We start from the raw sequence: 265206 nt of genomic DNA, 5'->3' as shown, positions 1-265206 counted from the left end.
GGGCTCGTCAGCGGGGGTGGGGGTGGGGCAGGGGTCCGGCGGGCGCGGGGCGGGGGCTACCTGCGTCCCGCAGGCGGAAGGCGCGCAGGAAGCGCACGCAGTCGCGCAGCCCCGCGGCCAGGGCGAAGGCGCCGCCGAACGGGCAGCCGCGAAAGAAGAGCTCGAACTCGGCCTGCTCCCGCGCCCGCCCCGCGCGCCAGTAGCCCAGCGCCATGGTGGCCTGGTAGAGGTCGGTGAGCAGCGGCCGAGCCGCCGCGAGCGCCTCGGGATCCCGCTGCGCCGCCATCTCGCCCCGCCGCCTCGCCCCGCCGCGCGGACTCCGGCCCCTGCCGGGTCCCCACCCGGCCCCGCCCCCACCCCACCCCACGTGACGCCGCCGCCCGTGGAGCGAGGCCTGCTGGGGCCCCGCCCCCTGACCCCGCCTCGAGCCGGGCGGCGGGGCCCGGACGCGTCGGTGGTGCCACACTGTGGCTCAGGGACCAGTGCGGTGCTGACAGCGAGCAAGGAGGCCGCTGGGCCACCCCCGGCAGGCACCCAGATTTTTGCACCTACAGGACTGCGCCCTGTAACAGGGACAGCCTCTACCCAGGCCCCCCACCATCAAGGGGGAGGCCGAGGACACCAGTTCTGACCAGAAGGCCCCACAGCGCACACCCTTTGTCCCCAGCTCAGAGAATGGCTGTCTCACCGGCACGCTGGCCAACAGTCCAGGGAGAGGCCGCCAAGTACTGCCCAGACCGGACCGCAGGCCCGACTCCACAGGGCCATTTATCCTGGGCCTGTCCAGAGTCCAGGTCGCCAGGGAGGGAGGGACGGGCAGGCCACAGAACAGACTGGGTGGCACACGGAGGGCTGAAACAGCAGGGCCTCATCTAAGCAATCAGAAGCTTTGCGAGAGGCTGGCACGGTCTCCCCCAGGTCCCACGGGTGGGCCCATGAGCAGTCACAGCAGCAGGGCCCGGACTGCCGCTGGAACCTTTCTTCCCTGGACGCCTCTGCTCCCATGGGGTCAGCTCGGCAGGGACTGGAACCCAGAGGAGACAGAGTGGAGGGGGGGCCTCCCGTGCCTCAGACGGACCAGCAGCCCCTGCGGAGGGGGGCGACCCACGCTGTTTCTGGCTGCAACAGCTCGACTCGGCGCGCCCCTTGTAACCGAGAGCAGAGCGCCATCAGGAGGGCAGTCGGGAGACAGAAAAGGGGCAGATGGGGAGTGAGGTCACACAGCCAGAGGAACACCGTTCAGAGACCAAGAAAGGGGAGGGTGGGATTGGCCCCTGAGGTCACAGCGACAGGACAGGAGCCCAGCTGGGACACTAATGCGACGCAGGCCAAGCACGAGGCCCGGAGCCGGGCAGTGCTGCTCGGTGAACCCGCCCGCCCCCCGGGGCCCAGACGAGGACAGGAGCCAGACTGTGCACTCGGTCTTTAATGGCTGTGGGGCCTCACACCCCCAGGCCTGCGGCCCGCGCTCAGATCTTGTTGAAAGCAGCTATGTCGACGCTCTGCACCTGAGGAAAAGGAAGGCCACTCGTCGCGGGGCCCAGTCTCCCAGAGACCCACCCACTCTGGCCGCCCACCAGGCCGTGGGTGTGCGTGGGGGCCTGGCCACTCACATGCTCCTCAAACTTGGTGATCTCCTCCTCCAGCAGGTCGGTCCCCACCTTGTCGTCCTCTACCACACACTGGATCTGCAGCTTGCGGATGCCATAGCCCACGGGCACCAGCTTGGAGCCCCCCCAGGTCAGCCCGTCCAACCGGATGGAGCGCACGCAGGCCTCCAGCTGGGCCATGTCTGTCTCATCGTCCCACTGCAGGGGAGAGGGGTACAGAGGCTGGGTCAGGGGACCGCAGACCCCAGGGAATGTCCCGTTTCCCCCCGAGCAGTCTAGGCACCATGGGGGCGGAGGCAGGGGTGGGCCACTCACAGGCTTGACGTCCAGGAGGATGGAGGACTTGGCCACCAACGCGGGCTTCTTGGCCTTCTTCTCCGCGTACTGCCGCAGCCTTTCCTCTCGCAGCCGCGCGGCCTCCTTATCCTCTTCCTCATCGCTGCCGAACAGGTCGATGGCGTCGTCCTCATCGTCCTCCGCGGCACTAGCTGCCTTCCTGCCAGGGGGCTCCGCTTGGCGCATGGGGGACACGTGCTGCCATTGGGGGGTGGGGATGCTGAGGCCTGGGCCACAGGGACCCCAGCTATGGCACCCTAGCCAGGGGCCTCGAAGACACCAAGCCCCCATGGGAGGTGAGGGCCAGGAGCACCTTCTGCGCCCCCCGCCTCCCCCCCGTGCCCAGGCTGATGGCCCCTGGTCTGAGAAGGGTCCTCACCTGGGTCTGTGGGGCTGTGGCCCGGTGTGGGGGGGAGCTCTTCTCCAGCGCGCTCAACCGGGCCTCTAGCCGGCAGATGGCCTGTTGCAGGTCCTGCACCACTGTGGGGGCATAGAGGGTGTTGGTCCAAGGGCAGGGGACCAGTGGGGGACCAGGGGGCAGGGGAGGGTGGGCGTCCCACCCATTAGGCTCAGGGACTCACCTCCTCGCAGGCTCTGATTCTCCACTTCCAGGCTGGCCATGCGGACGGCGAGCTCACTGTGATCCCCGCTGGGTCCGCTGGAGGCCCCCGGGCCTGAGCTCTGGAAGGCAGGAGGGAGGTGAGGATGTGCCCCCCACCCCCGGCCTGCTCCCAGGGTGCCCCAGTTCACAGCCACCAAGAATCAGAACCCCAGCACGTGTAGGGGACCAGCTGGACACTAGGAAGCAGCTCCTGTCGGCCCTGCTCAGTCCACCTGCAGTACTCCAGCCCAAGTGGGGAGGAGGCCCTGTGAGCACAAACCCAAGCAGGAAGCACAGGGCCCAGGGGAGCCAGGCAGAGGGTAGTGCCGAACCCGCAGCTGGCTGTCCCTGCCCATGGCCCTGCCATAGCCAGAGCCCTAATGGGGCCAGGCAGCACAGCTTGGAACTGCAGATGGGACAGAAGAGAGTTGAGGGCCCAGTGAGGGGAGAAAAAGAAGCTGTTCTGTGCCAGGGACGGACACTACATAGCACCTTGACTCCCCCAGGCCATACACCTGTCACCTGGCCCACGGGCTCAGCCCTTGAAGGCTCTGGGTGACCTGGGGCCGCACAGCTGCCTTCAGCCTCCCTCGGGGTCCTCCCTGACCGGGAACCTGCGTCACCTGACTCAGGGCGCCGCATCTCAAGCCCACGTTACACTTCAGGGGCGGACACACCCCCCCAACAGAGTGGACAGGAAGCCCCTCTGTGAGGGCAAGCCCACGGCCTTCTCCTGCGTTAGATGCTCCCCAAAGCACAGGTGGGCTAACGGCCCCAGAAAGGACAGGCTAACAGGCGCCCGGCTCCCTGCTGGGGGTCGGTGAGCAATGCAGGCCAGTGGTCTCCGTCCCCCGTGACCCAGCAGCTCCCACCTCTGGCTCCTAGCAGAGCCGGCCAGAGGCAGACCACACGCCGCACAGCTGGAGCTGGGGCAGGAGCATCCCCGCCTTCAGCTCAACCCGTCACCCCAGCCGCGGAAAGCTGGGCGGGGCTTGCCAAAGCCCTGGCTGCTGCCACCTGGCACATGGCCTCCTCTCCCTCTTGTGTCCCCAGCACTCGGCTCCCACTGCCATTCTCAACAGCACTTCCCAAGAGTTTCCGTCACATGGGGATGAGATTCCGGCCACCACCCTTTCACCAATTCCCCCAGCCCACACAGCCAGGCCTGGCTCTCCTCTCCTGGGGGCTCAGCACCGGCCAAGCAAATGCATCGGGGTCTGGCCGCAGGCTGAGGACACCGCTGAGTGGGGGCTGCCTGCCGACAGGTCCCAAGGAGGCAAGCTCCAGGCAAGCTCCCCCACCCCCCGGCCACAAGGCTAAGGGAAGTGGCAGGCAGAGCCCCGGGGGCTGGTGGCCGCTACATTACCACCACCCGGCCCTGTGTGCCCCCCGGCCTCTCACTGACGTCTGTGCCCTGGGATGCCCTCACCCACTCTGACCCAGGCAAGGACTGAGGATGCCAGGCCATCGGGGACCCCAGCCCCAGCCTGTGAGGCAGACCAAGGCCACTCTGTCTAGTCCTAGCCTGTGACAGTGGCAGTGGGCCACAGGGGACAGTGCCGTCTTCTATCCCCACGGCCAACCCTACCCCTGGCACCACGCGCGATGCCCGGGAAGCTCTGGGTTCGAACATCCCAGCTCTCTCAACCCAAACCCACGCCTGGGGCTGGGCCAGCAAGGTCTGTCCTGGGTCCCTCTCAGCAGCGGAAGGGCGTGCCCTGAAGTCCCCGCCACGGCCTCAGAGCACCAGCTTACTTGGAAATCGGGCCTCCACTAACCCAGTTACCGTGAGCTCCTTAGGGTGGCCCGGATTCTGACTGCTGTCCTTATGGAGGGAAAGCCAGACACGGACACCGGGAGGGAAAACAACGGAAATACACCGAAGAACAAGGGCCACGCACATGCCCAGAAGCGGGCTCAGCACGTGCTTACACCTTGACCTTGGACTTCCGGCTTCCAGACTGAGGAAATAAGTTGGTGTAAGCCCTTGGTCACAGCAACTCAGCCCCAAGTCCTAGTAAACGCCCACACGCTTTGCCCAAGACCAGGACCCAGCAGTCAACCCCTAACCCGGCCAGACAGAGTTCCCGCAGCCCAGGAACTCCCAGGGTAGCCGGCCCAGAGCCGCTTAGATCCCCGGGCCTGGCCTTCCGAGGGCTGCAGTCTGACACACGGGCCTGGGGCAGGCAACAGCCAGTGGCGGTCAAGGAGAAAGAAGGGCCTGGCAGTGGCAACAGCTCCTGGGTTTGTCAAGAGCTTCCCGCCGACGGCCCAGGAGCCGGGACGTCCAAACCAGCCATGGCAGGCAGAGGCTCCCAAACCTGCCCATGTACTAATCCCCCGCGCTGCTAGAACGATGACCGGTGGCAAAAGGGACTCTGCCCAGAGGACGAAGTGGAGGCTCTGGAGACGGAGAAAGGCTGCTGAGGGATCTGGGCGGTCCCTGTGCCTGCGAGAGGCAGAAGAGGAGACGTGAGGAAGCAGGGGCTCGAGTCCCGACATGGCTGGCGAGAAGCCACGGGCCAAGGGATGTAGGCAGCTGCTTCAGGTTGGAAAAGGCAATGAAAGTCTTTCCTAGAAAGTCTCCAGAAGGGGGGCGCTGGGGGACTCGGTGGGTTAAGCCTCTGCCTTCGGCTCAGGTCATGATCTCAGGGTCCTGGGATCAAGCCCCGCATCGGGCTCTCTGCTCAGCAGGGAGCCTGCTTCCTCCTCTCTCTCTCTCTGCCTATTTGTGATCTCTCTGTCAAATAAAAAAATTAAAAAAAAAAAAAAAAAATCAAGTCCCCAGAAGGAACACGATTCTGATCATACTCGGCTTTTAAACACAGGATGGGGGGGCGCCTGGGTGGCTCAGTGGGTTAAGGCCTCTGCCTTTGGCTCAGGTCATGATCCCAGGGTCCTGGGATCGAGCCCCGCATCAGGCTCTCTGCTCCGCGGGGAGCCTGCTTCCTCCTCTCTCTCTGCCTGCCTCTCTGCCTACTTGTGATTTCTGTCAAATAAATAAAATATTTTTTAAATGAATAAAAAATAATTAAAAAATTAAAAAAAATAAACACAAGACGGCACGTGCCGCAGAAACCCGCCGCCATGCTGGCTCAGGCAGGCAGAGCAGCGGGTCTGTCTCCTCCTAGGGACACAGCTGCCCCACCAGGCTGGGAGCAGAGCTGGACAGGGCCCTGCGCTCTCTTGATCCCATATGGGGCCTGGAGGCCAAACCAGTGGCACAGCGCCTCTCTGGGCCTCAAATTCTGTCGTTTAGACGGTACACGGCCCAGGACCCCATCTCGCTAGGGAGGCGGGGCCTAGGGAGCAAGAGAAAAGGGCAGCAGATGCCGCTGCTCAGGCTCCTCCCCAGGCAGGGCGCCAAGCGAGGCAGCTGTGTCCAGGCCTCGGCCTGCGGAGCGAGCGCGCCAGAGGCCACTGGTGTGGGCCCAGGGGTAGCACTGAGCAGCAGCCGGAGTGAAGGCGGGAAGGAGCCCTGGGCAATCCCCAGCAAGCAGCCCAGAGGCTCCGCAGGGAGGGCTCCTATGGGGGCGGGCGCCTCCCAGCACTGCACACTTTGCCCTGACTTGTTTCTGAGGGCCTGATGCTCGGTGGCAGGGCCGGGGCCAAGGTCAGACATGCCACTGGGCATGAGGCCAACAGTGCCAGGCAAGGCCGCGGGTACTCACTCCGGCCAGGGATTTCTGGATGTTCTCTCTGGCTCTCGCAATGTCTCGGAGGATCACGCTGGCGCCGTTCTCCTGTAGACAGTGCAGAAAGAACCAGTCTTTTTTCTTTTCCATTAAAACAATTTTAATTAAAAAAAAAAAAAAAAGGGCGAGACAAAGCCTCCTACAGAGAGCCAGCAAGAGCGGCACGGAAGGAAAGCTTGGCAGAATGGCCCGAGGAGCGCAAGGAGCTGGCGTCTGCCAGTCCCGCAGCGGGGACAACAGGCCCGCGGGAGCCCCGGTCTGCAGGCCCAGCCCAGGCCTACACCATCCTGATCGGCACCCGTGTGTCCGGTGCTCTGAGCTGCGGAGGGGAATGGTCCGTCCCACGCAGGCACACACAAGCAGGCCCTATCCAGGGCCACGCCTCCAAAGACCCCACCCCAGCCTCTGGCCAACCCCCATCAGGCTCGGAGTCCACCCCTACCTGGCGCGAGGAGCCAGCCACGGGCCCGTTCATCTGCTCGTAGAATTTTCTTTCTGCATCATCATATTTGAACTTATCAAACCAGATCTTCTCGTGCACTAAGAAGTTTGTAGCCATTTTCCTGCTACGAAGGGGAGGAGAAACTAAGACAGTCCGCTGGAAGGAAAAGGGGCACCCCTGAAGGCCCCGGGCCTGGCCCGCACAAGCACCCCACTGACAGCCCAGATACCAAGGGTAGAGGGCGGCCAGGGGTCAGGGTCAGAGCACCGGGGGTCTTGGCATGGCCGAACCCCGTCTGTAACCAGCCCGAGACGCACACCATCCCCGCTCCCACCCCTTGGGTTCTCAACTGGCAGTTCCCAGGCTTGTCCCCAAAACCAGCAGCTCCCCAGTGGGGGTGCGGAACTTCCAGGGGTCCCCAGGGCCTTCCTTTCCAACCCATCTGTGCAAGGCTCAGTTCATATGTCCACCAAACAATTCACGTCAACGGACTGAACGCAGAAAGGTGAGAATCCAGCCACCACCTGTCCGCCAACACACTAGAGAGCTTCAGGGAACGTCAGACTAGGTCACTCTGCTCGCCCAACTGGGCTCACAGAAAAACCAGCAAGTCGTTAACCGTAACAAGTAACAAACTTCCTTTTCAACGAATAAAGTACTTCCAGATTTCTGCTTTCAACGCTAACACGGCAAAACTCAACAGACGTGAGGGACGCTCTCTGAGGTCCAGAGGCCAGGAAGCTTGAGAGCCCCCAGCTCTCTCCAGGACCCTCACTAGGCCTGCCTGCTGCCCTCCCTCCGCTGAGCACGGCCCCTCCCGCTCCTGACCCAGGGTGACAGAAACGGACCCGATCTCACTAACTCTCTGTGCCAAGGCCTCGGACTATCACCGGACCTCATCAAGGATGGCCGTGGTGGCCGCAAGGGGATCGGGTCCCGTGACCCTCCACCCCGTACCCCATCAGGAGGGGCCAGGCCGCCATGGAGACTGTTTCAGCTCCAGGATGCCCCACACTGCCGATGGGGACACTCCCGCACAGGAGGTCCCAGGCCCTGTCCAACAGCATATCCAACCCCACCGAGGAGATGTGGGGTTACCAATGGGAACGCGCGGCCGGGGTGGCGCGGTTCCCTGGAGGCCTGACCCACGCAGCCACCCACGCCCCACGCCGTCCCGCTGCCGCGTGTGCAGCGTTCCCTTGGAGCCGGTCACCTCTGCTGGGCCGCCCGACTCTCTCCTGCCCCACTCCAGGCCCAGGCACGCAGGAACCACCGCGGGTGCCCCACGGAACCCTCCTGGGGGAAGCCCTGGCTCCCCAAGCTAGAGGCGAGTAAGCCTCTTCCAGGGCTGTCCTTCAGACCCAGGGTGCCCAAGAGACAGCAGGCTTGTGTCCCAGACACACTCACCTCCCCCCAGAGATGGTTCCACAGGAGGGAGGCGGGGGCACGCGCCAGCTCCCACGTGTTCCCCAGTGGGGTTTGGGCCAGGAGCTTTCTCCACGCCCCTGCCCTGCCCTGGGACAGCCAGAAGGGCCTCTGGGAGTTGCCCTTAAGGAAAAGCCCACACGGGGCGAACTCAGCCCCGTGCTCACCCCCTCCCACCCCCTCCAGCCCCAAACCTTGGGAGGATTTTGCGGCCCCAGGAACCACCTCTGCCCAACCCACTCCTGCGCCCCACTTGGTCCAGGAGTGCTGGGGAGGCTGAGCCGGGACGGGGTGGGGAGAGGCGCAGGCAGGGCCCCAGCCCAGGAACCCACACGGCGTGTTTCTCCTACTTGGGTCTCAGGCTGGGCAAGGACGGGCCCGAGCGGGCAGCAGCGGGTCGGTGAGCCAGGGATGCGGCCTCGAGGCGCCAGGCCATGCGGAGGGCCTCGGCTGCGTGGTGGCGGCTCTCCGCGCTGTCATAGGCGGGCTTGCTGAGCCAGGGGGCCTCGGCGTCCCGGTGCAGGAAGTACCAGTAGGGCACAGCAGACGAGGCCTCCCCGTCGACCCGCCGAGGCCCACCCCGCTTGCTTCCCATGGCGTTGCGGCCCCGCCGGTCTCTGCGGCCCCGCCGGGCCCCTTCGGCCGGGCCCGCTCGCTCCTGCAGGCGCACCTTCCCCGGGGGGTGGCCGTCAAACATGGCCTCGTAGAAGCCCCTCTCGGCTGCATCGTACTGGGGCTTGTCTAGCCACACCTCCCGCACCAGCGCCTGCAGGCTGCCCAGTGGGGATGGGCTGGCGGCCAGCGGGCTGGGCTGGCCGGCGAGCGCCAGGTCGGGGACGGCGGCCTGTTGGCCCGTGTCGGAAGCCCCCGGCCGGCCGCTCCCCTCGGCGGCCAGCAGCAGGGCCTGAGACCACTCCGCGAACGCTCGCTCGGCCTGGTCGAAGGCAGACTTGTTGACCCAGACGCCCCAGGTCACATGGTGGCAGGCCACCTGGCTTCCGTGCGTGCAGGGGCCCCGGGGGCCGGGGGCGGCGGGCTGGGCGGCCGCCAGCCTCTGGCGGTAGGAGCTCTCCGCCCGGTCAAACACGGGCTTGTCCAGCCACACGCGGTCGGCGGAGAGGCCCAGGAGGGTCAGGTCGGCCTGACCCAGGCCACTCTTGGGGGAGCGCTTCCTCTTCTTCTGCGGCGGCTTCTTTCCCTCCGGGCTCTTCCTGGGGTCACTCGTGTCGCTGCTGTCGGGGGCACCTGCCTCCTCGGCGTCCTTGGCCGCCTCCTGCCCTGGCCCGTTCACGGCCGGCCCCTCCGCCGGGAGCTGCTGGGTGGCGGCGGCTCGTGCAGCCTCCTGCTCGGGGCAGCGCCGCTCGGCTTCCCCATACTTCTGCTTGTCCTCCCAGACCGTCTCCAGGGCACAGGAGGCCTTCGCGCTCCTCATCTTCCGCACAGCGTTAAAAAGCAAGCACAAGAAGGCAGTTGCAACACAGCGGGCCGCGGGAGGATGGCCCCACCCCCTCCTCGGCCTGACTTGAGGGGCTGGTGGGCCAGGGAGTGCTCCCCAACGGGCGTGCCATGCAGTAGCGAGCAAGGACCTAGAGTCAAGCCCGCGGGAAGCTCAGGGGAGCAAAGAGCAAACACGTGTCTGTGCTCCCTTCACTGTGAACTCGTCTTTTCTAAGACACCGGCTCTGCGCGGGGTCTAGACAACACCGGCCCCAGCTCCGGCCACAGACACCTCCTCTCCTAGAGCCTCCGCAGGGCTGCTGCGCGACACACAGGTGCGCGCCCTTCATGTGATTCTAGAAGCGACAGATCGTTCTTAGGACAAGTATGTTCCGCAAGACACACCCTCGTGCTGAAAAATCGCTCACTGCTCATTGGCACTTCTCCCCGGACGGCCTTTGATTTTGCTACGTTCGGCCACGTGCCCACAGCACTGCCGGTTCCGGTTTCCCGAGTCGCCCCGGGGGTCTCTGAGGCTTGCCGACCTGCCCCGGGGCAGCACACGCTCCTAGGGGAGCGGAGGCCGGAGGGCCTGTCCTGGCAGGGCCACATGGAGGAAGAACCAGGTTCCCTGTTGGCAGCAGCCGCCGGCCATCCGCCCACCGCTCTGGCTGTGCTTACGGCTCGGGGACGCCACCTGACCCTCTCTGGGCCCTAGGGTGTCGTGAGGACGCCCACCCTGCTTTCAGAGCCATCTGACTCCGGGGGCCCCTCCCCAGGCCGGCGGGGGAAGGCAGGCTGGGGGCTCTGGGTCCCGCCTGCTACGGCGGTCAAGGCTCAGCTTCCTCACTGCAGGTGCGGCTCGCTCTGGTGTGGCGACCGCGGTCACCTGAACCACGGGGCGGAGCCACGGCCACCACCACAGCCTCTGGCCAGCAGTGGTCAAGCCCAGAAAGGCCCAGAAGCCAGTCTGCTCTTAGGGCGCACTGAGTGGTCTGAGCTCACACTCGGCTTCCAGAGGCACGGCTGCAAGTAGCAGAGTCCTTCCAGCCCCAGACCTGACTCCGGGCCCCGCTCCCCCAAAGCAGGAGGACCCCCGCCAGCCGACCAACACCCCGGAGCTACTCTGCCAGGGGCTGAGCGGCATCCCCTCAGGATGTGGGGTCCCCTGCTTCTGTGGGCTCACACAGTGACCTCTGCGGGGGCACCCCCGTGCTGGGCCCTCATTTCCAGGAGACGAGGGCTCCGCAGGGAGGACAGCAAACTGTTCCCAACACCTACACAGGGTCGACATCCCTTTCCTAATAAAACCGAAACCTGGTTCTCGTTACCCAGTGGGACATGTCACCTGTCTAAGCCCCACAGTCACCGGGATTTGGGGAGGAGTCTCCCTTGTACTGTGAAGGGACATGCTGGGGGCCTCTGACGGCACACGGGCCCCAGGCGTGGACAGAGCTCTGAACCCCACCCCGTGCCTTCCTCCCCAGGCCGGCAGCGGTACTCACCAAGGCCAGGCTGGCAGCGGAGGCAGTGGTGGGAGGCGGGAGCGGGTGCCCAGGAGGCAAGGCATTGTGACATCACCCACTGTCCGTGAGGGGACGGCAGGCCAATCGGGGAGGGCTTGTCTGCCCTTCAGCCTTTCTGGCACCAAGCCCCTGGGAGACCCTCACCAGGACAGCCCCAGGCTGGGCTGGCCGGACCCTCGAGCTGCACCCACCAGACTGAGCCCCCCAGCGTGGAGGCCCTGCCAGCCCCTCTTGGCCTCAATGCTGTCCCTGTCTCCCGACGTCACCGCAGGCTCTGCCCAGCGGCAGAAGCCGGCCGGCTACTCCTGGCTTGCTCAGGGGATGCTCCCTCCCCAAGGCAGGAACGGGCTCAGTCCAGGGAAACCCGGAGATGCGCAGCCCCGCTGGGACCCACATGCTGTGACAAGCGGACCAGGGGCTCCCCGGCTGAGGCGGAGGGGAGGCCGCGGCAGGGGACAGGGGTACTTACTTTTACTCGGGCCTCCTGGGACGGCATGAAGAGAAAGCAGCAAGGTTAGACGCAGTCAGAAAAGGCAACACCAGCAAGCCACAAGGCCGTTGCAGAGGCGTGGAGGAAGGGGGCCGGAGGCATGCAGTGGGGTCGACTGAGGTCGAGCACCGGACGCGCCCACCACCCAAACCCCAGCAGGTGACGGAGTCCACCCACCCGGCTGCCCCTCGAAATGAGCACCTCTCGGGGCTGTCGCTATCCGGAGCCCAGGCAGGCCCTAGGGGATGCCTTCTGAGCACCCTCCCCCCTGTTCCAACCTGCGGAGAGGTCAGCCAGCACCCAGTGCCCCCCTGGAGCTGTACAGGGGACCCCTAGCCAGCCCCACTGTCGTGCCGCCACAAAACCTGGCCGCTGGACAAGGCCCAAGGCAGCCACGTGCAGTCCACGGGCCTCAGCAGCCGCCGACCTGGGGCCGTGAGGCATCATACCAGGCGGGAACAAGACAGTCCTCCCGTTGGGCCTTTCGCCCAATCCCAGGTGGGAAAACAGGCCAGAAACACCCTGTGCCCCACCCAAACCCAACAAAGGTGTTAGCTCAGGAGCTGAGGCAACCAGACCCGGTCCTGCCCCGGGATCCCCCAGCAACCCCCTCACCAGAGCCCTGGAGACCTGCCTCCTTTCCGCAGCAGGAACTCTGCCTCACACGCAGAGGCACGAAAGCATCAGGTCCCTGACAGACGCAGACTTCCGGGGACCCTCGGGACGTGCATGCGTGCACATCAGACCCCAGGACAGTCAGCGACCCTGCAGGAGCACAGGCCGCGGTGAGCCACTCCCGCTGTCACCCGGAGGCAGCGAAGCCAGTGTTGGGACCAACGACCCCCACGGGGACACTGGAGAACCAGCCGGCAGGGCACACCCCCCGCCCCCCTCTCAGATGCAAGAGCCCAGCCCCACGGCCTCTGTCCCCCGTCTCCAAGAGCTCCCCAGTTCCGTGAAGAGCTGCGGAACTGGAAACCCATCTCTTGCAGGAGAAAAGTAAGTCTGAGTCTGAACGACCACCTCAGAGAAGCCAAACACGCCTCCGGCCACACAGTGGGGACCCCAGGCTGCCGAGGATCAGGCCCCTCCTGCCGTCTCTCCCAATGGCGCAGCAGCAGCTCGCCAGTAACGGGGCAAGACACGGACGGCTTGAGGACGCCAGACCCCACATGCAGAAGGAAGGGCCCTGCGGTGTCCCCACCCTCTGCTCCTGAAAGTGTCTCCCTGCCCGCACACCCACCCGGCGAGAGAACCGCATGGCCACCACCCAGGCCCAGCCCCGGTGCCTCAGGCCGCCTGCACTGCTCCGAGTGGGCGTGGTCCCTCTCAGCTGCCCAGGGGGCCCCAAGGGCTGGAGGCGCAGGAGGCCCCGGGGGATCTCACCCCACCCAGCCGCTGGGGACGAGAGAAGCAGCCAGCAGCAGAGCTCATCCTGGCTACAGATGGGCCCCTTCTCGACCACCGTCCCAGCCAGGCGCCATCTGCACCCACGACCACGTGGACTCGAACCCATGCTCCAGGCGTAAGCACAGCTCTTCTCGGAGCTGGGAAGGGAACCTGGCAGAGGACACCCCTGGCTGGAGGGCCTTCAAAGAAGGAACGATGTGGCCCGCCATGGCTGGGCCCACCCGATGCCAGTGACTGTAGATCTCTGAGAGCCTGGGTGACTGGGGAAGGTTTCTGGGAAGGGCTGCCCCCGCCCCGGCTCTGCCCTCCACACCGCTCTCCCATTCCCCGGGACACCATCCCACCAGTCACACACGGAAGAGCTCCCTAACCATCCACCCAGGGCTCAAAGAGCCCATCTTCCAGGGGAAGGGGGACCCGACATGAGGACTACGGGAAACAGGGCGGGCGGGGGGCGCAGGCCAACTCATCTCCTCTGGGCCCCCAGGGTCAGACCAGCCTTCACCACAGAGCGTTCCATAGGACCTCCCGTGCCTGAGGCACAACGACAAGCACCTGGCATGACCGAGTCTGCACGAACAGCTGCACAGAGCGGTAGCTGCCCGGGACGGCCCCGTTCCACACAGAGGCTAGCTGTGCAAGGCAGGAATGCCGCCTTGTGCCGGGGGAACCCCAAGCCCCACTCAGAAACACCAACCCATCCTGCTGGCAGAAAAGGGGCTCCCCAATGCCGTCAGGCTCAGGGCTCCCGCCGCAGCTGCCCATATCACCGCAGGCAGGTACGACAATGTCCGTACCTCCAATGCCACGGCCTGTCCGTTCTACTGTCCCAGCTGCCAGAGCCTGGTCTAAGCTACTCGGCCTGGTCCCTGCACCCCCTTCCCTCAGGGTGACCCCAGTACCGGACCTGCTCCTCAACCTTCCGGTGCGTCCCCAGGCCTCCCACACAGCAGATGGAGGGAGTGGGGAAGGGAAGTCTGCGTCAGGGAGGGGAAGAACAGGGGACCCGGTCTGCGGCCACTCCAGCACCACGTGACCACCTGCTCTCGGCACCTACATGTTCTCTTACACTGTGAGCACAGGGCTAGGGCTCCACACACACCCTTGCCGGCATTTCTGCAGTCCCGAAAAATACCAGTGCACCAGATGCCAAAGATAATTTTTTGGTTAATCTTTAAAAAAAAAAAAAAATCAAGAAAGCTCCTGTCCCAAAAACGTGGGTCAAGCCCATTTCACCACCTGTGCTGATCCCTGGTACCCTCACCGTGCTCCCCAGGACCAAGGCTGCGGAGGTGGCCCAGCACCAGCCCCTCCAGAGGGCAGCTGTCTCCGGCCCGTCAAGGGCTCTCCCTGGGCGGTGAACCTCACGCACCACTCCAGAGAAGGAAAGGGTGGCCTGGAGGGCACTCCCCAGGACTGGCAGGAGGCCCAGAACACGGGCTGTCCTACAGCGGTGACAGGCTTATGTGTCAGTCACTCCGAAAGACGATGCCATCCACAGGGCTGGGCCCGGAAGCTTCAGGAAGCACCAGGTCCCCTCTGAGGCAGCACACTTACAGGCCCAGGGTGCCCAGAAAAGGTCGGAGTGTCAGAGCCGCTGCAGCAGACGCCTCCTGAGACGTGTCCCCCTCACCCGCACGCCAGGGTCAACTGAACAGGTGCTCCCCCCTGGAGCGGGGACCCCCACCAAGTTAAGCCAACGGTGCACTTCCTTCTGGGAACCCTGACACTCAGCCTCCACCGCACCCCACCCCCTTACACTGGCTTCCACGGCGCCTGCTGCCGGAGCCACCCTATCCAAGTCACGGCTCCCGGCCGCCCGGAGAGCCTGCGCCTTTCTTCCGAGTCACTCAGCAGACGCGTCCTTGCTCTCTCCCGCGTCCGCGAACCGCCAGGGTTCCACGAGGGTCGGGCCGGAGCCTGACCCCCAGGCCCAGGACCGGCGCGCGGCAGGTACCCGACGAGCACGCGCTGGACAAAGAAGGGGCTCCTGCCCCCCACCCCGCGGCCGCTGTCCCCAGCGCCGGCGCCGCGGCAGGGCCGGGGCCGGGGGCCTGCGGCAGGGAGGACCGGGGCCGGGGGCCTGCGGCAGGGTCGCCCGGCCACGTGGCCCGCGCGCCCCGCCCCCCTGCGCCCGCCGCCCGCACTGAATCGGAAGAGCCGCGGGCGCACCCCGGACGCCCGCCGGCCCCCCCCGACCCGGCCCCTGGGGTCTCCGCGGCGCGTGCGGCCCCTCCGGGCGCGGGCTGCGGTACTCACGCCTGCCAAGGACGCGGCGACCAGCGAGAAGCGCTCGGGGCCCGGGACGGCGGGGGAAAGGAAGCGGCGGCCCAGCCGCGCACGGGAAATGAAGCAGCGGACTGTACCACGCCGCGGGCCGCGCATGGGGGAGGCGGCTCCCGCACACCGCCCGCCGCGCCGCCACAGCCCTCGCGCGACGCGACGCTCCCCGCGGCCGCCGAGACAGTAGGCAGTGCGAGAGCACCACGGGGCTCGCCGTGTCCCCGCGGGGCCGCCGCGGGCGGCTGGGGGCAGGACTGCGGCTCGCCCGCCCCCCTCCGCTGCCGGCTCAGTGGGCGCGTCGGGCCGGGGCGGGGCGGAAGGACCCACACGCGCCGGACGACGCGCGGCGCGCGGGGCGGGGCCGGGCGGGGCCGGGCGGCGCGCGGGGCGGGGCCGGGCGGTGCGCGGGGCGGGGCCGGGCGGCGCGCGGGGCGGGGCCGGGCGGCGCGCGGGGCGGGGCCGGGCGGCGCGCGGGGCGGGGCCGGGCGGCGGGGCTTGCGCGCCTGCGCCCCCAGAGCAGGCCAGACAAAGGGGAGGGCCCGGCCGGCCCCGCCCCCAGCGCCCCGCCCCGCGCGGCCGGCAGGGCCGGCGTGTGGCCCCCGCGCCCCCGCCTCCGCCGCCGCCGCCGCCGCCGCCGCAGCTATGTACCCCGCGGGCCCCCCGGCCGGCCCGGCTCCGCGCCGCGGCCGCCACCCCCCGGCCGGGCGCCCCGCGCAGCCGCCGCGGCTCCCCGCGCCCACCCCGGCCCCCGCCGCGCGCCCGCCGCCGCCCCCGGCGCCCGGGCCGCGGCCCCGCGTGGCCGTGAAGATGGCCTTCCGCAAGGCCTACTCCATCAAGGACAAGCTGCAGGCCATCGAGCGCGTCAAGGGCGGCGAGCGGCAGGCCAGCGTGTGCCGCGACTTCGGGGTGCCGGGCGGCACGCTGCGCGGCTGGCTCAAGGACGAGCCGAAGCTGCGCTGGTTCCTGGAGCAGCTGGGCGGCGAGGTGGGCACGCAGCGCAAGAAGATGCGGCTGGCCAACGAGGAGGAGATCGACCGCGCCGTCTACTCGTGGTTCCTGGCGCTGCGCCAGCACGGCGTGCCGCTGTCGGGGCCGCTCATCCAGGCGCAGGCCGAGGCCTTCGCGCGCCAGATCTACGGGCCCGAGTGCACCTTCAAGGCGAGCCACGGCTGGTTCTGGCGCTGGCAGAAGCGCCACGGCATCTCCAGCCAGCGCATCTATGGCGAGGCCGAGCCCCTGGCCGCGGGCCCCGCGCCCGGCCCGCCCGTCAAGCAGGAGCCCGCGCAGCGCCCCGGCTCCGGCGCCGGCACCCCCCTGCCCGACCGGGCCCCGGCCCCGCCGCCCCCCGCGGAGGGCGGCTACGGCGACGAGCAGATCTACAACGCGAACGTCACTGGCCTCTACTGGAAGCTGCTTCCGGAGCAGGCCGCGCCCCTGGGCGCGGGGGACCCCGGCGCGGGGGGCTGCGGCCGGCGCTGGCGGGGTGACCGGGTGACCGTGCTGCTGGCCGCCAACCTGACCGGCAGCCACAAGCTGAAGCCGCTGGTCATCGGGCAGCTGCCGGACCCGCCTAGCCTGCGCCACCACAACCAGGACAAGTTCCCCGCCTCCTACCGCTACAGCCCGGACGCCTGGCTCAGCCGCCCGCTGCTGCGGGGCTGGTTCTTCGAGGAGTTCGTCCCCGGCGTGAGGCGGTACCTGCGCCGCAGCTGCCTGCAGCAGAAGGCGGTGCTGCTGGTGGCCCACCCGCCCTGCCCCAGCCCAACCGCCAGGATGCCCGCCCTGGAGGACAGCGAGGACACCCTCCGGCGGTGTCGGCCGGAGCCCGTCAGCCCCCCAGAAGAACTCCAGACCCCGGACGGGGCAGTGCGCGTGCTCTTCCTGTCCAAGGGCAGCAGCCGGGCGCACATCCCGGCGCCGCTGGAGCAGGGCGTCGTGGCCGCCTTCAAACAGCTGTACAAGCGGGAGCTGCTGAGGCTGGCCGTGTCCTGTGCGGGGGGCTCACCGCTGGACTTCATGCGCAGCTTCATGCTCAAGGACATGCTGTACTTGGCCGGCCTGTCCTGGGACCTGGTGCAGGCAGGCAGCATTGAGCGGTGCTGGCTGCTGGGCTTACGGGCGGCCTTCGAGCCCCGGCCCAACGAGGACTGTGCTGGGCAGCCCGCTGGCCAGGCCGAGGAGACCGCCGAGCACAGCCGGGTGCTCAGCGACCTCACGCACCTGGCAGCGCTGGCCTGCAAGCACCCGGCACCCGGGGAGGTGGCCCAGTGGCTGCACCTGGACGATGACGGGGGGCTGCCTGACAGCTACAGAGAGGACGCAGGCCCTGGCCGGCCCCCCGTGCTGGTCCCTGCTGCCCCTCCCATCCTGGCCAGCCTACCCTCTGTCATGGGGGCTGGGGAGGAGGAGGCCGCCGTGCCCACAGCTGGGGAGGCTGTCCGGGGTCTGGAGACGGCTCTTCGGTGGCTGGAGAGTCAGGACCCACAGGAGGTGGGGCCCCCCAAGCTGGTGCAGCTGCGCTCCCTGATCAGCATGGCCCGGAGGCTGGGGGGCATCGGCCCCTCTCCTGCAGTCCCCGAGGACGGGGTGTGACCAAGCCAGCCTGAGTGGCCCCCACGGTGGCTGTTCTGCTGCTGCACTTGGAGGGAGGGGACACACACAGTCTTCCATTTCCTCTCCCTCTCTCCTCTGGGATGGCCCACCCCATGGCTCAGGGGGCTCCAGGGATCCCGGCCCCAGGCTGGCTTGGAGAAGCTGTTAGCTCTGCTCCACCAGTCCCCATCTTCCTGAGGGGGAGCTAGAAGAGGGGCCCGGGATCCTACATCTCCTCCCTGGGCAAGCAAACTCGTGGGGTCTGTGGTTTTAGCCGGGATCCCTTGGCACGCACACGACGTAGCGCGCTAATCGGAGCCACTGTCAGTTTTCCGGCTCTGGCCCTTGTGGGGCTGAGACCTTGAGCCCGGTGCCTGTACCTCCTCCCTCCTCCCGGGCGGCCCATCTCATGCACTGGACAGGGACCGGCACTCCCGCAAGTCTGGAGCTCTGCTGCTTCACGGTTCCCATGCCTGGCCATGCAGTCATCGCGGAGCCATACCGCTCCATTTTGGTTTTCAGCACGTTACACCCATTTTTACAGATGCCCTGCCGGGCGGCCAGCATGGTATCTCATTCTCCAGCCTGGGGCTGGCCTTGGAGGTTGGCTCCGCAGAGGCTGGGGAGGGAGGATGAGGCCCACTGACTGGGGACCCCGAGGTGTTGGACGCAGCAGGGAGTGTAGATTTCTCTTCCACTGGGATCGTTAGTTTTCCTTCAAATTCCACTCCCAAACCACTGTCCTATTCTATGGGGTTAGCAGCCTTCTAGACTTGGGCCCCTGGTGACTTGACGAGGGACCGAGCAAGCTCCCCGGACCGGCCACGCCATCCACCCGGAGCGGACCTGTGGTACTGACAGCCACACGGGGACAGCCGGACAGTGCCTTAGTGCTCCTCCGAGGGCGCCCCACCGCTCCCGGTACTGCCAGGGCTGTGGCTAAGGAGCCGCTTCCCACAGCCCAGCACCCAGGCTCCTGAGGGGCTCCATTTGGGAGAAAGAACGCAGTGCTCGTGCGTCCCCACCCGGCTCTAGCTGCAGGCCGGCTGCCGGTCTGCGGCCCAGCCCGTGTCCCCCAGGGCGGCCCTTCTGCCCTCCCTTCGCCCCGACCCGCCTCACATCCTCCTGCTGTAGGTGGACGGCGTGTTCGTGGCGGGGCAGCCGTGAACTGCGGAGGCGGCTGGAGGGCACCCCCAGAGCATCTTCGTCACGAGTCTGAGAACAGAAATTACCCCGTGGAACTGTACCTTGGGTGTGTTACACACGCGCATCTCCAATCTGGAAGCTGAGGGAGGGTGTAAAAAATCGGGGGCGGCGGCCCCCAGCTGGAGACCCTCTGTGCGCCCACTTATTAGCTGGCTCAAACGTGTGGCCCTGGAGGCCCCTTTGGCCATCTGGCTGGCCCTGGGACTCGAACCCAAGCAGCTGGCACGGGGTTTCGGGGGGTCTTACCTTTTATAACATCTGACGGCAACTCAGGGACCTGGGGCTGGGAGGCCCGGGCCTCTGCTCTGCCGGGCCTGCCCCCGGGGTTGCCTGGAGAGGCAGACCTCAGGGCCCACAGGGGCACCAGGCCAGGGTGCACCTGGGCCCGAGTTTCTCTCTGCTGAATGGCTGCGCACTCGAAGCAGCTGCTCTTCCAAACAGCAGCTCTCGGTGAGTCTTCCTTAGGGCCCCCACTGGGCTGGGCAAGGGAGGGGCGGGAGATGGAGACAGGCCCGTGTGCGGGTTCCGCTAAAACGGCCCTTGACCTGCACCTGTTGGGGGGATGAGACCAAGCTGCAAGCAGGAAAGGGAGCCCGTCTGAGAGGCACGGCCTTGCTGAAAGGGGCTGCAAGCCTGGGAAGCTACCCCCAGCCAGCTGGTGGGCTGCGGGGGCCAAGTCAGCACGTGGTGAGGGTAAGAGCGCGCCCTCCAGCCCAGCGAGTCAGGGTGGCGGCGGAGAGCTGGGCGCTGTGTGTCCTCGGATAAGAGTGCCTACAGGTGAGGCTTGACTCCAGGAGCGCGTCCTGAGCAGACCAGGGGCTTTTGGGGTGCACGCTCTGTTGAGGGATCTTCTCACACCATCCTTGCTGATGGGGCAATTCACGCAGTCAGATGGGCCCAATGTGCATTATAATAAAGGTTCATGTCAACTTCACGTGTCCCTGTTCCAAAGTCTTTTTTTTTTTTTTTAAGATTTTATTTATTTGACAGACAGAAATCACAAGTAGGCAGAGAGGCAGGCACAGAGAGAGGAGGAGGCAGGCTCCCTGCCGAGCAGAGAGCCCGATGTGGGGCTCGATCCCAGGACCCTGGGATCATGACCTGAGCTGAAAGCAGAGGCTTTAACCTGAGCCACCCAGGCGCCCCCCTGTTCCAAAGTCTTATTTTAGTATATTTTTTTGAGTTTTGGTGTCTATTTTATTACTTACTTACTTTATTTTTTTATTTTTTTTTTTTAAAGATTCTATTTTATCCATTTGACAGAGAGAGATCACAAGTAGACAGAGAGGCAGGCAGAGAGAGAGAGAGAGAGAGAGGGAAGCAGGCTCCCCGCCGAGCAGAGAGCCCGATGCGGGACTCGACCCCAGGACCCCGAGACCACGACCTGAGCCAAAGGCAGCGGCACAACCCACCGAGCCACCCAGGCGCCCCTTACTTTATTTTTTAAAGATTTTATTTATTTATTTATTTGTGAGAGAGACAGGGCGCATGAGAGGAGAGGTCAGTGGGAGAAGCAGACTCCCCGCTGAGCAGGGAGGCCAATGCGGGACTCAATCCCGGGACCCCAAGATCACCTGAGCCGAAGGCAGACACGTCGCCAACTGAGCCCCCCAGGCGCCCCGTTTTACTTAATCTCTCGGTCAAGTGACCCTGAGCTCGTGACCCTGAGGATTGGGTTCTGTGCTCTGTACCCTCAGCCAAGCAGGTAGTTCTGAAGTCTTGATTTTGTAATTTTGGACGCAACGCTTAGATCGACAACACCTCATAATCTGAAAACGTGAGGGAGACACGGACACTGATGAGAGAAGTTCAAGTAACCTGAGCGTGGACTACAAGGGGAGCTGTGGGCAGCCGGTGATGAGGCTGCAGCCTGACCCCCAAAGCCACTCTCGTGACTCCTGTCCTGTCCAGGGCATGGCTGCCCTCCCGCCTGGGCTGGCCAGAGGTGCGTCCCCTGCCCCACGAGCTGACCCAGCCAGGTTCTTGGGCTGTATGAGAAGGCGCACAGCTGAACCCACCACACACTGCGGGGCGAGGAGCAATGGTTCCAGCCCACAGGGCCGACAGCCAGGACCGGTAACCGGTGTCCCCACACCACCTGCACCTGCCGGCTCCCAGCGCCCGAGCCTCAGCTCACAGGTACCTCCGGGCCCCTGGACTCTGCTTTCTCAGCCTAAAGATCGGTCACGCAGTGCGATCAGACAGCGTCTTTATTCCCACCTCCCAGGTCGCTCAGGTGCATAAGTCGTCTGGGGACGTGCGTGGGTGGCCAGACTGGAGGCTGGGGAGGAGGGCGGGAGCTGGGGGAACCCTGCCACAGGGTGTCACCAGCCGCGGCCCGACGGGACCGGCTGGCGGCAAACCGGAGGTGGCCCGCTCCCACCTCGCGGAGGCCAGGCGGCAGCAGGCCGGCAGGTGGGAGCGAGGGGAGTTCCAGCACTCCAGGGCCGTGGGGGGGTGGGGGAGCCCAGGAGCCACGGGGGTAGTGTGGGGGGTCAGCGGCAGGCAGCCCACCGTCCCCCAGAGGCCCCATGGCCTTGGTTTGGGACCCGAGTTCCCGGCATTCCCAGCTGGTTGCTCCATGTGGGGATGTGCCCAAGAGCCACGTCCTGTCGGGAGGCCAGGCCAGGAGACCCTTAAGGATGACCCAGGGATCGGATGTCGGAGGCCAGCTCTGCCTGCCACCTGCCAGGAGCTTAGCGGGGGGAGGGGGCCCACACGCAGCTGAAGCCAAGTCCTTGCTCTGCAGCAGGCTGGGCACGTCCCCTGGCCTGCGGGGGACGGGCACTGCGGCAGACCCACCCAGGGCTCTGCTCATGGGGCCCAAGGGAAGGACCGGGTGCAGCGCCTCCTCAGCCCCAGGTCTTCTCAGGAGCTGGCAAGGCGAGGCCAGCTCCCTGTAGCTGACCTGCCGCCGCCCCACGCATGGCAGGTCAACCTGGGGACGTGATGCGTTCGGTGGCCTTCCAGCGCTGGCTTCAGTGAGGAGGAGCCTGTTTCCCGTGCAGTGTCCAGGTCCTCCCCCAGCCCCCCAGCCGCGAGCGGGCTGCAGTGAGACAGCTGTGGGAAGGGCCGACCCATCAGCTGAGCACGCGGGGCCCTGGCCCACACTGCCCTCCGGACCCAAGTCACCTGAGATGGGGGGCCACTGCTGTGATGCCTCTGCCCTGCGCTGGCGGGGGGGGGGGTGATTCCCATGGTGAGGGACGCCCTGCCTATGAACCCCTCTAGTCCTGTCCCTTCTCATTTGCTCCCTTGGAGGTCGGGGCAGCCCGGGAGGCTCCTTCACAGTGGGGAGCTGCAGTCCAGGGGAAGGGGCAGGGAAGGCTGGAACTGGGGGAGGGGGTGGGCGGGCAGCCCAGCCCACAGCCAGTACCTGTTCCCTACTTTCCGCTGAGCTCCCTGGCCCGACAGGTGGCGGCCTCCACGGCGCTCATGGCGGCGGCCCGCAGCCCACCCCGCTCCAGGGCGTGGAGCCCGTAGATGGTGGTGCCGCCTGGCGTGCACACGTCTGTCCGCAGCTGAGCTGGGTGCTGCCCGTTCTGCTGCAACATCTTGGCTGTCCCCTGGGGAGAGAGGCCCTGGGGGTGACTCGGGGGAGGGGGGCAGCCTCTTCTCCTCTGCTGCAGCCTGCTTCAGCCTGCTCCACGCCCCACCCCCACCCCAAATCTCCATCCAGGCTTCCTGGGCCTGCTGTCCCTCCTCCGGCTGCTCCTGGGAGACAGACCAGCGCACGCCCCCTCCCACAAGCCCTCAGGGGCTGCCCTCACTCACCAGCAGGGTTTGAGCGGCGAGGCGGTGGGCCAGGCCGCCCGGCATGCCCATCTTGATGGCGCCCTCGGCCAGGGCCTCGGAGAAGGCACACACCTGGAAGGCGGGGGACCGTCAAAGCCAACGCTCTCCCGCACGTAGCCCCCAGTCAGGAGAAAGCTTGGAACCTTCAGGAACACAGCCCAGGACACTGGCCACCAGTGCAGGAATTTGGCCTGAGGCTTGAGCCCAGGGGTCTGACTGGAAAAAGGCCCAAGAAGGCAACGACATAGCGCAGAGTCGAGCTCACAGGCAGCCCAAGAACCAAGTCATGGAATCCCGAAGGCCGGGGTCATGGCAGGGACTCAAAGTCTCCACTTTGCCAAGGGCTGGCCCGGGGGCGGGGGACGCGGCAACACTTACGTAGGCGACGCCGCTGCCACTGAGGCCGGTGTGGATGTCCACGAGGGCCTCGGGCACCTCCTCACACTGCCCGCAGGCCTCCAGCAGGGCCTGCAGGAGCTTGGCCTCACTGCTTCCGGCGTGGCGGCCCCGTGCCATCACCACGGCCCCCTCCTGAACCATGCAGGGCAGGTTGGGTGAGACCCGCAACACCCGCGCCATCGGGGGCAGCAGCTGGTCAGAGAGGAGCCGGAGTCAGGGGTCATGTGGGATTGGGCCTGCAAGGCAGGCTCGGGCCGCAGCCAGCTGTGGGCTCCCTCCCCTGGTCCTGGGTGGGGTCCCAGCCCCCTTAGCCACCTGGCCACCCCTCAGGCTGGGGCTGGTCTGAGAGGCCGGCAGGCGCAGGTGTGGCGCAGGAAGGTGCCACCTTCCTAAAGGGCGGAACCCAGGCTGCAGCCAGTGTGCGATGGCACAGGGAGGGAAGTTCAGAGCAGCAGAACGGACTCTGGGGTCAGACCCTTAGCTCCCACATAACCTCCCCCCACCCACCCCGGGCCACTCACCTCTTCCAAGGTGTTGAGAGAGACCGCGGCAGCCACAGACACCAGGATGTGCTCGGCCGTTACCAGAGGGGCCACCTCTGCCAGGACAGCGGGCAGGACATGGGGCTTGGTAGCAAAGAAGACCAGCAAGCAGTTCTGCAGAACCTCCTGGTTGGAGTGGGTGGTCCGGCAGCCCAGAGCCTGCAATGGGGACAGTAGGATCGGGGCTGGGGTACATGGGACACTCCCAGACCGTGGCATCCCCAGGGGCCCCCATGGGTCTCTCCCATTGCAAGGGCCTGCACCACCCGACATCCAATGGCCAAGATTCACCCAGGACCAACCCTGCACCTCACAGGATCCCTGATGTCCGCATTTCTCCACGCCCCTGACCCCAGTGAGTACCACAACCATCTCTGCCCCCCCAACACACATGTACACGTGCGCTTGTACAGGAGCACACAAACCCTTCACTGTGTCCTAGCCCTCTGCAACTTGGACTTTTCTTCTGGTCTTTGGCCTCCCCTTTCCCAGTCCAGCCCAGCCACTCTCAAAAGTTTAGCACTTCCCTGACCCCAGGAACTGTCTCAGAGGGACAGGGGCCAAGAGCCACCATGAGCCCCCCAGGAAAGCCTCAACTAGAAGAGCTGGGGCCCAGCTCACCTGGAAGTGGCAGAGGTTCCTGTCGGTTGGCGCACTGGCCAGTATGTGCTGAGCTTCTACTTTCCCTGGAGAGAGGCAAAAGCACAAGGGTCAGTGCAGAGGTGGGGTGGAAGGAAGGGAGAGCGGGAACCAGCCTGGCCTGTCCCTTATTGAAGGGCGTGTCATGCTCAGCCATCCGGGCCACCCTGGCCCGTAGCTGGCCTGACACTCTGTGAGAACCCAAGTGCTTGGCAGGGGCGTTCCAAGCACCCAGAAGCAGACACAGCCCCATTCTAGTCTGCGTGTCAGTCGTCACCACCTGCCTGCCCTGCTGAATCCACGGCGGGCTAGACGCAGGGCCCAAGAGCTTGCCTCGTCTCATGAGGACACAGCACTGGGGGACGGGAAGGCTGGGGTGGAGGAGTGGGCACGGGAGGGAGGGGGACACAATAGGGCTTGGGCTTCCCTGGGTGTTGGGGGTGTGTCTGTGCTGGGATGTCCCAGCAGAGGCTACGAGCCCCCCTGGTAGAAATCACCTGCATTTGCGGTGTACAGGGCTGGGCAGGTTAAGCTTCTGTGCGGTCTAACAGGGAGGCAGAAGCGCATCCCACAACCGGAGCGCAGAGCCGGTTAGTCACGACAGTGACGCCAGCAAACACACACGAAAGCTGCACGGCCCTGGGAGGAAAGCCATACCGCCAGGTTTTGCAGGGGAAACACCTGCGACATGCACTCAACTCTCGTCTGATGATTCTGACCCTCCCGGACCCCGACTGTGGCTGAAGACGGAAAGCCCGCCCATAACGTGCACGTAAAGCTTTCCAAATCCGTGGAGTAAGGCCAGGACAGCGCTGTGGCCCTCCACCCGGGAAGCTTTGCCCCTCAACCCCAGGGGACATGTGGTAACCTCTAGGGACGGTTTCGGCTGTCCTAACCGTGGGGACGCTGGCAGCATCTAGTGGGGCGAGACCAGGAAAGCGGCCGCACGCCCAGCGCTGTGAAGGACGGGGAACTCTCTCCCCAAAGGGCCGCAGGGCCCACGGGGAGGACACCTGCAGCCCGCGGCGCCGTGGGGCTGGCCCGCAAGCCGGAAAGAGTCGCCGTCTCAAAGGTCAACCCCGGGACCCAGGCGGCGGGGCAGAAGTTGGTGGAGGCCCCAGCTGTGCGGTGGTGCTGCCCCAGGGCGATGCCGCCGCCAAACACTTCACCTCGCCGTGCCCAGCTGTCAGGTCGAGCGAGCAGGAGAGACCAAGTCGCCGCTAATACACGTTATTTGATCGACCGCCAGCAACCAGCGCCCCGACTCGCCACTTTCCCGCTCGCTGCGCGTCCCCCGTCTTCCCGACCACACGCGGTTCTCCGTCTCACCTCGGACCGCGCACACGTCCGGGGCTCCGCGGCCCCTCGCGGGCCCTCGCGCCCCCCGGCCGCCGCGCTGAGGAAGCGGAGACCGCGGTCCGCCCCGGCCCACCCTGCGGACCCGCGCGCAGGGCTGGCCTGTGGCCCTCGCTCCTCGCCCAGGGGCTCTGCGGGGCGCATCACCCCGGGCAGGTGAGCTCCGGGCAGGTGAGCCCTTCCCTCGGACGCCGGGCGCGCGTCGGACGCCCGCTGGCTCCACCCGGGGACCCACGCGCCCACGCCCGCGGCGCCCCACCTGCTCGGATGAAGCCCTGCGCGATGGCCCCCGCCATTCGTCCCGCGCCGACAAAGCCCACGCGAAGCGGGTCCGTCCCCGGCTCTGCCACCGCCGCCGCCATGTCGCCACGGCCCGAGCCGACCGTGCCCCGCCCCACGCCCTCGGCCCCGCCAATGGGCTACGCCACCTCGCCCCTGTCCTCGTCGATTGGCTCCCGGGGCTTTACGCTCCGCCCACCCCCTTCCGGCTCCGCGCTCTACGCTCGCTCGGAAGCGAGTCCCGGCCCCGCTGCTCATTGGTCCGAGAGGGAGACCGAGAGACAGAGGGAGCGCGAGAGAGCGCGAGAGCGCGCAAGGCGGGGCGCCGCGGGGGCGGGGCACCCGACGGTCGGCCGGACGCTGCGCGGCGGGCGGAGGCGTGGGCCGCTTGCTCCGGGCCGGAGCTCGCCGTGGCAGGCTCCGGGCGCGTGCTGTAGGCCGCCTGAGAGGCTCCATTCAAAGGCGAAGGGTCGGAAAGGGTGGGGGTTCCTCTGACTCTGTCCCGGCGGTCTGCGCCCTGGCGCGTGGCTGGTGGGTGTCCCTCGCGGGGACGCCGCAGAGCCGGGAAAGCTCCGGCGGGGGCTGCCGGGCCGCTTAGTAGCTTCCAGGAGGAAGCATTCGCCCCGACTCTGATGAAAGGCCGGGGCCGGCAAGGCCCGGACCCCGGACCGCACCATCGGGACGTGTCAGGAGCTGGGGAGCCCTGGGCCTCTGGAGCCGGGGCGTGGACTCAGGTGCGGAGGGCAGGGCTGCCCGGTCGGGGCTTGTGGTCAGCCCCTCTCCAAGCCGCAGTGGGTCCAGGTGCCAGCGTAACGAGGGCGCTGCTAGGGGAATGGGAGCAGCGGCCTGTCGCTGAACGGGGTTAAGAAGCTCCAACAACCAGCTTGGATCCCGGTTTTCCTGGGCCTCCCAGGCTGCTGCAAGAGGGCAGGAGAGGCCTTCCTGAGGCCTGGGTCTTCAGCGGAGACCCGGCCCATCTTGCTGGTCCAACAGAGTGGGTGGGGGGCGATGGAGTGCTTGGCGGCGGCAAAGGGCCCTGTTAGAAACTGACGGGAGGGTGGGGTGGAGTACTTTAACTTTTAATTGACACGGGGAAAATAAGGCTTGAAAATCTAAGATTGTAGATTTCTTTAAAGATTGCATTTAGGGGCGCTTGAGTGGCTCAGTGGTTTAAGCCTCTGCCTTCAGTTCAGGTCATGATCCCAGGGTCATGGGATCGAGCCCCGCATTGGGGCTCCATTGGGGCTCAGCTCCGCTGAGCGGAGAGCCTGCTTCCTCCTCTCTGCCTACTTATGATCTCTGTCTGTCCAAAAAATAAAATCTTAAAAAAAATAAAGATTGCATTTAAAAAATGTTTTGTTATTCTAAACTCTACTTTGACACATTCTAAGCGCTTCAACACTAAACCCCCTCATTCATTCAGCACTATCCCCACAGTGTGTGGGCCCTGCCCTGAGCGAGTGACGAAGGCCACCCAGCCGTGGCAGATGGGCTGCCATTCAAGGACCCGCCTTCCAGCTGGGGCCCGCCCCCCGCAGTAAACACACTGGCACACTCAAAGCGGTGGAGAGAGGCTCATGCTGCCTGAACACAGAATTATCACGACGCCAGGCACTTCTGGGGTCCGAAGGAGTCTGGGAGCCACCAGCATGAGGACAACAGAGGGTGACCCAGGAGCAAGGGCAGGTCTGGGGCCAGGGAAGGTATCTGAGGATTTTGGAGTTGGGCACTCCTGGGTCCACACCCCAGCACTGACCGCCCTGAGGACTTGGCCGGATTCCTGCTGAGATCCGGAAGGTCTGTGCGGCTCACCCCCAGCCACCAAGCCCAGCAGGCCTCCTTTGTGACCCCCGCTCCTGTCCAGGGGAGGGCAGGCTAGGCCCCATCACAAGCTGCCGTCCGAGGCCTACGCAGAGGAGGGCCCAGGCCCCGTACAGCTCTCTCCTGGGGTCTGCTCACCACCTTCCTCTTGGATCCATCCACATGCCTACTCAGCCTTTCCAAATCCGGTAACAGCTTTGTCCTGCCAAGTCCCAGCACTGACAGGTAGGCCCAGGGAGTTCAGGTCACCCGGGCCTGCACATGACATCCCACGGAAAGACTAAGCTGTGGCCACAGCACCCACTGGGACTGCCACGGCTACCCTGCCCTGTCCCCACCCGTTCAGCACCACCTTCCCCTGCAGCCGGCCTTCTTCTCGCCCGCACACCTGCTTTACCAGCTGCTGCTGCCCTACTGCTCCAGCGACAGTCAGCCGCCCTGGCCCAGCAGGCTGAGCGGTCAGCAGATGAATGGTTAGCCTGGGGTTGGCCTGGCTCAGGGAGACAGTGCCTGCAGGGGGAGGGGGTGGCATAGAGCTGCTGGGGCCAGGCCTGGGAAAACGGACTTTATTACCTCCCGTGGAGTGGGAGAGCAGGATTAGGAGGGGACACACTCAGGACCCCAGGACTGGTGTCGGGGAGCAAGGTGCCGGGCCTGGCCAGCCCTTGGTTTCCCTGAGGACAGACATGAATGGCAGCCGCACCGCACAGCTGCCCAGAGCCGCCCTGGCAGCGGAGTAGAACGTGGGCCCAGATGGCCAGGCAGTAGCCTCCACTCTCGCAGGGTCTGAGGCTGCTGTCTCCAAGGCCTCGGCAGCAACCGGCGCCTACCCGCACGCCACGCTTCACTTCCGGGCCTGCTCATAGTTCTGGGTGAACCAGGCACAGGTCTCCTTCACAGCTGCAGAGGGGCAGGCGACAGGTGGTGGCCGGTGAGGGCTGGGGCTGCACTGATCCCCGCTGGAGGACAGGGGGAGGCCAGAGGCCCCGCGACACAGGCAGTTACCCCTTCCGTGTCCTGCCTCCCCGACCAGGGTTTGGACACCAGACCCTGAGGGGGTCTGCAGCTTGAAGCAGGGAAGCCCAAGCAGGAAGGAGGGGGTAGGAGGTCCTGAGGGACGGGGTAGGAGGACCAGGGGGCTCACCCTGCTTGAAGGGTGTAAACCGGAAGTTGGGCAGGTAGGTCCGAAGCTTGCCGTTACTGGCCGTCTTCTTAAACTGCCCATCCGATTTGGTTGTGTCAAACTAGGTGCCTGGTCAAGGCCACAGCAGAAGGGGTGACCCCGCCCCAGCCTGCCCTTGAACCCTTCTGCCTTTCCCAGGGGGAGCCTTGGGGACAGAGCACCACCCCTCCTCTCCCACACCTGCCAGCGCAAGAGCCATCTTGGGTGCGTCAGAGCCAAAGGATACGGTGACCTCCCCATGGAAGTCCATGGCCTCCGCCACAGCTGCGGCTGCCTCCTGGATGGAGACCTCATCCTCCTCGCCCACTGTGGGGAGCCAACAGCCAGGTCAGGCCTCCTCCGCCTGGCCTCGCTGTCCCCCAGTCCCCCCCCGATACTCATCCCCAGCCCTAGCCGCTCTCAGGACGGACACGGGCTCTGCCCTGCCGCAGAGGCAGCGGCACCAGGGGACCCACCTGACAGGATGATGGGCTCCACCTCGTTGTACTCCCGCAGGACCCAAACAAAGAGCCGGGCCAGGTCCTGGAAGTCACACACGGTCAAAAGCCACAAGTTACGGCCACATGGGCCCAAAGGCCACCCCTCCTAGGTGCTCTGCTCGGTGAGGGCACAGCCCGGGCTCCACTGGGGCCAGAAGTCTCTCCCTTTGGGAGGCTCTCAGCCAGCTCCCCCCAACAGAGAGTCACGTCTCTCACTGAGCTCCGTGCTGCGCCTGGCGACGCCCAGAGGGCCGGGTGCCTACAGGGACCCAGGGAGGACCTGTGACTGCTCAGCCTGGACCCCCGCTCCTTTTCCAGGCTCCCTCACGCTACGGCCTTCCCACAGCCAGCACGGCCAGCCAGGAGACCCTGGGGAGGAGAGCTAGACGCCGCCCCACACCAACCCGTGAGTAGATGAACTGCCTCCGTGGCCTCCCGGTGCCCCAGACCGTCAGGGCGGAGCCGCTGCCTGCAGATCCAGGGAGGGGGCAGGTGTTGGGGGGGCTGTGCCAGCCACCACGCCTCCTCCCAGCTGAGGCCCTGGCGCCCCAGGAGCAGGCACTCACTCTTGGCCAGGTGCACCTTGTGGATGAGGCCGGGCAGCACGTGGCCGTCCTCGATGTTGAAGTTGTCGTGGGGCCCGAAGACGTTAGTGGGGATGACGGCGGTGAAAGTGCAGCCGTGCTGCTGGAAGTAGGCCCTGCGAAGGCCCCGCGTCTGCTCCGGCCCTTGCCCCGGGACCGCGGACCCACCGCACCCGCCCTGGCCTCATGGATGCAGAAACCCAAGACCCGCGAAGAGGGCTGTGAAGCGTGGGAGCCCTGCCCGGGGAACCCACGGGGCCCTCCTCCCTTCTCCTGCCGGGTCTCGGCTGGGCACGTGGGCGGAGGACCTGTTCTGCACGTCGATCATCCTCTTGGCATAGGAGTAGCCAAAATTGCTGCTGTGCGGAGGCCCGTTGTGGATCTAGGCGAGCAGGGGAGGCCTTTGCTTTCCTGGCCCCGCCCCCGCTGGCCCCGCCCCCGCTGGCCCCGCCCCTCACCATGGTCTCGTCGATAGGATAGGTGGTCTTGTCCGGGAAGATACAGGTAGACAGGCAGGAGACCACCTTGTGCACGCCCAGCTCGAAGGCGGAGTGCAGGACGTTGTCGTTGATGTGCACGTTTTTCCTCTGGCGTGGCGGGGGGGTGGGCAGGGGAGATTCAAGCCCCTCCAGGCAGGACTCCAGACCTTACCCGCCCCTCTGGGGACAGAGCTGGACACACTCCGGTCCCTCCCCCGAGGGCAGCACCTGAGCCAGCTCACCCTAACCGCATCCTGGGACAAGCCAACACCTCCCAGCATAGACCTCCCAGAAACCACGGCCCTTCCAAACCTGTTACATCCTCCCCATCCCTACCCCAGCCCTGGGGCTCTGGGAGGGGGCCGGAGGACAGGACCACACGGCCTAGCTCAGGGTTGGACCTCGTCCACACAGAGGCTGAGGGCAGGCCCAATCTGGCCCAGCGGCAGGGATGGGGAGGAGGGGTCCCTCCAATCCTTTACCCCAGAGGAACCTATCCAACCACACCACCCAGTAGCAGAGAAGCCTTGGCCAGCCCCACTCCTCCCCCGCCCCCCCTTTCCGTGGATCCTGGGAGGAAACTGGGCATTTGTACCACTTTTAGGAGAGGGAGAGAGGGCACCCAGGCAGGCTTCTTGGAAGAGTGCTGCTGAGACAGGGAGATCTCTGGCGTGACAGGGGCCTTGGGCAGAATCTGACCTCAGCCTCTGCCATCGCTGTGCCTGATGCAGGGCTGAATCACACCAAGACCAGATGCCCAGAGCTAGTGGGGTCAAGCCTCAGGGGAACAGCCGGGTAGGAGCAGGGCTGTAGGCAGAGAGCTCTGCTCTCCTCATGCCCCTTCCTCCGCACCTCACGCCAGATGCCTCAGACCCAGAGACCAGCTCACATCTCTGCACCCCAGAATGCTTGGCAGGCCTGGTTCAGTGCGGCTGGACCAGAGAAGTCCGGGAGCAGGAGGGTCTAGAGGCCCAGAGAGCTCAGGGGTAGAAACCAACCCGGGGTTGAGAAGCAAATACTGGTTTCTCTCGGTTCCCCCAGCCCCCCAGTCAGCTCCATGACTTCTCCTACTGGCCCACAGGCCCACCAGCTTGCCCGTCTACCTGCCAAGCAGATGATCACTGGGGACTCCGCAGGGACTGCCCCCACCTGGTTGGGCCAAGGCTGACCTTCAGGGACTTCCTGGGGCCGAAACACAAGCATGGGAAGCCAACCAAGAAGTTCCCAGTGCTGCACAGGGCCCTCACACTCACCCAGAAGTCCAGGTTGTATTTGATATTCCGGAACAGGCCCCCCACCATTGCCGCAAGGTGGATGACGTGTGTGGGCCGGACCTTTTCGAACAGCGCTCGGGTCTGTGCAGCGTCCCTGGGAGGAACCAGGCCATCAGAGGTCCCCTGGAGGCCTGAGGGAAGGAGCTAGCGCTCTGGGCTCGGGGTACTGGAGGCTGGGGGCAGGGCTGATGGCAGGAGGTGCTGCCAAAAAGGAAAGTGGCCAGTTCAGGCACTGGCTGTTACGAGGCCGTGAGCTTCCAGGAACGGATTTGAGGATGTTTGCCGAGAAGCAGAGCTGCACACACCCAAGCCAGGCCAGCCACCGGGCAGGAAGGACCCAGACATGAGGCTACCAGACTCAGGGACGGGGCTGGCCTGGAGCTCTGGCTCTGAAGGGTTTGCTCCAGGGATGGATCCACTCACGTAAGATCCGCGTCCTTGGAGGAGACGAACACCCAGTCCTCTCCAGGCAGTCCAGCTCCATCTGCTACCACCTCTTGGATGGCTCTGCCCACCAGCCCAGATCCCCCTGTCACTAGGACTCGGACTGACCCTCCAGTCTCACTCATGTTGGCTGCACCTGTGGAGGCAAATGGTGGGAGGCAGACAGAACCCCACTCCCTGGAGATGCCCCTGCTCGGGGTCACTCCCCTCAGCACTGGATCCCACAGCAACCATCCATGGGTTAGCCCAGGGTTCCCTGTGGCGAGTGGAACAGGATGAGAACCACCCCCCGCCCCTCCAACCACAGGGAGAAGAAGAGAGCCTGCTGACGACCCACAGAGACCCAGATGTCCTGAGTCTTCCCGTTCCAGCCCCAGGCCCTAGGGAGCCTGGGGCTGCCACCCAACCAAGAGAGCCTGGTCCCAGACTGCGCCCTGCAGGTCCAACCCAAGACCCACACGGCGCCAAGAACGAGGACGGTCGGCACAACTCCAGCGGACAAGTGGTTAGGCAGGCCATCTTGGGTTTGGGGGCTCCTGGCCCGTATCATGAAGGTTACTCCCAGCCAAAGTTCACATGCCATAGGCAAGGAAGGGGCAGCGCCCTGTTTGCGGTTCAAGGCCCCCCCTCGCCGCCAGCTGGTCAGGAGAGCCTTTGCCAGCCTAGTTCCTCCTGGGCAGGTGGCGCTTCCGGCTCAGAACCCGACAGGCCTCAGGGCACCACCACCCTTGAGGACTCTATCCTCGGGCCAAAAATCTGCTCGCGTCCCTGCAGGATGGCTCTGACCCGGCGGCAGGGCCGCATGGCCAGCATCGGCCGGAGGGGACACTGCCCCGCCACCGGCGGCTCCTGACCGCGCGGGCAGTCCAGCGGCAGGCTGGCGAGCTGGCGAGGACCCTCCCACGCCACTCCCATGCCCCCGGGTCCCCTTCCAGGCCCTCGGAGTCCCGCCACCCCTCAGGACTCTCCGGCTGTCACGGAACAGCCAGGGCCCGGGCCCCGGCTCGCCACGCCGGGTTTCCCGCGGGGACCCCGGGAGCCCCGCGCCGTCTCACCTGCGACCTGCCGCACTTGCCCGTCGCCTGGAGAGCGGCTTCCGGCAGGGGCTAGAGTCTCCAGCTTCGTGGGGTGGCCAGGTGGAGGGGGCGGGACCGGGAGGGCACGGACGGGCCTGCCCTCGGCACTCTGGGAAATGCATTCCTCGGGGGCGCCCCGGGCGCTGCTGGGAAGTGGAGTCCGGGAACGCGCAGCAGTCTGGGAAATGTAGTTCTCGCGGCTCCGCCTGGGCGGGGCGGGTCCCGCCGCGGCGGCCTCCGAGTGCTTCGCGGAGACTCTGTCCTCCCAGCCCGGGAAGGTGAGGGTCGCTGAGACTCCGCAGCCGCAGGACCGGGGAGCGGCAGGCGCTGGTCCGCGGCTCCAGGGACAGCGGCCGTCCGTGGGCCGGCCTCAGGGGCTGAGGGGCCAGCTGCCGGGTCCAAAGGGATGAGGGCGGCCAGGGCAGGGTCCGGACGGGTCCTTCGGGTCCCTCGCCCTTCCCCCGCCACCGTGGTGGGTCTGCCGGGTCCGTAGGGTCCCCCGGTGACTGCTCCGCCCTGGACCCGCGGGCCTTCCCCGTAGATGCAAGCAGTTCCCGGCAACCGGCCTTGCTCACGCGGGCGAGCCGTGCGCTGCGCTCCGGTGCCGACAACGCCCCGCGGGAGGGCGCCCCGCGGGAGGGCGCCCCGCGGGAGGGCGCCCCGCGGGGGCACACCGCGAGGGCGCGCACCGGGAGGGCGCACCGCGAGGGCACACCGCGAGGGCGCGCACCGGGAGGGCACACGGCGAGGGCACACCGCGGGAGGGCGCACCGCGAGGGCACACCGCGAGGGCGCGCACCGGGAGGGCACACCGCGAGGGCACACCGCGGGAGGGCGCACCGCGAGGGCGCAGCGGGAGGGCACACCCCTCGTGAGCTCGCCATGCAGCTGGGCGCTGGCACCGCTGGGGCCCCGCGTCTGGGCGCTCAGGGCGGGGGAGGGGTGACCCCGAGGCCGCCCCTTCCCCGGGCTGCCGGCAGCTCCGCCGCACGACCTCCTTCTCTAGCGAGCGTTTCACCGGCGACTAATTGTGTTGTTGCGATCAAACCGTGTCGCGTAATTTGTGTTCTGGTGACCCTGAGCGCCAAAGCAGACACTTCCCTAAGTCGTTACCGTGTGGGCCTTTGCTCTTTTATTTGCACTTTGCTTCAGTCTGGAGAAGCCGCTTCTGAGGCTGGAGCGCCTGGAGTCGCCCACGAACCCCGAAGCGGTGCTGGACCCAGAATCGCGCCGCGCGCCTCACCCGCCCGCCGCCCCGCCGCGGGGAGAGCCGGCGTGAACCCCTCGCCCCGCGCAGCGTCCCGTAGGTCTCTGCCTCCTGCGGTTCGGGGTCCGTTTCCGCCCCGCTTTCGAAGGCCGCCACGTGCGAAAGAAAACCTGTCTTCTTGGTCGCCCTTATGCTTTCATCAGGAAGTCAGACGGTCGTTGTTATTACAACTGCTTCTGGGCGTTATAAAAAGTTTTATTTTTTAATTCAAATTCAAAGAATTAACGTGGTGTATCATTCATTTCAGACGCAGAGTTCAGATTCAGGCGTCCGTGCAACCCCTGTGCTCACTCCACGACGTGCCCTCCTTAGGGCCCGCCACCCAGGCACCCCCATCTCCACTCCCTCGCTCCGGCGACCCTCAGTTTGTTTCCTGGAGTTCAGAGTCTCTCGTGGTTTGTCTCCCTCTCTGATTTCATCTTATTTTACTTTCCCTCCCTTCCCCTATGATCTTCTGTTTTCTTTCTTAAATTCTGCATATGAGTGAAATCATAGGATAGTTGTCTTTCTTTGATTGACTTATTTCGCTTAACATCATATTCTCTAGTTCCATCCATGTGTTGCAAATGGTAAGATTTCATTCTTTTTAAAAATATTTAATTAATTTAAAAATATTTAATTGATTTATTTGACACAGAGAGAGAGAGCACAAGCAGAGGGAACAGGAGAGGGAGAGTCTGTCTCCCGACTGAGCAGAGCGCCCAATATGGGGCTCTCAGCACCCTGAGATCATGACCTGAGCTAAAGGCAGAGGCTTAACCCACTGAGCCACCCTGATCCCCTGATTTCATTCTTTTTGGTGGCTGAGTAATATTCTGTTGTGTATATGAACCACATCTTGCCCATTCATCTGTCAGTGGACATCTGGGCTTTTTCCATAGTTCGGCTGTTGTGGACATTGGTGCAGAAAGCATTGGGATGCAGGTATACATTTGGGCTTATTTTTGTGAGAATTTTCTCCCTCATGGTCATACAAACATTTTTGTTTCTCATTTTCTCAACATCACATAATTATTGGAACATTACTCTTGCATGTTTCTATTTTATTTTATTCATTTGTCAGAGAGAGAGGAAGAGAGAGCACAGCAGTGGGGGCAGCAGGCAGAGACAGAGGGAGAAGAAGCCCACTGAGCAGGGAGCCCGATGAGAAACTTGATCCCAGGACCCTGGGATCATGGCCTGAACTGAAGGCAGATGCTTAACTGACTGAGCCACCAGGGCACCCCAAAGTTTTTGTTGTTGTTGCTTTGTTTCGTTTTTAATTTTAATTTTATTTTTAAAATTTAATTTCTGCCCAAGCCTATGTCTTTTTTTCTTTTTTAGATTTTTATTCATTTATTCGAGAGAGAGAGACAGAGATAGTGAGAGAGAGCATGAATGGGGAGGAAAGGGAGAAGTAGGCTCCTCTCTGAGCAGGGTTCTGATGTGGGGCTCGGTTCCGGGACCCTGAGATCACGACCTGAGCCGAAAGCAGACACCTAACGACTGAGCCACCCATGTATCCCCGCCCAGTGTTTTGTTTGTTGGTTTAAGCTTTTCCCTTAAGTCAAAGCCTGTACCACTTTACAATGAGTAAAATCAGTGAGATACTAATCATTTTTTTGTTTTCATTTTTGGAAACTCGTCATCATAGACAATAAATATTGATCGTTTGTGTCTTCACCCTGGTGCAGTCTCATGAAATGTGCTTGTAACAGTGACTGGTTTGGGTCCAGCCATTGGATGTGGGCACAGCTGGCCCCCGGCTCACAATACTCCAGCATTATTTCTTGGGAGAGTCTGTCTCAAGGAGCAAGGGGGCAGGGAGCAGAGGACTACTGAGTAACACAAAACAAGTACTAATGCCAGTTTTTACTTCTTTTTTTTTTTCTTTTTTTAACGAACTTTTTTTTTAAATTTTTATTTATTTACTTGACAGAGAGAGACCACAATTAGGCAGAGAGGCAGGCAGAGAGAGAGGGGGAAGCAGGCTCCCCGCTGAGCAGAGAGCCCGATGTGGGGCTCGATCCCAGGACCCTGGGATCATGACCTAAGCCGAAGGCAGAGGCTTTAACCCACTGAGCCACCCAGGCACCCCCAGTTTTTATTTCTTGCAAAAACCATGCATTTATACCTCACACCGTTTAGGATGGCAACTGTCAAAAACATGGAAAACAACCAGTGTTGCCAAGGATGTGGCCATATCTGTGCATTTGTGCCCTGCTGGTGGGGCTCTGACGTGGGGTGGCGGTTGCTGTCCCGTGTCTGGCTGTGTACCCCAAAGAATGGAAAGCAGGGACTCAAACAGATATCTGGGCACTGTGTTCCTAGCAGCGTTATTCACAATAGTCAAAAAGCAGGAGGTTTTCTCCTTCATAAAAAAAAAAATGCAGTTTGTGACTTCTTGACTTAAAACAAGATGAAAACCACCCCCTCAATCCTTGTGAACTATTGGGCTGGGAGGAAAGACGGGCAGAGGGTTTGAACCCTGAATAAGCAAACAACAAAGGGTAACCATCTAAAATGGGGCCGTCTGCGCACCACTCTAAGGAAGATCAGAACAAGCCTTCCCACATTCCCCACAGGGCCTGAGTTAACCTCCCTATGCTGACCAGCCCTGGGAAGTCATCGTGTGGGCATGAGGGAGATGGACAGCCAAAGATGGAGTCAGTGTGGTCAGCACTCCTCCGCCCATCCTCAAATTCACACGGAATCGCAAAGGGCCCAGAAGAGACAATACAGTCTTGAAAAAGAAGAGCACAGTTGGGGGACTCACACTTCCTGAATTTCAAAATAAATTACAAAGCTATAGTAACTAAAATACTGTGGCACTGGCAGGAAGACAGCCACAGAGACAAATGGGTTAGAACTGGGAGTCCAGAAATACATCTATGATCAGCTGATTTCCGGCAAGTTTGCCAAGACCATTCAACAGGGAAGGGATCGTCTCTTCAACAAACAGGGTGGGACAGCTGCACGTCCACATGCAAAAGAAGGAAGCTGGACCCCTACCTCACACCACATACAAGAGTTAAAATGGATCAAAGACCTGAATGTAAGAACTAAAGCTTTAAAAAAAATCTTAGAAGAAAATAGGGGTAAATCTTCATGATCTTGATTTGGTAATGGATTTTTAGATATGACATCAATGAACAACAAAAGGAAAACAGACAAATTGAATTTTATCAATGTTTAAAAATTTGTGCATCAAAGGACATCATCAAGACACTGCAAATACATCCCACAGGGGCACTTGGGTGGCTCAGTCAATTGAGCACCCAACTCTTGGTTTTGGGTCAGGTCATGATCTCATGGGTTGTGGGATTGAGCCCTGGATCAGGCTCTGCACTCAGCACAGAGTCTGCTTGAGATTCTCTTTCCCTCTGACCCTGCTCCCACCTATCCCTCTTGCTCTTAAATAAATAAATAAATATTAAAAACTAAAACAAAACAAAGAAAAGACATCCCACAGAATGGGAGAAAATATTTGCAAATCATATATCTGATAAGGGTTTGGAATCCAGAACATATAAAGAAACCTTAAGCCCCATAACAAAAAGATAACTCAATTAAAATTGGGCACACTTTAATAGACATTACAAAAGTATACACCAATGGCCGACAGGCATATGTTCGACCCCTCTAGTTATTAGAGGTGCAAATCACAACCGCAATGAGACATCACTACAGCCCCAACGGTAATACTCCCGCTAACGGGAACAAGTGTTGCCAAGGATGGAAAGAAATAGGGGCCCCGTGCGCTGCTGGTGGGAACATAAAATGCTGCAGCCACTGTGGGAACGGGTATGGTGGTTTCTCAGAAAGTGAAGTATGGAATTACCTTATGACTGAACAGTTCCACTCCTGGGTATATGCCCACGAAAAGTGAGACGTGTCCACACAGGAACTTGGAGAGGGACGTTTGCAGGAGCAGTATGTACACACCAGCCAAAGGGTGGAAGTAACCCAAATACTCGTCGATACCAAAATGTGGCATATCCACACTGTGGAATATTCTTTGGCCATAAAAAGGAATGAAGTACCGATTCTCGATACGGCAAGGATGAGCCTGGAATGCATTCTGTTAAATGAAGGAAGTCAGACGGAGAAGGTCATCGCTCTATGATTCCATGCACAGGAAACACCTAGAATAGGTAAATCCACAGAGACACAGAGACTTTCTAGTGGACAGTGGTCGCCAGGACTCGGGCTGGAGAAAGGGCAATGGGAGGGACTGCTTCGTGGGCACAGGTCTCTGGGGGGTTGAAAATGTTCTGGTGGTGGTGGTGATCGTTGCACAACTTTGTGAATATATCTGTGAATTCTATACGTCAACGTGGTTAATTTTATGTTATGTGAATTTCAACTCAGTAAAAAAAAAAAAAGCAAACAACAGCAAAAAAAGTCAATCTCGGGGTGCCTGGGTGGTACACTTATTCTCTGGAACGATCGGCTAGAAAAGAACAATTTATTTTATTTTTTAAAAAGACTTCATTTATTTGAGGGAGAAGGAGGCTCCCCACTGAGCAGAGAGCGCAATGCGGGACTCAATTCCAGGATGCTGAGATCACGATCTGAGCCAAAGGCAGATGCTTAATGGCTGAGACTCCCAGGTGTCCTAATAAAGAACAATTTTGGCAAAATGCACACCTTTAACATTTCATACTGCCTGACTTAATAAAAAAAAAAAAAATTGGCGCAAAGTGATGCAGGATGTCAGCTCCTACCAGTGTCTGAGGCTGACCTGCCCCAAATGGAACAATCCCATCCTGCGGCAACGAATCATCTGAAAAGAAAAAGCCAGAACCAAGTGAAGACTCGAACCTCGTCTCCCACGGATGCGCTTGGCCAGGTGCTCGCAGGGCGCTGAGGGATGAGAGGCCGTCCGAAAGCTCCAGAGCCCATCTGGGTGCAAACGGCCTTCAGAGCCCACCTAGGCTGCAAACACAATGATGTACGTTTTCAAAATACAATCCAGATTCCTTGGAAAATGGTAGTTTTCAGAGCCTCGGTCTGTCCAGGGCGGCCAGAGTGGGTGGCGGGGTGGTGCTGGTGGCCCAGCGGCTTCCTGTCCTGGGAACAGCACGGAGAGGCCGTGTGGCCCCCACACTGCCCTCAAGATTTTATTTATTCATTTGACAGAGAGAAAGAGAGAGCGTGTGCAAGCAGGGGGAATGGCAGGCAGAAGGAGAAGCTCCCCACGGAGCAGGGAGCCCGAAGCGGGATTCCGTCACAGGACCCTGGGATCATGACCTGAGCCGAAGGCAGACGCCCAACCGACTGAGCCCGCAGGCACCCCAGCAAGCATCTTTTTTTTTTTTTAATTTTATTTATTTGACAGAGATCACAAGTAGGCAGACAGGCAGGCAGAGGGGGAGGGGGAAGCAGGCTCCCTGCTGAACAGAAAGCACGATGCTCCACACCAGGACCCTGAGATCATGACCTGAGCTGAAGGCAGAGGCTTAACCCACCGAGCCACCCAGGCGCCCCCCCAACAAGCATGTTTTTGTGTGCTTATTTGCCATCTCTCTATATTTTTTTTCTTTTTTTAAGATTTTATTTATTTGACAGAGAGAGATCACAAGTAGGCAGAGAGGCAGAGAGAGAGGAAGGGAAGCAGGCTCCCCGCTGAGCAGAGAGCTCGATGCGGGACTCGATCCCAGGACCCGAGATCATGACCTGAGCCGAAGGCAGAGGCTTTTCCCCACTGAGCCCTCCAGGCGCCCCTATATTTTCGATGAAGTGTCTGTTCAGATCTCTTGTGTTCTAATTAAATTATTTTTCTGTCTTTGTTCAGAGAATTTGTCCCATATTCTGGATACAGATACTTTGTTGGATGTGTGATTTGCCGGTATTTTCTCCCACTTCAGGGGCTCTGTCTGGAGCCTGAAAGTCTGTGGGTTGTGCAGGGGAAGGTGAGTGGTAGAGGCACTTGGTAGGAAAAGATTAACTTACGGGTCAGGTTTTCTTGCTTTTCTTCCTGTTTGGATCTGCAATTCCAGAAGTACTCAGAAATTAATGTAGTATTTTCAGTGGTGGCTGAGGAATGTTTTGCAATATCACCTCGTATTCTCTTGAATTTGTTTATGTGCAGGTCTTGATGAAACATGCATTTGACTTAAGGGAAGGACTGGAATAAAGCAAGAAATGACGTTAGGCACTGATTTCCAGTATTACTGAGGGCAAGAATATGACGCTGGCGCTGAGAAGCTTGGAGAAAAGTGAACAGGCCAGAATTTGGGGCCAAAAATCCATAAGCTTTTTTTTTTTTTTTTTTTTTTTTGATGCCATGTGTCATGTCCTGGGAGACCGGGCTTCAGTTGTGCTGCTCATGACCACATCCTCTCCGTCAACTGGAAGGTCACGGCATTGTCTGGATCTGCCCAAAGAGGAAACATCTAGGGAAAACATCACATTCGACCTTGGACCCGAGATGGGAACGCTAAGTGCTGTGAAGCAAGTAGACTTTGGATGCCGGGGGCCCTGCTGAGCTACGCATACAGGGGATGATTCTCAGGGAGCAAACAGTGGCCTCACGTGGAAACGAGGTCACTCTTGAATCTGCACCACCCACAGATACTGGAGATGCACTGTTGCTTGTTAATAAAACTGACCAAAATTTTAACCAAAAAAATCCAAGTTTGGCTATTTCCCTTTTTTTTTTTTTTTTTTTTTACAATTGATGAGCCAGTATTGACACACCATTAACAACTCCGGTGCATTTCTTCTGTACCTTTGTCAAAATCAGCTGGACGCGGCTGTGTATGCAGCTCCGCAGACCTCAGTAGCCGTCCCTCCGCCGCACATGCTCGATGACAGCGGGAGCAGCAGGTCTTAGTGTCGGGGAAGGAGCCTCTTGCTTTACTCCCCTTCTTCAAGATTGATTTATTGTTTATTGATTTATTTTTTAGGTATTCTAGGGCCTATCCTGTGCATATTAGTTTAAGAATAAGTTTATCTGGGGGGCACCTGGGTGACTCAGGGGGTTAAAGCCTCTGCCTTCGGCTCAGGTCATGATCTCAGGGTCCTGGGATCGAGCCCCGCATCGGGCTCTCTGCTCAGCAGGGAGCCTGCTTCCTCCTCTCTCTCTGCCTGCCTCTCTGCCTACTTGTGATCTCTGTCAAATAAATAAAGTCTTTAAAAAAAAATAAGTTTATCTGTGTCTACCAAAATTCTTTGAGATTTTGATGGGAATTGCCTTAAACTTTTAGACTAACTTGGGGAGCTCTGACATCTCTTTCTTTTCTCAGGCTAAGCGCAGTCCTTAATCCCCATCTCCTACTTCCCCCGTCCCACTGAGCCGGGAGCCCGACCCGGTGCCCCACCCCAGAATCCGGGGTTCATGACTGCAGCTGAAGGCAAAGCTTCACAGACGGTGTCACCCAGGCGCCCCAGCTCTTGCCCATGTTCTCAGAGAGGCCGTCCTCTCTCCCTGAGGCATCTCTAAGAGGCCGCCTCCTCCAGGAAGCTGTCCCTGATGTGCTGAGGGTGAGGAGGGTCAGGAACATCTCCTCGGGGCCCAGGGCCATTTTGTGCTGCTGATTGTAATGGTTCCTTGTCAGTCCTCCACGCGCAGGGCGTCTCAGCCCTTGTGAATACTGTCCTTCCCCGATTCCAGCTAGATTTTGTTCTGCTTCAGAAACCTTGCTCTGACTGGGCTGGTGTAACAGTCATCACAACCCAGATGTGGGCTTGGGGTCCAGTGTGCATGGGGGGGGGGGCAGACAGCCGCAGCTAAGCAGAGGCCACACAGCTGGTCCCCCTGGGTGGCCTGGCACCTGGCACCAAGTTCTCATGGTAACAGCTCTCTGTGACCAGACTCAAGCACCACTGAGCTGTCTATTCCCAGGGTGTGAGTTCCCACAGGAGCCTGTGGCAGGTGGCCCTCCCACAGTGACAATCACCTGGGCAACAGCAGCAGAGTCCTTCCTGGGAGACACGCTCCGGAAGAGAAACCGGACAATCAGCAAGCGTTTCCGTAGGCTGGAGATGAAGCACACGCATTTCCTCCGCTGCCATCTCCGGAGGCCCCAGCCAGGGCAGCCCCCACGGCGTCTGCAGATCCCACCCCGGGCGGGCGCTACTCTGGCCAGCCTCCCACTGGCCGGCCGCCAGCACGGGTGCAGCCCAGGCCTGCGCTGAAGGTTGGGGGAGGCCAGCTTTGCTCTGACCCGTTGGTTTCAACACCGTCCTATTTCTCAGACTTCTTTTCTTTCACTCTCTACCCGCGACATGGAGCTAGAATTCACAATGGAGATCAAAGCACGAGCTCCACCGAGTGAGCCAGCCAGGAGCTGGGTCTTAAGTAGGGATGGGGGGTGCTTCTTCGCAGGCCTCCCCTGTGAACCACACATATCACGGCAAAGCACGTTGTAACTCCCTATCACGACCCATCACGTCCCAGTTTACCCACACCTGCCTCCACTCCTACTGCTGCAACACTCGTTTCCTTCAGCGCCAGGCTTCCAGACGCTTCTGTACGATAAGGCGGTGTGTAAGGGCGGCTTGTTTAAGTCCTTATGGGGATACTGGCTCATCGTATGGGAAAGAATCAGACCCCAACACCTCCTCATACTCAGAAATAAATTCCAGGTGGTTGAGTGAAAACGTTAGGGCTCTCCGAGGAAAGACAGCACCATGAGGGTCCTGGGGCGGAACAGGGCACACGTCCCAAGAGACAAGACAAACGGGCCTGAACACGCGAGTGTTAGTGCAGGGCACAGGTCTGTGAGCAGGTAAAGGCAAGACATTCGCAACGTATGTAACGGGCCAATAATCTGTACCCAGGCGGAAAGGTAAGTCCACCCAATCACAAGGAAAAAGACCACCAGTCCAGTGGACGAATGGGGCGAGGGCATTTCAGTCGGAGTTAATCCGTTCAGGTGACCGATGAATACGGAGGTTTGGCCTCGTGAGCAATGGGATTTGTTCACTGCAGCAGCTGGAGGGGTCGGGAGGAGCCCAGGTGCCGGCCTGGGGAGGGCCGCGGTGTTCTAGGGCTGGACTGCGGAGCCCGCCTGGGAGGATACATTTGGCAAAACTACTTGTCACATGTATTTATTAGCAACAACCGCACGCTTGCAAACGACCTGTCACCGATCTGGTAACAGAACCCAGGATGCTGCTCTTCGCCCCTCGGACAGGCCGAAACCGGACACTAAGCGCTGGTGAAGACGCGGGGAGACGTCCCTCCCGCAGACGCGGCGTAAGCAGCGGTCACCGACAAGCAAGCCTGGCAACCGGCGCCGCACCCGCGCGTTCGACGGCGTCTCCGGGGCCGCGCTCCCTACCCGCCACCGAGAAGCGCGGGAAGCCGAGCGGCGCTCCTGCGGGAGGGGGGCCGCGAGCCGTCCGAGCGGGGACCGGCGCGCCCGGAGCCGCGCCAAGCGCTGTCGCGGACGCGCGGCGGGCCCGTCCCTCTCCGGCCTCCGGCGCGGCCCCGTCGCTCGACCCCGCGGTCAGGCCGCGGAGCCGTCCTTAGGGCCCCGCGTCTCCCCCGCAGGTGGGGCCGGGCGCGCGGGACTTCCCGACCGAGCCGCCCCCGCCCCCGCGGGACCCAACGCGACACCCGCTCCGGCGCGCGGGGCGGGCTGCCTCCGGGGGCTTCCGCGACCCCGGGACGAGCCGCTCGGCCAGCGGAAGGCCGTGGCCCCAGCGCGGGGAGCTCGCGCCCGCGCCCCGACGTCTTCGGCTTCAGCCCCCGCCTGCCGAGGGGCGGCGTTCGAGGACCTGGAGGCCCCGGCCGGCCCCCCGACCCCGAGCTCCGGCCGCGGCGCCAACACGCCGCGCGCTCGGGACCCGCCGCGCTGAGGCCGCCGGAGCACGGGGGCCGGGACCGGAAGTCCGCACCACCGAGAGGCCGCCGGCCCCGGGGCGCCTAGAGCGGCTCCGGAAGCTCTCGGGCGGGGCCTCGGCCGACTTCCGGCCGCGACGAGCGGGCGGCGGTGCTGGCTTTGTCGGCGGGCCGTCGTGTCGCCGCCGGTGTCCCGGTGAGTGGCTGGCTTCCGGCCGCGGGGCGGGGGCGGGGACGGCGGAGTCGTCGGGCGGGCCGGGGTCGTGGGCGCGGCCTGCGACCCCGGCCCGCGCCCTCTCTCCCCAGGGAGCGCCCTGGGCGCACAGGCTGGGTGCCCGCGAACGTGCACCCTCCCCGCGGGGCGCCCGGCTCCCGCGCCCGCCGTCGCTCCGGTGCTGCTCGCAGCGCCTGAGGGCTGGGCCGCGGGGCGGGGCCACGAGTCCGGTGCGGGCGGCGCTGCCGTTCGCCCCGGGCCTGCCGGCGGTGTCTGCGCCCGACGGAGCGCCCCGGACGGTCCTGGCAGAGGGACGGGGTCTGGAGCCGCCCCCGAGGCTCGCTGGGGTGGGGGCGGGCGGGATCGGGAGGACCAGAGCTGCCTCCAGACCTCGGGGCCACAGAGTTCCCAGGCGCGAGCGCGGTTTGCCGCGCGGGGGCAATTTTCCTAAAGGCCCGCGTTCCCCTGGAAGTCATCGGTCCCCGTGGCTGAGTCCGCCCAGGTCGGGGACCTGTCACCCCTTCTCGCTCGGGTTGCGTCACGGCGTCGGGAGCCTCGGCCCGAGGTTCCCCAGGAACGTCACCTGGAGGCAGGCGGGGACCTCGGGCCGTGTAGACTCGTGCTCATCAGCACCGTGCGGCACGTCTTGTCCCCCGGGCCCAGTGCGACGAGGGGTAGAAATGGGTGTTTTTTGCTCATCTCGGATCTGAGGTGCCCGTGTGTCCCGGGCTTCAGCGTGCCTTGCCCCGATCCGCGCAGGTGGAGCCGTTCTCCCTACTGCGGACGCAGCGTCTCACGGGGTGTTAGTGCCTCTCTCGGGGCAGACAGAGCGGGAGCCGGGGGGAGGGACTGCCGCGTTCTCCCGCAAGCCCGCGCACAGGGCTCCAGCCTCTGGCGGTGATGGCGATGGATTCGGACTCCTGGAAAGGCCTTGGGGGTGATGTGGAGGGAGGGCAGAGCTGAGAAGGCCCAGACTGCGCTCGTGAGCCAGAGGGAGGGGTGGTCAGGGAAGCCTCCCACCCGGAAGCTGGCGGTGGCGTTGACGGGCTCAAGGAGCTGCCAGGCATGGCCGGGCTGCCTCGCGTCCTGGAAGCTGACTGGGGAGAGGACAGTGGACTCGCCAGGAGAGGAGAAGGCCGGCAGTGTCCTTGGGAGCGGGAACCAAAGTGCCCTGGGGTGGGATGGGGGGAGGAGGAGACAGCATCTAGCAGAGGGTTTGGCATTAAGCAAATCATGGATAGTTGTGAGAACACGAGAAATGAGACACCTTGCGTGGTGACGGGTGCACGTCCTGTCGCCTGTGTGGGGCTCGCCCCCCGCTTGTCATCCTGCAGCTCGCCGGGTCCCACTCCAGGTTAGCATCCCACCTCCGTTTCCGGCTCTGAGGATTGCCCCATCTCAACATCACCTGCTTATTTACAGTTTCACGTGACAGTTTATCCAGCAGATTCTGTGTGTTGTGACAGAAAGGTGGACCAGGGTAGCTCTGTACGTTGCAGAGTCACAGGCGTGGTGTATTTTTACTTCCTTTGTTCGTTCCATTCAGGTTTCTTTATTTTTTAAAATTAAGGTATGCACATTGATTTCTTTCTCTCTTTTTTTAAGATTTTATTTATTTATTTGACAGACGGAGATCACAAGCAGGCAGAGAGGCAGAGAGAGAGAGAGGAGGAAGCAGGCTCCCCGCTGAGCAGGGAGCCCGATGCGGGACTCGATCCCAGGACCCTGAGATCATGACCCGAACTGAAGGCAGAGGCTTCACCCACTGAGCCACCCAGGAGCCCCCAAACTTTTTTGATTAAGAAAAATGAGGCTTAAACTATCAGCTTACTTTTCTAATACCCCGTATGGTCTTGTAAACGTGACAGGTGACACTTGGGAAGGGGAAGCCTTCCACGCTGAGGAGGTGGGCGCTGGAGGAGAGTAGGCCTGGACTTGAACCTTACTGCTGCCCCTTACTAGTTTAGTGGTCTTGGGCAGTTGCTTGTCTCTCTTCGTCTCCGTTTTCTCATCTGTAGAGTAGACAACAGAGGGAACAGCTGCCTTGGAAGCTTTGGAGGAGTGCGTGAGGCAGTGTGAGTCAGTTGCTCACCGCTGTGCCTGGTGGGGTTCGAGGGGCCCTAATAAGTAGTACCCTGTCTTCCTCCTGAGTTCTGAACTGATGAGGCACGTGGCCAACTGCCGCCTCACTTCCGGGCACACTGGGTCAGAGCATCAGACACTCCGGCACTCACAGGAAGTGCCCGTTGCTGGGGCCCCTTAGGGGCCACTCCGCTGACCCTGTGACTTAGAGGGGCAGAGCGTGTGCCCCCATGGAGCTGGTCGTGTGCCGCCTGCCTGTTATTCTCCCAGACTTTTCATCCCGCAGCTCCTTCCATCTCTGGGGAGGAGAAAGGGTCAGGCAAGTGGCAGCAGAGGCACGGGACGAACATTCCTTCCGGTGTCCGATGCGAGTCGGGATTCTGTGGCCGCCTGTGCGGTGACAGCGTGCAGGGGACCAGCTCAGCATCTGTGTGGATAGACTGGCGGAATGCCAGGATATATGACAAAGGGGGAAAGGTTGCGGATGGGTGAGTGTAGTGTGATCCCATTTCTACGTTTGAAAACCGAACTTCTGTTACTCAGTGTGTAATTGTATTTGCTCAAGCAGGTGTCAGTGGACGCGTAATGAAGCAGCTGACGGTGACCTGCTGAATTGGCGGAGGTTCTCGTCGTCTAGGTTTTGTCTGTGTCTCTACACTTCAGCCCTTGAGGTGTGTTGACAGCGCGCATCTGATGTTTGTAATGGCTGAGGACTAAAAAGATACAGAAGTAAACGGGATGTAAAACTGAGTGATAGTCTGGTTTCCTAAAAATACTAGTGCAGGAAAAAGACCAGAGGAAGATGTTCACTGGTCATCTTAATGGTGGGGTTAGAGTTCCTTTTATTTTTCTCTTGTCATGTTTTCTGTTGTTTCTGTTTTCTCACTCAGCATAATTTACTTATAGCTTGAAAAAATAATTTTTATAAGAAGCAGAACTATATATTTGTTAAAAATCGAGTTATCGAGCCTTTAACTCTGAAGACCGTCCTCAGTGGATGCCAGGAGCAGGCCTCGTCTGTGCCACGTCCCAGCTCCGCTGAGCCCGTGCTGAGCCGCTCCAGGGGGCTGTGTTGGTGGGTGAATTAGCAGGCAGGTCTCCTGTGGACAGAAACGCCTGCCGCGGGCTTGTGCTCAGCTCCTTGTCCCTGTTGCCAGTCACTGGTGTGTGGGTTCAGTTTCTTTTTTATCACTGGGAGCCTTGGTCTGAGTAATCAGCCTGTTTTTTAGCATTACCTAAGCATTATTCAAGTCACCATAACAGATTCAAAATAGTGTTTGTAACAAAAAAGTTAACTTCTGGTTCTACTTTGCCTACCTGGGTGGCTCTGGCCGTCAGGGCCTCCTGGGAGCCTGGCTCCTTTGCCTCATCAGGGTGTCAGCGTGGGGGTGTGTGGAGCTGGGGGCCTCGCGCACACGCGTTCCGTTCCCAGCTCATTGGCTGGAGCTCAGTCACGGGGTCACAGCTCTCTTCAGGGGACTCCAGGAAGCGTAGTCATTGGCTGGGGGGCACGTGCCTTCTCATTTCTGTCGTGTTTGTCACTCAGAGGGAGCAGAGATTCTGGGCAGTCTTGAGTCAGCCACAGTGTACCCCACTGGCTACTCTTTGTCCCACACCAAGTACTTCCTCTGGCCCAGGCGGTGGGGCGTGGCTTTTTCATCAGGGGCCAGTGCAGGTGGGCACAGTCAGACTCAACTCATACACGCCCCGGCCGCCCGCAGTGCTGTCTCCAGCACCCACCGAAAGCAGCCTGACCATATGAACTCGCCCCCTCAGGGAGGGGAAGAATCGCCGCCCACAGCTGCGCTGGTTCCCAAAGGCAGAAGTGTCCTGACCACGTGACCACTAAAGGGAAGCGGTGCCGGGACCTGAGACCCAGCAGTCACTCCCAGGTCTACACCCAGCAGAAACGAGGACCTCATCTACCACGAGACGAGTACAGGAGTGTGTGCTGCCCCTCTGACCGTCACCCCAGACCACAGACGGCTCGGGTGTTCGTGAGAAGTAAGATGGGGACCTGGGCAGGCAGCGGTGGGCCGTGCGTCAGTGAGAAGAGAGCGTTGCCCCCGCCCGCGGTGTTGACTTGCGCAGGCAGAGTGCTGAGCAGGTACACGTTTGGGGGAGTGATGAACGTGTTCTGGAAGTGGGTAGTCGTGATGGTTTTGCAGTCTCAGGAGTACTCGAAAACACACTGAGTTGTGCACTTACAGATGGTGAGTTTTATGGTATGTGTTATCATTCAGCAAAAAATGGGTACATATTGGGGCTCCTGGGTGGCTCAGTTGCTTGAGTATGACTCTTGATTTAGGCTCAGGTCATAATCTCAGGGTCGTGAGATCGGGCCCCGTGCTGGACTCCGCACTCAGCACAGGGTCTGCTTGCCATTCTCCCTTCCCCTACCCCCACCCCTCCCTGTGTTTGTGCCTGCGCATACTCCTTCACTCAAATAAATAAATAAAAACTTTTTGTTTAAATGGGTATATGATGAATAGAATGCAGGCACAGAAACATGTTGTATAATTCCATTGAAATGAAATTTTTATTTTTTTTACAGTAAGCTCTGTGCCCAGCATGGGGCTTGAGTTCACAACCCCGAGACCAAGAGTCACCACTCTGCTGATGGAGCTGGGAGGTGTCCCTAACCGAAGTACCCTAAATGGGCAGAATTCGTCTGTACATAGAGAGGGGTCGCCCTCGGAGGGGGGCCTTTTGGGTGGCAGAAATGTGCTGTGTTGGCCTGGAGTGGTGAAACCAGTGTCACGAGGAGTTCAAGATGTGTGTGCTTTATGCAAGTTCTAGCTCACATAAAAGAGAAAAACATTTGAAACGGAGCCCTCTTGGGGGCACAGAGCATGCGTTGCCTGGTCACTCCCTGTGCTTCTGCTCCCACTGCCGCTGTACCCCCCCACCTGCAGCTTTGCCCTCAGAGGCAGGTTCTTGTCCTTGATGGCCACATTGGAAATGGGTCTGGAAGGCATCCCTTCATGGGGGTACACAGCAGGGTGTGCTTCCCACTGGTGCAGATTTGGGGAAAGAAGTAATTGTTTAGGATCATCTTTTAATCTTTTTTAAAAGATTTTATGTATTTATTTGACAGAGGAGGGGGAAGAGCACAAGCTGGGGAAGCAGCAGAGGGAAGGGGAGAAGCAGGCCCCCCACTGAGCAGGGGGCCTGACGTGGAGCTCGATCCCAGGACCTTGGGGTCACGACCTGAGCCAAAGGCAGAGGCTTAATCGACTGAGCCCCCAGGCACCCCTGTGTGGCCTCATCTTGGATGGAACTCCCTGGAGGTGCACTCAGCTGTGTAGAGGTCTCAGTGTTGTGTCTGTAAGGAAAGCCGTACTGGACAGTGGAGTCAGAACTGAGGCTGTGGCCAGTCCCAGTGGAGGTCTTGGGTTGGGATAACACCTGAGTTGCTGCCAGGGCACTCGCTGTTCCTGTGATGGACCAGACGTTGGCTGTGGCATGGCAGGCATCTGAGGTGGCCCTTCAGAATTCCTGGCCCCTAAGGTACACACACCTCCTCCCAGCTGCCGTGGGGGCAGTTTTGCAGATGTAAGTCAGTTAGGGGACGTAAGATGGCAAGGCTCTCCAGGTGGGCTGACCTAATCATACATCCCCTTGGAAAGCATTTTTTTGCAGCTGGTGATAGAAGAGAAGTCAGGTGTTCTGTGTGCTGTTCCTGGTGATACAGGTGTCTCTAGGAACCGAGAGCAGCAGACAGCTGGCAAGGACTCAGGGACAGTCCTGTAGTTGTAGGGAACTGATTTCCACTGGCATCTGAATGAGTTTGGGAACAGGTTTCCCAGCACTTCCAGATGTGACCTTAGCCTGGCCGACACCTTGTGTGAACAGGGATCCCGGTCACACTGGGCTTGACTTCAGACCTTGAGAGGGGTGAGATGACAGACGTACTGTTTTCTGCTGCTGTGTTTGTGGTGTGTTGTCCTACAGTGATGGGCAGCCAAGAGTGGGCCTTCAGAGAGGGGCAAGACCTTGGGAAAGACAGAGTCCTCCCTACAAGTGGTTCCCAGCGGGGTGGGGATGGTGGGGTATAGCTCTGAGCAGGGGAGCTGGGCACAACACCCCAGCAGCTGTAAGGTTAAATAACTCCTGACCGAACAAGCTTTTCCACAGTGACATGCCAGTGGGATTCAGAGTGCCATGTAGGTCACCAGCACCCCAGTGCCCCTGTACTCCCTGCCAGTCCTTATCTTCTCCCAAAAGGTCAGCAGTGTCTCACTTCTCCACCATGGATTGCTTTTGTCTTTTTTTAACTTGATGTGAACAGAATCATGCAACATGAACTCTTTCGTGCCTACCTTCTTCGGCTCACCTTTGCTTCTGTATAGCAGTTTTTCGTTGCTCTGTATTATTCCCTGGTAGGAGTACTCCTCAATCTGCCCATCCCCCTAAATTGGTTATTTTGGTGGATGTGAATGCTGTGAACATTCCAGCTCTAGACGTGTGCAGGGGAGCCTTGGTACCATTGAGTGGTTGAGGAGGTGTGGGTTTTAGTGCCCAGATGGAGGTGTTCACCCTAAATTGGATCAAGGACAGCATAACACATGTAAGGAGGGAGGCCATGGCTTGGGTATAGACAGACAGATTGGAAGACTGGGTAGGAGAATATTGGCGTTCTCATCTCATTTCTTCTGTCCTTTCATTGAGATAAGCAAGGGCATCAGCTGAGAGGGAGGAGGGAATGTTAGACAGGTGAGAAGAGAGGACAAAGGAGGGGTGATCTCTTAGGAGAAGGAGGAAAGTGTAGAGGTTGCTGGTGGCTCTCAGGGCCCCATTAACCAAGGGATTGTAAGTGTAGAGAGAGCTCAATTGGCATAGATGCAGACACAGAATGGGAAACAAATGGAATTTAACCCACGTTGGGGTTTCCCTGTGCAGGGATGATAGAGGAAGGGCAGAGGGAGTTAGGATGATTAGAGTAAGTAACCCAAAATAAACATAATACTGTAGAACATGGGATCTAAGCTGGGTACAGAGGGAAAGGAGGACAATGAAGAGGTGGCAAGATAGTACATCTGTGTTTCTTTGGAAATATGTCTTAATTTTTTAAGAGTCCAAGCCACATCCCTCCCTGTCTACTACTCAGGCACTCTGCCCCTGGAGTTGGGTGTTGGAGGTGGAGCCCCAGAGAACCTTTCTCGAGTGGGTGAAGTAGGTAGCTAAGATGCACGCTGGGGTAAAGAGTGTGGACAGAGGAAATAGTCCTCTTTCCCACTCTGAATGTGTTTTATCCCCCACCTGCTCCACTAGATTCCGGTCTATTGACAAAGGGAAAAGATGATCTTATTCTCCTTTATTTCAGATTCTGACCTAGGAAACTTGTGACAAGAAGGTGACTCTGGTGCCTGAGTTTCTGAGGATGGAAATCTGCCTGAGACCATGTCAGAAACACTCACAGTGATGGAGCCCCCTGCCTCTGAGTCTGGGGCATTCCCTGAACCCAGATTAGAGGGACTTTTGGGAAACCCAGAGGGGAGCTGCCCCCCTCAGGAGGGCGGTTTCAGGGGGGTGACGATTACCCATTGGAAGATCCAAGCAGGAGAGGCAGCTCGGGTGGGCAGTAAATCAGGAGAAAGCCCAGTTCTAAGCTCAAACCTCCTCCTTCTCCAGAGAGAGCTTGTGGAAGGGGGAGCCCATCAGTGTGAGATTTGTGGCAAAAGCTTCACATTTAACTCGGACCTAGTTAGACATCAGATTTCTCATGCTGGGGAGAAACCGTGCAGATGTGAGCAATGTGGGAAAGGCTTCAGCCAGAGCTCTCACCTTGTTGAGCACCAGCGAGTGCACACTGGAGAAAGACTCTGTGTGTGCAGCATGTGTGGAAAGGACTTCATTCACTACGCAGACCTCGCTGAGCACCAGAGAGCACATACAGGAGGAAAACCATTCCGATGCATGCAGTGTGGGAGAGCCTTCCATCACAGCTCAGACCTGGTTCGGCACCAGCGAGTTCACACCCGGGAGAGGCCTTTTGAATGCAAGGAGTGTGGGAAAGGCTTCAGCCAGAGCTCATTGCTTATTCGCCATCAGAGAATTCACACAGGAGAAAGACCTTATGAGTGTAATGAGTGTGGAAAGTCCTTCATTAGGAGCTCGAGCCTTATTCGACATTACCAGATCCACACAGAAGTGAAACAGTATGAATGTAAGGAGTGTGGGAAGGCCTTCCGTCATCGCTCAGACCTCATCGAACATCAGAGAATTCACACTGGAGAGAGGCCCTTTGAATGTAACGAATGTGGGAAAGCCTTTATTCGGAGTTCAAAGCTTATTCAACATCAGAGGATCCATACCGGGGAAAGGCCTTATGTGTGCAATGAGTGTGGGAAGCGCTTCAGCCAGACATCAAACTTTACCCAGCATCAGAGGATTCACACTGGAGAGAAACTCTATGAATGTAACGAATGTGGGAAAGCTTTCTTTCTGAGTTCGTACCTTATTCGACACCAGAAAATCCACACTGGAGAGAGAGTGTATGAATGTAAGGAATGTGGGAAAGCTTTTCTCCAGAAAGCCCATCTCACTGAACACCAGAAAATCCACACTGGGGATAGGCCCTTTGAATGTAAGGACTGTGGGAAAGCTTTCATTCAGAGCTCCAAGCTGCTTCTGCATCAGATTATTCATACCGGCGAAAAGCCCTATGTGTGTAGTTACTGTGGGAAAGGCTTTATTCAGAGGTCAAACTTCCTTCAACACCAGAAAATTCATACTGAAGAGAAACTCTATGAATGTAGTCAGTATGGGAAAGACTTCAGCTCAACCCCAAACTTTAAAAATAATCAAGGTGGTCACCAAGAGGGACTTCCCTTGAGTAAGACCGCCATGCATGTGGGTGAGAAGTCTGCGGGTCAGGGGGAACACACAGATAACTTATAAAATATTTACTCCCCAACTCAGTGATGTTTAGAAGGAGTAGCATGACTCCCTACTGGGATGACTTTGGATGTGTCAGCATTTCCCAAAGTCCTCAATAGGGCTGCTTTCAGATTGGGCTGCCACCTAACCACTGCGCAGCAGCACTGGGCTGCTGTCCTCCCCGCTACGAATGTGTGACGTCAGGAGAGCCACATGACTGGACAGCTGACGGAGCTGGAATAATGCTGGGGGAGGGGCTAGGTCCAAAGAAGCTTTCTGCATGTTACTGCACAGTTACAGTCCATCCGAGTTAAAATACTTTTTAAAGCAGAACTATGTATCTAATCTTAATACTTAAAAGAATATCACATGGTTAATTTTGATCTATCAAAAAGGCAAGTTGGAGAAAGACCTTCGTTATTTCAAACCACAGGTTGTTTCCCCATTGTCCTTAGGGTAATTTCCAAGCTCCCAGTCCTGCTTTCTAAGGCCTTTTGCTTCCTAGAGTTTCATCTCCCACTCCTTAACCTCCCACTGCAGCAGCTCTAACTGCTTGACATTCCTGCTTAACCCACGCTGTACTTGCCTCCTCTTTGCCCTTGTCTGAACGCTCTCCACTGCACACCTGGTTAGCTCCTTATCGGGAGTCGAGACCCATGTCAGGCTCAGCCAACTACCCCTCTGTGCTTGTGTTGCTGGCGTGCCCTTCTGCTACTGCACTTGCTTTAGTATATCAAAATGATGTTCTTATCTACCATCTCTTATTAGTACACTACTAATTCCTTAAGGGCTTCGTCATAGTCGATGGGTTCATGTATCCGTGGCAGCTGGTGCAGGCAGTAAGAAGCGCAGCCGGATCTGTGTGTCACTGGCTCTCCTCTCGCTTGTGCTGCTCTAGTTTATGTTTTTGGGTTTTGTTGTTTTGTAACAGTATAATTTGCTGGTCTACTGGAAGCATCTTCTCTCTCAGCCCTGTTGATGTCTTCTGCTTCTACGTAACTCAAGTTGTAAGCAATAGCTAGTGGAAGACCAGCACGCCTCGTGTTTATGCCTCCAGAGCTCACCCATGACTGTCTGCTTGCTTTCGGGGAGTGCTGTCTTCACCTGGCTGCCTATGTATCTCTGATCCACTCCGGGGGCACACAGTCGCAGCGCACTGCTCAAGGTTTCCTGTCTCAGCGGTTCCACGATTGACTTCATCTCTTCTGGTCACTTTCCCTGCTTTCTGGCTCATTTTGTCATTTACCTGAAAATGTATTGATCTAGAAGGACCAGGGCTGAACATTTGGGAAACAGATGAAATTGTTGATTCTGATGGGGAAGACAAAGGTGATTGCACAGAGTTAAGTGGTGAAGTAGAAGTTCCACATTGTGTAGGAGCATAGGTAAGGAGGGGACTGATCTGGCGTGGAGGATCTGGGCCAGAAGAGGTGACCCCAGAACTGAGAGAGCGAGCGCCATGGCAGCTAGAGAAGAGGACGACCTGGGAGAGGAATCTGTAGATACGGAGAGGTGCAGTAGACATCTCTTTGGGGAGCTGTAGTACACGGTAGATAATGGTCTATGCAACTTTCAGTCGCTGCCTCTGATTTTCTTTTCTCTGAACATTAACAAAAACAACCAGTTTTGAAATTACATGACCCCCCCCCCCCCGGGTATGGGCATATTCTGAGTTTTTAAATTCCAGCAACACTAGAAGCCTTCAGGGGTAAGTGATAAAGAGGGGCATACAGTACATCTTCTGGAAAACTCATTACTAGAGATGTTTCAAATGGTACGGAAGAGATTATCAAGACCATTTCAATCAACTTTGGTGACATCTAGTTTCCATACAATGAAACACATATTTAAAGTGTACAGAGTTTTAAAAAACCATATACCTGTGTACCCACCATTAGAATAAAGAAAAATAACATTCTTACCATTCAAACATACTCCCTTTTGCCCTTTCCCAGTTAGTCATGCCCTAGTCCCAAATACCTGCTTTGGGTCAATGTAGATTAGTTTCGCTTGTAGGGCTTCACATAAATGGACCCATACAGTATATAATTCTATGTGTCTTGACTTCTTCTTTTGCTTTGGCATGTTGTAAAGACTCAACCAAGTAGTTACGTGTTTGGGTATCTCTCTGCTGAGTAGTGTTCTATTGTACGGACAAACCTTTGTTCATCACCTGTTGATAGAAATTTGAGTTTCCAGATTTGGCTTTTATGAATAAAACTGCTATGAGCGTTTGTGTAAAAGTATTTATTTGGACATGCCTCTTTATTTTTCTTGGGCTAATGCATAGAACTTAATTTCTGGGTTATAAGTGTGTTTTCTTAAGAAATTGCCAAAAATTCTCCGTAGTGGTTGCACCATTTCACACTCTTCACACAGTATGTGCGTTCCTGCTGCTTCACATCCCTTGCCAAGCCTTGATAGTGCGACTCGGCTGAAATGTGACCCACCCCGAGCAGGTGTGACGTGTCTCTGTGCTTCTGATTTGGATCTGTCTGCTCAGTGGTGCTGTCCGGCACCTTTTCATGCGCATGTTGCCATTTTGCCTCACTTTTTTTTTTTTAAGATTTTATTTATTTATTTCACAGAGATCACAAGTAGGCAGAGAGGCAGGCAGAGAGAGGAGGAAGCAAGCTCCCTGCTGAGCAGAGAGCCCGATGCGGGGCTCGATCCCAGGACCCTGGAATCATGACCTGAGCTGAAGGCAGAGGGTTAACCCACTGAGCCACCCAGGTGCCCCTTTGCCTCACCTTTTGTGATGTGTTTTTACATCTTTTGCCCATTTTTAAATTGGGTGGGTTTTTTTTTCTTTTAAGATTTTATTTATTTGATGGAGAGCTCAAGCAGTGGGAGTGGCGGGCAGAGGGAAGAAGAAGAAGCAGGCTTCCCGCTGAGCAGGGAGGCTGATGCGGGCCTGGATCCCAGAACCCTGGGACCATGACCTGAGCTGAAAGCAGATGCGTAACTGAGCCACCCAGGAGCCCCATGGGGTGGTTTGTCGTCTTATTACTGACTTACAAGAGCCTTTTCTATTTCGTAGATGAAAGTCTCTTTCCAAATATGTATTCATTATGAATACTTTTAGTCTTTGGCTTACCTTTTCATTTTCTTTGTGGGGGGGAGGGGTAGTGGGAGAGGGAGAGAATCTCTTCATTTTCTTTTTTTTTTTTTTAAGATTTTATTTATTTGACAGAGAGAGATCACAGGTAGACAGAGAGGCAGGCAGAGAGAGAGAGAGGAGGAAGCAGGCTCCCTGCTGAGCAGAGGGCCCAAAGCGGGACTCGATCCCAGGACCCGGAGATCATGACCTGAGCCGAAGGCAGCGGCTTAACCCACTAAGCCACCCAGGTGCCCTCATTTTCTTAATGGTATCTTTTGAAGATCACATTTAAAAACAGTTTTCACTAGTTCACAAAAATTTGTATAGTTTATGTTTCTTGAGTTCTGTCTAGGTTTTAAAAAAGCTGTTTTCCAGTTATTATTGCTAGTGTGTAGAAACATTTGATTTTGACCTCTCTCTGGCTCTCTCTGCCCCTCTCCCTGCTTTCTCACTTTCCTAAAATAAATACATAAATCTTTAAAAAAAGAAAAAAAGGACCGTGGTAGATGTCCTAGAGAACCGCTCTCCTCGGCGCTAGGCTGGCAAGAGGGGCTGCAGCTCGGTCCTGGAGGCGTGTCTTACGTGTTTCTCCCCCACTCTGGGGCTAGAAGTCCCCCGTCAGGTCTCTGCCTGCTTGCGCCCTGCGGAGAACCACTTCCTGGCTCACGGATGGCGGACGAGGGAGAGGGAGCGAAGGAGCGAGCTCTGGGGTGTCTCCTCTTATAAGGACGCTAACCCTGTGGGATCGGGGATGCACCCTTAGGATCTTTTAACCATAATCACTCTCTTAGAGGACGCACCCTCGACTACAGCCATCCCGGGGTCAGGGATTCCACATGTGAGTTTGGGGGGACGCACACAGCCCGTAACAGGCGTCTTCCCTGGAGAAGCTTCAGGCCTCTTGAGGTTTTTCCTCCTTGGGGACCGTCCCCCTTCTCTTCTTCCAGCCCGAACATGCGAGTTTTAGCTTCTTCATTTCTCACTGTCCTGCAGCCTCCGGAGAGGCCGCGTCTGACGTCCTGCTCCTGGTGCGAGCTGTCTGTGTTACCGGAGCCCGGCAGGGACCTTTGAGGACGCGTGCACACAGTTCTCAGGAAGAGTGGCAGCATCTGGACCTTGGCCAGCAGGGCCTCTCCTGGGGCTGCTGCTGGGCCATTTCAGGAGCGTGGCCTCACGGGCTAAGGGCTGTGCCGTTGGCCTCCAGAACCTGTGTGGTGCCTGGCTGGCCCTGGAACCTCGAGGCCAGGCTGAGGGGGCTGGGAACCCAGGTTCTTGTCCTGTGTGCCGTAAAGGGGCCATCCTGGGCCGACACTGGCCAAGGCCATTTCTTCATGCCCCCCTGGAGGCAGCCCCATCTTCCTCCATCAGACCTTCCCACGGTTAGCTTTCAAGCTGCGGGAAACTTCCATGGGCCTTTCTCAACAGAAGGGTCCTGCGGGGAGAGCCCATCCGGCTTTCCGTGATGTCCCCGTTCCCTTCTCCATTTCCGTTGTCTCTGCTTCGGGGTGACTTCTCTGGAGGACCACCCACCGGCTGGCCTGAGCCCTGGCATGCTTGCTCTGTGTGTACAAATGAAACCTCTTCTGTCTTTTGAGAAGGATTCCATGGTCCCAGACCGGACCTCGTCTCTCCTGCAACAGTGAGCTGAGCCGTGACTTGAGGAGAGTGAGAGACCTGAGTTTCGGGAAGCCCAGAGGAGTTGCTGCTCGGGGCATCCGCGGATGGCATTTTCCTCTCCCAGTGGAACGGTGGGGTGTGCAGCTGCTTTCTGAGCTGGGCTGCAGGACGCCGCAGGGGCAGAGGCCACGCTCCCGCACGGAGAGCTTCCCTGGGGAGTGCCAAGCACGCGGGACGGTGTGGGGTGGGACAGGAGGGCAGTGTGGCCCGCAGCTTGGGTGGGGTCTGCGGGAGATGCTGGCTGCTGTGGATCCCCAGCTCAGAGACCCAGTTGGAAGGACGCTTACGGCCTGGAGGGCAAGTGGCCCAGAACCAGGCAGGGCTGCACAGCTTCCGAGCCCCTGGGCCCCCCGGCAGGGCCTTGCTGCTGGGACGCCCGAGCCCCCTGCACGGTCCCAGAGCCCGCCCGCCGGGGCCCTCGGAGCTCACCTGGCTATGAGGCAACGGTGGGGGACGCCGGACTCGATCCGTTTTCTGCCGTTTGCACTTTTAGCTACTCCGTCCCTCCCGTGTCACTTTGCTGGAGGGAGTCCTTGTGCGACTGACCTGAGCCGAAGGGACAGACTTTCCTCTGGTCGCTTGTCTCCCTGCCCCTGGGGCCCCAGCACGCTCCGCCGTAGGTCGGGGTCCTCCAGCCTGTGGCCCCCAGCAGCGCAGCCCCTGCGGCCAGCACCTGTGTCCCTTGCGAGCACTTCAGGGGGTCAGGAAAGCTGCCTTCGTTGGCTGGAGCTTACGGCCAGAGCTGAGCCCCACAAACCCTCTGCGAACGGCCCTGGCTGCTCTCCTGGCTCCGCCGTCCGGCTCAGCCTCTCCATCTGCGCTCGGCGCCTGGTGCTCGTTTGTTCGCGGTCACGAACACGGGCCGTTGGGAACGGTGGTCTCCCACTGTCCTGTGGCCAGACCCTGGTACTCGGTCACACGGGCCTGCGCGGGGTCCGCCGGTCCTTGGGCCTTGCCCCTGCCTCTGCTCTCAGGAGCACTGCTGAGCCCAGAGTCTGCCCAGGGTCTGTTTGCGATTGTCTCCCGCTGCCCCAGCCCTGCTCGCTGCTCGCTCTCCGAAGTACGTACGTGAGTAAATACATAAACACGTTCGTTCTTTTATTCATTCATTCAAAAGATGGGGCGCCTGGGTGGCTCAGTGGGTTAAGCCGTTGCCTTCCACTCAGGTCATGATCTCAGGGTCCTGGGATCGAGCCCCGCATTGGGCTCTCTGGCTCAGTGGGGAGCCTGCTTCCTCCTCTCTCTCTGCCTGCCTCTCTGCCTACTTGTGATCTCTCTCTGTCAAATAAATAAATAAGATCTTTTAAAAATAAAAAATAAATACAAAAAAAAAAAAAAAGATGTCCTGAAGATGGTTGAGAACAGCCGCTAACCCTTCAAGTGACGGAATCTGGCCTTGTGCTCGGCCCGTCACACCGCCCCGCGGGCTGGGCAGCCGACGCAGCAGACGGGTTTCTCGCAGCCCTGGAGCCTGGAAGTCTGAGACCGGGGCCGGGAGGGCTGGGTTCTGGCGAGGACCCACTTCCTGGCCTGCACACGCCCCCTCCTCGCTGTGTTCTTACCTGGTGGCGGGGGAGCTCTGCCGTCCGGTCTTACGGGCACAAACGCCATCGTGGGGGCCCCACCCTCATGACCTCATCGGACCCGATCACCCGCCGCGGGCCCCACCTTCAAGCACACCGCACCGGGGTTGGCGCGTCAACGGAGGAATCTGGGGCGACAACTGGGTTCATGGCCGGAGCCTCTCTGGTTGAGTCGGGCCGCAGCCCCGCTGGAGGAGGGCGCCGCTCCCACCGCACGGGCCTGGCGCGGCGAGTGAAGCCGGGCCCATGGCCCGAGGCCCCCGCATACATGGGGATCTGCGCAACGGAGTATGGGCGTGTCTGGCGCCCACAGACTCCAGCCGCTTCCACAGTGCTGGTGTCTCCCAGTTCGGAGCAGGCGGCCGGTGTGTTCCCGCCGAGGCGTGGAGCTGCGAAGGCCTTCGAAGGGCGCTTGCGCTTGGGCTGTAACCGCCCGACCCGGATCCGTGGGCCGGAGCCGCTGAGGATGACCCCGGCCCCAGCTCTGCCCTGCGGGAACCGGCCGTCTGGTCACCTGCTTCGGGGTTTTCATCTTCCACTTCTGGCCGCAATTGTGTGGAAGGAAATGGGAGCGACTCAGGGTTGTGCAGCCAACTGCGTTCCCTCCGATGACGCGTGCGGAAGGATGCAAGTGGACTATGCGGGAGCTTCGGGGCGGGGCCGGCAGGGCCAGGCTCCACGCGGCCCCTCACTCACCCAGCCCGGCTGGCTGGGCTGCACCGGCAGGCCGGGTCCCGTCTGAAGTCGTCTGTGCTCGGCTCTGTGGGCAGATGCTGGGGGACACCGAGTGACGGGGGTGGCTCCCGCGGGGGGATCACAGAGCGTGGCCACGGAAGGCCACGGGGAGGTCGCATCTCAGCCCTTGCTGCCATCAAAGGCAGCTTGCGAACCGAAGGATGGATGGGAGTTGAGGGGGACATGCTAGTGCTTGGGTGAGGCATGACCTCACAGTGAACGCGTTTCCTCCTCCCTGAGGCCTCCCCTGGCCCCTCACTCGTCTCTCCCGAGAACCCTCTGTTCCAGGAGCTTTGTAAGGAGACCCGGGGACCTTTCTCTACGCTGTTAGTTTATTTGACAGCTGAACAAGGTCATTGGCTCTTTTCTGGGAGGGGACAGAGCATGGCTATGGGTGATCCCCACTCTCTGCGCTGGCCTGGAAGTTCCTGGGCAAGGGATTCGGGTAGCGATGGGGAACACCCCACGAGACTTGGGGCCGGAGCCACAGAGCAGTGGGCAGGTGCTGAGGGGACAGAGGAGGGTAGTCATGACAATCTGAGGGAGGCCTGCCCTGGAGGTGCCCAGCTGGGCCGATCCCCCGGTGGGCATCCTGCAGGCTGGGTGTCCCGTGTGGCCCAGCCTCAGGGGCCTGAGGGGTCACACACAACCATCCTCCTAGTGGTTTCAGGGCAGCCGCGGGATGGGGCAGACCACGGCTGAGTTTTAGCAGCTTGTTTAGACAAGAGAGGCCAGAAAGCTGTCAAGGACAAGGGAGCGGCAGAACCAGCTCAGCAGGACTTCTAAAGTAAAGGTTATCGAATCAAAACCCACATACGGATGCGTCTCCATGTTGAGTAGGCAGCCAGATGGATTTTCACAAGGAAAGTAATGATGCCTGATTTGTGGGTCATCTTGTTCTCAGAAGCTTCTAGACCAGCAGACCGGGAAGGTTGGTTGGTTGGTTGGTTGGTTGGTTTTTTCAGACTGGGAAGGTATGATGGAAATTTAAAGCATTCTGAGGGTTAGGAGGAGGGAAAATGTATTATCTTAAATGTGCATGTTTCCCTTTCTCAAGAGACACTAAAGGAGGAGAAGAGTTGATTTCCACACAAGTAGAGGAAAACAAATGAAACATGAAAAGAGAAAGAAAACACAAAGTATAAAATAAACTGAAAAAAAAAAAACAAAACCACTGGGAGCCCCTGGGTGGCTCAGTGGGTTAAGCGAGGGCCTTCAACTCAGGTCATGATCCCAGGGTGCTGGGATCCAGCCCCACGTCGCCTAGTTTGGGGGGGGGTGTCTCTGCTCAGTGGGGAGTCTGCTTTTCCCTCTGCATGCCCCTCCCCCGCTTGCACGCACCTGTTCTCTCTCAAATAAAATCTTTTTAAAAATACTACCAATACTGCAAATCAACGAATATAAAATAACTACAGTGTGTGGTTAAAAGAAAAGATTGTTGGACTCTATTTTTAAAGATTTTTTAAAAAGATTTTATTTATTTATTTGACAGAGAGAGATCACAAGTAGGGAGAGAGGCAGGCACAGAGAGAGAGGAGGAAGCAGGCTCCCTGCCAAGCAGAGAGCCTGATGCGGGGCTCGATCCCAGGACCCTGAGATCATGACCTGAGCTGAAGGCAGAGGCTTCAACCCACTGAGCCACCCAGGCGCCCCATCCCTTCCCTCTTTTTAAAAAATTCTTTCCTGTTTATTTTTTTTGGAAAAAATTATTTGGCCTGTAGAGGACTGGAGTGACTGCACCCTGACACTTTCAGGACTCCGCTTCTCCCTGTGTGTTGTATACTCTGGTAATCCCCGCGGAAACTTGATCGGATACTTTGTTTCTCGCCAGCACGTTCTGCTGGTTGCTCAGTGCGTTCGATTGCTACATACCAGAAGGCACTTAACAAAACCTCTTGGTAAAGTTAGGGTCACTCGTGGGTCCCCAGGGGCAGCTGAATCCTCGGTTCTGGTCATCAGTCTTCCACCTATAGGCTTTCACTACCACTACGACACCGCCGATGACTTCTGCAGCTGTTAGATGGAATTTGATGCAGAACTTTCCTTCTCCAAACTGTTTATCCTGAAATATCATTCCCTAGTGCAAAGTCAGAGTGGTTGTGGTTCCTTTTTTACCAGTTTTTAGGATAAGAGATTAATTACTATAGCAGCAACCTTCAAGATGACTAATGGGGTGGGTTTTTATAATATTTTAAACTTACACATTTTATATATTTGGTATTTTTCTATTCAGGACGGCCGTTATTCTTTTGATGCTGAAATTGTTGACTTTTTGGCCATTCAGAGCCCTTCACCTGTGGCATCCTGTCTTTCTGGCAGGTCTCTTTCTGGGAGCAGCCTTGCCTTCTGGCACAAGCTCTCCTAAACTCATTTTGTATTGTTTCCTTCCCCAAATCTCAAAAGAGTCCTAGTTCCTTTGATTTTTTAAAAAAGATTTTTATTTATTTGACAAGCAGAGATCACAAGTAAGCAGAGAGGCAGGCAGAGAGAGAGGGGGAAGCAGGCTCCCTGCCGAGCAGAGAGCAGGATGCGGGGCTCGATCCCAGGACCCTGAGATCTTTTTTTTTTTAGAGAGAGAGATCACAAGTAGGCAGAGAGGCAGGCAGAGAGAGAGAGGGAAGCAGGCTCCCTGCCGAGCAGAGAGCCCGATGTGGGACTCGATCCCAGGACCCCTGAGATCATGACCTGAGCCGAAGGAAGAGGCTTTAACCCACTGAGCCCCCCAGGTGCCCCCTAGTTCCTTTTAAAGAGAAATGCTGAGCCCTTGCAAGAGTGCTTGTATTTACTGCAGGGAGGGGCGGAGGAACCCTGTCCACCCAGGACCAGAACATTCCAACTGAAGTCTCACGGGGGCGGGGGGCGGGGTGCGAAGCGTACAGAACCGTCTACACAGCTAGGTGCGGCTGGGCGGGGCTTCTGCCCACTGCCCCTGTGTGGCTCGCTGTCACTGTACACTGCCCTTGATGACTAAAGGCTCCACGTTAAACCTGGGGTCCGAATTCCTGTCTCCATCCGGCCCGGCCGTCCCCGGGTCCTCCGGCGCCGGCGGTGATCACCAACCAGCGGCGGCCTCCTCCCACCAGGGGCAGCGCTCACGCCCGACCTCGCCATCGTGGACCCCGGGGGACCTTGCAGTCACTGCAGCTCAGACCCCAGCAGGAGGAAGACCGGCTTCCTCTCCTCCCCACCAACAGCTCGGCCTCTGAGAAGCAGCTGCAGTCCCTCTGGTCGGTGGGTTTTTTCCTTACAGCCCCCTTTCCTCTATGAGACTGTGTCCCAACGGCTTGGGCTGCGATGCTGAACAAACCTGTTTCTGTAGAGTAACTGGCAGTTTTATTTTAAGGCTGACCGGGCCATCAGGACCTGCTGCTCGGACCCCTGCCACGGTGGGGTCCGGCTGCCCCAGCGAGTCCCCAAGGCTCCCCTAGCCCTGCCCTCTGCCGCCGGGTTGCCCCAGCCACGCCAGCCTCGACCACCTCCCGCTTGGGCCTTGCGGGCGCGGGCCCCAGGGCGCAACCAAAGACCCAGGATTTCCAAGAACCTTCCCTCTGTGGTCAGGATGACGTCTCCAGCCCTTGGGTCAGTACTGAGGGTATGCGGGACCTGGCCTCCCCCAGGAGCTGCTGGACCTCCCACAGCCGCACCCGAGGGGCATCCCACTGGCCAGCCTGGGCGCACGGACTGAGAGCTGAACGCTGTCCTGTGCACCCCCGAGAGCAGGACAGCCGGCATTTTCGTAGGAGCTGGGGCTTAGCGAATACTGCTTTCTCTGTCCTACATTTTCGGATTTGGGTCATCATACCGGGGTAAGGTAGAACATTTTTGTGCTCAGGAACACTAAGGATTTTTAAATCCTTTAACTGAAGGGGCATAATGTCTGGAACCGAATCTCAAGTGGTTCAGGAAAAAATGCAGACACAGACCTGCGGACCGAATCTCGGTAAACGGGAGTTCTCTGTACTCAGCAACTTTTCTCTGTTGGAAATTATATTAAAAATTACTCCTCCCCTTGGTGGCAGCCCCACCCTCCCCCGCCCCCGCCGCAGTGGCCGTCCTGACCGCAGGTCATCGCACGCTGGCCCTCCGGGCTACAACCCGTGGTTGCCCCGCTCCTCCCGGCTGGCCGCCTTTCCTGCTCTGGCAGCCTCTGTCCGTGCGGGCGACGTCCGTCTCTGCCAGCGCTGGCGGGAGGATACTGGTGTGGCCCGCTTGCGGGGCAGCTGGGGTCAGCCGAGGAGGAGAGGGACGCATCAGGCCCCCGCGCAGTTAGGGAACTGGAAGCCAGAGTGAGTGGTCCCTGCGGCTCCGGAAAAGCTGGCGCAGGAGAGCGGCGGCGCCAGAGCCAGGTCACACCTTTATTAACATCGCGTTCACGCAGTCCGCGGGCGCCGAGCGCTCACCTCCCCGCCCGCGCTCGCCGTCCGCGCCGGCTCTCCCGCACTCGCCTTCTGCCGCAGCGTCAGCGCCCGCCGTCTCCTTCGACCGCGGGACAGGAAGCGCCCGGGCCCAGGACAGGCTGAGCGGAGGGAGTCGTGCTGTGTGCCCGCCCAGGTAGGAAGAACCTCGAAGAGACCTGGGAGCCCCGGTGGGGCGGGATCAGGGACGCGACCCGGGAGCCCGGGCGGGACGGGGTCAGGGACGGGTCCCGGGAGCCCCGGTGGGGCGGGATCAGGGATGGGACCCGGGAGTCCGCGCACGATGAGTGCTGGGATGGAACCCGTGAACCGGCCTTCCAAGGGGCCTGCGATGGGATCCTGGAGCCCACGTGCGACGGGAACAGTGACTCGGAGCTCGATGGCGCTGTGGAGGGGGCGAAGGACCCGGGACGCGAGGCGGGCGGCGGCGGCGGCGGCTGCCACAGCGGCGGTCCGTCGCGGCCCCGGCGCAGCCAGCCATGCACCCGCGCCAGGTCCCGGGTGTCCTCGTGCTCGCGCCGCAGCTGTTCCCGCTGCTCCAGAAGCCGGCGCCGCGTGTCGTGCAGCAGCTGGGCCCAGCGCAGGAGCCGCAGGAGCTCCCGCCGCAGGCGCGCGTTGTCAGCGCGGATGGCCTGCGTGTGCAGGACGAGCGCGCGCGCCGCCTCCCGCTCCGCGCGCCGCGCCAGGGACTGCACCCGCTGCCGCGCCTCGCGCTCGAAGGCCGCCTTGTCCTCCAGGAAGCGGCCCTTGACGCGGTGCAGCAGCTTCGTGTGCTCCACGCGCATGTGTAGCAGCTCGCGCTCCAGCGCGCGGATCCGCGCCAACTGCTCCAGCTGCAGCTCCTGCGGCGGCGGGGGGCACGCGGGTCAGCGCGGGGACGCGCGGCGCGCGCCCGGCCCCCCCGCCGGGCGCGCGCTCACTGGCCTTGTAGGGCTGCAGCTCCTGCACCTGGCGCGCCATCCGCGCCGCGCGCGCCTCCATGTCCAGCAGCTGCGCGCGCACGCCGTCCTCGCGCCCGCGGTACAGCGAGGCCAGCTCGGCCCGCTGCCAGTGGACCTGCGTCAGGTCCACGCGGTTCTGCTCGTCCAGCCGCACCACGGCCCGGGCGCAGCGCTGGGCGCGCGCGCTCACGTAGCTGGCGTAGAGCCGGTTCTCCTCGCGCAGGCGCGCGGCCTCGCGGTCCAGGAAGGCGTTCTCCCGCAGCACCCGGTCGGCGCGCGCCTCGCAGGCGTCCAGCAGCTCCGACAGCAGCCGGTGCTCGCGCTGCAGGTACTGCCCGCGCTCCGACAGCCGCGGCTCGGCGCCGTCTCCCGCCGCGCCCGGCCGCCGCCCCGCGCCGGGCCCGCGCTTCTTCTTGGGCCCCATGGGCCGCGGCCTGGGGCGTCGCCCGCGCCTCCAGCCTAACCCCTGCCTTCCCCCGGCCCGAGCCTTCCGGCGGGGTGGGACGCGGCCCCGGGCCACGAGGATGGGGGGGTCGCGCTGGGGGTCAGGGTGTCGTCTCCAGCCTTTCTTTCTCTTGGGCTCCTTCCGGGCCTTGGCCGTCCGGCGGGGCTGCCGGCCTTTCGTGGCGTTGCCGGGGCCTGCGCGGTCTCCGTGGAGACAGAACTCGGCCGCCCTCCCCCGCCGCCACCCCGTCGCCCGGACAACGGCCGACCCCCCCTCGGGGCATTTCCGTCCAGTCCCTCGCCCCGAAGTCGGTGTGTGACGGCCTGCGCGGGCGCCCTGCAGAGTTCCGCCCCGCCGGCGGGGTTTGGGCTTCCGGAGGAGGACGCTGCCCCCGAGTCTGACCGAGCCCCCCGCAGCCGGGGCAGCCCCCACGCTCCACGTGCCGGACTGCGCCCTCCGCCGTCTGCCCCGCAGCGGACGCCCCGCAGCGGACTCCCCGCCCCGTGCCCCCGTGCGGGAGAGGGTTCCCCCAGTTCCGGCCTCCAGGCGTGAGCAAGCCGCCCCGCCCCGCGCTGTGAAGGTTCCCTCTAGCTTGTCGGGACAGAGCGCCCCACCGCTTTTCAGCTCTCTGGGGGTCCTGGTTTTCCTCGAAGCACTTCGTGACTCTTCACTCGTTCTGGAGGCCCCCGGGGGAGTTAGGGTTACTAGGAGGATCGTGTCCGTTTGGATGCGGTGGGTTGTCCGCTGTTTCTCTCTCTGGGATTTCCTCTGTGGGGTTCCTAAGCCCACACGTGCGCCCTGTTCAACTCATCCCACTGGCCAGCCCGGGGTCAGCTTCCCTTCCCAGCTGGGGGGATGGCTGGAGAGCAAGGGTCCACCAAGGATTTTGCGGTTGCTCTTTTTGCTGTGACATGTGGAAAACAGCACCATGAACCCTTCATTTAATTCCGGGCGGCCGGGTCTCCCAGCGGTGCTCACAGCAGCTGACGCCAGGCCGTCAGGCACCTGGCTAAGGGGTCTCTCTCTCCCCTTTGCCCTGCACCTTAAATCTACACCTGTTTTGGTCCTGTCGTCATATAGGTCACTGCCCACGTCTGTCCACGTTTGCTGTAGCGTGGACAGATTTGAGACTTGTCCACCGGCGAGTCTGGGAGGAGCAGGCCAGAAGGAGCCCCCATCTGTAGGAAGGCGTGTGCGGAAAAGCATGTCAGGATGCTGACTGCAGGGTTGCGACGACCCTCCTCTAGACTTGCGGTGTTGGCCACGGCCACATGGGGCGTGGGGCAGAGCCTTTTCCAATTAGGAACACAGAAGAGGCATTTTCTTCCGGTAAAAAGTGAGGTTTATGAGAAAGAAGAAAATGATGTACAGGACAATGCGCGCTCTCCCCTTGGCGTGAAAATTTTGAAGAAACGTTGATTCATAAACAGCATCTGAATGTCGGCCTTAAATGATAGGCTCCTCGTCCAGCATGGAGCCCAGTGTGGGGCGGCACTCCCGACCCTGAGAGATTAAGGCCTAGGGAGACAGAGAGAGTTGGAAGCTTAACCGACTGAGCCACCGGGCGCCCACATATGTATTTGTTTTCTTTTGTTTTTAATATGAAATTGGTGTCAACTTCTTACAGAAACCAGTGGAAAGACCAAGTCGAATCAGGGAAGATACTGGGCGACTGTGCAGCCGGGGGGCTCCCCCGCTCCTGAGAAAGTTTGCTTCTTTCTCAGGGCCTGGCGTCTCCAGCCAGGGGCGCTCTGCTCCCAGGACAGCGGGCGGCGCTCTCCCCTTGGCCACCCTCAGCACCCGGCAGGGGCCACCGTCCCCATTCGCTGGATGCCAGCAGGCCGCCCCTGCCCCTCCCGGGCTGCAGGCCCCACCCTGCCGTCGGGCGGGAGAGGGGGTCTGGTTGGCCCCTGCCCTTTAATCGCTGGTGCCAGGTGAGGGCTCCAGGGGCATCGGGTCTCAAGTCGTGCGAGGCTCCGGGATTTCTCGGTGCTTCGTCTTGGTTTCACGGCTCCCAGATGGCTCCTCTCAGGGCAGGGCTGGCGATCGCCTTGTTCTCCGCTGTCTCCAGTGTCCCCGGCGCTCCCTTCTTCCCATGGCTGCAGTCCCGACACTGGTTTGGAGAGCCTCCTGGGAAGCGCTGGCCCCGCGCCCAGCCCTGGAGCAGCCAGGGTGCACCCAGACAGCGCCCTAGTCCCGCCGTCCGCGGCCTGGGTCCCGCCCTCACCCCCTCCGGGCCACGCCCAGCTCTGACTCCTCCCTGCCGCTCAGCACCCGCCGTCCTGGACCCCTGCGCCTCTGTACTACCCTGGAGTCAGGCCGCCTCCGGGACTCGATGCAGAGCCGCGCAGTAGGGGAAGGCGGGGACCCTGTCTGCCCTGCTCCCTGGCCCTCACTCCGCGCCTGAGGCTCGGCCACCAGACTGGTTGCAGGAGCGGCCCCTCTCCTGGGAAGGGGGAGTGCCTGGCCCAGAGGCCGGCTGAGATGCACCCACACCCCAGGGGCCTTTCACGTGCTGTGTCCGCCAGGTTCCCCGCGGCCCACAGAGCCAGAACCAACCTCCCAGGGCTGGGATTCAAAGCCAGGCCTTACCTATGACATCTCTTCCCCACAATTGGGGTTCCTGCCCCCTCCCCCACTCCGTGGATAGGGTAGTGGTCTTTATCCCTCCAGACTCAGGCTGGGGAGGGTCTGGGGTGAGGGGTCACTCACCTCCTGGCAGGAACCCTGCGCTGGAAAGACACTAGGAGGAAGGGGGGTGAGCCGGGGCTCAGCTGCAGCCAAGGCTGCCCCCTTCCCACTCCCCTGCCCTCAGATCGCCTCCCAGCGCTCTGGTGGGGGCTTGCCGGGAAACCCCAGGGCGGGTTTTGGGGTAGCTGCTCACTCAGGCTACTTAGCGCACCCCAGCCCCAGCGGCCGCTCACGGCTGGGGGCGCACTCTAGCAGCTCGCGCACTCTGCGCTGGTCTTGCTGTGCCTCTGTCCGGCTCACCCTCCCTACTCAGCTCCTGACACTTGGGTGAGCCCCTCCCTCAGGAGTAGCCAGTGGTGTTGGGCGCTGCGTGACCCTGAGGGGGCAGTTCCAGCGGCCTCTGCTCCCATTTCACAGATGATGAAACTGAGGCACAGCGTAACTTGAAAGACCCCTGGAAGCCACAGGGCTGTGAGCAGGACATCGGTGGGCTCCTCCCACCGTGCAGAGTACCGCTTGGCAAGTGTTTCCCCATCTCTGCGCTGATGAGAGTGGGTAGGGCCGCCCCATAATGCCCCCTTTATGGAACCCCGCCCCACAGCAGAGTGAGGCCAGCACGTGGCCACCGACCCTTCTCCCTGCCCAGGCCAAGCGAGCCTGGAGAACTGGTTGGGTCAGGTGATAGAGAAGACCTGACCCTGAAACACAGCCCTGGGCGGGAGGCAGGGACCCTGGGGAGCCTGGCGGTAGGTGCGTCCCAGTCCCGTACCTCATCCCTTGATCAGAAGCACAGCACTGACGGTGGTCACCACGGCCAAGGGGACGGTGGGCAGGACCGTGAGCAAGATCCAGGAGAGTCTGTCTGTCCAGTGCATCCTCTGGCTGGCGTCAAGCCCTGGAGGGCCCGGGCCTGGCTGCTGTCTGGGCCCCGAGTGGGACCCAAATCTGTCCTCTTGCTTATATCCTCATTTGGGTCCTGCCTGCCCGCCTCCCCCCTCACTGCCCCACCCCTGGCCTACATCCCCAGACCAGGGAGCTGGCTCTAAGCTGGGCTTGGGGGCCAGGACCCTTCCTGAAGGGGCCTCCCTCTCACAGCCAGGTACCTTGGAACCTGTACCAGACCCACACCAGGTTCATGGTCAGCGCCACGTGGAATGCCCAGGTCCAGGCCACGATGTGTGGCAGCCCCCACAGCCACGGCTGCCCCTGCAGGAAGCGCGGTGCCCTCCCTGTCACACAGTGCCATGAGGGGGAACAAAGACAGGCCAGAGCCAGCGGGAGCCCCTGGGGGTGCACGCGGAGCCCACGAAAGCCAGGAGGGGCTCCATGGTGCAAGGCGGTGACCCAAGGCGCTGGCCTACTCAGGATCAGCACGCGCGCGGCGTCCGGGCAGGCCGATGAGCTCTGAAAGGCCTTGCTGGAGCCCAGGGCCCGTGGGCTTGGCTCCCTCCTCCTCCCTGGAGCAGGTCAAGCCAAGAAGGCTGGAGCTTGGGGTGTGGTCCGAGTCAGCCTGTGCCCCCCTCTCCAAGGGTGCTCACCTACCTCTGTTTGTGAGGAAGAGGGTGACAAACAGAAGGATGCCCAGTATCCAGAGCCCCCCGCAGGCCCCGAGGGCAATGCCCACGCCAGCCTCCACAGGCCGGCTCAGAGACGCCCCTGAGAGACAGCTGTGAGGGGGAGCCCAGCCAGGGGCACGCCTCCTCCGGCACCCCAATGATCTCAGAGATGAGCACATCTGCACCCCCAGCGTGCCTTCCCGGAGTGACCCGCAGCACCTGAGTCCGCAGCACCTGAGTCCACATCCCACGCAGGCAACAGGAGAGAGGGGAGGACGACTTTAGAGACCCAGGAGCTGGAGGAGCGGACCATGTCCATCCCCGCCGCGGGGAGATGCTGTGCTTGAGAATTGGGGTGGGCAGCAGGGGACACAGCTGTGCTAGGCACTCAGACCTTGACACTGAGGGGTGGGGCCGGACCCCCACCCCTGGACTGTGACCTGCAGGAAGGGGTGGGGCCCGTGCACAAGGACTGGGACAGTCTGCCATCTGGTAGGTGGGGACCGTGTGGATCCGGTCTCCTGAATCACGAGGAGGTTGGTGACTCGTGAAGCTGGAAGTGCTGACCATGTAGTTTCAACCCGGGGCCTGGCGCTTGCTCACCGCCCGCTGCCGGTCAGTCTTCGGACGCAGACTCCTGATACTGCCTTGTATCCCCTAAAAACTCAATACACAGTCCACTTTTTAGCTGATGCATAATAAATACCGCAGTTGATAACGTGCTCAGAGCAAGGCTGGGGGTCACAGCTGCGACAGAATTTGTTGTTGCTAACGACTGGTGAGAAAATAAAATCTTCTTGGCCAAGAAGATTTTTATATCCCCAAATTTATATCTGCAAGGGTATTTGGACAGGGTCCAGTTGGAATACGTAGACATCTGGCCCCAAGAGAGAACACAATAGCAGCTTTAAAAATAACTATTGGCAATGAATACTGTTACGCTGAAAAATAAATAAATAAATGGGAAAAAAATAACTATCAGATGAATCAAGTGCCCACTGAAAAAATGACTTGACAATTAAATGTAATAAAGTCCACTTTGCAGAATTTTTTTTTGTGGAAGTTCACTGATACTGATAAACTTTTGCTTATGGACTACATTCTCGGTGGCAGAATGGAGGGTCAAGACCTCCTTTAGTTTGGGATTTGTGGGGGAAGGCAGGAAAAAGAAGGGCTGGCGTGCCAGCTGTCCCATGTCTTTGGTGATCTCACTTCCCACTGCCCTCAGCAGCTGCCTGGGACTGCTCCACACTCCCCTGGGAAGAGGCTCTTTCTGAACAAGCTCGTGAAGGATCCTGCTGCCCCTCTCCTGGCCATGCGCTATCCATCAGTGCGTCCAAGGCTCAGCAGCCTGGCCAACTAGCTACCACGCCTCCCTCCATCTCCATCCACTTTCTACCTCCTGTGGCTTTAATTTTGTCTTCTTTCTCTAGTATTTTAAGGTGAAAACTGAAATCGTTTTGTCTTTTCTTTTTTTAAAGATTTTATTTATTTATTTGACAGAAATCACAAGTAGGCAGAGAGAGAGGAGGAAGCAGGCTCCCTGCAGAGCAGAGAGCCTGATGTGGGGCTCTATCCCAGGACCCTGGGATCATGACCTGAGCCGAAAGCAGAGGCTTTAACCCACTGAGCCACCCAGGCGCCCCAAGATTTATTTTTATTTTTATTTAAGGTTTTATTTATTTATTTGACAGAGAGAGATCACAAGTAGGCAGAGAGGCAAGCAGAGAGAGAGAGAGAGAGAGAGGAGGAAGCAGGCTCCCCGCCAAGCAGAGAGCCTGATGCGGGACTTGATCCCAGGACCCTGGGATCATGACCTGAGCCGAAGGCAGAGGCTTAAACCACTGAGCCACCCAGGCGCCCCATTTTGGGATAATTTTAGTATTTTTAACCACTTTTTCAGCAATTTAGTTATCTTATGCTCCTTTATGTTTTTCATTATGGCTCCCTATTTGCTTTTCCTACTTAGGTTTCATTTAAATTCCTGGATTTGTGAGTATGTTACTTCTCCTTCAAATTTGCAAAAATTTCAGCCATTACTCTCTCTTCTAGAAATTCCACTGGGTTATTTCTTGTAACTTCTCATCATAGTCATGTTTTCCTTTAAATCCATGAGCATACATGGAACAGTTGCTGCTTCGAGTCATTGCCAATTCCGTCATCTGTCATTTATGGGTCTAGTTCTATCAACTGATTTGTTTCCTGGATATGAGTCATGTGTTCCTGCTTCCTCACAAGTCTGTAACTTTTTTATTCAGGTGAAATGGACATAAAGTTACATTAAAGTATACCTCTCAGCGGCATTCGACACATTCACAATGCATTGTAACCACTACCTCTACCCGTCACAAAACATTGGCATTGCCCTCAAGGGAACCCTGTTTCCATTAAGCAGTCGCTACCCATCCCCCTTCCCTCACTCCAGGAAGCTGCCAATTTGCTCTCTCTGTGGACGTACCGATTATGAATGTTTCACGTGAGTGGAATCATGTATATGATCTTCTGTCTGTGACCTCTTTCACCCAGCGCGGCATCTCTGAGGCGCAGCACGTTGTACTACGTAGCATACGCTTTAGTCCTTCTTGGGGCTGAATTCATTCTGTTGTGTGGGTAGACCACTTCTTGCTTATCCATTCCCCACTTGGTGGGCACTCGGGTTGTTTCCACTTTTTGGCTTTTGTGAATGTTAAGAACGCTTGTGTGCAAGTACTTGTTTGAACACCTGCCTCCTGGCAGACAGTCTCTCTCCTTTGCTGTCCTGCCCGCTGCTTCTTGGTGCTGTATTCCGTAAACTCCTGTCTCCTTTGTTCTGTCCTTGGTAGATGCTTTCCCGGCCACACTCCTGGCCTCCACCTGATGCAGTCCCCTCACAGGATTTCATGAATCTTTGATTGCATTAGTGATGTTCATTAATCACTCTTCATGCACTGGGGACCATTTGTATATCTTCTTCAGAGCTGTGTCTATTCAAATTCTTTGCCCATATTTTTAGTTGGGTAAATCTAGTCACCTTTTAAAAAAATATATTATTTTAAGGAACCTCCACACCCAGCATGGAGCCCAATGCTAACTCACAACCCTGAGGTCAAGACCAGGCTGAGAACAAGAGTTGAAAGCTTAGCCTACCGAGCCACCCAGGCGCCCCAATCTAGTAACTTTTTATGACATTCTGGATGCTGGATATTTTGAATTTTCTGTTACTGAGTGTTGTTTTCTTGGTGTTTCCCTTTAAAGCACGTTGGCGCTTTTAGGCCGGCAGTTAGGTGATGTTTGTAGCGTCCCGTCCCTTGTCCCTTTTAAGGCTTGTTGACACTCACGATAGGTGTGCAATAGACTTTAGTCTAGAGCTCGATTAGTCGCTTTATTGAGATGTGACCTGTCTGGGGGCTCTCCTAGATGCTGTGGGGTCTGCTTGGCTATGACCTCCCTACCAACGTGAAAGCTGGAAATTGTTCAGCAACACCATCCCCCACCCCCTGCCACCAAGTTGTTCTTTCTGTGGACTGGATGCCAACAGGTTGGGTCCGAGGACCCAGGGGGTCTCGCGGGACCAGCCAGGACGTTCCTCGGCTTCAGGGAGGATAGAAATCAAACAGGAGCCAGCAGGACGTGAAAGAAGGACTGTTGATAGAGAGCAGATACAGAGCATCTGGGAGACTCAGGAAGGAAAGGAGCATGAGTCGAGTCTTTGGGGAAGGGATTTTTTTTTTATCAAGGATGGTGGCCTGGTCTACTTGTCCCCTCAGGCATCCAGGACGTGGTCAGAACAAAGATGAAAGCTCAGATGGTCTTCCCGGGAGCCAGGAGGCCTCGGCAGGGAGGTGTGAGGCCCTGGCGGTCCGGGATACGCACATGACGACTTGTCTGCTCATTCTTACCTGGTCCTTCCCTAGGCGCTATCTGTTCCAGAGAAATCACGGACTCCTTGTCCCTTACAAGGAGGACATATACAGAGGCCTGGGTGAAATAGGGGTGCAGGTCCTAGCAAGAATCCAAGCAGGAACAGAGCAAAAAGCAGATTTTTATGGAGTCCTTGAGCTTCCCCATCGCAGACGGGTGGAAATCTTCCCCCACTCCTCCCTGACATAGAGCTGGGACCGAAGTCAAGAGGTTGTTTGCTCCTGGTTTCCCAAGACCACAGCCCTGCACTGCCTGCTGTCCAGTTCACAGAAAGTCATTTTGCACGTTTGGTCCAGTTTTCCGGCTGTTTTCTGGGGGGGGGGGGGGCATCGTGTCCTGCCGGATACTCTCCCCCTGCCACCCTGCTTCTCTGCGCGTCCTCCAGCTCTACACCGAGACACAACCTTGGACTTACAGAGCAGGATTCGGGTAACTTGGGCCCAAGTGTACACCCTTGGGAGCTGCACCAGATTAGCCGCTTCTGCACCGAGGTTCCAGCGCCCCGCGCCCACCGCAGGCGCCGTCGCTGGGCCGTGGACGGCATCCCCGCCGGTCAGTGTGAAGGGCCGGTGCCCCAAGCGTGGGTCCGACGGGCCTGGGGATGCCGCGCGCACCCGGTGGCTCCTGCAGCGTCTTTCCTCTGCAGCGCAGCAGCGTGTCGCCGGCCGCCTCGGGCGCGTTTCCGTGTCGGTCCGTCCGTGTCGGTCCGTCCGTGTCCGTCCGTCCGTGTCGGTCCGTCCGTGTCCGTCGCGTGCGGGCCCTGGACGCAGAGCTGCGGGCGGCGTTCGCGTGCGGTTCCGCGGCCGACGCTGCGGTTCCCCGGGCTGACGCCCGCGTGTCGGCAAGTGCGCGCTCAGCACGCGGGGGTCGCGCTCGCCCTCCGCCCGCCTCCGGCCGCCCCGCCCGAGAGCCCCCCGTCCTGCGGCGCCCCTGGCCCTGGCGCCCGCCCGCTCGGGGCCCGCTCGCTCCTGGGGGGCGGGGACGCGGGAAGGCGGGAGGCGGCGGGAAGAGCGGCCCGGCCGAGGGCGCCCCGCGGACGCACGCCCCGAGCCGGCCTTCGGGCTTCGGAGGCGGACGGGGGCGGGGGCGGGGCTAGGAGCCGGGCGGGCGGGGCGGTGGGTGGGGTCTGGGCCGCACACCCCGCCCCGCCCCGGCGCGGCGCAGGCGCAAGGGGGGGCGGTCTCCAAGGCAACCGGATTCAACAGTTCCAGCCCCGCGGCGTCCGGAGGCCTCCCGGCGCCCACCCGACGGCATGTGCGCGGCGGAGGTGGACCGCCACGTAGCCCAGCGATACCTGCTCAAGCGGCGGCTGGGGAAGGGGGTGAGCCCGGCCACCTGCGGGGCGGGGGCAGGTCCCGTGGGAGGTCTGTTCTCTCCGACACTGCCGGGGCCCTGCGCTCACTACCAGTTTTCTCCACCGACTGGAGGGTGGCCTTGGGCAAGCCACCGAGCCCCTCGGGCCGCAGCTTCCTGTACCGGGGTTCTAACGGTGCCTACTCCCAGGGGGCCCACAGCGGCCTCAGGCCGGTGGGACCCTGGACAGATCCCCTCCCCAGACCCCATCGAGCGTCCCCTGCTCCCACCTGCCACTTCTAGTGCCCATAGGACACTCCAAGGGGACTGGGCCCACCATTCCGGTCGCTGAGGGCGATGGGTGCATCTCAAGCCTGGCCCAGGAAGGGGCCGAGTGGGTAGATGGGCATGGAGTGAGAGCCAGAACCTTGTGTGAGCAAACGTACATTTGTGCTCCTGTGTGAGAGCATGTGGGATTGCGTGTAAGAGTGTATGTGAGGGGCGCCTGGGGGGCTCCGTGCGTTGAGCCTCTGCCTTCGGCTCAGGTCATGATCTCAGGGTCCTGGGATCGAGCCCCGCATCAGGCTCTCTGCTCAGCAGGGAGCCTGCTTCCTCCTCTCTCTCTGCCTGTCTCTCTGCCTGCTTGTGATCTCTCTCTCTCTCTCTGTCAGATAAATAATAAAACTCTTAAAAAAACCCGAGTGTATGTGAAGGTGGGTGACTGGGTGTGTAATGAGGGAGGAAAGATACAATGTTCCAAACAGGGCAGACAGCAAGTGCAAAGGCCCTGCGGCAGGGACCTACTGGCTGTGGGGAAAGAGCAGAGTTGGTACAACCTGGATGGGAGTGACTGAGGGAGGGCTCTGATCACCCGAGCCTTCGGGAAACTGCAAGGGCTTCTGCTGGGCATGCCATAGAGGGTGGCAGCAGCTTTTGGCACCACAAGTGACCCCGTCTGGTCCGTAGAGCGTGGACGGTGGTGCAGGCTAAGGAGACCAGTGAAGAGGTTAGTGTACTGATCCAGACAGGAGATGTGGGAGAGTCAAGAGGCTCACACCAGATGCGGCAGCAGAGATGGTAGCAAGTAGTCGGATTCTGACGAGTTCTGAGTGTGGCGCCAGTAGGATTTGCTGAAAGGCTGGAGGGGGCTGTGAAAGAGGGTAAACGGGCCCAGAACAGGTTTCCTCTCCTATCCACAATCTCCCGTCTGGGACCTTATTTCTTTCCGGGATCTTGCTTCCTGTCACCCTCCTCTGGAAGACGCCGGCGTCCTGGGCAGCAGGCTGAGCAGCCCGCCCTGCAGAGACCTCCTCGCCCAGAGCCACAGCCCCTCCCCACACCCTCATTCCCTCCCAGGAGCCAGAGTAGGCAGGAGGAGCAGTCTGGTGGGCAGGGGAGGGGGCAGGAGGCTGGCTCTGCACCCAGCAAGCTGACCAGCCTTCTTGCAGGCCTATGGCATCGTGTGGAAGGCAGTGGATAGGAGGACTGGCGAGGTCGTGGCCATCAAGAAAATCTTCGATGCCTTTAGAGATAAGACGGATGCCCAGGTAAGTGAGTGGAGAAGAGGAGGGAGAGGCACAAGGGCGGGTGTGGGGGTGACACCCCGCTGCTTGGTGCTGGAAGCTCTGTCACTGCTCAGAGCGCCATCTGCTCGGTGACCCTGTGGTCCAGTGGTTTGCACGATGAGCATCAGTCCCTATGGAGCCTTCCAAGATCCAAACCCACACTCATACTTCTGTCTCATTCCAGAGAACGTTCCGGGAAATCACGCTGCTCCAGGTAAGCGGCCAGGGCCGTCTGACCTCCTCCCCAGGTGCAGCTGCTCCAAATGAGGGAGGAAGCATGGACCCTCGCCCCTCAAAGCACACAGCCCCAGGCTCTCTCCTTAGGAACTTGGGGACCATCCCAACATCATCCGCCTCCTGGATGTGATCCGGGCGGAGAATGACAGGGACATTTACCTCGTGTTTGAGTCTATGGGTGAGTGCGGCCTTGCTCAACCCTGGTGCTGGGCCCTCCCGGGGCCTGCCCTCCTTTTTATGTCTCTCTGCGGCCCAGGCCACCACAGTGGCCAGCTGGGACAGTTCCTTGGTGCCTGAGGACAAACCACGGGCGTGCGTCAGCGCCGGGTCCTGGCAGTGACCACCTTGAGCCCACCTCTACAAGGCTCCTGCTTTCTCCACCGCTTGCAGCTGTGTTTCCCTTTTTCCACCTATTTTTGTAAAACAAAACAACAGGAAATAAAGTATTAAACATAATCCCACAGACTTTTATTGCTACACCAACCAAGGCAGCCAACAGGCCTGAGAAGCTGGCCGGAACCACTACGTGTGTGTGCCCAGGACAGGGTCAGGGACAGGGCTGCAAGGGAGGCCAGTGGGACCTGGGGGCTGTGGCCACGGGAGGGGTCCATGGGGGGCAGACCTATGCCCTCTTCCCAGGCCCCCGGGCTGAGCCGCATGCTCCCCTAGACACGGACCTGAACGCCGTCATCTGTAAGGGCAGGCTGCGGAAGGACACCCACAAACGCTTCATCATCTACCAACTCCTGCGGGCCACCAAGTTCATCCACTCGGGACATGTCATCCACCGGGACCAGAAGGTGCCCCCCTGTGCTCCATTCGTGGGCTCCGCCCCCCCCCACCGTGTGCACCCACCCCTGACAGAGCTCAGCCCGCCTCCTCCCCTGCAGCCGTCCAACGTTCTCCTGGACTCCAGCTGCTTGGTGAAGCTCTGCGACTTTGGTCTCGCCCGCTCCCTCGGTGGCCTCCCTGAGGGGCCTGAGGGCCAGGCCCTGACCGATTACGTGGCCACGCGCTGGTACCGGGCTCCCGAGGTGCTGCTGTCCTCCAGCTGGTAAGAGCATCACCCCCACACGCCTGCCCTCACCGTCCGTGCAGCACCCCCATAGCCTCCCCTCAGCCAGGGCCCCCCAGGCCTTCTTGGGCCCCCTCGTGCACCCTCACCGGCTCCCTTCCAGTGCCCCAGACCCTGCCCCCTTGATCGTGTCTCCTCCTCCCTCCGCTTCTGCCTTCAGGGTCCCCCCCCCGACGCGTGCACCCCTTCCTGCCCCAGGTACACCCCCGGGGTGGACATGTGGAGTCTGGGCTGCATCCTGGGGGAGATGCTTCGAGGAAGGCCCCTGTTCCCAGGCACGTCCACGCTGCACCAGCTGGAGCTCATCCTGGAGACCATCCCACCGCCGTCCAAGGAGGGTGAGTGTGTGCAGGGCCCTGCGGGGCGTCAGGGAGTCTGAGGGTCAGCACAGAGAGCTGTAGGGGACAGCACGGGACAGGCCAGGACTGGTGGTGAGGCTGGGGATGAAGGGAGGGGAAGGGTCCAGAGCCTCGGGGAGACCGGAAAGGGCAGGGCCTACACATGGTAGGCCTGGGGAGGAGCTACAGGTCCCTGAGGGCCAAGCAGTGCCCATAAAGGGTCCAGCTGGGGCAGGACAAGAACTGGGGCTGGCGGGAGCAGGCCCCGCAGCTGTGCCGGGAGCGGGCAGCAGAGGGTGTGGGGAGACGTGGTGGAAGACAGCCGTGGGGGTCAGGTAGTCTAGGGAGTCCTTCCTCTTCCCTGGGGGGCGGTGGGGAGCAGGGCAAAAGAGAGGGGAAGAACCAAGTGGGGGGAGCCCTATTGTCTCCCCTGAGTCTCTGCTTTCCCCGGGTGGAGGGAAAGGGGCCTTTCCGTGGAGGAGGGAATGCCCAGATTGGAGTGCGTGTGCAGGAGTGTGAGTAGAAAGCCGCGCGAGGGCAGGCACACGGAGCACGGATCTAGGCACTGCAGCTCACAACCCTGCCCGACAGCCCAAGCCTGGAAAGACGGGCGCTCCCCTGGGCAGGAAGAGACCACGGGCCCCCCAACTCCAGGAGTGGTCCCACTGGACCAGGCCCTCCCGGTCACACACCGTCTTCTGTCCATCCATCTGCAGACCTCCTGGCTCTTGGCTCAAGCTACAGTGCCTCGATCCTGCCCTGCCTACGGGCCTGGTGAGTGGGGATGCTTAGGAGCCTGGCTCTGGCCCTCTTCCTGTCAACTTGTGGGCCAGTCCGCCAGCCCAGACCTGGGCCCTGGGCTTCTGATGGCGGTCCCACACCCAGCAATTTGGTCACACTAATAATGAGGAACCTTCAGCGTCCCCCAGCATGGTCGGAGGCGTGGGGAGGCCCACAGGAACACAGCAGGGCTTGGAGAGGAGGGGATCGAAGCAAGGCAGGGAGGGGGTCTCGCCCCTTGCCAGACTGCCTGAGGGTGTTGCATGGGGACGGAGGGGCACCGGGTGGGTTAAGGGGTGCTGGGCGGAGGGTCAGGGTCGGAACTGGAGCTGCCACAGATACGGGTGTGGGAGCAGCCCGCACCTGGAGAGGGGACAGTCGCGGGCGCCCGCAGGCCACGGCAGCCGCTGGACACCCTCCTGCCGCCAGACACACCCCCGGAGGCCTTGGATCTCCTCAGGGGCCTCCTGGTATTTGCCCCGGACAAGCGGCTTAGCGCAGCCCAGGCGCTGCAGCACCCCTACGTGCAGAGGTAGGGGCGGGGCGGGGCGGGGCGCAGAGGGCGGGGCGCAGAGGGCGGGGTGCCGCGGGCCTGCTCTTCCCTTGCTGGGGCTGGATGGTGGGTCCCGGATCTGCGCCGGGTTGGAGAGACGGGAGGGTCCCCCTTCTGCCACGCCGCGCCGCAGGTTCCACTGCCCGGCCCGAGAGTGGACCCTGGATTCGGCTGTGCGGCTCCCGGTGCTCGAAGGAGTTCAGCTCTCAGCCCCCGAGTATCGCAGCCGCGTCTATCAGGTGCTGTGGCGGCCACCACTGCCGTCCCTCATCCGCGCTCACCCTCGAGCCCCTCCCCTGCCTCAGCGACCCCCGGACCCTCTGCACACGCGCGGTGCACCCCTGAGCGCCCCTCCCTCCCCGCAGATGATCCTGGAGCGCAGGGCCAACAGCCGGGGCCCCAGAGAGAAGGGCGTGGGGGGCACACCCCTGGGCGCAGAGCCCGGCGCCCCCGCGCCGCAGGCGCCCCTGCTCAGACCCAGCGCCGCGCTTCCGCCGGCCCCCGGCTCGCCCACGCGGAACCCCGGACGCAGACCTCAGAGCGGCCCGGCTCAGCGGCCCGCGCCGGGTGTGTGATCTCCGAAGGCTTCCCCGCACCGGGCGCGGCCCCTGCCCCTGCCGGGTGGAGGCCCCGAGCGTCCGCTGCGCGGGACTAACCCCGCGGGTTGATCCTCCGACCCACAGACGTCGTCTGCGGAGCCAAGAACCTTCCGCGGCAGAACTCGGCCCCCCTGCTCCAGCCTCCGCCCCCGCGAGGTCTCGGGAGAGCGGGGAAGCCCCCTGGGGCGACGCCGGAGGCCCCCTCGGCACCCTCGTGGGTAGGTCGGCCCGGGAGGGTCCCTCTCGATCCCTTCTGAGGGCCGGGCAGTGACCCGGTGGCGCGCCCCTTCCCAGGTGAAGCGCAGCGGCAAGGGGGCGGCGCCCTCCCTGGCCAGGCAGGCCGCCGCCCAGGTGGCCATCCAGGCCCTAGTCCGGAGCGACTGGCACCCGGGCCGAGAGCTGCGCGCGAGCGGCGCGCGACGGGTGAGCTCCCGGGCCGTCCTTCCCGCCCCCTCGGCCGCGGGGTTCGCCGGGGTCTGGGCCCTCCCCTCCCTCTGGTCCCGCCCCTCACGCCGCCCCTGGACCGTGTGCAGGTCCCTCGCGGGCTTCCCGCGGACGGCCGGCCCGAGCCCCGGCCTGGCCGGAGGATGTTCAGCGCCTCGGCCTCGCAGGGGGCTCAGGGCGCCGCGAGGGCTGCGCTCGGGGGCTACTCTCAAGCGTACGGTACCGTCTGCCGCTCGGCACTGGGCCGCCTGCCGCTGCTCCCAGGGCCCCGCGCCTGAGCCGCCGCACCAGCCTCCAGCCCGGCTCTTCTGCTCAGCCCTTGCCCCTTGCCCAGTCCCCTGCCCCTCTCCCAGACCCAGATTTACCCCCAAGTCCCCCATGCTCCCCACCAGCCAGAATCTGCCTGGCCACATTCTCGAGATCCAGGGGGCTTGTCCGGGCCTCTCCCGCGGGGTAGAGGTTCTCACCTGCCCCCAGTCACGTCCTCCAATAAATCCTTGTCCCTCCCCAGCCTGCCTGCCTATCTTCTGTTCTGAGTGGGGACTCCCTCCGAGGTCACACCACCCCTTGCCTGGAGCCCACCCCCTTTGGAGGACCCCGTGTCTAGTATAGAACCCATGAGAAGCTGCATGGACACCTGCTGTCGCTGTGTGGCTCATGTCTGCCCAGTGCCCAGTGCTGTCCCTGGGGGCTCACACCGCCAATGACTGGCCCAGGGGGCTCCTCAGGGCCAGCTTCCCATCGTCTCTCCACAAACGGTCTGGGACCTGCTCGGTGCCAGAGCACCATCAGAGGGACAAGGCTGTCCTGAGGTTGCTGGGGGGGCGTGGGTAGGGGCTCATGCACCTGCTGCCTCAGTGCGAACCGTCACGTGACAGCATTTGCGACTCTGAGCCAGAGTAAAAGCGGAAGAGAGGATAGGGCAGTGCCCCAGGGGGCAGCCCCTGACTGTGACCATTGTGCGCTTGGCCACCAACAGTGACTGGCAGCTGGTCTGTCCTGGTAGGGGGTGGGTCCAGGAGGGTGGGAGCTGAAGAGATCCGAGGGGCCCCCGGGTCTCCTGGTCCCAGGCGAGCCTTGCACCACACCGGACCTCGGGCGGGCGCTGGAACACAGGCCATTTCCCAGCTGCCGGCTGGAGCTCACGGTCTACAGGACGTGGCCTGGGCTGCCAGGAGCAGGAGCTCCGCGCACCTGTGAAAGCTGCCAGCTGCTGCTGGAGGCGCCGGTGGGAAGGGCGGCGAGAGCTGGGCGGAGGGCGGGCCCAGACCAGGTGGCCACGAGAGAGATGGGGAAAGCGGGCGAGGACTTGGGAGGGAGCCCAAAGAGGAAGTGAAAGTAGATGGCCCAGTCCTGGCCTGGAGGTGAGCCAGTCGGAAGACCGGTGGCTGGTGGGGGGTGAAGAGGGAGAGAGCCGGAGGCATCGCCCCAGAGGATGGATGAGGGGGAGGGAAGGAACCCCACAGCCCGGAGAGGAGCTGGTGGGGCCCCAGGGAGCCCAGCCCTGCGACCGGGGCGGGGGGCAGAGTGGCTGAGGGATCTGGAGACCTGGGCACTGGGGGGGGCTTGGTGACCAGGAGCGCCCAGCGGGCTGTGCCTATACGGAGGGCCAGCAGAACTGGAAGTGGGAGTAGCGGACTAAAGCAGTTTGCCTGTGCAGGGGAGCAAGTCCTGCGAGGGCGCGGAGATGGAGTCTCCCGGGTCAGATGTGGCCACAGGTGTCGGCAGAACAGGTGTGCGGGGGCGGTGTGCCCCGCAGCGGTGGGGCCATCCGGAAGGAAATGCGAGCTCCCAAGACTAACGTTTGCCCTGTTAACTGGGGGGTACCTATATTTAGGCATGTGCTGTGTTTTATTGTTGACACCAAGATGTGCAGAATCACATTTGACACGTGGTATTCAGCACGGCGTGGAGGACGCAGACAGGGGCTGCGCCGAGACATGCGAAAGCAAGCGGGTCAGCGAGTGCCTCTAGGCCGAGGGACACTGGAGAGCATCTGGCTCCTTGGTGACCTCCTCCACCTGACCCAAAGTGTCCCCCAGCCCCCGCCGCCCTTCTCCCGGGGCCTGGAGTCAGAACTGCCACCTCGGATCAGCGGCCTCCTTCCTTATATCCTTTCCCAGGCCGAGTGACTGCCATTTCTTATTCTTAAAAAAAAAAAAAAAAATCGCAGAAATACTAATTTCGAATGCCAGCACTTACAGTGGGGCGCTTCCTAAGCGTTTGGTGTCAAAATGTGTTATTCCAAATCAAAGTCACTGTCCAGAGGTGAAAGAGATACAGGAACGGAAAGTGGGGAAACTTCCATTTTGCAGGTTGGCAACAAAGAAGGAAGGATCCAGAACAGGGCACGTGAAGCGGTCCTGCACCACCGCACGGACCCCTGCCCTCATCCGTTCAAGTACAAGCCTCCATCCGGACCCCGCTTTCGGGTGTTACAAACGGCGACCCTCTCAGCACTTGCCGGGGGCTGGGGTGCTGGCTGGAGCCCCGCAGGAAGAGCCACGAGGTCGGCCTCAGTTCTGGCAGGACAGTCTCTCAGGAGTCCCCTGGGCCCCATCCTCCCCCATCCTCCCCCCCCCCCCCCCCCCCCCGTCAGCAACCCCTGGGACCGTGTTTCCTGAGACGGACCCCCTTTGGGTCTGGGTCTATCCCACTCCCATCACAAGCTGCCCGAACCAGCTTTGCCCCCCCCCGCCCCCCCCCCCCCCCCCCGTGAATGACCACTGAGAAGGATACCAGGAGGCAGAGGGGGAGGCGGGAGAAGGAATGCAAGCGGAGCAGGAAGCAAGCCTGGAGCTGCTGGGGCGCAGGGGGAGACGCCCGCCAGGGAGAGAGGGAGGCTGGGCTGCCGGCGCGCAGGAAAGCGGCAGCAGCGGCAAAGCAGCCAGGCAGGGAGGCAGTGAGCACGGGGGAGTCCTGAGACACGGAAGCCCTGAGATGTGAGGCCCCCAAAGATGGGGAACTGAGGCACAAAAAGATGGGCCCCCCGAAAAGGTGGGACCTAAGGCACAAAAAGATCGGGCCCTGAGCTGAGTGCAGGTCGAGAGGGGCCCTGAAGCCCAGAGACGGTGGTCGGGGATGCTAGGAGGGGGGCGGCTGGGGCACAGCGGCAGAGGTGGAGCTGGGGGAGTAAGGCACGGCGTGGGGGAGGGGCCAGGCCAGGGCAGGGCAGCAGCTGGGCGAGCTCCAGGTGCGGCCGCGCTCCGCCGCCGCCGCTTCCACCCTGCATCCTTGGGAGAGCCAGGCGCCTTGCCTGGTGGGGGGCAGTGAGGCGGGCGCCTGGTCGGGGACTGGGGGACCAGGAGGCTCACTTCTTTTTGAAAGTACCCAGGATCCTGGGCATGAACTTGCCCACCTTGCTGTCCCTGGTGTCGTCCTCCGCTGTGCCCTCCCCCGCCCCTGGGGCTCCGGCCTCGTCCTTTTTGCAGAAGACCTCAAAGCGGCTGTAGACGCGCTTCTCCTTGCGCATGCTCTCCATGCGGCGCAGCAGCCGGTCGCGCTCCTCCGCGCTGGCCGGCAGGGTACGGCTCAGCCTACCTTGGGTCCCCAGGCTGTCCGAGCGGAAGATGGCAGAGCATTTGTCCTTGTCGGACATGTCCGGAGCCAGGCCGCCAGAAGCTGGGGAGCGGCCCAGTTCAGGACTGCTGTGAGCCAGGCCCGGGGCCGCCGCGGGGACCCCGCGGTGTTTCTGGCCGTGGGCGCTGATCTGCTCCAGAATGGCTTTTGTGTCATCCCGCAGGTTGCTGCTGTACAAGGCGTTGGCCGTGGCAGAGGCCGTGCGCGCCCGCGGGCCCCGCTCGTCTCCGGTAGCCGCCTCCGTGCTATCCGCCCTGCCCAGCGACGGCCGCCGGGGGCTCTCGGGCTGCCCGTTCTCCTGCGGCGCTGGGAAGCCGCCCTCTTCCTCCGTGCGCCGCTCACCCCTGGGGCTCAGCAGCTGGCGGAGACGCAGGGAGCCCTTGCGCAGAACTTCCATGGGGCCCCCAGCCGTCTCCTCCGCGGTCCCAGTCTTCGGAGACTCCTCGGAGAAGGTAAGGGTCAGGCTGCCCCTGCGCTCGGGCACAGGGGGAACGGGGCTGGCCCTGCGCTCCGGTACAGAGGGGATGGGGCTGCCCCTGCGCTCCGGTACAGGGGGGACCGGGCTACCCCTGCGCTCGGGATAGGCCGAGGTGGGGCTCCCTTTTGGCTCAGGGTAAGCAGAGGTGGGGCTCCCTCTTGGCTCAGGGTGAGGTGCCTGGCGTGGCCCATGCCCCTCCAGCGGGGGGCTGACCCGCCCTTGTGGGGAGGCGGAGCGGCCCTGGGAGGAGAGAAAGCGAGAGGGCAGCCGGTCGGCGCCGCTCCGGCCCAGCGTGTCGAGCAGCTGGGCGGCAGTAAGCGTGGCAGCTCCCGGCTGCCTCTCCGCCTCCTGGTGCAGTCGCTGTGCGAAGGAGTCGCGCAGGTCCAGCAGGCAGCTCTCGAGGCTGCGGCGCTCGCCTCCCGCCCCACCCGGCACCACCGCCTCCTCCCGCCATGCCTGGGACACAACAGCCTTGCTGTGGCTGGCGACGGTCACTGGGGCCCCCGCCCCTCCGGCATCACGCGCCGGGCCCTTGTATTTCTCCAGGAGCTCCGCCACCTTGGTGGACGTGGCGGAGCGCACGGCCTCGCCACCGGGGCCCAGCATCTCGCTGACCGCCTGCTCCTTGTGCAGCAGCTGCGCCTTCTCAGTGGTGGCCGCCGCGGCCCCACCGGTGCCCTCGGCCTGCGAAGCGCTGAAGATCAGGGAGGAGCGCAGGCGCGAGCTGCGCTGGATCAGCGGGTTCAAGCGGGAGCGGAAGGAGTCCTGCTTGGCCAGACCTGCCTCCTCCAGGCCCTCGCGCTCTGGGCTGTCGCCAGCGCCACCGCCAGAGCAGGGCACCAGGCCCTTGGCGGGGAAGGGTGCACGGGAGGCTGAAGGGAGCAGGTCCCCGGGGGCCACTCGGCCCCCGGACACCAGAACGTCGTCATCAAAGGCCTCAGCCTCCATGGGTGCCGGCAGGCCCTCTTCGCCCGCGTCCTCGCCATGGCAACCGCTCAGGTAGGACGCCAGGCGCCAGTGCCGCAGCCCCGCCCGCCCCTCGGGCCCGCCCCTGCGCTCGGGCTCTGCGTCGGGCGCGGCATCCGGGCCCAGCCTCGCCACCGCCTGGCACGGGAAACGCTGGCCCAGGTTGGGGCGTGGGGCCCCGCTGGGTTCCAGGCCGCGGGGCCCGGGCCCCGAGGCGGGGTCCGAGCCGTGGCGCACCTCGCGTGACGCGCTGGACGGCACGTAGTCCAGCCGCTGGTGTCCGTCGGGGCCGAGCTCGGGGAAGCGTGGCCCGGACCCTAGCGCGAAGTCTTCGTGCTCGGCGAAGCCCGGGCGGCCAGCGCGCAGCTTCTCGAACAGGCCCTGCGGGCGCGCCGGCGCCAGCTGCGGGTCCCACTGGGAGTGCTGCTGGTAGAGCTGGTCACGGTGGAAGTGACTGGTCTGGAAGCGGAAGTCGTCCCCGTGGCTGAGGAACGTCTGCCGGGACACCTGCCGCGCGGCCGCGAAGTTCTCCACCGCGCCCGCGCCGTCGGCGGCCGCGTAGCTGTGCCGCTTGAAGCTGTCCATCTCCAGGTGCCGGGCCTGGAAGAAGCCCCGCGGGCCCGCGAGCTCGCCCCCGAGTCCGGCCTCCGCGTCCAGCCGCCGCGACAGCGGCCGTAGCCCCGCGTGCGGCTCCAGGGCTGCCCCGGGCATCCGCGCCAGCTCCTCCCGGCGGAAGGCCGACAAGAAGTGGCGGTCGGGGTCGAGGAAGGACGGGAAACCCAGGCCCTCTTCCCGAGGCGGTGGGAACAGGAGATGTGCTCGCCTGGGGAAGGAGAAGGGGGTCGGCGCCCCGGGCACCTGGCCGCCCATAAGGGGCCCGGCTCCCGCGTACGGAGCCAGCGCGTAAGCGTCCATGCGGGCCAGCGCCCCGGCCGAGGGCACCAGAGGCTCGGACTGTGCGAACAGGATGCGGAACTCCTCATCGAAGCTGGAGACCAGCTCGCCCTGGAACACGTGCGCCAGGCTTCGGTGGATCTTCTCGAAGGACCACATGAAGCTGCGGGTGGGGCGGGGTCGAGATCAGAGTCAAGGAGAGGGGCGGGGCCAGCGTCAGCGGGGGCGGGGCCGAGCTGGGGTGGGGGAGGGGCGCGGAAGGCCGCCTGAGGTTGTGGTGTCCCGTCTGCAAGGACCCGGGGGGCGCCGTGTCGGGGCTACTGGACCGGGGCGCGGGCAGAGGCGGCCCTCAGGTGGGGAGGTGTCGGGGTTGCGGGCTGGGCGCACCTGTAGCTCCCACTCATCACCACGGCACAGTCCACCAGCAGGAACTTCTCCTTCACGTGGCCCTTGAAGGACTTCCCAGTGCGGCAGTAGTAGGTGGGCCCGGCCACAGTGCGCACGCGCAGGAACTGGGTGGGGAGACGCATTAGGCGTCTGCGGAGGCGCCTTCCACCTCCCTACACCCCCCGCCCCGGGTCACTCACGTCCACGTGGTGCAGGTTGACGCGGCACTTGTCGGCCATGTCTAGGAAGTGCTGCGCGTTCATCTCGTCCAGGAGGATGTAGACGGGGACGCGGCGCGCCGCCGCCTCCAGCACTTCGCCCAGCAGGTCCACGTCTGTGAACATGTCCATCACCACGGCCACAACCTGCGGGGGGCGGGTCAGGGACAGAGGACAGACCCCTCTGCTGTCCCCACCATTCTCTCGCCATTCCCGCCTGCCTGGTCGGGCGTCGGGATCACCCAGACACCGCAGATCGCCCTCGGCCCCTCCCGGGGACAGCGGGGCCCTGCCAGGTAAGGGGAGTCAGGAGAACGCCTACCAGAGGGGGTGTGGGGCTGCCGGCAGCCAGGTGGCCCATGATGGAGCCCTTGGCAACCAGAGCCTCCCTCCTCTCGGGGAAGGGACAAGGCAAATGAAGCCGCACAACCCGCCCCACAAGGCACCACCCAGGCCCTAGCTCTCTGGCCCTGCGAGACTGCGCTCCAGGGTGCACAGGGCGGTCTGGGGACTCTGGCTTCCAGACCAGCTGCCTTCAGCTTCCATGTCTGGTTCCTGTTTGGTGGGGCCAAGCCTGGGTCCAAGGTTCGACTAGAGAGAATTCTCTGAACCCTAAGTCCGGACCAGGAAGGAGGCCCAGCCATCCCAGAGCCCTTGAGTTTCTGGGCACTGGCCAGTGTGGAATAACCAAACACGTGCCCAGAAAGAAGGCTGCAGGGGCGTGGTCAGCCTGCGGGGTGGGGCTTGCCCCCCCCCACTCCTACTCAGGCTTGCAGTCCAGCTCAGGCAGCCCCCCCCCCATGACCACCCAGCCCCCGAAGGCACACCTGCTGGGCAGAACGAATCATCCTTCGTGCCTCATCCTTGATGCTGGGGCTGTCTGGTGGAGGTGGCTGCACCAGTGTGGTGACTTCGGTGCCCTGGAAGCCCAAGGTCAGGGGCCAGCCCAGGTCGAGCTCAGGCACTGCCTGGTCTGAGTTCATGGGCCAGTAGGTACCCGAGGAGCCATCCATGTCCACGTTGGGGGGGCCGCCTTCAGGGGGCTCGCGGGCAACATGCTGGGGGGGCCGCAGGTGGCGGCTCACGTGCTCCAGCTCCTCCGGGCACAGGAAGGCGGGTGCCCCCTCGGCCGCCAGGAAGCGACTGTAGGCCTCAGGCCCCCCCTCGGCCAGGGCATCCAGCGCCAGGCGGTAGTATTCCTTGTAGTGAGGCGGCAGGTACCCAGGAGCCAGCGGGTTGTCCCCCTGCGAGGAGCTCTGGGAGCGACGGGCCATGTCGGGGCCAGGGGCCTGGGGAAGGGGCAGGGAGTCACATTACTGGGGCAGTGGAACGGGGCCGCTCCCCCTGACCCTGCCGTGTGTGGACACACATTGTAGCAAGGGCTGTCCGTGACCTTGAGTGGGCTGTGGGATGCAGGCCACAGGTGGAGGCCTTCTGGGCACCCAGGGGCCCCAGGATGTCCCCTAGCTGGGGGGAGGCCAGCGGGGGGCCCAGGTACAGTGCCCTGGCCCTGTCTCATGTTACTCTGAGCGGGGACCCCTCCCCTCACCGGAACCGCGGGAGTGCCTGCACCCTGGTTTCCAGGCAGGGGTTCTGGCCGCACAAAGCCCCCACTCAGGGTTCCCGGATGGCCCGTGACCCTGGTACTTCTCTGTACCTCCATTACGAAAAAGAACATCCCGGTACGTTCCAGTTGTTGGTATAAAGAAAATACAATCCAGGCCGAATTCTTTATTGTATTTGCTTTTTCCTTCTCGTTGGGGCATGAACGCATTCTCATAGGCCCCGAACTATGGTGTGTGCTGATGAGCCAGGTGGCCCGCGCCTGGGAGTCTGTGTCCACGGTACAGGGGGGCGAGTGGGGCCACAGGGACGGTCGGCGCGCCCCGCTGGCACGTTACCCCACTGTAAAATGCAGCTATCAGGACTGACCTGCCACCGTGCCTGGCCCAACCTGAGCGCAGCTTACAAAACCTGTCACCACTTCTGTCCCGGGACCCAGCATTCGGTCTGCAGTCCTCTCACACCCGCACCTGTCCTGTGGGGTCACACACTCCGAGCCCCACAACCTATTCGGACACTTCACGGCCCTCCAAACTGACCCCTGCCCTTTGTCCCTGTCCACCAGGACCACTCCCTTCTCTGTGGCCCATCCCTCGCCGTTCCCAGCCACCCTGCCACCTTAGATAGAACACCCGGAGCCACGCCCCCGGCGGAGCCACGCCCCCGGCAGATCCCGGCCACAGCCTCCTCTCACCGCACAAGCCAGCATGGCTCAGGCCAGCGCTGTGTGCCGGGGGTGGTCTTCCATCTCTGGTCAGGCCCTGCTGCCCGCCGCCCCCCTCCCCGGGCTCCAGATGAAGCCTGAGCCCTTGGCTGTGGCCATCAGGCTCATCCCGGGCTCCCCTTTTGCCTCTCCCCTTGTCCCCACTTCATGAGGACACCTAAACCCTACCCGGTCCGCTCCAGTCCACCTGCCTCCAGAGGGCCTGCAAGGGGGCCTAGGCTGAGAGAAGTGGCCATGAGTTCTGGAAGGCCACCTGGCGGGGCCTCTTCTGAACTCCCAAGGGTCATCAACCTCCAATCCCTGAACCCCCGGTAAAGGTCCTCCTCCTACCCTGGAAGGAGAGCCCTGGGCCCAGCCCCCCAACCCCAGCCACTGCTTGGGGCCAGGACTGAGCAGGATTCAGATCCCGCCTGGCTCCCGGGTTCCCGGATGCCCGTCCTGCCAGAGTGCAGCGTGCCCCGGTCCGCAGGAGCAGCTGGGTGCTCAGAGGCAGCTGGGAACTGGATGGAGTCGGGGTCAAGACTGTTGTGCACGATGACCCGAGGCACCTTCCCCGTCCACTCTCCCCGGGGACTGACAGGCCAACTGGACGTGCAGCGGGGGTGGGACCTGCTACCTGGGCCCGGGTCTGCCGTCCCTCATCGCTCCGCGCAGCTACAGGACGGATGCCCGCACTGGTCTCGGGCGCGGACTGCACCAGGGTACCAGGTGCAGGTCTGCCTGTAGCGGGGCCTCCCACAGGACCCGACAGAGGGTGGGGGGGCAGAAGACTCTGGAATTCCGTGGGGTCTGTATTGGACCAGGCAGGACCTGGGGCACGACCGTGCTCCCTGCATTTGAGAGAGAGCCCTTCCCAAGCTGGGGGAACACAGAAGGAATCCTGTGCTCCACACCCCACTGGGAAGGGGAGTCAACAGAAACCGTCCAGGCTGGCAGCCATGGGGGGGAGGGCAGTGCCAAGGCTCCCAGGAACGACCGTAGCAGGCAGGACTCATCAGGAAAGGAGTGCCCTCCTGCGTGCTCACGCCAGGGGCCCCTGCATGGCCTCACACAGCAACAGCCCTGAGCCCACTGCCCTTCTTCCTTCCACCGTGCACACCCTTGAACTGTGCAGCGGCCCCTCTCCAGCCCGACAGCGCCCCAACAGCGCGCCTCCTCACACATCTGCCTAGGAAGGGCTGCCGCACGGGAGAGAGGGAGGGACACCCATCCCACCCCGCCGATGACTCAGCAGGAATCAGCTCCTTTGCTGCTGACCTCTGACCCCGGCACAAGGCGGACAATTTCTCCAGGGCCCCTAACTAGGGCCTTCCCACCTGGATAGGAGGTGGGTTTTCTCGGGGACTGGAAGGAGCACGGGGCGCCGGGAGCGAGCGCTAGGTACGGGCGGGAGCGCGGCTCCCCGCAGAGGGTTCCCCGCAGCAGTGCGCGCAAGCCTGTGTCTGGGGGTGCGATCCGGCCCGCTCGGACGCGCCGACTGAAGCCGAGCCGTGGTCTTCGGGCTGGGCCCCGCAGGGCCAAAAGGGCTCACTGAGCGCAAGGAGCCGGCGCCTGCCGGGGCCCAGTGTCCCATCCGCTCGCCCCAGTTCCGGGACGTGGGCGCGAGGGAACCGGGGCCTTCCGCTCTCCCGGCACTTCACGCGGGACACCAGACTGCGCGTCGGCCTCCCGGCCACCCCCGGTCCGAGGAGCCTCCTCCCCGGGCTCCAGCTAGGCCGCGAGGGCGGGAGCCAGGAAGGACGGGCCCGGGCGGGCTGGCCTCGAGGCTCGGGGCCCCTTCCCACTCGGCTCGTGCCGGGCCGGCGTCGTGCGAGGGCGCTCGCGTCCACGCCGGCACACGCGGCCCCGGCGACCTGCCCCCGGCCCGGCGCTCGGCCGCGCGGCCCCGACCCAAGCGCAGGGCGTCGGGGTGGGGGAGCGCCGCCCCGGTGAGGCCGCGCGGAGGGGCGCCAAGCGCGCCGTCCCCGCCCCACCCGCGGGGGCCCGTCCGCGGCCTCCCCTCACCCCCCCCCGGCGCGCCCCGCCCCGCTCGAGCCCGGGGAGGGGGGGCCCTACCTGGCCAGGTGCGCGGGGGTCTCGGGACAAGGGCAGCAGGAGCCGACCGCCGCCCAGCGGCCTCGCGGTCCGGTCGGTCCGGCAGCCACTCCCCGTCGCGGCCCGCCCGCCGCGCGGCCTGATTCACGCGCCCGCCCCCGCCCCGCCCGCCGCTCCCGCCGCCGGCCTGCCCGGGCAGCACCTGGGGGCGGGGCGGCCCCACCCGCGACGCGCCCGCATTCCGCCGCCGCCGCCCGCGCCCCGCCGCCCCGGCCCCGCCGCCCCGCGGCCCCCGCCGCGCCGCGGCCCCCGCCGCGCCCCGCCGCCCCCCGCCGCCCCCGGCGCCCATCCGCCCGCCGGAGCTCGAGGTCCCTATGCCTGACCCCTGACCCTCGCCCCGGAAGTCGAGGTGACTCGGAAGTTCCGGCTCCGTCGCTAGGAAACCGCCGGCCAGACGGAGGGGGCGGGGCTTCTCGCCGGAGCGCGGGGGCGGCAGGTGAGGCAGGTGAGGCAGGTGAGGCCGCGGGGGCGGCGCCGGGCCGGGGGCGGCCCCGGGCCTGGGGACCCCGCGAGCACCGGGCACCCCCAACCCGACGCCCTCACGGAGGACCCCCGCCCCCCGCACGCGGTACTCACCGGTCCCTGGGACCCCGCTGGCACACGGAGACACCGCGCGCCCAGAGGACCCTGCACCTACCGGGGCTGCCCGGCCCACGTACCTGGGACACGCCAGGGACCCTGCGCACTTGCGAGACCCTCCATGCACAGCACCGTGCGCGCACACAGGAGACCCCGCATGCACGCGGGAAGCGCTCACCCCGCAGCCCCACACCCCAGCAGGGAAGTCCACGTTCATGGGTCCCCCGGCAGCACCATGGCGATGCACAGCACCGCACGCGCAGACTGAGTCCTTCTCTCAGCAGCTTCCCTGCTAGCATTACTCCACGTGGACGGCGGGCCCATGAGCACACACTGCTCCCCAAAAGTCCTTAGTCCCCAAACACTTCCCATCCTTGCTCAGAACCCCAGTTCCCCATCAGACCCCACTTAGGGCCTGCCCTGTGGTCAGTCATGTGTCCAAGCCAAGTGCCCTGCCCAAGGCTTCTCCCTCCCCAATCCATGCCCGAATCCTGTTCCTGCCAGTCTCTGGTCACCTTCCTCCATATGATCCTGTCTTCTCGGTTGCTAGGGTTGCTCTCAGTTTCATTCATTCCTTCCCCAAACACTCCGAGACACCCCACCAAGGCGGTGGGCACGCAGGCACAGGGTCACACCGGTTCCATACCTGTGCGGTGGGGGAGGCTCAACCCAACTTGTGTCAAGGGAGTTGTCCCAAGGGAAACGAACTTTGGGGTCAGCCGCCTGGGCTAGGGAGGAAGGCACTGCTTCCAGGCCCTGACAACGCGTGTCAAGGCTGGAACAAGACAGGGTTGGGGGCCCAGAAGAGTCGGTGTCCCGAGTGGGCTGCGGGCAGCGGGGAGGCGTGAGCACTCGCGAGGGCGGGCTGGCGCGCGCATTAGGAGGAAGCCCCCAGCCTGGGGCTTCTGTCAGGGACCGGGACCGAAGGACGGATGGACCAGAGAGTGGAGGCGGGTGAGCAAGGGCAAGGGGCGTGAGCTGGGCCAGAGGCATCCCCGGGGAGCTGCTGGCACCCTCCGGCCACAAAGCAGGACCGAGCTGGTGGGCCCGGAAGCCGCAGGAAGCTGGGGTAAGGGGCTCTGGGGGGCGCGGCTTGAGGCTCTTTGTGCACACAGGCCTCTCTAAGCACACACTCCTTGACCTTTCCTCCCTCCCCCACAGGAAGATGAGCAGCAAGAAAGGGGGGCCCAAAGCTGCACCAGGGAAGCGGCAGACGTCCCCCCCTGCGGCGGAGCCGAGAGCCGTGGCTGGTAAGCGAGTCTGAGCTCTGGAGCACCGCCACTGCCCACTGACTCAGGACACCCTTGCTGCGGCCCCCGGGGATGCTCTGAGAAGACCCTTCCCTTGGACAGTGGCTTTCAGGGGATCTCTGAGTTGGGCTTGGGCACGGCCAACCGAGGACTCAGAGCTCAGAAGTCCTTTCCAGGCCCTGACCGTGAGACTTGTACCCCTGGGCAGGGATCAGGGGCAGTGCTCGGAGGAGCACAGCGTTAGAGCCTGTGGAGATGGGACACAGGCCCCGGTGCACTGGGCACAGGTTCTGAGACAGAGCTCACTTAGAAGGCATGTGAGGGATTCTCAGGCTAAGTGTGGTCCACTCTGACCCTCTGTCCCGCCGGGACCGTCCCCTTGCTTTTCCCTGCCTGTAGCTGCTCTCTTAGGTCAGCCTCTGCACAGCTGGCCCCGGAGTGAATGGCGACGGCTTGCCGTTGGTTCCGTCCCGCTGTGGGTCAGGAAGGGACCTCTCATTCCTCCCCCCTCCCCCATGGTCCTTCCATTCCCTGAGTCGCATCTCTTCTCTGTCCTGGCACTCATGAGTTCTCTGTGACGCCGTCAGCATCTTCCTGCTGCAGTTCTGGGCCCTTCCGGCACCCAGGCCTGCACCGGGGTCTGTTGGCTAAGGGACCACCCACCCTGTGCCCCAGATGCAGCCCCTCTGCTTGAGTTGGGGCTGACCCAAGTCCCTGGAGCATAGAGGGCTCGTAGAGCACGCGCTCTGCTGGGTGGCCGTGACCTTCCACGCCAAGCTGGGTTTAGACCCTAATTTCCCAAAATAGCCCCAGCGGCGTCTGCGGAAGCAGCCTTTCTGGAATGAGGATGATGGGCTCAGGGCCGCACGCTTCTGCTGTGATCTCAAGCCCTGGGGACACAGCCTGCAGCAAACAGTGGAGGCGGGCGGGCAGCCGGGCAGGAAGCCCTGCTGGGGTGAGGAGCGGGTGGGCATGGCCCCCGCCGCTGCCACCTGCCCACCGTTCACCTAGGTCCTGCTGCACCCTCTCCCCTTGCGCCCCGCACACTGCCACTGACTGCTCCGGCAGCTCCGTGCGCGGGTCCACCTGACCAGGAGGCCTGGGTCCTCTGTAGGAACACCTCTGCCTCAGTGTCCCCGAACGAGTGTCCTCTCTGGGCGCTCTCTCCCTGCGCAGCCCTGAGCCACCCCGTGCAGACTAGCTGCCACGTGGTCCTTGGAGCGTTCTGTGTGGTGGCCACCCGCCTCGCACGCCTGACTCTGGCCCCCAGCCGGCCCGGCCGCAGCAGGGATCCGTGCGATGCTCGCATGGCTCCCGCGCCCCCGTAGGTGTCCCAGGCCTCCCCGCCCCCTTACCTGGCCTTGGGTCTGCAGCACCTCAAGGCCCTCGCTGCGGAGCTGCTCCAGCGCCAGGGCCAGCTCCAGCCCCTCCACGCGCACCCAGGCCTGCTGCTCCTCCAGCTGCTCCCGCCACAGCTGCTCCTCCTGCCACAGCTGCTCCCGCCACAGCTGCTCCTCCTGCCACAGCTGCTCCCGCCACAGCGGCTCCTCCTGCCACAGCTGCTCCCGCCACAGGGGCTCCTCCTGCCACAGCTGCACATGCCGTCGCCGGTCCTCCAGCAGCAGCTGCTCCTGGGCCAGGCACAGCTGGACCTCGTGGAGCCTCAGCAGCTCGGGACCCAGGCCCGGCAGGGCCCCCGCCCCACAGTCTTCCATGTCCGCAGTGGGCGCCGCCACCAGCTCCGACCCCGGCACAGTGGCCTGCAGTGGCCCCTGAGCTGCTCGGGGCCGCTCTGGCTCGGCCACCCTGGGGCGTCCCCGAGCAGGCTGCGTGTTGCGGGTCACGTGCTCCGCGGGGGCCACCCCCACCTCGTCCCGAGGGCCCCCTGTGGCGGGGTGCGGGGGCTGGGCCTTAGGGCCCTGCTGACCCAAGGCCTGCTGTGCCTTGCCCGCCCTCCTGCCTCGGGGTTTCCGAGCCCGACTTCGTTTCCCCGACATGGCCCCGATCCGGCGCCTTTCACCAGCTTGACTGCCTCCTGGGGGCCCGGGCTCATCGCTGGCCAGCCGCGATCAGGCGGGTGCAGGGGGCATCCCCGGGAGGCCGCGGCAGGCCCTCTGCTCCTGCCCTGCCCCTGGGCCGGTGCCTGTGGCTGGCAGCTCCGGGCCCTGCGCTGCCTGTGGGCCTCCTGGGCCCCACTCGCTGGGCTGGGCCACGCCGGGGAGTTTATAGGGACTCGGCGGCGTGGCGGCTCAGCCGGGTGCGAGGGCTGACTAACGCGCTGACACAGGGCGCAGGACTTTACAGGCCACAGGCCTCGTTGGCCAGACTGGGAGGGAGACTGAGAAACTCTGGGCAACCAGGTCCCCGGCTGTGCCGAGTGACGAGTCTGGTCCTGCCCTGGGCCGCCCAGCGCCTCCTCCCGGCCCCCGCCCCGCCCCTGGTCCATGGCTGCATCCCAGTCACACTGACCATCCAGGGGAGACCCTCACCGGCCATGGGCGACCCCAGCCCAACTAGCCTGTGAGCCCCCCAGCCAGCGGGCTCCTTTGAGCTCCATGGGGGCCAAGATCGCCTGGAGGCCTCCTGCCGGCGGCTGGGTGGAGGAGGCTCAGGCCCGGTGGCTGCTGTGGACTGAGATGAGGTAGCAGGGCGCCGTCCAGCCTGCCCTAGCGTGGGACAGGTGCTCGCGATGCCTCCTGGCTCCCTGGCCCAAGGAACACAGGCCTTGGGGGGGAGGACCTTTGGTGGGGGGCGTCGCACAGGGCCAGCGGGAGCGCCGGAGTACGGGGCTTCCTGTGGGGAGGAGGCCCCAGACAGCCTCCTCCCCTGCGTTTCCCCAGCCCGGGGCTGCTGACTCACACCCACGCCCAGGGCCTGGCCGGCCCGCTCTGCCACACAGGCCTGACTGGTTTGCCTGGCACAGCCCTGCCGGGAGCACGTCCTCCCACTCAGCCCTCGCCCCCGCTGCTCCAGGGGGAGGTAGACGGCAGGCCACCGGCTGGGGTGCGCGGGGAGACGCACACGGACGAGGGCACCAGACGCGTTGGGGTGGGGGTGGGGCAGCGCGCGCCCGGGGAACTGGGCCGCACCTGAGTTCTCCGAGCCCCGTCCTGCCTGCTGGGCTCACCGGCGCCCCCCCGCGGCACCCCAGGGGCGACACCGGCTTGCGTGGAGGACACGCCCCGGGTGGGCGCGCTCTCAGCCAAGAAGCACCTGTTCTCCAGGAAGCGCATAAACACCTCCGGGGGGAGATGGGAAGGGGTGGGCCCGGCCTCCACCGCACTGAGCGCCCCTCCCCCAGGGACGCCGGGAGGGACACGGCAGCCGCCGACCCTGAGCGCCCGGAGGCCCTCGCAGGTGAGAGCCTGCGCACCCTGCGTCCGCTCTCGGGCCGGCCGGGATGGCGGGAAGGGGCTGCCGCAGGCCGGGACACGCGTGGTGTGCGTGCATGAGTGTGTGCGTGTGTGCACGGGTGCTCGCGGAGCCGCGTGGTGCTTCCTGGAGCGGGAGGAGCGAACCAGCCCTCTCTCCCTCTCTCCCACTGCGGTGCTGTGTTTGCCCGGTGCCCGCCTTCGGGCGTGGCCTGCCTGGGAGTCCCTGTCCCTCAGAGCCTTTCACCCGCTGTTGGGGCGGGGCGGGGGGGAGGGGGGGACACGCCCTCCTCCCGCTGGGTCCATGCGGCGTCCTGGGGACTGGACGGGGGACACCGCCTTAGTGTCCCACTCTGCCTCTCTCGCTCTTGGGCACCTGGGTGCCCTTTTAAAAGATGTTTTTATTTGGGCAGAGGAGGAGAGGGGAGGGAGAGAAAGGGGGAGAGTGGGGAGTCCCAGGTTGGCCTGGATCTCTCAGTCCTGAGATCATGACCTGAGCTGAAGTCCAGAGTCTACCGCTTGACCAACCGTGCCCTCAGGCGCCCCCAGTCCATGTTCTCAGGGAGGCCATCCTCCACCTGGTCTCTGGACACTGACCTCCAAGCCGCGTCTTTACCAGACCATCGTCCTGTGCCCGGAGCCCGTACTCCCACTGCAGCCCCAAGCCGGGCCTCACCACCTCCAAGTGCAAACCCCTCATCCCATTGCTCTCTGCTGTCCGGTCTCCCAAGACTGCACCCTGGTGACCCTGTGCCCAAGGCCTCGTGCCCACAGAGAGGTCCTTGTGTTCTCTGTTTCCCTCCCAGCCTCCTAACCCCCATTAGGCTCCTGGCCTGTCCCCCACAGACTGGCTGGTCTCGACCCTCATCCAAGCGTGGTCTTATGTGGGTGGTGCTGCCCTTGCCCCAGGGTGAACCCGCAGCACCGTACGCACACACCGGGGGCGGGACGAGGAGCCTGACCCGGTCCCGAGGACAGGGCTGGATCACAGAAGGTTTGTAAAGTCCTAGTCACTGGTTTTAAAGAAGTTCTGTGTGCGCGGTGCATTAATCGTGGTTCTGGATTAGGCACGGTGGGCTGCTCTTCTGCTCTTTAGGCAGAAATGGAATGTGCTGGAAGGAGGTTTGGGCTGGGAAAGAGGCAGAAGAGGGCGGGAGTGGAGGATACGGGCCAGACGCCAGAGGAGTCCGAGCAGCATGTCCTATCTGTCTCCTCTGTCCCTAGAAGCCAGGGCGGACTCGACCCTGTACTCTGCAGGTCTGCCAAGAACCCTCTCCTCCCGTGGCCCTGGCTGGCTCTCAGTCCCAGGAGAAGCCGTCCATGCTCACGACACGCTCGCTGTGTTGGGGAGAAGGAGACAGATGTTTGTCCCCAGGCGCCTGTTTCAGTTTCTCTAGTGGGCAGGGGGCTCCCACTAATCCCTCAGAACCTGCCCAGGTGAGGGTCCTGAGCCTCCGGCCGCGCCGCCCCTCTTCCCTAAGGCCAGCTGTTCTGGGCCTTGGAGTAAGCTAGGTAGGCCCACTGCCCTGCCTCTCTCTGCTGCAGGGTGGGGGCTCTGACTGGGCATTTGGGGTTGGCAGGTGCGGGAGTAAACCGCCGAACTAGTAGGAAAGTCCCGCAGGAACCCATGTCGGCGCAGATGGTGTCCGCTCAGCTGCCGCATCCAGGCCGCGGGTGAGGATGCGCCGCCCTCGCCCCCACCGCCGTGGCCACGTGGCTCGTGAGCTCTGGGAACAAGTCTGTGTCCATTTGCTAACCCGCCGGGTCTGCATCGCATGGGTAAAGCGTTCTCACAATCCAACTTTATTCCAAGAAGTCCCTTCTGAGGGCGTCTCCTCCCCGGTGTCCTTGCCACCGCGCACGTTTCCGATCGCCTGTCCGGATCCTCAGCCAGAGCACCGGAGGCGGCCGCAGGGAGGTCATCGGGCCGGATGGTGTCCGATGGGCCTTGACAGCAGGGCTCGTGCTGTGGGGCCCGGGTGCCCAGTGTCCCTGCCGCCTCGGCCACTCTGTGCGCTGGCCGTCACAGCAGCTCTGGGTGGCCGAGGAGAGAGGCCGGCATCCACGGGACACTTGTGATGTCTGCCTGGGTGTCCGGTGGCTCTTCTGCGGTGGCCCCTCCCGGGCCGGCACAGTGAGAGGCAGAGCCGGCCCCGCCTCGTCACCCACTCCCCACCCCCGCTCAGCCTGCTGGGCCCCCCCCCCCCGCATGCGCCTTGTCCCCATTGTTCACTTCCGGCTCCCGAAGACCAAGCCTTTCCCTGTTGTCCCGGGCCCCCTTCCCACCTGCAGGGAGCCGAGGACCGGGTGCCCCCAGAGGTCGCGGCCCCGCGGCCCACAGGGTCCCCGACGGAGGAGCTGTACTGTGGCGGCGGTCCGGGTCGGGCTGCCTGTGTGGCGCCACGGGGACCCTGCAGTCGGGGCTCGCCTCCAGCTGTCCTCCCGGGAAGGCGGCGGCTGTGGGCTGAGCAGCGGCTCGGATGCCAGGGGAGGGAGGAGAGTGAGGTGCGGCTGCCCGCGTCGCGGAGGGCCTCATGCCTTCTGGCTCATGCGCCGCGTTCCCGCCGTGTCCGCCCGGTGCCAGGGGTCCCCGCAGAGAGGACCGCAGGTCCTGCCCGCTTTCTTGGGAGCAGGGGCTCTCCTGCCCCCGGGGAACCCCCGGCCTCCACCAGGCTCTCCTCCACCCCGAGACCAGCGTCCCGCCGTGGGAGGCACAGCCGCACCTCTGCTGGGGAAGGGGGTCTCGCCGGCGGCTCTGCGGGGCCCCCTTCTCCCTCCAGACGCCTGCAGCTGCTGGGCCCCATGGATGCCTCAGCCACAGCCTCCCAGCCCTGCTGGGACCGTTAGCTGCTGGGCCTCCCAGGACCCGGGGCCGGCGGTGTCCCCAGCCTCGAGACGCTGCTCTGAAGTCCTGGCGGGCCACCGGGCCGCTGTCCTGATGCAAGGAGGGACCAGGCACAACCGCTTGTTTTTTACCGTCCGGGCAAGTCCCAGGTTTGCGCGCCACGAGAGCATCCCCAACGGGTGGTTTTGTGTCCGTCTGTCGGGAAGTCGGGGGTCGGCGCGCTGCCAGGATGGTCTTGGTTCCCGTGTTGGTCCCCACGGCCTCTGTAACCGCCACGTGCCGCTCAGTCAGTGGGACACACTGCAGGCTCGTGTCTTGCTGTCCCGGGAGCGAGAAGACCGACACGGGCCGCAGTGGCTTATGGGGGCCACCGTGGGAACTGTGACCCTTTCTTGGGCTCTCGAGGGAGATCCGTGTCCTTGTCCTTCACCTTCTGGAGGTGCTCGTGTCCTGGCTCATGGCCTCTCGCCGCCTTCCAGGTCAGCGGTGTTGTGTGTGTCTGACCTCTGTCCCGGTCACAGCCCGTGGGCTCTTCCCTCTCTCCCACGTTCAGGGACCCTTGTGATTCCGTGGGCTCCGTCGCGTAGCCTGCTCCCCCCTGCACACGACACAGCTCGTGCCCAGGCTCCAGGGAACACGACGTGGACATCTTTGGGGGAGACCCTTGTTCTGCCTCGTGTGGCCCCATGAGCCATAGTCTCTCGGGAACACGGAGCGTGGCGGCGGTCCTGAGGGAGACGGTGAACGTGGAGCTGTCCTGGCCGACCGGGGTGCGGGGGCCCGGATCCTCCCGGTGAGGGATGTTGAGAGGAAGGCATCTGCCAGACCCGTCGTCCCGCACCGGAGTGCCAGAGGCTGGGTTGTGCTGCTCCTGCGCCGTCCCTCTGACTGGTTCTGCCACTGTCCAAGCTCAGTGTTGTCCGCCGTCTGCCGTTACTCATTTGTCTTCTGCGAAGGCTAGACCGGCGGGTTCAACGAGGCCTGATGGGAACCTCTGCGCCTGCGGTCCTCAAACCTGTCCGCTTCTGTTTTTTTTTCAGTTAAGGCTTTATTTGTTGTTGTTTTTTTTTAAGATTTTATTTATTAACACAAAGAGAGGGAGACGTAGATTCCCCGCAGAGCAGGGGCTCAACCCCAGGACCCCGGGCCACGACCCGAGCCGAAGGCAGACGCTTCACTGACTGAGCCCCCCCCCCCGCCAGGCGCCCCAGGGCTTTATTTTTCAGCTCAGTTTTGGGTTCCTTTCAGCTGGGGGGAAGGTACAGTGATTTCCCGTGCAGCCTCCCCGGCTGCCGCCGTCCCCGCCAGAGCAGTGCGGAGCCACCGCCGATGAGCCACGCGGGCTCGTCCTGCTCTCCCGCCAGCCGGAGTGGCCGTCCCCGCTGCCCCGCGCCCTCGCCAGCATCTGGTGTCGTGGCTGCTCCGGATTTCGGCCCTTCCAGCAGGTGTGTTGTGGGATCTCGCTTCCCCGATGCATCTCCCTGACGACGTGACGTGGAGCATCTTTTCTTTGCTCGTTCGCCATCTGTACGTCTTCGCTGGCGCGTCGGTGAGCTCTCCGGCCCGCTTCCCAACGGTACCGCTCGTCTCCTCGCTGTGGGACTCCGTGGTGGGTCCGGGCAGCCCGTCTTCTCCGGACGCGCCCGTTGCAGACATTTCCTCCCGCCTGCGACTGGCTGGTCTTCTCGCTCTCCGACCGCGGCTGTCGCAGAGCGAAAGCCCAGACCGTCCGCTCTTTCTTTCGTGGATGAGGCTTTGCCGTTGTATCTAAGGATCGTCGCGTGCCCGAGGTCGCCCAGGGTCTCTCCGCGCTCTTCTAGGAGCTGCCTAGTCTTCCGTCGAACATTTGGGTCTGTGGTCTGTTGTCTAAGAGCATTTATTTACTTGAGAGAGAGCGAGTGTGAGTACAAGTGGGGAGAGGGACAGAGGGGAGACTGTTCACGCCGATGCCCTGCTGAACACAGAGCGCAGCACAGGGCTGGATCCCACGACCCCACGCCGGTGACCTGAGCTGAAACCAAGACTCAGACACGTAACTGACGGAGCCATCCAGATGCCCCTGTGATCCATTTTTTAAAAAATACTTCATTTTTAGGTTCTGTCTATAGTTCGAACCCACAACCCCAAGATCAAGAACTGCACAGTCCACGGACTGGCCCACTAGGCGCCCCTGGTCTGTGACCCATTTTGAGTTCATTTCCGGATGGGGTGTGACGTGTGTGTCTAGATTCATGCTTTTTGTTTGGCGGGGATGGCGGACGGCGGCTCCTTCAGAGACCCGCGGGCTGTGCTGTGCGGGTCCTTCGGGCGGGGCTGTCGCCGCTGGTCTTGGCAGTTCCTCTGGGAAAGTGCCGCTCCATCTTGCTCCCTGTCCTGGTGGGCGTGGGGGTTCCCTGGGCTCCCCCTTGGCTCTCCTGCCGTAATGACCCCATTGGTTAAGGACCCAACACGAGCATTCTGCGGGGCGGGGCGCACCTGTCTCAGCTGCCCGGATGGCCCCACGGACCCGTGCCCGGTGGTGGTGGACTCGAGCCAGGCGCCTGCTCTGATCGGCCTCCAGTCTGTACACGGGGCCTCTGGTGCTGTCACAGATCCACACGGTCCGTCCGCTTACGTTCTGTGCCCGGGGCCTCTCTGAGTCCGCGCACTCCCCTTGCCCACCCCGGGCACGGTTCATCCTGGTCAGTGGCCGCCGGCTCCTCCGAGTCAGACGGGGAGAGTACCCAGTGTCAGGGGAGGACTGCGGCGTCGCTGGGCCCTCCTTCGGGGGCAGCTGGCTTCCCCCCGATCTGAGAGCTGAGAGTCTTTGACCTTGGCACTTGCCTGGGAGCAGAGAGGGACTCTGACGGCTGCTGTCGGACGTCTGATGGGCCGGGCCTGGGGTCTCCCTGGGTTTACGAATCTAGCGGCCCCTACAGATGGCCCATCCGCCTGGCTCCAGGCCAGAATGTCCCGACCACCAGTCCAGCTTGCGGCTCCGCACGACCGCAGACACCGTCTTGAGCCGCTGAACATCGCCGAATCTGGCCGTCTCCCCCTCCAAGAGTGAGCTCTGCGTTCGCTCACAAGTGTCTTTCTTCTTGTTCTGGCGCAGGGATTCCCTTCTGGGCCTTTGCAAGGACCCTAGTCAGTGGAGGGTTTACAGACTAACATTAACCATTTCCTGGGGGAAAAAAAAAGCTTTTTGGAAGCAGCTACTTCTTCCTGGAGCCGACTTGCACTTCCCTCTCGGTTTGTCCTGACTCGGGACTCGGATTCCCGGCCTGGGTGCCAGGAGGGGTGACGGGGGCCCCTGCTTCGGGTGAGGCTATGACAAGGTTCAGAAAGACTACCCTCGTCCTGGCGCAGAGCCCGCTGCGTGGCCGTGGCCGGCGTGGCTGGAGAACCAGCGGCAGGAAAGAGGAAATCCATTCTCCCTCGTCCTGCCTTGGCATCCCCTCATGTGTCGGCGGAACTCGACAGGAGCCGGTGGGCCGAGGACCCGCCATCCAGAGCCCGGCAGAGGAGGACCTGCTCAGGCCCTTGGCACGTGCCCTTCACGCAAACGGGAACTTCCACTTGCAAACGCCTCTGCCTAACGAGACGTGTCTTCTGTAGGGAGGACGACGTCCTCCGTCCTCCCGTCGGTGCGCCACTGGCTGCTTGCCCCCAACCCCGAGGCGCCCATGTCCCACTCGGAACCTGGGTTTTCTGAAACTTAAATACCAAACGGTAGAGTTTACCAGTATCAACAAGTCTTATATAAAAAATGAGAGAATCAGGGGGCCTGAGTGGCGCAGTCAGCTCAGTGTCCAGCTCGGTTTCAGCTCAGGCCGTGGTCTCGGGGGGTTGGATCGCGCTCCGTGGTCTCTGTGCTCCGCAGGGCATCGGCTGGGGACTCTCTCCCCCTCCCCCGGCCCCTCCCTCCCGCGCCCTCTCTCTGTCTCCTTCTAAAATAAGTCAATTCTGTAAGAAAACGTCAGAGACCAGAATAGAGTAGGAGATACCAGTTCATCTCTGCAAATACACGGGACAGTTACGGAGGAAGCTTCGCGCCTGTCACGACGCTTGTTCCCCGGACCCGTCGTGGCCGGAGCTGCTGCTCAGACCTTCCCCTCCCGCCCCTTCCGTGTGCCCTTTGCCCGCAGCTGGGGCATCCGCGGGGCTGGGGTCTCTGCCGGCAGGGTGTGACCCCTTGTGGGCTCTCGCCCCCCAGGGTCCAGACACAGTCCTCCGGGTGCCCGTGAGGACCAGGCAGCCAGCCCGCACTGGGGCAGAGCGGGCCACCCCGGGAAGAAATGTGCTTGGCGTCCTTGTTGGTCAGGTCTGGGCTCGGGCAGCAGCCGCCATCCGCGGGTCCAGCCGTCCTTCCGTCGCCAGAGGAAGCCTTCGCTGGGAGCCGGCCCGCGCCCTGGCAGACCCCAGAGCCCTGCGGAGGAGGGCAGCTTCCGCGGGCGGGTCGCCGGGGTGATGGCGACAGGAGCCCTTCCCGCTTCTGCCTCCTGGTCACCGGCCGGTGCTCGCCGGCTGCGGCGGGAGCAGCCCGTGTTGGTGGTCAGTGGCTGCCGCGTGCATCCCGCGTCGGGGGCTCCGGTCCTCTCAGTCCTGTGAGCCGCACATCCAGGCACAGCCCACGGGGGTCTCTCTCGGGCTGCGGTCTTGTCCCGGGGTCCAACCCGGGAAGGGTTTGCTGCTTTGTGGGCCGTGGAGTGAGAACCTTGCTTCCTCCTGGTGGCTGGTCCCACCACGTGGGCCCCTCCCGAGGGTGTCTGACGGCGTGTGACACAGTCGGGGACTGGGGGAGCAACCAGACGGCGGTTCTGGGAGCTGCGGCCCGAGTCCCACCTCCTCTTGCCCAGGAGACGTCCCCGCGCTCACTGGGGGGCCGTCGCAGTCCGGGGTCCCCAGTGTTTAGTCCCTGAACCCTGGCTATGCCTTCCTCCAGGGACAGTCACCGGCGTCAGCGGACGGGGCTGCCCGGGAGGCAGGTGGGCTGTGACGGGTCGCTGGCTGCCTCCTGGAGGGATCTGCAGGTGCTGATGGGGTCACTGTGGTCCCGTTTCTTGCCACGGGTTCCTGGGGGCTTACTTCCTGTCGGCAAGGAGCTCAGCAGCAGGGTCAAGCAGGGGTTTTACTTCAAAATCTCATCATTATACCAGAAATTGGATCCTTTACCAACTATTTAAACTTGGTATGAGAAAACTTAAATGTCAACTTTAAAATGGGCAGGGAGGAATATAGTTTTGCATTTTTTTTAAAGGTTTTATTTATTTGAGAGAGAGCACAAGCAGGGGGAGGGGCAGAGGGAGAGGGAGAAGCAGGCTCCCCGCTGAGCAGGGAGCCCGATGCGGGGCTCGATCCCAGGACCCTGAGATCATGACCTGAGCCGAAGGCAGACGCTTATGACTGAGCCCCCCAGGCGCCCCCACAGTATCGCGTTCTTAAATGAGAAATACAAGTCTGACGACGGAGTTCGAGACAACTGGATTTTTTTTTTTAAGTTTATTGAAGTGGGGGCACCTGGGTGGCGCAGTCGGTCGAGTATCCGATTCTTGGTTTCTGCTTCACTCCTGATTTCAGGGTTGTGGGATGGAGCCCCCATGGGTCTCCCCACGGAACACGGAGCCTGCTTCTCCCTCTCCTTCTGCCCCTCCTCCTGCTCGTACTCTCTCTCAAATAAATTAATCTTTTAAAAAAGTAAAGTCTGGGGCGTCTGGGTGGCTCAGTGGGTTAAGCCTCTGCCTTCGGCTCAGGTCATGATCTCAGAGTCCTGGGATCCAGCCCCGCATCGGGCTCCCTGCTCAGCGGGGAGCCTGCTTCCTCCTCCTCCTCTCTCTCTGCCTGCCTCCCTGCCTGCTTGTGATCTCTGTCTGTCACAGAACTAAATAAAATCTTAAAGTCAAGTCTGTTTACTGCAGTAATCTCTAGACCCCACGTGGGGCTTGAACTCATGACCCAGAGACCGAGAGCGGCTCCTCCTTCCGACTGAGCCCTCGGGCGCCGCTGGACGACCCAATGATCCTGACGGCGGAAGGGGTTTCCGGGGGAGGGTAAGCAACGGACCAGCCAGAGAGCCGCGGCGCGTACCCGGTGCCAGATGCTGCGTGTCCCGCTGAGGAGCGCGCCCGGGGACAGCAGCTGCCATCGGAGTCACAACAGTTGTCACTCCAAAACCTTTATTCACTTTAGAGAGAGGGAAGGCGCACCGGGAGTCGGGGAGCGGCAGAGGGTGACAGTGTCCCTCGGGCTCCCTGCTGAGCACTGAGCCCAACGCAGGCTGGATCCCAGGCCCTGAGGTCATGACCTGAGCCGAAACCGAGACGCGGACGCTGGGCTGGGCGGCCGGAGCCCCCTGGCGCCCTCTTGACTCAGGAAGGACTTTCCTGCTGTGCTCCGTGTTTAGCCGTTTTGCTGATAGCGTTTGTCTCCGCTGGGACCTGACGCCTGTGAGTTTTGACAAGTTTTCTTTCACTGTTGCTGCCTCCTGCCTATCCCTTCCGTGCACAGCACGCGTCCCCTGTGCCTCAGACCCTGCCTGGCCTCCGCGCCCCGACGCCCCCGCAGGCGTCGCGCTGCAGCTCCGGGGCTCCCGTGCATCTGAGCGCAGCCACGTCTGTGACGCCGCCGGGTTTCCCCCGACGAGCTCTTGTCTGTTTACGTTCTCGAACTTGCGGTGGGTTCTTGGTTGTTTCCGTTCTCCGCCCAAACCCTGTAATCTTTAATTCCCTGAACGCGTGCCTTCAAGTCCGCTTCTGAGAGCCACGTGTCCGCTCCGTCCGGGTTTCCTCTCGTCCGTCGTCTTCCTCGTGTTTGGCTCGGACCGTGCCCGGCTGGCACGTGGGTTGTGCCCGCTGCGCACGGTGGTCTGCCTGGGCCTTGCCCAGCTGTTGCCCTCCCACCCCCCGCCATGGGTGCTGCCAGGTGAAGCCCACCGGGGCGGGGCCCTCCCTCCCGCACTCCCTGCGGTCTCCACACAGACTCAGGATGGAGTCATTCCTTGTGTCGTCTTTCTGTCGCTGTCAGTGGGGAGGCCGGGAGGAGAAGCCCCGAGTGGTCTCGAGCTGCTGGCTTCCCAGGAGAATCCCGCGGACACCGCCGCACCGGCTCGTCACATTCGCCGTTGCCGTGGCCAGCGAAGCGTCCCAGGAGACCCCGCCGTGGCTTCCTGCCGGGCTGGGCGCCGGCGCTGCTCCTGTCTTCCTGAGGCTCAGCGGCCTGGCTAGGGTGTGCCTGGTGCCAGGATTCCTGATTCCTTTGTCACCTTTAAGATTTACATCAGGGACATTTTGAAAAGATTTATTTATTCATGAAGAGAGAAGAGGGCCAGAGAGGCAGGCAGAGGGGGAAGCAGCTCCCCTACGAGCAGGGAGCCCGATGCGGGACTTGATCCCGGGACCCCGGGATCATGACCTGAGTGGAAGGCAGAGGCTTCACCGCCGGAGCCCCCCAGGCCCCCCAGGCAATTTTTCTGTAGTTCTGTCTCTAATTATCCTCACGGCCCGTCTCCCCTGCTGCCGCACCTGCTCACGTCCCCCACGGTCAGCACCCGGCTTGCACGGCTGGGGACAGGCCCAGCGCCCTTCCCTCTGTGGCCGCATCTGCGCCCAGTCCCCTCCTGCGGGCTCCGCCTCGTCCCCGAGCGCTCGTCTCCCTGAGTCGCTCTGAGGCTCCGCCGGCTTGGGGAGAGGGGGCCTGGTGGACTGTTTCTGTGGGGTCGCCGTGCCGTCCGCTCCAGTCCCTGCAGCCTGGCCCGGCCCTTTCTTCTGCCACCGACATTGGCCGCGGGCGCCGTGATGCGGGGAGAACTCCGGCAGCACGCGCGGAGCCGTTACGACCGTTCAGGAGCCCGCGAGGCTCGAGGATCAGACAGTTGAATGGCCCGACCTCAGGCGGACGGAGCGCCCAGAGCTCTGCCTCACGCCCAGACCTTCCTCCGGGGCTGGTGTGCGGGACGGTGACACCCTGGGTGTCTTCTGAGTCCCAGCGGGCTGCTGGGTGGAGACCCCCACTTTGGCCTGGCCGGCCCAGCCTTGCACACCGGTGCCTGAACACTGTGGGGGCCTCTGGCTCTGGGGGGGAAGGGTCCTGTGGGGGTGCACGGGGCTTCTCCACCCGGGGCCGCCCTCCTCACCATGCCTCAGGTCCCCCCCGCGGGCTCTCCAGTGCGACCTCCGCAGCTGGGGTCTCCAGGGGTCCTCCCCATGTCTGGGCTGGGGAGGGTCAGAGGCCCTGGGCGGCCTGTGCTCCTGGCTCAGTTCTCAGGTCGCCGCCTCTGCTCTTTGCAGCACGGCCTCAGTTGCAGATTTTAAAGATTTTATTTTTTAAGGAATCTTTGCGGCCAGCGTGGGGCTTGACCTTTGTTTGTTTGCTTTTTAAGATTTTATTTACTTGAGAGAAAGGAGCCGGGAGAGGGAGAAGCAGGGTCCCCACCCGGCAGGGAGCCGGATGCGGGACTTGATCCCAGGACCCCGGGGCCCCCTGAGACCCCCTCTCCCCGCCAGGGCCAGCCGCGGAGCACCGAGCGGCCGCCGTCATCCAGGGCGCCTTCCGGCGGCTGCTGGCCCGGAGGGAGCGGGCGCGCCGGCGGCGGATGGAGCAGCTGCAGCGGGACGTGAGGCGCGGCGGGGGCGGCGGGGGCGGCGGGCGCGGCGGGCGCGGCGGGGGGACTCCTGGGTCCGCGTGTGCCCGCAGGCCTTCGTGGCCCTGGTGCGGAGGGAGCGCGAGGCGGCGCGGCGGCGGGCGGCGGCGGCGGAGGCGGCCGAGCGGCGGCGGCGGGAGGAGCGGCGGCGCGGGGCGCGGCTGCGGGAAGCGGCCTTCGACGGCGACCTGGGCGAGATCCGGGCGGTGCTGCTGGAGGTGCGCGGCGGCGGGGCGGGGCGGCGCGGGGCGGGGCGGGGCGGGGCGGCCGGGGTCCCGCGCGCTCACGACGGGCCGCGCGCAGGCGGACGAGCTGCTGACCCGCGAGGGCCTGGGCCACGACCGGGCGGCGCGGCGGCGGGTGGCGCTGGTGGAGAGCGAGGACGCCGGCGGGAACACGCCGCTGTCGGAGGCGGCGGCCGGCGGGCAGGCCCGGGCCATCCAGCTGCTGGCCGAGCAGGGCGCCAGCCCCAACAGCAAGGTGGGCGCCGGGCCGGGGCTGGGGGCCACGCGCCACGGCCGCCCCCGCGGAGCCCGGCTCAGGAGCCCCTCGCGCAGGGCGCCTTCGGCCGGACGCCGCTGTACCGAGCAGCCTTCGGGGGGCACCTGGAGGCCGTGGAGCTGCTGCTGACGCTCGGAGCGGACCCGCGGGTGCGCGCGGATGACGGCAGCACCCCGCAGCAGGTGTGCGCCCCCAAGGCCGGGCGTGGGCCGCTCGGGCTGCGGCCCCGCAGGTGCGGCAGGAGCCGGTCGGACCCGCCGGCAGGCTCGGAGCCGCGCTCGCCTGCAGGGGGCTTGCTGGACTGGCCCGAGGGGGTGTGGACGGAGGAGGGGAGGGAAGAGGCCATCCGGAAAGGGACGTGGAGACGGTGTGGTCTTGGCAGGGAGAGGCCAGAGGACCCCTGGATGTCTCCTTTTGGGGGCAGCTGTGCCGTGATGGTGGCGGCTTTGCGGACATGATTCTGCCAGTTGGCGCCCTTTTTTGTAAAATGGGAGAGTCGGGGAGCACCGAACCCACACACTGAGCTCCTGGCCAGTGTCCTCCATCCCTAGGTGGCCTCCCTGGACACTGTGGCCCGGGTGCTGCAGTCATGGGACCTGGACCTCACGGACGCCATGCTCCAGAACATGGATGCTGAGAGGCAACGCCGGGCCCAGGAGGCTGAGCAGGAGGAGGAGGCAGAGGCCAGGCGGTGCGCCCCGCGGAGGGCGGGAGGGAGGCCAGCGGTGGCGGGGAGGCCCCTGACGACTGGGCCGCTCTCCCTACCAGCATGAACCTCAACGTGCAAGAGCTGGCGAAGGCGTGGCAGCAGCAGCACGCGCAGGTAAGCCCTGGGCCCTGGGAGGTGGGGACGCCCTGCGGGCCACTGGCCTCTGTAGGATGGAGCCGGTCTGGAGGATGCCGGGACGGCCCTGCCTGGCCCTCGTGTCCAGCTGCAGCAGGCCTACTGTGAGCTCAACCGGAGGACTGCGGAGCACGAGGAGTGCGGACGGAGGGACCCGCACCAGACCGAGCTCACCCTGCAGGTGAGCTGTCTCCCTCTCGGCCCGGCCTTCCGCCGCCTGCGTCCCGCTTCGGAGCGTGGCGCCACCTTCCAGCAGCAGCCTCTGGGGGCGTCTGGGCCCCCCGCGTGGAGGGGGTGTGGGCTCACTCTGGGCGGAGCATGGGGGCCCTTCTTCTCGCGCAGGCCGTCAAGGATGCAGAGGCCCAAGTGGACAGGCTGCGGCTGGAGGCCCAGGAGGCTGCGGAGGCGCTGGCCACGGCCAGGCTGGAGCTACGGGAGCAGGCGCGGGAGGGTGGGCAGTGCTGGGGGTCAGGGTGCCGGGCCCAGGGAGGGGGTGTGGGCGTCGGGACCTCCGTCGGCGGCCCGCCCCACTTGTGACTCCCCCGTAGGCGGGGAGGAGGAGATGCCTGGGCTGAAATGCCGGGTCCCCGAGCTGCACGACGTGCTCCTGAAGGACGTGGGGGGCCGCATCCGCGCCGATGGCCGGTCAGTGGTGGCGGCTGGGTGGGCCGGCGGCCGGAGGCGTTGGGTGGGCGGCAGTGACCTGGTGGCCACTCCCAGGTGGCCGCTTGTTATCGACCCTTCGGGCCAGGCGGCCACCTTCCTGCGCTACCAGGACACCAACTACGTGGCTGCGGTGAACCCGGCGCACCTGCGGCCGGAGAGGCTCCGGCTGGCGCTGCTGGGGGCGCTCAGGTAGGCCGGCGGCGGGGCGGCGGGGGAGGGGGGGTCCCCCCGGGGGCCGGGCAGCTCACCCGCGGCGCGCCCCGCAGGTACGGGAAGCCGCTGGTGTTCGACCTGGGCGAGGCGGACCTGTTCCCCGTGGTGCGGCAGCAGCTGGAGGCCGTGCAGCCGGGGCTGGCGCAGGAGCTGCTGGGCGGGGGCCTCCTGGAGCAGGAGCGCTACCTGTCGCTGCTGCGGCCGGCCGACCGGCCCGAGTACAGCCCCTCCCGGTTCCAGCCCGCGCGCCTGGGGCGCTTCCGCACCATCTTCGTCACTGAGGCCCAGTGGCCGCCGGCCGAGCAGCTGCAGGCGCTTCTCCCCGTGTGGGTGCTGCTCCCCGGCGGGGGCCTCTAGGGCCTCGGGAGGCAGCTGCGCGGGGCGGGGGCGCAGCCTTGTGGCGGCGGACAGAGGGACAGACGGGAGCTAAAACGTAGTCAATTTTATTCCTCTTGAGCCACAAAATAGAGTCTTTGGTTGTACAAACGTCACTAGTTACAGTCTTGCCGACGGGTCCCAGAGGGGCAGGGGCGGTTAGTCGGCGGCCGGAACTCCCGCCGGCTCTCTTGAAAACGCTGACACCCGGGTTAAAAGACTTGGGGCCAGGGTGGCGGTGAGGCCGGCGGGGCCCCCTCCCCAAGTCGAGAGGTGGCACCAGGAGCCTCTAGGAGGGCACAGGGCCCAGGCCACGGCGTCCAGGCCTCACGGGCCGCCGGCTGGTGCACAGCATCACCTCCTCGGGGCCTGCGGTGCCCGGCGAGGGTCTGCCCAGGAGCACCAGGGCCACTTCTCCGTCCTCCTCCTGCGGGCCTGGCGGGCAGGGCGGCAGGCAGTGAGTGACGGGGGGGGGGGCGGGGGGCGGTCACCCTGAGTGCAGCCCCGGGGCCCAGCCTGCTGACTCACCAGGGCTGGGAGACGGTTCCAAGGACCTCAGCTCCTCAGCAAAGTCTGGGGACTGCGAGGGGGAGAAGGTGGGGGTCAGGACCGCACCCAGGGCCCGCTTGCAGCCGCCCCCAAGAGCCTGGGTGGGGGTCCCCGCGCCCACAGGCCTCGAGACAGGCAGAGAGAGGGGCACGGGCCAGGCCAGCAGGTGCGCGCGGCTGTCCTGCGGACGGGCCTGGTACCTGCATGTCATGGACAGGTCTGGAAGAAGGGAGGGCTGCGAACACCCTGTAGTCAAACTTCCTCCCAGACAAGGCCTTGGAAGGACAGCGTGAGGGAGAAAGGCAGAGAGCGTGAAGACGGGGAGAGGGGAGGGGAGGGGAGTCTGGGGAGGGGCGGGACGGGCAACAGCTGTGGCTCCTCACCAGGCGTCCAGGGGAGCTGCCGCACTGGGGCCCGAGGTCTGAGGAGACAAGAAGTGGGCGTTGGGAGAGGTCTGAGCTGCGGGGCGGGCCCCCCACCTCTGCGCGGCCACAGACCTTCGACAGGGGTGGGTGACGGGGTGGGCGCGGGCGAGGGGGCCTCGGCCAGCCGCTCCAGGGGCCCGCGCCTGCTCCGGCCCTCTTGGGACTTGCTGAGAACCATCTGGGCGCGGAGGGCGTCCTGCTCCAGGGACTTCATTCTGCGGGCCAAGGGGAAGCGGTGCTGGGCGGGCGGGTGGTGTGGCCGTGGGGCTGGGCTCGGCCTCACAGGGCCACCAGGGCCTCACCTCGCCGCCCTCCAGAGTGCACGCTTCTCGGCCTCCAGGGCTCGCCGCTCGGCAGGGGACAGAGCCCGATCGGGCACCTGCATGGACAGCTCCGGGCTCTGAACGCGGAGCCGCTCCTGCTGGCGGCGCTCGGCTTTGGCCGTGCGCACTGGGGCGCTGCCCCCGAGAGGCTGGGGGGACGAGGGGCTGAGCCTGGGGTGGGAGACAAGGTGGGAGGGGCAGGTGGGGGGTGCAGCCAGCACGGGGTCACCCGGGAGATGGCGAGGGCCCCCCACTCAGCTCGGCTCAGCTCACCCCGCGGCAGGGCCGGCCCAGGGCGCTGGCTCCTCCGGCTCCTCCCCGTCCAGGTCCAGGGCGAGCCCGCTGGCCTCTGCCTCGGCCTCCCGCAGCAGCTGCGCCCGCTTCTGCTGCAGCTTCCGGGCTGGGGGTGGGGGCGGGGCGTCAGGTGGGACGTCGGCCCGGGCTGTCCTGCCCGCCCACCTGCCCCCTACCTCCTACCTGCCCACCCGGCCGTCCTGCCCGCCCACGTGCCCCCTACCTGTCCGCCTGGCCGTCCTGCCCGCCCACCTGCCACCTACCTTCTTCCTCCTGCATCTTGCGCAGGTCGTCGGCACCCACCAGGGACACGCGCTTGGGGGGGCCCTCAGCCTGGGGCACCCGCACCTCCAGCTCGAAGTACTTCTGCCGCTCACGGAAAGACAGCTGCTCCGGGGAGGCCGCGGCCCCGGGGGTGGGGGGCTGCGGGAAGGAGGTACTGAGGCCTGGCGCCTCCGGGCACATGGCCCAGAGGCCCTCGCGGCCGAAGGGCGGGCGGCCTGCTGCGTACCTGGGTGGGGGTGTCCTGCAGTGGGTGCGGGCCAGGCACAGCGGCGAAGGTCCTATAGGCCTGCTTCACATTGGTGGGCAGCGCGTCGGGGGACGGTGGGGATGGGGGCTGGGGAGGGACCACGCGTGAGCCGAACCAGGCCAGGACAGCTGTCCCTGCCAGCTGCTTTGACCGCCGTGCCCCGTGGGCCCAAGTACTCACAAAGCGGGGGGGGGGGTGTCCCCTCTATCCCTGGGGACCATGGAGCCTTTGGTGAAGCCCAAGCCAGGCTTCTCAGCAACAGGCAGGGGCGGGGACCAGGAGGCGGTACTGGTAAAGGGCTGGGGGCCAGAGGGGCGGCGGCCGGGGTGGGTGTCCAGGGGCACAGGGCCGACACTCACCTGTCTGCCGCCTGCTGAGAAGGGGCAGAGGCTGGCAACTGGCCTCCAAGCTGGGCCTGCCAGTGCTTACCCCCCACCACGGGCAGTAAGAGCGGGAGTGCCCTGGCCTGGCCCTCCCATGCAGCAGACCCGGGGGGCCTCCACAGGACCACGTCGGCCCCTGGGACTCAGACACAAGTGGGCAGGTAGAGGTGAGGCAGCCCTGAGCCCGCGTTCTGTCCAGGAGCCACAGGGAGCCCCCTCCCCCGCCAGCTACCTCTAGCTGGGGAGGGGCTCACGGGCTGTGCCCTCACAGGAGGGGCAGCTGGGGGGGAGGGGCCGTCCCCTGGCATCCCCTTCCTGGAGGGGGTGCCCCGGACACTCACCTGCTGGCAGCTGGGGGAGCAGGGGCTCTCAGCCGCCTTCCCTCCTGTGGCCCCAGCTAGTACCTGCAGGGGGCAGGCAGTGCAGGGGTGAGGGACAGCCAAGGCTGGGGCCACAACGAAGAGCTCTTGGGGAAGGGGGTGCTCGCCCAAAGCTGCTGCTCCATTCCCCGACCCAAGCCCAGCCCGGAGCAGGTGCATGATGGCCTAACCACGGCTCAGCTCGCATGAAACTGTTTTCCCTAAGGGACCTGGAGTCCGCCAGGCTCCCCTCTGCCCCCATTGTGCCAGGGGGACAAGAAAGAGGCTCTTCCCCCATGGGGGGGGCACGACAGCTGTTCCACGAGCAGCTTCCCCTGCTACCCCCCCCCCCCCGGGGGTCTGAGGCAGGTGAGCCAGGGAGGCCCCGACTGCCCTCTGCCAGCCCAGAGCTAGGACCCCAGCCCTCCCGGGCCTCCCCACTTGGCGGCTGGAGGATGCACTGAGGCCCACAGGCCCTTCCCACACAGCCACCCCGCCCCGCTGCGGCGCCTCCTAGAGCCCATCGGGCGGCCGCTCGCCTTCCTGAAGGCCTGTGGAGGACAGCCAGCTGGGCACAGCCTCTGGGAGGGCTATTCCCAGCTCTGGGAGGGGGACGAGACCCGACTATCCGTCCTGCCCGGTGCCTGCCACCCCCACCCCCTGCCCCGGTCTCTGCGGCTTCTCGAAGCTGTTCCAGGCTGTTCCTGCCCAAGCCCACCATGACCCCCCCAAAGGCCGCCGGGACCTCCAGCTGCCCGTGTTCCCCACTCTGCAGCCGGATCAGTGAGTCTGAGGTGAGGTGGAAGCTTCCCGGGACCTGGGCTGAGCCCTCTGCCGACTCAGGGCTTGGCTCTAGGATGCAGAGGGACCTGGGCCAGACCGGGAGGCAGAGCTCCGGCGTGGGCGCCCGCGTCCCACGTCCCCTGCAGGCTCTGCCTGCAAGTCCCATGCCCCAGGGTCTCAGTGGTGAGCGGGGGCTCCGGCAGGGCAGGACAGAGCTCAGACGAGGAGGTGGACGGCCAGGGACGTGACTCGGACACTGACCCTCTGCGTGCCGCCCGCGCCGGGGACGGCGGCTAGAGCGCGGTAGTCCAGCTTGAGGATCTCCGAGCTCAGGCCCTGCGGGGCAGAATCCACACAGTGCTGCAAGGGGCCAGTCTGCACCCAAGCGGGGGGCTGGCGGACGCCACCAAGAGCGGCCTGCAGCAGCCCGCCGCACCGTGCCTGCCCTCGGGCCCCGCGGATCTTCGGTGGGGAGGGGCTGCCGGAGCCCGGAGCCGGAACGCAGGGCCCAGACACTCACCACAGCCTCCAGCCCCCACGGCGGGGTCTGTCCTGGCGGCTCCTTCTCCTGTGGGCAGAGAGGGGGCCCGTCAGCGGCTGCCGGCCGCCGGCCTCAGACCCCCCCGGCCCGGGACGCCAGCTGCAGGCACTTCTGACCTTGGCGGAGCCCTCGGGGCTCAGCTCGCGGTCAATGGAGGAGATGCTCTCCAGACTGTTCCGGCGGCCGAGGCCTGCTGCGAAGGGGTTGGCGATGACGCCCGGGGACACCTGAGGAGAGGAGCAGGCTAAGGGCGGGGCCCCCATCTCAGGGTCCCCTCTAGATGTTGGCCGGAGCCCTAGTCGAGGCAGCCTCCAGGGCAGAGAGGCCTGTGAGCGGTGCCGCAGGCCATAACCCCGTCTGCAACACGGGGTGGCTACGGGTCACGGATGCATGTCACGGGCACCGGGAGCCGTTCCAACACATGGCAGGAGCAGGGGAGGCCGACTGTGGACACTGAGCCGCGGGCACATGGTGGCTGCTTCTGGAATCTGCAGCGCGAGCACCCAGAAAGGACCCTGAAATAAAGGCCGTGATGCAGGAGAAACCAGGCAGCTCTGAGCAGGGGAGAGCCCACGGTCCGGCGGCCAGGGCGGGGGAAGGAGGGCGCGTGGCCCACCCACGAACCGTGCTGTGACTGCGATCCCTGAAAGTGATCACAGGCGACGAAATCACAGAGACGAGGGAGACACTTGGCCTGGGCTGAGAGCAGGAGCCAGAGCAGGGAGAGGCACGGAAGACCCTCCCCCATGGGAACGGCCCCCACGGACGGGGTGGCTGAGACACAGACCCGGCGCGGCGGCCGCTGAGAAAGGCCGAGTGCGAGAGAGAACGAGGTGACAGCGGGGCCCCGGGAAGCAAGGCCAGGAGGGCCCCCAGCTGGGAAGAGGGAGCCCAAGGCTGAAGGCATCGAGCCGACACGGGGCCGCTGTCGTGACAGACGGGGCCGCTCGCGCGGCGGGTACGACGGCTGTGAGCTGTGGACAGTGACCCCAGAGAGGCGGGCTCGGCGGGAAGAGGCGGAAGGCCTGGCTGCGGCTGGGGTTCTGGCGGAAGCAAATTTACTGACGCTAAGGAACCCACCTTCCCACCTTCTGGAATATGCCGGGCAAAAGGCTGCAGGGAGGCCCTGGCGTGGCGCGGCCCTTGGTCCAGGGGGGACGGGGTGCACAGCCCGGCCGAGCAGAAAACACCCACATGAGGCCGCTGCCTGGTTTCTCTCGCCAGAGGCCACACCTGCACAGGGAAGGGCTGTCCTGGGGGGCAGGTCGTGCACTCTGGTTCTCCAGAGTGAGAGCCGCTCCCGCTTCCTGGCCTCAGGCTGTGCAGAGGCCCCAGGCCCAGACCTTGGCTTCTAAAGACCACTTTCCAAGAGGAGCCGGTGCTCCCTGGTGAAGCGGGACGTGGGGCTGTGCAGGAGAGCGGGGCACGAGCCCGGGGCACGGGCCCGGCAGCCACGGCGACATGCCAGCCCCGGGAGGTGCCATACCAGCCAAGGGGGAGCCCCTCAGCGTGGGGAAGGAGCCACGAGTCAGAACCCGGCTGCAGCCGCCGCCGCGCTGCTTGTGCTGGTGAGGGAAACAGGACGAGGAGCCTCACAAAACACACGCGGGTTTCACAGGGGAAAGAGCCACTCTGCGGGGGATATGGGGCGACAGCCCATGGAGGCCGCTGAGGACAGGACACACCGCCACCCGTGCGCCTGGTCAGTGGGCTCAGAGGGCTCAGCAGGCGGCGGTCATCCCAGCAGAGCTGCGCCCCTGAAGCCTGTCCTGTGCGGCCCTGGGACCCTGCACTCGGTCAGGGTCGGGGGGACGAGGGAGACGCGGCAGCCAGGTGCTCGTGCACCCCTGGCCCGAGGCTTCTCCTGCAGAGGATGCCGTGCACGAGGCCTCAGAGGGAGAGTCTGTGGCCTGTTCTTGCCACTTTTCTCCTAGTTTAAAATTATCTTATGTATTTGTATTTTGCAAAAAGAAAGAATGGGGGGCGCCTGGGGGGCTCAGATGGAGAAGCCTCTGCCTTTGGCTCAGGTCATGATCGCAGGGTCCTGGGATCGAGCCCCGCATCGGGCTCTCTGCTCCGCGGGGAGCCTGCTTCTCCCTCTGCTGCTCCCCCGTTCCTGCTCTCTTGCTCTAAAATCAAATCTTAAAAGAAAAACAACAAACGGCAAGCTAACCCCTAACGCACACCACGACGGACTGGAGCCGGCTGCGGTCTGGGCTCGGGACCAGGTAAAACCCATCTTTGCAACCTGGAAACAAGCAGGCCCGACTGTAGACCAAGCTAGCGCCACAACGCACAGAATTACTTCACGTGACTCGAAGACTCAGTATTTTGGTGACACGTCCCAGTGAATAAATCTCAGGGACACGGGACCTTACCTCGCGCTCAGCGGCCTCGCTAGTGGCCGTGTTGCACGGCACTTTGAATTGTTAGTTAGGACGACGGTACTTGGGAAAGAACTTCGGTGCGACAAAAAGAGACACAAACAAAATCAAAGGTTAGTGAGAACTCTGCGCTCCTGGCTGGCCCAGCTCGAGAAGCCCATGACCCCTGATCTCGGGGTCATGAGTTCAAGCCCCACGTTGGGCGTGGAGCCTACTTAAAAAATAACAGTACAAACTAACGGCTTCTCTCTTTCTAGAAATATCCACATTCCAGGCTCCAAGGGCTCCCGGACCCGGCTAGGCTCTCCGTGCCGGGGGACCCTGGAAATGGCCGGCTCCAGGGCTGGGGCAGGGAGCACCCGGACAGCTGCGCACTGCAGAGAGCAAGGAAGCTGTCAAATGATACGTGTCACGCTGGACAGACAGCTGCACGCCCGACGGGGGCACAGTGTGGGCACAAACACACAGGACACACGGAGCCGTGAATTCAGCAAAGAAAACTTCAGACCTCCCGGGTCCCAGCTCGCTCCCGAGAGTATGGACAAGATGAAGGGGAGGGGGCCACCAGTGTGTCCCACAGGTCCAGGTGGTGAAGCTGGGGGGAGGTGTCGCCCTGCAGGGAGCAGGGCACAGAGGAGGCGAGGGGTGCACCGTCCCCTCGTGCGGGAGTGAGGACGGGGTGCCGGCAATCCGCGGAAGCCGCTGGGAGACGCGCTTTGGCAAGCGAGAGCCGGAGGCCAAGGACGTGAGCAGAGCGCTCCCAAGTCCAGTGCGGACAGCCTGGCAGGCACGTGGGGGGCGTCTCCTCGGTCTGCGCCTCCCTGGGAGCTCCGAGAGGAGGGCACAGAGCACAGGCAAGCCCGCTGGCCGGGTCTGTGAGGCCGTGCAGGTGCCCGAGGAGGCCCCGGCTACGGAGCAGGGCCAGCCAAGTGCACACACGTCCTGCCTCCACCCACTGTGGAGGGCACCGGGGGACAGACGTGGCCAGGCACAAGCCGGCACCAAGCAAGCCTGGAGTTCAGAACCCAAGTGGAGCTCAGACACTTGGCAAACCCGGATTCCGACGGGGTCAGACGCGCTCACATTAAACAAGAGGAAAACACAGCAGATGAGATGAGCAGGTTCGGTTTAGGGAGAACCTGGGTGGGGGGCGGAGAGCAGAGCCGGACAAGCGTCCCGCCCCCTGCCCCGGGGCTTCAGACACGGAAGCAAACACCCAAGTACAAGCTGAAACGGCCCCTTCAAGTTGGCACAAGGCAGGGCCACTGGCCGCCACCACCGTCCCCGGACACCAGGCTCCCGGAGCGACCGGCGGGGCCTGACCAGGACGCGAGCAGCTTAGCAGGAGGACGGGAAGCAGAGTGTGGCGCGGATGTGCCAGGGGACACGCGGCCCCGTGGGAAATGCCTTCTGAAAGCAAAGGGAACTGTCCAGGCCCCGCTGACTTGTCAGAGAACCCGGCGGGCTCACCTGGCTGAGAGAACGCGCTTCTCTGGAATTTTTTAAAATATGAAAACCAGGGCGCCTGGGTGGCTCAGTCGTTAAGCCTCTGCGTTCGGCTCAGGTCATGGTCCCAGGATCCTGGGATCGAGCCCCGCATCGGGCTCCCTGCTCAGCGGGGAGCCTGCTTCTCCCTCTCCCACTCCCCCTGCTTGTGTCCCCTCTCTCGCTGTGTCTGTCAGAAAGACAGAATCCTTAAAAATAAATAAATAAGTAAAACAGGAAAACCCGCCAACGTGACCGATTAGGGATCAAGCACACAGGAAAGCGACTGTATTTAGGACACAGAGCACATGAGGGAGGCCCCATGTCCCTAAGCCTGCAGGGACGGCGGGAGCAGGGTCCCCACTGCGGACACTACGCAGCCGTCCCACCGAGTGCAAGTCCCGGAGGACAGAGGAAACGCGGGATGGCGTAGGGTTGGGGAGGACCTCGAAGACGGAGAGACATTCCGAAGGAAAAGCCCAAGTCCACAGGGCACCAAGGACAAGATTAGAAGACGTAATTCACAGAAAACTCCGATTTCTAAACCCTCGAAGAAACCGTTCTGAAAAAGCACAAGCAACAAAAACACTTGCACCCACGAAACAAAAGCCCGACACGCAGCCACGGCACGGACGCGCGGCCACGGGACGGACAGACACGTGCGGGCGCCCAAGCTGGGGGCCGGGGATGAGGGCGCACGGGACAGACCTGCGGATCTGCCCACCGCTGGTCCCCAGGACGCCCTCCCGCACAAAGTCCGCAGAAGCCAAGGCGGGCTGCCAGGCCTTATGGCCACTGTGCTGGGAAGCCCCCGACAGCCGCCCGCGGGGCACAGCCAAGTGCACGCACCCCACCTGCAACCCGGCGGGGGCTCACGCCCTCCACCGTGCAGCGTTTTCTTCTTTCTCTTCAGATAGCTTTAAGATCAGCAAACGTGCAGATCAAACACCTCTAAACACACATAAGCCATAAGCAAAAGTAAAGGCTTCCTTGGGACTGCTCGGTCCAGCCTCAAGGCCTAAGAGAAACTCCTGCCCAGAAACCACCAGGATTCCCGTGAGGACAGAAGTGTGGGCACCGGGCCCCCAGCACAGTGTCCGGGCCCAGAGTGTAGGCTCCCTTCCCGTCAGCGGACGACACGCAACGACGGACAGACTCTTGCCGGTGGTGGCCCCGGCCCCGGGGACCGCCCCCTCCCCCGGGCCAACCTGCAGTGAACACCTTGTCCCTCTGCAGGCGAAGAGCCCTCGGGGGCCTGTGTGGGCTGCGGGCAGGAGAGGCCGCGTCAGCTCCTACCCGGGGGCTCCGGGGACAGCAGTGGGCGAGGAAGGACCGCATGGGGAGTGGGGGACCCTCCTGCACAGAGGGGACGCCGAGGCTCAGAAGCCAGAGCCGCTCAGCATGCAGGCCAGGCCGAGGGTCAGGGCTCTGGGGGACTGGGCAGGAGGACAGCTGGTGCCCCCGTGCCCCACCCGGAATGCTGCTCTGACAGACGGTCCCAGGGAGTACAGCATCTGGGGAGGAGCCATCAGCAGGGGACAGGCCCTGGACAGGCTGGGGGTCCCTGGGGGGGTCCGAAGGTGCCACCCTGCATGGCCGCGGTCTCGCCATGCGCCTGATTCAGAGCCCCCCACCCCACCCCGCGCAAACGCTGCCCGGCTCGACCGCGCACCTGCTCTCAGGGACTCCACCAAAGCCTCGGTGTGCGGTCGTGCGCAGGCGTCCGGGAGCACAGCCCGACCCCGCGGCGCCCCCGCCTGCCACCTCCCAGCGCCCCCCGGCACGCACACGGTCCCGCATCACACAAGCCGAGCCGCGCACGCGCTGACGGGGCAGGCACTGACCTCGGCCGGGGCCGCGGGGCTGGCGTCGAAGCCGTCGCAAACGAGCACGGTGAGGGTGTCGCCGACACCACGCAGCAGCTGCACCGCCTCGCCGTGGGTCAGGCCCAGCAGGCTCTGCTGGTTCACCTCCAGCAGCCGCAGCCCGACCCGCAGCCGGCCGTCGCGCCCGGCCGCTCCCGTGGGGCTCACCTGCAGAGACCGGGCCTCACGCTCCAGGATCCACCCAGCACCCGGGCCCTCGTCCCCTCCCTGAGCGGCCGGCGCTGCGGGGATGGCCGAGGAGGGGCCTCACCTTGGAAATGAAGATGCCCTCATCTGTGGGGTCACAGGGGTTCCCTGCATGGCCCTTGGCGCCCCCGCGAATGCTGATGCCCAGCTTCTCCCCGGGGGCCTTCTGGATACAAAGTTCCCGCATGCCTGGGGGCGGGGGGTCCCTCCTCACGAGCAAGACCAGCTCCAGGCAGGGCCGAAGCAGGGCACTGACAGCCTCCTGGTGCGTGGCCTCCCGGATGTCCTGCCCGTTCACCGCCAGGATGCGGTCCCCAACCCGAAGGCCGCTGCGTGCAGCCAGGCCCCGTGGGAGCACCTGTCGGGAGGGGGATGCTGAGCGGGCTGGAGGCCTCGCTGCCCCACGGCCAGACTGGGCCCTACTGGCACGGGAACGCCTGTGGGGCCGGATCTACCTTGGAGATGAAGACGCCAGGCTCCTGGATACCAAACGGGTGGCTGGAGTGATCGGAGCCCCCGACGATGCTGAGTCCCAGAGGGCCCCCGGCTCTCGGCAGGCAGATCTCCTGCGGGTACCAAGGGGCCTGGCTGGGATGAACCCGCTAGAGCAGCAAGGGGGGCCTCTCCAGCTCAGGGGGCATACGGGCCCAGGTGGCCGCAGTCAGCTTATCAGGGACGGTGGGGGGCTGGGGAGGTGTCCTTGCCCCATCACGGCACATGAGCACGCGAAGGCCGCGTGGGGACGCAGCAACCTATGGAACAGGGCCCCAGAGCAGAGGGCGCGGGAGCACCTGCTTCGCTACCAGAGGGGATGGATGCGCCACACTGAACTTCACGGGGGTTAGGGCACACGCAGGGACATGCCTGGGGTCTTACCTCCACGGGGTACGGCCCCTCCGAGGCAGCAGCTGGCAGGCCAGGGGCCAGCCTCAGCAGCCCGGACTCCCCAGGGGTGGCAGTGACCACGGCGGTGGTGGCCGCAGTGGGGGGTGGGGGGGAATGTGGCTGAGGGCTGGGGGGGAGGGGCCCCCCGGCCTCCCGCTCCAGCAGGAGGGCGATGGTGGGGGAAGCGGTGGTCAGCAGGGAGACGGCGTGGTCGTGCCTGGCCTCGGTCATGTCCACCCCGTTGATCTGCAAGAGTGTGGCCAGTCAGGGTGCCCTGTGGTGAGTGGAGCAGAGGGGGCAGTGAGCAGGCCCCGCTACCCCCACTCACCGAGAGGACACGGTCGCCGACCTGCAGGGTGCCCGCCCGGTGCGCAGCGCCCCCCTCTGCGATGCGGGAGATGAAGATGCCCTGGCGGCGGGGGTGGGGAGAGTCGGGCGCGGTGAGTCCGAGTCCCGTCCTGCCCCCGGCCCCGGAGGACCCCCTTCCCCCGACCGCAGCCACCTCACCCCGTCGCCAGCCCGGTAAGGCGTGGAGCCCTTCCCGCCGGCAATGCTGAAGCCCAGCCCCTTCTCGCTGCGCACGAGGCAGGCCACGTGGCGCTGGCGGGAGGCCCCGGCAGACTCCGGCTGGAGCAGGGGCAGGCGCAGGCCGGCTCCCCGCCACTCCCGAGGGCTGTAGTCATCCTCGGGCCGCAGAGGCGTGACGGTGACGGCGTTCTCGGGCTCGACCATGCGTTCGCGCCATAGCCGCATCCGCACGGTGCTGCCCGCGCCCCGGAGGGCCTCCACGGCCTGGTGGTGCTCGGCGCTGTGCAGGGCCACGCCGTTCACCTGCGGAGCCCGATGCCCATCAGGAAGGGCCACAGCCCCGTGAGTGCTCTGTGTGCCCCTGTGCAGATGGGACTCCGGTGGGCTCACCACGCCCATGGCCTGAGCGGGCCCCCAGGGGCGGGGGCAGGGGAGGAGGTGAGCCAGCTGATGGGAACGCAAGGCTGCCCTTCCTGCTGGCCCACACCGAGGTCCCCAGCCCTGCAAGCCCCGGCCACCTGTCCCTCATCCAAGCAGTCCCGCGACTAAGGACACCCGAGATCCCTGGCCGTCTGACCCCGGCTCGGTGAAGCTCCTGCCCCACAGCCTGTCCGTGGGCCCCTCCAGATCCTCAGGCTCCGTCCTGGTGCGTCGGCATCAGCACAAGCACACGGTCTCCCGGGAATCCTCCCGACACACCTGCCGAGGCTCCCGGCAGGACTAACCCCCGGCCAGCTCGCTGGAGGCTGACCACCTCCCCCGCCAGCCTCCAGCGGCCACATCTGTTCCAAACACAGCCGGCGCCGTTTGTGTGAAACCAGAGACGTGTCCCCGACTCACCTCGAGGAGCTTGTCACCCACTCGGACCCCCGCCCGGGCTGCAGGGCCCTCTTCGGACACCCGAGAGATGAACACGCCCTGGGGAACGAGCGGAGGCTGAGCGGGGAGAGGACGGAGGCCGCCACGGGGCCCCATCCTGTCCTGCCGGGGGAGCAGCTGGCCAAGGCCTGGAGACCCCCCCCGTGGAGCCTGCAGCGATGCCCGGGGCGCGGGAAGAAGAGGACGGGCGGGGGCTGCCATGGGCTGGGCTCACTGCGGAGCCAGAGGGCCAGGTCCGTCTCCAGGTACAACGTGCAGCCCCAAACCCAACAGGGGCGAATACGGGAGGGATGGCAACGCGCCGAGGAGCGCGCCGGCACCCCACAGCACCTCTGAGCCACGGAGCCCGTCCTGGGGAGAAGGCAGGGACGCTGGGAGGAGGGTCCCCGAGGCAGCTGCAGCCCCTCACCTCGTCGCCCCCCTTGTACGGCGTAGAGCCCCTGCCGCCAGCGATGCTGATGCCCAGGCCCCCCGTCTGCCGCACGATGGTGAGCGTCAGCTGCAAACAGAACACATGTGGCCGTCCGGGCGCTGCCTGTGGGCCTGGCGTGGCACGCAGAGGGCCCGGTTCTGCCGCGCAGAGCTGGCACCCCCCACACGGAGGCCCGAAGCCTTGCCCCCGCCTGAAGACGCCGCCTCAGAGCCCCGCAGGTCCCGAGACGCCCCGGCACCCCGCCAAGACCGGCAGCCTTCCCAGGCCCCAACGCGCGTCCGTCCGTCCATCCGTCCGCATCAGAGGGCACCCAGGCCCCACCCGAGGAGGGGGGCAGCAGCGCGGACGGGCGTGCGGGGCAGGGGCAGGAGGCGCGGAGCCCACAGCCCGGGACCCGGAGCACAAGCAGAGAGCGAGTACAGACCTCCTCCTCCTCAATGCGCGCGGGCTCTATCAGCAGGTTATTGGCCGGGTCAAACGACACCCCCTGTCAGGACGGGACCGGCATGCAGTGAGCCGCGCCCGCCACCGCAGCAGCCGGCCCGCCACGAGCAGGAGGGACAGGAAGCAGCACACGAAACCGCCACCGCCTGAGCACCGGCCCCTCCCCTCCAGCCCACAAGTGTGGCCGCCACCAGCAGAGGGGGCAGACCCCACCGCGGGCAGAGGCCGTGTCTGGCTGTCCCGGGCCCCCCGGCCGCCACGGCCTCACGCCCGTGCTCGGGATGGAAGCTCGACGTCAGATGCACAGGAGAGCCAGGGGCACCACGTCCCCAGGGAGCGGCCAGGGACAGGACTGGCATGAGGGGACACAGCGGCCCAAAGGAAGCTGTGAGGAGGACCCGAAACGAAGCAGGAATCCAGGCAGCGACAGGCAGCTGCCAGACGCCGGGGCCCCAGTGCGAGCGCAGCCAGGAAGACCCTGGAGCCGGCAGGCCTTGGGGGTGTCCGCCGCCCCACCCAGGGGCAGTCTGGCCTGGGACGCGGACCCAGAGCTGCTGTGCCAACTGCTGGAGACCCCAGCGCGGACCGTGGCCCGACCAGGAGGGGCTGGTGCAGCCCAGCTCAAGGGGATTTGTGAGCAGAAACCCACCTTGATGGAGGGCACGGGCACCAGGGCCGCCGCCTCCTCCTCTGGCTTGGCCTCCGCGGCTCCCTCCTCCTCTTCCTCCTCCTCCTCCTCCTCCTCCTCAGGCTCCTCCTCTTCCTCTTCCTCCTCCTCTGCCCGCGGAGCCCAAGGCGCATGGGGGCCGTTGTGCCAGCCCGAGGGCGCTCCGAGGCCGTCACCATCAGGCTGCGCCCCCTGCAGCAAGGCCACGACGGCCTCGGGCTGGGGCAGCTTGGAGATCTTGAAATGCTTCTTGTAGTGAGGCGTGTCCTTGCGGATGAGACGCTGTCTCCCGCCAGGCGGGGGCCAGGGCGCCTCCGGCTGGCCCTCCTCGCTCTCGCCGTCCTCCCCGGGAGGCAGCAGCAGCGTGTCCTCCGCGAAGCGCACCGTGGGCTGAACAGAGCCAGCCGTGAGGAGGGACCCCGTGCTCGGACCGGGAGGAGCCCACCCAGGAGGCCCGGCTGCGCGCACGACTCCCACCCCCCGCCCCCGTGTCTGCCCGGTCCCCGCCTCACCTCTTCGTAACTCTCCTCGGCGGCCTCCTCCGGGGGGCCGGGGACGGCTTCCTGCAGGCTCGGGCCCTCGGGCTCTCCCTGGGAGGCTGTGCCGGCAGACGGCTGTGAGTCCTCGCTCAGACCGGACTCAGTACTCAGCCTCTTGTCCTGCAGCGGGGCGAGCACGGCTCAGTCCACAGTGGCCGAGGTGGGCTCCCCCCTGCACAGGTGGGGGCCGGCCGTCCCAGCTCGCGGGGGAGCCACACCGCCGCCCAACTCAATAGCTGTGGCCACGGCCCCTCGCAGACCTTCCCTCGGAAAACCGAAGAACGAGGGCCCACGGGCTGGCAGGAGACGCGCTCCCGTCTGAGGAAGGTCCGGGGCCTCCCAGGAGCAGGACGCTGCAAACAAGCTGAGGACAGCAGCCTCGCGGGCTGGGCGGGCCTGCCCTACGTCCCCAGCTGTGCCCCTCGGGATCCCAAAGCTTCCCTTCCCAGCCCCTGTGGCCCAAAGCCTCCGAGAGAGCAGAACGGGGCGGGCGCTCCTAGCTCCCGACGCCGACCCTGCCCCCGCCAGCTGCAGGAGGACCCCCGGGCCTCGCTCTCCATCCCCTGGGCCTCCGAGAACGCGGCCGCCTCGGACTCTCCCTGCAATCTACGCCACATGCTCCCCTGCACCCATCCCCGCAGCCCCTGCGGAACACGACCCTGCCCCGTGGGAGAGCGTGGGGCACTCGGCCCTGGACAGCAGCCCCAGCCACCCTGGGGCCTCAAAGCCCCACACCCAGGACGACGAGGTGCTCAGGGCTCCCGCGAGGTACGAGCCTGCAGGGCCGGTGTCCCCCCTGTGCCAAGCGGGTTCCCACAGGCACCTCCTCCAGGGGCGAGGGCGTTCTGGACTCCGGCCGGCGGGACTGGGCTTCTCCTCGACGCTCCTCGACGCCCCTCTTCATGACCTTCAGCTCACTGGGGTGAGGCGTGGCTCGACGCTGCAGGCCCTGCAGCACGCACAAGGGTGCGGGGTGGGGTGGGCAGGGGTCAGGGGAGGGCAGGGAGGAGGCAGCCCGCCCAGGAAGCCCCCCGCCATACCCGCTTCTCAGCAGCAGCTCCCTCGGCGTCATCGCCGCACGCGGGGACCTCCAGAAACTGGATGACGCTGACGCGGCTGGGCGGGACGTCGCTCCAGCTCTCCGAAGGGCTGCTCTGCGGCCCCGGGTCCTCTGAGGGAAACCGACGTCAGGGCAGCTGGGCTTGCCCGGGCCGGACGCCCCCCAGCCTCGCTCCCCCCGCCAGCTCACGGCAGCCCATCACCAGCAACCTACCGAGGCCAGGCGGGGGCTGCTGGGGCAACAAGTAACACGTGAGCACTTTCTCGCCGGTCTGAGCGTCGTCCTCGGTCTGGAACCGGAGCATCGGCTGGGCCTGGTTCTCGGCCAGCCAGAGGGCCTTGAGGTTGAGGTGCGTGAGCGCGAACGGCAGACTCCGCAGCCTGGCGGCCGGTGGGCACGGTCAGCTCGCCGGCGGCCGGTGGGCACGGTCGGCTCGGCGCGGGCTGGGAGGGCGGGTGGGCACTCACCGGTTCCCGGCCACATCCAGCACGTGCAACTCCGCCGTGTGGGCGAGCTCGGGCGGCAGGGCAGCCAGGCGGTTGTCCCTTAGGGAGAGAACGCTGAGCGCCGCGCAGCCTCCGATCTCCGGCGGCAGCGCCTCGAGGCGGTTGCGGTCCGCGTTGAGGTTGGTCAGCTTGGTCAGCTTCCCCAGCGAGCGAGGCAGGGCCTGGCCAGGGAAAGAGGGGGCCGGGGGTCGGCAGAAACCTGCTGGGCTTCAGAAGGAGACGGACACCCCCCCAGGGCGGTCCCCACCCCCCATGCTGCACCCAGCGCCTCCCACCGAGTGCCTCCTGCCGGCGGCCTCCCACCCCACGGTGGCACCCTAGCCTCGCACCCCGTTCCTGCCAGACCGGCCATACCGTCAGCAGGTTCTCCGTAAGAACGAGCTCGGACAGGTTCTCGCAGTCACCAATAGCCTCGGTCACCTCACACAGCCGGTTCTGGTCCACCTTCAGGATGGACAGCTGCTTCAGCTGACCTGGGGCCGGGGACACGTGGTGCCAAGGGCTGAGTGGCGGGGAGGGCCTGGCTGCCCAGGCAGCACCCAGCTCGGAAGAGGGCAGCGCTCCTCCCTGCCGCCCACCCCGCCCTCCCGCTCTCCCCGTCCATCGAGCTCCCCAGCCCCAGAGAGCACAGCCATGTGCGCCTGCGAGCTCTCTCCTGCTCACTGTCCCCACCCTGCCCCGCGAGACGCCTCGGCTCCTCAGGTGCAGTCCCCGGTCACCCCGACCCCCAGCCTCGGCGTCCCTTCCCCCTCCCAGGGGCCTCTCTTGGAGCCTGGGTGGGGTCACAGCTCTGCCCCCCCCCCCGCCCCGCCCCGGGGACCCTCCCCTCGGCCGAGGTTCCCGGCCAGCGCTGACCGATGCCGTCAGGAAGCCGCTGCAGCAGGTTCTGGGACAGCAGCAGGTCCGTGAGCAGCAGCAGTCCGCCCAGCTCTGCCGGCAGCTCCTCCAGCCGGTTCTCCGACACGTCCAGGCACACCAGGCGCCGCAGGTTCCCCAGCTCCTGAGGGCGGGTGCGGAGGGTCAGGGGATGGCCGGGCACGAGGCAGGGGCTCCCACACCCTCACTCACCGGGGGCAGGGCGGACAACTGGTTCCGGTCCAGCCACAGCTCACGGAGGTTGGGCAGAGCCCCGAGGGTGTCAGGCTGCGATAACAGATGGGGACAGGGGACGGGCTCGGAGGGCCGGCCAGAGGTTCGGGCCCTGCCCCGCCCACGACCGCCCCGCCCTGTCCGCACCAGCACTTCCAGCTCGTTGCCTCCTAGATCCAGCTGCTCCAGCTTGACCAGGAAGGACAGAGACCTGCAGAACAAACCACAGGTTCTTCCGGGGCCGCGTGGCCCAAGGCGCCCTAGGACCATGGTGCAGGCAGAGGCCAGGGTGGGGGAGACCCGTGCCCACTCACGCCGGCAAGGACTTCAGCAGGTTCTCCCGGAGCTCCAGGGTCACCAGGTTGGCCAGGCTGAAAGAGAGATCCAGGTGGGGCGTGACAGAAGCGAGGACAGTGGGGAGAGTGGCGGGGTGGGGCTGAACCTGTCCTTTCTGCCGCCCCCCAAGGGCACCCACTTGCCCACGTCCCCGGGCAGCGCTTGCAGGGACACGTCATTCAGTGCCAGGTGAGCCAAGCTGCGGAGCTGAGTGAAGCCTTCGGGGAGCCTGCGCCAGGGGAAAGGGCATCCCAAATGTCAAAGACACAGCTGTGGAGGCTCCCAGGCCCACCACTGCCCCCTGCCGTGGCCACCACCCACCTGGACAAGGGGTTCCCGCTGAAGTCCGCGATCTCCAGAGCCTTGCAAAACTTGATGCTCTCGGGAATCTCGGGGATGTCTGCGAGAGGAGGAGGTCGCCGAGAAGAGAGGGTCACCGTGGAGACCCACGCAGAGTGCCCTCAGAGCCCTTCCCGCCAGCCCGCAGCAGCGGCCCCGCCCTGCACCGGGTCCCTCACCGTTCCGGGACACGTCGAGCTCCACGAGCTGCATGAAGTTGGCCACCTCGGGGGGCAGCCGCTGGATCTCGTTGTCACTCAGGCCCAGCTTGCGCAGGTTCAGCAGTCGGAAGAAGGGCTGTGGGCGGGGAGCAGGGTTGGGGAGGGCGGCCTCTGCCGCAGAGCCCCCTCCAGAGCAGACACCAATCACCAGCCACGGACCCCCGTGGGCCTCTGCCTGCTCTAGGCCACACAGGAACCCCGGGTCCTGCCTCATCCCCCCCGTCTGCAGCAAGAAGAGAAGAGAAAAGCGTGTACCCTGGCCTTGCTACGCTTCCACCTTCCTAACGCCCGGCACCCGGTGTCCCGGCACCCGCTGACGTGCCTCCCCTGCCAACCTCGTGAGCCCAGATCTCAGCTGGGACGTTCACCTGCTCCTGCCTTTTCCTTCCCTGTGAGCTCCCTCAGGACCGCCCTCGCCCCCTGAAACTCCTCTCCTACCCACCCAGGAAGGGAGCCCGCCAGGACCCACAGTGCCTTCTGCCACAGCACCCGACCCCCCTGGCCCGCAGCTGTGGCCAGAACTTGACAACTACCGAGAAGAAAAAGGCAGTAAGTGACAGGCACACAGGGACTCAGTCCCGGGGACTCCCGCAGCCGGCAGCAGACAGAGCTCTCCCAACCAAACCCCAGCGGGCCACACCCTTTGTGGCACACAGCCCCCAGGCACGGGGCCACCGAGCACCCTGTCTCCAGAAAGGAAATCCTTTTATGACCTGCTTCCTTTAGTCTCCCCCGCGGAGCGGCCTTAGAAGGAAAGCGAGCGGACCAGGAGGCACGGCAGCCGGCCGCCGCGAGAGTCTGCGGACCCACCTCGGGGACAGCTCGCGCCCCAGCGCGGCCGGGGCAGAGCAGGCCGAGCAGCAGGCGGGGCTGCCCGCCCCCGGCGCCGCGCGGCAGGTGGATCCCCACCTGCCGGCTCAGGTTCCCGGCCCCGCGGCCCCCGACCCCGCCGCGCCCCGCCGCCCGCTGCCACCTGGTGCCAGCGCCCGAGGCGGGCGAGGCCGGCGCCAGGTGCGGGCGGCCGCTCACCTTGGGCAGCTCGCGCAGCTGGTTGGCGTCGAGCAGCAGCTCCTCCAGGCTGCGGCTGTAGCGGTAGATCTCCTCGGGCACGGCCTGCAGCGAGCAGTGCCGCTTGTCCACCGACTCCACGTGCCGGTTGCAGCGCCACAGCGGGATGCACTTGAGCATGGTGCGGGCGGGCGGGCGCGCGGCGCGGGCTCAGACGCGGGCTCGGGCGGCGGGCTCGGCCGGGGGGCGGGGCTCGGTCCGCATGAGCGCCGGGGTCGGCCGGGCGGGGGAGGGGCGGGGCGGCGGCGGCGGCGGCGCTGGGCCCGGGCCGCGCTCGGAACGCTCGGCCCGAGGCGGCCCCAGCTGGGGTGAAGGCGAGGGGCGGGGTGGGCCGGGGGCCCGGGTGGGCGCGCGGCCCGGCCGGCGCTCAGACTCTGAGGAGACGGCGACGGCGGCCGCGCATCCCGCCCAGCCCGCTCGTGCGCCGCAGCCGGAACAGCCGCCGCTGCCCGCCGGACTGCCCCGCCGACAACCGCCGGCCGCCGCGCAGCCCGCCGGGAAGCCGAGTCCCGCCCTCGCCGCCGGGAACTGCAAACCCCACAAGCCCCCGCGCTGCTGGCGCCTCCGAGAATCCGTAGCTGCCACACGCACAGCCTGCCGGGAAGCCCCGCTCCCGTCCGCAAAGCACGCCGGGACATGAAGTCGGTCTAAGGCCCGCGCTCCCACCCCTGGCGTCCTGGAGGCTTCCTGACCATCAACCCCCACCCCCCCGCCTCGGTCCCCTCCCCAGGATGGGCCCCACGAACCCCACCGCGGCCGGCCAGCCGCCCCCACCCCCCGCCCGGCTCCTCCCGCGGGCCTTCTCCCAGCACCCGTCGGGAACAGGGGACACGGGAGGGGCGCGGGGGTGCAGGCCCCGCTCCCGGAGGGCAGGGGAGCCCCCCCCAGCGTACTCCGCAGCCGGCCCGCCCCCCCCCTCCTCCGGGGAAGGGGGGTGCTCGCAGGCCCTCAAGAACCCCCGTCTGTTCCTTCCCCCAGGCTTGCCCCCGGGAGCCCAGAAGCACAGGACCACGGTCACACAGGGAGGTCGAGGGCCAAGGCATCTGCACCTTTATCCCCACGTGGGCGGCTGGGCCTGAGACACCAACACAGCGCTCTAGAGAACCCGGAGGAACAAGGAGCAAGTGCAAGTCCGGGCAACAGGGCCAAGGTCACGCAGAAAGGTCACTGTTATCAAAACGCTCCTGGTCATACACTTCAGCCACCACCTTGCGACCAGCAAACCAGCGCCCGTTGAGGGCCTGGATGGCCTTGTGAGTCTCAGAGGCTACGGAAAACTCCACAAAAATCTTGACGATGATCTCCGCATCCTCCTCCTCGCCTTGCTTCTCCTGGTAGATGATGACGCGGTTGACGGCACCAAACTTGCCACACTCCTCGGTCACCTCCCCCTCCAGGTCATCATCGATGTCCTTGGGGTCCACCATGTTGCGCAGAACCATCACCGTGGACTGCGGGGGAAGGGACAGCTGAGCGCTGCAGCAGGCTGGACCACCCCCCCCCAACCCCCCACCACCCTGCGCCGGCCCCCAGCGCCCACCTCTTGCTTGCGCAGCAGCTTCTGCATCACCATGTGGCGGGCGCTGCTGCCCGAGATGCTCATGTGCTCCTGCTCGCTCAGCATCTCCGGCCGCTCCGACTCGGGGAGCAGCTCCTCCTCCTCCTTCTCCTTCTTGGGCTCCAGGAGACCCAGCGTTGGAGGGCTGGCCAGGATGGGGTTGACCACTCCCACAGAGGGGATGGTGACCGGAATGGGAGGCCGGGCTGGGGTCACACCTGCAGCAAACCCACCAGGTCCCGGCAGTCACGCTCCCCCGTCTCGGTCAGCCACGGCTGAGCAAGGTCCTGCCCGCCCGGGGTTATGCCCAGAGGACTAACAGGGGAAGGAGGGAAGGCATGACCTGTCCAGGCTCACCTGTGATGACTCCTGGGGCCTGGGCAGCCATGACTGCCTGGGGCAAAGCCCCCAGAGGCTGGGCCAGAGTCAGTGCGGGGGAGACCAGTCCAGGCGTGGCCAGGGTACCCAGCACCGCTGCTCCAGCCACTGCTTCCTGCAGCCCGGAAGACCACCACACTCAGTCCCCAGTCTGGCCGCCTCCGCTCAGGGCCACACCAAGAGCCCCCGAAGGACGAGGGAGGGAGGGAGGGGCTGTCACCCACCCAGGAACGCTGTGGCTGGGCCATCCCTCACCTGAGCTGTGATCTTGGCTGTGGCGGCAGCGGCAGCCACAGCCGCAGCGGGCGGGAGGCCTCCAGGGCTGGCAGGTGTGAGCAGGGGCATAGGGGGGGTCACAGCCTTGCCCACTCGCAAGTACTGGCCACCCAGGTCAAAGAGGTTCATGGAAGACACGGCATCCTGGGACGACTGGGCCTTCTCATACTCTGCAGGGCAGGAGCGGCGGTGAGGGGAGCCGCGGCGCTGGGTGAGGGGAGCCGCGGCCCCACCCCTGCGCGCTCGCTCCAGACTCACCAATGAAACCGTAACCCTTGTGCTTGCCAGTCGTAGGGTCCCGGGCGAGCGTGCAAGACTTGATCTTGCCGAAGGCTTCAAAGACGCTCTTGATGTCGTCATCTGAAAGGTCCTGGTGCACAGACGCCACGTAGATGCGGTTGAAGGCTCGAGCCTCCTCAGCCAGCTGGTCTATGATGGGCTGAGCCTGGCCTATGTTGCTGGGTCTGCCCACCTGCGAGCGGCAGGAGCCCCCAGTCAGCACAGGCCTGGCCACTTCAGACTTCAGGCTTCTGGAGAGGCTGCTCGGCGCCACCTGGCTGACTGAGAACAGGGGGGAACACACGTGCCAGCCCCGACACCCACCTCCCTGGCCCTCACCTTGATGTTCCTGCCTCCCAGCATCACGGAGTTCATCTGCTCCAAGGCGAGCTGCGCAGCTTCTGGGACCTCGTACTCCACAAAGGCAAAGCCCTGGGTACAGGAACGTGCCTCGAGGTCAACAGAGCCCAAGGTGGGGAGGGTGGGGCCTGGGGACGGGCAGACTAAAGCCCACCTTGTGTTTCATGGTGACGGAGTCCCAGGACATGTCAATGCTCTTGATGGGTCCAAAGGGAGCAAAAGCCTGGCGGATGGTGTCCTCCCCAAGCTCATAGTAGATGGACCCCACGTAGACGCGGCACATGATGGCCAGTGCCCGCTGCCGCTGAGCTGCCATCTGGAGCAGGACACAAGGGGAGAGAGAGCCCCTGGCTTGTGAGGGGGTGGCAAGAGGCTGGGCAGCCCACTCCCCTCCTGGCCCACCTACCCAGCTCCACCGGGGGGGAGGGCTCCCCACACGGCAGCACGGCGCAGGCCCAGCTCCTGCGGTCAGGGTAGCAGGGGTCAACAGCACCCTACCCCCAGGAAGGAAGGTCAGGCCCAAAGGCAGGACCCGGACGCACCCCGGCCCACGCAGGTCCTGGCAGACTGGCAGCAAAGCTGACGGGGCCAGGAGGCAGGGCTGCGCGCCCTCCCGCCATGCCCACCTTCCAGTCTGGGGGCCAGGTGCCCCACGCTGGGCTGGAAGATCCTCCCAGGGTGCTGGGCGAGTGCTCTGTCAGAAGAGGGAAGGGGAAGCCATCCCAGCTGGAGGGACCCACTGGCGTGGAGGCGAGAGAGGGGGCAGAAGACAGGGCAGCTACTGCCCAGAAGAGAGCCCAGGGGAGGAGGTCAGGAGCCCAGATGGGGGCTCCCCGGAGAGAGAACAAAGAGCAGCTGCTCAGGTAGGGCCAGCTCAGGCGGGGGCTGGGCATTCTGCAGGCCCCTCAATGTGCTGAGCACCTGACCGAAAAGGGCTGGCTGGAGCTCACGCCGGCAGCCCCGAGGCCAGGCCCCCAGGGACATCAGAAGGTGGCAGAGCCCCCAAAAAGAGAAGCCCTAGGGCTCCTTGGAGCAGGGAGCTAACGGGCCCCGCAGGCCCAGAGCTCTGCTCAGGCAGACACTGCCCCTGTGCTAGGGCCAGCCGGGCCGAGGGGCCTTTCCACGCCCTCAGGGATGGGCTTCCCACCCGGGCCCCCTCTGCACGATGTGCGAGGCAGGGGGTCCCACAGCCACACGCAGTGGGCCACCAGGAGGGGCTGAGCCCTGGGGAAGACCACAGACCCAGGAGAGGCAAAGAAGATGGGGCCCTGGCTCTAACTTCTCCATAAACAGGGGCTCCCCTCACCCTCACAAGGCCCCCATAATCGGAGGCCAGTTTCCCTCTTTAGACACCACCTGGCCTAGGATATAGACCAGGCCTCCCCTTCCCTCCAAGAGGAGCCTAAAAGTCAAGTCCGCATATCCCCCAAACTAGGAATCTCCCCCCCAAATGGGACTGCCCTCTTCAAACTGGGCTCCCAACAAGTACGCCTCAGGCCCCTGCTGAGACCGAGGACCCCAAAAGTGGAACTATGTCCCCTCTTGCACCAGGCAGCCCGACAGGAAGCCACATGCCTCTCGGGTCACAACCCCCCAAGAGGGAGCATGTCTCCTCTTCAGTGTGGGCTTCCCAACAGCTGGGCCGAGGGCCCTCTCCCTGACACCCCCGCCCCCCGACAGACGCTTCCCAGAGAAGACACTGGGTCTGTCTGGCCACACCTCCTGTGAGAGCAGCACACGCAGGGATGGGCCCAAAAAGAGCCATGTTTCCCCTCAGCCTTCCTGGAGCAGGGCCTGGCCTCCTCAGCTTGCCTCTGGGAGATGGAGGAGCATCTCCTTCCCAGACTCCTCCGCCCATGGCAGCCAAGGCCTCAGGCACCGCCTCTGCCTCCTCCCGGGCCCACTCTGGGCTCAGCCCAGCCCCTGGCTGCATGGCCCCTACGCCCTGCGGACAGCCAGGTCCAGAGGACCAAGTCCTCGCCCTTCCCTCTCCTGCTTGCTTGGCACCCCCCCAGCCCCCCCCCCCCCAATCCAACCATCCTCCCTCCAGGGTCTGATGGGGCCGGGAGTTAGGACTCTTCTCCCCTTGGGGGCCTGACCCCTTCTCAACCCAGGAGCCCGAGCAGCCTGGAGACCAGCAACGCTGGCGGCCCAGGCATGGCACCTTGTGCGTGCGGGCGACGTGGATGCAGCTGGGCCTGGCGTGGGCAGCTACCCTCCTGGCCTGCTGCCCGCCGCAGTTACCTGGCCGGTTAGTTTTAAGGCAGGACCTCAGAGCAGATGGAGGCCTCCCCAGGGGCGGTCCCGGCTGGGTGCCCGCCCACACCACTGGCCCCGCCACGCCCGGCGCTCTGCTGCGCTCCTCCCGAGCTGGCGGGCAGGGCCGGCTAGGGAGCAAGGTCCCCAGCACGCGGGCTGCACTGCCCCCCTCTAGCCCTGACTAAGGACATGAGCCCCGGCAGAAGTGAGCATTTCTAGTGACCGATTGCAAAGGTGAGAGAGGATCTCCAAAGCCCATTGTCACTGCTGCCATCTGAAAGACAGTAAAGACAGAGTTCAGTCTGTTGGAGCCGAGCAGTCTCCCGCTCTTGTCACACCTCACGCAGACAGCGGCAAGGCCCGGAGTCCCCGCCCTGCCAGGGAGGTCCGCCTGCCTTCCCAAACCGCCAGCCAACTGGCCAGCCACCGGCACCTGCCCAGGGCGGGCCTCAGAGCCCCAGGTGCCCCGCCCCACAGCCTGGCCGGCAGGGCAGAAGGAAGGGAGGGGGAGGAGGGAGGGGAGGAGGAAGAGGAAGAGGAGGGTGCGGATGGAGCACAGTGAAGAGCCAGGGCGTCTCCTGAGGGCCGGGCAGGGGGCAGGGGGCTCAAGGCCCAGGCACCTGTCAGCCTCGCCCTGGCCTCTTCCCCACAGCCATGGCTGCTTGTGGCCACAGGGCTAGAGCAGGAGGCTGTCGGAGGCGCCCCCCAGCCTGTCCTCTCTGTCCTGGACCCCAACTCAGGTGGTCTGGACTCACTGCAGGGGTCGGGGCCTGACCGCTCTCATCCGAGGCCAAGGGGACGGGAAGGAGCGCCCCTACATGCTGCACCGCCACGCGGGTGCGCGGGTGCACAGGCAACCTGAGGCAACAATTTCAAGTCCAAGAGGAGGAGCCAACTCAGGGGGCGGGGCACAGCTACAGCGCCAGGGCAGGGAGGGGACCATGGGCACGCAGCAGAGGGCTAAGGCTGGGCCACTCGTGCCCCTCGGAGCCTGGGCGCCCCAAGAACGAGTCCTTGAGAAACAGAACCACGACAGCTTGTGGGGATGGCCACAGGCACAGGAGGAAGAGAAGGAAGAGGAGGCGGAGGTGGCGGGGAGGGGCGGCGGAGGCTCCCCGGCCCAGGCGGGTGGGGCGGCCTCCGGCAGAGCCAGCAGCCGCCGGAGCGCGGGGGCCCAGGGGCTCACCTGCAGGTTGGTGAGCTGCTGCTGCTGGTGCGCGATGGTCTGCTTCACCAGCACACTCTTGATGCTCTGCTCCATGGCGTACTTCTTGGCCTGCGGGAGGAGGTGGTGAGGGGCACTGGGGGGCCCGGCCTGCGGGGGGGTGCGCCTGCCTCCGCCCACTGCCCCCCCAGCCCTCCCCGCGACTCCCCAGGAGGTGCGCTCTCACCTTCTGGAGGGCCTCTTGCTGCTCCGGCGTCAGAGGAGGCAGTCCCAGCTTCGCGGCTGTGCTCTGCCCGTTCTCCATCTTGATGGAGTCCGTCCCCTGCAGGTGGGCAGCAGAAAGTCATTAAGAACAGACTCGAAAGCTCCCTCACATGGTCCCCAGGACCCCACCCGACCCGCGCCCCGCACGAGGCCTCCAGGCCTGGCCCATTCCCCAGGGACAGGCAGCTCTGCCCTTCTACGATCTCCCTGTGCCTGTCCCTATGTCTGTCTCTCCCAAGACCCATGCCACTGAGGCAGGGAGGTACCTTGGGGGCCTTGGGACAACCCAGAGCAGTGGCAGGGCCCGGGCCACAAGGCCTCCTCGGGAGTTACAAAGACAGGCAGCAAGCCGGAGGGGCCCAGTGCTCGTCGCAAAACCGAGCCCAGAGCTTCAGCCCCGAGCCGCGCAAGAGAGCTGGCCCGAGCCATCCTTTACAAGGCAAAGGGGCCATGGTCCCCTGGAAGTGCAGGAACTCCTCATTCCTGGACCACCTGGCATCCACCCCCGCCCCCCACACCTTCCCTCGGCCCCAGCCAGGCTCACAGACTCGGCGTCCCTGCTTGGGCAGAGCTCTAGGGGCCACTCAAGGAGCAAGTAAGGGAAAGGGTCTCCCTCCCCGCACACCTCCATGCAGCGCCCCCTCCCCCCCACTGTTGAGAACCTGGAGCCGCTCTCCCTGGCCACAACAGCCCATCTCCACCAAACTCCGCCCTGGGCTGTGCCTAGCCCCTGGGAAGAGAAGCCAGGAGCAGAGCGGCCATGGAGGAAAGTGGGGCTGGCAGCCCCTAGCCGCGCGAGCACCGGCACCAGGAGATGTTCTGGGGGAGGGGTGGGGCAGGCCCAGCCACCACAGACAGAACCAATGCAACCGGGATCAGGGTCACATGCCTTCCGCCAAAACCCATCTCTAAGCTGTCCGTAGGGGAGAGAACAGCGCCGTGCAAGGAAAAAGCAAAGCACAGCTACGGAGTCAGAGCGCGTGCGCCAGGGGTCCGGTCACACCAGTCTGCCCACCAGCTCAGGGCCTGGCGCTGCCAGCAACAGCGAGGACAGACCACCGCCAGCCCCCTCCAGAGGGGCTGCTCTGCGGCAGACAGCACACGGACTGAGGAGGGACAGCGGAGAAGATCCCCAGCACAGACGTGAGGAGCAAGGACAGAGTTTCGAAGGAGGCAGGAAGGGGCCAGCCGACCCAAACCCCAAGAACCACCATCCTGACCAGACCAAGTATTGGGTTTCCAGCACAGGGTCAAAGGGCAGGAGGGGCCTGGAGGCCCCCAGTCTGGCCCCTAAAGCCTGTCCTCTCCGCCCTCCCAGCTGGCCCCAAGCCCGGTTCTTCTTAGTGGGACAGAGGCCCTGAGAGCCAGGGGCTGTGACTCTAGAGCAGGCTGTCACCATGGTAATCAATGCCAACCCCCTTCCAGCCCCTCAGAAACTTTTCAATCTCTTCTTTGTCTTGATAAACAAAAGGCCCTTCTCCCATCAACCAGGGCAGGAGAGGGCTGGCTAGAGGGACGTCCTGGCCTTTTTGCCCATCTGCTTCAGCCCCCATAACGCCTCAGGATCCAGGCTGCATATCACGGCCAGCCCTCCCCCGAGTGTGCCGGGGGGCTCGCAAGAGGGCCCAGCTCCAACAGGCCCCCAGGCCACCTCGTTGAGCCCCCACTACAACCCGCTGGAGGCAGGCGCTGCCATGGAGAAGCACAAAGAACCTCATCACCCAGCAACAAGGCCTGGCTCCACCTCCTACAGGACATGCTCCCAAGGGCAGAACAAGCCCAGCAGGACCGATCTGCCCACACCCGCTCTGAAGCCCGGCCCCAGCCCCACACAGACCCCGTGCTCTAACGGGCACTCTATGCTGCTCTGTTGTTTTATTTACATTTCAGATTCGAAATGAAAATCTGTGTTTCTGGTTCTTACTACCCGTCACATTCTGCAACCGCGCAGCTGCCCTCCGGAGCGGCGTGACGGCCAACGACCGACACCGGCTCTGGTTCAGCCCCCACCTGGCCACAGTCACCACCTGCCCGAAGTCTGAAGGCACACGAGGCCGCGAGCCACCAGGGAAGCAGGGTGGCTGCTATGGGGAGAGGCTGGAGCCAGGCCTGAGGCTGGGCGGTGACGGAGGAGACAGGCACCTCTACCCCGAAGGCAGAGGAGAATCCCTAGGGCTCCTCCCACCCCACCCCCATCTCTCTGGGCCCAGGGACCCGCAGGCAGGCGGGCGGGCAGGCGGGCGGGCGGGCAGGCGGGCCTGAGGGCAAGGACGCCGAGGTCAGTACCTGTGGAGGTTTCCATTTGTCTCCCGCTGCCGCCACTGCCGCCGCCGGCTCGGACCCCCCTCCTTGCTGGCCATTGACCTGCTGCAGGCAGGAAGGAGAGGCTGTAATGGACAGTCATAAGACCACCCGCCCCGGCCCTCTCTCCCCTTCCCTAGCTAAGGGCTGAGTGCCCACGGGCGAGAGAGAGAGTCCAGCTGGGGTACAGCAAGAGCCCAGCTCTGGCTCCTGAACAGCCCACAGTAGCCCACTCGCCCCACTGCTCTGCCGGGACACCTGCAGCTGCCCAGGGCCTGGCACAAAGGTAGCCTGGCCTGGCAGAATCTAGGGTAGCCCAGAGTTGGCAGGGAGTCACAGGAACGGACAGGACAGAGACTAAGAGAGCTCCTGCCCCCATGTCGGGGAAAGGCAATCTCCCTGTGCCTAAAGCTGCCCCCTGGCCACAGAGCTGAGGTCCTAAAAGATCAGTTCCTTTCTGGCCTGCAGGCTGGGACAGGCCAGATGGGATGACAAGGGGCACAGCTGGCCATCGTCCCTCACCCCCTCCTGAGGCAGGCAGGGCACCTCTCTAGCAGCAGCACCCCCTCCCCCGTTCAGCATCAGTCCCAATGCCTTCCACAGACTGGTCAAGTCCACACCCAAGCCCCTCGTGAGGACCCTTCTGAGGAGGGCAGCCCTCTGCATGACAGGGCCAGGCAGGTGGTCTGTGTGCACAAGCCGCCCTCCGGCAGCGGACAAACTGTCCAGGGCTGGCGGCTGAGAGCCCGGCCATACCGCACACCCAGAGGGGCCGTGGAGGCACTGCCGTGCAGCACCGGCCGAACGGAAGGAAGAGCTCCCGGCTCAACTCGACAGACAGGCGGGAGCAAAGACAGGCCAAGGGCAGGAGGTGGGCCACCTCACAGGGAAGGGAGACCTGGTAAAAGGGCCTTGAGACCTACTCCCCCCTCTCAGAGGCGACACGGCTGGAACTGAGGGCAGAGCGCACTGACCCCACTCCCATCCTCGGAGCCCCATACACAAAGTCCGAGGCCAGGCGGACTTGGCCAGAGCGCGTCTGAGGCCTTCGAGCCCCAAAGGAGACAGCAACACAAGCCCGCGCGCCACAGCCACCGCCAGGCGGCCGACGCCCAAGCAGAGCCTCGGCTGAAGCCGCTCTGAGCTCAGCGAGGCCACTACATCGGGGAGAGCCAAGCACGGGGGCCCTTCTGACATGGGTCCCCCCAAGTGGGCATACGGCAGCTGGGGACCGCGTCAGTGTCCGGCTTGCCTCGAGTCCTCTGGCACCCCAGGAGCACATGTGGAGAGGAGGCTGCCCTGTCAAGGCCCACAGCAAGGACCACTTCAGTCTGGGGGAGCAAGGCCGTCTCTTGACCCACGAACACAGCCAACCTGAGGGCGCGTTCGTCCACAGCTCCCTGCTCTCCCAAATTAACCACCAGCAGCACAGGAAGCGGGGCGTGGCCGCGGCAGAACCCAGCTCAGGAGAGACTTCTAAGGACAAATCAGTCCCGGAGCAGGGGCTACGCAGGACGTCCCATGGCCTCCAAAAGAGACCAAGCCCCTCGTCCCACAAAGCCTCAGCTTCCGTTCTAAGTACACACGAGAAGAGCCTGGAGAAAACTGTCATTTACTATCCCAGCCGGCCACACGCTGTCACCCTCTGGCAACGAAAATAGGGGGCTCTGTGGTCACGAAGCTCCCCAGCACCAGGCAGCAGTCAGTGCCTGAAGGGGTGAGACGTCCCCTCTGCGGGCAACACAGCCCCTGGCGTCTGGGCCCCACACTCCAGCACTGCGACCGCTCACCAGGCCACAGAGGATTATTTCCGTGAGAAACCCAGAGAGTTAAGTAATTACGTCACATTCCCAGGTTTCTGGCTCCTCGAGCCTTGTGCCCTGGGGCGGGCACGAAGGCTCAGGGAGTCACTCCATGCGCAGCAGGCAGGCCATCCGTCTCAGTGACCCGCAGCGGGTGTGACTCCCAGAGTCCAATCAGCAGAGCGGAGCCGCTGCAGGGCGCTGCCCCTCCGCTCAGTCCTCTGCCCGTGGTGCCCTGCTCTCTGCCAGGCGGCCAGGCTCTGTGCTGGGCACTTTGCATGCAGCAAAGCCAAGACGAGACACAGGCCAAGTGGCACCTACAAGAGAGGACTTCTGTGGGTCCGGAGCACCAGGAGGAAAATCAAGTACAGGATGCAAAGAAAGGGACTGAGGAGGCACCTGGGGCCTAGGCAGCCGCAGAGGCCGAGGAGACAGCGGGCACGCCAGGGCCTTCAGGAGGAGGAGAGTGAGACAGTGCCCACAGGGACGGCAGAGGGTCCGAGGCCCCTGCCAGATGGAACCCAAAGGTAACGCCCCAAGCAGGAGTGAGCCCAGCTGTCACAGGTAGGGAAGAACGGACTGGTGGGTCAGAGACACACTATGTCCCCAGGAGAGTATGTCCCTGACAGGAAGGGGCTGTGGCCTGTTTCTGCGGCCACCGGGCGGAAGGCGCGAGTGACCAGAGCACTTCTGCATCGTCCCGCGTCCCTCCCCAGCAGATCTCGAACAGCCCGGTTCGGGCCACTCTTTCCTCCCAGAAGAGCCGAAACCCGTTTAAGGGGGTTCTAAGGGTTCTAAGGGCGCTGCTCAGCAGGCACGGACCACAAGACACAGCGAGCTCTCAGCACGCCCGACCCGCGTCTGGAAGTCTGTCCACTGGACAGGTAAGCAGAAGAACCTATCCGGCCACAGCCTGGAACCCACGCCCGAGTCTGACATGAACTGGATCTTCACAGCTTCCCACGCCCACGGACGGAAGCACGCGTTAACCTCTGGAGAGAACTCAGCCGCAACACAGCCCTACTGCAAACCCCAGCATACAAGGTTCAGACTCTGTGCCCACGTCCACCTCTAGCGGGATGCCCGTCGGGCACTGCGCCCCAGCGGAGCGGGGACGCTCTCCCCTCCGTCTGCCGCCGTACAGGTGCTGCAGCCGCCGGGCCTGAGCCGCTCAGGGGAGACCCATCACCCACCCTCGTTGGCTTCCCTTCCTCCTCCACATTCCACACCTCCCCAGGAGCGTGGGTCCCTGTCTTCAAGCCGCCGCCTCCTTCCCCGGCCGAGTCTGGGGCTACGTGGGCCGCCGCAGGCCCTCCACCCCCATCTCTTCTCTAACTTCCCTCTCGTGCACGTCACGTGCTCCCGGGCTTCAACGGGAAGACGTGGTAGAGAGAGGATGGCCGGTCTGCCTGCGAATCCCACACTGGGCTCCCCTAAGCCTCTCTTCCCTGGGGGTCCAATCTCACCCCGTGACACGGGTCCAGCCTCCCTCCCTGTGTGCAAGCCCCCAGCTCAGGGCCTGGCCAAGGCCGAGCTCTCGCCTAAGCAGACTCCCTGACCCCAAACGTCTTCCCTATGCTTCCAGCCTGCAGCCACCTGCCCGCGCTGCCTTCTCAGACAGGCCTCGTCACGTCACTCCGGCTACAGGTCGGTGGCAGGTGACGGGGTGAGGCGACGCCGTGAAGCGTCCAGGACACTCGTTTGAGAGGAGGAGGGAGGCAAAAGGATCAGGGGAGACGTCACCATGGAAGCGCGGCACCAGGGCTCTCCGTCTCAGCGACTCACTCGGTGTCACCAAGAAGTAGGTGAGCACTGGGCGGGCAGGGACGGGCTCCCCCGTGGGTGCGCACAGCGCCCCGCGCACAGGTCCCTCGGGCTCGCAGTCCGCGGTCTCCGTGTCCGCCAGACCCGCCAACAGGGCAGGGACTGCCTGCGGCTCCCCACGGTGGCCCGACACCCGTGACCGCCTGAGACAGAGTAACGGCTCGAGGGACGTGTGCCCAGCGCGTTCCCCCTCCTCGGCCGGGGCGGAGCCCCCGCTGGCCGGCCAGCCCTCCCCGCAGAGCATCCGCGGGCCCCGCTTCCTGCCGACGGGCCCCGCACGCCCGGCGGCCCCTGCGCTCGGCCGGGAGGAGACGCCATCGCTGCCACGAGCTCCGCCGTCAAGTCCGGGCCACGGGCGCCCCGGCTGGCAGAACGCTGCGACGGCCGCCTGGCGCCGCCCCGAGGCCGCTCGCCCCGGCCAGACCCGCCGCACCCCCGAGGGGGCCGCACCCCGCACGGCCCCCCGACGCCGGCCGCCGGAAGCCGCAGCCCGCGAGCCGGAAGCTGAGGCCGCGGGCCGGCCCCCGCCTCACGCCCGCCCCGCCCCCGCCCCGCGCGACCAAGAGCCGCGAGGGCCCGGGACCGACGGCCGCGTCTCCGAGGGGCCTTCGACGCCCTGGCCGGGCCGACGGCCGCCCCCCGCAAGCTGAGCGGCGGCCCGCGGTGACGGGCGGCTCACTTACGAGAGCTATGGTCGCCGTCGCCATCTTGCGTCCGTCGCGGCCGCCGCGCGCGCCACACGCTCCTGCTCCCTCTGCGGTCTCGCGCGATCTAGGCGCCGGCGAAAGAGCCCGAAGGAGATCGGAAGTCTCGCGATGAAACGCTCTTTCGCCCTCGAAGGGGGAGGGGCTGGGGAGGAATCAACTTCCGGTGTGAGGAAGGCCTGCTGAGGCCCCGTAGCAGAGCGGACGGAAGGGGCGGGGCCGGGCGGTGGCCGCGGCGCGCGCAGCTGTCCCCGGCGCGGTGCGTGTCCGGGCTGGTCCCCGGCTTCTCCGTCGCCGGCGGAGGACCGTCCCGCTTCGGTTTGTCTCAGCGCGGCCCTCGCGGCCCCTCCTGCCGCTGCTGCTCCGTTTCCTGGCGTCCTTCGCAGAAGGGCTGCGGCGCGGCGCGGGCGCACGCGGGCGGCAGGCGAAGCGAGTGCGGACCCCGCCGGCGCCGAGCTCGCGTCGGCCGCAGAGACCGCGCCGAGGGGGCGGCGGAGAGTCGCCGCGTTCCCGAGTCGTGCCCGCCGGAGTCGGGACGCGCCGCCTGCGCACGGTCCGGACCCGCTTCAGCCCCGACGCTCCCCGCCGTGTTTCCGGGCGCCAGGCCCCGTCGTGGCGTGGGGCTGCGCTGCAGTCGGCCGCGGGCCACGCCCGGCCCCGGGACCCTGCTCGAGGAGCCCCACCGCGGCCTCAGGCGACGAGACCTCCAGCCCGGAGGCGGCACCGGGTCCTTCCCCGGGGGCGGGGCCCTTCTCAGCCCTGGGAGGGTCTGCAGCCAGACGGACGCCGCTGGTAAACACGCGGACCGCCTGCTCGAACCAGGGAAGAGTTCTGTGAAGGCCGGTCCCGGGAGCGCCGAAGCGGGGCGTCGTGCGGCTGGAGGACGGTGGGCCGCGCGAGCCGCTCCGGGGCTGCGACGCCGGGGCCGTGCGGTGGAAATGGAGCCTCCACTCGGCTCTCCCCGCGGCGCTGGCTGGGCTGTCCACGCAGGGCCCCGGTCGGAAAGCGGGGGACTTAGCGAGAGCCCTGCCCGTTCCCCACCTGCCGCCCGTGAACCTCAGAGCTGCTCTGAGCGGCAGCTGCTGGCTCAGAAGACGGGCGGCTGCAGGGTGGTCCGCAGACTGGCCTGGCGAGATCCCTGGCCTCAGAGCTCACAGGCAGTAAGCCCCACCAATACGACATCACTCGTAAAAGCAGCTGAGCAGCCCGGCATCACCAGAGACCTGAGGAGGAGGAAGAAAACAAAAACGGAAAAGGAAGAGGGACTCAGAAGGAGCAGAGACAATAAAGCAAGGAAAAAACCAAAACCATATTCTCCGAGATAATCACAGAGGATGTTGCGTCCAAAGTCAAAACAATCAATCTGTCGCACACCCAAAACCAATAAAACACTGTATGTTAACTCACTGGAAGTAAAATAAAAACGTAAAAGAAAACCAAAATCAAGAACAAGAAAGTATAAAAAGGGGCGCCTGGGTGGCTCAGGGGGTTGAAGCCTCTGCCTTCGGCTCAGGTCATGATCTCAGGTTCCTGCGATGGAGCCCCGCCACCGGGGCTCCCTGCTCCGCGGGGAACCTGCTTCCCGCCCCCACCCCCCGCGTGCCGCCCTGTCTACTCGTGCTCTCTCTAGCTGCTATTAAATAAATAAATCTTTTAAAAAAGAACAAGAAGCTATAAAGAAAGTTCAATAACGGAGAAAGAGTACTTATAAATTAAAAATATGAGACGAAAATGAACAATTAAATGGAGGGTTTAAAGATACAGTTGAAATCTTCCAGAATGTATAAAACAAAACCTGATAAGTAGAGAAGAGGAAATATAATCTGTCACACTGAGTGGTGTTCTCCAGTGCTTAGAAATGACCTGGTACCTAACCAGCCTCCACAGGAGAGGGGGAATGGGTGAAGTGGTGAAGGGACTGGGACTTGCCATGGCCACTGCAGGGGATGGAGCGCAGAAGCACCACTTTGTGGCAGTAGCTTCTCTTAATGCGATTCGTCACTGATATATAAAAAGGCGTTCAGAGTGCTTGGGTGCTGGGCTCAGTCCTCATTACCTTACAAACATTACTTTGTGTGATTTTTACAACAATTCCATGAAGTGGGTACTGTTGTTTTATTTTTTTAAAACATTTTATTCCTTTACTTGACAGACGGAGATCACAAGCAGGCAGAGAGGCAGGCAGAGAGAGGAGAAAGCAGGCTCCACGCTGAGCAGAGAGCCCAGTGCGGGCCTTGATCCCACGACCCTGGGATCACGACCTGAGCCAAAGGCAGAGACTTTACCCCACTGAGCTGCCCAGGCGCCCCAAAGCGGGTACTGTTATTATCCCATTCTTCCAGATAAGGAAGCGGGCACCACATCCCACAGCCAGAAGCAACCCAGAAACATCATTGAGATTTCCAAAGGGAAGGAAGGAGAGAGGGAAAGGAAGAGAGAGGGAGGGGAATCACCAATGGTTCGAATTCAGAAAGACATGGGAAGTCTCGGGATTAGAAGAAAATCACGTGACACCCTCAAAATCCTGGGAAGAAATAGTTTTCAACTTAGGCAAACTTTTGTGCCTTGCTACACTAAGAAGCAGACGTAAGAGTAGACTAAGGACAAATGGGCAAAGACTCCCTAATTTCCCATGCGCCCTCTCTCAGGAAACTTGGAGGATGTTCTTCCAACAAAGGGTGAATGAAGGAAGAGGAAAGTGAGGCTCCAGTAAAAGGAGAGACATGCTCCGGGATGCTGGCAAAGGAGAAACTCGCGCTGGCGGCTGGGCCACAGGCCCAAGAACACACAGCCTGGGGCAGAGAGCTGGCATGGTGGGGGCTCCGGGGAAAGAGGAAACAGCAATCCATTGTGCAATGAATCTCAAGTATTGAGAGGTTCACACGTCTGCCGGAGAATCTAAGAACGAGTTAACGAGATGTGTACAGAAAACTAAGCAAACAAACAAAAAAGGCAATGATTAACTCCAGGCAAAACAAAAAGTTGTGCAAGAAACCAAATACAACCCTAGGACAGCTTGTTCTCTGCTGAGACCTGCAGTAATGAAGCTGTAATAATACACACCACACTGGGACGATGCTGGGTCAGGACCCTGAGGCCAGTGACCCCCCTCTTCTCCAAGGACACCAGCAGGGGACACCTTATGTAGAAAAACCAATAAAAAGCAGTAAAAGCATGTGCAGCTTGGGATAGATGGATTTTACATGCCTGAAGAAATAAATAGCTAAGAGTTGAATCTGGGAAGGATCAGACTTGGAGACTGCACCGATCATTTATTGTTGACTTAAAAAAAAAATTCCACTTTTAAAATGATATGTGTATAACTTGGGTAAAAGTTAAAATGAAAACCTCATTAAGCATGACTAAATGAAGCAATGATAGTATTGATACTTTTGAGTTCAGTTTAATGGGTACACAACCTGTCACGCACTTGACACTCATTGTTTAAGACAGCATCGGGATTTCCAACTAGCCTTGAATGTTACTGTAGATTTGTTAAAGTTGAAGGAGTAACTCTGTAGGATATTGGGGTGTTTAAGACAACTTGAGATTCACTATGTTTGTACATTTAATTTCTTTGATACACCTTGGTAACTTTGTTTTGGTTTTTGGTTAGGGTAATGTAGTAGGTGGAAAGATGATGCCCTCTCTCCAGGATGTCCATGCCCGAACCCCCAGACCCTGTGACTGTTACTTTATATGGCAAAAGGGATTTCCAGACATGATTAAGGACCTTGTGATGGGGAGATTATTCTGGATTATTCAGGGGGACCCAACCTAATTACGTGAAGCTGTCCTGGCTGCGGAAAACCACAGATGGATCATGAGAAAGACTCAACCGGCTGTTTTTGGCTTTGAAGACGGAGGATGAGTACATGAGCCAAGGAATGGCGGTGCCTGTAGAAGGCAAGAAATGACCTTCAGTTTATAGCAGGCAAGAAGATGGGGACCTTGGCCTTACTGTTGCAAGGAGATGAATTCCTGGCCAGTGCCCATGCCATCCCCGACACCCGCAGGCCAACAACCTGAAGCAGAAAATGGAAACCTAGGAAATAGTTTCAGGCTCACCTAGAACCTCCAGAAAGGAATGCAGCCTGGCTTACGCCTGAAGAGAACTGTACCAGACTTTTGACCTGCAGAGCCACAGTAAATCTGTGGTATTTTAAGCCACTAACTTTGTGGTGAATTCTTCTAGCAAGACCAGAGAAGTAACACAGTGGTGAGCTTTCCTGGTTTGACAATAGAAATTCTTCAAAAGAAACCTGAATGCAGTAAGTTCATGCAATGTAAAATGTTGAAGAATGCTTAACTCAACTTGGAGACAGAGGGGAGGCGGTCTGGGAGAAAGGGGGCTAGGGCGGTGAGGGGTGGGAGGGAGTTGAGTGGGAGAGACAGGGAGTCAGGGGCTGCTGTTCCCGGGACCTGGGAGGCAGCTGCCACAGGAGGGGGTGAGTGACTATACGTGACGGGTAGTGAGTTTGAGAGAAAGCACAGTGAGAGCAAGGAGGATGCCTGAGCCCAAGGCCTCCAGGTCTAGCAATGTGGGAGGGAAAACAGCTCTTTGGAGAGGGCTGTGGGGGGCCAGAACAGTCTGCAGAGGGCGTGGCAGGTCCCTGTCCCAGAGCAGTGGAAAGTCAGAGGGGGTCTCCAAGGTGGGTCTGCGCTGGGCAGGGGCTGGAGGGCTGTGCAGGAGTTGGGTGGTGCTGGGGACTTGTGAAACGTCTCTGCCATCTGCTTCTCCTCCCAGGTCGTGGCCCTGCCCAGGGCCCAGCACTGTGTGTCGCGCCTGCAGGTGTGGTACCATTGGCTTAATGGGGGGGGTCTCAGGGTGGGTCTGTGGTTCCAATAGGGTGTGGAGCGTTGCCCTGGGCAGGCATCTGTCCGGGACTGACCCCCCGGCCCCAGCACAGCGGCTCCCTGCAGCGCAGCCTCTCCCGTGCTGAAGGCTCGGTCACCCACCAGAGATCTTGGGGTGGGGGAGAACTCTTGGCCAGGAAATACAGGATATGAGAAGGGACCGTGAATTGTGCAAGCTGGCTAGGTGGGAAAATCCCGATCCGGACAACATGTGGGGCCTAACTACTCCCCTGAGCCCCAACCCAGGCTCCTTTACCCCCTGATGGGCCCCAAACCCACCACCCTCCCTACCCCACTCCAGGCTCTCCGTGAAAGCCATGGAAGGCTGAAGCTCCTCACTAGCTGGCATCTGGCCACCAGCCCCCAAGCACGTAAGCAGAGGTCAGCCCCTGGTCCCCTGAGCCCTGGGCCAAGGCTGAGCTTCCCCACGTGGGCGGCCAGGGCTGGTCCCCGGGGACTGGGCTGCGAGGTCACGGCTGAGCTCCGAGGTGCTTGAGGAAGGTGCTTTCCAGGAAGGCAGCCAGCTTGGTGCGGTCATCCTGCAGGGCGGGAAGGAGGCACGGGGTGGCGGGTGCACACTCCGCTGTCTCCCCCTCCCAGCCTGGCTGGGTCAGCCCACACACCTCGTGAACGAAGCCATAGTGTACCAGCTCGGCGGCGAGGTCCTGGGCACTGTCGGCTGCAGCAGGCGCACGGGCAGGGGCGGGACAGAGGGGTGAGGCCGCTGCCTGTGCCCACACCCACACCCGCCCCTGCCCGGGGCCCCGCCTGGCCTACTTGGGAGCAGGTCATAGGTGAGCTGCCTGTGCAGCCGGTCCTCCAGCACCAGGAGCAGAGTGAGCTGCGGAGGCAGGAGGGCGTGCTTGGCTCCCAGAGTCCACCCAGAACCCCCAGCTGCCTCCCCCTACCCTGCTCCTCCGTGGGCCCCAGCCCTGCCCTGCTCACATGCCAGCGGGCCTTGTCCTCGCTTCTCTCCAGGTTGCACTGCATCTGAATCACCTGGGGACAGGGTGGCCCGAGGTCACCACGAAGACCTCAGCAGCCGGTGGCAAGCGCAGAGGCCGACTCGGGCTCCCGAAGGGACGGTAAGGACTGGCAATGGGGGCAAAGCTCTAAAGCGAGCCTAAGAAGCACATTCACTACAGGTGGCCTGGCCGCTTCAGGAACCTTCCAGAAGGGTGGACACCAAGTCTGGGTGCCGAAGGACAAACCGGGTTTTCGCAGGTGGGGAGAAGACCGGAATGAGGAGAGAGCTGGGAGAAGCAGTGAAGGGACGGGTCGGCAGGGAAAGGAGCGGAGGCGGGCGACGCCAGCAACGCCGGGCCTCAGGACACCTGGGGATCAGGCTGAAGACCCCCCAGCTCTGGGGGCAGCTGTGGCAGTCAGGACATGAATCCTGGCTGCAGGGAGGAGGCTAGGTTGGCGGCTGGTTCAGCATCCAAGTAGGAAATGGGGGTGACCTAGATCAGGGTGGAAACCATGGAGACACACCCAAGGCCAAAGCCAGAGCTTCTGGAACCCAGTAGGTATGGACATGGAAAGGGGGAGCGGGGCTGAGGCTGACCGGGGCAGGCCCCTGGCCAGGAGGGAGCCTTCCAGGAGGAGAGGTTGGGGGAAACACAATGTCCGGGAGGCCTTGGAGAACGCAGTGGGACACAAATGTCAGGGAATCAGCAAGCCGGGCATGGGGGCATCAGAGAGGCCCAGGAGCAGGTAAGATTCCCGGCGGGCGGCTGCCGGGAGCCCAGAGGACCCGGGCAGGGCCGGGGGGCTGGCACCAAAGGATTCTGGAAGGGTCTGCAGGGGGCAAAGAGCCTCTGACAAAGGGGGCGTCCTAGCTCGTCTCCCATCTCCTACCCCCAACACCACGGTCTACCAGGACCTGGTTTCTGGCAGCCTGGAAGAGTGCTGGGCTGGGGGGCGCTCGAAGCCCCTGGCAAGAGACCCCTCTGGGCCGTGGCCGGGCCTGAGGATGGGCTCAGTGCAGCAGGAGCCCAGGCTCACCTTCCTAGTCTCGGAGTCAAAAGGTTCTGGCGTCGGGGTCTTGGCCTTCTGGGCCTCCTCGGGGGGCGGGGCCAGCACACGGGGCAGCCCCAGGGGCCGAGTAGCCGCGAAGTTCATCAGTGGGTAGATCCCGTTCCTGGGGATACACTGGGGTGGCTGGGGGCTCCGGCCGCGCAGCCCCTGCTTCCCCAGACTCACAGCAGCTCTCACCTGACGTCCTCCAGGAACTTGTCGAGCTCCAAGCAGGAGACCTCCGAGTACCTGGGCAGGTGGGAGGCGCACATGAGGGGCAGCGGCTGCCCTGGCTGGCGGGGGGGGGGGGGGGGGGGGGGGGCGGGCTGAGCGCTCAGAGACCGGGAGGCCTGCGGGGGGGGGGGGGGAGGCACGCTCACCGCCACTGCCGCGGGGGCCGGGGCGGCCGGGGGATCTCGGCCAGGACGGCGTGCAGGTCCACCGCCTTGCTTTTCTCCTCCACCACGTTCTCAGGCATGAGGTCTGCGGGCAGCAGGAGCACACGGGGTGCCGAAGGGGGCCCTCTGGCCCCCGGAGCCCAGCCCCCGGCCGCCCCGCCCGTCGGGCCTCACGCTGGTGCTGGATGACGCAGTGAGCCGCCAGCAGCTTCAGCGAATGCACCTCGAAGAGCACCCGGTGGAAGAGGAGGTTGTGGGCCGACGGCCGGCGGCTGGGGTCCCGCGCCAGGCAGGAGAGGATGAACTCCTAGGGGTGCGGAGAGGGGAGGCCAAGGAGGGCGCGCAGTGAGGAGCGCAGGCCCCTGAAGTCCCCAGACCCCAGGGCTCCCGTCCTTGTGGGAGTCTTCTTGCAGGAAGGGGTCAAGGAACAGGCGAACTGTTAGCAGCTTGGCCGGGACCCGCATCTACAAGCAGGACCGTCAGGCCCTGGGTCCAGAACTGGCCGTGCTCTACTCCCTGGGCCGCTCGCAGAAATCACGGGGTCAGTGTGGTCACCTGCGGTCCGCGGGTGAAGCCTGCACTGCGGGGGGGCAGCCCCTGCCCGGAGGTTCTGGGCGGGGTAGGGCGGGGGGCGGGGGGGAGTGATGGTGCCGGGCAGAGGGCCCGATCAGCCCAGGCTCCTGGAGGTCTGTGCGGCCCAGCGTAAACCCGTCTCCCCACAGACTGTTCCCCTTGGTTGCCTCAGCTCAGGCCCAACTCGAGATGCCCCGATGGGGCCATGCCCCAGCATCACCACACCTGTCCTCTGCTGCCCCCCAACATCAGTTCTGGCTTCACTTCTCACCAGCCCCATCCGGGCCCCATCACTTCCAACCCTGATCCCCAGAGGCCACGTGGTCAAGTCAGATAGCCTAGACAGACTGTGGACACACCCTCCATCCCACGTTCCCTTTGCCCCCTCCCCACCACCACCTCGACCTAAGCTGGGGCCACGTCACCTCTAGCTGGCTTCCTGGAGGCTTTAAGCCAGGGATGCAGAGTGGAACCCTGGCTCCACCCCTTATCCCAAAGCCTGAGCCTCTCTGAGCCTCTCTCTTGTCTCCGAGAGGAGCATGGCAGAGCACTCCCAGAGAAAGGCTCTCTCTAGTCTCTCCTGCCTTAGAAGGACCTTTAGGGCCTGCAGGCCTGAAACTCCACAGGCACCATGCGTCAGGCTGTCCTTGTGGGTGAGCCTTGGTGCAGAGGGGCTGGCTCATCCCGCCGTGGCACTGAACCCCCGAACCTCCCGCCTGTCCTCAGCACCACACCGGCCCTACCCGGGACCCCTTGGAGCCAGGTGGGAGGGGCAAGGCCAGCTGCTCACCCGCATGTTGGGGTCGCTCAGTGAGTGCCTGGCGCGAGTGATGGCCTCTTCTGTGACCTGGGTGTCCCCATTGGCTTGGATCTCCAGCACAGCCATCTGCGGGGCAGGGGCAGGTCAGGCACGGAGGAGAGGTGCAGGGAGCTGGCTGGGCGCCGGGAGCCCCTGGGCCGGTACCTCCAGCGCACACATCCCAAAGGAAAAGATGTCCACAGCAGTGCCGTCTGCGAGCTCTGAAAGGGCAGATCGGATCAGGCTAGGCAGGGGAGACGCGCGACAACAGGGTCTCCAGTCTCGGGACTCACCGCCATACTCCGGCGGGAAGAAGTGCAGGTTCCGGACTTCCTCCCGCTGGGCACGGACTGGGCTTCGCAGATCGTCTGGGAGCGCTGTGCACAGAGCGGACGGTGAGCAGACCAGGCAGCCCCGTGCCCTCCAGCCCCCTTGGGTCCCCACGCACCACTGGAGAAGACACGGTGCCACACTGCACAGGCCGCCACAGGGAGGAAGAATAGGCGTCAAGGTGACGGGCGTTGGGCGTCCTCTGCCCCTGGCTTCCGGCAGCCCCCCTCCCCCCCCACGCCCCCCCCAGCCCCGCGAGCACCGGAGCCAATCTTGATGAGGCCGTTGTGCTGGATGAAGATGGTGTCACTGGTCAGGTTGCCGTGGATGATAGGGGGACTGCACGCATGTAGAAAGCTGCAGGAGGGAAGGAGAGTGGTGCGGTCAGGTGGGGGGGGGGCATCGCGGGAATGGGGGCATGGCAGGGGCAAGCCCAGGCCCTCACCTGAGCGCGGACAGGATCTGTGTGCACCAGCGCTTCCAGGCCTGGTGGCGGATGGATTCCATCGGACCGGTGCGGAGAGGCGGCTGGGCCTGCGCTGCTCACCCTGCACCCCCACCTCGCATCCCTGCCCCCCGCCGGCCCGCTCCTGTCCCCAGAGCTGCCCCTCCCCCACACCCCTGACGCGGCCCTGGCCCACTCCCCATACCCGGGCGTTCATGGCCTTGTGGTTTTTCTTGGTCTTTTTGAGGAACTGCTTGAGACTGCCCGAGGACACGTACTCTGTGATGAAGACGACCTGCGGGGCGGGCGGGCTCTGCCAACTGCGGTGGGTCCCTACCACCCCCCATCCCCCACCCCAGCTGTGGTCGCCCCCCACCCCGCGGCGCCCTGGGCCCGTGGCTCACCCGCGCCCGGGCTTCTGAGGCATCCAGCCAGTATTTGTGCAGCTTGACAATGTTGGGGTGGTCCACCAGCACCAGCTGCTCAAACATGGTCTGGATCTTCTCCTGGGAAGGGGGGTGCGGTCACGGGGTGGGGGGATGGGACCCGGTCGCTCAAGGAGTGGGCAGGCCTCACCTCATGGGCTGCGAAGGCCTTCCTATCGCCGAAGTGCAACTCATTCCACACCACCTCTACCCCCTCCTCTGTGTCCATGGCCAGGAAGGTGCTCTGGACCCCTGGCATGTTGCCCTGGTTCACCTGGCAGTGGGGGTGGGGGACATGAGTGTGCTGATATGTGTCAGGACACAGAGTGGGGGCTTGAGCTCTGCCCACATCCTTTGAGCGGACAGCAAGCATGGGAGGCTGGCCCTCAGCCCCTCCAGGGGACTGGAGGAGGGGTGGCCTCTACGAGCCAAGTAGGGGTATCTAGGAGCTGGGCTGAGGGGGGTTGGAGGTTTCAGGGTATTCAGGATGGTCTTCATGGGTCTGGTCGCAGAGGCATGCGGAGGTGGTCCTGGGAAGAGACTGAACCTTAGGGAACTGGGCGTCCCTCAGCAGGGCGTGGGGACCAGGCCAAAGAGGTCCAAAGGCCGGCCAATTAGGGGGCTGTCTGTGCAAGGCCCCGGAGAGATTTCTGGCCTCCTGGATTGCCCAGCGCTCCCATCGCCCCGCGTGTCCTCCTCGGCCCCTCCGCCGGAGGTGGGCGGCGACCACCCTCTCTGCCCCCCCCCCGCCCTCCCGTGCCCACCTGCTCCCGCCGCTTCTGCCAGCGGCCGCACGGGCTCTCCTCCAGGATGTCGCTCTCGTCCTCGCTCTCCTCCTCCCGCTCCCGTTCCCGGCCCCGCCTCGGCGCCGGCTCTGGGGCCGCCATGGCTCAGCCGGCCCAGGCCGCCGCCCTCCGTGGGATCCGCGGCCCCACGCCGCCGCCGCCGCCGCTCCCCGCCTGCACTGGCCCTGCGCCCGGACGCCCAGACGCCCAGGCGGGAGCGGAGCCGCCGGCCGCCGCCTCGAGCCCCCACGCTGCTCCTGGAATGGGGAGGCGCGGCGCGCGGCCGGCGGGGGTGGAGCCCGCCGGTCCCTCGCGAGCCGCCGTTTCGGGCCGAAGCCCTAATGGAGATCCCGGGTGAGGGCCGAGCCCGCGCCGCGCCCAGCCCAGGCCCCGCCCATTCCCGGGCAAAGCCCCGCCCGCCACTGCCCCTCCCCCCCGACGGCGGAGGCCCGGCCCACCCGGCCTACGGCCGCGCCCCACCACAGGTCTCGCCGCGGCCGAGCCCCCACTCGCGAGCTCCATCCCTTAGGAGTCCTCCTCCCGGCCGGAGTTCTGCCCGCACCTGACTAAGGCCCCGCCCCACAGAGTCCGTCCCGGCCGGGGTCCCGCCCCTGGAGGTCCTGCTGGGGGCCTAGGCCCCGCAGCGCCTGCAGGAAACCTGCGCTCTCGGCTGCGGCTGCGGCTGCGGGGACAGCAGTCCCCGCCACCAGCCTGACTCCAGCGACCCGACCTCAGGGCTCCGGGTGCCCGCCTGGAGCCCGGTACGTCGGGCCCTCCCGGGGCGCAGGGCCACCTGCGTGGGACCGGGTCCGGGGCTCCGGGAAACGTCCCCGCCCAGCTCCGGGAGCTGCGCGTTCTTCCTTGCATCCCTTCTCTGCATCCCTTCCCTGCCTCCCCGTCACGCTCATGCTACACCAGCCCGGAACCCAGCCCCAGACCGCCTTCCAGTGCCCAGACATCCCCCTCCCCCAGGGAACAGGGGGGACGGTCCTGAAGTGACAAGGAGCGGGTTGACCAGGTGATTTTAGTTCATGATCACAAGCTCCCACCGCTCGCAGTTGTGTTTCTTCCGTTCCTTTGCACGTGTTCACTGTCCCACACTCCGAAAAGGCAATTTCTTCTCTTCTCTTCCCTTTCTGTTGACACAGTAGGCCAAAGTGGGGAGCCCCTACTGACTTGCAGCCCCTTTCTCTTCGGGAGAGCCCTGCTCACACACGGCCCATGTCAACAAGAGATGCGCTCTAGAATTCTGGCCGAAAACCTCCCTTTACCCCACAATCCCCGCTGCCTTCCCATGGTCTCACCCTCTCATACCTGCTGAGTTCCTCACCCACCCTTCATGGTCTCCTTCTACGGGGACCAGTGTGTCACACACGTGTGTCCTACTCCATCTCTGTTCGGGGCTGTGTCAGAGCCAACAGGGACACTCCCCCCATGTTGCCCCAGATGACATCTCACCCCTTCCACCCCCTCCTGCTTTCGTCCCCATGTGACCTGTGAGCTCATCAGGGCCACTGCAGCCGCTGCCCCGCGTTCCAGCTGCCACCCAGCACCAGGAGGCACGACCAGGGTGTCCCTCTGCTGCTCACAACTCTCTGTACTGAAGAGAGAGACCGGGAAGGATGTGCCCCGTGTCCCAACGAGACACCCTTCAATTAAGGACAGAAATTCTAGAACCTTCCAGGGCTCACGCTCTAAGACCTGCACCATTCACACAGGATATGCTAAGTGCAGCTCCCTGCTGCCCTACGTTTGTCACGTGGTTTAAAAAAAATTGTTTACTGTCTTATCTCTACATTTAAAACATCTGAACACTCAAAAATCTGAAGACACATTTGTGGGGGCGCCTGGGGGGCTCAGTCATTAAGCATCTCCCTTCGACTCGGGTCATGATCCTGGGGTCCTGTGATTGAGCCCCGCATGGGGCTCCCTGCTCAGCGGGGAGCCTGCTTCTCCCTCTCCCACTCCCCATGCTTGTGTTCCCTCTCTCCCTGTGTCTTTATCAAATAATAAGTAAAATCTTAAAAAAAAACAAAAAACAAAACAACCTGTAGGCCCAGCTGGGAGAAAAGGGCTGGTTTCCTTAAAAAAAAAAAGACCTTCGTGTATAAACATGAACCTTTCACTGTAAATTATGAAGAACAGAGGGCGAACCATGCTAGCCACAAACTCACGAGAGCACACACGCAACAAGAGACAGGGCCGAGAAACAGCTTCAGACGGACCCTCACGGGACACACAGCACAGAGCACGGCCACCACAGGAATCCCAGGAGCGGCGGACCACTGATGGAAAAGAAATGAGTCCACAAGCAGGAGAGCACCTCTGAAATCTCTGGGAATGCATTTCATGAGCACAGGAGAATAACAATTGCCAAAAAAAAAAAAAAAAAAAAAGAAAAACCCCGAAGGGAAAGACCTCTTATTTTAAAGATTTTATTTATTTATTTGACAGACAGAGATCACAAGTAGGCAGAGAGGCAGGCAGAGAGAGAGGAGGAAGCAGGCTCCCCGCTGAGCAGAGAGCCTCAGCTGCAACAAAGTTTATCAGAAAAGTTTACAATATCTACACCAAGATACACTAACTAAAATTTCACAGGTAAACAATGCAGGGGTACATGTGAAAAGCAAGAACGAGACCCTGCTCCTATTACGCCAGGAGGGCAACTGGAGGACACTGGAGAAACTGGAAGGGACTGCTTTGTCAACAGACATATAAAACAAGGGGGACAGATGAACCAAAAAGATTGGGAATTTTCGACATTACAGAAATACAGCATTATGGCCATAATTGACACAACACAAAAGAAAACCATCCTAACTCAACTAAGAGACAGAAATAGCAGCCCCGTCTCTGGGTCCAGAGTAGCTCTCTGGAGAAGCTCCATGTAAGTGAGGTTCTCGTGCGTGTTGGGGTCGAAGAAGCCCTTGGTGTCGTCGCTCGGGTCCGCCAGGACGCGGTTCATGTCCTCGTCGAAGTAGCCGCGCCGGTAGGCCACGTCCACGGGCAGCCGGTGGCTGTGCACCGGGTCGATGATGCCGCCCGTGGAGATCTGCGCCTCCAGCAGGCGGATGCCGTGGTCGCGGACGATCAGGTCCTTCTGCATGGCCTGGAAGAGGGAGATCTGCTCCCCTGTGTAGGGGTCGGTGTAGCCGGTGACGGCGCGCTCCGCCGACAGCAGCTTCTCCCGGATCTCGCCGCCCACCACGCCCGCGGCCACCGCCTCCTCCACCGTCAGCCTCCGGTTGCGCACGGGGTCGATGACGAAGCCCGTGGCCGCCTGCGCCTCCAGCAGCACCAGGGCCGTGCCGGGCCGCAGGACGCCCTTCCACATGGCCTGGTAAATGCTCATCTTCTCCTGCCGCCCGGGCTCGTCCTTGGCGGGCAGCAGCACGCCCGCGATGCAGCTCGTGCCCTGCAGGTAGCGCTTGACCGAGTCCATCTCCGTCACCTCCTGCGGCGTCCTGGTGCCCTGGGCCAGGTCCCGCAGGGTCTCGGGGCCCAGGATCCCGGACGTGTGCAGCTCGGAGGCGGACACCTGGCGCCTCAGGCCCCGGAAGGACACCTTGCTCAGCCGCTCCTCCGCCTCCTCGATGGCCTGGGTGAGGACGGCCACCAGGGCGGGCACGGCCAGGGCGCCGGCCGCGTGCTGGGCCAGGAGCTCGTCCCGGCGGGCCCGGCTCAGGTAGGAGGAGAAGAGGACGTCCCACACGGAGGGCCGCTGCCCCCGGAACTGGCCGACGTGCACCTCCATGGGGACGGCTCGCAGGGCCTGCTCCTGGGGGCCGCCGGCGGTGGGCTCGGCGGGGGCCTGGCCCGGGGACGGCCCCACGTCGCCGTCCCCGCCACCGCGCCCCGCGGGCCGGCCCTCCTCCTGCCCGCGATCGGGCCCGCCGGCCGCCTCCGCCTCCTCGATGATGGTGGTCAGCCGGCGGGTCAGCGCCGGCAAGCCCAGCGTCCCCGAGCCGAAGCCGGCCAGCAGCTGCTCCCGCGTGGCGCCGCTCACGTAGCTGGACGCCAGCACGTCCCACACGGGCACCGCCGGCCCCCGCAGGCGGCCCACCTTGACCTCCATGGTGGCGGCACGCAGGGCCCCGCGGGGGTCCGGGGGGACCGGGCTGGGGCTCGCGCTCCCGTCGGTGCTGGCACCGGCCAGCAGCGAGGCGAGGGCATCGCCCACCTCCTGCACGGTCAGCGCGCCCGCCCCGTACCGGCGCAGCAGGTCCTGCCGCAGGCCCTCGGGCACCTCCCGGTAGAACAGGAGCTCCCAGACGGAGACGCTCTGGCCCTGGAGCACGCCACGGCCCGGCGCCACTTGGGCGTCACGCAGGGCGCCGCGCAGCTCCTCGCTCAGCTGGTGCACGGCGGAGCCCCGGCCGGCCAGCTGCAGCATGTAGAGCCCCGTGTCGGGGTCCAGCACGCAGCGACGCAGCAGCTGCACGTACGTGAGGTTCTCGTGCGTGTTGGGGTCGAAGAAGCCCTTGGTGTCGTCGCTCGGGTCCGCCAGGACGCGGTTCATGTCCTCGTCGAAGTAGCCGCGCCGGTAGGCCACGTCCACGGGCAGCCGGTGGCTGTGCACCGGGTCGATGATGCCGCCCGTGGCGATCTGCGCCTCCAGCAGGCGGATGCCGTGGTCGCGGACGATCAGGTCCTTCTGCATGGCCTGGAAGAGGGAGATCTGCTCCCCCGTGTAGGGGTCGGTGTAGCCGGTGACGGCGCGCTCCGCCGACAGCAGCTTCTCCCGGATCTCGCCGCCCACCACGCCCGCGGCCACCGCCTCCTCCACCGTCAGCCTCCGGTTGCGCACGGGGTCGATGACGAAGCCCGTGGCCGCCTGCGCCTCCAGCAGCACCAGGGCCGTGCCGGGCCGCAGGACGCCCTTCCACATGGCCTGGTAAATGCTCATCTTCTCCTGCCGCCCGGGCTCGTCCTTGGCGGGCAGCAGCACGCCCGCGATGCAGCTCGTGCCCTGCAGGTAGCGCTTGACCGAGTCCATCTCCGTCACCTCCTGCGGCGTCCTGGTGCCCTGGGCCAGGTCCCGCAGGGTCTCGGGGCCCAGGATCCCGGACGTGTGCAGCTCGGAGGCGGACACCTGGCGCCTCAGGCCCCGGAAGGACACCTTGCTCAGCCGCTCCTCCGCCTCCTCGATGGCCTGGGTGAGGACGGCCACCAGGGCGGGCACGGCCAGGGCGCCGGCCGCGTGCTGGGCCAGGAGCTCGTCCCGGCGGGCCCGGCTCAGGTAGGAGGAGAAGAGGACGTCCCACACGGAGGGCCGCTGCCCCCGGAACTGGCCGACGTGCACCTCCATGGGGACGGCTCGCAGGGCCTGCTCCTGGGGGCCGCCGGCGGTGGGCTCGGCGGGGGCCTGGCCCGGGGACGGCCCCACGTCGCCGTCCCCGCCACCGCGCCCCGCGGGCCGGCCCTCCTCCTGCCCGCGATCGGGCCCGCCGGCCGCCTCCGCCTCCTCGATGATGGTGGTCAGCCGGCGGGTCAGCGCCGGCAAGCCCAGCGTCCCCGAGCCGAAGCCGGCCAGCAGCTGCTCCCGCGTGGCGCCGCTCACGTAGCTGGACGCCAGCACGTCCCACACGGGCACCGCCGGCCCCCGCAGGCGGCCCACCTTGACCTCCATGGTGGCGGCACGCAGGGCCCCGCGGGGGTCCGGGGGGACCGGGCTGGGGCTCGCGCTCCCGTCGGTGCTGGCACCGGCCAGCAGCGAGGCGAGGGCATCGCCCACCTCCTGCACGGTCAGCGCGCCCGCCCCGTACCGGCGCAGCAGGTCCTGCCGCAGGCCCTCGGGCACCTCCCGGTAGAACAGGAGCTCCCAGACGGAGACGCTCTGGCCCTGGAGCACGCCACGGCCCGGCGCCACTTGGGCGTCACGCAGGGCGCCGCGCAGCTCCTCGCTCAGCTGGTGCACGGCGGAGCCCCGGCCGGCCAGCTGCAGCATGTAGAGCCCCGTGTCGGGGTCCAGCACGCAGCGACGCAGCAGCTGCACGTACGTGAGGTTCTCGTGCGTGTTGGGGTCGAAGAAGCCCTTGGTGTCGTCGCTCGGGTCCGCCAGGACGCGGTTCATGTCCTCGTCGAAGTAGCCGCGCCGGTAGGCCACGTCCACGGGCAGCCGGTGGCTGTGCACCGGGTCGATGATGCCGCCCGTGGCGATCTGCGCCTCCAGCAGGCGGATGCCGTGGTCGCGGACGATCAGGTCCTTCTGCATGGCCTGGAAGAGGGAGATCTGCTCCCCCGTGTAGGGGTCGGTGTAGCCGGTGACGGCGCGCTCCGCCGACAGCAGCTTCTCCCGGATCTCGCCGCCCACCACGCCCGCGGCCACCGCCTCCTCCACCGTCAGCCTCCGGTTGCGCACGGGGTCGATGACGAAGCCCGTGGCCGCCTGCGCCTCCAGCAGCACCAGGGCCGTGCCGGGCCGCAGGACGCCCTTCCACATGGCCTGGTAAATGCTCATCTTCTCCTGCCGCCCGGGCTCGTCCTTGGCGGGCAGCAGCACGCCCGCGATGCAGCTCGTGCCCTGCAGGTAGCGCTTGACCGAGTCCATCTCCGTCACCTCCTGCGGCGTCCTGGTGCCCTGGGCCAGGTCCCGCAGGGTCTCGGGGCCCAGGATCCCGGACGTGTGCAGCTCGGAGGCGGACACCTGGCGCCTCAGGCCCCGGAAGGACACCTTGCTCAGCCGCTCCTCCGCCTCCTCGATGGCCTGGGTGAGGACGGCCACCAGGGCGGGCACGGCCAGGGCGCCGGCCGCGTGCTGGGCCAGGAGCTCGTCCCGGCGGGCCCGGCTCAGGTAGGAGGAGAAGAGGACGTCCCACACGGAGGGCCGCTGCCCCCGGAACTGGCCGACGTGCACCTCCATGGGGACGGCTCGCAGGGCCTGCTCCTGGGGGCCGCCGGCGGTGGGCTCGGCGGGGGCCTGGCCCGGGGACGGCCCCACGTCGCCGTCCCCGCCACCGCGCCCCGCGGGCCGGCCCTCCTCCTGCCCGCGATCGGGCCCGCCGGCCGCCTCCGCCTCCTCGATGATGGTGGTCAGCCGGCGGGTCAGCGCCGGCAAGCCCAGCGTCCCCGAGCCGAAGCCGGCCAGCAGCTGCTCCCGCGTGGCGCCGCTCACGTAGCTGGACGCCAGCACGTCCCACACGGGCACCGCCGGCCCCCGCAGGCGGCCCACCTTGACCTCCATGGTGGCGGCACGCAGGGCCCCGTGGGGGTCCGGGGGGACCGGGCTGGGGCTCGCGCTCCCGTCGGTGCTGGCACCGGCCAGCAGCGAGGCGAGGGCATCGCCCACCTCCTGCACGGTCAGCGCGCCCGCCCCGTACCGGCGCAGCAGGTCCTGCCGCAGGCCCTCGGGCACCTCCCGGTAGAACAGGAGCTCCCAGACGGAGACGCTCTGGCCCTGGAGCACGCCACGGCCCGGCGCCACTTGGGCGTCACGCAGGGCGCCGCGCAGCTCCTCGCTCAGCTGGTGCACGGCGGAGCCCCGGCCGGCCAGCTGCAGCATGTAGAGCCCCGTGTCGGGGTCCAGCACGCAGCGACGCAGCAGCTGCACGTACGTGAGGTTCTCGTGCGTGTTGGGGTCGAAGAAGCCCTTGGTGTCGTCGCTCGGGTCCGCCAGGACGCGGTTCATGTCCTCGTCGAAGTAGCCGCGCCGGTAGGCCACGTCCACGGGCAGCCGGTGGCTGTGCACCGGGTCGATGATGCCGCCCGTGGCGATCTGCGCCTCCAGCAGGCGGATGCCGTGGTCGCGGACGATCAGGTCCTTCTGCATGGCCTGGAAGAGGGAGATCTGCTCCCCCGTGTAGGGGTCGGTGTAGCCGGTGACGGCGCGCTCCGCCGACAGCAGCTTCTCCCGGATCTCGCCGCCCACCACGCCCGCGGCCACCGCCTCCTCCACCGTCAGCCTCCGGTTGCGCACGGGGTCGATGACGAAGCCCGTGGCCGCCTGCGCCTCCAGCAGCACCAGGGCCGTGCCGGGCCGCAGGACGCCCTTCCACATGGCCTGGTAAATGCTCATCTTCTCCTGCCGCCCGGGCTCGTCCTTGGCGGGCAGCAGCACGCCCGCGATGCAGCTCGTGCCCTGCAGGTAGCGCTTGACCGAGTCCATCTCCGTCACCTCCTGCGGCGTCCTGGTGCCCTGGGCCAGGTCCCGCAGGGTCTCGGGGCCCAGGATCCCGGACGTGTGCAGCTCGGAGGCGGACACCTGGCGCCTCAGGCCCCGGAAGGACACCTTGCTCAGCCGCTCCTCCGCCTCCTCGATGGCCTGGGTGAGGACGGCCACCAGGGCGGGCACGGCCAGGGCGCCGGCCGCGTGCTGGGCCAGGAGCTCATCCCGGCGGGCCCGGCTCAGGTAGGAGGAGAAGAGGACGTCCCACACGGAGGGCCGCTGCCCCCGGAACTGGCCGACGTGCACCTCCATGGGGACGGCTCGCAGGGCCTGCTCCTGGGGGCCGCCGGCGGTGGGCTCGGCGGGGGCCTGGCCCGGGGACGGCCCCACGTCGCCGTCCCCGCCACCGCGCCCCGCGGGCCGGCCCTCCTCCTGCCCGCGATCGGGCCCGCCGGCCGCCTCCGCCTCCTCGATGATGGTGGTCAGCCGGCGGGTCAGCGCCGGCAAGCCCAGCGTCCCCGAGCCGAAGCCGGCCAGCAGCTGCTCCCGCGTGGCGCCGCTCACGTAGCTGGACGCCAGCACGTCCCACACGGGCACCGCCGGCCCCCGCAGGCGGCCCACCTTGACCTCCATGGTGGCGGCACGCAGGGCCCCGCGGGGGTCCGGGGGGACCGGGCTGGGGCTCGCGCTCCCGTCGGTGCTGGCACCGGCCAGCAGCGAGGCGAGGGCATCGCCCACCTCCTGCACGGTCAGCGCGCCCGCCCCGTACCGGCGCAGCAGGTCCTGCCGCAGGCCCTCGGGCACCTCCCGGTAGAACAGGAGCTCCCAGACGGAGACGCTCTGGCCCTGGAGCACGCCACGGCCCGGCGCCACTTGGGCGTCACGCAGGGCGCCGCGCAGCTCCTCGCTCAGCTGGTGCACGGCGGAGCCCCGGCCGGCCAGCTGCAGCATGTAGAGCCCCGTGTCGGGGTCCAGCACGCAGCGACGCAGCAGCTGCACGTACGTGAGGTTCTCGTGCGTGTTGGGGTCGAAGAAGCCCTTGGTGTCGTCGCTCGGGTCCGCCAGGACGCGGTTCATGTCCTCGTCGAAGTAGCCGCGCCGGTAGGCCACGTCCACGGGCAGCCGGTGGCTGTGCACCGGGTCGATGATGCCGCCCGTGGCGATCTGCGCCTCCAGCAGGCGGATGCCGTGGTCGCGGACGATCAGGTCCTTCTGCATGGCCTGGAAGAGGGAGATCTGCTCCCCCGTGTAGGGGTCGGTGTAGCCGGTGACGGCGCGCTCCGCCGACAGCAGCTTCTCCCGGATCTCGCCGCCCACCACGCCCGCGGCCACCGCCTCCTCCACCGTCAGCCTCCGGTTGCGCACGGGGTCGATGACGAAGCCCGTGGCCGCCTGCGCCTCCAGCAGCACCAGGGCCGTGCCGGGCCGCAGGACGCCCTTCCACATGGCCTGGTAAATGCTCATCTTCTCCTGCCGCCCGGGCTCGTCCTTGGCGGGCAGCAGCACGCCCGCGATGCAGCTCGTGCCCTGCAGGTAGCGCTTGACCGAGTCCATCTCCGTCACCTCCTGCGGCGTCCTGGTGCCCTGGGCCAGGTCCCGCAGGGTCTCGGGGCCCAGGATCCCGGACGTGTGCAGCTCGGAGGCGGACACCTGGCGCCTCAGGCCCCGGAAGGACACCTTGCTCAGCCGCTCCTCCGCCTCCTCGATGGCCTGGGTGAGGACGGCCACCAGGGCGGGCACGGCCAGGGCGCCGGCCGCGTGCTGGGCCAGGAGCTCGTCCCGGCGGGCCCGGCTCAGGTAGGAGGAGAAGAGGACGTCCCACACGGAGGGCCGCTGCCCCCGGAACTGGCCGACGTGCACCTCCATGGGGACGGCTCGCAGGGCCTGCTCCTGGGGGCCGCCGGCGGTGGGCTCGGCGGGGGCCTGGCCCGGGGACGGCCCCACGTCGCCGTCCCCGCCACCGCGCCCCGCGGGCCGGCCCTCCTCCTGCCCGCGATCGGGCCCGCCGGCCGCCTCCGCCTCCTCGATGATGGTGGTCAGCCGGCGGGTCAGCGCCGGCAAGCCCAGCGTCCCCGAGCCGAAGCCGGCCAGCAGCTGCTCCCGCGTGGCGCCGCTCACGTAGCTGGACGCCAGCACGTCCCACACGGGCACCGCCGGCCCCCGCAGGCGGCCCACCTTGACCTCCATGGTGGCGGCACGCAGGGCCCCGCGGGGGTCCGGGGGGACCGGGCTGGGGCTCGCGCTCCCGTCGGTGCTGGCACCGGCCAGCAGCGAGGCGAGGGCATCGCCCACCTCCTGCACGGTCAGCGCGCCCGCCCCGTACCGGCGCAGCAGGTCCTGCCGCAGGCCCTCGGGCACCTCCCGGTAGAACAGGAGCTCCCAGACGGAGACGCTCTGGCCCTGGAGCACGCCACGGCCCGGCGCCACTTGGGCGTCACGCAGGGCGCCGCGCAGCTCCTCGCTCAGCTGGTGCACGGCGGAGCCCCGGCCGGCCAGCTGCAGCATGTAGAGCCCCGTGTCGGGGTCCAGCACGCAGCGACGCAGCAGCTGCACGTACGTGAGGTTCTCGTGCGTGTTGGGGTCGAAGAAGCCCTTGGTGTCGTCGCTCGGGTCCGCCAGGACGCGGTTCATGTCCTCGTCGAAGTAGCCGCGCCGGTAGGCCACGTCCACGGGCAGCCGGTGGCTGTGCACCGGGTCGATGATGCCGCCCGTGGCGATCTGCGCCTCCAGCAGGCGGATGCCGTGGTCGCGGACGATCAGGTCCTTCTGCATGGCCTGGAAGAGGGAGATCTGCTCCCCCGTGTAGGGGTCGGTGTAGCCGGTGACGGCGCGCTCCGCCGACAGCAGCTTCTCCCGGATCTCGCCGCCCACCACGCCCGCGGCCACCGCCTCCTCCACCGTCAGCCTCCGGTTGCGCACGGGGTCGATGACGAAGCCCGTGGCCGCCTGCGCCTCCAGCAGCACCAGGGCCGTGCCGGGCCGCAGGACGCCCTTCCACATGGCCTGGTAAATGCTCATCTTCTCCTGCCGCCCGGGCTCGTCCTTGGCGGGCAGCAGCACGCCCGCGATGCAGCTCGTGCCCTGCAGGTAGCGCTTGACCGAGTCCATCTCCGTCACCTCCTGCGGCGTCCTGGTGCCCTGGGCCAGGTCCCGCAGGGTCTCGGGGCCCAGGATCCCGGACGTGTGCAGCTCGGAGGCGGACACCTGGCGCCTCAGGCCCCGGAAGGACACCTTGCTCAGCCGCTCCTCCGCCTCCTCGATGGCCTGGGTGAGGACGGCCACCAGGGCGGGCACGGCCAGGGCGCCGGCCGCGTGCTGGGCCAGGAGCTCGTCCCGGCGGGCCCGGCTCAGGTAGGAGGAGAAGAGGACGTCCCACACGGAGGGCCGCTGCCCCCGGAACTGGCCGACGTGCACCTCCATGGGGACGGCTCGCAGGGCCTGCTCCTGGGGGCCGCCGGCGGTGGGCTCGGCGGGGGCCTGGCCCGGGGACGGCCCCACGTCGCCGTCCCCGCCACCGCGCCCCGCGGGCCGGCCCTCCTCCTGCCCGCGATCGGGCCCGCCGGCCGCCTCCGCCTCCTCGATGATGGTGGTCAGCCGGCGGGTCAGCGCCGGCAAGCCCAGCGTCCCCGAGCCGAAGCCGGCCAGCAGCTGCTCCCGCGTGGCGCCGCTCACGTAGCTGGACGCCAGCACGTCCCACACGGGCACCGCCGGCCCCCGCAGGCGGCCCACCTTGACCTCCATGGTGGCGGCACGCAGGGCCCCGCGGGGGTCCGGGGGGACCGGGCTGGGGCTCGCGCTCCCGTCGGTGCTGGCACCGGCCAGCAGCGAGGCGAGGGCATCGCCCACCTCCTGCACGGTCAGCGCGCCCGCCCCGTACCGGCGCAGCAGGTCCTGCCGCAGGCCCTCGGGCACCTCCCGGTAGAACAGGAGCTCCCAGACGGAGACGCTCTGGCCCTGGAGCACGCCACGGCCCGGCGCCACTTGGGCGTCACGCAGGGCGCCGCGCAGCTCCTCGCTCAGCTGGTGCACGGCGGAGCCCCGGCCGGCCAGCTGCAGCATGTAGAGCCCCGTGTCGGGGTCCAGCACGCAGCGACGCAGCAGCTGCACGTACGTGAGGTTCTCGTGCGTGTTGGGGTCGAAGAAGCCCTTGGTGTCGTCGCTCGGGTCCGCCAGGACGCGGTTCATGTCCTCGTCGAAGTAGCCGCGCCGGTAGGCCACGTCCACGGGCAGCCGGTGGCTGTGCACCGGGTCGATGATGCCGCCCGTGGCGATCTGCGCCTCCAGCAGGCGGATGCCGTGGTCGCGGACGATCAGGTCCTTCTGCATGGCCTGGAAGAGGGAGATCTGCTCCCCCGTGTAGGGGTCGGTGTAGCCGGTGACGGCGCGCTCCGCCGACAGCAGCTTCTCCCGGATCTCGCCGCCCACCACGCCCGCGGCCACCGCCTCCTCCACCGTCAGCCTCCGGTTGCGCACGGGGTCGATGACGAAGCCCGTGGCCGCCTGCGCCTCCAGCAGCACCAGGGCCGTGCCGGGCCGCAGGACGCCCTTCCACATGGCCTGGTAAATGCTCATCTTCTCCTGCCGCCCGGGCTCGTCCTTGGCGGGCAGCAGCACGCCCGCGATGCAGCTCGTGCCCTGCAGGTAGCGCTTGACCGAGTCCATCTCCGTCACCTCCTGCGGCGTCCTGGTGCCCTGGGCCAGGTCCCGCAGGGTCTCGGGGCCCAGGATCCCGGACGTGTGCAGCTCGGAGGCGGACACCTGGCGCCTCAGGCCCCGGAAGGACACCTTGCTCAGCCGCTCCTCCGCCTCCTCGATGGCCTGGGTGAGGACGGCCACCAGGGCGGGCACGGCCAGGGCGCCGGCCGCGTGCTGGGCCAGGAGCTCGTCCCGGCGGGCCCGGCTCAGGTAGGAGGAGAAGAGGACGTCCCACACGGAGGGCCGCTGCCCCCGGAACTGGCCGACGTGCACCTCCATGGGGACGGCTCGCAGGGCCTGCTCCTGGGGGCCGCCGGCGGTGGGCTCGGCGGGGGCCTGGCCCGGGGACGGCCCCACGTCGCCGTCCCCGCCACCGCGCCCCGCGGGCCGGCCCTCCTCCTGCCCGCGATCGGGCCCGCCGGCCGCCTCCGCCTCCTCGATGATGGTGGTCAGCCGGCGGGTCAGCGCCGGCAAGCCCAGCGTCCCCGAGCCGAAGCCGGCCAGCAGCTGCTCCCGCGTGGCGCCGCTCACGTAGCTGGACGCCAGCACGTCCCACACGGGCACCGCCGGCCCCCGCAGGCGGCCCACCTTGACCTCCATGGTGGCGGCACGCAGGGCCCCGCGGGGGTCCGGGGGGACCGGGCTGGGGCTCGCGCTCCCGTCGGTGCTGGCACCGGCCAGCAGCGAGGCGAGGGCATCGCCCACCTCCTGCACGGTCAGCGCGCCCGCCCCGTACCGGCGCAGCAGGTCCTGCCGCAGGCCCTCGGGCACCTCCCGGTAGAACAGGAGCTCCCAGACGGAGACGCTCTGGCCCTGGAGCACGCCACGGCCCGGCGCCACTTGGGCGTCACGCAGGGCGCCGCGCAGCTCCTCGCTCAGCTGGTGCACGGCGGAGCCCCGGCCGGCCAGCTGCAGCATGTAGAGCCCCGTGTCGGGGTCCAGCACGCAGCGACGCAGCAGCTGCACGTACGTGAGGTTCTCGTGCGTGTTGGGGTCGAAGAAGCCCTTGGTGTCGTCGCTCGGGTCCGCCAGGACGCGGTTCATGTCCTCGTCGAAGTAGCCGCGCCGGTAGGCCACGTCCACGGGCAGCCGGTGGCTGTGCACCGGGTCGATGATGCCGCCCGTGGCGATCTGCGCCTCCAGCAGGCGGATGCCGTGGTCGCGGACGATCAGGTCCTTCTGCATGGCCTGGAAGAGGGAGATCTGCTCCCCCGTGTAGGGGTCGGTGTAGCCGGTGACGGCGCGCTCCGCCGACAGCAGCTTCTCCCGGATCTCGCCGCCCACCACGCCCGCGGCCACCGCCTCCTCCACCGTCAGCCTCCGGTTGCGCACGGGGTCGATGACGAAGCCCGTGGCCGCCTGCGCCTCCAGCAGCACCAGGGCCGTGCCGGGCCGCAGGACGCCCTTCCACATGGCCTGGTAAATGCTCATCTTCTCCTGCCGCCCGGGCTCGTCCTTGGCGGGCAGCAGCACGCCCGCGATGCAGCTCGTGCCCTGCAGGTAGCGCTTGACCGAGTCCATCTCCGTCACCTCCTGCGGCGTCCTGGTGCCCTGGGCCAGGTCCCGCAGGGTCTCGGGGCCCAGGATCCCGGACGTGTGCAGCTCGGAGGCGGACACCTGGCGCCTCAGGCCCCGGAAGGACACCTTGCTCAGCCGCTCCTCCGCCTCCTCGATGGCCTGGGTGAGGACGGCCACCAGGGCGGGCACGGCCAGGGCGCCGGCCGCGTGCTGGGCCAGGAGCTCGTCCCGGCGGGCCCGGCTCAGGTAGGAGGAGAAGAGGACGTCCCACACGGAGGGCCGCTGCCCCCGGAACTGGCCGACGTGCACCTCCATGGGGACGGCTCGCAGGGCCTGCTCCTGGGGGCCGCCGGCGGTGGGCTCGGCGGGGGCCTGGCCCGGGGACGGCCCCACGTCGCCGTCCCCGCCACCGCGCCCCGCGGGCCGGCCCTCCTCCTGCCCGCGATCGGGCCCGCCGGCCGCCTCCGCCTCCTCGATGATGGTGGTCAGCCGGCGGGTCAGCGCCGGCAAGCCCAGCGTCCCCGAGCCGAAGCCGGCCAGCAGCTGCTCCCGCGTGGCGCCGCTCACGTAGCTGGACGCCAGCACGTCCCACACGGGCACCGCCGGCCCCCGCAGGCGGCCCACCTTGACCTCCATGGTGGCGGCACGCAGGGCCCCGCGGGGGTCCGGGGGGACCGGGCTGGGGCTCGCGCTCCCGTCGGTGCTGGCACCGGCCAGCAGCGAGGCGAGGGCATCGCCCACCTCCTGCACGGTCAGCGCGCCCGCCCCGTACCGGCGCAGCAGGTCCTGCCGCAGGCCCTCGGGCACCTCCCGGTAGAACAGGAGCTCCCAGACGGAGACGCTCTGGCCCTGGAGCACGCCACGGCCCGGCGCCACTTGGGCGTCACGCAGGGCGCCGCGCAGCTCCTCGCTCAGCTGGTGCACGGCGGAGCCCCGGCCGGCCAGCTGCAGCATGTAGAGCCCCGTGTCGGGGTCCAGCACGCAGCGACGCAGCAGCTGCACGTACGTGAGGTTCTCGTGCGTGTTGGGGTCGAAGAAGCCCTTGGTGTCGTCGCTCGGGTCCGCCAGGACGCGGTTCATGTCCTCGTCGAAGTAGCCGCGCCGGTAGGCCACGTCCACGGGCAGCCGGTGGCTGTGCACCGGGTCGATGATGCCGCCCGTGGCGATCTGCGCCTCCAGCAGGCGGATGCCGTGGTCGCGGACGATCAGGTCCTTCTGCATGGCCTGGAAGAGGGAGATCTGCTCCCCCGTGTAGGGGTCGGTGTAGCCGGTGACGGCGCGCTCCGCCGACAGCAGCTTCTCCCGGATCTCGCCGCCCACCACGCCCGCGGCCACCGCCTCCTCCACCGTCAGCCTCCGGTTGCGCACGGGGTCGATGACGAAGCCCGTGGCCGCCTGCGCCTCCAGCAGCACCAGGGCCGTGCCGGGCCGCAGGACGCCCTTCCACATGGCCTGGTAAATGCTCATCTTCTCCTGCCGCCCGGGCTCGTCCTTGGCGGGCAGCAGCACGCCCGCGATGCAGCTCGTGCCCTGCAGGTAGCGCTTGACCGAGTCCATCTCCGTCACCTCCTGCGGCGTCCTGGTGCCCTGGGCCAGGTCCCGCAGGGTCTCGGGGCCCAGGATCCCGGACGTGTGCAGCTCGGAGGCGGACACCTGGCGCCTCAGGCCCCGGAAGGACACCTTGCTCAGCCGCTCCTCCGCCTCCTCGATGGCCTGGGTGAGGACGGCCACCAGGGCGGGCACGGCCAGGGCGCCGGCCGCGTGCTGGGCCAGGAGCTCATCCCGGCGGGCCCGGCTCAGGTAGGAGGAGAAGAGGACGTCCCACACGGAGGGCCGCTGCCCCCGGAACTGGCCGACGTGCACCTCCATGGGGACGGCTCGCAGGGCCTGCTCCTGGGGGCCGCCGGCGGTGGGCTCGGCGGGGGCCTGGCCCGGGGACGGCCCCACGTCGCTGTCCCCGCCACCGCGCCCCGCGGGCCGGCCCTCCTCCTGCCCGCGATCGGGCCCGCCGGCCGCCTCCGCCTCCTCGATGATGGTGGTCAGCCGGCGGGTCAGCGCCGGCAAGCCCAGCGTCCCCGAGCCGAAGCCGGCCAGCAGCTGCTCCCGCGTGGCGCCGCTCACGTAGCTGGACGCCAGCACGTCCCACACGGGCACCGCCGGCCCCCGCAGGCGGCCCACCTTGACCTCCATGGTGGCGGCACGCAGGGCCCCGCGGGGGTCCGGGGGGACCGGGCTGGGGCTCGCGCTCCCGTCGGTGCTGGCACCGGCCAGCAGCGAGGCGAGGGCATCGCCCACCTCCTGCACGGTCAGCGCGCCCGCCCCGTACCGGCGCAGCAGGTCCTGCCGCAGGCCCTCGGGCACCTCCCGGTAGAACAGGAGCTCCCAGACGGAGACGCTCTGGCCCTGGAGCACGCCACGGCCCGGCGCCACTTGGGCGTCACGCAGGGCGCCGCGCAGCTCCTCGCTCAGCTGGTGCACGGCGGAGCCCCGGCCGGCCAGCTGCAGCATGTAGAGCCCCGTGTCGGGGTCCAGCACGCAGCGACGCAGCAGCTGCACGTACGTGAGGTTCTCGTGCGTGTTGGGGTCGAAGAAGCCCTTGGTGTCGTCGCTCGGGTCCGCCAGGACGCGGTTCATGTCCTCGTCGAAGTAGCCGCGCCGGTAGGCCACGTCCACGGGCAGCCGGTGGCTGTGCACCGGGTCGATGATGCCGCCCGTGGCGATCTGCGCCTCCAGCAGGCGGATGCCGTGGTCGCGGACGATCAGGTCCTTCTGCATGGCCTGGAAGAGGGAGATCTGCTCCCCCGTGTAGGGGTCGGTGTAGCCGGTGACGGCGCGCTCCGCCGACAGCAGCTTCTCCCGGATCTCGCCGCCCACCACGCCCGCGGCCACCGCCTCCTCCACCGTCAGCCTCCGGTTGCGCACGGGGTCGATGACGAAGCCCGTGGCCGCCTGCGCCTCCAGCAGCACCAGGGCCGTGCCGGGCCGCAGGACGCCCTTCCACATGGCCTGGTAAATGCTCATCTTCTCCTGCCGCCCGGGCTCGTCCTTGGCGGGCAGCAGCACGCCCGCGATGCAGCTCGTGCCCTGCAGGTAGCGCTTGACCGAGTCCATCTCCGTCACCTCCTGCGGCGTCCTGGTGCCCTGGGCCAGGTCCCGCAGGGTCTCGGGGCCCAGGATCCCGGACGTGTGCAGCTCGGAGGCGGACACCTGGCGCCTCAGGCCCCGGAAGGACACCTTGCTCAGCCGCTCCTCCGCCTCCTCGATGGCCTGGGTGAGGACGGCCACCAGGGCGGGCACGGCCAGGGCGCCGGCCGCGTGCTGGGCCAGGAGCTCATCCCGGCGGGCCCGGCTCAGGTAGGAGGAGAAGAGGACGTCCCACACGGAGGGCCGCTGCCCCCGGAACTGGCCGACGTGCACCTCCATGGGGACGGCTCGCAGGGCCTGCTCCTGGGGGCCGCCGGCGGTGGGCTCGGCGGGGGCCTGGCCCGGGGACGGCCCCACGTCGCCGTCCCCGCCACCGCGCCCCGCGGGCCGGCCCTCCTCCTGCCCGCGATCGGGCCCGCCGGCCGCCTCCGCCTCCTCGATGATGGTGGTCAGCCGGCGGGTCAGCGCCGGCAAGCCCAGCGTCCCCGAGCCGAAGCCGGCCAGCAGCTGCTCCCGCGTGGCGCCGCTCACGTAGCTGGACGCCAGCACGTCCCACACGGGCACCGCCGGCCCCCGCAGGCGGCCCACCTTGACCTCCATGGTGGCGGCACGCAGGGCCCCGCGGGGGTCCGGGGGGACCGGGCTGGGGCTCGCGCTCCCGTCGGTGCTGGCACCGGCCAGCAGCGAGGCGAGGGCATCGCCCACCTCCTGCACGGTCAGCGCGCCCGCCCCGTACCGGCGCAGCAGGTCCTGCCGCAGGCCCTCGGGCACCTCCCGGTAGAACAGGAGCTCCCAGACGGAGACGCTCTGGCCCTGGAGCACGCCACGGCCCGGCGCCACTTGGGCGTCACGCAGGGCGCCGCGCAGCTCCTCGCTCAGCTGGTGCACGGCGGAGCCCCGGCCGGCCAGCTGCAGCATGTAGAGCCCCGTGTCGGGGTCCAGCACGCAGCGACGCAGCAGCTGCACGTACGTGAGGTTCTCGTGCGTGTTGGGGTCGAAGAAGCCCTTGGTGTCGTCGCTCGGGTCCGCCAGGACGCGGTTCATGTCCTCGTCGAAGTAGCCGCGCCGGTAGGCCACGTCCACGGGCAGCCGGTGGCTGTGCACCGGGTCGATGATGCCGCCCGTGGCGATCTGCGCCTCCAGCAGGCGGATGCCGTGGTCGCGGACGATCAGGTCCTTCTGCATGGCCTGGAAGAGGGAGATCTGCTCCCCCGTGTAGGGGTCGGTGTAGCCGGTGACGGCGCGCTCCGCCGACAGCAGCTTCTCCCGGATCTCGCCGCCCACCACGCCCGCGGCCACCGCCTCCTCCACCGTCAGCCTCCGGTTGCGCACGGGGTCGATGACGAAGCCCGTGGCCGCCTGCGCCTCCAGCAGCACCAGGGCCGTGCCGGGCCGCAGGACGCCCTTCCACATGGCCTGGTAAATGCTCATCTTCTCCTGCCGCCCGGGCTCGTCCTTGGCGGGCAGCAGCACGCCCGCGATGCAGCTCGTGCCCTGCAGGTAGCGCTTGACCGAGTCCATCTCCGTCACCTCCTGCGGCGTCCTGGTGCCCTGGGCCAGGTCCCGCAGGGTCTCGGGGCCCAGGATCCCGGACGTGTGCAGCTCGGAGGCGGACACCTGGCGCCTCAGGCCCCGGAAGGACACCTTGCTCAGCCGCTCCTCCGCCTCCTCGATGGCCTGGGTGAGGACGGCCACCAGGGCGGGCACGGCCAGGGCGCCGGCCGCGTGCTGGGCCAGGAGCTCGTCCCGGCGGGCCCGGCTCAGGTAGGAGGAGAAGAGGACGTCCCACACGGAGGGCCGCTGCCCCCGGAACTGGCCGACGTGCACCTCCATGGGGACGGCTCGCAGGGCCTGCTCCTGGGGGCCGCCGGCGGTGGGCTCGGCGGGGGCCTGGCCCGGGGACGGCCCCACGTTGCCGTCCCCGCCACCGCGCCCCGCGGGCCGGCCCTCCTCCTGCCCGCGATCGGGCCCGCCGGCCGCCTCCGCCTCCTCGATGATGGTGGTCAGCCGGCGGGTCAGCGCCGGCAAGCCCAGCGTCCCCGAGCCGAAGCCGGCCAGCAGCTGCTCCCGCGTGGCGCCGCTCACGTAGCTGGACGCCAGCACGTCCCACACGGGCACCGCCGGCCCCCGCAGGCGGCCCACCTTGACCTCCATGGTGGCGGCACGCAGGGCCCCGCGGGGGTCCGGGGGGACCGGGCTGGGGCTCGCGCTCCCGTCGGTGCTGGCACCGGCCAGCAGCGAGGCGAGGGCATCGCCCACCTCCTGCACGGTCAGCGCGCCCGCCCCGTACCGGCGCAGCAGGTCCTGCCGCAGGCCCTCGGGCACCTCCCGGTAGAACAGGAGCTCCCAGACGGAGACGCTCTGGCCCTGGAGCACGCCACGGCCCGGCGCCACTTGGGCGTCACGCAGGGCGCCGCGCAGCTCCTCGCTCAGCTGGTGCACGGCGGAGCCCCGGCCGGCCAGCTGCAGCATGTAGAGCCCCGTGTCGGGGTCCAGCACGCAGCGACGCAGCAGCTGCACGTACGTGAGGTTCTCGTGCGTGTTGGGGTCGAAGAAGCCCTTGGTGTCGTCGCTCGGGTCCGCCAGGACGCGGTTCATGTCCTCGTCGAAGTAGCCGCGCCGGTAGGCCACGTCCACGGGCAGCCGGTGGCTGTGCACCGGGTCGATGATGCCGCCCGTGGCGATCTGCGCCTCCAGCAGGCGGATGCCGTGGTCGCGGACGATCAGGTCCTTCTGCATGGCCTGGAAGAGGGAGATCTGCTCCCCCGTGTAGGGGTCGGTGTAGCCGGTGACGGCGCGCTCCGCCGACAGCAGCTTCTCCCGGATCTCGCCGCCCACCACGCCCGCGGCCACCGCCTCCTCCACCGTCAGCCTCCGGTTGCGCACGGGGTCGATGACGAAGCCCGTGGCCGCCTGCGCCTCCAGCAGCACCAGGGCCGTGCCGGGCCGCAGGACGCCCTTCCACATGGCCTGGTAAATGCTCATCTTCTCCTGCCGCCCGGGCTCGTCCTTGGCGGGCAGCAGCACGCCCGCGATGCAGCTCGTGCCCTGCAGGTAGCGCTTGACCGAGTCCATCTCCGTCACCTCCTGCGGCGTCTTGGTGCCCTGGGCCAGGTCCGCCAACACCTCTTTGTTGAGGATGTCTGCTTGGAGGAGTTCCGATGCAGTGATGTGTTTTCTGATCCCTGGGAACCATAGTTCCTTTTTGCTCTTTTCCTTCTCCTCTATTAATTCTAAAATCACGTTTACTACCTTTTCCAATGCCCTGGCCGTGTCTCTTTTATAGTCCCTCACCAGCTGGAGCTTCGTCTCGTGTGTCACGTACTCCGAGTTGAGCAGCTCCCAGAGCGACGGCCTTTGGTCCTTGTACCTTCCAACCGGGACCTCCACTCTCTCGGCCTCCAGGGCCCTCCTCGTGGCCTCGTCGACATAGGCAGTGGTCTGGCTTTCCCCGACTAGCGGGAAGACAGCCCAACCTATCCCTGCTCCTTCCTGGCTCCTTTCCTGTAGCTGTTGGTATGTGACCCTCTCCTGAGTGTTTGGATCCACAAACCTTCTGTTCATACGCTTCTGATCTGCGACGAGCGGGTAGATGTCCGGGTGCAGACAGCCGCGTCTGTAGGCCACGTGCAGCGGGAGGCGGTGGTGGTGCAGGGGGTCGATGGCGCCCCCCGTGGCCACCTGTACCTCTAGCAGTCGCAGCGCTTCCTCTCTTTGGACAACCTTCCTCTGCATCGCCTGGAACAGGGAGATTGTGTCTCCCGTGGCTGGGTCTGCATAGCCTCGGGCGGCCTTCTCAGCCTCTAGAAGCCTCGTCTGCAAGTCCTCACCCACCAGGCCCTCAGCCAAGGCCTGCTGCACGGAGAACTTCTTGTGGCTGCAGGGATCCAGCAGAAAGCCTGTGGCTGCCTGAGCCTCCAGCAGCTGAGCCGCAAACCCCATGGGGATGAGTCCCTCCCTGCTGGCTTCGTAAAAGCTCATCACCTCTTGGGTGGAGGGTAGCACCACCCCCGCGATGCAGCCGGTCCCTTCCAGATAGGGCCTCACTTGCACCAGCCTGCTGAGGTCCTGCCCCCCAGATGTCCCCCCAGGCAGGGCATCCAGGGTCTTTTCATCAAGGATTTCAGAGTTGAACAGCTCTGTGGCGGTCACCTCCCCGCCAATGGCTGTCACCTTCATGCCTTGGTATCGCTTCTCTGTTTCTTGCACTGTCGCGGTGATGATCTCCAGCAGCTGCTCTAGGGATGTGTTCTGGACTCTGTACTCGTGGACGAGCTCCCGTTTCCTTTCCTCTGTGAAGTACACGGAGGACAGCAGGTCCCAGAAGGAGACCGTCTGATTGGCAAACCTCCCCACTTGCATTTTTGTGGTTTGGGACTTGAGCTGTTGTCTTGTGGCTTCGTCGATATAAACGTAGGTTTCTCCTTTCTTCACAATTTGCAGCATGTAGAGCCCCGTGTCGGGGTCGAGCACGCAGCGCTCGAGCAGCTGCAGGTACGTGAGGTTCTCGTGCGTGTTGGGGTCGAAGAAGCCCTTGGTGTCGTCGCTCGGGTCCGCCAGGACGCGGTTCATGTCCTCGTCGAAGTAGCCGCGCCGGTAGGCCACGTCCACGGGCAGCCGGTGGCTGTGCACCGGGTCGATGATGCCGCCCGTGGCGATCTGCGCCTCCAGCAGGCGGATGCCGTGGTCGCGGACGATCAGGTCCTTCTGCATGGCCTGGAAGAGGGAGATCTGCTCCCCCGTGTAGGGGTCGGTGTAGCCGGTGACGGCGCGCTCCGCCGACAGCAGCTTCTGGTAGGTCTCCCTGCCGAACATCCCCGCCGCGAATGCTTCCTCCACCGTCAGCCTCCGGTTGCGCACGGGGTCGATGAGGAAGCCCGTGGCCGCCTGCGCCTCCAGCAGCACCAGGGCCGTGCCGGGCCGCAGGACGCCCCTCCTCAGGGCCTCGGAGATGCTCATCTTCTCCCCCGTGCCCTGGACGAGGACGCCGGCAATGAAGTTGCCGCCCTCTAGGTATTGCTTCACGCTGCTCCTCTCCGTCACCTCCTGCACCGTCCTCGTCCCCTGGGTCAGCGCGTCCAGCGTCTCCTTGTCAATCAGCCGTGACCTGAACAAGTCACTGGCTGACACCAGCTTCCGGAGTCCTCTAAAGGTGACCTTTGCGGGCTGTGTCTCTGAGGACTCAACCAGGGCAGTGACGGCTGCAGCCACATGCCGAAGGGCCGTGGCCCTCCCAGACTGGCAGAGGGCCACCAGCTCCCGCCGTGTGTGGACGTCGATGTACTCTGAGTGCAGCAGGTCCCACAGTGACACACTGAGGCCTTTGAACCTGCCGGTGCCAACAGGGACCTTCATGGCTCTCAGAGCCACCACCAAGTGCTCGTCCACCTTCAGCACCTTGTCCTGGGCGAGCGGAAGCAGCCACAGGCCGGTGTCCGTGTCCAGGACACAGCGCTCCTTGAGCTGGCTATATGTCACCATGTCCTGGGCGCTGGGGTCGAAGAAGAACTTGCTGTCCTCAGCGGTGGAGGTTAGCCCCCGGCTGACCTGCTGGTCCAGGAGGCCAAGCCTGCAGGCCGCCGCCTCGGGCAGGTGCACCCCGTGGACAGGGTCCATGGCACCCCCTGTGGCCAACTGCACCTGTAGGAGGGGGAGGCCCTCGCTTCGGGGCACTAGCCCCTTCTCCATGGCCTGCCACAGTGAGAGGGAACCCCCCGAGTAGGGGTCCGTGTACCCAACCACGGCCCTCTCGGCTTGTCGCAGCTGCTCGTGCAACGCCACACCCACCAGGCCGGCTTTGACGGCAGCTTGCACGGAGAGTCTCTGCTTGGTCAGAGGGTCGATGAGGGAGCCAGATGCCACCTGGGCCTCCAGCAGCCTTCGTCCCAGGCCCTCAGGCAAGAGGCCGTCTGTCACGGCCTGGCCGATGCTGACCTTGGTCCCCGACGGCTGCAGTAGCACACCAGCCACGCAGCCCGTACCCCAGAGGCAGGCCTTCACGGCGGGCTGCCCAGCAACCTCGGCAGGCGATTGCGTGCCCTGAGCCAGCGCCGCCAGGGTCTCCCGGGGGATGATGCCGGCGGCCAGCAGCCAGACGGCAGGAACCTCCCCCCGGGGGCCGGGCACTGTGACCTGAGCCTGCGCCGGGAGCTCTGCCTCCCGCACCCACTTCCGCACAGTGTCCTGGAGCTGCTGGGTAGTGGTCTTTCCCGCCTTGAAGTCCTCCAAGAGGCTTTGCCGCTGCTCGTCCGAGAAGTGGCGGGAGCACAGGAGCTCCCAGAGGGACGTGCCGTCCTCAGCCCCCTGCGTGGCCTGCAGGGTCTCCCGGACCTGCTCGTCGGAGGGGGCCGCAGCAGCGTTTTCGGGCAGGGGCAGGAAATGAAGGCCAGAAGCCTCGTCCCTCACACATTGCTCCAGGAGCCGGGCGTAGCTGGTGCGGCCCCGGCCATCTGGCGTGGGGAAGGTCTCGGGGCAGCCGCACAAGGCCGTCTCTGTCTCCTGGTCAATGTAGCTGCGCTGGGCGGCCACGGGCATGGGGAGACGGTAGTGGCCTGTGGGGTCAATGACTCCGCCTGTGGCCACCTGGGCCTCCAGGAGGCGGGCCGCCTGCTCTGTGGGGACGAGGCCCTTCTTCATGGCCTGGAACAAGGACACCCGCTCCCCAGAAAAGGGGTCCCTGCAGCCAGTGACAGCGCCCTCCGCCCGCCTCAGCCTGTTGTAGAGTTCGGGCCCCACCAGCCCCCTGCGCACAGCCTCGTCCACTGACAGGGGCTCCGGACCGTGGGGGTCGAGAAGGGCCCCAGTGGCCGCCTGGGCCTCCAGCAGGGCTAGCGCCACGCCTGGGCACAGCAGCTGCTGCTTCGCGGCCGCGTAGAGGCTGAGCCGCCGGCCGGAGGGCCGCAGCAGCACGCCGCCCACGGCCCCGGAGCCGCGCAGGGCCCGCTGCACGCTGTCCATGCGGAGGAGCGCCTCGGGGCTGACCGTGCCCGCCAGCACCCGGTCCAGGAGCTCTTGGTCGATGATCTGGGCTTCCCAGAGCTGGTAGGCGCTGACGCGGCCCCGCGGCGCGCACGCCATGGGCAGCGGGACGTCCACCCACCTCGCCGTCGCTCTCCCCAGCAGCCGCGCCACCTGCGGCAGCGAGAGCCTGCGCTGCCCGTAGTCCCGCAGCACCTGCCTCCGCTGCCGCTCGCCGAAGCACTCGGAGTTGATGAGCTCCCATGCCGAGACGCTCTGTCCCTGGAACCGCCCGAACCTCACAGACAGCAGCAGGCTCCGGAAGGCCTGCCGGGTGGCGCTGTCCACCAGCAGCGGCTGCGGGCGGCTCAGCGGCAGCAGGCGCAGCCCCGTCTCGGGGTCCTCCACGCAGCGCTCCAGGAGCTGCAGGTACGTGAGGTTCTCGTGCGTGTTGGGGTCGAAGAAGCCCTTGGTGTCGTCGCTCGGGTCCGCCAGGACGCGGTTCATGTCCTCGTCGAAGTAGCCGCGCCGGTAGGCCACGTCCACGGGCAGCCGGTGGCTGTGCACCGGGTCGATGATGCCGCCCGTGGCGATCTGCGCTTCCAGCAGGCGGAGGCCGTGGTCGCGGACGATCAGGTCCTTCTGCATGGCCTGGAAGAGGGAGATCTGCTCCCCCGTGTAGGGGTCGGTGTAGCCGGTGACGGCGCGCTCCGCCGACAGCAGCTTTGCGAACACGTCGGGCCCGATGAGGCCGGCCCTCAGGGCCTCCCCCACGGAGTATCTCTTGTTCTCCTTCGGGTTAAGGATGAAGCCCGTGGCCGCCTGCGCCTCCAGGAGGATGAGGGCCGTGCCATGCCTGAGAAGCCCCCTCCCGCGAGCCTCGTAGATGCTGAGCCGTTCCTGGGAGCTGGGCAGCAGCAGGCCGGCGACGCACCCGGTCCCTTCCAGGTATTTCTGCACAGGGTCCAGCCTGCCCACTTCCCGGGCTGTGGTCTGACCTCGCTCCAGACGCTCGTACGTGTCCTGCTCGATGATCCCGGCTTCTAGCAGCTCCGCGGGCGTCACAGGCCCCCTCAGTCCAGCGAAGGTGGTCTTGGCCGTGGCCGCAGCGTGCTCAAGGATGGCCCTCAGCGCCGCTGCCAGTTCCTCCGCCGAGATGGCGCCCTCCCGGTGCCGCTGGGCCAGGGCTGCCCTCTGCTCTGCGGGGATGGGCTCGGAGAAGAGCAGCTCCCAGAGAGACACCGGCCGGCCCTGGAACTGGCCCACGGAGACGGTGGCCATGGCCTCACTCAAGGCCTGCCGGGTGCTGTGGTCGATGAATGGGAGTCCTTGCGGCTCCCCTCCAAGGGTGCCATCTGAGAGCGGAAGGAAGGCCAGCCCTGTCTCTGGGTCAGTGACACATCGGGCCATCAGCTGCCCATAGCCAAGTCTCTCCTGCGTGCTGGGGTCCGAGAAGCCAGTGGCCCGGGAGACACACTGCTGTGTCTCTTCGTCCAGGCATCCGGAGTGCAGGGCGGCCTCCAGGGGCAGACGGAGCCTGCGGGCTGGACACACGAGCCCCCCCGTGGCCAGCTGGGCATCCAGGAGTCGCAGCGCCAGGGGCCTGTCCACCAGCTCCTTTTTCATGGCCTGGAAGAGGGGGACCCGCGTGCCGCTGAAGGGGTCGTGGTAGCCCGTCACCGCCTGCTCTGCCAGCAGGAGCTGCCCGTGGAGCTCCGGGCCGAGCAGGCCAGACCTGACAGCCTCATCTACCCGCAGCCGCTGGCCGGTGCCTGGGTCCACCAGCGTGCAGGTGGCAGCCTGAGCCTCCAAGAGCGGGAGCGCCGTGGCCATTGGGAGCAGGTGCTCGGTGACAGCCTGGAAGAAGCTCTTCTTGCGGCCAGAGGGCAGCAGGACGACCCCGGCCACGCTGCCCGTGCCCTGCAGGTAGCGCCTCACGGCGGCCCGGGCGCTCACGTCCGACACCGACAGCTTGCCCTCCCGAAGGCCCCGGGCGGTGTCCCCATCCAGGATGCCTGCCTCCCGCAGCTCTGCCAAGCTCACCGCCCCGCACAGGCTGTGGAACGTGGTTTTGAGGGGCAGAAGGGCCAGCCCAGTGCCGGGGGCTCTCACACACCTGCCCAGCAGACTGCTGTAGGACAGCCACTCTCCGGTGTTGGGGTCCTGGAAGCCAGGGGTGCTGGTGCTCGGCTTGCCCTCTGCCAGGACACGCCATGTCTCCTGGTCCAGGAGGCCCTGCTGGCAGGCCAGCTCCGGGGCTACTCGCCCACCCCGAATGGGGTCCACCAGGCCCCCGGTGGCCAGCTGGGCTTCCAGCCAGCTGTACCCCTGTGCTCGCCCCACCACCTCCTTCCCAATGGCCTGGAAGAGGGCCAGCTTCCCGCCGCCGTAGGGGTCGGGGTACCCTGTGACCGCCCGCTCCGCGGCCAGCAGCCTTTCCTTCAGCCCCAGGCCTACCAGGCCCTGCTGCACGGCCTCGGACACAGAGAGTAAACGGCCCTGCGTGGGGTCCACGAGGCCCCCGGTGGCGGCCTGGGCCTCCAGCAGAACCAGCCCAAGCTCACTGGACAGGAGGCCCCGCTTCATGGCCGTGTAGAGACTCTGGGCCTGGCTGGAGGCCTCCACAAATACCCCAGTGATGCTCTTGGCCTGGGGCCCGGAGGAGGTGCTCATTCCCAACACAGCCTTCGTGGTCTCAGGGACAGCGGTCAGCTCGGTGCCATCAGCGGCCGGGACATCGAGAGGACAGGAGATGTGGCCGTCCATCGTGCTTGGCCCTGCTGTGCAGAATCCGCTCACCCAAGGTCCACTGCGTCTGCTCCCTGCAGGGGCGCAGAAAGGCTCCATTAGGGGCCCTGGGATGGCCCAGGCGGGCAGGAGGGGAACAGTCAGGGCTCCATCCCAAACCCTGAATCAGCCTCCAGACATGGCTGGCCCTCCTGACCACGTGAGATCCTTTGCCTCACCCTGTGGGATCCCAGGAGGGACCATGAGGGACCTCAGGCCGACCACGCAGCTGCCAGCATGTGTGGGCTTCTCCTGGGGGCCTCTGTTCCCACCCAAGACCTTCTAGCCCCCTCCCCAGGGTCCTGCTGTGGGCCGGGCCACAGGGACCTGCATGCTCCTGGCGGAGTCAGCCCTGAGCCCCCGGGGTGTGGCCCCTCCCACCTGCGCCCGCCACCTCAAATTCACACCTTCCAGCCTCCCAGGCCTCCCCTCTGCTCCCAAGAGCTCTTTCCCCTCTGGCCACCCCCGGGGTCCAGGGACATCAGCGCCCTTCTCCCTTCCAGTCACCGCCTCCACCCGCCCACTCCACCCTGGACGCTCAGCTCTGGCCTCCATTCCTTTCCCAGAGCCCCACTGGGCTCCAGGCAGAACCCCCAGAGTCTCCCGCCTCAGCCTGACTCAGTGTCCTCCCAGACCCGCGCTCTCTGGGATACGGCCTCCCTGGGCTCAGACCCGGCCTCGGAGGCCCGAGAGAGCAAAGACTTGGTGCCCGAGGGCCAGTCTAGCAGGAAAGGTGGGGATAGCCAGGCCCTGGGCCCTGGTCGGCGGCTCAGAGCCCCAGCAGCCCCGCGGCTGTGCTCCGACTGCCGGAGCTAGGGTGCCAAGAGCCTTACTTTCCCTCCACCACCGCACCCGCTCCCGAGCCGCACCATCTCCACTCATCCTGGTCCGTGGGGCTCGATCAGGTCCCCCCAAAAGAAACGTCCAAGTCCCAACCTCCAGGACCTATGACTCTAGCTTTGTTTGGAAATAGGGTCTTTGCAGCTGGAATGCAGCTGCGGCCCAGAGCAGGGAGGCCCCTGGTCCCTGGCCTGCTTTCTGCCCAGGACGACCGAGGCAAAGGAGATCTCCCGCAAGGGGCCCAGCGGCACAGAGGACCAGGTCCCAGGGCAGAAGCGGACTCCAGCCCCGGCCCCAGGAACCATGACGGGGGGGTCTGCTGCTCTAAGCCGCCCAGGCTCTGGCAACGGCTGCCGACAGCTCGGGGGAGCCGTGGCCTCCCGCCCGCCGCGCCCCACCCCGCGAACCGGCCCACACCCGGTTTCCTCAGAAGCACGCTTCATTCCTCCCCAGTGCTGGCCGACCACACCTGTCCTGGCAACCCAGCCATTTCCCACCCTGCCCCGCGCGGCGGGACGAGGCTCAGGACGCCAGTGCCTCCTCACTCTGCAGCTCCTCCCGAGGCGACCTTGGACCCTGGCTGCCAGACCAAAGACACGCATTTTGGATCTGACTGCCCTGCCTCCGCTCGCAGCTCTGCAGCCTTCTTCCCGGTGACAGGGTTCTGCTGCAAACCAGGGAGCCCCTCCAGGGGCTGCCCTCCAGCCCCCCAGCCCGCCCTGGAGTCCCAGAACCACGTGCCCCGCTGCCTCCTAGACACCGTGCCCAGAACCTGAGGCTCCGCAGCACCCCCACAACGGCCCGTGCTCTGGAGAGGGTCCTCCCTCACGCAGTCTGTCCAGCCTGAGCTCTGAATCCCCTCACTGGTCCCTGCTGGTCCCACCAGGGGTCCTCACCAGGCCAGCCCATCTCATGGCCCCGCCTATGGCCTCCAAGCGCCCCTTAGCCCCAGGCTTGAAAGGACCACCTTCCCTGTTTCCGCCCTCTCCACCGCCTCCAGCCCTGGAGCAAGGCAGGGTCAGCAAGGGACAGAGGGGCTAGGCAGCTGGGACCTCCTTGGGGAGGCCTCCATGCCGGGGCTGGACAGGGGGCAGCATGGCCGAGCTGGGTGCCGAGCTGCACGGGCGCCCAGAGTCAGCCAGGGCTTCGACGACACAGATCTGGTAGGGCGAACGCTTCCGGAGCTGCCCAACCCCACCTGGGACTGCAGGAGGGCCCCGGGCGGGCGGCCCCCACTTCTGCCCCCTCGGGAATTGCCTTGCCCTTCCTGGTCCCTCGACTTGGCTTGGGACCCTGCTGCCAGCCCCCGGGGCTGGGCGGAGTCCTGCCCGCTCCCCTTCCCACACACAGATGTGGGGCCTGAGCCTTCTGGACCCCAGCAGCTCTGTGCCGCACAGACGGGGGGTGGGGGGTGGGCAGGACCAGGCAGACACCGAGCGGGGCTTTGTGGGGAGAGCTGCGACCTGGCTGGCCATGGGAGCTAGGCTCCGGGAAGGGCCTCGAGCCACCAGCCTTCCCACCCAAGTAGAGCGTAGCACCAGGCATTTGAGCCGTGGAGGCCAGCCCAGAGCACAAGGTGGGGGTGTTTGCTAAGCAACCAAGCTTCTGGAGATCACAATGGCTGAGAGGCCAGCTGGGCGTCTAAAGTCATGTGGGTCCCCGTGGGGCTTCACAGTGACCGTGACAGTGACTGTGAAGACTGCCGTGGGGGGCAGGCTGGGCAGCACCATCCTGAGAGCTGGCCTCCGCCCCCAGGCACCCCAGCCCCCGGGAGGGGTGTGCTACCAAAATGCGACACGCCTGTCCCCGTAGATGGACCACATGGGTCCAGGAGCGAAGCGACGGAAGCAGGAGCGGCCCCCACCATCCCTCCAACAACCCCACTCTCTGTCCCTGTGGCTCTGGGGTCCGTCCCAGAGGATGACGGCTTCCGCCAGGGACAGTCCCACTGCGCTGATGGCTACGGATGCTCCCAGGATGTTCTGGGTCCTCATGTCCAGGAGCAAGAAGCCTGAAGAAGAGCGAGCTGACCGCCAGGAGAAGGGGGGGGTCTGGGACGGGCTGGAGGCAGGGAGGTGGGCCCCAGAGGCCCACGCCGGGTTCTGGCAGTGAACAGACCGTGTTCCCACCGGAGGGGAGCGCCAAGCCCAGCAGACAGGCAGTGGGGGCGGGTGGGGGCAGCCAGAGGAACGAGAAGTGGAGCGGAGACCCTTAGCTTGTCGGTTTCCTGGGAAGAGAAGCCCATCGGCACCCTGGGAGCTGGTGGTGGGTGAGGGCCACCCTGACCTCCTGGCAACAGGGTGACTCCATTACAGGCCGGCCGGCTCCCCCCTCCACATCCTCCCTCCACAGGGGCCGTCCTGAGACCACCGGGCACGCCCCTGCCGGCAGACTCTGCTCCTGGCAACCCTCCCGGCCACATGCTTTGCAGCCCAGCTGCCCCGAAGACGGGCATGTTTGTAAAATGTGCCTGTTCCCAGGTCCCAGGACTGCCTTCAGAGGGGGTGTGAGCCCAGGGAGCTGTGCGTGGCCCACACCCAGCCCTGCCCCAGTCCCAGAGGAGCGCCAGGGAACAAGGCTATGGAGTACGGAAGACAGTGTGCCTTTCGCCAGGCAAAAGAGGGAGGGAAGCGAGTTCCGGGCCACGTGGGGGCGGGAGCAGCCAAGCGATCAGGGCTGTGGGTGGCCCTTGGCCTGGACGTGGGCAGCCAGCCGGAGCCAGACAGGCTGTGCTGGGGGGCGGGCGGTGCCAGGCAGGCACTAGACAAGAAAACTAGAGCCAGTACACGCTCTGGGAACAGGAGGCTCCCGTTTCCTGCACCGAGGGCATTCATGGCTGGAGGGAGGGGGCTGGGTGTCGGAGGGGGCAGGAGGGCAGGAAGTGAGGGCCCAGGGCGGCCTGTGCCTACCACAGCTGGGCCACGCCCTCCCCCACCCCCCTTTGGCTGGCAGTGACCTTGAGCCTGGTCTGAGTCTCCCTGGACCCTGCCCAGGTGGGACTTTAAGAGGACCCCAGGAGTGGGTACCGGAGTCTGCAGTGGGGACTTAGGAAGGCAGCTGGACAGAAGGCTCTAGAGGTTGGGAGAGACAGACCAGGGCAAGTGGCTGGTATCCAGGGCCTGGGGAGTAGGAGAGCTTTCCAGAGCGGGAGGCCCGGGCAAGCCCAATGTCACAGAAGCCGAAAGATGGGTGTCCCAGAGAGGGGCCACCAGCCGATGGGGGCTGGCCTTGGGGCTACTGGCTTTGGGGCTGGGCGAGAGAGGCTGAGCAGATTTTCTGGGAAGGAAAAAGGAATCTGGGGGGGGTCTCTTCCTGTGGCTTCCCTGACTGGCCCCATCTCAGGTGGGCCCCAGGCAACGGGGGGAGGAAGACAATTCCTGAGCAGGGTGAGTCTGCATTCCTTGGGCGTGGGCCATCAAACATCACCGCTGCCGAAGGTCAGCCCCTGCCCCCCAGCCTGGGATGGGAGTGGGGCAGCGGGCCGATGGGCAGGCCACCTGAGCCGACCCGCAACAGAAACAAGAGGCCCTGCTGCCTCTGGCGGGCAGAGAGAGGCGCCAATCCCGGCCTTCTCCCCACCGTGGACACCTGCAGGAAGGTCCCACCCACCTCTACGGGACAAAGACCAACGACCACAGAAGTCAGCACGACAGGAGGGTACCGGGAAGACAGAGCCCCTGCGGACGCTGCCTCCCAAGGACCTAGAGATGACCCGAGGCTGGCGTCCCTGTGGCCACCCATCCCCCGACCCCCCAGCAGGCAGCTGCCGCCGCCCCGCCGGCCAGGAGCAGCACCGCCCCTCAATTTGTCAGTCTAATTACCTCGCACCGTCCACCGCCCAGGCGCCCGGCTCACTCCTGCCCCTACTGTCCGCACCCCCTCCCCTCGCCCTGCCCTACAAGGTGCCCCAACCCGGTCCCCAGGAACCTGACCTGCGGGACCCGCCCGGAGCCGCCCACCAGCCCTGCGAGGGGGAAAGCCCGGGGTCGGGGAGGATCCCCGCGGGCGGCGTCTCCCACGTCGGTGCTGGTCACCAGGACCCCCGCCCAGCAGGGCCGGAGGGAGGCCAGCGGCCCGGGTCGGGGAACAGCCGAGCCCAGAGCTCCAGCCGCTCGCCCCTCGCGTCGCGCCCCCGCGCCCGCCGCCCCAGCCTCCCGGGACCCAAGCCCCGCGCCCTGCCCTCGCAGGGGTTTCCGCGTCGCTCCCCGCGGCCCCGCGTGTCCTACCTGCCGTCCCGCCTCCCGCGCTCAGTCCGTCTCGCTCGCCGCTGGCCGGTGCGCCCCGCAGCCAGCCGGGGTTTAAACGCGCCGCCGGCCCCGCCCCGCCACGGGCCCGCCCCTGTGGGGGTGGGCAGGGACAGGGGGCGCGCCCCGAAGTGGGGTGCGGCGGGCAGGTGCCCGGAACCCCGCGAGGCCCGGCCGACGCCCCAGGCGCGCCCCTCTGGCAGGCTGGCCGCCTGCCAGCACCCCTGCTGAGGAAGGGCCCCCAACGGTGCAGGGCGGCTGCCCTCTCCTTCGCCCCCCCCCCCCCCGCCCCCGGCCCTTGCCGACCGCTCCCCCAGAGCCCCTGCTTGGGGTGACCGAGGGGGGCGCCTCCGGAGCCACAAGGCGCTGGAGTGGAGTTGGTGAGGGAAACGCAGACCCACCCACGCGCTTCGCGCTTTCTCTCTCCCAAACGCGACTTCATTGCCCTGGAGCCGGAGCCGGGCTGGGAGGCCTGCTCTGCCCGGTCAGGTCCAGTCTCCTCCCGGGTCCAGACCCTCTGCCGCAGGCTTTGCTGGCTCCCTGGGGCCAGCTCCCTCCACTGCTGCTTGGACTTGTACGGGCTGAGCCGGGGTGTCCTCAGCCGCTCCCCTAGTCCTTTCTGACAGCGATGGCCAGGCCCCATCCCACCAGTCCAGCACAAAACCTCGGGGGCAAAACCTTGGGGGCCAGCCTGCTGGGGACCACAGCCCAGAGCAGGAACCTCTCCTAGATCTCCCGGCTGGTCCCCCTTTCGGCTGCCCAGACTCTTTAGATGGACAAGGTAGTGCTGTGCCCTTCATCCCCCCAAGGCAGAGCCCCAGCCCCCCCCTCCATCCCCAGTCCCTGCCCTGGGGCTCAGTCTCCCTGCTCCCCTAGCCCCCACCTTTGCTGGGTCATTCCTGACCTGATCCTCCTTCAGGACCAGCCAGCCACCTCTGACAGGTCCCTGTGCCATGGGGGTCTGGACTGCTGGGGGAGGGGCTCTGGCCTCACCCCTGCTTACCACGCCCACACTCACACCTGCTCACCTAGGTGCCCTGGAGGTGAGGCTAGCCTCTGCTCACCGGGGCAATGGTTCCCATCTCTGTGGCCCGTACTTGCCATCCTGTGTGGCTGCTGCTGGCCCTATCCCCCACAGAGGAGTGAGCTCTGGCCGGGGCCCACGTCCCAGCTCCGAGGGAACACAGCTTCTGCCCACCAGGCCGCTGGGCACTCACCGACAGGCCTTACTCGCGATGATGCGCTGTGTCCCTCCCCCACGTTCACCTGCTGAAGTCTTAGGCCCCGAGTCCCTCTGAACCTGACCTGACTTGGAGGTTGTTGCAGATGTAATCTGCTCAGATGAGGCCTCTGGCCGGCTCGACTGGTACCCTTGGAAAAAGGGGGGATTCAGGCAGACACCCCAGAGGGAAGACACCATCTGCCAGCCAAGGAGAGAGGCCTGGAGCGGGGCCTTGCCCTGACCCCTCAAAGGGAGTCCACCCTACCACACCCGGACCTCGGCCTTCCAGCCTCCTGACCCGCAGCTGACTGGTTTGTGCTGTTGAAGCCTCTCGGCTTGCAAAGCAGAGACCATGCTCGCATGTGCAGACGAGAGCTGTGGCGAGTGAGAAGGGGTCAGCGACTCGGCATCCCTCGGCCACCCCGGCCCCTCCTGTGCTGCCGGAGATGGGGGAGGGGGAGGCCCTGGTGGGCTGTGCTTCCAGGAAGCCTTAAACCTGCGAGAATGCCTGACCTGGGCTTCAGAATTAACTTTCTTTACAACTTGCCCCAAATACATGTTTTCTTTCCAGTTACTGAGTAAGTGGGGGTCATAATTAGCAACACTGAACTCTTAACTAGGAGCTCTACTTGTCCGAGCCGCTAGAAGGGGCCCCCGTCTCTGGTCCCAGCCCAACTGGGACAGCGTCAAGCGGGCCCAGTGCTGTCTCCACCGGCCCGTGCCTGCCTCTGGAGGCCTGGCCAGGCCCCCGGTGTCTGCAGCCCTGACCCTGCGGGGGAGGGGACTTGAGGTTCCACAAGAGATGGGAGCCAAGTCTGGAAATTGCCACGAAAAGTCTTCTTTTATTTATGTCTGTATCTATTTGAGAGACTGAGCGAGAGAGATTGAGAGAACAAGTGGCTGGGGAGGGAGAAGCAGGCTCCCCGCTGAGCAAGAATCCCAAAGTGAGGCTCCATCCCAGGACTCTGGGATCATGACCTGAGCTGAAGGCAGATGCTTAATGACTGAGACCCCCCAGGCACCCCCCAAAAAACCTTCTGGTCGCCCTGCCTGCCCCAGCTTTCCTTCCTCCTCAGCACTCCAGAGGGCAGGTCTCTTCCGAATGGACCTTCCAGGGACAGCTGGGGCCCCAGGGCAGAGCCCCCAGGCTGTCCGTTCTCCTCCCCGAAGGCTCTGGAGGGGCTAACCCCACCCCCCAGGGTTCGGGGGCACCTGCGGGACTTCAGCCCAGCTGTCCTCAGCCTATAGACCCCCTCACTGGTGACCAGCTCCACTGGCTCCCACGCCGTCGGCTCACCAAGGCCCCCATGTGAGCTTCAGCTCGGGGTCCTGCTCCCCCCTCCGTCCCAGAGGCTTCACCTCTACCCGGAACATGGCTGGGAAGGGAGAGCCCAGCCTCCAGGTGCAGCCGCGCATTCGCCCCCCCCCCCACACCGCCACTGGCCGCCTCCTGCCAGCCCCCGGGTGGTGCCCCAACCTTCACCCCACCCCAGACTGCCTAGGCCCCCCAGGACTGGCTGCCCCACTGGTCAGTAGGACCCGCCTCCCGTGGTCTTGGTCACTGCTGTCCCCTCCCAGGCGCAGGGAGACCCCCGGTGGGAGCAGCCTGGGAACTTCAGGCAGGCCCAGGGCCTGGCCCTTCTCCTCCCCTAGGCAGCCGAGCCTCGCCGCTGGTTTCCCCAAGGCGGACAGGGCCTGGGGCAGCCTCCAGCATGAGGGACGGGCAGCAAGGTTGGGGGCCGCATGGCCTGCCCAGCACCCCCGTACCTTGGTGCGTGTGGCCCGTGCTGGCCTCACACTGTGGACTTGCCGTCTCAGGGTCACTGCCGGTGGCCCCCATCTGAGCAGGCTCAGGCATGCGGCTCCTGCCCTCCGCAGCCTACACGGGAGCCCCTGGAGCCACAGCGTCATTGGTCTGCCTGGACCTGGCCTGGCTGCACCCCCCAGCACAGCTCTGCAGCTCCCGGCCAGCCCCAGCTGTCCTCGCTGCGCCGTGTCCTCCTGTTTCCTGGAGAACAGTCCCAGGGCCTCGGCAAGGGCGTGGGGAACAGGCAGGGGTAAGGGGTGCAGGGCTGGGGCTTCTCACCCCCTCCTCGTTCCCTGTGCCATGGACGGGGCAGCGGGCTCTCGCCCCCGACCGGACCACATCCAGCCCACACGCACCGGAGAGGGCCACAGGCGATGGGTACCAAGCCTGCCTGGTGTGCGACCCGGGGTCCGTGGAAGTGGGGGCAGGGCTCACGCGCTGGGGAGCCCCTGGCTGGGTCGACAAAGCAGGGACGGCAGAGCCCCTTTGGGGGTTCCCACCTCCTCCTCCTCCTGAGCCAGATCTGAGCCCCTGGGCGGCCTTCCCCTCCCACCTGCACGTGGCCCTCGCCGGCCTCTCCCTCCTCCTCTGGCCACCCCACCCCTGGGGCCTGGCTACCACCCCCCACCCACGGCTTCCCGACAAGACACTCCCAACTGGTGGCTCTTCCAGGAACCCCACATGTGGGACGCACCCTCCCCCGTCCAGCCTGGAAGCCCCTTCTCCCAGGCCCCTTGCACAAGGCTTGATTCCCCCCGGAAGGGGCCAGCTCCCGGTTTTCTGACACGCTTTCGGGCTGCGGTCGGGTCTGCCCTTTCGTTCGCTCGTCTGCTGATCCTCATCTGCTGTTGGCTGCTTCCAAGGACTGGACACTCTGTCCAGCAGACAAGCCTAGGAACGCGTCCACCACCATGCTGAGCCCCGGACCCTCCCAGGAACACACCCCGCCTGCGGAGGGTGCCCAGAGGTCCAGACTGCAAAGGAAATCCCAGCCCCGGGGTCGGCCTGGAAGCATGGCGGCCCCCCCAGCTGTCGCTGCCCCCCCCCAGCCGCGACAGCGGGGTGCCTGCCCCGCCCCCCACCCCACAGCCTGAAACCACTGGGCCCGCCCTTGCCCGGGCTCGTCCTTGTCGTGGGGTTTGTGCTGCTGTCGCCTGGGAACTTCCCGTCGGAAAATGCTGGGTGGGGCGAGCAGGCAGACGCGCCGGGGCACTGCAGAGAGGGGGGACTCGGCCCACCCCGCGGTGCCGCCTGGCCCACCCTGCCCGTCCACCTGCGCTCAGCCTCCGCCCTTGGGTCCGCAGATGGCCTAGTGGGGGGCCCCACACACAGACGTCCCCGTGTGCCTGGGTGCACCCAGCCGCCGGGGTGGCCTCTCTGCGCCCAGGGAGTTTCTGGACCAGCTGTGCCCTCTGGCCCCTGGGTCCCTGCCACCTTGTCCCTGCTCTTGCTCGGGCCTCCCATGGGAAGAGGAGTCCCCCGCCTCCTGACACCTGGTCCTTGGGGTCGGCTCCCCACCCGAAGCAGGGCCGGGTCAGACTTCTGTTCGCGCCTTCGCAGAGCTGACCAAAGACCTGCGGCAGGGGACAGGGAGGCCAGGGGCAGAACTGGGGCAGCCTCTGACCTTGTCCAGGGGGACCTGGGGCCAAGGTCTTGGGCTGAGCCAGGATCCCCGCGGGGAGGACAGTAACCACCACCCAGCGGGACTCCGAGTGGGCCTCACCCCGCTGGCGGCAGCTTGGGCTGGCCACGTGGCCCTCCTTCCCCATGGAGCACGGCTCTCGGGTCCCAGCAGCAGCGTGGCCTGTCATCAGGAGGGACAGGAATGGAGCAGGGGCCCCGATCTCTGGGCAGCCCCACTCTCCCGGCTGCATGCCCAGCAGAGACTGGTTTGCTGAGGCCGCGGCCTTGGGGGCCACACTTCCCAGGACGTGACGTGGCCCCTGGTCTCAGGCGCAGGCCGCGTCCACCTCCAAGACTTCCCTTCGGAGTGTCCTCCCCTGGCACCTTCAACCTGATGCTCCCAGGACCTCTCCAGAGGCCCCGCCTCACCCAGTGGCCCCCTCCCGACCTGGGATATGGATGGTCCCGACCTGGCTGGGCTGACTTCCACCCTGCAGCCCCGCCACAGGCCTGCAACGCGAGCGGTGGCCGGACCGGGGTCTCCAGGAGGGAATGCCGTCAGCACAAGTTCTGCGGACACAGCCCAGACTGGCCGCATGAGCCCCACCGCCCTGACCCCCCGGCCTGTGTCGGGTGAGTTGGAGGCATGAACGTGCCGTGGCTTGCGGCAGGGAGGCCGGTGCAGGGAGCCGGCTCCGGAGGGATGGGGCCTGATGTGGCCTGGGGCCCGAGGGCTCCAGGTTGGGATGGGTGGAATCTGCCGGGGTGAGGGAGTTCAGGTGGCCCAGGAGGGGTCAGGAGGGAGCTGTCGTGGGGACCTCTGCTCCCCCGGCCTGGGCTGAGCCCAGGGAGACTTGGCAGCTCACACACCGGAGGCTTTGCCCCCTGGGGGCTGGGGGCGCTCCAAGTGCCTGGAGGAAAGGGCGGCTCGGGGCGGGGGTGTCTCCTGGGAGAACTGATTCCTGCGAGACTCGTCTACCACCCCCTCGACGGGCGGGAGGTGTGTGTTGAAATAAGAGGCTTTTCTTCGCAAGATGCAGATTTATGAGGTCTCGGCAGGAGCCACGGTTTGGCCCTTACAGGGGCATGTGGCTTCACGACAGAAAGCCCCGAGTCTGGGGGATCCTGGGATCCGAGGGACCTGCACCCCTGTCCCGGGCGGGCCTTCTTCCCCCAGAGTCGGAGAATCAGCCACATGGCGGGTCCAGGCAGAGGCCCCTCTGGGCCGTGGAGGGCCAGGAAGACCCTAAGCTTTTGTGGGTCACCAAACACTCGATTCAAGCCGGCCTGAGGGAAGAGAGTGAGAGGGGCCTGACCGAGGCCGAGCCGCAGGGCGTGGGGGTCCACGCAGCCCCAGCTCCAGGCCCCGTCGCAGCGCCGCAGGGTAAGAGAGAGAAACCCCCGGCTTTTGTCCCAGAGGATCTGGAGAAGGTCTCATTGGCTTTTGTTGGCACTGAGGGGACGGGTGTCCTCCCCGGGCTAGGCAGAGGGGCTGGCGAGAGGCAAACAGGCACCTTCTCCATCCCTCCCTGGCTGCCTGGTTCCCGCACGCCTTCCCCGCTCTGAGCACCTCACAGGCGCCCGAGTCCTGGCCCGCAAGAGCATGACCACGCCACGTCCCAGCGGCGGCCAGCCTTTCTCCCCAGGCCGGGTAGCCGGGTGCAGTGGGGAGCGGGGCTGGGCGGCTCCCCTGCACCTAGCATCTGGGACCCTAGTCTGCCCTGGAGACCAGTGCCCCCCCCGGACCGTGCCCTCCACCTGCTGCCATGTGGGGAAAAGGCCCCTTCTATGGACAATCACTCTGCACCCGACTCCCTCAGCAAGGGGCTCGGGGGCTGCCCAGCCGCTCAGCAGCTTCTAGAACCTGGAGCCAGCCCTGGGGCACGATCCCCCCGAGAACAGCCCGGGGTCGGGCTCCCGCCACCTGTCACCGCGGGGCAGCAGCCGGCCGGGGCTTTCTCTGGCCGTCCACCCAGCCCACCGCCTTGGCCCGGCCTCCAACCACTTGCAGGGAGGGCTGGGGCGGGAGGCACGGTCACCAGCCTCCCAGGTATCCACCAGGGTATCACCAACTTCCCTGGGCAGGGAGTGGCCTCTGGTCCCCCCACTTCCTCAGGGGCCACAGCTCGTAAAGCCCAGCGCTTGCACCAGTTTCTCGTCAGCGAAGGCTGCGTGGGTTGCCAGCGGCAGAAACTTTGCAGAAGGCAGGCCTTCAGCTCACAGGCACGAGAAGCCCGGCCAAGGCGCTTCAGGAACAGCTTGGCCCGGCCGACGAGGCCGAGCGCCGCTGCTGCTTTTCTCTGCTTTTCTGTTACTTCTTAAAGGCCGCCTGGGTGCAGCCCTGGGAGCCTCATGGCCGCAAGAGAAAAGAAAGCCGTTCGTCACTCCCACAAATGCCAAATAAATCACCTTGGCTGCCACGGGGCCGGCCGCTGGTATGTATTGAGCCGCGTCTCCAAAAGAGATGTCGAAACCCTCACCCAGGACCTGGGAATCTGACCTTACTTGGCGCTAAGGTTCCTGAGGGTGACGTGATCGCGTGAAGGTGAGGTCATCAGGGCGGCCTCACCCGGTGGGGCCGGTGCTCTCATCAGAGCCACGTGGACGTGACACGTGACGGCACCGGGGGCAGCGGGGGGTTGAAGCGCTACAGCCGCGGCCCCGCACCCACGGCGGGGGCTGGGGGAGCACTGGGCAGAGGGGCTCCGAGGCAGCGCCCGGGCTGGGAGGACGCGCTGCTCCTCTCTGGAAGCCTCCCAGTTGGTGCCATTTGTCACGGCCGCTGGAGGAGCGGACGCAGGCTCAGGCCTGTAAACGGCTCAGGGCGGGCTGGCTTCCTGCCCGTGGCAGAGGCTGCCGGTGGCGTCACGTGGCCCGAAGGTGGGGCGGGAGCAGGGGAGAGTGACCCGGCTGGCTCTGCAGGGAAAGGGGCTGAGGGCGGACGAAGCCTGGGGCAGGAGGACGTGGGCAGTGACCTCCAGGGCAGAGGCCGGGCCAAGGCGGTGGGCTGGGTGGACGGCCAGAGAAAGCCCCGGCCGGCTGCTGCCCCGCGGTGACAGGTGGCGGGAGCCCGACCCCGAGCTGCTCTCGGGGGGATCGTGCCCCAGGGCTGGCTCCAGGTTCTAGAAGCTGCTGAGCGGCTGGGCAGCCCCTGAGCCCCTTGCTGAGGGAGTCGGGCGTGGAGTGACTGTCCATAGAAAGGGCCTTTTCCCCACATGGCAGCAGGTGGAGGGGACGGTCCCCGTGACCCCCCTGGGCAGGAGGGGCCACAACTCAGCCAATGTGAAAAGAGGGCACCGTGGTGGCTCCGGCTCAAGATCCTTCCCGGCCCCCGGTGGGCCTTACACGACATCCCCAGAAAGGGGAGCCCGCGGCCAAGCCCGAGTGTGGGAGGGCTCACAGAAAGAGAAGAGCAGCGACTCCCTTGACACGCCGGCGCTGTGGCCAGCGTGAGCAGGTGCCCTGAGTTCCTGACCCACTTCTGAGAGAATCTGACAACGCACAAGCCTCCCCAAGGGCCCGGCGCCCTCCACAGCTGAGAGCCGCGGGCCTTCCTCCTGCCTAGGTTCGGAGGGGAGTCTCACCGGTCTTCCTGGGCCTGCAGAGCTCTGCCCCCCCCCCCCGGCTCCCCCACTGCTCTCCCCGCCCCCACACTCTCAGGGCCTTTGCACGCGCTGCTCCTTGTTGGTGCGTCTCCACCTACGGGACTGGCCGGTGTCTAAGCGGAGCGTGCACCGTATCACCGGGTCCCACAGCCAGGACGCCCTCGTGTCACGGATCAGCGTGACGTGCCGTCACCCGCCAACCAGGGTGTCCCGTGGGCCATTCTGGGACACAGGGCGGCAGTTCACCTGCCTGGGCACCAGCAGCATCCCAAGAAAATGCACACTGCTCGTGGTCCTTTCTCGATGGGCGCCGAAAGGGACGGATTCCCAGGCCTCTGACAGCCGAGGCCACCATGGTTGCGGGAGGCTCTGAGGAAAGTCCCCCTGACCACCGCCCCCCTTGCCCTCCAAAGCTGAGGGGCCGCCTCCCCAGCGCTCCCCCGAGAGCGTGTCCACTCGGGAGGGATGGGCATGATGGCCCAGGAGAGGGCGTGTGGGCGACACCCCCAGCGCCCCGAGGGGACAGCCGCGGTCTCACGGATGACGCCATGTTGCACGTGACCTGGTGCAGACACACCGGGATGGACGGACCCGTGTACCCGCGGACACTTGGGGAAACACGGGGGAGGCGACCGGGGCCTTGAGGCGAGCACCACGCAGCTGCGGCAAAGGCCAGAGGCCGCATTCTGCACGAGGAGCCGCGGGGCCGGGAGATGCAGGATGAGCACCGGGGACGCAGGGGCGACCGCGGTGACCAGGCCATGGCCTCGCTGCGGGCAGAGGTAGAGGCGTCCCCGCGTGCGCGATGAACAAAGCTCACGGGGCGTCCGGAGAAGCAATGGAACAGGCCGGGGGGCTGCGGGGGGGGACCCAGGACAGCGGCCCTGACGCGAGTCCCAAGACAAGAGAGCGCGTCTACCCCGGTCAGGAGAGGAGGGGGCGCGGCCGAGATAATGGGGAGGTGCGGCCGAGATGCGGATGGAAAAGGAAGAGAGAGGGAACCAGAAGAGCAGCGACGAGAACGAGAGGACGACTCTTCAAATCGGGGACGGGACGCACATGGGGTTGGGGGGGGGCGGGACGGGATTCCTGCGGTGGGACACGCATGGGGGCACTACCCCGAAGCAGGTACGGAGAGGACACGCGGCAGGAGGGCAGGAAGCAGCCCCCAGGGGCCGCGGGAGCCGGAGGCCGCGCGCTGAACTCGCCACTTAGAGGAGACCCTGGGGCTGGATTTGCAAAGGCAACAGGATCGGGCAGCGTTCCGTCTGCAAGGGTCGATCTCGTTTGTGTCTTTCTGGCTTCCTTATCGAGACAGCGAGTGTGGGAGCGCCCGGGCACCAGCGGGGAGAAGCAGAGGGAGACGGAGAATCTGAGGCAGATTCCCCGGGGAGCGCGGAGCCCGAGCGGGGCTCGACCCCACCCGAGATCATGACCTGAGCTGCAACCAAGAGGCGGAGGCTCAAGCGACTGAGTCACCAGGCGTCTGTGAGGATCCACTGAAAACCAAAATCCAGGGGCACCTGGGCGGCTCAAGTCAGTCGAGCACCTGCCTTCGGCTCAGGTCATGATCGCAGGGTCCTGGGATCGAGTCTCACGTCGGCCTCCCTGCTCAGGGGCGCCCTGCTTCTCCCTCTCCCTCTGCCCGCCGCTCCCCCTGCTTATGCTCGGTCTCTCTCGTGCAGTCTCTCTGTCAAGTGAATAAATGATATCTTTAAAAAAAATGAAAAACAAAGCAAAAACCCGAAAGCCTCATGAACCAAAGAAAGCAGTCCTGACTCCCGACCAGGCAGTGTTACAGACGGGCACCTGAAGGATGAGAGGCGCCCAGAGCTCGAAGCACCCAGCAGCCCCTCAGAATCGGTGACGAAATGCAGCGCCAGGTACAGCCGTCAAGGGCACACGCCCCGGAGAACCGGGTGGTTCCGAGAGACGCGGGGAAGAGCCGACGATACGGCCGGTGGACGGGGTTCGCCAGACGCCCTAGACTCACCCGGTGCCCGAGGCCCACAGACCAGGCACACCTGCGTTTTGAGCCCAGGGAGAACATTTCTGCCCGAACGTCAGCCCAGGAAGAAGTCTTGGAACATCTAGCATGGTCCATAACGAAAGACATAAGGAAGATTTCTGCAAAAAGTCAAGTCATCTGAATACCTAGATATGGTGTCCGCGTTCCTGGAGGTACAGAATCTGTCCGACTGGAAAATGAGGCCGGAGGCCGTCCGCAGGCCGGTCGATAACGTGGTGGTTCGAGCATCTCCTGCCGCGACATCTCCAGGCCCACATACCTCTGAGGTACGTGCCACCAAACTTGAAAAAAAATTTTTTGTGGACTCATGGCGGTGGTTCCCACGAAACCAAATAAGATAGGAAAAGGGAAGATCTAGCAAACTGGCTTCACGCGGCTAGAACAATGTCGATGCCAACACCAGGGAAGGATGAGGCAGGGCCGAGGGACACTGACCTGCACAGTGTCAGGACACACGTGCAAACGTAGTGAAACGTCACAGCATTTGAGAGAAGAGTCGGGGAGTATCGGCTACGCAAGGCGGTCCGACCGGCCGAGCAGCCCACATCACTCACCTGGTTGACAGAGGGTAGGGGACAAAGAGTGACACCGATCCACGCAGGAGAGCAGCTGATCGACTCCAGTCCCGATCCACGATCCACGATCATAAAAACAAGCAAGTCCCAGAAAAATTCTTAGCAAATTGGCTCTAAACGTGACCTTTCTTTAAAGTAGGTCTGCACCCCACACGGAGCCCAGCACAGGGCTTGGACTCACGACCCCGAGATCCAGCCCTGAGCTGAGATCCAGAGTCAGACGATCACCCGACTAAGCCCCTCGGGCGCCCTAAATCGTGACTTCTTTGCTCTCCCTTTTGCTTTTTTTTTTCCCAAAAGATTTTATTTATTTATTTGACACAGAGAGATCACAAGTAGGCAGAGAAGCAGGCAGAGAGGAGGAAGCAGGCTCCCTGCTGAGCAGAGAGCCCGATGCGGGGTTCGATCCCAGGACCCTGAGATCATGACCTGAGCCAAAGGCAGAGGCTTAACCCACTGAGCCGCCCAGGCACCCCCCGCCCTCGTGCTTGTCACTGAAAGCCGGCAGGAGCCGTTCTGCCTTGCACACAAGCTGCGCGGTTGGGGCCGCAAGCCTCCAGGGAATGGAAGGCAGGAAGGTAACGTCACTGCGAGAAAAGAGAAGGAGATTGTCTCTGTTGGCAGGAGACACTACCGTCCACGGGGAAAAAAAAAAAAGCAACAAACTCTTCCAAGCAAGTATTTCTCTAATACTTGGGAAGAGATGCATAGCCTCGCGGAGCTCAGGGGCGTGAACCCCGGCCCAGGCGGAGGAAAGGCAGCTTGCGGACGGAGGACCTGGTCGCTGGGAGGAAAGCAGGCCGCCCTGGTGTCCAGGCCCCAGATCTCAGGCCCCCAGAGAGTGGACGCCCTCCTGCCCTTCAGCCGGTGGCACATGCCGGCTCGGGGGTTGGGGGGCACCAGGAAGGCCTGGGAACTGCACGTCAGGAGCTCGGGCTGGGGACGGGTGTCGGCCTATCCCGGGTCCACGTCGTGTCCACGTCGTGTCCACGTCGTGTCCACATCCCCGTCCCAGCTCCTCGAGCCCACATTCAGTCTGCTGAGGGTGGGCCTGGCATGGGGGCAGCACCAGGGCAGCGGTTTCTAGAACTCCAAGTGCACTCTGGGCTCCGCTCATCTCACAGTGTGTCTACCCCACACAGGGTCCATGGCTTTCATTTGCGTCTTGCTCTGGGAGGGGGGACGTCCGGGTCCCAGGGTCCTGATTACTTGACGATACTGAAAAGGATTGCTGATTTAGGCCCCGTACAGGTATTGTGATTATTATCTTGCAAAAGAGCGCTTGTCTTCGTGGCCATGAGGGGTGTGGGGAACAGGATGGGTCTGAGACCAAAACATTGGCCACGAGCTCCTCGTTGAGCTCCTCGTTGAGCTCCTCGTTGTCCAGGAGGCTGGTATGGGTAAGTGGGAGTGGCTTCTTGTATTCCAACTACCTTTTATGTGTTTCAATTTTCCGCTGTAGAAATTTTTTTTAAAGATTTTATTTATTTATTTGACAGATAGAGACCACAGGTAGGCAGAGAGGCAGGCAGAGAGAGGAGGAAGCAGGCTCCCCGCGGAGCAGAGAGCCCGATGCGGGGCTCGATCTCAGGACCCTGAGATCATGACCTGAGCCGAAGGCAGAGGCTTAACCCACTGAGCCTCCCAGGCGCCCCAGAGAATTTTTTTTTAAATAAAACTAACTGGGGGCCCCTGGCTGTCTTAGCTGGTGGAATGTGACTCTCGATCTCAGGGTTGTGAGTTCGAGCCCCACGCTGGGTGTAGAGATTACTTAAAAATAAAATCTTAAAAAAAAAAGACCAAAAAACAACAAACTGGTTTCTTACCCATGTGATGCCAGTGAGCTCTCTGTGCCCACGGACATGCCCTCGGATCTCTTCTAGACAGACTGTGGAATCCCGAGATCCCTCCGGACGCGCAGATCCTGTTCTCCTTTTCTTGACTTGGCCGTGAACTCCTCAGCCTCACCCGGAACCTTCCATGTCTATTCTCTATTCCGTCTCTATGGTTCCGTCTCTACCTGGAACCATTTTGTAACTTGAGAGGATTTACCAGGCGCCGGCCTAACCTGCCGGAGAGTGGAGCGCGCTGCCCGGACCGACCCCTGACTTCAGGCCGAGGTGTAACCGCCCCTGTCCCTCAGATTTCTGTCCGCCCTTGAGAACCAGTTGTCTCTTTGTAAGTCCCCGAAATGACAGACTGGCTCCCTCCCCTTTCCCGGCTTGCAAACCAGTCCGCCTTGTCGCAGCATCTGACGCCCTCTCTCTCAAAATATAATTCACTATCATAAAATTCACTCCTTTAAAAGCGAACAACTCAGGGTTTTTTTTTTAAGATTTTATTTATTTACTTGACACAGACAGAGATCACAAGTAGGCAGAGAGGCAGGCAGAGAGAGAGGAAGGGATGCAGGCTTCCCGTGGAGCAGAGAGCCCGATGCGGGGCTCGATCCCAGAACCCCGGGATCATGACCTGAGCCGAAGGCAGAGGCTTTAACCCACTGAGCCACCCAGGCGCCCCACAATTCAGTTTTTTTAAAAGAAATTCCATTTAGGGTTTTTTTTATGTTATGTTATTTTTTTAAAAGACTTTATTTATTTATTTGAGAGAGAGACAGAGATAGCATGAGAGGCGAGAAGGTCAGAGGGAGAAGCAGACTCCCTGTGGAGCTGGGAGCCCGATGCGGGACTCGATCCTGCGACTCCAGGATCGTGACCTCAGCTGAAGGCAGAGGCTTAACCCACTGAGCCACGCAGGTGCCCCTCTCTTCTAGTTTCTTAAGGTGAAAGATTAGGTTATTAATTTGACATATTTGTTCTTTTCAGTACAGGTGTTTACTTGATTTTTCTTTGAAAGATTTTATTTATTTGACAGAGACAGAGACAGTGAGCAGAGGGAGTGGGAGAGGGAGAAGCAGGCTCCCCGCTGAGCAGGGAGCCTGATGTCTTGGTCTTGGGGTCACAAGTTCAAGCCCCAGGTTGGGCACAGAGATTACATAAACGAATAAAACTTTTTTGAAAAATTAAAAAATTAAAAATTTGAAAAATAAAATGTTTCCACTTGTGTTAAAATGTATAAAACACAAAATTTACATCTTACCGTCTTAGCATGTTCTGTTCAGTCAAACACACTCTGTGTAGTTTACAGCCACTGCCCCTACTCATTTCCCAAACTTCTGTGTCATTCCACAGGGAAATTCTGGACCCGTGACATGATTCTCGCCATGTGCTGCCCCACCCCCAGCTTCTGGCGGCGCGGGTCTCCGTTTTGTCTCTGGTCTGCGTTCTGTCTCTGCGCAGACCACTCTGCGGAGCTCCGATGAGTGCGATCATACGGGATCTGTCTTCTTGCTTTGCATTCCGGAATGACTTTAAGGTTCATTGCAATTGTTGCGCGTATCCGAATTCCATTCTTTTTAAAGGCTGAATGAGTCTCCCGTATGTACATGGGTACAAGTCAGTGGATACTTGGGTTGTTTCCCATTTCCTTTTTGAAAATTTATTCTTGCTCAAAATAAGTGAATTGGCTGAGACACTGCTCCACTGGCTTCCTTCCAGGATCCAGGCTGAAGAAATGACCACGATCTCGAACATTCCTGGTCTTCCTCGCTGAGGGAAAGATCTCTGGCAATTAAAGGCTCCGGGAGGAAGATGCCACTTCCTCTCACCCCTCCTTGACCAACCCTCGTCACGTGGTCTCACCTGCCCCCAGGGCCCAGCAGGGCAGCCACCCACAGAGCCGCGGAAGAGGGGGCACAGCTGGCCAGCACTCACTTCGCTGAAAACCATCGTATTTATCCCATTTTCCATCATTTTAATTATTCGGTTTTGTAGTTTTTATTTCCTCTAAATAACGAGTGACGTTGTTTGGTATCAGGGATTGCTTTCTGCATAAATGATCTGGCATCGTGTTATGGAATTTGGCTATGATTTCCGCAAAATGAAACATACCCACCTTATCCCAGGTGTACAGTTGTTTGTACCCTAGACCTTGCCCCGTCCAAACCCGAACTAGGACCGGCACAGGGTTCAGACACCTCCAACGGTGACATTTCTGACGTCGGAAACTTCTGGGTTTTTTTTTTTTTAAAGATTTTATTTATTTATTTGACAGAGATCACAAGTAGGCAGAGAGGCAGGCAGAGAGAGAGGAGGAAGCAGACTCCCCGCTGAGCAGAGAGCCCGATGCGGGGCTCGATCCCAGGACCCTGAGACCATGACCTGAGCCGAAGGCAGCGGCTTAACCCACTGAGCCACCCCGGCGCCCCATCTTCTGGGTTTTGACACCTCAACTTTGAGAACATACGGATCCCTCGGGCTCTTCCCAGCTCTGTGCGGCGGCCGCACCACAGCCACTGACGCTCGTCTGAGGGGCGGTTCTTGCTAATTGAAAACTTTTCTCAATTTTTTCCCAGCAATATTTATATAGGAATCTTTTATACTTACAACCCCCAAATCAATAAAAGAACTTTACCAAAATAATGTGTGCAGGGGGCGCCTGGGTGACTTAGTTAAGCATCTAACTTTGGCTCAGGTGATGATCTCTGGGTCCTGGGATCGAGCCCCACGTTGGGTCCCTCCTCAGTGGACAGTCCGCTGCGCCCTCTGCCTCTGCCCTCCCCCCCGCCACTTGTGCTCTCTCTCTCAAATAAATAAATACAGTCTTTAAAAAAAATAATGTGTCTGGGGCACCTGGGTGGCTCCTTGGGTTAAAGTCTCTGCCTTCGGCTCAGGTCATGACCTCAGGGTCCTGGGATCGAGCCCCGCATCGAGCTCTCTGCTCAGTAGGGAGACTGCTTCCCCCCCTCTCTCTGCCTGCCTCTCTGCCTACTTGTGATCTCTCTCTGTCAAATAGATAAATAATCTTGAAAAAAGAAATAATAACGTGTGGGGAAACCATGGGTCACAGCTCAGAAACTATGGGTAAACGATCGCAATCCCAGGAGGGCGTTTTGCACGGCCCAGGGGTACACAGAAGTGTGTGTTCGCGCTCGGGCCAGGGCTGGGGCGGAAAGAGGCCGCGTGCCTGCTGTGGGCTTGTGCACAGCCGAGCTCATCCGTGTTCGGGAAGGGAAGTGTTTCGCATTTCACCTTCAATGATATGTAAGTGTTATTTGCACAAAGACGTTTTACTGGTTTTTCGTTCTATTGTCATTCTGCCCACTTAAAATGGACTCGCAGCTGCGTGGCTGTGGACACTGGCTTCCAGACGTAGATTCTTGACATTAAACGGGAGAGACCTGCGTGGGAGCCACGGGCACGAGCGAAGTTCCTAAACCACATTTTCCATATTTAATACAGCATCGATTCCAGAGCACAGACGGTTAACTTTTGAAGCCGCCGTCCTGACGCGCACCGTGTGTCTTTGGGTGTTGGATCTGCGGGGTCAACGCCGTCTCGCATCGCCCGGTCGCTTCCACGCCCGAACACGCTGGAATAAAAACAAAACCCACAATCTTCTGAGAGTCCCGCGTCGTGCCGCACTGAGAAGCACGTCTGAGATGACGTCGGGCCAGAAAGGCGCTTGGAATCCGGACCATTTCTCTGCACTGAGCGGCCCCCATGGAGCCCTCCTGGGTCGCGTCCCCGATCCGCGGTGAGGCCGGTTTGTCTCCAAACGGGCCGCGCGGCTGCCATCTGCTGGGAAACTCTCAGAATACACGCGTCTTGGCCGCCTTGGCCGCCACTGCTGCAGGAGACCGCGAACCTACCTAAAACATACGAGGAAAATGAATCCAGAGTTGTCTGCCGGAGGAAGGACATCTGTGAGTCGACGGTGTCGCAGACGCGGTCGTCCCTGCCTGGCCGCGGCCAGGCGCAGAGACAGACGAAGGACTCGGACAGGAGAGGACCATATGGAGGGACGTCCCCCGACGCCGAGTCTTCTCAACCCAGACGTCAAGGTCACAACATTGGCAAGTGAGGTCCGCTGCCCCCGTTCTCAGAGGCGGGCAGGGGTGCCTCGTTTCTTGAGGGGAGGTGGGTGCAGGGTGGAGGGGGCAAGGCCAGCGGCCCAGGGTGCAGAGGGGAAGGCTTGGCTTCCACTTTCCCGCACTCCAGACCCCCTGGAGAAGCCCCCTCGCTTCTCCAGGGGGAGGAAAGAAGGCTCCCCCCAGCGTCGCGGCTTTTTGTCCCCTCGCCCCTTGGAGGGGGGTGATCGAGACCAGCCGTCCACCAGCACACTCTGCCCTCTCTGGGTAGGCTCCTTCTCCGACACCGCCACGCCCCTCTGTGCTCCTCTGGGGACCCTCCTGGATGTGTGGGTGTGGGTTGCTCCCCAGAAGGCTCTGGAACGCACCAGAACGGGAGGCCCATGAACCGGGCTGGGTTTCGTCAAGACGGTGCGCTTCTGACCTTTGCTCCCGGGTGGACAACCTGCGCGGTCCCTCCGGGTGTTACCTAGACGCCCAGTTTGCATAGGAAAGCAGGAGGGCCATGCCCCACTCTTCTTCCGAGGTAATAATTCTCCAGTTGCTGGATGTTTAGCTTGTTTCCAATTGTTTCCTTTCCTTTTTTTGTTATTGTGGTACACAACATCCTCCTGACCCTTCGTGAGTGTGGAGGTCTGTGGCGTCCTGTCGTGCAGAGAGCGCCGCTGTCGCTCTCCAGGGCTCTTCTCGTCCTGGATGGCTGCCTCAGTACGTGTTGGACGCCGGCTCCAAGTCGTCACCTCCCCGGCCTCTGCGATCCGCCTTCTGCTTCCTGTCCCTGTCATGCTGGCTGCGGATCTGGCGGAGTCATACGCTGTCCGTCTTTCCGGCTGCCTCATTTCCCCGAGCACAATGTCTTCAGGGTTTGCCCATGGTTACATGAGGCAGAATGTCCTTCCCGGCAAAGGCTGACAGCGTTCCCGGGTGTGGACTTCCCGTACCTCGCGCGGCCGTTCGCCCGTCCACTGACACCGGTGTCCCACCTGTCTCTCAGCTCCTGAGAGCATCGCCGTTATGACCGCGGGGTACAGATGCCGTTTCCAGTCTCTGGGGTCCCCGCCCACGAGGGGAATTGCTGGGTCGTATGGGATCACGTGACCGGCAGCTCAAGGAAGGGCCCTGCTCTTCCCCCGGTGGTTACCTTGTAAGACCACATTATCTGCAAACAGAGACAAGTTTACTTCTTCCTTTCCAAAGGGGATGCCCTTTATTTCTTTTTCTTGTCTAATTGCTCTGGCTGGAATTTCTCGTACTATAGTGAAGAGAAGTAGTATAAGCAGCTGTCCCTGTTTCGTTCCGATCTTAGAGGAAAAGCTTTCCGTATTCTGCCAGTGACTATGAGGCTTGTTATGGGTTTTTCAACTATGGTTTTTATTATGTCGAGATAGTTTTCTTCTACTCCCAGTTCATTGAGTGTTTTTATCATGAAAGGGCGCTGAATTTTTGGCTCATGCTTTCCTCTGAATCGGTTGAGATGGCCCTGTGGGGATTTCCCTTACTACGTGACCATCTTTCATCCCACCCTGCGGAACTCCTTTGAGCATCTCTTTCAGGGCAAGCCTAATGGTAATGAGCTCCCTCCGTGTTTGTGTACATGGGAATGTCTTAATTTCTCCCTCACTCTTGAAGGACAGTTTTGGAGGAAATAGGATTCTTAGTTGACACTTTTTTTTCTTTTCAGCACTTTGGCTATAGAAGCCAGGTGCCTTCTGGCCTCCAAATTTTCTGATGAGAAATCCACCCATTGTCTTACTGAGGACCCTTGGATGCTACGAGCAGCTTCTCTCCTGCTGCTTTTAAAATTCTTTCTATTTTGTTTTGAAGGTTTGATCACACTGTGTCTCAGTGTAGGTCTCTTTTGAGTTCACCTTAACTTGGAGGTCACTGAGCTTCTTGGATGTTTATATTTATGTCTTTCATCAAATCTGGGAAGTTTTAAGCCATAATTTCTCCAGCTACTCTCCGTCTCTTTCCCTCTCTCCTCCTGGGATCCCCTGATGCACTTGTCTGCTTGGTGATGTCACAAGTCCCTTGGGCTCTGTCCACCTCAGTCTTTTTTTTCTTCAGTTCTTTAGAGTTGATCGTTTCTATTGTCCTGTTGTGTGTGCCAGTCCTTTGTTCTGCTGCTCAGATCTGCCTTTAAGTCTCCTTCATTCCGTTTTTGTGCTGCATGTATGACGGTCTTCATCTCCGTTCTTGTGCTTTTCAGCTCCATGCTTTCTTTTCAGTTTCTCTTTAGGTTTTCTGTCTCTTTGTTGGTCTCGCCATTTTAGTCACACATCATTTCCTTGACGTTCTCCACATCTTGCTTAAGTTCTCTGAGCTCCTTTCAGACAATTGTTTTAAAGCCTTTGCTCAGCAGACCTGCCAGGTCTTTTTCGGGAACAGTCTCTGTTGAGCTTTTTTTCCATCGAATGGGTGTGCTTTCCTATTTCTTGGTGTGCCCTGTGATTTTTCTGTTGAAGACCGATATTTGAATCTAATAATGTGGTAACTCTGGAAATCAGACTCTCCTCCTTGCCCAGGGTTTTCTATGTTGTTGTGATTATTGTTACCTGTCTCTGTGCTAAGGATTAGTGTGAGGGGTAAACAGAAGGTCTGATTTGGTCTTTTCCTCGCCTGCGTGATAGCATGGTCACTTTCTTTCTTTCTTTCCTTTCTTTCTAGATTTTATTATTTATTTGAGAGCGAGAGAGAGACCGTGAGTGAGGGCAGAGGCAGAGGGAGAAGCAGACTCCCCACTGAGCATGGAGCCCAATGCAGGACTGGATCCCAGAACTCTGGGTTCATGACCTGAGCCAAAGGCAGACGCCCAATAGACTAAGTCACCCGGGTGACCTGCATGGTCACTTTCTAATTTTTCTTTTATATGCTGTTGCTTTTGAATATCTTAGTCTGTAATGTTTGGGTCCCAAAGGGGAGAAAAGAGGAAAATAAAGTTGGAGGAAAGGGTGCCAGCCCTTTATTTTATTTTTTTTTTAAAGATTTTATTTATTTATTTGACAGAGAGAGATCACAGGTAGATAGAGAGGCAGGCAGAGAGAGAGAAAGGGAAGCAGGCTCCCCGCTGAGCAGAGAGCCCAATGCGGGACTCGATCCCAGGACCTGAGATCATGACCTGAGCCGAAGGCAGCAGCTTAACCCACTGAGCCACCCAGGCGCCCCCTTTATTTTATTCTTAAGAGTAATTTAGTGATGTTAGAGGGGTGGAGAGAGGGACAGAGGGAAAGAGGGAATCCCAAGCAGGCTCCCTGCTGAGTGTGGACACGGATGCAGGGGGCGATCTCACAACCCTGAGTTCACCACCCAAGCCAAGTCCAAGAGTCAGACGGTGGACTGACTGAGCCACCGGGGGCCCTTAAAATACCCCGGAAGTCACTTCAGCCGGACGGCCTCGCATCAGTGTGGGAGGCGTAGAACTAGCCCGCCCCCCAGCCATGTGGCTCCTGTGTGCTCAGAAGAGGCGCTCGGGGGTCCGCACGCACGTCTCCATATCTGGAGCCGGGCCCTCTGCGCACCGGGATCCCGCAAGCTGTGTGCGTGATGCTCCAAGAGCGCCTGTGCGGCGGCCCGCCACGGGACCGGCGGGGGACGGGAAGCTGCTGCTGTGCCAAGAGCTTGCGCTGAGTGGAGTGAACCACATCGTACCACCTGAGCCTTTCCCGGCGAGTTACAGACCTTCCACAGACTCCAGGTTTCCGTGAGTGGTTGAGACCGACGGAGGCCACAGCACAAGCGTGTTTTAGCGGAGGGATTCCTGGTGTCTCGCACCCTGCCATCTTCCAACGCGGGATCCTCTTGCATTACGTACTGGTTTTAAAATACGTCACAAGTCGGTTCCCCCAGGATCCTCCGAAGACAAGCATCTCATTTCTTTTCTTTTTTTAAACATTTTATTTATTCATTTGACAGAGAGAGAGATCACAAGTAGGCAGAGAGGCAGGCAGAGAGAAAGGAGGAAGCAGGCTCCCCGCCGAGCAGAGAACCTGATGTGGGGCTCGATCCCAGGACCCCGGGATCATGACCCGAGCTGAAGGTAGCGGCTTTAACCACTGAGCCACCCAGGCGCCCCCTCATTTCTTTTTTAACTCGTAGATTCAAGCAGCTGTTTTCGTCACTGATACTCGGCTTGTCCCGTCTTCCAGTTTCCTACATTGTAAAGTCTCATGTCTGAGAGCACACCAGAGACCCTTTTTGGCAGATCACAGAAGTCCCGTTCTTTCTGGGGACTGGCTTTGGGGAAGCTGCTGCCGTTTTGGGCGTGGGGTGTCCGTGCGGCCTACAGTTCTGCCCGCATGGGGGATGCTCTCTCGTTTAGTGTTGGCTCTTTGGGAACAGATGCCCCCGACATCCTATTGAGACAGGAGCTGAGATGCCCCTGGGGCCTGGAGCCCAGAGGAGAGGCTTGGTGGAGGTCAGGGCTCCTTCGGGGCACTCCTGGGCTCTGCCCCGGGCAGCCACAGTTAGTTGCAGGAGCGGAAGGAAAGCTGGCGGCTTACCCCTCCCGCCCCCACGTCTGGGGCTCATAATGCCGCCAGCCGCAGGACAGGGACGGGGACGTGGGGAAGACATGGCAGGGGCTGAATCCAGGGCTCAGCTGGAATTAGCGAAGGCCCTGAAGACAGCGACAGCTCGTGTGCACCGAGCCTGGGGAGGAGGTGCCTGGGAACAGTGCTGTCTCTGGACCCTGGAGGGCGAACAGGAAGGGGTGAGCGTCAGGAGATAGGACACCAGAGTCCCGCCTGCCTACGAACCAGTGGGACATGCCCATGCGCCGCCAAGGCCCACACACACGTGCCGGCACCGTCCCTGAGAACCTCACCAGATGGGCGTGTGCTCGGTGGGCCTGCGAAGCCCCCTCTGCCTGCCGGCCTCCGTCTCCCGGGCCAGGCCCTCCGCCTTCCGCGGGCAAGGTCCCCACAGGCGCTTGACCCCAGGACTCAGGGCCTCCGCTTCTCGGTCCCTGAACCACGACACCCACGTGTCCCAGGCACTCTGGTCGCTGTCCCTAGCAGTGACGAATTACCAGCTTCCAGAGCCCTGACAACAGTGTGGTCGGACTTGTGGCCCCCGAGCTGGGAGGACGCCCATGCTGGAGGCTGCTGGGCTGCGGCGCCCGTCCCAGCGGCCGCGGCTGACCAGGGCCCACGGCACGGGAGAAGCGGTCCGGCGGGTCTGACCCACAGAGTTGGCGCAGGCAGCCCCCCAGCACGGTGTTGTGAGACCCGGGTGTCCGGCGAGGGGGTGGCTGGCAGCAGCGGCTCCGCACTGGGGTGCGGCCTCGGGCGTGGCTGGGACAGTCCTGGAATCTGTTTTCGGTGCGTCCAGGGTGGGGCCGAGGCCGTGTAGCTCACTGCACCCGCCCCAGGGGCCCCGGGACCACGACGGTGTGGCAGAGGTCACGCCGTGAGGAACACTAGCTTATTACAGGGAATCAGGACTTTTACGGTGAGCGATGTGGTCGAGGTCAGCTGCCCCAGGGGCAAACGTGATCGCTTGACCTGATTCCCTACCTGAGCCTCTGCTCGGACCCTAGCCCATGAATCGGAAGATCTCCTCGGTCTCCCCAAGACGCCTCCCGCCGGAGGCAGCGGGACCCTTCAGACACCGCTCTAGGCAAGCGAGCCGGGGGGAGCTGGGGCCGCCAGGTCGGAGTCGGGGCTGGTGGACCCCAGGGCCCGCCGCACACCAGCACAGACCCCGTCAGAGCGGGGAGCTCGGGGATCAGAAACGAAGGGAGCCCGAGTCCGGTCGCATGCACACAGGCTCCCTCTCACTCATCCCAGTGTGGCACAGGAAGCTTTGCCAAGCCAAGCGTCACAAAGCACTTCGCAGAGGCCATGTGCACCCGCTATGGGAAACATCTCACCCCTGCTCATCGCCGCCGCACGAGCCTGGACGCGGTGTGTGACTCATCACACCGGGGTGCGGGGAGGCGTCTCTGGGGGCCCCCACCTGTCTTACCTGCTGCAGGAAGTCTGTGCTCTGCAGCCGAGGAGCCGCAATGAGGGTCCCGCCCGTGCTTAAGTGTGTCCGTTCCACCTGTATGTTCCCCTACCGATGCGGGTCTGCCCGTGGCTCTGGGGGCGCACTGGACCCTCCGTGAGCAGGACGTCCGGCTCTAACTGGGAGAGCAGGACCTGACAAGGATCCGGTCACCGGGATTCAGACCCCCTGGGACAAGGGTCTCGGTCCGCTGTCCTTGCTCCGGGCAAAACAGGCGGATGAGCTCTGGTCATGGCCTCAGGGCCAGAGGCTGGGTAGGACCACGCACGGCCCTGCTCGCCCTGCCCCCGGAGGCTTTCCAGGAAACCACCGGGGAAGCGGGGCTCTGGTGGGCGTGGGGGCCTCGTCGGACTTGGAGGGAGAGGCCAGCGGCCGAGGCTCAGGACCATGTCGGCCTCCGGAGCGTCACCCTTCATGAAAGGGCACACTGCTCCCGCCCAACGACGGGCCGCAGGACACAGCTGACGGCAGGGGACAGGAGAGCACGAGGCCCCGGCCTCTGTGGTGCCAGGCGTGAGCGGAGCCCCGGGGGCCCGGCAGAACCGGCCCAGCAGCAGGGGCCAAGGCCGTCCCGGAGCAGACCTCAGTGGCGTGGGCCTCCGCCTGGCTGCTGCCCTGTCGGCTTTCTCCGCCCTGAGACGAGCCGCCACAGGCCAGTGTCTTCTCCGAGGCCCTGCTGCTCCGTGCCCCCCCACCAAGCTCCGAGCCTGAGGCAGCGGCCCCCACCCAGCCCCCACGCACACCCGACCCCGCAACAAAAAAGCAGGACAAGACCCACGGGAAGGTTGGAATTGCTTTTATTGGGGTGGGCGGTGCAGGCCCACCCGTGGTCAGGTTAGTGCTCTGCCCTCACGGAGGCGGCCGGAGACCCGAAGCCTCGCGCGCCGCCCGCCTGGGTTAGTGGGACATGCAAAGCTTCGTCAGAGGGAGGAGGCGGGGCGGGGAGGCGGATGGAAGCCACCAAGTGGCCCTGGGCGAGGCAGCGGTCTCCCCGGAGACGGGCAGGAAGCACCCAGGGCAGGGCCGCAGGGGGCAGAGCCCACAGGAGCCCCAGCCATGCCCAGCCTGGCCCCGGGGCTGGCTCGCCCGAGAGCTGGGCCGTGGGGAGTCTCCCCAGAGGGTCTCCCTCCCACCCCAGATCTGACGCCCCGGGGCCTGGGGTGGGAGGAAGGACACTGAAGGCACTTACTAGGGGGCTGGGGCTGGAAGGCAGAAGCCAGAGGCCTGGGGTCTCGGGACAGTGTCAGTGGGGGGGAGGGGCAGTCTGCAGCCTGCCAGGGGCCACCTGGCTCTGTTCGCCGGACCCTCCTCCTCCCGTGGGGATGGGGCCGCTCCGGGCAGGCTGGAGGAGACGGCCGACCCTGGATCCCCCGCCCGCCCCAGCAGGGCCTGCTGAGCACGGAGGTCAGTCCCGGAAACAGGAGAGAAAGCTGGTCGTGAGGGCTCTGCTGGTGACGGGGGCCGCCCCCCGCCTCCCCGAGCAGCTGGGACTGGTGGTTGGTGGTGTCAGGGAGCCCGGCGAGCAGGGCCGGTGGAACCGGGCCCAGACAACACCCTCCCTGGAGAGCCAGGAGGGCTGGGCTGGGGGCCTGGCTCGGGACCCTCCAAGGCACCTGGCTGTGGGAGTGGCAGGTAGACAGGAGCAGGGAGGCCTGCAGGATGAGGGGGCTCCCAGGGTCCCGGCTGGCCCCCTCCCCCCAGACACAGGCTGTCTGGACAGGAAACAGATACTAACGTATTAGTCTCGTTGGTTCTTTTTGGTTAAAGTTGAGGCACCGCTTGGGAGGAAGACACCTTTAGACACGCAAGCCCCAGCGCCGGGGCGGGGAGCCTGGCCACATGCAGAGCGGGGGGGCGGGGCGCGGGCAGCCGATCAGGCCGCTGCGGACTCGGGGCCCCCCAGGGAGGGTGCGGGCCCGGAGGCGTAGCGGCGGCCGTAGCCTGAGGAAGAGTAGGAGGACGAAGAGAAGGTCATGGAGAAGCCGGAGCCGGTGGCGTCGAAGCTGCCTCGGCGGGAGCCGGCCCGGGAGCCGGTGCGCGAGCCGGAGCGCGAGCCGGCCGTGGAGCCCGAGCCGCTGACGCTGTAGGGGCTGTAGTAGCCCTTGCTGGACTGGGCGGCGGCCTCCAGCAGCCGCAGCCCCGTGCCCTCCTCCACCATGCTGCGGTCCAGCGCGTCCTTGTACGAGATCTTCAGCTTGGTCTTGGGGCAGGTGAGGTACTTGGAGTAGGCGCCGACGTCACGCAGCTTCTGGGCGGTGCGGGCGTCCACCATGCCGCGCTGCAGGGCCTCGTCCAGGGGCACGCGGCCCGGGGTGTCGGGCTCGACCAGGCCGCCCGTCAGGTACTGCACCTCCAGGAACCGTTGGCCCGCCTCGTAGTAAAGCCAGCCCTTCTTCAGGGCCTGCGCGGCCGACATCTTGGTCTTGGTACGTGGGTCCTCGAAGCCGCAGAAGGCCTTCTGCGCCAGGTTGATGCGGTCCACCATGATCTTGTCCACCAGGCCCTTGTTGACGGCGTCTGTGACGGGGAAGCGCTCGCCGGTGCTGGGGTCGAGGATGCCGCCCGTGCAGGCCTGGGCCTCCAGCAGCCGCTGGCCCGTGATATTGTCCACTAGGCCGCGGTGCATGGCCTCCGTGATGGACACCTTCTCCAGCGTCTCCGTGTCCAGGATGCCGGCCACGGGGCCCGTCTCCTCCGTGGGGTCCGACCAGGAGGCCACCTGGGTCCTGGAGGGGGCGGGGCTGATGGGGTAGGAGGAGGAGGACCCCACGGAGGAAGAGCGGGAGCGGAAGCCGCCGGCGTTGCCCGAGAGCATGTCCGCAAACTCCGTGATGGAGAGCGTGCCGGCACGGTACTGGTCCAGCGCCGAGCGGTCGATCAGGTTCCTGGAGATGGCCTCGTCGATGTCATACTGGCGGCCGGAGCGGCGGTCGATGATCATGGACTTGACCACGCCGTCCGAGGAGGAGATGGTGATCTCCTCCCACTCGCACTCCTGCTCGGACAGCTCCAGGTACGTCTGGTGGTCGATGAGCCCCTTGCGGTAGGCCTCGTACACGGACATCTCCTTGCCTGTCTCCGGGTCCACGATGACCACGCGGCGCTTGCGCACGGAGGACTTGGAGGACGTCTTCCGCTCCCGCTTCTTCTCCTTCAGCGGCAGCAGGCGCAGCCCCGTGCTGGGGTCCTCCACGCAGCGCTCCATCAGCTGCAGGTACGTGAGGTTCTCCTCCGTGTTGGGGTCGAAGAAGCCCTTGGTGTCGTCGCTCGGGTCCGTCAGGATCTCGTTCATCTCCTCGTCGAAGAGGCCGCGCTGGTAGGCCACGTCCACGGGCAGCCGGTGGCTCTCCTCGGGGTCGATGATGCCGCCCGTGGCGATCTGCGCCTCCAGCAGCCGGATGCCATGGTCTTTCAGGATCAGACCCTTCTTCATGGCCTGGAATAGGGAGATGAGCTTCCCGGAGTAGGGGTCCTTGTAGCCGGTGACCGCGCGCTCGGCCGACAGCAGCTTGTCCTTGAACTCGGGGCCCACGATGCCCATGCGGACGGCCTCCTCCACCGTCAGCTTCAGCCCCTTGATGGGGTCGATGACGTAGCCGGTGGCCGCCTGTGCCTCCAGGAGCTCGAAGGCCGTGCCGGGCCGGATGACACCCTTCTTCATGGCCTGGTACACCGACAGCCGCTCCTTGGTGGCGTCCACGAGGACGCCGGCGATGCAGCTGGTGCCCTCGAGGAACTTCTGCAGGTTCCTGCTGACCTCCTCCACGGACGCCAGGCCTTCCTGTAGCCGCAGTGCGGTCGCCTCGTCCATGACCTGCGAGCGCACCAGCTCCTCCACCGTGATCTGCTTGCGCAGGCCGCGGAAGGTCAGCTTGCGGGCGTCCGACAGGGGCAGGAGCAGCTGGCCGCTGGTCTCGTGGCGGGAACAGCGGCGCAGCAGCTGCGTGTAACTGAGCCGCTCGTCCGTGGATGGGTCCAGGTAGCTGCGCACCTCGCTGGGCTCCGACAGCTGCTCGTACGTGTCCTTGTTGAGGTAGCCCCGCTGGTAGGCCACCTCCAGGGGCAGGTGGACGCCCAGGCGCGGGTCCACGATGCCGCCCGTGGCCAGCTGGGCGTCCAGCAGTCGCAGGGCCTCCTCCGTGGGGATCAGCTCCTTCTTCATGGCCTGGAAGAGCGAGATGGTCTGCTCCGTGTAGGGGTCGCGGTAGCCGGTCACGGCACGCTCCGCCGACAGCAGCCGGTCGTGTAGCTCGGGGCCCACCAGGCCCTTGCGCACGGCTTCATCCACAGTGAGCCGCTCGCCCTTCACGGGCTCCAGGATGAAGCCCGTGGCCGCCTGAGCCTCCAGCAGGAGACGGGCCACCTCAGCACTCAGCAGCCCCTTCTTGAGCGCCTGGTAGATGGACAGCGTCTGCCTGGAGCCCGGCAGGTAGACGCCGGCCACGCAGCCAGTGCCGTACAGGTAGCGGGAGGCCGACTCCTCCTCCAGCACCTGGCGCAGGCTCTTGGCGCCGGCCCGGAGGAGCCCGTAGGTCTCGTGGGAGATGATGCGGGCCTCGTGGAGGTCCTCGGCCGTGAGGCGGCGACGGACGTAGTCGTAGGAAGCCAGGCCCTGCAGGCGGGTGATCTCCGTCTTCTCGATGATCTCGATGATGATGACGATCATCCGCTCCTTGGTCACGCGGCCAGCCTGGAAGTCCGCCAGCAGCCGAGTGCGCTGCTCCTCCGGGATCAGGTCCGACTGCATCACCTCCCACAGCGACATCGTAGAGCCGCCGCGGCCGCCGCCACCGGGGATGTCGATCTGCGTCTCCTCGAACGCCCGGCGCGTCTCCTCCTCCGTGTACACCTGCGTGGTCTCCACCACCTCCGTCCTCTCGGCGCCTTTCAGTGGCAGCAGGCGCAGCCCCGTCTCGGGGTCCTCCACGCAGCGCTCGAGCAGCTGCAGGTACGTGAGGTTCTCGTGCGTGTTGGGGTCGAAGAAGCCCTTGGTGTCGTCGCTCGGGTCCGCCAGGACGCGGTTCATGTCCTCGTCGAAGTAGCCGCGCCGGTAGGCCACGTCCACGGGCAGCCGGTGGCTGTGCACGGGGTCGATGATGCCGCCCGTGGCGATCTGCGCCTCCAGCAGGCGGATGCCGTGGTCCCTGAGGACTAGGCCCTTCTTCATGGCCTGGAAGAGGGAGATGGTGCTGCCCGAGTAGGGGTCTTTGTAGCCGGTGACAGCCTTCTCGGCCGACAGCAGCTTCTCGTGCAGCTCGGGGCCCACGATGCCTGCCTTCACGGCCTCGTGGACGTACAGGCGCTGGTTCCGCACGGGGTCCACCAGGAAGCCGGTGGCCGCCTGCGCCTCGAGCAGGAGAGTGGCCGTGCTGGGCCGGAGCAGGCCTCGCCGCATGGCCTCGTAGATGGTCACCTTCTCCTTGGAGCTCTCCAGGTAGATGCCGGCCAGACAGCCGCTCCCCTGCAGCAGCGTCCGCACGGAGCTCAACTCCGACAGTTCCTTCACCGAGGTCCTGCCATCCTTGAGCTGCTCAAACTGGGTGCTGCTGAGGACCCCGGAGGCCACGAGCTCGCTGGCCGGCACCGGGGCGCGCAGGCCGCTGAAGGACAGCCTCTCTCGCCGCACGGTCTCCACCTCCTCCACGATGGTGATGAGGATCTTGATGACTTTCTCCACGGTGACCGTGCCCGTCCGGAACTGGCGCACCAGCTCCTGTCTCTGCTCTGCTGTGAAGTACTCAGAGCTGAGCAGCTCCCACACTGTGACTGTCCTGCCCTTGAAGCTGCCGACAGGCACCTCCACAGGAGTCTTCTGGAAGGTCTCCTGGGCCTGCAGCTCGGAGCAGAGCCCCTCGCGCCGGGCCTGCGCGGCCTTCTCCGAGACCGGCAGCAGGCTCAGCCCCGTGAGCTGATCGGGCCGGCATCCCTGCTGGAGCTGCCCGTAGGTGACGGGCTCCTGCGAGCTAGGGTCGCGGTAGGTCCTGGCTTCTTCCCCGGGTGCTGACAGGGTTCGGCGGGTCTCCTCATCCAGGTAGCCCCGGGCAAAGGCCACGTCCACGGGCACGCGGTGGCTCTTGCTCGGGTCCACGATGCCGCCAGTGGCCAACTGGGCATCGAGCAGGCGCAGGCCCTGCTCCCGGGGGATGAGGCCCTTCTTTAGGGCCTGGAACAGGGAGACGCTCTGCCCCGAGTAGGGGTCCTTGTAGCCTGTCACAGCCTTCTCAGCAGACAGCAGCTTCTCGTGCAGCTCGGGCCCCACCAGGCCGGCACGCACCGCCTCGTCCACAGTGAGCCGGGCGCTCGTGGCAGGGTCAATGACGTGGCCGGTGCCGGCCTGAGCCTCCAGGAGAGCCACAGCCGCCTCTGGAGGCAGGAGGTCTTTCTTCAGGGCCTCGTAGATGCTCATCTTCTGGCCTGCCTCCTCCAGCCACACCCCTGCAATGACGTTGGCACCTCGCAGGGCCCGCCGCACAGCGTCCATGTCCGCCACCTCCCGCACGGAGCGCTCGCCCCGCTGTAGCTGGCGGAGGAGGTCGCGGTCGATGACCCCGCTCTCCAGCAGCTCCGCGGCGGGCACCAGGGCGCGCAGGCCCTCGAAGCAGAGCTGCCCCTTCTGCTCGTGCTCCTCCACCACCGTGATGACCATCTTGATGATCTTCTCCACCGTGACCTTGCCCGTGCGGAACTGCCGCAGGAGGTCCCGCCGCTGCTCTACCGTGAAGTACTCAGAGTTGATGAGCTCCCAGATGGTCACCGTCCTGCCCTGGAACCTGCCAAACGGAGCAGACACGGTGGCCTTCTCAAACACGTCGCGGGCCTCCGAGTCTGTGTAGACCAGTTCGCCACCCCTGGCAGCCTGATCCGTGAGCGGCAGGAGGCGCAGCCCCGTCTCGGGGTCCTCCACGCAGCGCTCGAGCAGCTGCAGGTACGTGAGGTTCTCGTGCGTGTTGGGGTCGAAGAAGCCCTTGGTGTCGTCGCTCGGGTCCGCCAGGACGCGGTTCATGTCCTCGTCGAAGTAGCCGCGCCGGTAGGCCACGTCCACGGGCAGCCGGTGGCTGTGCACCGGGTCGATGATGCCGCCCGTGGCGATCTGCGCCTCCAGCAGGCGGATGCCGTGGTCGCGGACGATCAGGTCCTTCTGCATGGCCTGGAAGAGGGAGATCTGCTCCCCTGTGTAGGGGTCGGTGTAGCCGGTGACGGCGCGCTCTGCCGACAGCAGCTGGTGGTGCAGCTCGGGGCCCACCACGCCCTCCTTCACGGCCTCCTGGACGGTGAAGCGCCGGTTGCGCACGGGGTCCAGGAGGAAGCCTGAGGCGGCCTGGGCCTCGAGCAGGATGAGCGCCGTGCCCGGGCTCAGCAGCTGCCTCTGGAGGGCCGTGTAGACACTCAGCTTCTCGTCGGTGGGCTTCAGCAGCAGCCCGGCCACGCCGCTGCGGCCCTGCAGGTAGCGGTGCACGTCCTCCCGCTGGGCGAGCTCGGCCACCGTCGTGTGGCCCTGGGCCAGCCGCTGTAGCTCCTCCGAGCTCAGGACCCCGGCCTCCTGCAGCCGCTGGGCCGGCACCTTCCGCCGCAGGCCGTCAAACGCGAGCTCGGGCTCTGCCTCTGCGGCCGGGCCGTCAGGCACATCCCGGCCGTTGGGCAGGGCCTTGGTGGCCACGGCCCGCGCGGCAGCGACCTCCTCCGAATGCGCCAGCGCGGCCCGGTGCTCCTCCTCCAGGCGCTGCAGCCGCTCCCGCAGCCGCCGGTTCTCCTCGGCCAGTAGCTCCTCCTGCTGGCGCCGCTGCTCCTGCAGCCGCCGGAGCTCCTCCTGCTGCCGCCGCGCACCCTCCTCGGCCTCGCGCTGCCGCTGCCGGGCCTCCTCCATGCTGGCCACCAGCTGCCGCTTCTCCTGCTCCATCTGCTGCTGCTGCCGCTGCTGCTCCTCACGCAGCTTCTGTGCCTTGGCCACTTCGTCCTGGAAGAGCCGCTCCAGCTTGGCCTTCTCCTCCTCGATGACGCGCTCGCGCTGCAGCAGGCGGTCCTTCTCGGACAGGAAGCTCTCCTGCAGGGCCCGGGTCTCCTGCAGCAGCTGCTCCTGCTGCTCCACCTGCATCTGGGAAGGAGGAGAGGGCACGGTCAGGGACGCCGGGGGCCCGCCCGAGAGCAGCCCCCTCGCCCCAGGGCCCACCCACGGGCACGTGGAGGGCAGGTCGGTACCTCCTCGGACTTGTGCTGGAGCAGCGCGGCCTCCTCCTTCAGCTTCTCCTTCTCGTGCTCCAGCTCGACGATGGCGGCCCGGAGGCGCTCGGCGTCACGGTCGCTCTGCTGCCGCCGGATCTCCAGCGCGTGCACCAGCGTCACCTTCTCCTGCGTGGCGAGCTCCGTGCGGTGCAGCTTCTCGCCGATCTCCTCGGCCTGCTTGCGGAAGCGCTGGGCGTCCTCCTCGGCGCGGGCCTGGGCCCGGCTCATCTCGGCCACGCGCATCTTGAGGCGCTCGGCCTCGGCGCTCATCTCCAGCTGCCGCTGCCGCTCGGCCTCCAGGGTGCGCCGGAAGCCCTGCGCCTCCTGCGCCAGCTGCTGGGCCATCTGCTCCTTGTCCTCCTGCAGCTGCCGGGCCCGCTCCTGGGCCAGCTCCTTCTGCTGCTGCAGCAGCTCCGCCTCCGCCTTGAGGCGCGTGGCCTCCTGCACCGCCTGCATCTTCTCCTTCAGCATCTTCTCCGCCAGGGCGCGCTGCTGCGCCAGGTCCTCCTCCGCCAGCTGCCGCAGCCGGGCTGCCTCCTGCGCTGCCACACTCAGCCGCGCCGCCTCCTCCGCCACCTGCTGCATCTTCTCGGCCTCCTCCTGCAGGAAGCGCTGCGTGTTGTCCTTGTCGCGCAGAATGAGCGCGCGGTTCTCCGCCTCGATGCGCGCCTTGAGCTTGCCCAGCTCCTCCATCTGCGCGCGCACGGAGAAGAGCTCCTCCTCCACCTGGCTGCGCTGGCGGGCAGCCTCCGTCACCTCGGCCTTCAGCCGCTGCAGCTCCTCGTCCAGGATGCCCTTCTGGTGGTCGGTCTCCTCCAGCTGCAGCCGCAGCGCCGTGAGCTCCTGCTCCACCTGCGCCTTCTGCCGCAGGGTCTGCTCCGCGAACTTCTTGTGCTTCTCCATCTCGGCGTCCGCCGCCTGCTTCTGCCTCAGCGCCGCCTGCTCCGCCTGCGCCCGGCGCGCCGCCTCCTGCTCCGCGTCCTTGCGCAGCTTCTCGGCGGCGGCCTGCGCGTGCGCCCGGGCCTGCGCCTGCTCCTCCGCCGACTGCTTCAGCCGCTCCGCCTCCTCCACCCGCCGCCGCGACTGCGCCGCCTCCCGCTCCGCGCGCTCCCGGGCCTCCTCCGCCTCTTCGGCCGCCCGCCGGGCCGCCTCCGCCTCGGCGCGCAGCCGCTCCAGCTCGCTCTGCTCGTGCTGCAGCGTTTGCTGAAGCTCCTGCTCCTTCTGCTGCACCGCGAACGCGTGCGCCTTCTCCTCCGCCTGCAGCCGCTTCTGCGCCGCCTCCCGCGCCAGCTGCAGCTGCCGCGCCGACTCCTGCTCCGCGCGCTCGCGCAGCCGCCGCGCCTCCTCCACCTTGGCCTTGAGCCGCTCCACCTCCTCCAGCGCGGACTTGCGCTGCCGCGCGGCCTCCTCCTCAGCCGCCAGGCTCTTCTGCACGCGCTCCTCGGCCTCGCGGCGCCGCTGCTCCTCCTCGGCCGCCAGCTGCCGCTGCCGCGCGGCCTCCTGCTCAGCCTGCTCCTTGCTACGCAGCGTGTCCTCGGCGTGGCTGCGGATGCGGCCCAGCTCCAGCTCCAGCTCCGCCTTCCCGGCGGCCGCCTTCTCGAAGCTCGCCTTGAGGGCCAGGATCTCCTCCTCCACCTGCCGCCGCTGCCGCACCGTGTCCTCCACCAGCCCCTTCTGCCGCTCCAGCTCGCTCTCGGACGCCTTGCGCAGCTGCGCCAGCCGCTCCTCGATGTCCGCCTTGTGCTGGGCCGCCTGCTCCTCTAGTAGCCGCCGCTGGAAGGCCTCGTCCTCCGCCAGCCGCCGCAGACGCTCGTTCTCCGCCTCCTTCTCCTTGAGCGCGAGCTCCGCCTCGGTCTTGAGCCGCGTGGCCTCACTGATGGCGGCCAGCTTCTCGGCTAGCACGCGCTCCGCCTCGGCCCGCTGCCGAGCGGCGTCCTCCTCGGCCAGCTGCCGCTGCCGCTTGGTCTCCTCCGCCAGGGCGCGCAGGCGGGCGGCCTCCTCGGCCAGCTCGCGGAACCGGCCGGCCTCGGCCTCCAGCCTCTGCTTGGACTTCTCGCTGGTGGAGCGCGACTCCTCCTCGGCACGCGCCTTGCTGGCCAGCAGCACCTCCATCTCCGCCCGCACCTTGGCCAGTTCGGCCTCCAGCTGCTGGCGCTTCCGGGTTGCCTCGCCCGCCTCGCGCTGCAGCCGCGCCAGCTCCTCCTCCAGCAGCTGCCGCTGCTGCTCCCCCTGCTCCGTCTCGGCGCGCAGCCGGATCAGCTCCTGCTCCGCCACCAGGCGCTGCTGGGCGGTGCCCTCCGCCAGCTGCCGCTGCTTCTCCAGCTCCTGCTCCGCCAGTTCCCGCTGCCGCACGGCCTGCTCCTCCGCCTTGCCGCGACGCCGCGCCTCGCGCTCCGCCTCCTCCTTCTGCTTCTCTGCCTCTGCCTGCGCCAGGCTCTTCTGCTGCGCCACCTCCTCCGCCTGGAGCCGCAGCCGCAGCGCCTCGTTGGCCTTCAGCCGCCAGCGCTCCAGCTCCTGCTCCGCCTCTTCCCGGGCACGCTCCGCCTCCGCCTGCTGCTGCGCACGCCGCTCCGCCTCCTCCCGCAGCTGCGCCACGGCCACGTGCTCCTCCTGCAGCGTGCGCTCCAGCTGCGCCGTCTTCTCGGCGAAGGAGGCCCGCTTGCTCTGCAGCTCCGCCTCCGCGCTGCGCTGCGCCGTCTCCAGGGCCACCTGCACCTGGCGCGCCCGCTCCGCCTCTGCCTGCCGCAGCCGCCGCTCCGCTTCCTCCGCCTGGAGCCGCAGCTCCTCCAGCGCCTGCACGGCCCGCTGTTTCTCCCGGGCCGCCTCGGCCTCCGCCTTCACGCGCAGTGCCAGCTCGGCCTCCGCCTGCCGCTTGCGCTGGCTCTCGTCCTGCACCTGCCGCCGCAGGCGCTCCGCCTCCTCCTGCGCCTGCCGCTTCTGCGCCTCCGCCTCCTCCGCCCGCGCGCGCAGGGCCTGCAGCTCGCCCTCAGCCCCGCCGCGCTGGCGCTCGGTGGTCTCCAGCTGCAGGCGCACCACGCGGATCTCCTCCTCGATGCGCAGCCGGCTGCGCTCGGCCGCCTCCACCTGCCGGGCCTTGGCCTGGATCTCCGCCTCCGAGCTCGCCCGTAAGTGCTGCAGCTCCTCCTGAATGCTCCGCTTCTGCTGCTGCGCGTCCACCGCGGCCTCCTCCCGCCGCGCCACCTCCTCCTGCATGCGCCGCTGCAGCTCCTGAGCCTCGCGCTCCGCCTGCGCCTTGGCCTGGGCGTGCGCCTCGGCCAATTGCCGTTGCTTCTCTAGCGCGGCCTCCACCTCCGCCAGCCGCTCCCGCTCCTCCGCCCGCTGCTGCTCCGCCAGCCTCTGCGGCCACGGCAGAGAGGAGAGAACCAGAACAGCGGTGAAGCACACGGCGGGCCGCCGGACGCAGCACAGAACGCGGCACCACCACAGTTCACTCGGACAGCGCGGGGGCGGGGGCGGGGGTCGAGGAAGGACAGAGGTCACAGCCCGGCGGAAGGAGACAGCGTGCACCCGCCCAGGGCACTCAGGTCAGCGAGCGCAGCCTGGCCCCACCGTGCTCACCAGCCTGGGGAAGGAGGCCCAGGCGTCCTCCCCTCTTCCCGCAGACAGGCCGTGGAGACAGACGGACAGGGGCAGAGAGAGAGAGAGAGAGCAAAGCAGGAAGTTCGCAGGGCCTGCGAGCCACGCCCACCACATGGCCCTGCCCGAGCCCGCTGAACACCAGCCGGCCTGGCTCCTCGTTGAGGAGGAGGCCCTCGTGGAGGGCCAGGGCCCCTGTCCCTGACCCAGGCCCGCTCCTGTAGCCCGGTGGGGCGGGGAGGGGCAGGGCAGCTGGTGCGACAGAGCAGTCCCGAGGCACTGCAGGCCTGCAGAGAGGCGGCGGGGTAGGCTAGACGGCGTATCCACCAGGCAGCAGGAGGAACAGGACAGGGAGCCACTGGGACCCTCCCTCCCCAGCCCCCATGATGTGTCACTCCCCAGCTCTTAGAGCAAGTGGCCGAGCACAGAGGCCGCACAGAATCCCGAGGAGGAACACACGCGCGCGCACGTGCACATAGAGCCAGGAGAACACCTGGTGGGGGGCGCGTGCCAACAGAGGGGGACCAGCCGCTGTGGGGAGAGCAGTGCAGCGTCAGGCCAAGGTGGGGCAGGCCGTGCTGCAGGGGAGGGGGTTGGCGGGAGGGGAGGGTGTCCGCGGGAGGGGAGGGGGCAGAGCTGAACTACGGGGTCTCACATGGGTTCCTAGGGCGGCATCTGGGGGAGGGGCAGGAGGACGCCACTCCCACCCGCCAGGCCCTACCTCCTCCTCCTCCATGCGCCGCAGAGTCTCACTGATGAACTTGATGTACTGACTGGTGAGGGTGGTCAGCTCGCTGTACCGCGTGCGCAGGTCTACGTACTGGGGGGGAGGGGGCAGCCAGGGTCAGGCCTGCCCCTGGGCACGGGCCCAGGCAGCCCCCCCCCCCCCGCCCCCCGCCCCCAATAGCCCCACCTCCTGGATGACGCTCTCAGAGCCAGACTGGACCTTCGGCTTCTTGGCCGGGGAGGCCACCGGCTCCAGCTGCGCCTTGTACGTGACCAGCTGCAGCTCATAGTCCTGTGAAGACACGCGAGTCGGCCACCAGCTTCCCGCTCCCGCTGCGCATGGCCGTCCCTTGAGCTTCTGCCCGGGCGGCCTGCGCTTGGGGCACCTCCTCCGCGGAGCCTCACCTTGATGGCGTTGATGTACTGCTTCGCCAGGCACTGGCACTCCTCCACCTTCTCCCCGTGCTGCTCGATCTCCTCCAGCAGCGCCTGGGAGGGGAGGGCGGTCAGCAGCCGCGGGCGCCCCCCCCCCCCCCGGCGCCCCCCTCCCCGGCCCCGCTCGCCCGCACCCACCTTCTCTTGCCGCAGCTGCTCCCGCACCGCCTGGCTGTCGGCCAGAGGCACGGCCTGGATCTGCTCCTGCCGCCGCTTGGCGTCCCGCAGCCAGGCGTCCAGCGGGTCCGCGCTCTCGCGGTAGTAGCGCAGCTGGCGGCCCAGCTGCTCCAGCTCGCGCTGCCGCACGTCAGTCTGGCCCAGCACGGCCTGCCAGCGCTCCAGCAGCGGCGCCACCCGCTCGCGCCAGCGCTCCACCTCCACGTCGCGCTCCCCGTGCCGCCGCTGCAGCCGCTCGCCCACTTCCTGCGCGCCCCGCAGCTCCTCCCGCAGGGCATCGAACACGGGCTGCTGCGCCTCTGCCTGGCCCCGCAGCTTCTGCAGGGGTGGGGCGCAGTCTCAGCCCCGGGGGGCCCGCCTCTGGCCCCCAAGGGCACAGCCCACTCCAGCCCCCTCCCCCCACCCCCTCCCGTGAGGCCCCGGCCCCGCCCCACCTTCAGCGCAGCCTTGGTGGCCTCTAGCTCGGGGAGGGTAGCGGGCACCGCCTGGGCCTCCTTGAGCTGCTCCTCATGGGCCTTGAGCACCTCCTCAGCACCCTGCGTGCTGCGAATCACCAGACTGATGGTCTTGAGCCTGTGGGGAGAGTTGTGGGGGGGAGAGGGGCTCAGCCCCCGGGCGAGCACCAGTCCCTGCGTAGGGGAGCCAGAGGACTCCTGTGGTCACAGGTGTCCATGCAAGGAACAGAGGCTTCGGGGAGAGGGTGGCTGGGGCGCTCTGGGACCCAGGGACACGTCAGCTCTGACTGAGTCCTGGAGACAGCTGTGCTGTCCAGAGAAAGCCCTGGGCCCTGGGAGAAGCTCTCAGCCTGCCAGGTCCAAAACTGGGTAAGGGGTGACACCACGTACTACACGGTGACCTTTCTGACCTATCTGCCTTTGTGCAGAGAGAACGAGTAACACCTGGACATGCTGTTTACGACACAGACGTCACAGAAGGACCGCGGGCCCTGGGAGCCAGTCTGTGATGAGGCGGAGGGAGGGTGTGGGGAGCTGCACGCACCCTTCCCAGAGGTCAGAGCCCGGTGGAGTCTGCGTGGGAGTGGATTGCAAGGGGCCAGCGGAGGAAGGGGCCTGGGAAGGGCTGCATTTCCCCAGAGACGCTGGAGCGAGCGGGGACTGGGGGGTGGGCTGCAGCCTCCAGAAGGACCTCGGCCTCGGGCCCACTCCCCCTGCGTGCCCTCTGCAGCTCCTCATCCCCACCCTTCACCAAGACTGGCCCCCAACCCTGACCAAGCCCCCTGTTCCGGACCTCACTGGCCACAGGCCACCTCCCCTTCTGGTGTTCCTCCCCTGGCCTGCACACCCACAGTCCTGTGCCTCAGTGAGCCATACTGAACCCCCTTCCCACGTTGGGTCACCAAGAACCCCCACCTTTGGGACACATCAGGGCTGTGCCCTCTGGCCACATCCACACCTACCATCCTGATCCACGCCGGCCTCTCCACCGGGATGCTCAGCAGACCCTTCCTCCTGGCCCCCGCCAGCCCGTCCTCCGCCAGCACACAGCCCTCGTCCCCCACCCCCCCACCCCGGCCCAGAACCCTCCCCCCTCGCAGCTCCCGGCCAGCCGCAGGCCCACTCACTTCTCCAGGTAGATGGCGGACAGGCTGCGGACCTGCTCCAGCTTGCCTAGGGTGAGCTCCAGCTCCGAGCGCAGAGTGGGGGCGGCGGGGGATGGCTCAGGCAGAGCCAGGACCTTCTCCGCCTCGGCGGACAGCCGGGCGACGCCCCTGCCCAGCCCCTCCACCTCCGCCTGTGCTTTCTGGGGAGAAACCGAGCAGGGCACGCGCTGACTTGGGGAGCCCCACACCCAGCTCCCGGGGAGGGCTGGGGAGGGCAGGCTGGGAAGGGCGCGGGGACGGGCAGGGGCCTGCCTGCTGCTCGGCGATGCGCTGGGCACACTCCCGCGCGGGCTCCTCATCCAGCGGCAGCCGCAAGCGGTGCACGGTGCGCGTCTCGCAGGCCTCCAGCTGCAGCCGGATATCCTTGAGCTCCGAGATGCATCGCTGGCAGCGGGACTCCTCCTGCGCGCCTGGGGACATACGCTGCTCATGGCCCGCCCCCCCCCAGCTCCTGCCACTCAGGCCCCCCAGCCCGGGTCTGCCGCCGCCTACCCTGCTCCGCGCTCTGCAGCAGCTGCTGGTAATGGCGGCTGCAGGAGCCGTAGTCGCGCTCGGCCTGGAGCCGGTCCTCGGGCCCGAAGCTGCTGGCGTCCTGGCTGTCCCGCAGGAAGGCCTGGTAGTGCATCTCCAGGCTGCGCAGGGCTTGCCGCTGCTCCTCCGGCTTCAGCGTCCGGAACTGCAGGCGGCACTGGCGGCTGAGCGTGCGCAACGGGCGCCAGGCCCGCGAGATGCCTCCCTCCCTTCCCCCGCCCCGCTCGGCCCGTGGGCGACTCCTACCGTGACCAGGGACCAGGAGCGGATGAGCTGCAGGTCGCGGCTGAGGCTCTGCCACGCCAGCAGACTCGTCATGTCCACGTGCAGCTGGTGCCACAGGGTGACCAGGGCCTGGTGCTGGGCCTCCAGCCTGCGGGTCGGCGCGCGGTCAGAGTCGTGGGGGCGCCCGCCCAGGGCCACCCGCTGCAGCTGCCGGCCCCCGGCCCACCCACCTGGTGACAGCCTCCTGGGCCTCCTGGTTGGGCGGGGGCACGAGGAAGCACACGGAAGGCACGGCGGCCTCGCTGCCGGAGCTGCTGAGCACCTTCCAGTGAGACGGCTGCGCGGGGCCCAGCAGCTGACACTCGTCGCCCTTGTGCACGGTCACCTGCGGGGGCCCGAGCTGTCACAGAGCGGCCGTGCGGCCCCCGCTGCCCCGCCCGGGGTGCCCTCTGCCTGGCCCTCACCTCCGCCTGCTTGTAGTCGCACGCGGCCAGCAGCGGCACGCGGCCCCGCACGGGCTGCGCTAGGTTTCGGGGCTTCAGCTGCACGATGGCCTTGGCCCGCTTGGCCAGGCCTGAGAGGTGTGCCCTGTACTCGCTCAGCTGGTCCTTCTCATCCTGCCAGGGAGAGAAGACTCAGAGACTACAGTCCAGGAGGAAAGACCGGGGCAGCAATCCAGGGCTCAGCCCCCAAGACATCCTGCTGACCCTCCTTTCTTCCTGGCCCAGACTCTGCATCCTCCCTCCCCTAGGGCCCCACGCTGTGCCCTCCGAGAGAGCAGCCCCAGCCACGCCTGGCCACACGACGTCCTCCCTCCGCTGAAGGTCATCCACGTCCTCCCACCGCTCTCCTCCAAGGGTCCAAAGCCCACCGAGGACTGTCAGAGGCTGCAGTCAGTCCACCCTGGAACCGCCCGGGTCTCTTGTGTCTCTGCCAGAAGACCCCCAGCCTTCGCTGCCCCCAGTGGTCCCCAGCTGGCAGGACTGTCCAGCGTCTGTCCCTCCCTCCTGCCAACACCGCCCCCGCCCCAGGGCACGTGGGCGCCACACCCAGATCTCTCTGTGAGCTGCCCATGCCGGTGGCGGGGTGGCTGACCCAGGTCTCTGCTCGCTCTGGAGGTTCAGGTGGCAGGGAGCTCACGTTGCTCTAGCTGCCACCCCGCCACCACTCCAGGACCCAGCACTAACCTCCGAGTGCCCCCACGCCCCCGTCCCGCGCTGCTGACTGACCCCCGTCTTGTCTTCCTCCCAGCACCCCGGTCCCTCCCACTGCTGCCCATCCCCGGAGGGACCCTCAGGAAGCAGCTGCAGCACAGACTCTGAGCCTCGCTGGGCTCCCGGGGGGGGGCCCCACACCCCCCCCATGGCCACAGCTGCCTCCGCCAGGATGTTCCATCCCGGAAGGGGAGGGCCACCTGCCCTCATGGCTCCGGGCTGGCCGAGGCCTGTGGTCCCTCACCTGGGCGTCCTGCAGCAGGTCCTCCAGGCGCGTGACGGTGGCGGAGCGGTCACAGGTGTACTTCCTGCGCAGCGTCTCCTGCAGCTTCCGCAGCTGCTCCTCCGTCTCCCGCACGTCCGAGAAGAACTGGGAAGAAAGGAGGGTCACACGGGGCCCAGGGGCCTCCGGCTGCAGAGGATTCTGACGCGAGCCCCGCAGGACGGTGCCGACCCTGCTTCGCCCCTGCAAACGGACACGGGAAGGGGCCCTGCACCCCCGCCGCGGTCTGGGGGCCCCTCGGGGATGCTGCGGCTGACCCGGGAGGAGCCCTGTTCTCACCTGGAAGTAGGCCGTGTTCTCCTTCAGGTGCGCCTCGATGCAGCAACACAGCTGAAGCATCCAGCTCCACTGGGTTTGCAGGGCCGCCTGGAAGGACTGCAGCCCGGGCCCTCAGGCTCCGGCCGCCCCACCCCTGCCCGCCCCCACCCCCGGCCCTCAGGCTCCGGCCGCCCCGCGCCTGCCCGCCCCCCCCATTCCCAAAGGGTCCCCGGCCCACCCCACCTCCACTGTGGGCCGAGCAGGGTGCCCCTCCCGCAGCAGCCGGTCCCCGGTGCTCTGAATCTCCTTGATCTTCTTCTCCCGCAGCTCCAGCTCACGCATCAGGGCCTGACGTGGAGGCAGAGGGCTCAGGAATGGTGTGGGGCCTGCGCCAGGGTCCACCCATCTCCCATACGCGTCCCCCCACCCGCCGGCACCCGGGGACCCCACAGGGGCAGGACGGTCCTAGAAGATTCCAGAAGGCGGCCTCACCGAGTAGTTCTCCTTCTTGGCGGCCATGTTGGTGTTGCGCTCCCCCCAGTCGAAGCCCACCTCCTCCTCCTCCTTCTCACTGAGCCACATCAGCTCCTTGGTGGCCGCCGCCACAAAGCCATGCAGGCTCTCCAGCCAGCGGAGACGGGCCTTGGAGGAGTTCTGCAGGGTGGCGGGAGCTCGTCAGCCGGTCCCACCAGCCGGTCCCCGCCGCCCCCGCCGTCCCCGCCGCCCCCGCCGCCGGCACTCACCAGCAGCTTGGCGTACTGCAGGTCCAGCCGGCCCAGGCAGTCTCTGTAGGCGCCGCGGGGGGCGGGGGCGAGCTGGCCCTGCAGGAGACGACGCGGTGTCACCGCGGCCAGGGTCTGCACTCCCCACCCCGCCTCCCCGCCTCCGGGCGCCCGCGCACCTCGTCCGCTCGCGCCCGCTCGATCTTGGTGCGGAACTCCTCCACGGACTGGTGCAGGCCACGGTGGCTGCCCAGCTGGGCCTCCACACTGGGCAGGTCCCCGCCCCACTCCGCACTGTCCACCCGCCGCTGGTTCTCCTCCACCCAGGCCAGCAGGTCCTGCAAGTAGCGCAGCGTGACGTCCTCCAGCTCGGGGCGCCTCTGCGTGGTCTGCACCACCACCGGGGTCACAGGTGCCGCGACACCCGCCTTCAGCCGGAGGTTGTACTCAGTCCGGATGGCCACCAGGCGCTCGTGCAGGCGGTACACCCTGGCGGCGGGGAGGGGCGTGGAGAGATGAGCCGGTCGCCAGAGCGCCGGGGACGCCCCCACCCGGCGCGGGGCACGGCCCACCTGCGGTACATCTGCTCCCCCTGCGGGTGCCGCCCATCCTTGAGCGTCTGCACGTCGTTGAACAGCAGGCGGATCATGCCGTCGGCCTTGTCCAGGTCGCGCTCCACCTCGGCCGCCCGCTGGGGCGCCTTGCCTGCAGCCAGCAGCCGGACGTCCTGCAGGGCGTCCCCAGTGCTTAGGGCCCGGCAGGCGGCCTCCTGACCGCCCAGGGTCCCGACACACCCTCCCGGCCAGGCTGCCAGCCCCCGGCTCTCTGCGGGAACGGTGCCGACCCCCAGGGCTCCCTCCACACGGTCCCGGGCCCCATCCCCCTCCACAAGCTCCGGCCCAGGCTCACAGCCCCAGCGGGTGTGGGGCCCTCCCTGCCAGCTGCTCTGGGCAGCAAGCCTCCCAGGCCTGGCACCGGGTTCAGCGGCCTCTCGTATGTCCTGCCCGGCGCCTGGAAACCGGCTCTGCCCGAAGCTAGCGATCAGAGTTGGCAGCACCCCAGGGGAGGAGCCGGGGCTGCTCTCCACCCACAGGCCACAGGGCGTGGCAGGCTCCCGGCTCTTCCTGCCTCCCCCCATCTCCCCTCCCCGGCCCTCACCGACTGCAGCAGGGCGTCGGCGTGGTTCAGCTGCTCCTCGCACAGCCCGGCCTCCATCTGCAGTTTGCTCACGACCCGCTGAAGACACTCCAGCCTGTGGGGCGCCCCGCCCACAGGAGCCGCCGTGAGTGGGGTCCGCCCGCCGGGTCCAGGACGCACACCCCTCCTGCTCCGGGCCTCGCTGCCTGCCCGCGGCCCACGGCAGAGCTGGCCCCAGTGTGGGATTCCCAGCCCGGGGGTGGTTTCCTCCCCAGGCGGTGACTCACCCTCGGGTGGCTCCCCGCCGCCACGGCCCCACCCCCACCCCCCAGCTGCCCCCCCAGCCCTGCCCCCACCCACCTCTCAAACTCGCCACGGAGCTGCTTCTCCCGCTCCAGGATGGCCACGTGCAGCTTGCCCCACTCCTTCTCCACGTCCAGCGGGTGGTAGCCGGGGGGCACCTTGAGCTGGCCCGCTTGTACCGCAGCCTGTGGGCAGGGCCCAAGCTCAGGGGGGGAGGGGCCGAGCCTCCCAGGGCCCCCCAGCCTGCCCACCCTGGAGCAGCTCCAGTCCCGACAGCTCAGCCACGAGGCCCGGGCCTCCCCGCCGAAGAGCACCTCGCTCCCCCGGCACCGCCCCTGCTCCCTCCGTCCGGGACACCCCCTCACCTCCAGGGACTGGAAGATGCCCTTGGAGCGGTTCTTATCCGCCTCCTTGGCCGGAAGCTCCGTCTCCTTAAACTTCAGGAACTGGCACCACAAAATCTGCGGAGAAGCGCGTGTTGAGCTGCCTGCCTGGGCCGCGCGGGGCCGCGCGGGGCCGGGGCGGGGGGCGGGAGGCCAGGCCCACCTCGATCTCCTCGAAGCTGGCGGGGAAGCGGCGCTCCTCGAAGGCGGCGGTGTGGTGGCGGACCCACTGCAGCAGCAGCAGCACGAGCTCGCGGTACTCCAGCCAGCGCAGCTGCAGCTCCTGCTGCGGGGCCGGGCGTGAGATGCAGCCGGCCCCCGCCCGGGACCACCCCCCCAGCTCCCCCCAGCAGCCCCCACCGGCCCGGCCCCGCCCGCCGGCCACCACTCACATTGGCCTTCACGCCGTCCTGCACGTCAGGCACCCGCGGCATGGCGTCGTACAGGGACGAGACGTACGTGATGATGGACTTCTCGTCGGGCTGTGGGACGTCCACGTCTGCGGGGAAGGGACCGGCATCAGAGGGGGCCCAGCAAGGGGCGGCGGAGGGGCAGGGGGCGGGGGACAGGGCACGCACCCTCAGGGTCCAGGAGCCGCGTCACCCCCAGGTCCCGCTCCGCCACGGAGAAGGCCTGGTCCAGGTTCTCCAGGTTGGTCTGACGGAACACCTTGTTCATGTCGATGAGTGTGGGCCTGTGGGCGGCGGGGGGAGCTGTGAGGCCCACGGGGCAGGTCGCTCAGCCTGGAAACGACCCCCCCCACCTCTCTAGTGCCCAGTACTGCCTGCCTACGTGGCCTCGCCCCTGGAGCTCAAGCAGCCTGCACGGGGCACAGGCTGGGACACACCGAGCAGAGGCTCCCGCCTGCGGACGGTTCCTGCGGCTGCCCTGCCCCCCAGGCCTCAGGTTCTGGGCTGGGGCAAAGGTCCACTGAGAGCCATTCCCACCGTGGCCTGGCCATCCCGGCCCCTTCTGGGGCGTGCACGTGGGGCTGAGGCCCCCGGCCCCGAGAGCCAGCAGCTCACTAGCCACGCGGCTCAAGGAAGCCAGCGAAGCTTCAGAAAGGCTCCGGCAGAGGAGGGCAGGCCGCGGGTGGGGCTGGGCCTGCCTGCTCCCTCCCAGGGGGGCGGCTGGCACGGCACACGGCGCCCCGGGCGGCGGGCTCCTGTCGCAGCACGTGCCCCTCCCGCCACGGCCCCTGCCCCAACTTGCTCGCAGTCGCCCAGCGGAGGCGCCCAGGCCACGTACTTGTGCCGGTGAATGATGGCGTTGAAGAGGCGGCCGTCCCGCCAGCTGGAGGTGAAGTTGTCGCAGCGCAGGCCTTGGTAGCCCTCCACCATGCGCTGGGACCACAGCAGCAGCTTCTCCTTGGCCGTCATGTCCTCAGACTGTCCGCTCACCTGGATGTCGGAGATCTGCCCCGCGCGGCGGGCCGGCAGCAGTCAGCCACAGCCACGCGCCCCGCCGGGCACCCACAGGCGCTTATCTGAGCCCGCGCGAGCACGCGTGCCCCGCGGGAGCCCCCAGGCCAGTGGAGGGAGGGAGAGGCCTCCAGGTTCCCTCCCCCATCAGCACCACAGCCCAGGCTGCTCTCGCCGGGCTGCCCGGAGTAAGTCAGAGCCCCCAGGCCCTGCCACCGTCACAGGGTGGGCACTACGGATGCCTTCCTGAGCTGCTGGAGGCTGGGCCCTAGGAGGGCAGCTGTAGGCACCAGGGCCGGCCCGAAAGGCGCAGGCCCAGGAAAGGTGGTCCCAGTGGGGGTGGGGGCCGGGTCAGCCCCCCAGAATGGGGGTGGGGTCTCTGGGGGATGGGCACGGTCCGGGGGGCGGCCTGTCTGTCAGCCTGTGTGACTCAACTGCCGTGCCACCAGGCTCTGCCTGCTCAGCTCTTAGATTTGTGGCTTCCTGTGCGGCTGGGGCGGGCAGCGGGTGAGTCAGCCAGTGCGGCGGGTGCTTCTCCAAAACCCTCCCGGGGAAGGAGGCTGCACGTTGCACAGAGAACACATTCCTCTGCAGGGAGGCTCTTCGGCCCTGCCCAGCCCGGGCCAGAGGGCACAGCACAGGCAGGCCCCAGAGAGAGCCCGGAGCCCTCGGGCCACGGGGCAAGCTCAGGGCGCGGGCGCTGTCTGGGGCTGGGCTTGGGGCTGTCAGGAAGGTGCCAGGATGCCAAGGGCCCTGGCTCCTGGGCCACACCCCTCTTGGCCGCCCGGCCGGCCCCCAGACTACCTGGAAGTGCAGGATGATGGTCCAGATGAGGCCTAGGGTCAGCTTGGGGTTGCCGTCGGCGATATCATCGTTCCTGATGTTGACCAGCTTCACCTGCGCAACACCCGCAGCCACGCTGTCGGCCAGCCGGGGAAGGGGCTCATGGCCGGGGAGGTCTCCATGGCCAGGGAAGGGGCCCATGGCCGGGGAAGCGGCCCGCGGCCGGGGAAGGGGCCCGCGGCCGGGGAAGGAGCCTGTGGCCGGGGAAGGGGCTCGCGGCCGGGGAAGGGGCCCGTGGCCGGGGAAGGAGCCCGCGGCCAGGGAAGGGTCTCCATGGCCAGGGAAGGGGCCCGCAGCCAGGGAAGGGGCTCGTGGCCCGGCCGGCTGGGTGGCCTCACCTGCCGGTGTCGCAGGTAGTCCAAGGCAATCTGGACGTTCTGCAGCTTGTGGAAACGCATCCTCCCCTTCTCCCGGGGCTGTGGGAAGAGGCCCAGCCGGTCAGAACCCCGGGGTAGGGGCACGGTCCCACCTCCAGCCGCAGCCCCCTGCCTGCCCTCAGGACCGCCAGGGCAACTGTGGGAACGGAACCGACCGAGGGTCTTCCCCCGTGGGCAGAGCCCTTCCCATGTCCCTGTGTCCCCCTCCCCAGCTGGGAAAAGGGGGGCCGGTGGCCCAGAGGCCAGAGCCGGCAGGGGCTTTGGAAGTCCAGGAGCCAGGCCCAGGCTGTGGGAAGGAAGGGAGGGGTGGGAGGAGACAATAGCCAGGAAGCCGCGGGCGGAGGGCCGTGGTACTGGGACAGGGTCCTCCCGGAAGGCGGCAGCAGCCCCGGTGGGTCCCCGCCACAGGCAGGACAGTGGGCAGCTGGATACAGAGCCATCTGCCTGCCCAAGCGCCAGGCACAGGTGGGTCCAGACAGGCCACCAGCCCCAGGTGAGCCGGGCTCCCGGTCTTGGGGAGCCCACGCGCTGCCTCAGCCGGCACGCACAAGCACTCACTCACCAGGCGCGAGCTCCTGATTACGTCCCGCTCTCTTGGCTGCCCGGCCAGAGCAGGGCATAGGGTAAAGGGCAGAGGCCAAGGTTCACAGTCCAAGCAGCAGAGGAGCCAGAGCAGAGCGGAGCGTGAGGTTAGAGAGCGGCGGGACCGCGAGCCCCCGGCGCGGGGTAAGGGCCGCACTCCCAGGCCGGGAGACCCAGGAGGGGCCGAGGCGGCTAGATGTGCAGTGGGCGTGTGGGAAAGGCCCCAGGAGAGGAGGGCAGGCAGGGGTGTCCGGGTGAGAGGCAGGCGGGGCCCCGGAGGGGGCAGGCGGGCGGGTACACGCACCAGGCTGTCCCCGGAGAGCACCTCCAGCAGGGAGATGAGGTTGCGGCCATCACGGAGGTCTTCGTACAGGTCGCTGATGTGTCTCTGGGCCTGTGGGGGCGAGGGACTGGGCTGCTACACGGCCGCCACCAGGCCCTGACCCCAGAATGTGCCCCGCCCCCACCGAGGCACCTACCTCTGCCCTCCAGTGCTACGAGGAGAGCAGGAGAGGCCGGAGGAGGAGGAGGAGGAGGAGGAGGAGGAGGAGGAGGAGGAGGAGGAGGAGAGGGGAGACAGGAGGCAGGAGCAGGAGCGGCGTGGGGGAGGCACAGAGAAGAGAGAATAACAGGTTTCAGAGATGAAAGGTGAGCCCCAGCCAACAGCGAGAGCAGCCCTTGTTCCGGCCAGAGGACCGGGGGCGCCCTCCTCCACCCCATGACCCCGCACACACATGCACACGCGTGTCCGCACACCACCAACCTTGATGAGGTGTTTGTTGACCCACTTGGTGAAGGTTTTCTTCTGCACACGATCCCGTTCATCTGGGAGACACAAAGCCAGGGGACCTAAGGCCTGGGAGCAGCCCCAGGGGCCCCGGAGGCGACCACCAGGCAGACGCAGTGGGCGCTACCTGAAGAGGGTCGCAGAACCCCCGAGACCCGGCACCCTCCCTCACGCGGGGCGCGGGTGCTGGGCAGGCAGGGGCCTCCGCTCAATCCCCCTATTGTCTCTCTCTGGAGACAGGAGGGTCCAGAGCCGGCAGCCACTCTCTAGGCCGCAGAGTCCAAGTCCTGCTGCCCCACCCCACTCGCGCTGCCTCAGAGACCCGGGCAGAGAAGTTCCCCGTCAGGACCCAGGGCAAGGGCGGGATGAGCGGAACGCTGTACCCTCCCAACGGGGCAGCCGGCTTCCCCAGGGCCCAGGGAGCCCCCACCCACTACGGCCCCATAACCGAGATCCAGAGCCAGCCCTCTCCCCGTCCTGCACCAGTGGCTGCCCCCGCCCCGCCCCCACCCCAGCTCTGCACTGGGGCCGGGGTGTGTCACACAGGCCCGGGGCCCTAGCTGGTCTCAGACTCTGTCCCTGCATTCAGGGTCCCCACCCCCGCAGGGTGCCAGGCTTCCTGTGGCAGGAGTGGCAGGAAGTGGACCTGCCCATTGGGTTGCCCACTACCTTTCTTGCCCTCCGAGGCCCTGAGCACAGCCAGGTAGAGGTTGTCCTCCGAGCTGGTTCTCTTGCCGCCCAGCCCCTCGTGCTCCGGCACCCGCAGCCGGTGCTGAGACATGGTGCCGCCCCGCCCCTCTGGCGCTTGCTCCCGAGGCCCCCCGCGCTGAGCTCCGGCCCTCGTGGCACACAGGCGGCTGGAGGCTGGCGCTGCACGGGACCCGCGGGCTCACTCGGCTCCAGGCAGAGCTGGTGTGGCCACTCCCTGCCCGCCGGACTCCTTCGAGCCGCTGTCCCCGCCCCGAGCCCCACCCCGCCCTGCCCACGCCCCTCCCCCACAGCGGGAAGGAGGAAGGTGGCCCCTCCCCCGCCACACCCAGGGCCCCACAGAAACAGGAAACCCAGGGGTTTCCTCACCCACCGGCTGCCACAGTCCCAGAGGGACACCCAGGGATTTGAGGGGGCCTGGCACGCCACTGCACACGTCCTGCTGCCAGGACCACACTCCAGCCCCCCACCGGCCACCCCACGGGACGCTCTGCCCCAGGGAGGGGTGCCTGAGTGTGGCTGGGCCCAGGGTGCCCCCCGAGGCCACACCTCCCTTCAGCGCTTCAGCCCAGGTCCACCCCTCAGCCTGCCCACCCTGTCAGCTGGGACCCCAAGCTGAGTGACCCCGAGCTGAGGGGATGGGCTGACCACCTCTTTCTAGCAGCCCTGTAGATCACACCCTGGGGCCCCATTTCTGTGACCTCCGCCCCCTGCTAGGCCCCAAGATGCCCGAGCTCCAGAGCCACTGTGGTCCTGTGCGGGCGGGGCCCCTCTGAGCTGCCCAGCAGGCACATCCTGGAGCAGTGCCCCCCGTCCAGAGGCACAGCACACGGCAGGGCAGGAGCGGGCACATGGCTGAGCGGTGAGTCATCAGGCAGGACCGCCCAGCCCCAATCTGCAGGAACTCAGCCTGAGCTGGGGGAGGAGGGGTGCAGGGGGCACTGGGGGGCGGGGGGCAGAGGGCGCCCGTGAGTCAGGGTCCGGGAGGGGACCCGAGTGACGCACAGGAGAGGAAACCACACCTGGGGGCCGTTTGCCTTCGGGCGGGGCTCACAGAGAGCAGCTGTTCAGGGCTGTAAAGGGAGGCGGAGCGAACGGTGCCCGGGTGCAGCCCGGCTTCCTCAGGTCTGGGCAGACCCGCCTATGGCCGGCCCTCCTGCCCCCGCAGCCCAAACAGCCACAAGAATTTTCCAGTCAGAGCATCTGGCTTGATGCGACCCAGCTGCGAGCTGAGGCCCCCCAACCCCGTCCGTGCCGCCCCTCTGTGGCCACGGGAGGGCGCCCACACACCATGGGGTAAAGGGGGTGCCTGCCAGGAGCCGCTGGTAACACCCCACCGCCCCCCACCTCTAAGTGACACGGCCAGACCCTCAGGCTTGGAGCCCCGGCTCTGCACCTGGCTCCAGACGCAGGGTGGAGGTCCAGCTCCACACGCCCCACCCCCCACGCAGAGCCCGGGGCAGCGCGATGGCCTGGGGAGGCCATCTCCACATGCCCACCAGACATCAGCCCTCCACGCTCCCGAAGGCCTCCCAAATCTGGCCCCCAATACACCCACCTGCCCCCTCCCCAGGTCTGGAGCTGGCAGAATTGCCCCTTCAGAGGACCCCTTGCCCTAGCAGCCGCCCAGAGTTCCAGAAGCCTAGACTGAGCACCTGCAACGGGCAGCCACTGGGCAGGTCCAGCACGAGCAGGGAGGTGGGGTCCCTGCCGGCAAGGGTGTGGGTGTCATTCTGGGGAAGGTCCCTGGGAACGGGCCAGGAGGCGCCAGCAGGGAATTCTAGGACAAACAGGACCCAGCAGCCGGCGGGAAGCCTGACCCTGGTGCCCCCCCCCCCCCGCCCCCGCCCACGCTCCTTCTCCAGCTTTCTGCCCCTCGGGGTCTTCAAGGATGCTGGGGTGGGTGGGCAGCCCCAGCACCTGCCCCCCCAGGGAAGCTCTCCTGCCTCTGAGCTCCCTCCTTCCCTCCACCTCCAAAGCCCTTTCCCCGCAGCCCTGCCTGCCCCTGGCTACCCTCCCCCATCAGATTCAGACTCAAACCCGGAGACAAGCCCTCCCAGGCTGGCTCAGGCTGCGCCCCTCAGCCAGGCACACCGGCCTCCAACACTGGCGGCCGCAGCTGCCCCCTCCCCAGCAGGGGCGCTCCCGCCTCGTACTGTCCAGAACAGCAGATTTTCTGCCGCCAGAGGGGTCCCGCCGAGCCCCTTTGTACAGATGTGGAAACTCGGGCTGGAGACCCCACCGCTGATGAAGACGCTCCTGGGACGGGAAACCTCCGCACGGAGGGTAGCCCGCGCGCCAAGGAGAGCCCCAGGGCCGCAGAGGGCCTGGAGCGCCGCCGCCGCGCCTCCCGCCCGCCCTCCCCCGGCGTCCCGGCTGCCCACGGCCTGGTGCCCAACGCAGAAGGAAACCGCGGCCCGAGCCCAGGCCGGCCCCGCCCACCTTCCCAACCCCGGCCTCCGGGTGAGGAACCGACGGGCCCGAGCGCACCGAGCTCGCCGCCGTCCTTCCCAGGTGTTTCCGCAGCGGGGGGCGGGGCTGCACCTGGGGCGCGCGCGGCTCCCGGAGACCGCCCCGCGGCCGCACGCACCTACGCAGCACAGCTGCCCGTAGAGGTAGCCCCTGCGGGCCCGCTCGCAGCCCCCGTCCAGCCAGCGCGGCCGCTCCAGCACGACCTCCCGCTCGGCGAAGGCGCCGCCCGCCCGCCCTGTGCCCGCCGCAGCCATGAGCCCGGGCGCCCTGGGGTCCGCGAGCGAGGACCGCGCGCAGCCTCTGCTCCCCAGCCCGCACCGCGAGGCCGCCGGCAGCGGGCGCCCGGCCCAGACCCGAGGAACCTGCCCCCCGCGGGGCGCCCCGCCCAGCACGCGCCGGAAAGCCGCGCCCCTGCTAGGAAGGAGAGGACCCCGCGGGGCCCGGGGCGCTGGCGGCGGAGGGAGGCTGCCCGACAGAACAAAGGGGCCTGGGAACCCGCGGGATGCCCAGGTTCCCGCGGAGGGGAGCCTCGGGGGACGCCGAGGCGCCGGGAAACTCCCCCAGACTGACGCCCACGGACTGACGCTCCCAGAGGCTGGCGCTTGGGGACGGCGCCGGGAGCAGAGGGCTGAGAACTGCCAAGAACAGAACCGAGGGGCACTGCAGGGCAGCCCACGACAGCAACGGAACAGGAGCCCCTCCCCCCGTGGGACGGGGGACACAGTGGGCGGAGGAAAGATCAAATCTGCGGGGAGAAGCGCCGGCCGCATGCATTGTATTAAACGCCCCGCAGCTGAGTCACTCGCGGCTCCCCAGTCCCCAAAGCCACGCCTAGAAGCCCCATCCTGACTCAGACCTCAGGTCCCGGGCCTGGCACCCAAACTGGGAGCCCCTGCCTCCGGTGCACCCAGGCACAGACCAGACACAGCTCGAAATCCCTGCGGGCAGCCCCTCGGGCCCCAAGCCCAATCCCCGCCCCCGCCCCATTCACAGGAGGAGGCAGGCCCCACCCCATCCTTGCTGGGCGGTCCCTGGCTGCCGCCGGCGGGTGCCCAGAGCCGGTGACTTTGAGCAGGCGGTCGGGCAGAGCTGCAGCCTGGCTGCCTGCCCCTTGGCAGTCCTGGGTCCAGCGGAGGGCGCTCAGGCCAGCCCCACCTCAGTCCTGGGCAGAAGCCTCTCCCAAGACCTGCCCCAGGCCGGCAGCCCTGCACCTCCCTACACCTGCCAGCCGACGTTCCGTGCCCTTGGCAGCAGGGCAGAGGCCTTCCTGGCAAAGGAGTGCAGGATCGGAGATGGGGGAAGGGAGCTCCGTGCTCAACTGTGTGCGGGCCCTGCACCGAAGACTCGGCCGTCTTCCCGGCGTGGGGCTGGGGTTCAGTGGCTCCCGCACCCTAGAGCCCCAGCCTGGGCCGGTGGGTGCAGAGGAGTTTGGGGGCGGGGGCTCTCCGGCAGGGCCAGGAGCGGTACAGGGGCGCCTCCTTCGCGGTCAGCAGCCACCGCCCCTGCCGGGCTGGAGGCGGGGTTGGGGTGAGAGCCTCCTCCCTCCCTCGGCTAAATTTCCCTGTTCCCTCCCCTTCCTGTCCCTGACCCGCAGCCCCAGCTCGGCCCAGGCGGTGGCTGCCGGAGGCGCTTACCTTGCACGGCCTGCGCCCGCCAGCGCCCCCCACGCCAGCGCCACACGGCGGCCAGGGTGACGACGTGGCCCACGACCACCAGAGAGGGAAACAGGCTGCCCGAGGGCTCCATGGCTCTGGGGCCGCACCACTGTGGGCACCGCAGGCGGAGCTGCCCTTGGGGGCCGGCTGCCAGAGACCCGGAGACCCCTCCCTTCCCTGCCTGGAAGACGGGTGTGGGGGGGGGGTGCCCCGGGACCTGGGACCGCCCAGCCTGCGGGACCGCCCTACCGCACCGTCTGCCTGGCGCCCCGGCGCCCCGGGGACTGGTCTGGTCCACGGCCCCAACTGGGCTCCCGCCCGCCTCCTCCCCTCCTCCCTCCCCGCCACTCGGAGCTCCCCACCCACCTCCCGCTGCGCCCAGCTCCGCGGTCCCTGCGCAGAGCTCGCACGCTCAAGGTTAGCTGGAACCTTAACCCCTGCTTACCCGCAGCCACACCCGCCGGGAGGAGGGACCTGTAGTGACGCACAGCCCGCCCCCCCAGCACAGCCCAGCCTCAGCGTGGCCCCCCCATGCCTCCCCAGGAGGATGACTGCAGCGTCCCAGCACCCCATCTGCCTCCAAGAAGCCCTCTTGGGGACAGCTGCCAGGAGCCCAGCAGAGGTGGGGGCGCAGCGCCCCGGCCCCTTCTGGCCCCGCAGGCTTGCGGCCGACCCAAGCACCCCCCGCCAGAGCCCCAACACCCCCATGTGGGACGGCGAACACGGGCCAGGGGAGGGCTGGGGCGATGGCCCGGGAGGGCAGGGTATGTGGGGGGAAGTGAGGACAGACAGAGCCTCCGGCCCACCTACCCGGCACGATCTTCATTAGGGACAGCGGCGGGAGCCCACGGGGCAGACAGGGCGTGGGAGCAGGCTGTGCAGAGGGTCACAAGCCCTCGGAGGCGGCCGCGAGCCCCACAGCAGCACTGCCTGTGTCCATGGGGGGTGGGCAGGGGGGGCTATAAATATCTCAGGAGGGCAGGCAGGGCCCGTCACTCGTCCAGACTTAGAACATGACGTGCAAAGCACACAGGGGCCCTCACCAGAGTCCGGTCTTGCTGGGGGCAGCCCGGGCTCCTGCCTGCGATTCTAATAATACGAGGCCACCTGGCGTCGGAATCCCCCTCAGAATGCGGCCCAGCACTGACACGGAGGCTTGGGGGGGCTCCCGCCCATGGGAGGAGACGCAGCCCTGCCCGGCCCCGCCCCGCCACTCAGGGCGCAGGACGCGGTGGGGTTACGCCCGGGAAGGCCACAGGCGCAGGGGGCTTGGCTCCCTTTCTCCCAGCGGGCCCCACGCACGTCAGTCCACACGACACCTGGCCCAGGACAGACAGAGCAGCCTCTCCAAGGTCACAGCACCAGCCAGACACCCGGGACACCCCAAATCGGGCTGAGCCGCGGGAAGGTTTGCCCGCCCTGCAGCCCGGGCCCCGGGCCCCTGCCCTGGGCTGCCCCGATGCCCGCCCTGGCCCCACCCCAGAGCCCCCGCAGCCTCTGGTCTGCAGGAGGCCTGACGCCAGAGGTCACTGTCAGCAGGCATGCCCAAGCCACATCCTGGAGGCCCGGAGCTCAGCCTGGCCAGCAAACAGGACACGGGGCAGTCACCGTGCCACGCTCGCCTCCCTGGGGCCTTCAGTCCGCCGGCCCACGAAGAGTTAAAAAGGATTTATATCCCATTTTGTAGCATTTCCTGTGTGTGAAGCACCATATTCTATTTCAGCGACAGAGAACCCCTGAAGGAAGTCAAATGGCTCAGCCGTGGGCATGGGGAGCCTGTGGAGAGCCAGGAGCCGGCCCCTGGGGGCCCGGGCAGCGGCCGGCACCTGTGGTCACCCCACAGCAGGCCACGCTCAGCCTCTGACCACTGGGCTACAGGCACCACGGTCCATGTGGGGGAGACCAGCCGCTATGAGGAGAGGGCCGGGGCCAGCCCCCAAACCTCCCACTGGCCAATTCCCCATTTCAGAAACTCATTTCTGAAGGAGCAGGGCCTGCAGCCCGTGGCTCTGGCGGGAGCCTCACGGCAGCCCCAGGACTCCACAGCCAGCGAGAAGACCCCTCCGGGGCAGTGGGTGGTCCAGCCCCCCCCCCCACCTCGGACAGGGCCTCTCCCCTCCAGCTGCCTCCAGCCACGCCCACAGGCAGGTCTGAGAGGGGACGGCTAGTCCTGCACCTCTGCGTCCTGGTGTCCCAGGCAAGGCAGGCGGTCCCAGTGCCCGCAGGGCCCGGGCCCCAGCCCCAGCCCAGCCGGAGCCCCCGGGCCCGCAGCCCCCAGGGGGGCTCTGCCCTACCTTGGCCCAGCTGGATCAGCTCCTCCATGCTGTACCTGTCCATGGCGGTGGAGCACGCACCAGGCCACGGAGCCAGCGGGGAGGAAAGGCAGGGACGACAGGAAGGAGGGAAGGGTGGGAGGCAGAGGGAGGGCTCGCTCGGCCCTGGGCTCCCCACCCAGCTCTGGGAGCCGTGACTCCTCCTCATGGCCACCCCTGAGTCAGTGAGCCAGCAGAGCGGAAGCCCGCTGGGGCAACGGGTCCGACCAGCCCCGGTGGTCCTGTGGACGGGCCTGCCCGACATCCCCGAGCCTCAGTGGAGCCCCACAGGGCCCGCGGGTCTTTGAGGCCTGCCCCGACTGGCCACCGGCAGCAGCGTGTCCCCGCCTCCCGGCCAGTGCCCCTCCCGCCCCACGGGTCTCCAGCCCCCGCAAATGCCACACCTGCGTCCCTCTCCGTGCTCCCCCAGGCCTCTTCCAGGCCGGCCGAGCAGGGCCCGGAAAGGCAGATCTGGTTCTGCTCCGGAACCACACCCGAGTTCCACAGAGAGCCCCCCCGCGCACCAGCCCCAACACAGACACGGAGCTGGTGACTGTTGCCAAAACCTGTCCCCTCACGCGGCACTCCATGGCCACGGGAAGAGCACGGCCGTGGCGTGTGCTGACCCCGGGTTCCCTCCGGGACACAAGTGCCACATGGGAGAGACAAGGTGCGCTGTGGGGTGGGCCACTGGCTGCGTGACGATGGGGCGGGAGCATCAGGTCCCTTTCCTTTCCAAGCATCTTGGGTCAGCGGCAGTTCTGAGCCGGGCAAAGCAGTACCACAGGAAACCTAGAAGAAAGTCCTACACAAGCGCCCCAGCCTCAGCTTCCCACCACAGAAGTAAACCCCAACTCCTGCCACAGCCACGGGCCCAGGTCCGTGTCCTCCCAGCACCCCCTACCCTTGCCCCCCCAACTCTGGGTGGGGCCGGTGCTGCTCAACGGTCAGGTTCAGCTCAGAGCGCACCTCCTCAGGGGGTCCCTCCCCGATGGCTTCTAAAGCTAGCTCCCCGTCGTCCACCCCTCCTCTCCGTCCCTCCCCAGGTGCTGGGGGCTTCCCTGGCCAGGTCTGGGTCTGGCTGGTATGCGGCTGCCCGAGCAAGCCAGCCCGCACAGACAAGCAGACCACCAGGGCTCGCAGGCAGGGATGGAGCAGGCGTCCGAGCTCCCTGGCCAAGGCTGGACAGGCAGGGGTGACCCACTGACCGAGGCCATTCCGGGGAGCAGCACGGTGGGCGTCACCCTAACGGAGAGCAAAGAGCCGAGGAAGGAAGGGGTCTCTCTGAAAAGTCAGTGACTCGAGGTGCGACCCCAGAGATGAGGACGTGCCCACACCACAGCCAGCACCCAGCATGCCCAAGGTGCCCCCAGCAAGGGTGGTCCTCAGGTCCACGCTCGGCCCTTGGGAAGCCCACACCCGCGGGCCTGACTCAGCCTGGAGCTGGAGCTCATTTCCTGTTGGAAACTCTGAGCGGCTGCCTGTGGCTGCGGCTGCGGGGAACACTGAGTCACCTCCGTCGGGGCCAGGGGCGCCCTCCACTCTGCCCGCTGCAGCCACACCCAGTCCCCCCCGTCCTGGCCCGACGACCATATGCCCGCCCAGCCTGGCCACAGACAAGGAAGGAAGGAGAGAAAAGGAAAGAGGAGCTCATGCTCACCACACCCGTGACTCAGGAGAGGGAGAGGGCTGGAGTGCCGGTGGCAAGGGTCGGAGGTCCCCGGGGCTGGAACCTGGAACTGGATGCCAGTCAGTGCTGACCAAACACGCAGCCAAGCACGCACCGTCCCCTTGTGGGAGACGCTGTCACCTCACTGACAGAGGAGTTGGAAGATGCCACGCAATTTCTCCACGGCCACAGGGAGCACCGAGAACATTCCTCTTGCCGACAACCTCACTGATCCGCCCAGATGGGCTCTCAGCCCTCGCAGGGCCAAGGAGACCACACCAGAACTTGAACAGAACTTGACCCCTATTCACCTGGCAGACTCTTGCCCACCCAGCCGGCCTCCTGGCAGGCCGCCTTCCCAGACCCTTAGAGATACTGTTCCTTCCCAGGTGACAAGACACAAAGACGGAAGCGGCAGCCAAGGCTGACCACTGCTGGGGCACCAGGGCCACCCCAGGTCAGCACCAAGGCCAGGGGGCTGCGAAAGCACATGTGGGAGCCTCAAGCTACAGGGGACACCTGAGTCTTGGCAGCACAGCTGCTTGGGGACAGAGGGATGCCACGGAGGGAGGACACTGTGAAGGGTCCCCTGGCAACCCCTGGGACCACAGGACCTGTTCCATCCTCTGGGAGCCCCTTCCACCGTCGGCCCAGACCCAGGACGGGGCCCGGCGCCCACCACACCCTGGCCTCTGGTCTGCTCTTCTCCCCCCAACCCCGGGCTACCCCCTGGGCCATCCCCAACCCCATGCCAGCCACGCTCCCTGTCACAGTACATCACAAAACCGTGGGGGTAGATGTCACCCACCCTGGACAGACCGGAGCCTCAGAAAGGTCAGGCCGTCGGCCCTGGCCATGCTACTAGAGAGCCCCTGCCCCGCGTCCCGTTCTGGCACGTCCTCTGCCCTCCACAGCCTCGCCCAGAGAGGGCCTCGGGGCAGCCAGGCCATGGGGACACACAGGGAAGGCTCAGGCCAAAGGCAGGGCCAGGGACAGCGACCCGCGGGTATGGGGCAGGGCTGTGCGAAACAGCTGGGCCTGTCGGTCCAGGCCCTCAAGCCCCACCCCTACCCCAGGGGGAGCCTGGCAGCGGCCCAAGCGCTCCTCCATGGCCTGCCCACCCCAAGGTCCTCAAGCCGGGAGGAGCAGCCACGTGGGTCTGGCGGCTGAGCAGCCGGCACCATGGGCAGACAGAGCACCACCTGCCGGCGTGAGCGACGTTCCCACACGTGTGCCGCCCACCCAGCCCACCGGGCCCGTTCCGGGCACCCCGTTCCCGTCCCCCCACAGCTGGGGTTTGGATGCCGCTGACCTGTGGCTGGCGCCGGCTCCGGAACAGGCCTCCCCAGGTTCCCGGGCGCGGCGGCGGGCCGCACAGGGGGCTCAGCCGGCTCCTCCGCGGGCTCCTTCCGACGGTAGACCCGCCGCTCCTCACGGGCAGGGTCCTCCGCCGGCTGCGGACCCCGCTTTGGCGGGCAGCCCAGGGGACCCTGCACAGACTGCACGTGGGGGGTGCGGCGCGCGGGCATCACCATGGCGACGGGGCGGCGCACGCGCTGCAGAGAGGCGGGCACGATCTCCGGCGGCAGGTGCAGGAACTGGCGCAGGTGGGCCGCGCCCTCATTCGTGAGGTACCAGTAAAAGTGGCGCCAGGCGAAGGTCTCCCGCACCAGGCCACGGGCCCGCAGGGAGGCCATGGCGCGCATGACCTGCAGGTTGGTGACGCCGGGGACGTGAGGGTGCAGGCTGCGGGGTCGCCGATCCTTCTTGGCCACCATCACGCCCTCGCGGAAGAGCACCTCGTAAATGGCCCGCAGCTGGTCCAGCGGCATGAGCATGCCGGCCACCATGGCTGCCAGGGCCCGGAGGCCGGGCGGGGCCGGGGAGGAGGCCAAGGAGGTCCAGGAGGCCCAGGAGGCCCCCGCGGCACGGCCAAGACACCGGCGCCGGGGCACCGCACGGAGCGGAAGGGCGCGGGCTCCGGGGCTGGGGGCTCTCGCGCCGGGCTCTCTGGCTCCCAGAGGCTCTGCCGCACTGTCGCCTGCCGGCCGCCTGCGCGAGCCTCCGCCCGCCCTCCCGCCCGGGCCGGCCCCCTCTGACTCAGCAGCACCGGCGGCCCCTCCCACCCACAGCCAGCAGGGGCCCCTCGCAGAGTGGGGGGCACCTTGTGGCGCGGGCACCCCAACAGCCCCCCTCTCTTCCCGGGCCCCACAGCTCCGAGGTCAGGAATGACATCAGTTTCTAAACACTTCCTTCACGGCTCCTAAGACGGGGCGTGCAGGGAGGGGGGGGCTGGGAGCTGCCGCGGACCAAGAAGCCGAAAAGGTGGCAGAATGGGCAGCAGGGAAGCAGGGAGCAGAGAGGATAGGAGGGGCCCTCAGGCTGGGGACCCAGCTCAGGGTTGTGGTCTCAGGGTTTCATGGAATGACAAGGATCTGACAGCGGGTGCTGGGCTGTCTGCGCCTGGGGGGCACTTGAGGTCTGCGGGGAGGGCTGGGTCTTGGGGAGCAGAGGCCTGAGGCAGGACGGAAGCAGCAGCTGCTGCAGCACAGGGCCAGGGGGCAGCCGCCACCACTGGCTGCCGTCCTGGTGGCTGCTGTCCGTCAAAGGGGCAAAGGGGCAGAGCCCCCACCTCCAAATGCCAGGCCTGAGACACTCTATTTAACACTTCCCTTGCCAAGCCAGCTCAACGGGGACGCAGGAACAGAGCCTGCTGGGACCACCAAACACTCAGAACTCCGAGCAGAGCAGAGGGCTCTGGGCCGGCCTTCATCCACCCCAACCCCCAGGCCAGCTGCTGGAAGCCAGAAAAGCTCAGTGGCCACAGAAAATCAGTTACCAAGTCCCCGCCAGCCCTGCCTGGTGCCCCTACTGATGCATGGACACCCTGCCCTGGGTGGCCACGTGGCCACCTGTGTATTGGGGGGGGCAGTCGCAGGGGAGAGGAGGCCGCACTGTCAGAGGGTCCGGGGCCCCAGCAGGGTTCACAATCCTCGGCGGGTTCCACAGGACGGCCCTGGAGCCCTGGGGGGCTGCACCCATGAGTCACTTCCAGGCTCCCACAGCGGGGGCTCTAACCGTGGACCGCCCGTGCCTCCCCCATTCCACCCGAGACCCCGCTGTCGCGCGCTGGGCTGCACGCACCCGCCCCCAGACCCGCGCTCCCCCTCCCCCCAGGCCGACACACCCATTCCCACCAGGCGCAGCTAACGCGGGAACCGATTCTAAATAGGGCAGATAGGGCGGGGGTGGGGGATCCCGAGGTGGGAGGCGCCCGCGGGCAGGCGGCCAACGGGCAGCGGGCGGGGGCGGGTGTACGGGCCGTTGCCATGGCACCGCGGCGCCAGCCCCAAACAGCGCCCCGAACACACGCGCACGCACGCGCACACGCGCCGTCACACGCGCGCGCGCACTCGGGGGACACACGCGTGCGCCAGGGCTGGCGGGCGCGGCGCTGGAAGCGGAAGGTCCAGCCAACTGTCCCCACGGCCCCGCCCTCCGCCCCCCGCCGGTCCCCTGCAGCCAGGCGGGCAGCCGGGCGGGCCCAGCCGCAGGGAGACCCGCCCGGGAGGACGCTCCGCCCGCGCGCGAGGGGACGGCGTCCACGCCCCTCCGGCCCCGCAGCGCCGGGGGACCCTCCCCGCCTCCCGGGCCGCGGCTCAGGACCGCACTCTGGCAGGCCCGGCCCAACCCCGCGTGCAGACACGCCCACTCTCCCGGTCCGGCCCCCGCCACAGGCCTCCCGCGCTCCCCCTGCGCACCCCACAGCCCTCTCCTCACTTTCTGCTCTCCCGCCCGTGCCTACCCCCGTCATCCAGGCCATCTTCCTGGCATGATGTCCCGACCTACTCCCCCCAAATCCCCAAGCCAACCACTGCCCCCCAAAATGATTCCAAGCCACCCCAAGACCTCCCAAACACTTGGACCTAAGGTGTCTCCTACAGGGGCCTGCCCCGGCGACCGCAGCAACTAGGGGAACCGCAGAGAGGGGGCGGGGCATGGTAGGGAATTCCCCCCTCCCTTCCACCAGCCCGGGCGCCCCCCGTGGATGAGGGGAGGGGCAGGTAGGCGCCTGGAGCAAGCAGTTCCCGGCAGCTTCGTCTGCTCCCGCACACCCCCCCGCCCCGTCTCTCTCCGTGCCAGGGTGGGGGCGCACCCCCCTCAAAGTCCCGGGGCTGGAAGGATGCCCTTTTCTGCCCTGCCCCCACGCTGCAGAACCGCAGCCGGAGTCGCTGATTCTGCACCGGGAGGGCCAGGGCGTGGGGGGCTTTGAGGGGGGGGAGCCAAGACAGCCTCCTACCCTCACACTCCAGGGCCCTCCGGGGCCCTCCAGGTTTCCAGGGCAACCGGTCGGAACCCTCGGGCAGCCCCCAGCCTCCCCACCCCAGAACAAAGAGCCGCAGTGTGGACTTGCCCCGGGCCAGCCCGCCTGGCGCCTCCCCACAGGGATACCCACTGCCCTGGCCCGTCCCCTCGGACGCCGAGCTGCAGGGCTGCAAAGCGGTGGGGAGGCTGGGAGGGCCGCAGGCGGGGCGGGAGCTCCGCAGAGGCCGGGAAGAAAAGAGGCGGACCCGCCTCAAAGGCCAGCTCTCACCTCCGACCCGCCCCCGTCGCTGCAGCAGCCCGCCCCGCCCCCCCACACTCACTGCAGGGCTGCAGCGAGAGTAGCCTCTGGCCAGCCCAGGGCAGACCCCGGCCGGGAGGAGCCCTGGCGGTGCATGGGCCTGGGGTCTCCGGCGGCTCGGGATCCCCATCCCCAAGGCCCCTCCCGGGACAGCAGACCTTGACCACGGCCCTGCGCAGGGCTGCACCCGGATAGAGGTCACTGCCCGGCCCTCGCCTCCTGCCTCGGGCCCCGTCCCCGGCCCGCACCTTTGAGGGAGCTGATCTCCTGCTGGATAGCTCTCGAAGGGTCCATGTCTCCACCGGGACTGACGGCGGCGGTGCCGCCGCCACGCAGAGTCCAGCCCCGCAACTCACTGCCCGGGCCAGAGCCGCAGCCTGGGGGAGGAGCCGGGAGGCCTGGGGCGGGGCTTGTCAGCTCGAGGCGGGGCTTCGGCTGATCAATGCTGAAGGCCAGGCGGCTCAGGCTGGAGCTACCAGCGCGCCCCACCCCCTTCCTCCAGCCTCCAGCTCGCGGTGCTTGACCCTGCCAGCTCCAGCTAGACTGCCCGGTCAGCGGCCGGATCCGGGTGCGCTCCGATGGCCCATCCTAACCCCACCCCACAGCCTCGCGGTCAGAGTGACCGTCCAGTCATTCGTGCCCGTGGCTCCCCGGACCTCAAAGCCACGGCCACTCACTCCCTGCAGGTGGTACCCACTGGTCTGGGCCACCCGGCGACCTCCTCAAGCCAGTATCCTGGTCCTGGAAGGCAAAGGCCCAGAGGCAAGAGAGGAGAGTCTGGCCAGCCCCAAAGAATGTGGAGACAGCAGGAGCAGGGGAGGAAGGGCTGGAGACAGCTGTCCCTGGGGGTTCACTGAGCTAGGGAGCTCCCTCAAACTACCTTGGACAGGGCCTGGAGGCAGAAGACACCGACCACCGGTGAGGAAAGAAAGCCGGTTCCGCACGTCCAGGCCGTGAGAACGGAAGGCGGCCCACCCTACATCCGCAGCTTTTGCCCGCCCGCCGCCCACGAGGCTTCCTATCCGGATCCTCAGGGGGACAAATGGTCTGACCCAGCAGCGTGGCTCTCTCACGCCTGCTAGGGCCTTATCAGGTCACCTGGGCCAGGCACTCAGACTTTGGACATGCCAAACCATCTGGAAGCTTTCTGCAAATTCCCGGAGCCAGCTCGTGCCCTCAGCGTCCCTGGAACCTGCGTTCTAGCACCACAACCAGGCCCTGCCTCCTTCCCAGGCCCTCTGGGACAAAGCCCTCTTCACAATCGCAGGAGACCAAGGAGGGATCCTGCCCCCATCCCCACGTACCCTCATCTTCTCTCCCGCTGCTCCCGAGACCCTACCTGCCCTCAGCATGACGCTCCTCCCGATGGTCCCCACCAGCTTCAAACCTGTCCCCCACCCCCGGGGCAGCCAGCCCTGCTGGGGCTCCCCGTGGTTGATCCTCCGCAGGGGCACGTGTAACAGCTGTAGGCCATGGGACAATCATGGGACAACCATGGGACAAGCAGGGAAGACCTGACCCGGTGAGACCCACAGACTGTGTCTGTAGCGGGAGCACGGGGGCCACGTCGCCCCCTGCTCACAGCCCAGAGTCCATGTCCACCTTGGGAAGCTGTGGGGCCTGGGCAGGAGAAAAGCCTTCGGCCTGGGAGGCCACACCTTGCTAGGCGATGACGGCAGGAACTCGGCCACACCAGCCACCCTGGCGGCTCCTGGAGGTCTAGGTCCACGACACCACCAGGCCAGGTGCCCGCCGGCGCTCCTACAGGTGCTGGGCAAGACGGCGCCGAGGTCACGCCTTCAGGCCCCGGCCCGCTGTCTCCGTGCAGCCCGCTTCCAGAATGGCGCTGTTACCAGGCACCTGCCAGAGACTCTGGTGGGGGATCCTGGTTCCGGCCCCCACACACCCTGCTCGGCCATTCTCCCCCAACTACCTCTCAAACCATCCTCATCCTCCCGCCCACTGCCTGACCACCACCTTTCTCAGCAGGCTTGTCCTGGCAGCCCCCAGAAGACCGCCCTGCACCCGCCGGGTCCCGCCAGGGCCCCGCTGCTGCCCCCCAGCCTGGGCTACCTTGCTCCCCTGCAGTGTGGTAGACCCGGGCCTGTGTCCCACCGCCCGCACCCCTCTGCCCGTCCCTCCCAACAGGGACTAACGCAGACACTTGACTGGGCGGCTCCAGGTGGCTGTCTCGGCATCACCAAAGCCCAGATCTGCACACCCTGGCCTCGCTGTGGGGGAGAGAAGGGAATGATCTCTCGCTGTGCCGGGGGAGGGGCCCCCAGGACCTCTATTAATATGGTTCTGCCTCATTGATAGGTTAAAAGAGAAAACCTGTATATCGAGCTCAAAAATGCTGAGAATTCATTCGATAAACCCAGAAGTGACGCTGGTTTTTAGAGTGACCCAGTAAACCACAAAAGGCACACACTGCTTACAGGAGGCCAGACAGGCTCTCCAGGTCCAGGCTGTCCTCCCAGGGTTCCCCAACCCCCGGTCCCCCAAGGACATTCTACCGTAAGACGGGACGTGTCAAAAGGAGCAAGCCAGTGCCCCTCCAGGCCAAGAGGCCCTCAGGGCAGTGGTCAGGGAACCCTCTTAAACCCACCGCCTCCCGTGCGGCTTCCTCCCACCAGCCGGCATGTGCTCCTCTCGGCACCAGGACAAAACCCACGGCCCACCCGTCAGAACCCATAAGAGAGCTCCATGGTGTGGCTGGCTTGACCTTCGCCTCTCAAAGACTCGGGAGGTTTCATATACACCGGCAACAACGACTTAGAAAAACATAACGGGACAAAAGCCTTCATCAGCAACACCAGCTATAAAGTGCTTAGAAGAAGACAAATAAAAATCCGCCAGAACTCGAGGGCGGAAGCCGCCCCCACCCCGCGCACAGAGACAGAGCGGGGGGACTCACGCGCCCCGGTGCGAGGGTCCAACACGCCCGAGGCTGAGCACTGCCATTGCGATGGGCCCTCCGGCTTGCCCCTGTTCGCACCTGTTAACACGGCCTCACGTACTCACGTCTAGCATGTTCTAGACCGGCAAGGCTCTGCTGTCCGTTTGAAACGGTAACCCGGGCGCTGGGCAGCTGTCGGAGTGAGGCCCCCCGGGCCCGGCAGCACCAGCAAGCGCCCCGGCCAGCGCACACGTCGTCTGCATGGGGGATGGTCACCAGACGCACCGGACCACACGCTGGGAAGCTCCACCCCTGGCTTCCTGTTCGCTCCTCTGCGGCCACTTCATGGAAAATCCAGCAGATACAAACATGAGTCTTGGTTTTCCTCCTTTTGGCACAAAAAGTGACGCCTCACAGGGACCGTCCGACCCTTCGCTGCCGTCAGCCCACGGCACAGAGGGGAACCCCCCACGCTGGCAGAGCCCTCGGCCCTCGCCAGGAGCCCTATCGCCTGCCAGGACCCCCAGGAGCACCGTCCCCTGGGCACCCATCTGATAGGCGCCGCCACTGGCCTGGTTCCCACAGTTTCCCCAACACGATCCAGAAATCCAAGTGTTGGGATTTTTGCCAATCTGATACCTAAAAAATGGTGTCTTGGTGTAGACAAGGGTTGTGTTTTACACACGATTTGATTCAGAAATTCTATTTCAAACAGTAGTCATAGACACACCCAACAATCAGCTGCAGAACTGCTCCTCGCTGCCGTCCTCGTATCAAATAAACAAACAATAACCTTAATGCTGTATGAGAGGGGGTTAGGTTGAAGACGATACGGTTAGGGGCTCCTCGTCGTCTCAGTCGGTAGAGCGAGCGACTCTTAATCTCAGGGTCGTAAGTTTGAGCCCCACATTGGGGGCGGAGTTTACTTAGTGAAAAAAAATTTTTAGGGGTGCCTCTGTGGCTCAGTGGGTTAAAGCCTCGGCCTTCGGCTCAGGTCATGGTCTCAGGGTCCTGGGATCGAGCCCCGCATCGGGCTCTCTGCTCCGCAGGGAGCCTGCTTCCTCCTCTTTCTCTGCCTGCCTCTCTGCCTGCTTGTGATTTCTCTCTGTCAAATAAATAACATATGAAAATTTTAAAAAATGTTTATATAGTTACCATACCAAGGAATATTATATTATATTGTAAATAAATGTTATAAAAAGATGTCCACGTTGTAACATTAAGTAAAAAGAAGTTACATGTGTCTAAAATGCTCTGTGATATCAAATTGTATAATTATAAAATTATACATACATTAAATTGTACTACAAAATATCGTGCACATTTTTTCAAAACAAGCACAAAACAAAAAGATGTGGAGGGTTTGAGTACATCACCCGACACTGTAGGGCATTGAACAGGGGCCTTGACAAACATATATTCACATCTGAATCCCTGGTGCCTTTGACCGTGACCTTACGTGGAGAGAGGGTCTCCGCAGATGTCATTAAGGATCTCAAGTTCTGATCACCTTGGATCACGGGGGTCGGCCCAAACCCAGTGAGGCGGAAAAGAACAGACACAGGGAGAAGCCGTGTGAAGACGGGGATGCGGGCAGCCACAGCAGCTAGAAGTGCGGAGCTTCTCTTCTAGAAGCTTCCCAGGAAGCACGGCCCTACCCGCACCTCGGCTTTGGACTTCCAGGCTCCAGAGCGGAGAGAACACATCTGTGTTGGTCAGAGCACTGTGTGTGGCGCTCGTCCAGCCCGGGAAGCCAGTGGGCACTGTGTCACGGGGGTGGGTGTGACACAGTGACAAGGTCTGAGCGTGCGGCCGTGGCTTTGGGAGTGGGCCGTGGGCAGAGGCTGCCGGACTGCAAGCAGCGCGGCAGGAGAAGCCTGGGCTGCCGTGGACAGACTGGGGGTAGAAACACGGAGGGCAAGCGTGTTGCTGCTGAGGACCCAGAAGGAAGGGAGGAACGGATTCCTGAACACCGGAGGAAACCCGATCCTTATCGAATACCAGCAGGAAACAGGGCTGAGCGGCTTCCACTGCTGGGTGGAAACCAGAACTTGGGAGCGTCCTTAGCTGCGGAGATTTCCAGGTGAAGCGTGTGGCCTGCCTTCCTCCTGCTGCTCACAGGAGGGTTCATAAGGAAAGACATTTATCGTGGAAGGGACGGTTAGCGCTGGTGACCCCGGAGAGCCCCGACCTGTTTGGACTGCAAAGGACGCTAAGGCTGGGAGAGCACGTCCCGGCGGGGGACAGCAGAGGGCGACCAGACGACCCTCCATGGAGCCGATCAGCCGTCCAACCCACAGGTCCACTCCACCGTCTCAGCAGAAGCTGGGAAGGGAGTGGGGTCACCCGGAAAAGATCGACGGAGACCCCTCTTGTCTGAGGACATGGGACCCGCGACACACACAGGACACCCACAGGTTTATGAGAATGTCAGACCCACGGAGACACCGGCAGCTTGGACTGGACGGACACAGCACACAGAGGAAAGGCGTTAGGAATCTGGGATTCCTGGGAAATGGGCTGGCAGGGCTACTCAGCTTCAACCCTGGGCTACCCTTCAAGGAAAAGGAGACAGGGCTCCCCGAGCAGAGCCTTGGGGCCTGAGCAGGAGGCCAGAGCGCAGAGCATCACGCCACCACCACCACCACCACCGGAGGAGTAAGGAATTTGCCCTGCAGGTTTCAGACTTGCTGGGACCTCAAGCCCCTGATCACTGCCTAATTCCCCCCTTGGAAAGGGGGTGTCTAGTCTGTGCCTGTCCCACCATTGAGTTCTGGAGTCTCGGGCTGGCTCACTACTTTCTCAGGTCCACCCGCCGCAGACAGGAATTCTGCCCCAAGGTGTCCAGAGCCTCACCCAGCCCTGATTTGGACACTTTGGACAAGATGTGGGGCTTTTGAGCTGCTGAAATTTAGATGAGGTTTTGAACTTGAGTTGATGCTGTAATGGGCTGATGCTTTGGGGGACGGTGGGAAGGGGTGAATGTATTTTGCATGTGACAAACGTGAGTTTTAGGAGGCCAGAGGGCAGACAGCAGTGGCTCGAATGGTTGTCCCCCAATCTGTGTCCACCTCCAAATCCCAGAGCCCACAGTGTTCTCTTATTCAGAAAAAGGGTCTTTGCAGTTATAATTCAGAATCTTCAGATAAGATCATCCTGGATCACTCGGGGAGGCTCTAAATCCAGTGACAAGGAGCCTTACAAGAGACAGGAGAAGACACAGGGAGGAGGCCATGTTGAAGACAGAGCCACAGTCACTCGTCAGGGAAGGCCCATGGCCACTGGGCGCTGGAACAGGAGCGGCCCTACAGCCTCTGGAACAGTGGGAGGTGCCGTGGTGCTGTTTGTGCCAGTGACCCAGGAGAGGGTGTTCTTAGGGGCAGCTCTATCCCACCGCCAAGCATGCGCTATCCTAGTAATAACCACAGTCAAGCTCAGTCATGTCCCTCAAGGCTCACTCCAGTCCTATAAGCTTCCCCCGTAGCCCTTCACTTAATGAGAATGGAGGAAAAAGGATACATTTCAAAAGTTCAAAATGCACATTCATTTCAAAAACGGAAACGGGCGCCTGGGGGGCTCAGTGGGTTAAAGCCTCTGCCTTCGGCTCAGGTCCTGATCCCAGGGTCCTGGGATCGAGTTCCCCATCGGGCTCTCTGCTCAGCGGGGAGCCTGCTTCCTTCTCTCTCTCTGCCTGCCTCTCTGCCTACTTGTGATCTCTGTCTGTCAAATAAATAAATAAATAAAATCTTTAAAAAAAAAAAAGGAAAGACAAAAACAGAGAAGAGAAGAAAGAGCCCCACATCCAGAGACACCTGCCGTGGACACTGCTCTCCGGCGTCCCACCAGCTGGTCCACACCTGCCCCCTGAGGCCTGCACTTCCGGCCGCACATGGGTCCCTGAGGCCGCCCCTCCCCCACTGTTCCCGGCACCAGTGCGGCCACCAGTCCGCCTGAAACCAGACTCCAGACCAGCTACACCAGACGTCCTTCTAGGGCATTCCTTGCCTGCAGAATTGGCCCTTGACCTGTCCCCACTCCACGAACCAGGGTGGGCAGCAGAGTGTCCCCACTCCTCTTCCTGGCCCCACATCCCTTTTGCCTCAGGACAGCAGGGAAGGTCCCTGCCAAGGGCTGACCACCCACGGGGACAACCCCTCTCCTAAATCACAACCCAAGCACCCCCAGAGGAGAGGAAGGGAGGAGAGGAGAGCGCCCTGGCCTCCAGGCTCCTGCCCCCTGGCTTCTGAGTGGGCACTCTCTTCCCATCACCTGAGAACGAGTTCCGGACCTCCCCTTCACCCAGTCCACCAGCAACCTGGGTGCCCCCAAATGACCCAGCACCTGCCCCCACTTGGGTCCCCAACCTCGTGCCCCACAGCACCGGCTCCCCCGTCCACGGCTGCCCGTCCACAGCTGCCCGTCCACGGATCCCCGTCCACTGCTGCCCATCCATGGCTCCCCGCCCACGGCTGGCCTACAAGTGGCCCCACTTGTACCACTGCTCCCTGGCCTCCTCGAGTCTCCTCTGAAGGCACCCAGACCCCGCCCCTCTCTTCCAGCTCCCCTCGGGCCTTCTGGGGAAACCGAGGCTAGAAGGCACCATCCCCCACACTTTGCTATACTCTAAGGCCGGACAGCCCCACGCCCTCCTCACCCCACAGGGCCTCAGTGCCAAGGGGCGGTCACATTCAGCCCCCAGCACGGCAGATGGGTCAGGAAGAGAGACGGCCCAGCTCTCGGCAATGCCCGTACCCCCGATGGCCACAGATGCCCCTCCAGGCCAAGGCCACCCCTGCCCCAGGGACCTCAGGCCAGTGTTTCACCTGAGAGCCGGCACTCTGTCCTGGAGGGCACCCTCCCTCCCACAGTGTCGGGCACCCTCCAGCCCCGCACCCCTCTTCTTCCCCGAACATCACCCTCAGCACCTGCAACCTGACCACACCTTCAGACAGGTCTCACCAAGGTCCCCAGTGTCCCTTTTCACCAAGGGCCAGGCACTCTTGGAGCCTTGTCCTGCTCAGGTGGCCCTCTTCTGGTCTGTCCCCCCTTCCCCCTCACTGGGCTGCTGGACACTGCTGTGGCCCTGCCCCTGCTTCCCCTGGCCGGCGTCCCCAGCTGCCCCAAGGCTCAGAGGTGGGCCTCCTCCCTTCCTCATGAGGACCCCAAAGCACGGCCCCAGACGGGCCTCCCTCAACTCATCCGGCCTCTTCTGGCATCCCGGGGTCTCCACGGGCTCGCTCATCTCCAACTCGCAAACCCAAAGCAAACCCCCGCTGTCCCGCCTGCTGGAGAGAAGGCCGCGCGCGTCCCCGGCTCCCACCCTGCCTTCTGCCACCACCAGGCCTCTCCCCTCGGCACCTGCTCTGGGGGCACCTAGGGCAACTGATTGGGACCAGGAGTCCCACGAGGGTCTGGCTCGGGGCCACTTCCCCCTCCCACCCACGCACTCGTTTCTAAGCGATCTTGTCTTGTCTTACGACAGGAGCAGCGGGACACAGACCCCGCCCTCGGGAAGCCGAGTTTGGTGGGAAAGGAGATGCGGAAAATCCTCTTGGTCACCCAGTAATGCACGTCCAAACCCTGAGCACGACAGCCCCGGTCTCCCACACACCCCGGCCCAAAACAAATTCCAGATAAAGACGAAAATGTTAGAAAACAAACACAGCAGAACTGGAAGACGCGCTCGGCAAACGCTTCTTACAAAAGAAGAGCGTCCCGAGAGGACATGAAACTCAGGGGCCATAAAATAAAAGAGGAAAGTTTTCGAGTTGATACGGAGGAAGACAGAGACAGGATGAAATGACAGGCGACCCCAACGGCCGTGCGGTGTGAGAAGTCAGGACAGCAACTGGGAACACGGGGCCTTTTAAGAGGCTCAGAAGCTATTTCCGAGATCCCAATGCTGGTCACAAGGAAACTGTGAAGTTTAAGGAAGCGACGTGTGTATAATTTGCATGCTTTTCCATACAAATGTTATATTTCAATAGATCGCTGACTTACCAAAGGTAACAAACCAGGAGAAAAGTTTGAAACAAATATAACAAATAAGGAAGTTAATATTCATGATACGTAAAGAGCTCTTTTCTTAAAGGGCTTTTTAAAAAGATGTATTTATTTATTTTAGACAGAGGGAGTGAGCGAGCAGGGAGAGGGCAGAGGGAGAAGCAGAGAAGCAGGCTCCCCACCGAGAGCAGAGCCGGACCCGGGGCTCAATCCCAGGACCCTGAGATCATGACCTGAGCCAAAACCAAGCGCCCAGGAGACAGAGGCTTAACCGACTATGCCTCCCAGGCACTTCTGTAAAGAGCACTTATAATTCAAAGAGAAACACGTCTTACAGAAAAATTAACAATGCTTTTTTCCTTTCAAACGTGATCCCTACCTGCCTCTCTCCTAGATCTGCACACGGGTTTTGAGCAGGCAACTCATAAAAGAAGAAAAGTGAAATTAGCCGAGAACTACAAAACGATGCTTTCGTTCACTGATCAAAGAATGCGAATGAACACAGTTTGGATGTCCTCATCCATCCGTTGGCAAAGATCTGGAGAACGTGTGTGTCTTGTATCTGCTGCGCTCACCTATTCCAGAGCACAGCCTAGAAATACAACCGGTTTTAACGACAAGCCCAAACGTCCATGTAAAGGGACGAGGGAAATAAACGGTGGTGCTTCCGTGTAATGGGGTATTCAGGGCCCATGAAAGAGCATCAGGGAAAAAAAGAAAAAAGAAAAAGCACGAGGGGAACCAAGCACATTCCTTCGGAAAAGAACAATCATTCCGACAAATGCCGTTGGGACAACTGACATCCGTGTTTGAGCGCGAAGCTGGACCCTTAACTCTTACACCAAAATCCACTCAAAACAGATCAAAAAGGGGCGCCTGAGGGGCTCAGTGGGTTGAGCCTCTGTCTTCAGTTCAGGTCATGATCTCAGGGTCCTGGGATCGAGTCCCGCATCAGGTTCTCTGCTTGGCGAGGAGCCTGCTTCCTCCTCTCTCTCTGCCTGCCTCTCTGCCAACCTGTGATCTTTCTCTGTCAAATAAATAAATAAATAAATAAATAAATCTAAACAAACAAAAAACCAGGTCAAAGACCTAAATGTAAGGCCTAAACTATAAAACTCCTGGAAGCAACCGTAGGCATCAATCTTCATGACTTTGGAGGAAACAATAGTTTTTTAGATATGATGCCAAAAGCACAAGCAAAAAAAAAAAAAAAAATAGATCAACTAGACTCATTACAATTAACAACTTTTCGCTTCAAAGGACACCATGAGGAAGGTACAAGGACAACCCACAGAATCGGAAACTTTTTGCAAATCCTGTATCTGGTAAGGGACATGTATCTATAATACATAAAGAACACCTACAACTCAACAATAAAAACATAAAGACCCAACTTAAAAACAGACAAAGGATCTGGATAGATGCTTCTCAAAAGATGGTACGCAAATGATCAATAAGCTCTCGAGGTCGTCAGCCATCAGGAAACAGAAAGCGAAGTCACAATGAGATCCTCCCTCTGCCCACCAGGACTGAATGTCTGTACTCAGAGAGGCAGGTAAGCCTAAGTGAGGATGTGGAGAAACAGGAAGGCTCGCACAACATCGTGAGGAATGCGGGACTGGGCAGCTGCTGCGGAAAACAGCCTGGCAGCTCTTCCAACAGTTAAACATAGAGTTCCCACGTGACGCAGCAATCACACTCCCTGGTGTCCACCCAGGAGACATGAGGACACTGGTCCTCACAAACACCCGCACACAGATGTCCACGGTGGTGTTATTCGTAACGGCCAAAAGAAGGCCCGGATGTCCACGAACTGACGCACAGAGAACAAAGCATGTGCATCCGTGCCGTGGGCTATGATTCCGCCATAGGAGGAACGACGTCCTTCACACACTCCCACACAGATGAACCTTGGAAACATCACGCTAAATAAAAGAGGCCAGACACAAGATGGTTTGATTCCACTGATACGAAACGTCCAGAACAGGCAAATCCTTAGAGACGGAAGGTAGACCAGGGTTTGCCAGGGGCGGGGGGATGTCATGTTCTGGAATTAACTGTGCTGATGGTTTCACGAGTCTATTAACATGCTGAAAACCACTGCTCTCCCCACCCCCACATACATGGGTGAGTGCGCGCGCGCATGCACACAAACACACACACACTGTGGTCCCCCCAGCCAGTGAGACTGGGGGCCAGAGGTGTGACCATAACTGTTTTCCTTTATGTAGTTCCATAGTGTGGTCATTGTTCATCTCATTCTCTTCGATCACACTGTACTGGGGACAGAAGACCACAGCCCTAGAGTCCTCTCCAAAGAGCCTGACTAACTGCCAGCCCCGCCCCTGCAGCTGAGCCCTGGTCACCAAAGATGACGCCCTGTGCTGACCGCCCGCTCCCCCCGCGAGCACCCTGCAGATGCCGTGAGGGCCTGGGGCAGCGCGGGGGACACAGACGACCCAGCGCAGAGTCCAGGCCCTGGGAAAAGTGGGACAGGGGAGGAGGGTTCCAGGCCTGATGCCAGCCCTGCCAGGGAGCGGGGAAGCCCCTCCAGCTGAGTCTCGAGGAAAGCACAAGATACATGCTGGGCCCTGCCCGGCAGACATGTAGACAGCTCCCCCCACCCCGGGGCCTCCCTGGACCAACCATCTCCCCAGGCTGATGCAGGCTCCCTACCCCAAACACCCTGCCTGGAAGCCCTGCCCCCCACCAACCCCACCCGGACCCCAAAGCGACTTCATCAGAACCCCGAGGCACTGCTTTCAGACCCACACGGACTCGGGGGCCACCCTGCTCCCGGCCCCATGGGACAACCTTGAAGGCTCCACCCCGGCCGCCCGGGCCCTCCTGGCGAGCCCCAGTTCTCCCTGATCCCACAGACAGGCCCGTGGCCCTGTGCACACAGCACGGCGGGGGACTTGGGCTGCCCCTCTGCCGACCCCTGCCCCACTCACCTGGCCCACCTGGGTTCTCCCTCACCCAAACCCTCTCTGCCCTCCCACAGCCAGCTCGGAGTCGCTCTAGGCCCGGCTCCGGGGAACCGGGACTCGGGAGAGCCCTTGCAGCCCCTCTCCCACGGGGCACCCGGAGCCGTCTCTCCCGCCACAGGCGCAGTGGCTCCAGCCCCACAGGAATGTGCCCCGGAGAGAAGGCAGGGGGGATGGGCAGGGGTGAGGGCTCAGGCTGACGGGAAACTGAGAATGTGCTGGGAGGAGCAGTGACCGTGAAGGGAGGACTGGGGATTTCCAGGGGGAGAGCCCGGGAATGAATGACGTGTCCGGGGTGGGGTCTGGGGCACTGTGGGGGGAGGGGATCATGGGCAGGGACTGAGCTGCTGGACTTTGGAAGGGCCACCCGGGAAGAAGCGTCTCACTTGTGGCGCTGGAGGGTGAGAGCTTGGGCTAGGAACCGGGAGGCAGAAGCCAGAGCCCTTGGTGGGCCCAGGGAGGGACCAGCCATGCTCGGGCATGGCTGAGGGGCCAACCCCAGGCAGAGCTGACAAGTGCCGTACTGGGACCCAAGAGAGGGGGCTCGGCCCCCCGATCTGCGCTCTGGCCGGCATCAGGGGACACCCCTTCCCTCCCTCCCTGACTGGGAGCCCTCCACCTCCAGGGACAGGGAGGACCAGGGCTTTGGTCCTCTGATAGGTCCAAGGCATGCACAGTGGTCAGGCCTATCCCCCAGCCACCTATGGTCTCCTCTAGGCTCCTCCTGGCCTTGGCAGTGGCCCTGGGCTGGCCACAGGCACCAACAGAGCCTCTTACTCAAAGGAGCTAAGGAGTCCCGGGGGTGCCTGGTATGACCCAGAAGCCCTCCGATGCCCAGGCCCTGCGGGAAGCCCCCAGCACTCACTCTCCTCCTAAGCCATGGCCGGTGCCAGCTGCTACCCGACCAGAGAGCTGGGCCATGGCCCCGGCGAGTCCACGCTGTGCACCCTCGGGCAAGAAGCAGGCACGAGTCGCCACTGCCCTCGTGTCAGCCTCCAGCCACCACGCCCAGGAGGTGGACATGGGCCAAGACAGCCCAGTGTGTCCAACACCAAGCCTGGCGTCCAGGGAGGCTGGGTTGGGGAGGACGGGCACCGAGACAGGAAAACCCCCAGGGACCTGTCAGATCTCACTCCTGGGAGGCAGGCCTCCAACCCAGGGAGTAGAGGGAACACGGCTATTCTGGTCAGATGCTTCACCTGGATGCCCCGGACAGGACCTGGACCAACCCGACCACACCAAGGAAGATTCTGGAACAAACCACTATGTATTCTGTGTATTTTGCGTAGGTGTCCCTACTTCAAACAGAGTGACCACTTCATAAACAGTTCTGTCCTGGGGTGTGCCAAGAGAGCTGTGGCCCACGTGGGCAGCTGCTTCCTTGCCCAGGACCCACGCAGATGAACCCTCCAAGGCCCGGCCAGCTCTGGGAGCTAAGAGCAGCAGGCCGGCCCTCTCTGGACCTAGACTCCCTCCCTCAAGAGCCCATCACCCCAGGAGCATCTCTGTGAGAACCAGGCCAACGGGGTGGCCACAGCACGGGCAGGAGACCACACAGCACAGCCGGAGATCAAGCAGAAGCTCTTGGGGGGGCGGGGGCTGGCAGGGACGAGCCCTAGGCGCTCTGCAACCTCTCCCTGCCTGGGGGAGGTCAGTGGGCAGAGAGCAAGGTGAGGCCCTAGCAGGAGCTCTCCCTGAGCTGCCCTTGGGGGCTGAGCCAGCCATGCGGAGCTGGAAACAGCTCTGGTCAGTTCTGCCCAGGGCCCCCGCCTCGACCCTCTGCAGCAGCTCACTCACCCGGCCCTGAGCCTGTGTGGGCCAGGAGCCAGAGCTGTGCCCGCAGCTGACGGCACGGAGGGCCTGGGCAGGTCCGAGGCCCCAGGGGGCCCCTGCAGCAGGCCAGAGGGTCTGTCAAAGCCAGAGAATCAGTTCTTCTGAATAGGAAGGGAAGGTTGCCCTGCCTTCCCCAGCCCACAGCTGCCTACCCGGGGGTCAGAGAAGGGGAGTGAGGAGGTCCCTGCCAAGGGAGGGTGGCAGCCTAGGTGAGGGCCCATTTGGGGATGTGAGGAGAGGCCACAAGTATGCGACCCACTGCCAGGTGTGGCCACAGTGTGCCCCACCCCACGGGGGGGGGGGGAGGCACCCTGCTGAGGGGGGGGGGCTCAGCCTTGACCCACGTGTCTGCTGGGCACCAGCTGGGGACACTGGTCCCTGGCCCCGCGAGCCTCCGCCCACGGCGCGGCCCACCCCACCACCCTGGCCGCAGGATGCCCTATTAAGGGCATGACCGCCGGGGCTCCGCCGGGCGCTCCAGCATCTCCCGGGGGCGCCGCAGCCGCGGGGGTCGAGCGTGTCCGGCGAGGCGGCGGGCTGGGCTGTGCCCGGGGCCGCGATCGGAGCGGCCACGGCGGACAGGCGGTCAGAGGCCGGGCCGTCAGGCTGGAGGACCCGCAGGGCCCGGCCGGACGGCAGGTCGCCCGCACGGTGCGCGGGACCGGCGGCGCCGTACCTTTGTACTTCTCCCGCACCTCCTCGTAGGCCTGGATGAAGTCCAGCTCGTCGGGCGGCGCGCCCGGGGGCGGCGGGGCGGCCATGCCTGGGCGCGGGGCGCGGCGGCGCGGAGCGGCCTCCAGACCCGGCGGCCACCGGTCCCGCGGCCGCGCGCCGCTTAAAGGGGCGGCCCCGCCCCGCCCCCCGCACCCAGGATGCCCCACGGGCGGGGCGGGGCCGGGCGAGGGGCCAGGGGGCCGGGGCCGCGCGGGGCGGGCTGGGCAGGCTCCGGGCTGCCGCACCCCTCCCGCCCGCCCCGACGTCCCCGGCGACCTCACCTGGCCGCCCCCGGGCGCGCCCGTCCCTCCTCCCCTCGCCGCTCCCGAGACGCCTCCCGCCGCTGGAGACCAGAGCTGGTGGCTTCGATATAAAAAGAGCCTCAAAGCACAAAAAATTTTAGTCTAAAAGGACTAAAATAGGCGCAGCCAAAAGAAAAAGGATTTGGTAAAACTAAAAGACAGATTCTTTCCCACCCACGAAATGCGCAAAATCCCCCGTGTCCCAGCGCGGGAGAGGAACGTCCTCCTTTGCGGGGCGGCCCACGCCCCGACGGCAGCCTCGCCCGGGGAGGGCAGCGGCCACCTCCCCACGGCGGGGGCGGACGCCGAAGACGGAGTGAGGTGCGGAAGGACACTCGTGATCCGCTTTCACGTGGGTAAAAATCCTCCTTCAAAACCCATATGTGACGCCCCCACACCCTCACGGCGTCCCGCGCCTCCGCGCTGCTGCCGGGCCTCCCAGCCACGGAGCCCCTCGCCGCTCAGCTGCTGGCCTTGCAGGCCTCTGGCCGCCTGCCTCAGTGTCGCCCCGGCCTCCTGCAGGGCCAGGCCTGCCCTCCGCGTGCCTCGCCCTCACTCTGTCCTGGGGGGAATGGGGTCAGCCGTCCGCAGCCTGCGCCAGCGAACCCTCAGCCGGCCCTTCGCCCTCCCGCCACAGCCCGCCTGATGGCCTCCAGCCCTGGGTCACCCGCTTCCCAGGGGCAGGGGCCGTCCCCAGCTGCCCCGCCCTACACCGGCAGAGGCCTCCGGCCGGGCCCCTCCCGTCCTCCACTGCAGGGCAGCGGCTGGAGGCCACGGCGGGCCCCTGGCCCACGGAGGCCCCGCAGCTCTAGCCGACCGGGGCCCCCTCCTCTCGGGCTCCTGCGTGCCCCCCGCGCTGCCGGGGGTGGCGGCCGAGAGCAAGGGGCCTGGGAGGTGGCCCTGCCCCAGAAGCCCCAGAAAGTATCATGGCATCTGGGCACTGGCTCCTGGTCATGAGGCCCATGATGGCGCCGCCAGACCGACCCAACCTCGGGCTCGGGCGCGGGCCTCCTGCGGCGGACAGGCGGGGGCCAGCAGGTGGCGCTGTGCGGCCCGCGGTCACCTGCCCCCGAGGAGCGGGCCAGGGACCGGCGCAGCGGGGCTCCCACCCCTGACACCTGCGGGGGCCCCCGGCAGGTGCTCAGTCAGCAAGCGGGCGCCAGTGTCCGAACCGGACCGCCGAGGCCCACGGCGTTACCTGCAATGCGGATGACGGCCCGCTCGGCGGGGTCCAGCACGCTCCCATTGCCCCCGGAGCCCCCTCCGCTTCGCCGGGTCCTCTGTGTCTTCCCCAGGTTCCAGGGCAGTGTGTCCCCAGGGCTGGGCGAGCTGCTGCCTCCGTTGGCATCTTCAGCCACCGGCCGTCCCTCGTGGTCCTCGCCTGACATGGCCTCCTGGAGAGGGAGCAGGAGGGGTCACACTTCTGGGTGTAGGGGTTACTGCACACCAACCGCCACTTCCTTAATCTGGACACTGACCGCACCCTTCGCAACCTGACTAGCCGGACACCGACCCCCGCTCCCCTCCTGGGTCCCACTTCACACGTACGGACCCCTGCCCCGGGACCCAGACCCTGACAACTCTCTGCTCCCAGCCACAACTGGCCTCACTCTCTCCAGCTCACCCTGGGGACACCCACACAAAGACACCCTTCCCCCCAACACTGACCTCACTCCCTTGTCTATCGCCAGGACACTGGCCCCTCCACACTGTCAGCCCCGGGACTCACGCCATCACTCAGAAACCAGCCCCCACTGGCCGCGTCCCAAACCTGCACGTCCCCTGAAAACCTCTGATCAGCAGGCCAGCCGCACCATCAGGGAGCCCTGACCGCACTCCCCGCCCTCACGCCGCCATCAGGGAAGGGTCCCGACCCCATCCGCCCGACACCGGCGCTCTACCTCCGAGCTGTGTCCGCCTCGAGGACTCCCGACCGCCTTTCCCCACCCCCAGCTCCGCGCGGTCCCACCTTGCTCTCCGCAGTGAAGGCCTGTGAGCACCGGGAGCCGCAGCGGCGTGGGCGGAGCTCGGGCCTCCCCTCCTACCCCAGCCCAGAGCCTCACGCGCACCGGCGCTGCCGGGGCACACGCACACCCACGCGTGACCGCTCTTCAGCTCCGGGTCCCCAAGAGCGCTGGCGTGAGGGAGGTGAATGGGGCTGTGTCCCCGCAGGGCCGTGTGGAGGGGGGGCACAATGTGGACTCTGTGCCTCCGCCCTGGGGCTAAGCGCCGGCGAGGAGACAGCGGGCACCAGATCTGGGGGCCACCCCGCCCGCCTACCCCCTCCCTCCCGGTTCCTCCACCCGCACCTCTGCTCCAGTCCCCCCCGCCCGGCACGCCGCTGTCACCGCGCCTCCCCAGCAGCCTTTCCTGCCCACACTCCGGGCACCGCCCGTCCAGTTCCGCAGTGCTGGGCGCGCAGAGGTGGTGTCCTCCGCAGGGAGGATGGGCCGCGACGCGGCCCCTAGTTCCGGGACGCCTGAGGCCGCAGCGCCCCCAACCCCGCCCCGCAGCTCCCGCGCGCCGCGCGCCTCTCCATCCCCGGCCGGGTCCTACGTGCCTGGTGGCTCAGCTCGGCTAGGCTCGGTCGCCGCCGCGGGACTGCTGGGCGGGGAGAGCCGCGGAGGCTGCGCAGGCGGGGCGAGCCCGGAGCCCCGCCCCGGCCCCAACCGAACGCCGCCCGTGCGGTCCCCGCGCCCGGGCGCGCGCGGGGCCCGCGCCTCCCCGAGGCGACTGGCCAGAGCGCGCGTTCCGCTCTGCGGGCAGCGCCGGACTGGTGCGCGCCGCTCTGGCCGGGCGCAGGCCTCCCCGCGCGCAGAGGGCGGGCCGGTCGGCAAGGAGACGTTGTTGGGGAGCGTGCGTGTCACTAAGGCGACGTGGGGTCGCAGGGGTGCGCGCTGGGTCCGGCCTCCGCCCGCGGCCCAGGGCTACCCCGCAGGAGCCACGGACTCTGCTCGCCGGCCCTCGCCCCTAGCCACGCCGGGGTTCCCCATCTCCCTAGCAGAGGTGGGACCCAGAGGTCCCGTGGGCCCCGCCGCCTGGTTTCCCGTAGACGTTTATTCAGGAAACAGTGGCTCTCGGGCGGGGTTTGGCCCAGGCGGGCGGGGTCGAGCGGGCCCACCCTCCCCCCCGGGCTCTGCTGACCCCTGGTGGCTGGACCGGCTCCGGCGGGTACCGGCCCCCAAGCGGGGACAGAGCCTTGGTCCCCCAAGTTCCCACCCTCCTGTCCACTCCCCCCAGCCAGAGGCGGGGCGACCCCAGGGGCAACTCAGGCAGCCCAGGGGGGGCGGGAAGGCTGTGCGCCGCCAGGAGCCCAGGGACTGCAGGGGGCGGGGGGAGGAGGGTCAGGAGGCTGGAAAATGGCCCAGATGCCCCGAGGAGTCCTCTGGGGAGGCCCGGGCTGTGCTTTCAAGTAATGAGGTGGGTCCTGGGTGTCGCGAAAGATAACAAAGATGCTTGCGGCCGGCCG

At 64.9% G+C, this 265206-nt stretch overlaps 16 protein-coding genes and 1 pseudogene across 60 annotated transcripts in view; 6 read left to right on the top strand and 11 right to left on the bottom strand.

Moving 5' to 3' along the window:
* Positions 1 to 349, bottom strand: part of NAPRT (nicotinate phosphoribosyltransferase) — a 3375-nt gene extending 3026 nt beyond the window's left edge. The window contains exon 1 of one of the 2 annotated variants that reach the window (XM_046006967.1): positions 61 to 349. In XM_046006967.1, coding sequence (XP_045862923.1) covers positions 61 to 286 — 226 coding nt within the window. In that variant the 5' untranslated portion in view covers positions 287 to 349. The remainder of the gene's footprint in view (positions 1 to 60) is intronic. The other variant, XM_046006966.1, reaches the window with a different exon arrangement.
* A 1068-nt stretch (positions 350 to 1417) lies between these two features.
* Positions 1418 to 15362, bottom strand: EEF1D (eukaryotic translation elongation factor 1 delta). 2 transcript variants are annotated; one of them, XM_046006965.1, is made up of 8 exons: positions 15231 to 15362; positions 6685 to 6808; positions 6219 to 6290; positions 2528 to 2627; positions 2326 to 2426; positions 1926 to 2144; positions 1614 to 1808; positions 1418 to 1508 (listed from the first exon to the last, which is right to left on the bottom strand). In XM_046006965.1, exons 2-8 carry the CDS (start codon positions 6799 to 6801, stop codon positions 1470 to 1472), a joined length of 843 nt encoding a protein of 280 aa, XP_045862921.1. In that variant the 5' UTR covers positions 6802 to 6808; positions 15231 to 15362; the 3' UTR covers positions 1418 to 1469. The 2 variants fall into 2 exon arrangements, with proteins under 2 accessions (XP_045862921.1, XP_045862919.1); XM_046006963.1 differs by lacking the exon at positions 15231 to 15362 and adding an exon at positions 8460 to 9541.
* LOC123950790 (uncharacterized protein DKFZp434B061-like) lies at positions 13759 to 15441 on the top strand. The gene is made up of 4 exons (XM_046019215.1): positions 13759 to 13896; positions 14248 to 14424; positions 14867 to 14924; positions 14993 to 15441. The coding sequence occupies exons 1-4, from the start codon at positions 13759 to 13761 to the stop codon at positions 15439 to 15441; spliced, it is 822 nt and encodes a 273-aa protein (XP_045875171.1).
* A 455-nt stretch (positions 15442 to 15896) lies between these two features.
* TIGD5 (tigger transposable element derived 5) lies at positions 15897 to 19986 on the top strand. Its single transcript, XM_045979767.1, has one exon. The coding sequence runs from the start codon at positions 15897 to 15899 to the stop codon at positions 17844 to 17846; it is 1950 nt and encodes a 649-aa protein (XP_045835723.1). The 3' UTR covers positions 17847 to 19986.
* Positions 19987 to 21244: 1258 nt separating this feature from the next.
* Positions 21245 to 26259, bottom strand: PYCR3 (pyrroline-5-carboxylate reductase 3). 2 transcript variants are annotated; one of them, XM_045978491.1, is made up of 7 exons: positions 26043 to 26259; positions 24410 to 24474; positions 23768 to 23947; positions 23226 to 23438; positions 22827 to 22919; positions 22429 to 22618; positions 21245 to 22112 (listed from the first exon to the last, which is right to left on the bottom strand). In XM_045978491.1, the coding sequence occupies exons 1-6, from the start codon at positions 26143 to 26145 to the stop codon at positions 22436 to 22438; spliced, it is 837 nt and encodes a 278-aa protein (XP_045834447.1). In that variant the 5' UTR covers positions 26146 to 26259; the 3' UTR covers positions 21245 to 22112; positions 22429 to 22435. The 2 variants fall into 2 exon arrangements, with proteins under 2 accessions (XP_045834447.1, XP_045834450.1); XM_045978494.1 differs by lacking the exon at positions 26043 to 26259 and adding an exon at positions 24925 to 26036.
* Positions 26260 to 28434: 2175 nt separating this feature from the next.
* On the bottom strand, positions 28435 to 33495 carry GFUS (GDP-L-fucose synthase). The gene is made up of 11 exons (XM_046022011.1): positions 33382 to 33495; positions 32306 to 32462; positions 31862 to 31976; positions 30588 to 30716; positions 30438 to 30511; positions 30112 to 30245; positions 29950 to 30014; positions 29522 to 29588; positions 29293 to 29372; positions 29028 to 29127; positions 28435 to 28783 (listed from the first exon to the last, which is right to left on the bottom strand). Exons 2-11 carry the CDS (start codon positions 32449 to 32451, stop codon positions 28728 to 28730), a joined length of 966 nt encoding a protein of 321 aa, XP_045877967.1. The 5' UTR covers positions 32452 to 32462; positions 33382 to 33495; the 3' UTR covers positions 28435 to 28727.
* Positions 33496 to 44561: 11066 nt separating this feature from the next.
* On the top strand, positions 44562 to 55865 carry ZNF623 (zinc finger protein 623). Of its 4 annotated transcripts, none has more exons than XM_046021380.1 (3): positions 44573 to 44637; positions 48514 to 48741; positions 52064 to 55865. In XM_046021380.1, the coding sequence occupies exon 3, from the start codon at positions 52141 to 52143 to the stop codon at positions 53638 to 53640; it is 1500 nt and encodes a 499-aa protein (XP_045877336.1). In that variant the 5' UTR covers positions 44573 to 44637; positions 48514 to 48741; positions 52064 to 52140; the 3' UTR covers positions 53641 to 55865. The 4 variants fall into 4 exon arrangements, with proteins under 4 accessions (XP_045877322.1, XP_045877336.1, XP_045877329.1 ...); XM_046021373.1 differs by having other exon boundaries at positions 48514 to 48844; XM_046021366.1 differs by lacking the exon at positions 48514 to 48741 and having other exon boundaries at positions 44562 to 44637.
* An 8908-nt stretch (positions 55866 to 64773) lies between these two features.
* On the bottom strand, positions 64774 to 72201 carry CCDC166 (coiled-coil domain containing 166). Its single transcript, XM_046022703.1, has 2 exons — positions 66054 to 72201; positions 64774 to 65971 (listed from the first exon to the last, which is right to left on the bottom strand). The coding sequence occupies exons 1-2, from the start codon at positions 66492 to 66494 to the stop codon at positions 65174 to 65176; spliced, it is 1239 nt and encodes a 412-aa protein (XP_045878659.1). The 5' UTR covers positions 66495 to 72201; the 3' UTR covers positions 64774 to 65173.
* Positions 72202 to 75810: 3609 nt separating this feature from the next.
* On the top strand, positions 75811 to 82050 carry MAPK15 (mitogen-activated protein kinase 15). Of its 3 annotated transcripts, none has more exons than XM_046022682.1 (13): positions 75814 to 75983; positions 77404 to 77502; positions 77705 to 77734; positions 77845 to 77935; positions 78427 to 78557; positions 78648 to 78811; positions 78993 to 79170; positions 79887 to 79944; positions 80345 to 80482; positions 80637 to 80742; positions 81187 to 81320; positions 81397 to 81525; positions 81636 to 82050. In XM_046022682.1, the coding sequence occupies exons 1-13, from the start codon at positions 75915 to 75917 to the stop codon at positions 82001 to 82003; spliced, it is 1695 nt and encodes a 564-aa protein (XP_045878638.1). In that variant the 5' UTR covers positions 75814 to 75914; the 3' UTR covers positions 82004 to 82050. The 3 variants fall into 3 exon arrangements, with proteins under 3 accessions (XP_045878648.1, XP_045878638.1, XP_045878630.1); XM_046022674.1 differs by having other exon boundaries at positions 75820 to 75983; positions 79031 to 79170; positions 80637 to 81070; positions 81636 to 81967; XM_046022692.1 differs by having other exon boundaries at positions 75811 to 75983; positions 81397 to 81967.
* Positions 82051 to 83378: 1328 nt separating this feature from the next.
* FAM83H (family with sequence similarity 83 member H) lies at positions 83379 to 92544 on the bottom strand. Of its 3 annotated transcripts, none has more exons than XM_046013389.1 (5): positions 92411 to 92544; positions 88896 to 89357; positions 88051 to 88215; positions 87851 to 87975; positions 83379 to 87626 (listed from the first exon to the last, which is right to left on the bottom strand). In XM_046013389.1, exons 2-5 carry the CDS (start codon positions 89340 to 89342, stop codon positions 84857 to 84859), a joined length of 3507 nt encoding a protein of 1168 aa, XP_045869345.1. In that variant the 5' UTR covers positions 89343 to 89357; positions 92411 to 92544; the 3' UTR covers positions 83379 to 84856. The 3 variants fall into 3 exon arrangements, with proteins under 3 accessions (XP_045869345.1, XP_045869337.1, XP_045869350.1); XM_046013381.1 differs by lacking the exon at positions 92411 to 92544 and adding an exon at positions 89726 to 90833; XM_046013394.1 differs by lacking the exon at positions 92411 to 92544 and adding an exon at positions 90001 to 90833.
* Positions 90890 to 111769, top strand: IQANK1 (IQ motif and ankyrin repeat containing 1). The gene is made up of 14 exons (XM_046018503.1): positions 90890 to 91069; positions 91942 to 92283; positions 92829 to 92894; positions 94190 to 94278; positions 108975 to 109329; positions 109415 to 109591; positions 109669 to 109794; positions 110164 to 110303; positions 110381 to 110435; positions 110545 to 110637; positions 110799 to 110907; positions 111005 to 111101; positions 111177 to 111311; positions 111389 to 111769. Exons 1-14 carry the CDS (start codon positions 90890 to 90892, stop codon positions 111690 to 111692), a joined length of 2268 nt encoding a protein of 755 aa, XP_045874459.1. The 3' UTR covers positions 111693 to 111769.
* SCRIB (scribble planar cell polarity protein) lies at positions 111763 to 130977 on the bottom strand. Of its 6 annotated transcripts, none has more exons than XM_046016006.1 (37): positions 130796 to 130977; positions 129725 to 129842; positions 129528 to 129606; positions 129346 to 129435; positions 129185 to 129241; positions 129018 to 129081; positions 128850 to 128924; positions 128637 to 128781; positions 128136 to 128254; positions 127743 to 127942; positions 127489 to 127655; positions 127256 to 127386; positions 127039 to 127164; positions 126189 to 126335; positions 125659 to 126066; positions 124990 to 125052; positions 124542 to 124631; positions 124094 to 124171; positions 123233 to 123556; positions 123054 to 123134; positions 122717 to 122971; positions 122296 to 122406; positions 121905 to 122198; positions 121613 to 121801; positions 116016 to 116126; positions 115879 to 115926; positions 115620 to 115694; positions 114558 to 114620; positions 113813 to 113920; positions 113565 to 113724; positions 113281 to 113407; positions 112987 to 113178; positions 112757 to 112899; positions 112643 to 112680; positions 112460 to 112534; positions 112239 to 112290; positions 111763 to 112145 (listed from the first exon to the last, which is right to left on the bottom strand). In XM_046016006.1, the coding sequence occupies exons 1-37, from the start codon at positions 130952 to 130954 to the stop codon at positions 112000 to 112002; spliced, it is 4908 nt and encodes a 1635-aa protein (XP_045871962.1). In that variant the 5' UTR covers positions 130955 to 130977; the 3' UTR covers positions 111763 to 111999. The 6 variants fall into 6 exon arrangements, with proteins under 6 accessions (XP_045871962.1, XP_045871979.1, XP_045871971.1 ...); XM_046016023.1 differs by having other exon boundaries at positions 113565 to 113688; XM_046016015.1 differs by having other exon boundaries at positions 123075 to 123134.
* An 884-nt stretch (positions 130978 to 131861) lies between these two features.
* On the bottom strand, positions 131862 to 144118 carry PUF60 (poly(U) binding splicing factor 60). Of its 6 annotated transcripts, none has more exons than XM_046016058.1 (12): positions 143984 to 144106; positions 139660 to 139740; positions 137336 to 137431; positions 137131 to 137220; positions 136168 to 136218; positions 133840 to 134001; positions 133665 to 133757; positions 133305 to 133518; positions 133026 to 133216; positions 132750 to 132885; positions 132375 to 132610; positions 131862 to 132285 (listed from the first exon to the last, which is right to left on the bottom strand). In XM_046016058.1, the coding sequence occupies exons 1-12, from the start codon at positions 144005 to 144007 to the stop codon at positions 131986 to 131988; spliced, it is 1674 nt and encodes a 557-aa protein (XP_045872014.1). In that variant the 5' UTR covers positions 144008 to 144106; the 3' UTR covers positions 131862 to 131985. The 6 variants fall into 6 exon arrangements, with proteins under 6 accessions (XP_045872014.1, XP_045872022.1, XP_045872050.1 ...); XM_046016066.1 differs by having other exon boundaries at positions 139660 to 139737; positions 143984 to 144094; XM_046016094.1 differs by lacking the exon at positions 139660 to 139740 and having other exon boundaries at positions 143984 to 144118.
* A 3143-nt stretch (positions 144119 to 147261) lies between these two features.
* Positions 147262 to 154942, bottom strand: NRBP2 (nuclear receptor binding protein 2). 2 transcript variants are annotated; one of them, XM_046015924.1, is made up of 19 exons: positions 154612 to 154942; positions 153999 to 154121; positions 153827 to 153928; positions 153628 to 153717; positions 153423 to 153463; positions 153240 to 153334; positions 153096 to 153119; positions 152941 to 153024; positions 152813 to 152868; positions 152639 to 152734; positions 151450 to 151582; positions 151258 to 151360; positions 151076 to 151126; positions 150866 to 151001; positions 149807 to 149860; positions 149639 to 149702; positions 149485 to 149540; positions 149153 to 149400; positions 147262 to 148790 (listed from the first exon to the last, which is right to left on the bottom strand). In XM_046015924.1, the coding sequence occupies exons 1-18, from the start codon at positions 154732 to 154734 to the stop codon at positions 149332 to 149334; spliced, it is 1500 nt and encodes a 499-aa protein (XP_045871880.1). In that variant the 5' UTR covers positions 154735 to 154942; the 3' UTR covers positions 147262 to 148790; positions 149153 to 149331. The 2 variants fall into 2 exon arrangements, with proteins under 2 accessions (XP_045871880.1, XP_045871886.1); XM_046015930.1 differs by having other exon boundaries at positions 147262 to 147901.
* A 2130-nt stretch (positions 154943 to 157072) lies between these two features.
* On the bottom strand, positions 157073 to 181872 carry LOC123950507 (epiplakin-like). The gene is made up of 2 exons (XM_046018332.1): positions 175205 to 181872; positions 157073 to 175168 (listed from the first exon to the last, which is right to left on the bottom strand). Exons 1-2 carry the CDS (start codon positions 181814 to 181816, stop codon positions 157454 to 157456), a joined length of 24327 nt encoding a protein of 8108 aa, XP_045874288.1. The 5' UTR covers positions 181817 to 181872; the 3' UTR covers positions 157073 to 157453.
* Positions 181873 to 202107: 20235 nt separating this feature from the next.
* On the top strand, positions 202108 to 202267 carry LOC123928032 (annotated as a pseudogene).
* Positions 202268 to 210498: 8231 nt separating this feature from the next.
* Positions 210499 to 264387, bottom strand: LOC123940631 (plectin). Of its 24 annotated transcripts, none has more exons than XM_046003654.1 (35): positions 264298 to 264387; positions 262936 to 263131; positions 233536 to 233597; positions 233252 to 233266; positions 233077 to 233166; positions 232753 to 232788; positions 232152 to 232229; positions 231775 to 231867; positions 230798 to 230964; positions 230128 to 230243; positions 229942 to 230048; positions 229713 to 229835; positions 229532 to 229627; positions 229224 to 229351; positions 228885 to 228978; positions 228299 to 228453; positions 227906 to 228215; positions 227748 to 227825; positions 227497 to 227658; positions 227248 to 227352; positions 227026 to 227121; positions 226708 to 226833; positions 225714 to 225866; positions 225480 to 225634; positions 225271 to 225397; positions 224986 to 225169; positions 224746 to 224903; positions 224455 to 224633; positions 223307 to 223445; positions 222834 to 223190; positions 222666 to 222749; positions 222448 to 222552; positions 222256 to 222354; positions 217914 to 221294; positions 210499 to 217809 (listed from the first exon to the last, which is right to left on the bottom strand). In XM_046003654.1, the coding sequence occupies exons 2-35, from the start codon at positions 263123 to 263125 to the stop codon at positions 211591 to 211593; spliced, it is 13767 nt and encodes a 4588-aa protein (XP_045859610.1). In that variant the 5' UTR covers positions 263126 to 263131; positions 264298 to 264387; the 3' UTR covers positions 210499 to 211590. The 24 variants fall into 24 exon arrangements, with proteins under 24 accessions (XP_045859610.1, XP_045859607.1, XP_045859612.1 ...); XM_046003651.1 differs by lacking the exon at positions 264298 to 264387 and adding an exon at positions 264108 to 264233; XM_046003656.1 differs by lacking the exon at positions 264298 to 264387 and adding an exon at positions 264108 to 264233 and having other exon boundaries at positions 229713 to 229832.
* Between the last annotated feature and the right edge of the window lie 819 nt (positions 264388 to 265206).

Source organism: Meles meles, chromosome 1 (assembly GCF_922984935.1).
Source record: "Meles meles chromosome 1, mMelMel3.1 paternal haplotype, whole genome shotgun sequence".
NCBI lineage: Eukaryota > Metazoa > Chordata > Mammalia > Carnivora > Mustelidae > Meles > Meles meles.
Note: the sequence above shows the minus strand (reverse complement) of the source record. Positions and strands in the feature narration are given on the sequence as shown.

Coding starts and splice junctions, on each gene's coding strand:
- EEF1D (XM_046006963.1), bottom strand. CDS start 9,541: ATGAGGAGCGCGAAGGCCTCCTGTGCCCTGGAGACGGTCTGGGAGGAC. Junction 2,145..2,325: donor CCACAGCCCCACAGACCCAG/GTGAGGACCCTT, acceptor CCCCAATGGCAG/CACGTGTCCCCCATGCGCCA. Junction 1,809..1,925: donor TCCTCCTGGACGTCAAGCCT/GTGAGTGGCCCA, acceptor TCTCCCCTGCAG/TGGGACGATGAGACAGACAT.
- IQANK1 (XM_046018503.1), top strand. CDS start 90,890: ATGACCCGAGGCACCTTCCCCGTCCACTCTCCCCGGGGACTGACAGGC. Junction 110,436..110,544: donor GGCAGCAGCAGCACGCGCAG/GTAAGCCCTGGG, acceptor CCTCGTGTCCAG/CTGCAGCAGGCCTACTGTGA. Junction 111,102..111,176: donor CGCATCCGCGCCGATGGCCG/GTCAGTGGTGGC, acceptor GGCCACTCCCAG/GTGGCCGCTTGTTATCGACC.
- FAM83H (XM_046013381.1), bottom strand. CDS start 89,848: ATGAGAATGCGTTCATGCCCCAACGAGAAGGAAAAAGCAAATACAATA. Junction 87,976..88,050: donor TCAACCTGCACCACGTGGAC/GTGAGTGACCCG, acceptor CTCCCCACCCAG/TTCCTGCGCGTGCGCACTGT. Junction 87,627..87,850: donor GTGATGAGTGGGAGCTACAG/GTGCGCCCAGCC, acceptor CCCCACCCGCAG/CTTCATGTGGTCCTTCGAGA.
- SCRIB (XM_046016006.1), bottom strand. CDS start 130,954: ATGCTCAAGTGCATCCCGCTGTGGCGCTGCAACCGGCACGTGGAGTCG. Junction 129,242..129,345: donor CTGCCCGGGGACGTGGGCAA/GTGGGTGCCCTT, acceptor TCTCTCTTTCAG/CCTGGCCAACCTGGTGACCC. Junction 113,179..113,280: donor TGGGCCGGCCCTGCCGCGGG/GTGAGCTGAGCC, acceptor CTCCCACCCCAG/GCTCAGCCCCTCGTCCCCCC.
- ZNF623 (XM_046021366.1), top strand. CDS start 52,141: ATGTCAGAAACACTCACAGTGATGGAGCCCCCTGCCTCTGAGTCTGGG.
- PUF60 (XM_046016058.1), bottom strand. CDS start 144,007: ATGGCGACGGCGACCATAGCTCTC. Junction 136,219..137,130: donor AGCAGCTCACCAACCTGCAG/GTGAGCCCCTGG, acceptor ACTGTCTTTCAG/ATGGCAGCAGTGACAATGGG. Junction 134,002..136,167: donor CTCTCTCACCTTTGCAATCG/GTCACTAGAAAT, acceptor GTCCTGCTCCAG/ATGGCAGCTCAGCGGCAGCG.
- CCDC166 (XM_046022703.1), bottom strand. CDS start 66,494: ATGGGGCCCAAGAAGAAGCGCGGGCCCGGCGCGGGGCGGCGGCCGGGC. Junction 65,972..66,053: donor AGGAGCTGCAGCCCTACAAG/GCCAGTGAGCGC, acceptor CCGCCGCCGCAG/GAGCTGCAGCTGGAGCAGTT.
- PYCR3 (XM_045978491.1), bottom strand. CDS start 26,145: ATGGCGGCGGCGGTGGCAGAGCCGGGGACGGACCCGCTTCGCGTGGGC. Junction 24,475..26,042: donor GCAGGGCTTCATCCGAGCAG/GTGGGGCGCCGC, acceptor GCCTCTCTCCAG/GGAAAGTAGAAGCTCAGCAC. Junction 22,619..22,826: donor TCGCCGCTCAAACCCTGCTG/GTGAGTGAGGGC, acceptor CTCTCTCCCCAG/GGGACAGCCAAGATGTTGCA.
- LOC123950790 (XM_046019215.1), top strand. CDS start 13,759: ATGTCCGTACCTCCAATGCCACGGCCTGTCCGTTCTACTGTCCCAGCT. Junction 13,897..14,247: donor ACCTGCTCCTCAACCTTCCG/GTGCGTCCCCAG, acceptor CGTGCTCCCCAG/GACCAAGGCTGCGGAGGTGG. Junction 14,925..14,992: donor CCAGGACCGGCGCGCGGCAG/GTACCCGACGAG, acceptor CGCTGTCCCCAG/CGCCGGCGCCGCGGCAGGGC.
- TIGD5 (XM_045979767.1), top strand. CDS start 15,897: ATGTACCCCGCGGGCCCCCCGGCCGGCCCGGCTCCGCGCCGCGGCCGC.
- NRBP2 (XM_046015924.1), bottom strand. CDS start 154,734: ATGGCGGCCCCAGAGCCGGCGCCGAGGCGGGGCCGGGAACGGGAGCGG. Junction 153,335..153,422: donor CAGATCCTGTCCGCGCTCAG/GTGAGGGCCTGG, acceptor TCCCTCCTGCAG/CTTTCTACATGCGTGCAGTC. Junction 149,703..149,806: donor AGGACAAGGCCCGCTGGCAT/GTGAGCAGGGCA, acceptor CTGCCTCCGCAG/CTCACTCTGCTCCTGGTGCT.
- MAPK15 (XM_046022674.1), top strand. CDS start 75,915: ATGTGCGCGGCGGAGGTGGACCGCCACGTAGCCCAGCGATACCTGCTC. Junction 79,171..79,886: donor CCCACCGCCGTCCAAGGAGG/GTGAGTGTGTGC, acceptor ATCCATCTGCAG/ACCTCCTGGCTCTTGGCTCA. Junction 80,483..80,636: donor CAGCACCCCTACGTGCAGAG/GTAGGGGCGGGG, acceptor GCCGCGCCGCAG/GTTCCACTGCCCGGCCCGAG.
- LOC123950507 (XM_046018332.1), bottom strand. CDS start 181,816: ATGGACGGCCACATCTCCTGTCCTCTCGATGTCCCGGCCGCTGATGGC. Junction 175,169..175,204: donor AAGAGGTGTTGGCGGACCTG/GCCCAGGGCACC, acceptor GAGGTGACGGAG/ATGGACTCGGTCAAGCGCTA.
- GFUS (XM_046022011.1), bottom strand. CDS start 32,451: ATGAGTGAGACTGGAGGGTCAGTCCGAGTCCTAGTGACAGGGGGATCT. Junction 30,512..30,587: donor ATCCTATCGACGAGACCATG/GTGAGGGGCGGG, acceptor CTGCTCGCCTAG/ATCCACAACGGGCCTCCGCA. Junction 30,015..30,111: donor CAAGGTGCACCTGGCCAAGA/GTGAGTGCCTGC, acceptor CTGGATCTGCAG/GCAGCGGCTCCGCCCTGACG.
- LOC123940631 (XM_046003639.1), bottom strand. CDS start 244,225: ATGGTGGCCGGCATGCTCATGCCGCTGGACCAGCTGCGGGCCATTTAC. Junction 227,122..227,247: donor CTGCTCGGCCCACAGTGGAG/GTGGGGTGGGCC, acceptor CCCGGGCTGCAG/TCCTTCCAGGCGGCCCTGCA. Junction 224,634..224,745: donor AGCGCATCGCCGAGCAGCAG/GCAGGCCCCTGC, acceptor GTTTCTCCCCAG/AAAGCACAGGCGGAGGTGGA.